Genomic DNA, 288358 nt, shown 5'->3' on the forward strand with positions numbered 1-288358 from the left:
GGGACTGCTGTGGGAATCTATTCACAAGGTGAGGAATCCACTGGCAGATTTATCTATCAGAAGAACAAGTTACTTACCTTCGGTAACGCTTTTTCTGGTAGATACAGTATCTGCCTGTGGATTCCTCACTGACCCACCCGCCTCCCCGTTGTCCACTCTCGTATACCATACTTATTGTATATATGTTTATTACATTTTGCTTTCCTTCATTGTTTTCGCACTGTGTATTATCTGAACATTGTGTACTGTGTATACTATGTATATGTTCGAGGCATGTGGGCTGCTGAATTCATATCTATAGCATAGATCGCCGCCTAGTGTTGGGTCCGGATGATTGCACCTTGTTGTCCTGGAAGAGTCTTCGAAGTATCACGAGATAGGTGGCTCCTCCCCTGGACTACAGTGCGCATGGGCATCGACTCCATCCTCAGATTGTTTTTTTCCGCCATTGGGTTCGGATGTGGTTTCGTTAACTCCGGTTCGGAATCGACAATAACTTAGTTTTTAAAGGCCAAAAGGCCTTCTTTGACCCGTCGGTATTGTTCGCGTTCGGTGCCTCCCTTCCATCCAACTTTCAAGTCGGATTTCCCGTGAGTCGTCAGACTTCGAGGATCGAGGCCCAGTCGACGCAGCAAGACCTCGACGGCATGGAACGAAGTCCGTTCAAACACTGTCCCGTGTGTGGATCCAAATACCCACACATCGACGTCCACCCGGTCTGCAACAAATGCCTGTCGCCGGACCACGACGAGGCCAACTGCATGGCCTGTTCCAGGTTTAGATCAAAGAAAACCATCAAGCTTCGGCGCGCGGCGCGCCTAGAGGCCCGGCGATCGGCACCGGTGGACATCTTCGTCAATGAAGAAGCGGACGAGCAACAGGTCCATCTTCAAGTTTCGCCTCCTTCGGTGGTCGTTGAGTCCGACTACGAAGCGGACGCAGAGGGCCAAGACGTGGAGGAAATCGTCGAGTAGGTAGGAGACGACGATGAGGCCTACGGGGCCATGGAAGATAGCTCGGAGGAAGAGCTATACCCCGTTCGTACTTTTACTAAGGCTCGGGTCGAAGGATCGCCACATGGCCTTACCCTAGACCCTACACCAATATCCACGGCCCCGCCTTCCGGCCCGGCCACGGACACTTCGGCGGAGCCGCCATTACCTAAATCGAAACCGAAACTGTCGGTATCGACTACAACTAAGATGGCCGTCGCACCATCGAAACCGACTGCTCCCCCATCGACGCCGTCGTCTTCGGTGGCCTCGAAGCCTAAGAAAGGTGTCGCACCCTCCGCGGTCGCAAAGGGGGGCGAGGACCCCGGCTCGCGAACAGCCGCTGAATCGGTGCCGAGAGCGACCGCCGACCCGAAGACAACGGGTGAGGCCGTTCACCCTGAGGCCGTCGTGCCGAAATCTTCAAGGCCTGTCGACACCACGGCTGCCAAGGGCGCGAAGCCAAGGTCTGGCACTACGGCGCCAAAGGTCAAAGTTGTCGGGGCGAAGTCGTCGGCATCCACGCCCACTGCTGTGGTCGGGGATCGCAGTGCACCTCCATCGGATACGCAGAAGGTGTCGGCGCCCGAGTCTTCCTCTGGAGGGGGACCGAAGACATCGGTCGGGTCTACGAAGCCCTCCGCTTCCTTCACCAAGCAGGTCTCCGACTCCCTAAAACGTATTAAGGACAGAGCTTCCGCATCGGAACCGAAGATCCTTTCCGCCGCGACCAAGGCTGTCCCTACGCCACAGGCTTCAAAACAGATCCTTTTCACGCTACCACCTAAGGTGGCGCCAAAGGCCTTTGCACCGAGATCGGTGCCCAAGGACCCGGAGAGGTCGAAGTCGACTCCCCCGGCTGGGGGTGTAACGCGTCCGCACCACTCTTTGTCGGAGCAGTACATCGACGCAGATACCGGGAAGCTAACGCTTCTGAAGAGGAAGATTACGGCGTCACAGCCTTTGGAGGCCTTCAAGATTCCCCTGAAACGCAAAAGGCCTGAAGAGGATACTCCTGTGATGGTCGAACCCAGCATTCAGCACCCTGCACGGGGGGCAACGCCATCACCCACCTATTCAGATGGAGACGATGGGGAGCAGCAGGATGATGAGTATAATTTCCCAGCCCACACTGAGCCTGATGAGCAACAGGACTCGTGGGTGGACACAGGTGATCAGGGGGATCAGCAGGCAACCCTTGACCCTCAGGTGTTCAACATCAAGACGTCTCCCACCGAGGATTCCACAGCATTTCATGCTTTCATAGAAAGGGCAGCTAAGAACCATGATGTGGATATGCATGCTGACCCTGTGGAAGCTGATTTCCTTTTTGACACTTTCTCCACTGCGGAAAAAACGGTGAAAACTCTTCCCATGCTAAAGGGGGTCCTAAGGCATGCTGCGGACATTTTTAAGGAACCCACGAGAGCTAGGGTTGTTAACCCTCGGATTGAGAAAAAATACAGGCCGGCTCCTGGCGATCCAACGTATATAAGGGGCCAACTGCCACTGGACTCTTTGGTGGTCTCTAATGCTCGCAAACGAGCTAACTCTCAAACCACGGGTGAAGCTCCTCCCCCGGACAAAGAGTCAAAAGTGCTAGAGGCGTCAGGGAAGAGGGTAGCAGCACAGGCGGCCAACATCTGGCGCATTTCAAACACACAGGCGCTGTTGGCCAGATACGACAGGGCACATTATGACACCCTAGAGCAGAGGTCTTCAAACTTTTGTAGGTTGAGCCCCCCAGCTGAATTTTTTTAGATGTTGGGCCCCCCCACCACCTGACAGAAATTTCTGGACTCGACCGCCACGCGCACATTCCGGGCATATTCAGCGAATACCATTCAATACAATAAGAGTGTTTAGTAAACTGCATGTTTGTGAGTGGGTGGGTGTGGTGAAATGACAGAGGCTTATTACACAGCTCAAAACACCACTTATTTTCTAGGGCTGCCTGATTGATCAATGACTGATAATAAACCGTACAGTGTAAAGTAGAACTGATCTATTCCAGAGGCACCTCGGAAGGAATCACCCAAAACCTTATACAGCTATGTCTACTGAGGAGTCCATCGGGCCAGGTGAGCGGAAATTCCAAAAGTAATCATATGGGAGGAATCAAACAACCAGAAATATATATTTTTTATTTCATCATTTTTATTAGCATTTGAATGTCATCAGAATGAGCTTCAACACTGGAAGACAATGGAGTTCACTGATCACTAACTTACTCATATCTTCAGGCTGACCTGGCAGAGTGATTAAGCCAACTAACCTGGCAGCTTTGGAACCTATAGTGACTCTTCACAGACGGGCAAAAATGAGTTGAGCTAAAACTGCTTTAAATCAAAAGTAGTTTTAAACGTTCGATGTTTTGTTTACATTTACTTACCAGTATTGCCCGATAACTAACATGGTCTATTTTATTTTTTGGGGTATATTCTAGTTTCAAGCACGTACTAATGTTACGACCTTTTTTCCACACGATGCGTGAGAACTTTGAAATGCATAAAGACGTATTTATAGCAGCATTGTCATAGAAGCAAAACACTAAAAAATGAAGGATGCAGTGGCCTGTCTTCAGAGGCGCACTAGTAAGGTGCAGGCAAGCATCAGATGCACTATGACGATGTATCACGCTTCAATGAGCAGAGAAACGCACAGGTTCTGGGCTTCCCTGAAGTAATCGGGTTATGATGGAAGTCCCCTTTTCAGTAGCAGGTCCAAGGTCCTTGAGCAAGAAATAGACCGATCGTTCAGAAATCTCACCAGGAACAATGGAAACATGAAATGTAACCCTGGGCGTGGCGGGACTACGAGGAGGTCCACGGAGTTGGGAACAAACGCCGTGTAACTCCGCACCGCCACCCGCCTCCACCCCCCCATTAACAATTAGACATTAATGAAAACTAAAAAAAAAATACTTACCTGTACTGCGTGTTGTAACTATTTTTTCTTACCTTATATATAACAAAGAAGACATCATGTACAACTGACCAACCCTATTAAAAAAAATTATGGACATAAAAAATTTCATCTAGCTTTTTTGTCCTTGCAATGCTGGCAACTTCCTCCTACCTGCTCTAATGCTTGTTTGTTATAGCTTTTTTTGTTAAGGGGGATGGACAAACAACGGGAGGGTGGAGGTTGGGAAATAGTACCTGAATTTAAACACGAGCAGTGGACAAACAATGGGGGAGAATCAACAGATGTCACATTCGGAGGGGCGGAGGTGGTGCAGAGTGATAATGAGGTGGTGTGGAGTGATGCTGATGGGTGCTGAAGTGGAGCTGTGCTGATGCTAAAGTGGTGCTGTGCTGGTGCTGCTGAGGTGGGGCTGCGTTGGTGGTGGTGCACTGATGCAGAGGTGGTGCTGTGCCGATGTTGAGGCAGTGCTGCGCTGGGGCTAATGTGGTGTCCTGACACCATCAGCTGCACGTACGCACATTCAGTGTGCTTCTCTGGAGGTCTGGAAAGGGCTAGTTTTGCTTTCCAGCATGACTGGATTCATGAAACTTCACTTCACAGACAATCTGATTAGTTTAGAGATCAAGCAGCTTCCTGGTTTACCTAGAGGCCAATCACATAACAGCTGGAATATCATACCTGGCCACCGCACCAAGCACCCTAGCAAGAGAACCAAAGAAATCCCTTGCAGCGTAAATCCATACGTTGCTGAGATTTACAGAAATTGATTTATTTTCTCAGCTTGTGTAACTGTAAAACATGACATCTATGCATGGTCAGCAAAAATACTATATATACCAAGGAGACAGGGACACCGAAACGCGTAGAATCGTGACCAAGGTGCCCCGAAACGCGTAAATCACTCGCTTTTATCCTGTAATGATGATATGATCCTGAATTTAAGCACTTTGCAGTAGAAAACTTAAGGTGTGCGCCCCAAATCTTTCGTAAAAGTAATGTGTTTGATATTGAAAACAGCGTGGTTCCGCCGTAGGGAGAGGCACCCATGACCATGACGAGCGCTGCAACTCCCGGGAAGCCTGAACCGATGTGCTCGCAGCATATATATATATATATATATATATATATTACCTACTGGCGGTCGCCAGTAGGTATATATAGTTAGGATTTTTTCTCTATGGGTTTTTTGAAAATTCTATGTCTAATAACTTTGGCGTTTGTGGACGGAATTGGCTGAAATTTTCTGGAAAATGGAACATTTTGTTTCTGAGCAGCCATTGGAAATTTGGGGGGAGTTGGTCCAGGGGGGGCCGAGAAAAAAGGGGGGTCCCAAAACGTGTTTTTAACATTGAGTTTTCCATAGGGCGGTTAGCCTCACTTTTAGCCCGAACGGCTGAATGGATTTGCACGAAACTTGGCAAATTTGTAGGGACTGGTAGCCCGATGTGCCTTTTGTAGGTCTCAATATATGTGCTGCAGTGGATTTTGAGAAAATAACGTTCAAAAAAAGATATATATCTGTAAGCGCGGACCAGGCAGCGCCCCGGTACGCGTACTTGACGCGTAACGGAACTTCGCGTAGCGAAGTTGATTGGCTCTCCGGTGTCTGTCAACATTCTAAACAGTCCGGAGCGGCCGCCATCTTGTCTCTCGGTAGGATCGAGAGACAAGAGGAGGTCAAAAGCGAAGGGGCAAGTGACCTTAAGGGGGCATAGTAGATACTCCCTGACCCCCTAGGTTTGATGTGGAGGCTTTAAAGGGGCCCCGCTAAGCAAAAAAAAAAAAAAATTTTTTTTGTTTTTTTTCGTGGTTAGCGCCCGGTACGCGAACCGGGAAGCGTACTGGGGAGCGTATCACAATAAAAAATGAATGATAGACTTTTCAAATGCTGTATGTTAATTGATTGTTGGTTTTGTTGATTATTTTTTTTTTTTTTTAACTTTTTTTTATTGTGTTTCATAATTTATTAAACTTTCTAACATTTCATTGTCAGAAATTTCATAATCATGGAATATAGATTGTAGTCTCTGAGGTTGTAAAATGTCCTCATTTGCAAGGAGGTTATCTACTGCTTGCACACATTGCAGTAGTTCTTGGTCCCATGTTTCATCCATAAATTCAATCTCATTTGGATCAATGATTTCTGTGTTGGACTCTGGAAGGACAATTTCAAATGAAATGTTTTGTTCACTTTCCATTTTTCCTGAAATTTGCATAAAAAAAATATATATTAGTAGAGGTAGGGCACTGTTGGGATTAATTTTAGATAGGCAGTTTTTATCAGAGAATTTATCTTTGGGCAGTGTATAGTATCAGAGTGGAAGTAGGAATATAAAAAAGTGTATCTAAATTTATAAGTACTACAGAGGGATAGTATATAACTAACAGAAAAAGTTTGCCATATTAACTTAAAGTGCACAATATACTTCAGTTTTAAAAATAACAACTTACCTTTAAAAAGAAGTTGAAGTTATTAATGAAAATCCAAATGAAATGTACACCAGGAAGTAGTAGTCAAAATGGCTGTGTTTCCTTCTCTTCCTTTATATATATTCGGGTACATAACCAATCAAATATCATGTAAAAAAAGTAGAAAATGAAAGTAACATTTTAATTGGTTGTCAATTCCAACACTTCAGATGTGTTTTGTGAAGTAATTTACCTCACGGTATTTAGAGAGGACTACAGGCTAAATGGCTAAATGGAATTCCAATCAAATTTGTGAAAATGGTAGGGATTGGTATGTAGTATGAGTTATTCTATATTTGGTGAAATTGTCTCCAGTGGCTTTTCTGTGAACTACTTTCCCACCTTTTTTGATGGTGCGCTTCCCAGGAAGCGACCCGGTACGCGAACCGGTGAGCGCCCTGGTACGCGAACCTTAAGCGTAACGGGAGTTCACCATTTTGTGTTTCGGTCGAATTATGATACAAGATGGAGGGCAAATAATGTTCAGAATGGGTAGAAGGGGGCACGGTAGACTTATCTTGACCCCCTAGGTTTTGTGAGGGTGGCTGAGGAGGCCCATATGTGCGGAAAAAGAAACATTTTTTTTAAAAATTTCGCGAGGTTAGCTCCCGGTACGCGTACCGGGTAGCGCACCAGGGAGCGTATTTTGTTGAAAATTAGTGAAAATAGTTAGAGTAAAATAATAATTGTGAGTGATCAGATGTAGGGTAGCTCTGAGAAGAGCTTTTGGGTTTATGGTACATTTAGGTACTTATAAGTAGGTACCAATGCACATTCTTAAATTCAGAGTGAAAACTCTGTTGCCCTCATCTGAGAAGTGAACTCCATCTCCTCTGTAGATATCTTGCATGTAGTAACGCAAGTTATTGTTGTACAGGGAGCCCATTCCATGGTCTCTCATGTAAGCTGAAACAGATTTGTTTACATGCTTCCTCGACTTCTCAATTTGTGGACAAAATTGGTTTGACCACCTCCATTTCTGTCTTTGGCATATATTTGAATATACCAAGGCAGTCTGAGGAAAAAGTGCCATTAATTGCTCAAAGGTGTCCTTTAAAAGCATTTCCAGACCTACACCAGTCAAAGTGCCCAAGTCATTACCTCCACAGTGCACAATTAACAGGTCAGGTTTTGGCAAATGCATAAAGGTTTTCACCAATGGTATCAATTGGTGACATTTTAATCCTCTCTGGCCAAACCACTTAATTTCCACATCTTGTAAATTGAGGTTAGGTAAATTCCTGCTTTCAACGTACCTTTGAGCCCAGTGAATATAACTATGACCAACAATCCAGACAGAAAACATGGTGAGAGAAGGTTCTCCTGCAGTCAGATGAAGTGTGGCAATGAAATGGCAGTTGAAAAAATGTGAGTTTGAAATGAAAAAAACTGTGGAGTTTCTGTGTTCATGAAGTAGTAACAGTGATTGGTGGATTTTGATTGATGAAAACAGAAAGTTAGGGTGTAGAGATGTGTTCTTTGAAAGATGTATTTTGAGTGGTCAATAAAAAATCATTAAATGAAAGAAAGCACTGGATATGCAGGTGCACTGAGAGTTCAGAGTTCAATTGCAACATTGTTGTGTGAATTTGCAAACACCAGAGTTTCTCCAAGAGGTGGTTGCTATGGAAAATAGGCAGAAAGGGCAGAGGGGGAAGGGTTTTCATTTGAAAAAAAGTGAGGGAAGAGTTTTGATTGGGTGACATGAGAAATATGTGTGAAGAATTACACCATTTCTGTGCTTTTGATAGCTGCAGACTCTGGAGTGCATACCTTTTGCTCTGCTGAAGACAAATTGGTGTGTTTCTGAGACTGTTTTCAAACTCAAAGTATTTGCTAAGGTGAGAAAATATTTCTTTACTTTAGATAGAGAATAGTGTGCTTTAAGGAGAAAATTATGATTTATGTGGCGCAATTTGCTAGTAAATATGCTCTCACATGTGCATGGAAATTTTTGATTTTGAATGTTTCTGTTATATAGCCATGTTAAAAGTGACTCAACCATGCTGGAAAGTCAATCAAAAAATGATTTCATGTACTTTAATGACATTTTAAGTCATTTTCTGATGTGCAGTGTTTAGAAATTATGATTTGAAAATCGTTTTTGTGGAAAAGGAATTGTTTTTAAAATCATGACAAGGAAATAATGGTGTATGGTTATTTATAAGGCAATTGACTGTCCTTGATGTTATTTTTCTCATTTTATTGTAAGACCTTTCTCTGTGGCGCAAATTGCTTGTAAATATGCTCTTACATGTGCATGAAAATTTTAATTATCAATGTTTGTGTTACATAGCCATGATAAAAGTGAACCAACCATGCAGGAAAGCCAATAAAAAAACGCTTTCATGTGTTTCAATGACATTTTAAGTCATTTTCTCATGTGCAGTTTTTTGAAATTATGATCTGAAAATCGTTTTTGGGAAAAAGGAATTGTTTTTAAATTCAAGAGAAGGACATAATGGTGTATGGTTCTTTATAAGGCAATTGACTGTCCCTGATGTTATTTTTCCCATTTTAATGTCAGACCTTTCTTTGTGGCGCAAATTGCTTGTAAATATGCTCCCACCTGTACATTGAAAATTTTGATTTTGAATGTTTATGTTACATAGCCATGTTTAAAGTGACCCTACCATGCAGGAAAGCCAATCAAAATACGCTTTTATGTGTCTTAAGGACAATTTAAGTAATTTTCCCATGTGTAGTGTTTTGAAGTTATGATTTGAAAATCGTTTTTGAGGTAAAGGAATGTTGTTAAAATTTATGTTCGCCATATGCCCCCAAATTTCTTTCTCAGGGTTGCAGCAGGGTGCTCTTGAGACACCCCTGCACTTTTGGAATAAATTCCTAATTTGTGATGAGCAAATTGTTAATCGCAAATTGCACCTTCATTTATATGAGCCTCCTAGCCCATGGAAATGAATGGGTAATTTGCAATTAGCAATTTTCTCATCGCAAATTTGGAATGGTAAAGAATCGCTATTTATTCCTTAAAATTCGCTTTTTTGGAAATGCAAAATAGTTATATGATACATATGGCGGTTGATGTCTAACAAGATAAGAAGCTTATGGATACATTTATGATGACTGGTGCAATGAAGTAGAAATCACTTACTTCATTGGTAGGCCTTTACAATAAATTATCTCCTCTGTATTCTTCATCAAGCATAACTTTAATCTGCAATCCTGAGTAGGCCTCACCTTAAACAAACCTCTGGATAGGCCACATCTTATTGTCATCCTGATTTAATCATTTATAATTCTAGGGACAGATTTATGATAGGTGTATACCTCTTTTGTGCCACTTAGAAAACATTGTCCATGGGGAAATGAATTAAAATGTCATTAAGACACATGAATGTGTTTTTTTTAAACGTTTGCAATTTTTTTGGGTCACTTTCAACATGGCTATGTGTCTGAAACAGTCAAAATCTAAATTTGCAATGCACTGGTGGGAGCATATTTACAAGGAATGTGCTTCATGGGGAAAGGTCTTATAATGTAATATGGGAAAAATGACATTAGAGATACTGAAATGCCTTATAGAGAAGCATACACCATTATGTCCTTGTCATAAATTTGCAAACCATTACTTTTCCCCAAAAACGATTTTCAAATTATATTTAGAAAACAGTGCACATGTGGAAATTACTTAAAATGTCAATAATTCAAAAATTGTGATTCCTTAAATGCAATGTATAAAAAAAAAATATGTAAAAAATGATATTAAGGATTTGGAAACTACCACCAACTTGTAGTTTGTGGTAATTTGCGAATTCTTTTCAAAAAGAATTTTTTTTTTTAAAAAAAAAAGGTCCCATATGACGCCCATACATGCCATTAGGGCATGTAGGTGTGCCATGTGCTCCCAAATTTCTTTTTCAGGGGTGCAGCAGGTTGTTCTTGAGATACCCCTGCACGCTTGAAAAAAATCCTATTTTGTGATGAGCTAATTGCTAATCACAACTTGCAACATTAATTCCTATGAGCCTCCTAGCCTATGGAAATGAATGGGTAATTTGCAATTAGCAATTTGCTCATTGCAAATTAGGAATAGTAAAGAATCGCTATTTATTCCTTAAAATTTGCTATTTATAATATGTAAAATATTTTGATGATATATATGGCAGTTCATCTGTAACAAGATAAGAAGCTTAGGGATAGATTTATGATGAGTGGCGCATCCCCAGGGATGTGACAGTCATCCTGCGCCACTGTTCCGCCACCCATGGTGTGCTGCATTTACAATGCGGCGCAGCATGGGGCAAAAAAGGCACAGATGTGTGACGCATCTGTGCTGTAAAGGTGGCGCATTGCTGGAGTTGTATCGTAAGTGCGATGCAGCTCCAGCAAGGATCAGGGGTGCCCCATCTATACAATGCTGCGTCAAGACCTATGCCAGCTTCAAGCAGGTGCAGGGTTTTGAAGCAGCTTTCTCCTATCTGATTGTAAATGCGGCACACCATGGGTGGTAAAGCAGTGGTGCACATTAACTGGTGCATGCCTGGGGATGTGCCATTTAATATAAATCTGCACTTTAACATTTGAGTATGTGCAGGGGACACAGAGTCGTTGAGGCTTATCCAAGGTTAAGAACAGATGAGTCCTGTTCAGTGAAAAATTAGACATAGGCTTCACCTGCTCAGCATCGCTGGACATGGCTAAATAATAGCTGCAAAATGTTACTCTTGTTAAATAATTTTACTATTATAATCTGTGAGATTTGTCTCTTACTCTGCAACATCTCATTGTTGTTGTCTTTCTTTAAAGATAAAGACAACCTCAACATGAGCGACAATCTGCAATCAGTTGATTTTGACCTCATCATTGAACTTGTAATTGAAACATCAGTGGATGTTGATCCATTGGATGATTTAAATCCTGAGGATGAAGAAGAGCGTGATGAGGATGCAGATTTGTCCGAATTATATGATATAGGATGGGAAGATGACCTGCTTGAGCCTTTGGAATTATAAACATTTATTTTTAAAATTTATAATCAATAAAAAGTAAAAAGGTAAACCGTTTAATTTAAAAATAAAGACACCTTCAAAAACAGGTTATGTGTAGTGTCTTCAATAAAATATTAAAATATGCTCATAAAATTAGATCAGATTCACATATAAAATAGCATAGGTAACATAAATATAAATCTCATTTCTTTTCTGCTACTTCTGTATTGTAAATTTGCAAGGACTAAAAAATCTTCTATTTAAAATGTCAAGTAGTGTGTTATGTTTTTGATCACTATTACTGATTTACTGTTTGATAATATTTTTTTATTAACATTTTTATTATATTTTTCCTCAGATTCAACTATGCCTACAAAAATAAGAGAGATGAAGGCTGCAAAACGTCAAAGACAGCAGGAGAAAAAAAAAATGCAGCAGTCCTCTAACAAAAAGATTTCTCAAGCGATGAAGAAAGCACCGGGTAAGAGCTCTAAATATTTCATAAAAAATATTTCTAATAAAAAAAATATTAGTACAGAAAATGTTTCAATCCATAACAACACAAGTAAATCAAATGGAAAGAAAAGGACAAATGAAAATGTTACTGCTAGAGCAAGAGATAAATCTGTGCATGATAGTAGAAGGAAACAACAGTTTACGGAGATTCGTAAACGAATGTTCCGTAACAGGATAATTGGCAATTTGTTAAAAAATATTAAGAAAGGTCAACAGAAATTAGTTTTTTATAGGAGAAAAAAAAAAGTTGAGAAAGTTATTGATCAGGCTTTTGAAATTAAACGTAAGTTATTTATTTTGATAATCAATAGAATTAGGAAGCTAAACAAGGCAATTTTTGATTTCAAAAGAAATAGTAGATGGAAGAGAATAGTTAATCGTAGTAATTTTTGTGAAGTTTTTTCTGGAGAATGGATACATAGTTCAAGCTGTGAGGCATTTTTTAATGAAGAGAGTTATTTCCAGGATAATGATTTGGTGCATGCAGTTGACATCAGTGGTCGTGCTTATGAAGTGAAAGATGGTTGTCCAGTTGAAAAAGAAAAACTTGTGACAACAGAGGCAGAAGAGTTGTTAGGTAATGAGGTTTTAGGAAGACGTGCTAAGGGTCCTGTGTACACCTGGAAGTGTAGTAGTATTTGCAGTGTGCGACAGGATTCTATCAATTTGCTTTGTGATTTTGTACGGTCATTTAACAAGAAAAGTTTGAAGCAGAAAATGAGGTTGTTGCAAGAATTAGATCCTTGCAGAGTGAGAGAAGTGACAGGTTTGCATGGTCATTCACTGGCTTGTCTTTCCAGGAGAGTATGCCAGAGTGTTTTTCATCATTTCAGGATGCTAGCAGTGCATCATAACAAAGTGAGGAAGTTAGTTAGACTGTTGTATTATGCTAAGAGTCCAGCAATTATGCTGAAACAATTATGTGCTGTTCTTCTGCATGGTTCTGAAATAGATGTGAGGAATATATGTGAAGAAATTGAGTTTTGTTACTTTGGAAGTAAAGAGGAGAATGTTGAAATTGAGCAAGAAATAGAGGGTCATTTGGAAGATACTGTACATGTTTCCAGTACAGATAATTTCCAGAGGGAAATTGCGACGTTTGACATGAAATCAAGTGAGAGGCCTAATTTCACTTGTGTGTGTTGTCGACGCACTTATTATAAGAATCAGACTAAGTTAGTGGATTTATATGCAAAAAGTGAAAGGGAAAATAATAGTGAATGGAAGGATTTTGCAACATACTTGATGGTAGAAAATTGTTTTGATTTGGGATTGGATCAACGTGTGTGTACTTATTGTTGTAACAAATTAAAACAAAACCAGATGCCTGCTAGAGCAGTTCATAATAATCTGGAATTGGTTGAGATTCCTTCTGAATTGAAGGATTTAAATACTTATGAATCTATTTTGATTCAAAGTATCCATCCCTTTCAGGCTATTGTAAGAATGGAGCCAAAGACAGGGAAATTGCCTCCATCAGATTTACAGAGAGGATTAAAGGGAAGAGTTGTTTATTTGCCTCTAGATTTGAAGAAAAACATTAACACAATTGGAGTAGAAAAAGTGGAAGAGGAACCTCTGGTTATCTTAGTTAATGGGGTTCCGACAAAGAATAAGAAAATATGGCAAGATTTAGTAGATGTTAGGAAAGTTAAAAAGGCAACATTGTATTTGAAAAAAAATAATAAATACTATAAGAATGTATATGTTGAAGAAGAGGAAGTAAGTGAGGAAGAGGATAGCGATTTGTGTGCTGGTCAAATTGAGAAAGTAGAACCCTCTACTAGTGAGGAAATATATGAACATTATAGTGTTCATCCTTTGCATTCAAAGGAAGTCATGGGGAATGCTATTGAGTTGTTTCAAATGAAACAAGCCAAAGGGAGTCCCATTAGTGTTTGGGAGGAAAGTTTGGAAGCTCGGTGTTTCCCACAGCTTTTTCCAACAGGTCAGGGAGGAAGATATGATGAGCGACCTCATCAAATTCCTGCTTCTGAATACCGGACTTTGCGATTGTATGCAGGAGATGCTAGGTTTCGACAATGCATTCCATATTTGTTTCATCTCCTGTTTGAAAGCGATCTGTCTGGACTGTCATATGCAGTGAACCACATCTTGAAAAGTGGTATACACATGCAAAACATCTCGGCAAGTGATTTTATGGATAAAGTGAATGTCCAAGATAGTATTTTGGATTCTCACCTGATTAATCTCATGGCGTGTCAGCGTGGTACTAATGAGTACTGGTACCGTCGTCATGGTGATTTAAAATGTATGCTGAGGAACTTAGGTACTCCCACATGGTTCCTCACTCTGAGCTGTGCCGAGTATGGCTGGGAAGACTTACTTGAATTTCTACGAGAGGCAAATGCTAACGTAGAAAACATCGAATTCAAGACACCCGGAGAACTGTGCTCTTTGGATCCAGTCAATGTATGTAGGTACTTCAATCATAGATTTGAAGCTATGATGTCTTTCATCATGAATAAGAAGAATCCACCTCTTGGAGAGGTGTTGGATTTCTTCTGGAGAAAGGAGTACCAAGCAAGAGGTGCTCCTCATATACATATGTTGCTGTGGATCAAGGATGCACCTAAATTTGGAACGGATCCAGATGACTCAGTGATGAGTTTCATCCAACAGTATTCTACGTGTGCTGTTCCAAACGCAAAGGAGAAGAAAAGCCTAAGAGAAAAAGTTCTGCGTTTCCAAAGCCATCGATGTGGAAAGTACTGCCGTCGTAAATTCCGAAACAAGGACAAGTTCTACACTAAATGTCGTTTCGGCTTTCCACGACTGGTGATTTCTAAAGGAAGAGTAAACAGTTTGATGTCTTCGCTGCGACACAATGTCATGAAGAAATCACCTAAAAACACTTACAATTTGAAGAGGAACGAAGAGTCCAAGTACATCAACGACTACAACCCGGTGATTTTGTCCATGTGGAATGCTAACATGGATATACAGTTTGTGGCTGATAACTGTATGGCTGTGGCTCGGTATGTGACGTCTTACATCACCAAAAAAGAGAAGACAGAATTGAAGGATATGTGGGAGGACATTTCCCATGAAAAGAGCCTCAGCAAGAAGTTGTACAGTTTCAGTCTGAAGATGTTGTCGCATCGAGAAATCGGAGCGTACGAATGTTCTGACCGGTTGTCTTCAGCAAGTCTCTATGCCAAGTCCAGGAGTATCGTTTGGGCGAGTCTTGGTCTTGCTGCAACGCGTAATCGAGTTCTCAAACCTGTGCGGGAAATTGAGTATTTGGCGGAAAAGGAGCCAAACAGTACCGACATTTTGAAGACAAACATGTTGGATACATATTATCCAAATCGAAGCAGTCACCTAGAGAATGTTTGTCTGTATGAGGTTCTGCAAAATTACATGTTCAAGAGGAACATCAAAGAAGATACTGAGAAAGGAGTGTATGCTGTAATAGGAAGTGAGGGATGTCTGGTGAAGCAAAGAAAATGCCACTTGATAAACCATCGAAAATTGAGTGGCGAATCTCCTGAAAAAAAGGAGTTTTTCTATTTAGCACTTTTGCAACTTTTCAAGCCTTGGCGTGCAGAAGAGGAACTGCTTGGAGATTTCCTCTGTTATGAAGACTCTTTCAATGCCGCCAAGGAGACCATAGAATGTCCTGCTTTTCCCAAATATGTAGAAATGTTGAATGCGGAAATTGAGCAGGAAGCAACGATTGCAGCCGAGATTGCCAGAGACAGTTCTCAGGACAGTCAGAGTTCTGCTTCATTGAGTCAGGATCCACTAGGAGGACCTCTTATTGAAAATGAAGCTGCCACTGCTATGAATGAGGTGGAAAGAGCCATGGCACATGCTCAAGAGGATGCGGTTAACTTAGAAGAGTTGGAAAGGCAACTCAATGTTGAGCAGAGGAAAATATATGACGAAGTTACCATGCAAATTGATCATGGATTAAGTCATGATAAGAAAGAGTGCTCATGTACGTCGTTGAAGCCTGTCCGACTGTACGTGAGTGGAGAAGCGGGAACTGGAAAAAGTTTCCTCATTAAAGCAATTTCATGCTATTTGCAGGAAAGGACAGAGTCATCGCTGTCTTGTGTTGTCACTGCTCCAACTGGACTGGCAGCACATAATATTAAAGGGATTACTTTACATCGTTTACTGATGCTGCCAGTGGAGCATGACAACAAATTAGAATATCACAAGCTATCTGGAGATGCTTGTTTTGAAGTTTCAAGAATCTTGAGGAAAATGAAACTTCTTATCATTGACGAAGTAAGCATGGTTTCCAATGTCATGCTTGCCTTTGTGCATTTGAGGATGCAAGAAGTTCTCAAAACAGAGTATGATGTGTTATTTGGTGGCAAACACATCATTGTTTTCGGAGATCTTCTGCAGCTGACACCAGTGAAAGGGCAACCTGTGTTCAAAATGCTCACGCATGAAGATACCAGGAAGTGCCTAGGCAGCATTGGCAACGTCAATATATGGTTAAACTTCAATTATGCTGAACTGCATGAAAATATGCGTCAGGCAAAGGATGAAGTTTACAAGACTATTCTACAAGATGTTAGAATTGGAAAAGTGACCGAGCATGGAAAAGAAGCTTTACATGCACGATTACTGTCAAATTTATATCCAGAACAAGATGTTGTGCCTGAGAATATTTTTCAGAAAATTACTGATAAGAAATCTGGAATATGTTTGATGCCAACTCTTGCAGAATGTGCCAAATTTAACAACAAAATGTTGCATTTAGAAAAGCAAGAGATTGTGAAAGTGGAAGCTATTGATAGAGTAGAGCATATGGGATCAACAATTATTTTGTCTGAGAATCTGAAATCAAAATTGGATTCATTAGAGAAGACTATATCTAAAACTGCAGGTTTTGAAAAGACTCTGAATGTGTGCTTGAACTGCCGTATAATTTTAAGAAGGAATTTACATGTTGAAAGAGGTCTGGTAAATGGATCAATGGGTAATGTTGTTGATTTTGTGAAATACAGAAATAGAGATGGAATTGAATTTTTAAAAATTAAATTTGATGGCATTGAGGAAGTACAGCTAATTGCTCGTTGTTCTGCTAGATTTTTGCTTGTAAAAGACTTATATGTTCGCCGTAAGCAGTTCCCTGTTTGCTTGGCATATGCGGTGACAATTCATAAATCGCAAGGTTTAAGTGTAGACACTGCATTGGTGAATATTGGCAGTTCTGTGTTCAAGGAGGGTATGGCATATGTGGCATTGTCACGAGTTAGAACTTTATCGGGATTGTACTTGATTGAGTGTGATGTCAGAAACATTTGTGCAGATCTAGATTGTGTTAAGGAATACAATAGGTTAAGAAGAGAGTATGCGCCACATTTGCCTCAGTTTCCTTTGTTTGAGAAACGTCTGGTAGGCCGGAAACGAAGAAATGAGAACAATACTGGGGAGGTTGTAGCAAAAAGACAAAAAGTGAATGAACCTAAAATTACAAGCAGAAACAAAGAGGATTCTGTTGAAGATGTTGTTGGTTTTCAGTTTGAAAACAGTTCTGGTGTCAACTGCTATGCTAATGTAGTAATGAATGTTTTGTTTTCTCTAAAAAATGTAAAAGAAGAGATTGTGGTCAATTCTGATCAAAGATTTTGCAGTTTGTTGAATTCTGTGTTAGAGAAATGTAGCACAGATAGAACAAAAATAGAAAGTGTGTCTGAAATTCGAAACCTGTTAGACAGATGTTCAGGGCAAACACAATTCTCTCAAAATATTCAGCAAGATTGTCAGGAGTTTTTAATGTATATGCTTGATGTATTACATGCTGAAGGTGTAGATGTAGATCAGCTGTTTGGGCTTTCTTATCAATGGCAGCATGACTGCGAGAACTGTATGGTATCAAGTACTACTAGTGTAGACTCAGAAAGATTTATATATTTAACTTTGCCAGACAGTAAATCAGTCTCCTTTAATAAGCTAGTAAAAGCTGCTAATCACAGCATGGAGTGTAGCCAATGTAAATCTGAAATGATGTCCACATTATTTATACGAAAATATGGCCAGTACGTCATTTTAATGTTCCAACGATGTAGGCCTGATGGAACAAAATTGACAACTTTAATAAAAAATTTTGTAGCTTCGCAGTTGTCAATATCAGGAAGGACTTTTGTAACTACAGCAATTATATATCATGACGGCCCTTCAATATCATCAGGACATTACACAGCTTATTTAAAGTCTAGAAATGGCTGGTCATTCTGCAATGATTCTGTTTTAATTTTCAAAAAAAAAATTGCCGTATGACCTTAAAAACTCTTACCTGGTGTTTTTAAAACCAAAATTTTAGGAAAATAATCTCGGGATATGATCTGTGGAATTTCAAGAAGTTCTAATGGCTCCTACACAATTTGGCCTTGAGGATAAGTGTAGTTCAGAGACATAACTTCTAATCAAAGGATTGGACATCATGGAGATGTATGTGCACTTTAAATGAGTTCAGAAAAATTGTTTCTTTTCATAAGCTAATTGAAGCAGCCAATCAAAACATGGAGTAGAGGGAATGTAAGTCTGCAATGCTGTCTACTGTTTTACATTGCTTTGTGATTAAAAGTGATGTAGAGAATTAAATAATTGTAGTACTCATAGAGGTAGTGTAAGTCTGCTTCATATTAAGCAGTATCAGTGTCATAGGAAATGTAGAACATGACTGACCAAGAAGGGGAAGATATTACTATTCCAGGATTGTGAAAATGATCTTCAACATTTTAATTCTGAAAGTTGCGGAAATGCCAAATGATGGGATTGGCTTACAAGAAATCCAAGAGTTATAAATATCTCTGACTAGATTTGGCCTTGTGGAAAATAGTGGTAGAGAGCAAGAAGTCATTTATTGCATGTAACGTGTTTTTAAAAACGATGGAGGTTTTCTTTCAGAAAGTGGCGGGCTGAAAGTAATAACAGCACAAAAGAGTGTAAGCTGTTCATAGGACATCCTTGGACGTCATGGAAAGTAAGTTAACTTTAAGGAGTTCTGAATTTTATTTTCTGATGTTGTATGGGTTTTTTAAACACAATCATTTTGATTGTGTTTTTTTTTCCCCGCTGTTACATGATGAATACCTTCAAGTCACTGTTTTTAGTGAATTTTGATACATTCTGAGAACAGCAAAAATAAACCATTTAACATGTATAATTAATTCTGTACTGTTTGCATTTATGATGTATATGTAGAACTGTGTAGGAGGCATGGAGAAGGTGAGTTTTCTGTAAGTGTTAAATTTATTGTATGCAGTGCTGCACTTCTACGTAATCTTTCATATGCTGGACTACATCTGCACAATGAGATACCTAAGCAAAGGAAACACAAGTGATGTGATTGTGAAATGAGCAAAATAAATTGCACATATTTCAATTACAACACTTGAGTTTCCTATCATTACGAATCACATTGTGCAGATCAAGTTTAGGTCTGTCCAGGGAAACATAGGAGGTTTCTACTTTGTTGAAGAGTGCAGTGGACATGACTCACTTCATTAGTAGACTTTCACAGATATTATCTCCTCTGTACACTTCAACAAGTGTAAATCTCATCTTGAACTCTGAGTAGGCCTCACCTCAAACAAATCTCTGGATAGGAGACATGTTATTGGCATACTGAAGCGACACTTTTCTGAAACAAGAGCAATGCAAAAGATGCACCATGTTTTAAGATAGTCCTCACTTCATCTGCATCAAGATACTGTTAGTTTAAAATGTATATCTTTAGCATTGTGTAGAGGACCTGGAGAAGCAGAAGCTTCTGTCAGTGTCAAAGTTGTTGAAAAACTATTTGTCCTTCAATATTTTCCCTTGTCTTTTGTAATTTTTAAATACATATTTTAATTTTTTTTTAAATGTTGGTTCTCTCTTTCACAGATTGAAAGTATAGAAATAAAATGTGATTAATTTAACAGCAATTACAAGGTAAATAGTTGTACTCTTTTCGTTACATTTCTATCACATTCACCTACTATTAGATCCACTGCTTCACTTCTTTAATCCTCAGTTTCCTGCCTTTGCTACTTTCCTCATTCCTTTCTCTATTACCTATTTACTCAACTCCTTCCAGTTTTTTTCTCAGTCCCTCTGTTCTCATAGTTCCTCAGTCTTGTTCACTCACTCCATCTCTATTACTCTTAGTGTCTGTGAATTACTTTCCCAACTTTTTTTTTTTGGGGACCGCTTCCTGGGAAGTTGCCCGGTTCGCAAACCAGCAGCGTTATGGCAGTCCACCATTTTGTGTTTCGTTCGAATCAAGATACAAGATGGAGGGCAAATAATGTTCAGAATAGGTAGAAGGGGGCACGGTAGATGTATCTTGACCCCCTTGGTTTTCTGAGGGTGGCTCAGGAGGACCATATTTCTTCACTCTTGTTCACTCTCTCTGTTTCTATTAATGTCACTGTTTATGACTGATCAAAAAAATGTTTTTTAAAAAGGAACAGTAACTATAAGGGAAGGAAATAGACAGTTATGTTAAAAGAAAGACAGCTAAAGGGAGTAAACTAACGATACTGTTACCTACAATCCACTGCTGTTGATGTTACTGACCATGTCATGAATGATGTAATATGTGAAATCATCAACAGTGGATTGTAGGTAACAGTATCCTTATTTTACTCCCTAGAGCTGTCTTTCTTTTAACATAACTGTGTATTTCCTTCCCTTATAGTTACTGTTCTTTTTTAAAAAATATTTTTTTGGTTAGCTTCCGGTACGCGTACCGGGTAGCGCTCCGGGAGCGAACTAAGAGAAATACAGGTTGGCAGAGTTCCAAATTTTCTACCAATTTTTTTATAATGGGGAGTTAGTTCTGAAAAGAACTTTTTTTTTTATGTTTTTGTTGTTTTATATTTTTTTTAGTATTTTGTGAACATTTTTTTACTTTTTTTGTATTTTCTGAACGTTTTTAAAATTTTTTTGGTTTTTTTGGGGGGGGGGGAAACAAAAACGATCCATTATAAAGGGCTCAACAGGAGCAAAAAAAAAAAAAGAATTTATTTTTTGGTGCGTTTTGTGCAAACATTAATATGATTTTGAATTGCTCGCAAAATCAAAGTGATGCTACTTTCTCTGTAGCAGATGAAAGCGCCACATTCCACGCACACTTGTTTTACGTGACCAAACAACATTTGGATGTTTGCAATCACCTCCCTCGCCTCTGGTCCCGACACCTCTGGAACCACCGATCTTCTTGCCATTTGGAGGGGATGTTGTTGTTGGTCACGTAGCTGGGCAGCACTATAGTTATTTGGGTGCCACCTACTCATATGCCGATGCATAGTATGATTCCCATAACTATATTTTTTATCGGTGCCCCTTGACAATCTGTCACCGCATATGCGGCAAAACACGTAACGAGCATTCACTTTCTTTTGCCCCTCAGGAATTCTGTAGAATTGCCAGATATAATTCTCCTGTCGATTGTACCTCCTGGGCTCCTCTGGCAAAAACTCATGCTCTTCCTCCTCTTCCTCCTCTTCCTGTTCTTCCTCTTCTTGCAGAATTACTTCTGCAGGTGGTCCTCTCTTTCTTGGATTTGGTGGAGGTGGTGGGCTAGCACCAGCTGAAGCTACTAATGAAGCCATCACAAAGTCTCAATAAAGGGTCTTTCTCTCACCAAGATGAAAGTCAGAGTGATGAAAGAAGGAGGGTTTTTCATCATTTGGGAAAAACAAAAGTTCTAAACCAATGAAAAGTGTCCATTTTAGATCACATGACCTTGTATTACATCATTAGGAAACCAAAAGTGAAATGAACCAATGAAAAGTGTTATTATCGAGTCACATGACCTGCTATGTTTACATTACGCGGTCGGCGCCGCGCCGCGGATCGCTTCCGGTTCGCGTACCGGTGCGCTTCCGGGTACGCTAACGTAGCACGTAATATGACGTATTACGCGAGAACGCGAAACGTCATGCTGACGCGAAGCGTCGCGATGTTGTTTTGTAACGCGAGAGGTGCGCTAAAGGAACGTTTACCAGTTCGCGTACCGGGTCGCGCCTCCGGATTGAGCTAACGGGAAGCTAACCGGTACGCGTACTGGGAGCGAAACAAAAAAAAATAAAAAAAAAATTGTATAAAAAACATGTAAAAAATATTTTTCTTTTTAAAGAATAATACATTGTAAAGGTTTTGATATTAGCTATTAAAAAACCAATGAAATTCACTGAAAAAACCATAGGTTATAGACCATATATAGTTAGGAATTAGCATTTACAAAACCTTAAAAATTCACTGAAAAAACCATAGGTTATAGACCATATATAGTTAGGAATTAGCATTTACAAAACCTTGAAAATTCACTGAAAAAACCATAGGTTATAGACCATATATAGTTAGGAATTAGCATTTAAAAAACCTTATTTTACTCACACAAAACCATTGAAATTCCATATATAGTTAGTTGCACTAACTATATATCGCGCACCTGCAATCCACTGCTGATGATGTCACATATTACATCATTCATGACATGGTCAGTGACATCACTGATGACATCACTGATGACATCTCAAATGACATCACTGATGACATCATCCAGTGACTGTGTGTTTCTGTAAAGTTTAAATATGTTTTACATATTGAAGAATGAGTAGATGTAGAAGTGTCTGGATGAAGGATTTAGTAGGTGCGTGACTGACTGTATGAGTGAGTGATTAAATGTGTCTCACTGAGTGCATGGGTTAGTGACTAAACTGTCTTAATTTGTGCATCATTATGTCTGTTGTTCTGTAAACTGCTGCATGTGTTGATCAGTAGCTATATGAGTAACTATATGGGTTATTGATTGATTGCCCAAGTATTTGTATGGGAGACTGAGTGTGTGTGTGGCTGGCTGGGAGGTGTGTGACTCTGTGCAGATCAATGTGTACTTGTATCAATGATTGTATAAGAGAGTAATTATGTGTTAGTATATGTTTCAAAATGTAAGGTGCTCTATGTTTAACTGTATAGATTAGAAAATGGAAGTGTGATTGATTCTTTACAGGACTGACTAGGTGTGTGAGTAACTCCATGGATGAGTGACAGAGTGTGAGAGTCTGTATAGGTGTATGAGTGCATATGATAGTGTTGTAAAGATGAGTGATTGTATGTATGAATGATTGTATGGGTAAATGAGTGAATGTGTGTGTAAACATAGGAATCACTGAGTGCGTATGTAGTAACTAGTATTGGTGTGTCAATGGTTTCAAAAATTATACTCTGTATTTAACACTGGGTGTAACAGAGGTTATATTAAAGTGTGAGGAGATGCATTGTATTGTCACATGAATGATATCATCAGTGATGTGGTCATTGATGTCAAATGAGATGTCATCAGTGATGTCATCAGTGATGTCATTTGAGATGTCATCAGTGATGTCATCAGTGATGTCACTGACCATGTCATGAATGATGTAATATGTGACATCATCAGCAGTGGATTGCAGGTGCGCGATATATAGTTAGTGCAACTAACTATATATGGAATTTCAATGGTTTTGTGTGAGTAAAATAAGGTTTTTTAAATGCTAATTCCTAACTATATATGGTCTATAACCTATGGTTTTTTCAGTGAATTTTCAAGGTTTTGTAAATGCTAATTCCTAACTATATATGGTCTATAACCTATGGTTTTTTCAGTGAATATATATATATATCAGTATGTGTGCAAGTACATTATTTATAATCGTTCATAGAACAGATGATACAAACTGCATTTTTTGGCACATAATAAGTATTTATCACTACCCATTAAAACCCATATTAACAATCTTACAATATCAAAATATTGAGTTAAAAAGTTAAGACTTCGCAGGCTACATGGAGTCCTTTAAAGAGTGAACATGACTGGGTCATTTTATTGAGAGTGTAAGCTTGCAGTTTACACAAGGACTTCTTAAAGAAAATCATTAGCCCACCAAACTACTTAACAAAACATTAAAATAAGTAGCTTAAACGTAGAGCTCTGCAAAAGGTACATTAACCCTCTGAGCTATTTTGTGATGATTTTGACATGTCAAACGGGTGCACTCTGATCTCTCCAGTAAATGCGTCATTTACCAGAGTTATCTCACCAGTATCACACCCTGAAACCTGCTGGATGCGCACAGACCTACGCAGCAAGTGCCTTTACCTCCAAAGCAAGCTTAAAATGCAGTCGGTTTAATACAGAGTAAGGAAGTTAGAAAAGCTTGCCCATCACATTTTTCCGTTGACACTTCTGTGCAGAATACGTAAAAAAAGAAGAAAAAAAAATTAAATCATAGGGTGTCTGTAATTAACTCCGCTTCTCATCCTGCTGCTCTTCTGGACTCTTCCCCCCTCACTCCGCTCCCTTATGCCATCGTCCTCAAATTATGGGTTTCTGAGGTACATATATTTCTATTTTCAGCACTGAACAAAACGCTTTTTCATGACATTTGTGAAATCTTCACAATTAAACCCTCCCTTAAGAGCGACATGAGCCACAGTGAACTGCCAGTCTCTTTTTAGGTCTGGTTGACACCACAGCTGTCTGCAAAATGCATTGTCAGCAATTCTTTAATATATACATAAAAAAGTATTCCTCGCCTTATCTGCAGTCTTGTGTAACTGTCTTCCTTCCATGAGAGGTGAGGCTTAACGGTTGGAGCGGCCGAATTTGAAGCTGGGGACCAAGGTTGAATCTGGTGGGAGGCTCAAACATCCTGTGATTCTGGGCAAATCAAGTATTCACCCCATGCCTAAAAATGAATGTGTCCATCTGTAATGAGGACATATTCATTTTCTTTGTTAGGCACGGGGAGATTAAGTGATTTGCCCAGGATGTTCAGCTTGAATGCCGAGACTCGAACTCTGAAAACTGTCTCTGTTCTGGGAAGAGCTAACTCTCCCAGGAGGGGGTTAATTCAAAGAGCTGAAATGCTTCAGCTGCAGTGGGAGGCGAGGGGTTTCCTTTGCTAAAACCGAAAGTGTGTCTGTTTGTTTTTGTTTTTAGCAGAGGAGACTCCTTGCCTCACACTTTAGCTGAAGCTAACAGCTCCGTGAATTAACCCCCTCCTGGGAGAGTTACCCAGACAAAAGGACGGGCACCTCGTGCCTCATCGAGCCCCCCTCCCTCCCCGTTCCACACACGGAGTCCTCTAAGAAGATTTGCAAGGAGGGAACAAAGGGCAGATTGCAGTGGAGGTCGCGCCCCCCCTGGGAAGGTGTCGCGCCCCCCAGGGGGGCGCGCCCCACAGATTGAAGAACACTGCCCTAGAGACTCTGTTGCAACACCTGCCAGACCAATACAAAGAAGGGGCTGAGATGCTTATACAAGAGGGCAAACTCATTTCCAATGCTGCTATCAAGTGCGCCCTTGACGTTGCTGATACAGCGGCTAGGGCAATCAATACTAGCGTGATGCTCAGGAGACAGGCTTGGCTCCGAATTTCCGGGTTCAAGCCCGAAATAGACAACCATCCTCAACCAACCAGTCAACCCTGACAGGCTGTTTGGTCCTGAAGTCGACACCACACTGGAAAAAATTAAAAAAGATACTGAGACTGCCAAGTCCATGGGGGCTCTACAGTCGCAGCAGTTTCGTGGGAACACTTTTCATAACTCGGGCAATCGAGGTGTTACCAGAGGCCAAATGTCACAGCAGTCGCAGTTCAACAAAAGTGGGGCGCAGTCATCCTACCCCAAACAGAGCAGAGGTGGATACCGGGGCAACAGCTCAAAGGGCAGAGGCAGAGGCAACAACAGTTCCCGTTCCTCTGCCACCAACAAGCAATGAATCCCTGTCACTGCCCCCCGACCACCCGTCACCTGTCGGGGGGAGACTCCAGCGGTTCCCGTCAGCGTGGCACTCCATCACCACGGACAGGTGGGTCAAGCAACTTATCCAGTTCGGCTATTGTTTAGAGCTGACAGACACTCCACCCAACATGCCCCCAAAGCAACGTCCTATGTCACAAGAGCATTTGCACTTATTGCAGCAGGAGGTTCTGGCCATGCTGCAAAAGGGCGCGATAGAGCTCGTGCCGGTGGAGGAAGAAGGCACAGGGGTATATTCCCTGTACTTCTTAATCCCAAAAAAGGACTGCACACTCCGGCCAATTCTGGACCTGCGGCCCCTAAACCGGTACATCCTCTCAGAACATTTCCACATGCTAACACTGCAACAGGTTCTTCCACTGCTCAACAAAGGAGACTTTCTGGCGACCTTGGACCTCAAGGATGCCTATTTTCACATCCCACTCCACCCCTCCCACAGGAAATCTCAGGTTCACCATTCAAAACGAGCATTACCAATTCAAAGTCCTTCCTTTCGGGGTGACCACAGCCCCCAGAGTATTTACCAAATGTCTGGCGACAGTGGCGGCGCACCTCAGGAGACAGAACATCCATGTCTACCCTTACCTGGACGACTGGCTTGTTCAAGCGAAGTCGGCCCAGCAGTGTGCGGCCGACATGTCCCACACCATTCACCTTCTTCACAGTCTGGGGTTTTCACTCAACTATCCGAAGTTGCACCTTCAGCCAGCACATGTGCGGCAGTATTTAGGTGCGACCATAGACACGTTGGCGGCTACGGCTCAGCCGAACCCAGCGAGGATAAGCAACATGCAGTCGCTAATCCTACAGTTCAGACCACAACACTCACTGCCTGCAAGAGTGTTCATGCAGTTGATAGGCATGATGGCCTTCTGCATCTTCATTGTCCCGCACGCAAGGCTCCATATGCGTCCGCTCCAAGAGTGCTTGGCACGTCAGTGGAATCAGGCTCACGGGCAGTTGAAAGACCTAGTAGTTGGTGACCGGTCGGGCATACAGCTCTCTGCATTGGTGTAATCCACACAACCTTTGCAAGGGCCGACCGTTTCAAGAGCCTGTGCCACAGATTATCCTGACGACGGACGCATCTCTCCACGGGTGGGGAGCTCATGTGCTCCACTACACAGTGCAGGGACTGTGGACGACGCAGCAACAGAAGATGCACATCAACTACCTAGAACTGATGGCAATCTTCATGGCATTGAAGTCCTTCAAAGTACATCTGTGCAACAAAGTTGTGTTGATCCGGACGGACAACATGACAGCCATGTACTACATCCAAAAGCAGGGAGGTACACACTCTCCACAGTTGTCTCATCTGGCTCAGAGCATGTGGAAGTGGGCCATTCAGAGGAACATCTTCCTCATGGCGGAACACCTCCCGGGCAAAGACAATCAAATGGCGGATCTGCTCAGCAGGTACAGCCACCAAATGCACGAGTGGGAGATACATCCATCAGTACTCCGCCCGTACTTCCAACAGTGGGGTCATCCAGAGATAGACCTGTTTGCCACAAAGGAAAACGCAAAATGCCAAAGCTTTGCCGCCAGGTTCCCTCACCCACAGTCGCAGGGCAATGCGATATGGATGAGCTGGTCAGACAGATTTGCGTACGCTTTTCCACCAGCGCCTCTCATCCCACTGGTGGCAAGGAAACTCAAACAACACTCGATGACGCTCATCCTGGTTGCTCCAACGTGGGCACGCCAACCATGGTACACCACGTTTCTAGAACTCTCCGTGGTGCCGCATCAAAGGCTGCGCCTCACACCGGGGCTTTTGACGCAGAACCATGGCGACATTCAGCATCCAGATCCGCAACAGCTCAACCTGGCGATCTGGCTCCTGAAGTCTTAGAGTTTGGCTACCTTAATCTGCCTCCAGAATGCATGGACATCATCCGGCAGGCTAGAAAGCCCACTACCCGAGCTTGCTATGCAGCTAAATGGAAGCGGTTTGTCATTTACTGTACTACCCACAATATCAACCCGCTAGATGCATCCATTCCAGATATCATCTGCTATTTGTTACATCTCTACAAATGCAATCTGGCATATGCTTCCATTCGGATACACTTATCCGCCATAGCGGCTTATCTCCAAAACAGGCAGCATCTCTCTGTTTTCAGAGTGCCGGCCGTTAAGGCCTTCCTAGAAGGCCTGAAGCGCGTCATTCCTCCCAGGACCCCGCCAGCTCCTGTGTGGAACCTCAACGTGGTCCTCACCAGGTTGATGGGCCCGCCTTTCGAGCCTCTCCATTCCTGTGAGATTCAATTCTTGACATGGAAGGTGGCTTTTCTCATTGCCATCACTTCCCTACGGCGAGTCAGTGAGCTGCAGGCGCTAACTGTCCAAGAGCCATTTATTCAAATTCATCCCAACAGGGTTGTGCTGCGCACTAACCCTAAGTTTCTTCCAAAGGTGGTGTCGCAGTTTCATATCAATCAAACCATTGAACTGCCCGCATTCTTTCCAAACCCAGAAACTGTCGCCGAAAGAATGCTCCACACTCTTGATGTCAAAAGAGCGCTGATGTACTATATTGACAGAACAAAAGATTTCAGAAAAACACAACAGCTCTTTGTTGCCTTCTCAGCCCAGCACAAAGGCAACCCCATTTCCAAGGCAGGAATTGCCAGATGGATCGTTAAGTGCATTCAAATTTGCTATCACAAGGCTAAGCGCACTTTAACGGTCCCCCCCAGGGCCCACTTCACTCGCAAGTTGGGGGCCTCCATGGCGTTCCTAGGCAATATTCCTTTGGAAGACATATGTAGAGCAGCCACATGGTCTACACCACATACGTTCACTAAGCGTTACTGTGTAGACGTCCATTCCAAGCAGCAGGCAGCTGTAGGGCAGGCTGTTCTTCGAACACTTTTTCAGGCTTCTGCAACTGGCACGGGCAGCCGCCGTTAGTAGGGGGACTGCTATGTATTCTATGCTATAGATATGAATTCAGCAGCCCACATGCCTCGAACTGAATATGCTACTTACCAGTATGCATCTGTTCTTGGCATGTAGGGCTGCTGACATTCATATCGCCCGCCCGGCGCCCGTAGCGGTTGCAGACTTCTTATTCTTACACATACTCTTACACATGGTCATCGTTTACACTATTGCACTCCATCTTTGCCACAATGGCTAAAAACAATCTAAGGATGGAGTCGATGCCCATGCGCACTGTAGTCCAGGGGAGGAGCCACCTATCTCGTGATACTTCGAAGACTCTTCCAGGACAACAAGGTGCAATCATCCGGACCCAACACTAGGCGGCGATCTATGCTATAGATATGAATGTCAGCAGCCCTACATGCCAAGAACAGATGCATACTGGTAAGTAGCATATTCATTCTACTGTCATTGGTCTTTCCGTGTGCCTCGAAGGCACGGAAAACAGGGCGGAATTGATGTCATCACGCCGGCGTGGGCCTAATATGGGGTCGGTGACGTCAGCGGAGTTGCGCACGATGCCATGCCTCTGTGACGTCGGTCCACGTCGGCGCAAAGCTACAAAAAGAATTTCCGTATGCTGCTGACGCAGGGGGATATTCACAAGGTGAGGAATCCACAGGTAGATACTGTATCTACCAGAAAAAGCGTTACCGAAGGTAAGTAACTTGTTCATCAGGCTACGGCTAGAATTAGGGCTCAGCAGACCGAAACTGGCACTTCAGGGGGACCTAATCAAATACTATATCAGAGTCCTGAAAGCACCCCATGACTCTTTAAAACATCATCTGGCAACAATCTTTAAAGAAAAGGATTCTCCCTGGCACATCAAGCTGGGCACAGCAATAGAGATCCTTAACATTGAACCCCAAAGCCTGCACCTAACAGATATCCCGCACAAAACCTGGTCAAACATCATGAGACAGCAGGTCCGCTCTATTTCGTTTGAACTGGATCTAAACGCTCTTCGCCAGAACACCCTCACTAAGGCACTGAATGAATCTTCTATCATGCGGAAAGCCCAACCATACCTAAGTGAAGCACTAGGGACCCAGGCCCGTCGGAAAATCCTTTTTATGAGACTAGTGGCCCTAAGAACAGCGGATCTCAATTCAGAATGGGCACGAGGCGATGGTGCCATCTCTTGCTGCCTTTGTAATTACCAAAAGGAATCCTGGCTCCACTTATTATGTTGCTGCCCCAAATTAACCAGTGAGCAACAAAGGATGCTCCGCCCCATTTTTAGAAACCTTGGTATAGGAACATGCAGAGAGGCATCAGATTGGTGCTTCTCGGAAACCACAACCCACTCTCTCGCCAGAGCGGCAAAATGTAGCCATCAGATTAGACTGGCCCTAGGCGCAAGTGCTTTACCACAATAAGGCACAATATAGAGGCAATAAACAGACCAACAACGAGCTTCAGCAACAACCTAAGGGCATTGAGGAGCCAGCCCGATTGACCCACTGAGGAAGCAAAATCAAGTTTCCGGAGCTGATGGCAAAAAGGTACTTTGTAACACAGGACACGACTGTCGGAAGCAGGACTTGAAAGACTCGCAGTTTGGTGGAGGTGGGGGGCAGCAGGGGAGGGGAGAAATGGGGGGAGGAGTCCCAATTTTTAACTTTTTTTTTTTCTCGTTTTATTTTCTTGTAATTTATTCTATTTCTTACTGTAATGATTTTAAATATTGAACGGTCAACAATAAACTAAGTACCAGACGATGGGTGACGAGGGAGATTGGGAGGGGTCCGAGGACCCTCTGGCACGTGAGTGTCCGTCTTCTGCGGACTGGACAGGAGAGCTTGGGGAGGCCAGTGGTCTGGACACTTCGCCCGACACTGGTTTTGTCTCCCCTCCTAGCGTGGCTACGGAGGAGGGGGCTGGTTATAGCGTGGTGCTGATGAGGGCGGCCAAGGCCTTGGGCCTTGAGCTCCCGTCGCGACCGTGAGGACTAACCTCCTCACTGAGGTCCTTAAACCGCAGTCAAGCTCGGCCGAGCCTCTGCTGCCATTTAATGAGGCCTTGTCAGACGTTCTTCTGGGCACTTGGTCCAAGCCCGCTACAGGGCAGCCTGTGGATAGGAACGTGGCCAAGCGCCACCGCCCGGCTCCGGGTGACCCTTGCTTTCTGTCTACCCACCCCACCCCGAGAGCCTGGTTATCCAGGCCTCTAATTCCCAGACTGCATTCCCGGAGGCTCCCCCCGATCGGGAATCCAAGAGGTACGAGCAATACGGGAAGAAAGTATTTTCCTCCCCGAGTTTAGGATTGCGGTCAGTCAACACTGCATGCCTCTTGGGCCGCTACACCCACTCTCTGTGGGATATGGTCGTGGACGTGCTGCCAGAATGCTCGGTGGAGGCCCGGGCTCAACTCGGCCAAGCCCTTGTGGAGGGTCGAGATGCGGCGCGTTATTCCATCCGGTGTGGGCTGGACACTACTGACTCACTGGGCAGAGCGATGGCAACGACGGTAGCGATTCGTCGCCACGCCTGGTTGCGGTCCGCCAACTTCTCGGCTGTTGTCCAAAACACACTTATGGACATGCCGTTGGATGGCCGTCGCCTCTTTGGCGACAAGGCAGACCATGCGCATGAGCGCTTTAAGGACTCCAGGGCTACGGCCAAGTCCTTGGGCCTCTTGGCCCCGCGCCAGCAAACGGCTGCCTTTCGTGGCCAGGGAAGGGGTGCCCCCACACATCCTGCCAGCCACGGGCCGCAGAATACCATCCAGCGCGGTGGCGGATGTGGAAACCGCCGTAGCGTCGGTCGGGGACAACGGCGAGGCCAGTCCACACCTACCCCTGCAGCATCCGCCTCAAAACACTCCAAGTCCGAGCTTTCAGGCCCATGTGATGCAGGGTTCGCCATCACCACCACTGGCGCACTGTCACATCGGACAGGTGGGTGCTGCAAATCGTCCGTTGGGGCTACTCCCTCCCCTTCGAGGCGTCTCCTCCAGCCATGCCACCGCAGTACCACCGCGTGTCGGGGATCACTTGAAACTTCTGCAAGAGGAAGTAGCGGCCCTCTTGGCCAAAGGGGCCATCGAGCGTGTTCCTGGGCCAGAAGTAGGGTGTGGTTGTTACTCCCACTACTTTCTGGTACCCAAGAAGGGCAAAGGGGGCCTACGCCCTGTCTTGGACCTACGGAACGTCAACGGCTTCCTCCGGAAGGAGAAGTTCAAGATGCTGACATTGGCTCAGGTCTTAGCTGCCCTAGACCCTGGAGACTGGATGGTAGCGTTGGACTAGCAGGACGTTTATTTTCACATCCCTGTCCTGCCGGCCCACCGGTGTTACCTGCGGTTCACGGTAGGCCACGAGCACTTTCAGTTTACCGTACTCCCCTTCGGCCTTACCAGCGCCCCACGGGTGTTCACGAAAGTGATGGCGGTGGTCGCAGCTCATCTGCGCAGGTTAGGCGTTTCAGTCTTCCCCTTCCTCAACGACTGGTTGTTGAAGGCGGGCTCGCCACAGACGGTCGTCAGCCACCTCCAGACTACGGCCGACCTCCTGCACCTGTTGGGGTTCTCCATCAATGTGCCGAAGTCACACCTGTGTCCCTCTCAGAAGCTCCTCTTCATCAGAGCTGTTCTGGACTCGGCGCAGTTTTGGGTTTATCCTCCGGAACAGCGGGTTCGGGATATTCAGGCTCTGATTCCGATCTTTCAGCTGTTATCTCGAGTCTCGGTCAGGTTGACGCTGCGGCTTCTGGGGCTGATGGCCTCCTGCATCCTTCTGGTGCATCATGCCCGGTGGCGGATGCAGGCTCTGCAGTGGGACCTGAAGTTTCAGTGGGCCCAGCATCAGGGCAACTGGTCCGACCATGTCTTGATCTCGGAGGGCACTGCAAGACAGTTGCAGTGGTGGCTCACGGACCGCGATTGGGTCAGCGGCAGATCCTCTCCCTACCCCAACCGGAGCACGTAGTTGTGACGGACGCGTCCCTCCAGGGCTGGGGGGCCACATGGGAGAGGCGGAGATCAGAGGCCTCTGGTCTCCGGCGGAGTCCCAGCTCCATATCAACCTTCTGGAGCTGTGGGTGATCCGGCTTGCACTGAAGGCATTCCTCCCCTCTGTCCGGGGGCGTGTTGTGCAGGTGTTCACGGACTACACCACCGCCATGTGGTACTGCAACAAACAGGGAGGGGTGGGGTCGTGGACCCTATGCCAGGAGGCTCTGCGCCTCTCGCAGTGGCTGGAACATCAGGGCATGTCCCTGGTGGTTCAACACCTGGCAGGTTCCCTGAACGCCAGGGCAGACAAACTCAGCCGTCGGTGCATGATGGATCACGAATGGCGTCTGAACTCGGACGTGGCGCAAGGCCTCTTTCAGCAGTGGGGAGAGCCTTGGTTAGATCTATTCGCCACAGAAGAGAACGCGCAATGTCATCAGTTCTGGTGTTGGAATTGCCAAGGCAGCACTCGCTCGGAGGCGCTTTTCGTCACGAGTGGAGTTACGGTCTGTTGTACGCCTTTCTGCCTATACCACTTCTGCCCAGAGTGCTGAAGATCAGGCGGGACCGGGCCCAGGTTTTCCTTGTGGCTCTGGACTGGGCACGAAGATATTGGTATACAGAGCTACTCAGCATGTCTGTCGATCCCCCAATTCGTCTGCCTCTTCGAGAGGACCTTCTGTCGCAGCAGCAGGGGACGTTCCTCCCCCCGAACCTGTCCAGTCTCCACCTCCATGCTTGGAGATTGAGCGGCGACAGTTGAGGCCATTTGACTTGCCTCCTGAAGTTTGTAATGTGATTCTGGCAGCCAGGCGTCCCTCCACAAAGTCGGTATACGCCTGCAGGTGGAACAGATTTGTGGCATGGTGCACAGCAAAGGCTGTGGATCCACTATCTGCCCCCCTTTCTGAGGTTCTCCTCTCCCTTCTTTCTCTTGCCCAGCAGGGCTCTGCTCTGGGCACTATCAAGAGTTACCTTTCTGCCCTTTCCGCCTTCTTAAGGCTACCTGATCAGCCTTCTTTGTTCAAGTCCTGGATTGTTAACAGATTCTTAAAGGGCATCACTCATATGTTCCCTCCTGTTCCTTTCTCGATGCCCTAGTGGGACTTGAACCTGGTTCTAACTTACTGATGTGCGCTCCTTTTGAGCCGCTTCATAACTGTCCTCTCCGTCTTCTTACACTTAAGACTGCTTTCCTGGTTGCCATCACCTCAGCCAGGAGAGTGAGTGAGCTCCAGGCTCTTTCCTCTAAACCTCCTTTCCTTTCTGTCCATCCGGACAAGGTTGTGTTGTGGACAAGACCCTCTTTCCTGCCCAAGGTAGTCACAACCTTCCACATCGGGCAGTCCATCCATCACCTTGCCCACCTTCTTTCCGCCTCCGCTTCCCTCGAAAGAGGAAGAGAGGCTCCACCGTCTGGACCCAAAACGTGCGCTCTCATACTATCTGGATCGCACACGCCAGTTCCGGGTGGATGACCAACTCTTTGTTGGTTACGTGGGCGCTAAGAAAGGACGGGCGGTGCACAAACGGACCCTCTCTCGGTGGATCGTGTTGTGCATCCAGGCCTGCTACTCTTTGGCTAAAAAGGAACCTCCTGTTGGGCTGAGGGCCCATTCCACTCGGGCCACGGCGACTACTACTGCCTTGGGCCGAGGAGTCCCCTTGCAGAACATTTGTCAGGCAGCTATGTGGGCCTCGCTGCACACATTCGCAAGTCACTACTGCCTGGACAGCCAAGTCCGGAGGGATGGCTTCTTTGGCCGTTCTGTCCTCCAGAACTTTCTGGTGTGAATATTGATTCGCAGACCCACCACCGGGGTTGGTATTGCTGGGGTATCTATTCTAAGGTAAGGAATCAATCACTAACGTGTCTCTTTCAGATGCACGAGTTACTACTTGTGTAACGATATATCTGTAAGAGACATTAGTGATAGATTCCTTACCGACCCACCCATCCTCACCGTCCTGCGAACCGATATCTAGGGTTAAGGTCATCCCCTTTCAGGGCCCTAGTTTCATGGCACCAGTGTTGGTTTTTATCATGGCTCTGCGTTTCTGGCGCGGAAAAGCTGTGTATAAGAACTGACGTCAGCGCGCGGAGGCGGCGTCTAAGTACTCCGACACCGTCCTCACGGCGCCGACGACCGCCGCGGACGACACCTACCGACGCGCATGGGTACTGCTACGCAAAAAAATTCCGCATCCAGTCTGACGCCTGGGGATATTCTAAGGTAAGGAATCTATCACTAACTAATGTCTCTTACAGATATATCGTTACACAAGTAGTAACTTGTGCATTAATGTAACTGTGGCCTCTGCCCATGAGTCCGGGGTATTTTCGCCATTCATGTAAATTTTATTAAATAACATTTTCAAAGTAGGTGCTGGAAAGCCCGGTGGCGGAAAGCCTAGGTGGAAACAGTCAAGCACAAGACTAGGTGCAGCAAGAGAAGCAGCTGGAGTTAAGATCTCGAAATAAATAGTAAAGATATTGAAACCTTACCAGTAAACGGAGGGGCAGAGTACCCCCTGAGGAATAGATATCAACTCCGAGCACAGTTGGAGGCGAAGAGTAAGGGGAGAGGAACGGCGGGGGAAAACTGCGGGAGAAGTTCTACCACTGACTCCCAAGAAAAAAGTTACGAAATCAGGAGAGTGCAAGAAAAGAAGGAAGGCCAAGGCTGCGCACATTCAAGTAAAGACTACACCCTCTCTAAAGTCTTATTTTAAGATAATGGAGCAGGTGACTAGCTCTTTGGAGGGGGGGCAAGTTTTGCAGCAGGCCTCCTCTCCCCTTCTATTAGAGAATCGCTACACCCCATTAGCAGAAGGCGGTGGGGATGGGGTGATGGAAACAGGTGGGGTTGATACAGAAAGGTCACAGGAGGGATATCCCCCTACAGTAGGATCTCTCCCTAGTGTGTCCACACCCTTGACATTAGCGCAGGAAGATTGCAGCTCTGTGTCTAGAGGAGAAAAGGATGTTTCCTTGGGAGCAGTTGGGGGGGGGGGGGGGGGAACCGGACCTGGAGTCTATTTTGTTAAGTTTGAGAGGGGATTTATTTTCAAAGTTTGAGATCTCTGAAGCCAATCAGAGAGGTATACTTGACAAATGTGAGGTTTTGGAGGGTAAGATGGATGATATAGCCTCCCGTACAGGAGTCCTAGAATCTGAGGTTAAGAGTCTCTCAGAAGCAGTATCGGCCAATACCAGAGACATAGAAAATTTAAAGATCCAAAATAAAACTCTACAGGACGACGTCGAGAGATTAGAAATGCCGGCAAGACGGAATAGCCTAAGACTTTAAAAATTCCAGAGGGGGTCGAAGGGGGAGACTTAAAAACCTTTATATGTCAGATCCTCAGAGAAGGGATCTTAAGACAGACCGGATATTGATTTGTACAAGGAGATCCAGAGAGTCCTTAGGGACCCTTTTAAACAACCCAGCGAGGAAGGCTCCAAGGAAAATACTGGTACATTTTCACTCGTATTCGGTTAAAGAGCTGATACTGGGTAGAGCCCTGAAAGAAACTGTGCAACAATTTGGCTTGATCAGTTATCAAATTAGGTCGGACCTCGGGAAGAGAACTGCACAGAGGCAGTGGGACCTTGGTCCAAGGATGCCAGAGTTGAGAAGTTGCTCAAGTTCAGATGAGATACCCAGCCATGTTAAAAATAAAGTGGAAAAACAAAATGTATGTTATGTTATGTTATGTTATGTTATTTGTATTTTATAGCGCACAGCTGCCCCAGCAAAGGGGCGTCCTGGCGCTCTGACAGACGCTGTAACATAACACACAATAAAAAAAGTTAGCTAGACACTGGAAACAGGAAAGTTTTAATCGCCTGCCTGAAGGCGAACATATCCTCAAGAGCTCGGATGTGTACCGGAAGCGAGTTCCATAGGCCTGCCGCTAGCACCCTAAAAGAGCGGCCGCCCATCCTGCTCAGCTTAAATCGCGGACAGACAGCCAGATGTAGCCCCTCAGATCTTAAGGATCTCGAAGGCACATAGGGCAAGAGTAGATTGGCAAGTGCCGGTGGCGAAAAAGATTTCAGAATTTTGAAGGCCAGACACAGACACAGCGCCTTGAACTTGATTCGCTGTCTGACCGGGAGCCAATGCAAGGCTGTGATGGTACCAGACACTGAACAGTGTCTGGGAAGGCCCACAATGGCTCGTGCCGCGGCGTTTTGTACTCTTTGGAGCCTAGAGGCCTCCGCTTGATTCACCCCTAACAACAGTGAACTGCCGTAGTCCAGCCGCGATAGTATTGAGGCCTGAACTACAAGCTGTCTGGTAGGGGGATCAAAGTACTTTAGGACTGGCCTAATACCACGCAATATTCCATAACATGTGGCAGCCACCCTCTTGGTGTGGTCCCTGAAGGTGAGCGCAGAGTCCACCCAGACTCCCAGATTTCTCACTCCAGCCACTGGAATAGGAGTGACACCAAGCTCTGACGGCCACCACTGGTTACCCCATAGCTCAGCGTGCTTCCCTAAAACCAACACCTCCGTTTTGGTGGCATTCAACTGGAGGCAGTTGGTGCGAAGCCAGCTGGCTACTGCCAAGAGACCCGCACGGAATCTCGGAGCCGCCACCTCGGGGTCTCCACTAAGTGTCACCGCTAGCTGTGTGTCGTCCGCATATGAGCAATCAAAAGATAAAAGAGGCCCCCAATTGTTTAAGGTCTGGGACCAGGGGGAGAGTAAGCAGAAATATGTGGCAAGGTCCCTACATGAGTCACAGGAGTGATCTCTTCTAGCACCGCGTACCTAGATGTTCTAAACAATACCAATCACACAGTTTTTATGACCTACGTCCGCATATGAGGCCATCGTAAGACCCCACTGTTTGACGACACCAGCCAACGGTTTCACATAGAGGTTGAACATTGTAGGGCTCAACGAAGATCCCTGTGGTACCCCCATCTTCAGGGGATAGGTGGCGGATTGGCCAGGTGGTATGGCCACTTTAAAAGTACGGTCTGCCAGAAAGGACCGAAACCACTGGAGAGCGACATCCGTCACTCCCGCCTCCTGTAAGCGTTGGATAAGTATTTGGTGGGACACAGTATCGAAGGCAGCGCTTAGATCTAAAAGTATAAGCGCTGCAGTATGACCTGAGTCAAGTACCTGGCGAAGATGTTCCAAGATGTAAAGTAGTGCCGTCTCGGTACTGTGTCCTGACCGGAAGCCGTTCTGACTGGGGTCCAGAATCTGGTTACGAACCAGATGCTCAGACAGAACCGAGTTGACGTGGGCTTCTGTTACTTTAGCAATCCAAGGCAACAGGGAAATAGGTCGGTAGTTTTCTGGCAGTCGGGGGTCAGAGTTAGCTTTTTTTAATATGGGAGTAACCACTGCCTGTTTCCAGGCCGCAGGTACTGTACCAGAAGACAGAGACATATTAATGAGATCCAATATAGGGTTGCGACACAGCAGGGAAAGTGTATTAATGAAGGCTGGCTTTAACGGGTCCGCAGGGGAGCCTGACTTGACCTTGAGGCTGAATCTGTCGAAGGCCGCAATCGACAGTTCAGGTAGGATAGCCAAGGGCTCATGATCCAACGTATCAGAGACAGTGGCTTCTTGATCCTGGTTGAGTGTATCGAACCCGTGATATATTTTTTCCACTTTCTCCACAAAAAAGGAGGCCAATTTGTCACAATGTAAATCTGTGCAAATCGCCTCTGATGAAGATCTGTTTTTCATGAGGTCCTTCAGTACCTTGAAAATCAGCTTTGAGCGGTTGGTGCTGGTAGCAAATTCATGAGCATAAAATGCAGCTCTAGCTCTGCAGATAGCTCTGTGATAAATTTTTAACTCAGTAAAATACCGGGTTTTCAGAGCAGGGTCATATGATCGTCTCCATTCCCTCTCTGTTTTTCGGCAAGATTTCTTCAGTTCTGCAAGAGACTCATTATACCAGGGACTAGATGTTTTTGTCCGGCCTTTCGCCCACCGTAAAGGTATAAGAGAGTCCAAGGCATCGGTGATCCAAGTGCAGAACTGTTGGTAGCCTTGTTCCACATTAGTGAAATTGCTCAGAGGTTTCTGCTCTAATATACCATAAAACTCTTCCAACGTAAGTTTATGCCACGGCCTTTTAAGAATTGGCCTTTCCATGGATATGAAAGGCTTGTCGTGGACCGGGCAGAGCGCTTCTACTAGCAGATGGTCAGCCCACCCTATCAACCTCGGATCTGACACACTTAACCCATCAAGTGTGGAAAAGAAGGGGTCAAGGATATGACCTCCAGCGTGGGTTGGAAGGGTGACGAGCTGGGTAAGTTGGAGAGCTTCCAAATCGGCCAGCAGGGAGCTCACGGTAGTGGATGACCCATTGTCGAAATGGATGTTGAGGTCACCCAGGATGTTAAAATTGGCACAGCCAAGTGCTATAGGACTGACCATGTCAGCCAATGCGGATCTAAATACAGAATCATTTCCGGGGGGGCGGTAGATCAGCATCCCACTGAAGGTAAACTGATGGGAGAAGGCGACTTTAAAAATAGCACTTTCACATGCGGGTAGTCCTGACGGCTTCCATTGAGCCGGAAAACAGGATTTAACAGCCATAGCGATGCCACCACCTCTTGTGGTCCTGTTAGAGGTGAAGATGGTGTAGTTCTGGGGGAATGCAAGGTTCAATATGGCAGAGTCAGAGTCCTGAAGCCAGGTTTCTGTCATTAAGAAAACATCGGGATCCTCTTTATCTATCAGGTCATAGATAGACAGATGGTGCTTTACAAGAGATCTCACATTAAGGCACCAAATACAGAGATCTCGCGATACAACACGAGGTCGTGTAACAGAGGCGACATTTTCCAAGGAGCGTATTTTGGTTGGGCTCTTAAGAGACCAGCCTTTACAGGCGCAGCAGTAAGGTCCGACTAAAGGGTCCACAGGCTTACACGCACAGCCTTTGGACGAATGACCTATGGCCAACAGCTCTGGCCGTGTGTAAGATACCATGCCTGGCAAGAGTAGCAATACGACGCTGAGAATAAATATAAGACAGAGCCTGCCCGGCCTCGCGCTGTCTCGACGCGGACGAGCGCAGACGGGCAGGACTCAGGCACGACTCCGGCTAAGCGACGGCGTCCACATCTGCGCGTCCCGCTGCGCGGGAGGGGGGAGCTTTAAGTAGGCTCTCCAATCCTAGCGCTAACAATAGCAATTGCGCGGTAGAGTAAGCGTCTGTCAAGACCTGTCTTGAGTCTGGGTCCGCCTTAAGTAGGCTCTCCAATCCTGGCGCGAGCGCGAGGACGCTCCAAGATGGCGCCTAAAGCTAAACTTACTGCCCAAACCAAGATGGCGCCCACAGTGACCCACCCCCGGGATCCAGACCCGCCAAACGGCAGTGCGGGAAACAATTATGTGCAGAATGGGGACGAGGGCAAGACCCTGTTAAAACCAGGGGAGAAGTGCTACAAATAAAAATAAACAAAAGACAAAATCAGGTAGGTTAAAAACGAACGCGCTAGCAGTAGCGCTAACAATAGCAATTGCGCGGTAGAGTAAGCGTCTGTCAAGACCTGTCTTGAGTCTGGGTCCGCCTTAAGTAGGCTCTCCAATCCTGGCGCGAGGACGCTCCAAGATGGCGCCTAAAGCTAAACTTACTGCCCAAACCAAGATGGCGCCCACAGTGACCCACCCCCGGGATCCAGACCCGCCAAACGGCAGTGCGGGAAACAATTATGTGCAGAATGAGGACGAGGGCAAGACCCTGTTAAAACCAGGGGAGAAGTGCTACAAATAAAAATAAACAAAAGACAAAATCAGGTAGGTTAAAAACGAACGCGCTAGCAGTAGCGCTAACAATAGCAATTGCGCGGTAGAGTAAGCGTCTGTATAATTTTAACTCCCCTGACGAAGTTTTTTTTTTAACTCTTTATTCGTGACTGCGACAAGCATTACAATATACATTTAATCATTACACATAGTATCAGTCTTTTCCGTTTTCTGTAACTTAACTTTGGCATATCAATCCTTGCATCTATTTGTTCGTCACATCTCGTAATTTTTACCAAATTACATTTCAGTATAACATTTATTACGTGTCTGTAGAGTACTGTATCGCCCTTTTAGAACCCGTCCCTCCCAACTCCCCCCTCCCTCACCCCGTCTCCTGGCTATTCCCGTGTACATAGTCTGTAAGTTGAATATATCAGCTTTATGTTTTTGTGAGAGGATACTGCAATCAATAGGCATGGTTACCGGTGTATCTAGGCTAGGTAGCCGCGCATGCAGACATTCCACATACCAGGTGTGTGTTCAGACAGTATCTTCCAGTGGCATTTCTGGGTCGGCATCTTCCAACTCTATTAACATACGGTCCCAGTCCTGCGCAATAGGGTATTTGCGGTGTCCCTTCTCTTCCTCCCTACGCAGCGCCGCAGCCTCTGCCTTTCCCCATTTCAGCATGTCGGACCGCCATACTTCTACATCAGGGGGCCTGTGCGACTTCCATCTCATGGTGAGAGTTCGGAGTGCCAACAAGAGAGCCAAATCTACAAATTTCAGTTGTGCCCTACAGGCCTTGGCCTCTTCCTGTTACCTATCAGGCAGGGCAATGCACCCTTAGGGATCTGCAGAACAGTTACAGTGTATAGTGTGTTTTTGATCGTCGTCCAGTAATTACGTAGTCTCGGGCATGCCCATAACATGTGAATAATATTAGCGTCATCCTCATGACATCTAGGGCAGTTGTGGGGGGTGTTGGGAAACATCCTGTGTAGTCTTTGGGGGGTGAGATATGCCCTATGCAAAACCATGGCCTGTATAAATTTGAATTTAACGTTCCTGGACACTTTCCTAGGGTGGCCTAGGATGATCTTCCATTCCCCGTCTGTGACTGCCTCCCCTGTGTCTGCAATCCAGGCCTCCCTGAGTGTGGTGAGGGGCAAAGCTGCGTGTTCTCTAATGCCCACATAGAGCCATTTCACTAAGTGTCCACCCAGCCCCATATAGTGGAGGAGATGAACCAGTTTGTGCTGGTCCGGTTTGGTGCGTTGTGGAGCCCAGGTGCGTCTTACATATTGGGTCACCGAGGCGTGTAGAAAGTACAATCGTTGCGGGCCCCTGTGGATTGTGCGAAGGTAGCATGATCTAATAGGGTATCGTCCCCAAACAGGTCTCCCACCCTGTCTACCCCAGCATCCGTCCAGGGTTGTAATCTGCGTCGTGTCAGGTTCCCTTGCGGAGTCGGAAGGCCAACTAGGGGGATGTTGTCTGCATAAGGAGTGGTTCCTGCAGTGTACTTTAGTGCTTTCCGCCAACATTTCAGAGCCACAAGTAGTAGGGGGTGGCAGTCCCTGGGAGTCCTGGCTGCAGGTAGCAAAAGGGAGTGGATGTCTCCGCGCGCCAGATTGTCCGCCGTAAAAGCGATCTCGTGGAGGTTTCTACCCGCCACCCATCTTGTCAGCCACTGGAGTTGGCTAGCATAATAGTAGCTTCGTAGGTCTGGTACCCCCCAGGCCTCCCTGTCTGGTGGACAACTGTAACTTCTTGAGACTTACTCGCCGTCTCCCCGACCCCCAAATAAGGTTGATTAGTAACGAGTTTAGTGTGGTAAATATGTGTTGTGGAAGTAGGACTGGCAAATTCACAAAGTAGTATAGTATTCGGGGAAGAAGGACCATCTTTGAGATCGCCACCCGGTCCATTACAGAGAGGGGCAGGGACGTCCAGAAGGTCACGCTACTTCGAAGGCCATTGATTGCTCTCCGCACATTGCCCTCTATCTGGTCTTCCGTGCTCCTGTATACGTTAATACCGAGGTATTTAAATGTAGTTGGAGCTACCTGGATCTCGTGTGCGCCAAACTGTATATGGGCAGGCTGCCGTCCGTCACGGAAAAAGAAGCTCAGTGATTTTCCGGGGTTTACAGCCAAGCCAGAGATTCTTTCAAATCGCGTAAAGATGGTCGCTAGGTGTGTGTGGTCATCCTGCAGATTTCGGAGGAACAGGATGATGTTGGCGTATATGGAGATCAAGTTATGGGTATCTCCAACCAGAATGCCCGCCTCCGCTGCCCTAGTCCGGAGTGCAATCGCCAGGGGTTCTAGTGTGAGTACGAATAGTAACGGTGACAGCGGGCATCCCTGTCGGGTGCCCCTGTGGACGTCATAACTGTCCGAGGTGTGCCTGCCGGTGCGTGCCCTAGCCGTTGGATTTGTGTATAGTAGACAAATCCATTTTATCAGGGCGTCTGGGAAGCCGAAGCGACGTAAGGTTTCAAACATGAAGTCCCATGTCAGGGAATCAAATGCTTGTCGAAGGTCAAGGGCTATGCAGCCAGCGTGCGGTAACCCCTGGGGGGTGGTCGTCATGAGGGCGTGCAGTCGCCTCGTATTCTGGGAAGTGCTCCTCTCCGGGAGAAAGCCACATTGATCAGTGTGGATCAGGCCAGGGAGATGGGCTTGTATTCGCAAGGCGATAGCCTTGCTAAGGATTTTATACTCCGAGGGGAGCATGGACAGAGGTCTATAATTACCCACATCAAGGGCGTCTCTGCCGGGCTTCGGAATGGAAATGACTAAGGCCTGCATAGTCGAGGCTGGTAGATGGCCGACCTCATAAGCAGTTTTGTAGGTTTTTTCCAGGACAGGTGCCAGTGTGTCGGAGTAAGTTTGGTAAAATTCCCCAGGTAGGCCATCCATACCCGGAGTCTTGCCTCGACTCAGGGCGTGGATGGCAATTTTAATTTCCTGTTGCGTTATGGGTTTGGCTAGGGCCGTCTGGATCTCTCGGGTCAGGGTCGGGATCGCCAACTCATCTAGGAAGTCTACCATGGCCTCCCTAGTATCTGTAGGGGGAGGAGCATACAATCTCTCTAGGTGGGTCCTGAACACATTGTTGATCTCTAGCTGCGTGTGTACCTGCCTGCCCGTTCCATCCCGGACGCTCGTAATTACTGGGGTCTCAGGGGTATCTCGGATCAAACGAGCTAGCAGTGCCCCGGACCTGTCCGCCTCCGCCTGCTGTCGTCTCAAGTAGTCTTTATAGTCTATAACCCTTAAGGTTTCTAGAATTTCCGCATGCTCAATATTACACCGTTGTAGGTCGCCCCTGCGGCCAGGGTCTGTTCCCACCGCGGTCTCGAGCTCTCTCAGACGGCCCTCCACCTCGCAGAGTTTATTGTGAATTTCTTGTCTGGCGCCCACTAGCCGACCAATCGCGGCTCCCCTTACCACAGCCTTCATTGCATCCCACACTACCAAGTTCGAGGACGCAGAGTCCCAGTTTTCTCTGAAGTAGCCGGTTAAAGTGTCCTCAAGGTGAGCATGGAACGGGCCATCCTCAAGCAATGAGGGGTTGAGCCTCCAGGTGGGTACCGGTGAGGGCATCCTCCCCCATTGTAGATCAAGCATTAGCGGCCTATGGTCCGAAAACGTTTTGGCAAGGTAGGCCGAGGACGCACACTGCGTCGTCAAGGAGTTGGTGCAAACGAATCTGTCCAGGCGGGTGTGTAGATCGTGTAGTGGGGAGTAATATGAGTATTCCTTATGTGTTGGGTGCAATGTGCGCCACACATCCACCAATCCCCACCCCTGAAGCCATGTGTCGAATGAGTCAGACAGTTTATGAACCCCTGTCGCCTGGAGGGGAGGGTGCGATCTATCTAGACCTACATCTAATATCATGTTCCAGTTCCCCCCCCCCCAATCCAGGGGATGTCTATCCAGTCTGCCAGGGCCCAGCCCACAGTTGTAAGGAATCTGTCCTGGTCGTAGTTCGAGGCATATATACTGCCCAGGACTACCATTATACCGTCTAGTGTACCCTTTACCAGAAGGTATCGCCCTTGGTCGTCCACTTTCCTTTCCATCTCTACGAAGGGGGTACCATAGTGTACCCATATCGTGGCCCCTCTGGAGAAGGCAGAGTACGTTGTGGAAAACATGGTACCCCTCTATTTCTTGCGCAATGTGTGCACCTCGGACTGTCAGATGGGATTCCTGTAGGAATACGATATGTGCTCTCTGGCGAATCAAGAAGGCGTGTACTCTATGTCGCTTCTGTATCGCCCCTAACCCTCTCACATTCCACGTAACCAGCCTATACTTCCCTGTCTCTTCAGCCATATTCAAATACAGATGTCCAAGGGGGTAACATTACACATTGCAGTACGTACATTGGCCGCGTTTGCCTGAAGACGGTTCCCTCCCTTCCCCAAACCCCAACTCTGAAGGCACAGCCTCGGAACCCTGCTGTGCCGAACATGAAACTGTAAAACGTAATCAAACAAGTAACAGTGCATACGCTCTTGGGGGGGTCTGCTAGGCTTGAGCCATATCCAATGGACCATGCCAATCTGTGCCGCCTGCTCTACGGTGCCGCCGGGAGGGTTATCGTTTAACCAGTCATTGTTGCTGTCCACCTCTTGGGGGGGTCCTTACCCCTGCATAATCAGTGATGCAGTCCTGTGATGAGTAGGGGTGTGGGGTTCATGAGGTCCACACGACAGGGACAGTGCATTGTGGACAGGACTAGTTCACCTCAGGAGCCCCCAGTCAGTACATAAACACATTCACACACTCCGTCTATAGGATCTTCGCCCCCCCCCCCCCCCCACAGCCCGGCCGTGCATTCAGGTTACAATAAGGAAAAAGGATACCAGTGTGACCTGACGATTCAGATCACATCTACTGTAGTCGTTATTCCAGGGCAGTGTCCAGAAGTTCATCAGCCGCTCTGGGTGTCAGTCGGGAACAGCACCACACTGTTTTCCGAGTCTGAATGTACAGTGCTGTCTTCGGTGTCCGTATTTACTTGCCCACGTTCTTCCCGAAGGAGCCTACCATCGCAATGGCATCGACTTGTCCTCTTTTCTGTTCATGAACAGGAGGTTTACGCCCTTTCGGTTCCGCACTACGTGCACTTGATCTGTTTTCCGCATGGTCCGCCCCAGCCTTGGATCCGCTGGCCGACGAGCCTTGGGTTGGGTCCAGATCCTTCTCAATGTCCATCACTTCCAGCCACTCCTCCACGTCCGTGGGGCTGTCGAAGAAGTGGGTTTTGTTGTCGTGGATGACTTTGAGGCGTGCAGGAAACAACAGGGCGTAGCGGAGTTTGGCTCTCCGGAGTCTCTTTTTGATCTCGTAGAAGGAGGACCTCTGCTTCTGCACCAGGTTGGTGTAATCCGGGTAGAGTGAGATGCGTTTGTTTTCATATTCTATAACACATTTCAACCGGGCCTGTCTAAGCAGTGTGTCCCTGTCTCGATAGTTGAGGATCCTCACAATCAGGGGCCGGCCCGGGCTCAGCTGGCCAGTAGGGATCCTGTGCGCTCTCTCCACACAGAAGTACGGGGACAGTCCCTCTGCAGCTACATTATCCCTGAACCAGTGCTCCATAAAGTCCGTTGCGGTGGGCCCCTCACTGCGTTCCGGCAGACCAATGACGCAGATGTTATTGTGTCGATTGCGTCCTTCCGCATCCTCCACCCGTTCTAAAAGAGTTTGTACCTGATGCTGGATTTGTTGGATGGAGTCTGTGTGTTCCGCCACCATCGGGGCGAGGTCGGTCAGCGCCAGTCCCTGGTCTTTGACTTTGTCTGACAGTTTAGCATGATCGGCTTTAAGCAGTGAGAGATTGGTAGTAAGGGTGCCCATTTGCACCTCCATCGCAGCCCTAGAATCTCTAATTTCCTTAAGGATCAGGTCCAGTTTGTCTCCCTAGTGGCCTCCTGAGAGGGTAGAGGTCAATGCCAGAGATGCGGAGCCACCCAGGGTCGCATCAGGAGTAAATCCCGCAGTTGTCCCATCCTTGTCATCTGACGCCTTTGTGCCCTTTGCCCCATGGTGACTGTTGCAGGGCAGATTCCCACCACTTCCCGAGTCACGACTACTCGGGCGTCTGTCGCCTTCCGTAGACACTCCCGTCTTCAGCAGGTAGGCAGCTTCACGAAGGTCGCGGGTATGGTACTAGTACACTTGGAGGCGCAGGTCGCATTCGCGTCTGGTCATCGCAGTGGAGGCGGCAGGGACCAGTGCACGGGTTGGACAGGCAGGGGCCGCCGCTTTACAAGCACCGGGAGGGCAGTGTTACAGTCTCCGCCCGGGGTGACGATGGTGGTCTTCCTCGCGCCTGCAGGCAGCTCCCGGGGTCCGCTCCCGTTCTTTCCCTATATTTGGCGCCAGCCGGCCGTCGTCTCAGCCCTCCAGCGCAGCGCGGGTCCAGGCCGGCAGAGCCTATCCGTCCGGCCTCCTCCCCCTACCTAGGGCAATGGCGGTGGTCCTGCCCGTGTCTTCGGTCCCAGCCTAGTCTGGTGATAAGGCAGTGCGTCGCCGCTCTGGCCCACCAGCAACCGCAATATCCTCGGAGGGAGGGGAAGAGACCAGGAAGAAGGCAAACAGGGCCAGTGCGGTGTCGTCCTCAATATCTCCGTGCCCTCTCCACTCGGCAGTCTCCTGAGTCCCCACCCAGGTCGTCGGTGCAGCGCAGGACCGGGGCGCCCTCAGACAGAGCACCCTCTCGTGCGCCAGCCCAGTTTTTCAGCTGGATCCCCTAGGCCCCCGAAATCATGCAGGAAGGGGTCGCGGGGGGGGGGGGGGGCAAACTGCATGTCCGCCCTCTCGGCCCTACCAGTGGTCAGGCCGTTCCCCAGGCGGCGGCGTCCAGGCAGTCCTCTGGCAGCTCGGCAGGCGGCGGCCTCGCGTCCCAGGCACAGACCGCACTCGAGTCCCCGGCTCGCAGCGTGGGTCCAGGCCTCAACTCCCTCTGTCGGCTTGTCGGGCACTCGTAACACCCAGGGCTTCAAGAACGTCATTGAGGCGAGCAGGGCACCGTAGGAGCAGGATCCGATCCTCAGTGGCGCAGGGCGCCCCCCCCCGAGCCGGTGTTCAGGATCGATTTACTCCCGGCGGCACCGGAGCTCTAGCAGTCTCCGTCCGCCATGATGGCTTGCTAGCCACGCCCCCCTCCCCTGACGAAGTTGATTCTTTTCTGAAAACAATGGACTAGTAGTGTAGGTGGAGCCGGAACTTTAGACCTCGTGGACATAAAAGGAGAGGAAGTTGTGGAGTTTTAAGGCCAACTAAAGGTCAATTAATTGGTGAAGAGTGTAAAGGGTAGGGGAAAGATTAAAAAAAGCCCAAAGAAGGATGGAAAAAGAAAAAGGCAGTTGGTTGCGACTCTGACAGTTTACGATTTACCCCTAATATGTGCAGTTTATTATGGCCCGAATGAGGATAATTCAGGAGCTCTTCGAAGACTAGAAGTTAGTCTGATGAACACCACAGGGCCAATAATAATTGGGGGAGATTTCAGAGAAGGATCGTACCTGTAGAGTAAAATATAATAATCTACCAAAAACGTTTGCAACACTGAAAAATATAATTAAAGACTTTAATTTACTTGATATATGGAGAAGAATGAATGATGGTACTAGTGACTTTACTTTTTACAGTAAAAAATACAAGCACCATTCTAGAATAGATTTTTTCCTAGTAGATCAAGCACTGTGCTCAGAGGTCAAAGATATAAAGCATATTCCAGCCATATTGTCAGATCATTCCGCAGCCGAGATGACCCTGGGATTTAAGCAAAGGGAGGTACAAAGAAGATGGACCCTAGATAGAGCCATGTTATTAGACGACGATGTGATAACGGAGATGATTAATAAAACAGATGAGTATTTTAAATTTAATATCGGCACAGTGAAAGTTCAAACGCTGTGGGAAGCTTATAAAGCTTATATAAGAGGTTTACTTAGTTCTATTTCGGTTGGCAGAATGAGAGCTATGAGAAATGAAGAAATGGAAAAAATTAAGAAAATTAAGGATAATGAAATAGACTACAGAAAGCATCTATGGATGCTATGGGGACCCCAGAAGCAGTCTTATCCTTAGAAAAAGAATTAGATAAATTACGTGCAGAGTTTCAAGCTAAGATCGATAAGAAGCTTTTTTAGATAAGTGGAAAGCTAGCAATCTTCAGCATTTTGCCTATGGAGAAAAGTGTGGTTCTTTGTTAGCTTGGAAGGCAAGAACGGATAGAGCTAGGAATTTCATAAAGAGTTTAACTTTGCAGGGTTCAGGTAGATCAATATGTAGCGAGGACGGGATTTTAGAGGAAGCAAGAAGTTTTAAGAATGATCTCTATAAAGAAGATATAAGTTCAGGACAGGAGGAAGTGGAGAGATGGTTAGAATTAGTTACGCTTCCCAATTTGCCTGAAGAATTTTGCGCTCTCTTACAAACTGGTATTACAGAAGAAGAGATCCGAGCACAGTGTAGAAGAACGACCAGGGGAAAAGCTGCGGGTACAGATGGGCTCCCTAGTGAGTTCTACTTAGTGGTTTTGGAGTGTCTATTTTTTATAAATTGGTGTTGGATTTTTATTTTGTAATGGGTGTTAATTATTTACTGAAAATGTTTTAAAGCTTTGCATACCTGTCTTTGAAGTTCAGCCTGTCTGCTCGCAGCCACGTTACCAAGGATTGAGCATAGGAGTAATTTTCTAAGACCTATGGTGGGTCTTATCGTGTGTTAGTGAACTTATTGCCAGTGGCAGACCTACGTTTGCCCCTACCAATAACCCACGTTCCAACAATCACAAGCTACAGGGAGTTGAGAGGATCTAGTAGTCACAAACCAGGTTCATCAGGACATGGCAGGGTGGAGCAGAGCAAATGTAGCACAGGGGAGACCTTTCACGCCTCTGGCATCAACAGTGACCAGGACAACAGATGCGTCCCTAATCAGATGGGGAGCATACATGGACAATCTCAAAATATGGAGTTTGTGGTCACCACAAGATGCAGTGAAAGACATTAATATCATGAACTAAAAACTGTGTTCTTAGCCTTAAAAGCCTTTCAGAAAGTGCTGTACGGGAAAAGGGTGTTGATACAAACAAACAATACTACAACTGTGTTTTACATAAACAAACAAGGAGGGACTCACTCTGTAGCACTCTTGAATCTAGCACAGCAGATGTGGGGATGGGCAATCCCAAAATGAATCGACATGTTAGCGATACACCTACCAGGAAAGGATAGTCTAGAAGCAGACAAACAGCAGCATCCCACGAGTGGGAACTGAGCCAAACAGAAGTGCAAAAAATTTTCAAAAAGTGGGCAAGTACACAGATAAACCTATTTCCAACACCCCAGAATGCAAAATGCCAAAACCTCTCTTCCAGGCGACCCTGCAACCAATCCCTGGGGAATGCGATATGGATAGACTGATCAGGGTTATTTGCGTACGCTTTTCCCCAATACCATTACTGAGCAAAGTAATCAGTAAATACAGAATCGGCAAGATGACAACGATTCTCATAGCACCACAATCAGCCAGACAGGCATGTTTCTCGGAACTAATGGAAATTTTGCATGGATCAGTGCACAAAATCCCAAGAAGAAAAGATTTGCTAACAATGCAAGAAGGGAAAGTACTTCACCCAGAACCAGAGAGCCTAGGCCTTGCAGCATGGTTCCTGAAGATTTAGAATTTGCACATCTCAAACTACCCAAAACCACAATGGCTGTTCTAAGAGAAGCTAGAAAACCAACAACAAGAAAATGTCACACTGCAAAATGGAAAAGATACACACAATGGTGTCTTAACCCCTTCCGTGCGGGGCTGTTTCCCCCTATTGTGGTGGGGGGCATGTACAGCGCCCCGGTGCTCATGACGAGGTCAGCTTGTCATGAGCTACGGCGCTCCGGTGCTCATGACGAGCTGAGCTCGTCATGGCCACACCCGTTCCAATGGAACGCTCAGCATGCGAGCGTTCCATGGAACGGGTGCGGTCATGACGAGCTCAGCTCGTCATGAGCACCAGAGCGCTGTTGCTCATGACGAGCTCAGCTCGTCATGAGCATTTAAGGGGTTAAAAAACATCTGTCAACAAAGATCACAAGGGAAAGAACAGTGCTAAAATACCTCACACATTTACTACAAAGTAAATTATGCTTTACATCACTAAAAGTACACTTAGCAGCAATTGTAGCGTACACAAGCGGGGAAACAGAAGAGTTTCTTCACCTCACAGGTGGTCAAATGGTTCCTAGAAGGGGCAAAGAGAATTGCACCACCAAAAATGGTACCAACATGGAATTTAAACATTGTTCTAGCACAATTAATGAACATGCCTTTCGAACCACTGCACAAATCAACGCTGCAAATGCTCACAATATAAACTGCATTTTTAGTGGCAATAACATCACTACGTAGAGTTAGCAAACTACAGGCACTAACACTACAGGAACCCTACTTTCAAACACATAGTAACAGAATTGTCATGAGGACATCCACAATTCATGCCATAGGTGGTATCAAAATTCCATATATAGCAGAGTATACAGATACCAAGTTTCTTTCAAAATCCAAAGGACCAAGCGGAAAGAGCTTTACACACACTTGACGCAAGAAGAGCAGTCATGTATTACATGGGAAAAACTAAGGAATACAGAAAACCAAAACAGTTATTTGTATCCTTTGCTGAAAGTTTTCGAGGAAGACCAGTAACCAAAAACAAAACCGCAAGATGGATAGCACAAGCCATACAACTGTGCCACAAGCAAGCAGAACAAACTTTACAGGAATCGCCACGGGTGCATTTGACTGGAAAGAAGGCTGAAAAAATTGCATTTCTTGCTAACACTCCACTTCAAGACATTTGCATGGCTGCAACATGGTCTTCGGTACAGACATTCACAAAACATTACTGTGTGGACATTCAAATGAACAAGGAAGCACAAGTAGGACGGAGGTTCTTACAGAATCCATTTACAAACAAACGTTTATCTTCCACCCAGCCACCACAAGACTAGCAAACCGCTACAAAGTCTATGCACAGCATAGTGAATCCAGAAAAGATTCACACTGCAAAACAAATAGTTTCTTATCTGTCTGTGTAGTTTTACAGCTTGAAGAATTTTCTGGATTCACTAGTGAACCCACCTTCCTCCGCCAAGGAAGAGAATCATAAGGAGGAAGAATAGAAACAAATAACAGCAAAAAAAGAATCTGAAGATGGCCACCAAAGATGGGGCTTCCGGAGGAAGTCCGTCGACGTCACAGAAGGGCACCAAATGGTACTACGTCATCGACCCCACCAACAACAACAAAAAGGAAAATACTACAATTCTGGTCCTCACCACTAGATGGCGGAATAATGCACAGCATAGTGAATCCAGAAAATTCTTCAAGCTGCTAAACTACACTGATGGTTAAGAAACTATTTGTTATTGATTGTGCATTGGTAGAAAGTTGGGCAACGTCTGCTTTGCAGCTCCAGAGTCAAGGGGACCTGCCACAAAAAGTACCTGACTGGCAGTTCCACAATGCCCGCTCCAGAGCATTAGCAGGACTAACCTGCCATCGCAGTGGCTACAATTTCACACTTGAAACTTTTTTCAAAGAAAAAGACTAAGCCTCTTTTTAATTTAGGACTATGGACCTTTTGCAAACCTTTTGACTTCCAGTGGGACCAATCCACTTGGTGTATACAACAAGGGCTCCATCGAAGTCTGCCTCAATTCGTGCCTAGATCCCGGTCTACCACTTCCATAAACTATCATTGACCTGTTGTGCTTTTTGGTGTTGAATTCACACAAACCTTTAAAACACAAACCATCAGTTCTCCTTATTGGATGTTTGTCTTGTTGGTCTTATTATACTCAAAAAATGCATCTTTATTTCAAAATTGGTTGTGGAATTTTGTTTAACTATTTCCACTTTGTATGAACTGCTTAAGTATTTTACTCATTACCTTTGATTTAAGCCTGCCTGCTTTCTATCACATTACCAGGGATGGAGCTCAGGTTTTCTTTATTTCATTCATTTGGTATCTGTCAGGTTGTGGCCTTATCCTTTGAGCTGGACAGTTATCCAGCCCAAATGATCCACCATCCTACAATTTCCATTTGGTGTTTGTGTGCTAACAAGATGTATGTATGAATGTCTCAGCGTTCTACGGGCTATTTAGAGTCAAAGTCAAGGCACTTGTTGACTGGGGTATCTGCAGCAGTCTGCACCATAGAGAAGATAACCTAGTATTCTCAGGCATTTGCATTTGAGTCACAGTCATGGCACCTGACTAAAGGAAGATCAACATGTCATCAGAATTCAAAAGTGAATTACATTGAGGCAGTCAAAACATCAAGACACCACATCAAGGTGTGGTCATTCTTCATAATCAAGATCAAGGATGGGTCCACGTCCCAATGCAGAGACACAGCCAAATAAGCCTCAGACATCCTCTGAGAACCAAACCCACTCTGTGCTGAGGAAGAAGATGACGTAGAGTCCTGTTCCAAGTGTCCTACAAAGAACACTCTCAGACTTGTGAATATGGTAGAAGCACATCATAATTCCATGAGAGTTTTCACTCTGACAGCTCTCTAGAGAGTCGGCCTTCCAGCCCTGTACTGTAGAAACAACTGCCCTCTGGACCTCCGCCACTTTTGTGCTCTGGTCTGCATCATGGAAAGTCAGACGAGCTAAAATGGAATCATCCAAAGGACATCGATCCCCATCTTCTCTCTGATTCTAAGACTCCTTCCAGCACCAAGAAGCATAAACATCTTTCGATGCTTAAGCCACATCCATGCCTGTATTGCCTTTGATGCACAAAAAAGCACCTGAGTCGAGACCTTTCACGGCCAGTGACTCCTAGAAGCCAATCCTGGAAAAGCTGCAAGAGTATGTTCTGTTAGATACATGTGTTAAGCAAAAGAATACCCTCGGGTGTCTTGGCACTAGCTACTGTGAATGACATGAGACTACTGGTGCATCAAATTACTATATAAGATGAAATAGGAGGTTTTTACCACCTTTCTAAAAGATGGAAGATTAGACGATGATGTGATGTAAAATGGGAGCTTGTTCGTTAGTGCAGGCGTCAAGCATAAAGCTGCGTCCTCCCCAGGATGCTGTTTATATTTGGGCACAATCACTGATTTTGAAGCAGAAGACTGTAAATGCCTGTGTGTGTGTGTGTACCAGTTCCTGCTGTTCCTCAAGAAAATAGGTACTTCTTTATGTAAGGCCTTGTGAGTGATGCATAGTGTCTTAACGATAAATCTGGCCTTGATTGGCAACCAGTGAAGTTTTCTTAGATGTATCGAGACAGACTGAAATTTAGGGATGTTAAGAAGTCAGGCTGCCATGTTCTGTAAGGTTTGGAGCTTGTTAATCAGTGATGGGCATTAAGATACAATGCATTACAATCATCTATCCCTGAAATTGCCAAGGAGGTGACCACAGATTTTTGTAAGTGTGCTTAAATATACGGGAGGAGTTTCTTTATCATTTTTAGTATGTAGCATTACTTTGATCCATAAGGGAAAGTCTGTTGTTTAATACGAACCCCTCTCCCCCACTCAGGTTCAGGACTTAAACTGTGGTGGGTAAAGGACCCAGCTCTATAGGCCACCAGTTCTGAGTACAGAATGAGGAATTTGCGCCAAAGATCATGAATTCATTTTTATTTGATTTTAGCTGAAGACAACTATCTGCCATCCAGTCACTAACAGCCTTCCTGCATCCAGAAAAAACGGCACCTAAATCGGGCCCTTCCTTCCCAATGGAAAAAGCGATTTGTATGTTGTCCGCTTAGAAAGTAATGGCCAAGCCATGAGATGTCACTAATTGTAGGAAAGTTGCCCCCACTTTTTGCCTGATGTTGATGCTCTTCGACAAAATGTGCCTTGGGTTCCTGCCAATCAGGCACCCCAGGCCTATGTTCTTTCCCTAAAACTGTACTGTTGCAACCCCAATTGGTAACTTTCTGACCACATGTAAATCCCTTGTAAAAGATAGCATGGATACCTAGGGCACTGTGACCAGGGAAGGCCTCCAAGGACTGCAGCACATATTGTGTCCCCCTTTGAGGGAGGACAGACGCTCGCACACACACACACACACACACACACACACACTCACACTCACACTCACACTCACACTCACACTCACACTCACACTCACTCACACTCTCACACTCACTCACTCAGTGCAGAGCAAAGTAAAGAGTCGACATGGCACTAATCCCTGTGTGTCATGCTACAATCCACTGCCATAGCATAGGTAAACAACCCCAATAAGCTGGGTGCACTAGGCCACTGGTGAGGGTACAGCTGCATGAGCCCTGTACCCCCACAATGTCTAAGTTCATTCTTAGACATTGTAAGTGCAACAAAGTCATAAAGAGTATATGGTCTGGGAGATTGTCATTATGAACTCCACAGCACCATAATGTCTTTACTGAAATCTGGGAAGTTTGATATCATCCTTCCCGGCACAGTAAACCCACACTGATGCAAGTGTTGGATTTAATGCCAAATGCACTCAGCGGGCATCTTAGAGATGCTCCCTGAAAAACGACCTAATTCTAGTGTGCTGGCCGTATTTGTTCACCAACAAACTCTGGCTCCGGCCACAACTGTGAGTCTGCACCACTCTGCAACCAACGGCCTGAATTCAAGTGGCCCACCACCACAAGGAGGTTGCCCCCTGCGATCCTGACCTGGGATCTGGTAATCCCTGACCTACCTCAAGTTTCCCAGCGACACCTGCAGCCCCTTTCTGGAGGATCTCCGCAACTGGGGGCGGAAAGGAAAACCCAATGCCAAGACACCCTGCACCTGACTCCCCACGGCCTTGGGTGGCCCAACCGAGGGTGACCAGCATCCCTTGACATCCCAACTTACCTCTCCAACCGGTGGTCGCCTCCAGAAGATCTTAGTGTCCAGCCTGCAGTGTTGGTTGTGACCGGAGCCTCCCCATTAAAATCAACAGGCCTCCTGACTTCGATCCTGCACCCGGCCGCTTCTGTGCTGCTGTATGTGCACCTTGTGTGCTATCTTTGATCCCCCTTTGCCCAGAGCTAAAAACCCTAGGAGCTTTGCTCCCACATAAAGTGGCGTGCCCGTGACCAGCCACCAACTGGAGGCCCCATATCCACCATGGGATAACATTGGGCCTCAGCACTCTCCACCTTGCTGCCCTAGTGCCGCTGAGGGTGTTCTTTGAGTGCATCCTTGACCCCTTAAAACCAATAACCTGATTTTCTCCCATATGACTGCTTTTCTGTGAAAAAAAGTTCTAAGTGTTGAGTTGGAAATTGTATGAGAACCTAAGAAACTGCGTGTTTAGAAAAACTGACTTACCTTTTATCTAGGAAATCTCCAGTGTGAAATCTAGGCCTATCACACCGAGTAGAAAAAGTAATCTGAAAAGTAATCAGAGTAATTGCAAAGTAACTGTAAAGTAATTTCAACTGTTCCTGAACATTTGACCTAACCGCATTCAACTGTGTTATTCTTGAAAAGTATATATATTTACCTGCGCCAAGTCCTGCTTGGTCCTAAATATAAAATACAACAAAGAAATATTTGTATACAAAACAATTTGTCAGAGTTCAGTCTTTGAATGTGTGAAATAATTTCTTGCCTGAGTGTGTCCAATAAATGCTTAACACTTCTCTCTGATAAAGCCTTACTGCTCGCTCACACTACTCCAAATAGAGTAAGGTATTATCTGCTTTTGCCTCTGTAAGCCTTTGGGGATCCACTGGACTCTGTACACACTATACCTTACTTTGGTATAGTATATACAGAGCCAGCTTCTTACACTAACTGAGCCAGAGGGGTAACATAAATGTTGAACAATGATGGACTGAGTGGTGAACCCTCTGGAACACCACATGCAAAAGAGAAGGCTAGAGAAACATAATTGCCCCTATTCTCTTGATGATAAAAACGATCTGAGTAGGTCCCACGCAGCTCCCGTTATGCCAATTTCTCTCATGCGAGAAATTAATTTCTGGTGGACCGTGTCGACAGCGGCTGTCAGATCCAGTAGGATCTGGGCCGCTTAGCCTCCAACATCTACCGCCATTCTGATGTCTGAGGGCGGATTCAGTACTATAAGGACAAAAGAAGAATTGGGGGTCATCCAGTAGATTATAGGTTGAAATAAAGTAAGAAATCTGGGCAATCATTAGTTTTCCAGTAATCTTGGCTGGCAAAGGAAGACAGTATATTGGTCAATAGTTAGCTGGATCCCAAAAAGATTTTTTTTAAAGCGGGCCAACTATCCAGACCTAAATATGAGCAGGAAAAATGTTGGATAGGTCTGTAGCTAACGTGTCTTCCCCCAGGGAAGCAATCTTAGGTGGTCAGGGATCATCGGGGAGCCGGACCTAGCAGCTTTGAGCATCCTCAGTACTATAAGGATGGAGAGGTGAAATTGGGGACATGGTACTGTAGGCTCTGAAAAAATCTGATCCTTCAAAACTGTGGTCTGCTGATTACCAGAATTGTTAAATATTTTCTCAACTTTGTACTAGAAAAAGTTGGCAGCACCATTACAGAAGGATTGGCTGACGTTTCTGGATTTCATATCCGAGTTTGGTGATTTGTTAGAAATAGTTCTTTTGAGTTTTTAGCAGATTCGATTTGGAGTTAAATAAGTTGTTTTAGTTCTAAAGATTTTTTTTTAATATATGTGCCCAGTCAAGTTTTGTATTTGATCTTTCAGTTTTCAATATATTTCTGACACCATTCTTTTCCAGCCTTCTGCACTTCGGCTTCTCTGACCATCAGAGAACCATGGGATTGACTCCCTTATTCTTTTTTAATTGACTGCGTTTCGAAGGGCCAGTGAATTGGAAGTGGATTCTAACCATTTAAAGTATCCAGTGGCTGCAATGTCAGAATTATCAGAAAGGGGCCAGTGAATTGGAAGTGGATTCGAACCATTTAAAGTATCCAGTGGCTGCAATGTCAGAATTATCAGAAAGACTAGAAAGAGTCTGTCGGACAGGCCCCAAGGTTGCCTGCTTCAACTTTGCCACGCCCGGATAACAGTTTTGTTCATGATATCTGAAAGAGCGTGGGAGGGCAGAGTGCTGGGGATGTGGAAAATTACGCTGTTGTAAGAGGCTGGCTTAGTATATGGTGCACACTTATTTAAGTGAAGCACTTTGTCTAAGACCACTAAAATCACTTAACCTCTTCGCTGCTAGGCCTTTTCCCCTCCTGTGCTAAGCCTTTTTTTTGCGATTTGGGGTAGTGCGCGCTTAGGCACCTGTAACTTTTTGACCACATAAGGTATCCACGCTAAATTTGCGTCCTTTTCTTCCAACATCATGTGGATTCTAAAGGTGCCCAGGGTTTGTGGATTCCCATGGAGGGGTCCCAGAAATTAACCAAAATATAGTGAAATATTTGTTTTTTTCAGAAAAATGGGAAAAACGGGCTGCAAATGAAAGCCTCTGGGTTTTTCCCTGCAAATGGTATCAAGAAAGGGTTTGTGGGGCTGAAATCTCCATTTTCTCAGCTTTTAGGGAATGACAGTCTTTTGTCAGAGAACCAACATTTTTCACACATTTTTGGCATTTTTCTGGGACATAGCCTATTTTTGCTATTTTTAGAGCTTTTCACCTCCCAGTTAATGGTAGAAATGAGTTTGAAAGCAATAAGGGATCCTGGAAAGCTATACATTTTCGAAAAGTAGACAAAATTCTGAATTCAAAAAGTGGTCATTTGTCTAAATCCATGAAGGTTTCTTTATAGAAACTAACAGTTAAATATTGGAATAATTGAAGATTTGTTGAAAAAAACAGCCTTTTGTCTCAACGTTTTCACCTATAACTTCTTGTAATTTTGACAGTTCTTGGAAAGCAATGTACCATTACATTCGTTAGACCTTCCTGGTTGTGGGGATATATAGGACTTGTAGTTTCTTCAAGAACCCGACGAACCCAGATCCAAAAACTGAGCAGCAACTTGCAATGATTTTTTTTGTATTTACTGGGTATAGAGCACTTATTCTTGGAAAATGTATATGTGGAAAAATCGGTATGAAAGACACCTATGTATTTCTGAATTGGGTACAAATTATAGAGTCTAGAAACAGTATATAATTGCACATTTTCAAAATTGGGAATACTCATTCTAGCATGAAAATTATTGGTCATTTTTTAAAAAGATTTTTTTTTTACACAATGTCTTTCATTGGGAAGAGAGAAATGCATGAAAACTCAATTGGTAATAACAGTTGATTTACAAATCTGAATTACCATAAGTCACCCGATAAAAACGGTACCTCACTTGTGTGGGTCGGCCTTGTGCCTGCGACAGGAAACGGCGCAAAATGCAACGTGGTCACACCTCAATTTTGCAGTTAAAAATTGACCCTTTTATGGCAAAGTTGCCTGCGACAGGAAACGGCGCAAAATGCAACGTGGTCACACCTCAATTTTGCAGTTAAAAATTGACCCTTTTATGGCAAAGTGCCTACCTGTAGTTTTTGCACCCTAGCTCTGCCGGCACCTAGGGAAACCTAGCAAACCTATACATTTTTGAAAAGTAGACACCCAGGGGAATTCAGGATGGGGTGACTAGACTGCCTACCACCAGGTTTTGTTACCCAGAATCCATTGCAAAGCAAAAATTTGACAAAAAAACACATTTTCCTCACATTTCTGTGGTGGAAAGTTCTGGAATCTGCGTGGATCAACAAATTTCCACCCACCCAACGTTCCCCCAGGTCTCCCGAAAACAATGGTACCTCACTTGCGTCGGTAGGCATAGTGGCTGCGACATGAAACAGCGCAAAACGCAACGTGGTCGCACCTCAATTTCCCAGTGAAATCTTGCCCTTTTTGGACAAAGAGACTACCTTTTGTTTTTGAGCCCTAGCTCTGCCAGCACCTAGGGAAACCTAGCAAACCTATACATTTTTTAAAACTAGACACCCAGGAGAATTCAGGATGGGGTGACTCGACTGCCTACCACCAGGTTTTGTTACCCAGAATCCCTTGCAAAGCTAAGAATTTGACAAAAAACACATTTTCCTCACATTTCTGTGGTGGAAAGTTCTGGAATCTGCGTGGATCAACAAATTTCCACCCACCCAGCATTCCCCCAGGTCTCCCGAAAAAAATGGTACCTCACTTGCGTCGGTAGGCATAGTGGCTGCGAGCACCTAGGGAATCCTAGCAAACCTATACATTTTTGAAAACTAGACACCCCAGAGAATTCAGAATGGGGTGACTCGACTGCCTACCACCAGGTTTTGCTACCCAGAATCCCTTGCAAAGCTAAGAATTTGACAAAAAAACACATTTTCCTCACATTTCTGTGGTGGAAAGTTCTGGAATCTGCGTGGATCAACAAATTATCACCCACCCAGCGTTCCCCCAGATTACCCGAAAAAAATGGTACCTCACTTGCGTGGGTAGGCATAGTGGCTGCGACATGAAACAGCGCAAAACACAACGTGGTCGCACCTCAATTTCCCAGTGAAATCTTGCCCTTTTTGGACAAAGAGACTACCTTTTGTTTTTGAGCCCTAGCTCTGCCAGCACCTAGGGAAACCTAGCAAACCTATACATTTTTTAAAACTAGACACCCAGGGGAATTCAGGATGGGGTGGCTCGACTGCCTATCACCAGGTTTTGTTACCCAGAATCCCTTGCAAATCTAAAAATTTGACAAATAAAACACATTTTCCTCACATTTCTGTGGTGGAAAGTTCTGGAATCTGCGTGGATCAACAAATTTCCACCCATCCAGCGTTCCCCCAGGTCTCCCGAAAAAAATGGTACCTCACTTGCTTGGGTAGACATAGTGACTGCGACATGAAACAGCGCAAAACGCAATGTGGTCGCACCTCAATTTCCCAGTGAAATCTTGCTCTTTTTGGACAAAGAGACTACCTTTTGTTTTTGAGCCCTAGCTCTGCCAGCACCTATGGAAAACCTAGCAAACCTATACATTTTTGAAAACTAGACACCCAGGGGAATTCAGGATGGGGTGACTCGACTGCCTACCACCAGGTTTTGTTACCCAGAATCCCTTGAAGCTAAGAATTTGACCAAAAAAACACATTTTTCTCACATTTCTGTGGTGGAAAGTTCTGGAATCTGCGTGGATCAACAAATTTCCACCCACCCAGCGTTCCCCCAGGTCTCTCGAAAAAAATGGTACCTCACTTGCGTGGGTAGGCATAGTGGCTGCGACATGAAACAGCGCAAAACGCAACGTGGTCGCACCTCAATTTCCCAGTGAAATCTTGCCCTTTTTGGACAAAGAGACTACCTTTTGTTTTTGAGCCCTAGCTCTGCCAGCACCTAGGGAAACCTAGCAAACCTATACATTTTTTAAAACTAGACACCCAGGAGAATTCAGGATGGGGTGACTCGACTGCCTACCACCAGGTTTTGTTACCCAGAATCCCTTGCAAAGCTAAGAATTTGACCAAAAAAAACACATTTTCCTCACATTTCTATGGTGGAAAGTTCTGGAATCTGCGTGGATCAACAAATTTCCACCCACCCAGCGTTCCCCCAGATTACCCGAAAAAAATGGTACCTCACTTGCGTGGGTAGGCATAGTGGCTGCGACATGAAACAGCGCAAAACGCAACGTGGTCGCACCTCAATTTCCCAGTGAAATCTTGCCCTTTTTGGACAAAGAGACTACCTTTTGTTTTTGAGCCCTAGCTCTGCCAGCACCTAGGGAAACCTAGCAAACCTATACATTTTTTAAAACTAGACACCCAGGAGAATTCAGGATGGGGTGACTCGACTGCCTACCACCAGGTTTTGTTACCCAGAATCCCTTGCAAAGCTAAGAATTTGACCAAAAAAAACACATTTTCCTCACATTTCAATGGTGGAAAGTTCTGGAATCTGCGTGGATCAACAAATTTCCACCCACCCAGCGTTCCCCCCAGATTACCCGAAAAAAATGGCACCTCACTTGCATGGGTAGGCATAGTGGCTGCGATATGAAACAGCGCAAAACGCAACGTGGTCGCACCTCAATTTCCCAGTGAAATCTTTCCCTTTTTGGACAAAGAGACTACTTTTTGTTTTTGAGCCCTAGCTCTGCCAGCACCTAGGGAAACCTAGCAAACCTATACATTTTTGAAAACTAGACACCCAGGGGAATTCAGGATGGGGTGACTCGACTGCCTACCACCAGGTTTTGTTACCCAGAATCCCTTGCAAAGCTAAGAATTTGACAAAAAAACACATTTTCCTCACATTTCTATGGTGGAAAGTTCTGGAATCTGCGTGGATCAACAAATTTCCACCCACCCAGCGTTCCCCCAGATTACCCAAAAAAAATGGTACCTCACTTGCGTGGGTAGGCATAGTGGCTGCGACATGAAACAGCGCAAAACGCAACGTGGTCGCACCTCAATTTCCCAGTGAAATCTTGCCCTTTTTGGACAAAGAGACTACCTTTTGTTTTTGAGCCCTAGCTCTGCCAGCACCTAGGGAAACCTAGCAAACCTATACATTTTTTTAAACTAGACACCCAGGAGAATTCAGGATGGGGTGACTCGACTGCCTACCACCAGGTTTTGTTACCCAGAATCCCTTGCAAAGCTAAGAATTTGACCAAAAAAAACACATTTTCCTCACATTTCAATGGTGGAAAGTTCTGGAATCTGCGTGGATCAACAAATTTCCACCCACCCAGCGTTCCCCCCAGATTACCCGAAAAAAATGGCACCTCACTTGCGTGGGTAGGCATAGTGGCTGCGATATGAAACAGCGCAAAACGCAACGTGGTCGCACCTCAATTTCCCAGTGAAATCTTTCCCTTTTTGGACAAAGAGACTACTTTTTGTTTTTGAGCCCTAGCTCTGCCAGCACCTAGGGAAACCTAGCAAACCTATACATTTTTGAAAACTAGACACCCAGGGGAATTCAGGATGGGGTGAATCGACTGCCTACCACCAGGTTTTGTTACCCAGAATCCCTTGCAAAGCTAAGAATTTGACAAAAAAACACATTTTCCTCACATTTCTGTGGTGGAAAGTTCTGGAATCTGCGTGGATCAACAAATTTCCACCCACCCAGCGTTCCCCCAGGTCTCCCGAAAAAAATGGTACCTCACTTGCGTCGGTAGGCATAGTGGCTGCGAGCACCTAGGGAATCCTAGCAAACCTATACATTTTTGAAAACTAGACACCCCGGAGAATTCAGGATGGGGTGACTCGACTGCCTACCACCAGGTTTTGTTACCCAGAATCCCTTGCAAAGCTAAGAATTTGACAAAAAAACACATTTTCCTCACATTTCTGTGGTGGAAAGTTCTGGAATCTGCGTGGATCAACAAATTTCCACCCACCCAGCGTTCCCCCAGATTACCCGAAAAAAATGGTACCTCACTTGCGTGGGTAGGCATAGTGGCTGCGACATGAAACAGCGCAAAACGCAACGTGGTCGCACCTCAATTTCCCAGTGAAATCTTGCCCTTTTTGGACAAAGAGACTACCTTTTGTTTTTGAGCCCTAGCTCTGCCAGCACCTAGGGAAACCTAGCAAACCTATACATTTTTGAAAACTAGACACCCAGGGGAATTTAGGATGGGGTGACTCGACTGCCTACCACCAGGTTTTGTTACCCAGAATACCTTGCAAAGCTAAGAATTTGACAAAAAAAACACATTTTCCTCACATTTCTGTGGTGGAAAGTTCTGAAATCTGCGCGGATCAACAAATTTCCACCCACCCAGCGTTCCCCCAGGTCTCCCGAAAAAAATGGTACCTCACTTGCGTGAGTAGGCATAGTGACTGCAACATGAAACAGCGCAAAACGCAACGTGGTCGCACCTCAATTTTCCAGTGAAATCTTGTTCTTTTTGGACAAAGAGACTACCTTTTGTTTTTGAGCCCTAGCTCTGCCAGCACCTATGGGAAACCTAGCAAACCTATACATTTTTGAAAACTAGACACCCAGGGGAATTCAGGATGGGGTGACTCGACTGCCTACCACCAGGTTTTGTTACCCAGAATCCCTTGCAAAGCTAAGAATTTGACCAAAAACCCACATTTTTCTCACATTTCCCTGGTGGAAAGTTCTGTAATATGCGTGGATCAACAAATTTCCACCCACCCAGCGTTCCCCCAGGTCTCCCGAAAAAAATGGTACCTCACTTGCGTGGGTAGGCATAGTGGCTGTGACATGAAACAGCGCAAAACGCAAGATGGTCGCACCTCGATTTCCCAGTGAAATCTTGCCCTTTTTGGACAAAGAGACTACCTTTTGTTTTTGAGCCCTAGCTCTGCCAGCACCTAGGGAAACCTAGCAAACCTATACATTTTTGAAAACTAGACACCCAGGGGAATTCAGGATGGGGTGGCTCGACTGCCTATCACCAGGTTTTGTTACCCAGAATCCCTTGCAAATCTAAAAATTTGACAAATAAAACACATTTTCCTCACATTTCTGTGGTGGAAAGTTCTGGAATCTGCGTGGATCAACAAATTTCCACCCATCCAGCGTTCCCCCAAGTCTCCCGAAAAAAATGGTACCTCACTTGCTTGGGTAGACATAGTGACTGCGACATGAAACAGCGCAAAACGCAATGTGGTCGCACCTCAATTTCCCAGTGAAATCTTGCTCTTTTTGGACAAAGAGACTACCTTTTGTTTTTGAGCCCTAGCTCTGCCAGCACCTATGGAAAACCTAGCAAACCTATACATTTTTGAAAACTAGACACCCAGGGGAATTCAGGATGGGGTGACTCGACTGCCTACCACCAGGTTTTGTTACCCAGAATCCCTTGAAGCTAAGAATTTGACAAAAAAAACAAATTTTTCTCACATTTCTGTGGTGGAAAGTTCTGGAATCTGCGTGGATCAACAAATTTCCACCCACCCAGCGTTCCCCCAGGTCTCTCGAAAAAAATGGTACCTCACTTGCGTGGGTAGGCATAGTGGCTGCGACATGAAACAGCGCAAAACGCAACGTGGTCGCACCTCAATTTCCAAGTGAAATCTTGCCCTTTTTGGACAAAGAGACTACCTTTTGTTTTTGAGCCCTAGCTCTGCCAGCACCTAGGGAAACCTAGCAAACCTATACATTTTTCAAAACTAGACACCCAGGAGAATTCAGGATGGGGTGACTCGACTGCCTACCACCAGGTTTTGTTACCCAGAATCCCTTGCAAAGCTAAGAATTTGACCAAAAAAAACACATTTTCCTCACATTTCAATGGTGGAAAGTTCTGGAATCTGCGTGGATCAACAAATTTCCACCCACCCAGCGTTCCCCCCAGATTACCCAAAAAAAATGGCACCTCACTTGCGTGGGTAGGCATAGTGGCTGCGATATGAAACAGCGCAAAACGCAACGTGGTCGCACCTCAATTTCCCAGTGAAATCTTTCCCTTTTTGGACAAAGAGACTACTTTTTGTTTTTGAGCCCTAGCTCTGCCAGCACCTAGGGAAACCTAGCAAACCTATACATTTTTGAAAACTAGACACCCAGGGGAATTCAGGATGGGGTGACTCGACTGCCTACCACCAGGTTTTGTTACCCAGAATCCCTTGCAAAGCTAAGAATTTGACAAAAAAACACATTTTCCTCACATTTCTGTGGTGGAAAGTTCTGGAATCTGCGTGGATCAACAAATTTCCACCCACCCAGCGTTCCCCCAGGTCTCCCGAAAAAAATGGTACCTCACTTGCGTCGGTAGGCATAGTGGCTGCGAGCACCTAGGGAATCCTAGCAAACCTATACATTTTTGAAAACTAGACACCCCGGAGAATTCAGGATGGGGTGACTCGACTGCCTACCACCAGGTTTTGTTACCCAGAATCCCTTGCAAAGCTAAGAATTTGACAAAAAAACACATTTTCCTCACATTTCTGTGGTGGAAAGTTCTGGAATCTGCGTGGATCAACAAATTTCCACCCACCCAGCGTTCCCCCAGATTACCCGAAAAAAATGGTACCTCACTTGCGTGGGTAGGCATAGTGGCTGCGACATGAAACAGCGCAAAACGCAACGTGGTCGCACCTCAATTTCCCAGTGAAATCTTGCCCTTTTTGGACAAAGAGACTACCTTTTGTTTTTGAGCCCTAGCTCTGCCAGCACCTAGGGAAACCTAGCAAACCTATACATTTTTGAAAACTAGACACCCAGGGGAATTTAGGATGGGGAGACTCGACTGCCTACCACCAGGTTTTGTTACCCAGAATACCTTGCAAAGCTAAGAATTTGACAAAAAAAACACATTTTCCTCACATTTCTGTGGTGGAAAGTTCTGGAATCTGCGTGGATCAACAAATTTCCACCCACCCAGCGTTCCCCCAGGTCTCCCGAAAAAAATGGTACCTCACTTGCGTGGGTAGGCATAGTGACTGCGACATGAAACAGCGCAAAACGCAACGTGGTCGCACCTCAATTTCCCAGTGAAATCTTGCCCTTTTTGGACAAAGAGACTACCTTTTGTTTTTTAGCCCTAGCTCTGCCAGCACCTAGGGAAACCTAGCAAACCTATACATTTTTTAAAACTAGACACCCAGGGGAATTCAGGATGGGGTGACTCGACTGCCTACCACCAGGTTTTGTTACCCAGAATCCCTTGCAAAGCTAAGAATTTGACCAAAAAAACCACATTTTCCTTACATTTCTGTGGTGGAAAGTTCTGGAATCTGCGTGGATCAACAAATTTCCACCCACCCAGCGTTCCCCCAGATTTCTTGAAAAAAAATAGTACCTCACTTGCGTGGGTAGGCATAGTGGCTGCGACATGAAACAGCGCAAAACGCAACGTGGTCGCACCTCAATTTCCCAGTGAAATCTTGCCCTTTTTGGACAAAGAGACTACCTTTTGTTTTTGAGCCCTAGCTCTGCCAGCACCTAGGGAAACCTAGCAAACCTATACATTTTTTAAAACTAGACACCCAGGGGAATTCAGGATGGGGTGACTCGACTGCCTACCACCAGGTTTTGTTACCCAGAATTCCTTGCAAAGCTAAGAATTTGACAAAAAAAACATTTTCCTTATTTCTGTGGTGGAAAGTTCTGGAATCTGCGTGGATCAACAAATTTCCACCCACCCAGCCTTCCCCCAGGTCTCCCGAAAAAAATGGTACCTCACTTGCGTCGGTAGGCATAGTGGCTGAGACATGAAACAGCGCAAAACGCAACGTGTTCGCACCTCAATTTCTCAGTGAAATCTTGCCCTTTTTGGACAAAGAGACTACCTTTTGTTTTTGAGCCCTAGCTCTGCCAGCACCTAGGGAAACCTAGCAAGCCTATACATTTTTGAAAAGTAGACACCCAGGGGAATTCAGGATGGGGTGACTCGACTGCCTACCACCAGGTTTTGTTACCCAGAATCCCTTGCAAAGCTAAGAATTTGACAAAAAAACACATTTTCCTCACATTTCTGTGGTGGAAAGTTCTGGAATCTGCGTGGATCAACAAATTTCCACCCACCCAGCGTTCCCCCAGATTACCCGAAAAAAATGGTACCTCACTTGCGTGGGTAGGCATAGTGGCTGCGACATGAAACAGCGCAAAACGCAACGTGGTCGCACCTCAATTTCCCAGTGAAATCTTGCCCTTTTTGGACAAAGAGACTACCTTTTGTTTTTGAGCCCTAGCTCTGCCAGCACCTAGGGAAACCTAGCAAACCTATACATTTTTGAAAACTAGACACCCAGGGGAATTTAGGATGGGGTGACTCGACTGCCTACCACCAGGTTTTGTTACCCAGAATACCTTGCAAAGCTAAGAATTTGACAAAAAAAACACATTTTCCTCACATTTCTGTGGTGGAAAGTTCTGGAATCTGCGTGGATCAACAAATTTCCACCCACCCAGCGTTCCCCCAGGTCTCCCGAAAAAAATGGTACCTCACTTGCGTGGGTAGGCATAGTGACTGCGACATGAAACAGCGCAAAACGCAACGTGGTCGCACCTCAATTTCCCAGTGAAATCTTGCCCTTTTTGGACAAAGAGACTACCTTTTGTTTTTTAGCCCTAGCTCTGCCAGCACCTAGGGAAACCTAGCAAACCTATATATTTTTTAAAACTAGACACCCAGGAGAATTCAGGATGGGGTGACTCGACTGCCTACCACCAGGTTTTGTTACCCAGAATCCCTTGCAAAGCTAAGAATTTGACCAAAAAAAACACATTTTCCTCACATTTCTGTGGTGGAAAGTTCTGAAATCTGCGCGGATCAACAAATTTCCACCCACCCAGCGTTCCCCCAGGTCTCCCGAAAAAAATGATACCTCACTTGCGTGAGTAGGCATAGTGACTGCAACATGAAACAGCGCAAAACGCAACGTGGTCGCACCTCAATTTTCCAGTGAAATCTTGCTCTTTTTGGACAAAGAGACTACCTTTTGTTTTTGAGCCCTAGCTCTGCCAGCACCTATGGGAAACCTAGCAAACCTATACATTTTTGAAAACTAGACACCCAGGGGAATTCAGGATGGGGGGACTCGACTGCCTACCACCAGGTTTTGTTACCCAGAATCCCTTGCAAAGCTAAGAATTTGACCAAAAACCCACATTTTTCTCACATTTCCCTGGTGGAAAGTTCTGTAATATGCGTGGATCAACAAATTTCCACCCACCCAGCGTTCCCCCAGGTCTCCCGAAAAAAATGGTACCTCACTTGCGTGGGTAGGCATAGTGGCTGTGACATGAAACAGCGCAAAACGCAAGATGGTCGCACCTCGATTTCCCAGTGAAATCTTGCCCTTTTTGGACAAAGAGACTACCTTTTGTTTTTGAGCCCTAGCTCTGCCAGCACCTAGGGAAACCTAGCAAACCTATACATTTTTTAAAACTAGACACCCAGGGGAATTCAGGATGGGGTGACTCGACTGCCTACCACCAGGTTTTGTTACCCAGAATCCCTTGCAAAGCTAAGAATTTGACCAAAAAAACCACATTTTCCTTACATTTCTGTGGTGGAAAGTTCTGGAATCTGCGTGGATCAACAAATTTCCACCCACCCAGCGTTCCCCCAGATTTCTTGAAAAAAAATAGTACCTCACTTGCGTGGGTAGGCATAGTGGCTGCGACATGAAACAGCGCAAAACGCAACGTGGTCGCACCTCAATTTCCCAGTGAAATCTTGCCCTTTTTGGACAAAGAGACTACCTTTTGTTTTTGAGCCCTAGCTCTGCCAGCACCTAGGGAAACCTAGCAAACCTATACATTTTTTAAAACTAGACACCCAGGGGAATTCAGGATGGGGTGACTCGACTGCCTACCACCAGGTTTTGTTACCCAGAATTCCTTGCAAAGCTAAGAATTTGACAAAAAAAACATTTTCCTTATTTCTGTGGTGGAAAGTTCTGGAATCTGCGTGGATCAACAAATTTCCACCCACCCAGCCTTCCCCCAGGTCTCCCGAAAAAAATGGTACCTCACTTGCGTCGGTAGGCATAGTGGCTGAGACATGAAACAGCGCAAAACGCAACGTGTTCGTACCTCAATTTCTCAGTGAAATCTTGCCCTTTTTGGACAAAGAGACTACCTTTTGTTTTTGAGCCCTAGCTCTGCCAGCACCTAGGGAAACCTAGCAAGCCTATACATTTTTGAAAAGTAGACACCCAGGGGAATTCAGGATGGGGTGACTCGACTGCCTACCACCAGGTTTTGTGACCCAGAATCCCTTGCAAAGCTAAGAAATTGACAAAAAAAACACATTTTCCTCACATTTCTGTGGTGGAAAGTTCTGGAATCTGCGTGTATCAACAAATTTCCACCCACCCAGCGTTCCCCCAGGTCTCCCGAAAAAATGGTACCTCACTTGCGTGAGTAGGCATAGTGGCTGAGACATGAAACAGCGCAAAACGCAACGTGTTCGCACCTCAATTTCTCAGTGAAATCTTGCCCTTTTTGGACAAAGAGACTACCTTTTGTTTTTGAGCCCTAGCTCTGCCAGCACCTAGGGAAACCTAGCAAGCCTATACATTTTTGAAAAGTAGACACCCAGGGGAATTCAGGATGGGGTGACTCGACTGCCTACCACCAGGTTTTGTGACCCAGAATCCCTTGCAAAGCTAAGAAATTGACAAAAAAAACACATTTTCCTCACATTTCTGTGGTGGAAAGTTCTGGAATCTGCGTGTATCAACAAATTTCCACCCACCCAGCATTCCCCCCAGATTACCCGAAAAAAATGGCACCTCACTTGCGTGGGTAGGCATAGTGGCTGCGACATGAAACAGCGCAAAACGCAACGTGGTCGCACCTCAATTTCCCAGTGAAATCTTTCCCTTTTTGGACAAAGAGACTACTTTTTGTTTTTGAGCCCTAGCTCTGCCAGCACCTAGGGAAACCTAGCAAACCTATACATTTTTGAAAACTAGACACCCAGGGGAATTCAGGATGGGGTGACTCGACTGCCTACCACCAGGTTTTGTTACCCAGAATCCCTTGCAAAGCTAAGAATTTGACAAAAAAACACATTTTCCTCACATTTCTGTGGTGGAAAGTTCTGGAATCTGCGTGGATCAACAAATTTCCACCCACCCAGCGTTCCCCCAGGTCTCCCGAAAAAAATGGTACCTCACTTGCGTGGGTAGGCATAGTGACTGCGACATGAAACAGCGCAAAACGCAACATGGTCGCACCTCAATTTCCCAGTGAAATCTTGCCCTTTTTGGACAAAGAGACTACCTTTTGTTTTTGAGCCCTAGCTCTGCCAGCACCTAGGGAAACCTAGCAAACCTATATATTTTTTAAAACTAGACACCCAGGAGAAATCAGGATGGGGTGACTCGACTGCCTACCACCAGGTTTTGTTACCCAGAATCCCTTGCAAAGCTAAGAATTTGACCAAAAACCCACATTTTTCTCACATTTCCCTGGTGGAAAGTTCTGTAATATGCGTGGATCAACAAATTTCCACCCACCCAGCGTTCCCCCAGGTCTCCCGAAAAAAATGGTACCTCACTTGCGTGGGTAGGCATAGTGGCTGTGACATGAAACAGCGCAAAACGCAAGATGGTCGCACCTCGATTTCCCAGTGAAATCTTGCCCTTTTTGGACAAAGAGACTACCTTTTGTTTTTGAGCCCTAGCTCTGCCAGCACCTAGGGTAACCTAGCAAACCTATACATTTTTTAAAACTAGACACCCAGGGGAATTCAGGATGGGGTGACTCGACTGCCTACCACCAGGTTTTGTTACCCAGAATCCCTTGCAAAGCTAAGAATTTGACCAAAAACAACACATTTTCCTCACATTTCTGTGGTGGAAAGTTCTGGAATCTGCGTGGATCAACAAATGTCCACCCACCCAGCGTTCCCCCAGATTTCCCGAAAAAAATGGTACCTCACTTGCGTGGGTAGGCATAGTGGCTGCGACATGAAACAGCGCAAAACGCAACGTGGTCGCACTTCAATTTCCTAGTGAAATCTTGCCCTTTTTGGACAAAGAGACTACCTTTTGTTTTTGAGCCCTAGCTCTGCCAGCACCTAGGGAAACCTAGCAAACCTATACATTTTTTAAAACTACACACCCAGGAGAATTCAGGATGGGGTGACTCGACTGCCTACCACCAGGTTTTGTTACCCAGAATCCCTTGCAAAGCTAAGAATTTGACCCAAAAAAACACATTTTCCTCACATTTCAATGGTGGAAAGTTCTGGAATCTGCGTGGATCAACAAATTTCCACCCACCCAGCATTCCCCCCAGATTACCCGAAAAAAATGGCACCTCACTTGCGTGGGTAGGCATAGTGGCTGCGACATGAAACAGCGCAAAACGCAACGTGGTCGCACCTCAATTTCCCAGTGAAATCTTTCCCTTTTTGGACAAAGAGACTACTTTTTGTTTTTGAGCCCTAGCTCTGCCAGCACCTAGGGAAACCTAGCAAACCTATACATTTTTGAAAACTAGACACCCAGGGGAATTCAGGATGGGGTGACTCGACTGCCTACCACCAGGTTTTGTTACCCAGAATCCCTTGCAAAGCTAAGAATTTGACAAAAAAAACAAATTTTCCTCACATTTCTGTGGTGGAAAGTTCTGGAATCTGCGTGGATAAACACATTTCCACCCACCCAGCGTTCCCCCAGATTACCCAAAAAAAATGGTACCTCACTTGCGTGGGTAGGCATAGTGGCTGCGACATGAAACAGCGCAAAACGCAACGTGGTCGCACCTCAATTTCCCAGTGAAATCTTGCCCTTTTTGGACAAAAAGACTACCTTTTGTTTTTGAGCCCTAGCTCTGCCAGCACCTAGAGAAACCTAGCAAACCTATACATTTTTTAAAACTAGACTCCCAGGGGAATTCAGGATGGGGTGACTCGACTGCCTATCACCAGGTTTTGTTACCCAGAATTCCTTGCAAAGCTAAGAATTTGACAAAAAAAACATTTTCCTTATTTCTGTGGTGGAAAGTTCTGGAATCTGCGTGGATCAACAAATTTCCACCCACCCAGCCTTCCCCCAGGTCTCCCGAAAAAATGGTACCTCACTTGCGTGAGTAGGCATAGTGGCTGCGACATGAAACAGCGCAAAACGCAACGTGGTCGCACCTCAATTTATCAGTGAAATCTTGCCCTTTTTGGACAAAGAGACTACCTTTTGTTTTTGAGCCCTAGCTCTGCCAGCACCTATGGGAAACCTAGCAAACCTATACATTTTTTAAAACTAGACACCCAGGGGAATTCAGGATGGGGTGACTCGACTGCCTACGACCAGGTTTTGTTACCCCGAATTCCTTGCAAAGCTAAGAATTTGACCCAAAAAAACATTTTCCTTATTTCTGTGGTGGAAAGTTCTGGAATCTGCGTGGATCAACAAATATCCACCCACCCAGCCTTCCCCCAGGTCTCCCGAAAAAAATGGTACCTCACTTGCGTCGGTAGGCATAGTGGCTGAGACATGAAACAGCGCAAAACGCAACGTGGTCGCACCTCAATTTCTCAGTGAAATCTTGCCCTTTTTGGACAAAGAGACTACCTTTTGTTTTTGAGCCCTAGCTCTGCCAGCACCTAGGGAAACCTAGCAAGCCTATACATTTTTGAAAAGTAGACACCCAGGGGAATTCAGGATGGGGTGACTCGACTGCCTACCACCAGGTTTTGTGACCCAGAATCCCTTGCAAAGCTAAGAAATTGACAAAAAAACACATTTTCCTCACATTTCTGTGGTGGAAAGTTCTGTAATCTGCGTGGATCAACAAATTTCCACCCACCCAGCGTTCCCCCAGGTCTGCCGAAAAAAATGGTACCTCACTTGCGTCAGTAGGCATAGGGGCTGCGACATGAAACAGCGCAAAACGCAACGTGGTCGCACCTCAATTTCCCAGTGAAATCTTGCTCTTTTTGGACAAAGAGACTACCTTTTGTTTTTGAGCCCTAGCTCTGCCAGCACCTATGGGAAACCTAGCAAACCTATACATTTTGAAAACTAGACACCCAGGGGAATTCAGGATGGGGTGACTCGACTGCCTACCACCAGGTTTTGTTACCCAGAATTCCTTGCAAAGCTAAGAATTTGACAAAAAAAAATTTCCTTATTTCTGTGGTGGAAAGTTCTGGAATCTGCGTGGATCAACAAATTTCCACCCACCCAGCCTTCCCCCAGGTCTCCCGAAAAAAATGGTACCTCACTTGCGTCGGTAGGCATAGTGGCTGAGACATGAAACAGCGCAAAACGCAACGTGGTCGCACCTCAATTTCTCAGTGAAATCTTGCCCTTTTTGGACGAAGAGACTACCTTTTGTTTTTGAGCCCTAGCTCTGCCAGCACCTAGGGAAACCTAGCAAGCCTATACATTTTTGAAAAGTAGACACCCAGGGGAATTCAGGATGGGGTGACTCGACTGCCTACCACCAGGTTTTGTGACCCAGAATCCCTTGCAAAGCTAAGAAATTGACAAAAAAAACACATTTTCCTCACATTTCTGTGGTGGAAAGTTCTGGAATCTGCGTGGATCAACAAATTTCCACCCACCCAGCGTTCCCCCAGGTCTCCCGAAAAAATGGTACCTCACTTGCGTGAGTAGGCATAGTGGCTGCGACATGAAACCACAAAACGCAACGTGATCGCACCTCAATTTCCCAGTGAAATCTTGCCCTTTTTGGACAAAGAGACTACCTTTTGTTTTTGAGCCCTAGCTCTGCCAGCACCTATGGGAAACCTAGCAAACCTATACATTTTTTAAAACTAGACACCCAGGGGAATTCAGGATGGGGTGACTCGACTGCCTACCACCAGGTTTTGTTACCCAGAATTCCTTGCAAAGCTAAGAATTTGACAAAAAAAAACATTTTCCTTATTTCTGTGGTGGAAAGTTCTGGAATCTGCGTGGATCAACAAATTTCCACCCACCCAGCCTTCCCCCAGGTCTCCCGAAAAAAATGGTACCTCACTTGCGTCGGTAGGCATAGTGGCTGAGACATGAAACAGCGCAAAACGCAACGTGGTTGCACCTCAATTTCTCAGTGAAATCTTGCCCTTTTTGGACAAAGAGACTACCTTTTGTTTTTGAGCCCTAGCTCTGCCAGCACCTAGGGAAACCTAGCAAGCCTATACATTTGTGAAAAGTAGACACCCAGGGGAATTCAGGATGGGGTGACTCGACTGCCTACCACCAGGTTTTGTGACCCAGAATCCCTTGCAAAGCTAAGAAATTGACAAAAAAAACACATTTTCCTCACATTTCTGTGGTGGAAAGTTCTGTAATCTGCGTGGATCAACAAATTTCCACCCACCCAGCGTTCCCCCAGGTCTGCCGAAAAAAATGGTACCTCACTTGCGTCAGTAGGCATAGGGGCTGCGACATGAAACAGCGCAAAACGCAACGTGGTCGCACCTCAATTTCCCAGTGAAATCTTGCCCTTTTTGGACAAAGAGACTACCTTTAGTTTTTGAGCCCTAGCTCTGCCAGCACCTAGGGAAACCTAGCAAACCTATACATTTTTGAAAACTAGACACCCAGGGGAATTCAGGATGGGGTGACTCGACTGCCTACCACCAGGTTTTGTTACCCAATATCCCTTGCAAAGCTAAGAAATTGACAAACAAAACACATTTTCCTCACATTTTTGTGGTGGAAAGTTCTGGAATCTGCGTGGATCAACAAATTTCGACCCACCCAGCGTTCCCCCAGGTCTTTCAAAGAAAATGGTACCTCACTTGCGTGGGTAGGCATAGTGGCTGCGACATGAAACAGCGCAAAACGCAACGTGGTCGCACCTCGATTTCCCAGTGAAATCTTGCCCTTTTTGGACAAAGAGACTACCTTTTGTTTTTGAGCCCTAGCTCTGCCAGCACCTAGGGAAACCTAGCAAACCTATACATTTTTGAAAACTAGACACCCATGGGAATTCAGGATGGGGTGACTCGACTGCCTACCACCAGGTTTTGTTACCCAGAATCCCTTGCAAAACTAAGAAATTGACAAAAAAACACATTTTCCTCACATTTCTGTGGTGGAAAGTTCTGGAATCTGCGTGGATCAACAAATTTCCACCCACCCAGCGTTCCCCCAGGTCTCCCGAAAAAAATGGTACCTCACTTGCGTGGGTAGGCATAGTGGCTGCAACATGAAACATCGCAAAACACAACGTGGTAGCACCTCAATTTCCCAGTGAAATCCTGCCCTTTTTGGACAAAGAGACTACCTTTTGTTTTTGAGCCCTAGCTCTGCCAGCACCTAGGGTAACCTAGCAAACCTATACATTTTTTAAAACTAGACACCCAGGGGAATTTAGGATGGGGTGACTCGACTGCCTACCACCAGGTTTTGTTACCCACAATCCCTTGCAAAACTAAGAAATTGACAAAAAAAACAAATTTTCCTCACATTTCTGTGGTGGAAAGTTCTGGAATCTGCGTAGGTCAACAAATTTCCACCCACCCAGCGTTCCCCCAGGTCTCCCGAAAAAAATGGTACCTCACTTGCGTGGGTAGGCATAGTGGCTGCAACATGAAACATCGCAAAACGCAACGTGGTAGCACCTCAATTTCCCAGTGAAATCCTGCCCTTTTTGGACAAAGAGACTACCTTTTGTTTTTGAGCCCTAGCTCTGCCAGCACCTAGGGTAACCTAGCAAACCTATACATTTTTTAAAACTAGACACCCAGGGGAATTCAGGATGGGGTGACTCGACTGCCTACCACCAGGTTTTGTTACCCAGAATCCCTTGCAAAGCTAAGAATTTGACCAAAAACAACACATTTTCCTCACATTTCTGTGGTGGAAAGTTCTGGAATCTGCGTGGATCAACAAATGTCCACCCACCCAGCGTTCCCCCAGATTTCCCGAAAAAAATGGTACCTCACTTGCGTGGGTAGGCATAGTGGCTGCGACATGAAACAGCGCAAAATGCAACGTGGTCGCACTTCAATTTCCTAGTGAAATCTTGCCCTTTTTGGACAAAGAGACTACCTTTTGTTTTTGAGCCCTAGCTCTGCCAGCACCTAGGGAAACCTAGCAAACCTATACATTTTTTAAAACTAGACACCCAGGAGAATTCAGGATGGGGTGACTCGACTGCCTACCACCAGGTTTTGTTACCCAGAATCCCTTGCAAAGCTAAGAATTTGACCAAAAAAAACACATTTTCCTCACATTTCAATGGTGGAAAGTTCTGGAATCTGCGTGGATCAACAAATTTCCACCCACCCAGCATTCCCCCCAGATTACCCGAAAAAAATGGCACCTCACTTGCGTGGGTAGGCATAGTGGCTGCGACATGAAACAGCGCAAAACGCAACGTGGTCGCACCTCAATTTCCCAGTGAAATCTTTCCCTTTTTGGACAAAGAGACTACTTTTTGTTTTTGAGCCCTAGCTCTGCCAGCACCTAGGGAAACCTAGCAAACCTATACATTTTTGAAAACTAGACACCCAGGGGAATTCAGGATGGGGTGATTCGACTGCCTACCACCAGGTTTTGTTACCCAGAATCCCTTGCAAAGCTAAGAATTTGACAAAAAAACACATTTTCCTCACATTTCTGTGGTGGAAAGTTCTGGAATCTGCATGGATCAACAAATTTCCACCCACCCAGCGTTCCCCCAGGTCTCCCGAAAAAAATGGTACCTCACTTGCGTCGGTAGGCATAGTGGCTGCGAGCACCTAGGGAATCCTAGCAAACCTATACATTTTTGAAAACTAGACACCCCGCAGAATTCAGGATGGGGTGACTCGACTGCCTACCACCAGGTTTTGTTACCCAGAATCCCTTGCAAAGCTAAGAATTTGACAAAAAAACACATTTTCCTCACATTTCTGTGGTGGAAAGTTCTGGAATCTGCGTGGATCAACAAATTTCCACCCACCCAGCGTTCCCCCAGATTACCCGAAAAAAATGGTACCTCACTTGCGTGGGTAGGCATAGTGGCTGCGACATGAAACAGCGCAAAACGCAACGTGGTCGCACCTCAATTTCCCAGTGAAATCTTGCCCTTTTTGGACAAAGAGACTACCTTTTGTTTTTGAGCCCTAGCTCTGCTAGCACCTAGGGAAACCTAGCAAACCTATACATTTTTGAAAACTAGACACCCAGGGGAATTTAGGATGGGGTGACTCGACTGCCTACCACCAGGTTTTGTTACCCAGAATCCCTTGCAAAGCTAAGAATTTGACAAAAAAAACACATTTTCCTCACATTTCTGTGGTGGAAAGTTCTGGAATCTGCGTGGATCAACAAATTTCCACCCACCCAGCGTTCCCCCAGGTCTCCCGAAAAAAATGGTACCTCACTTGCGTGGGTAGGCATAGTGACTGCGACATGAAACAGCGCAAAACGCAACGTGGTCGCACCTCAATTTCCCAGTGAAATCTTGCCCTTTTTGGACAAAGAGACTACCTTTTGTTTTTGAGCCCTAGCTCTGCCAGCACCTAGGGAAACCTAGCAAACCTATATATTTTTTAAAACTAGACACCCAGGAGAATTCAGGATGGGGTGACTCGACTGCCTACCACCAGGTTTTGTTACCCAGAATCCCTTGCAAAGCTAAGAATTTGACCAAAAAAAACACATTTTCCTCACATTTCTGTGGTGGAAAGTTCTGAAATCTGCGCGGATCAACAAATTTCCACCCACCCAGCGTTCCCCCCAGATTACCCGAAAAAAATGGTACCTCACTTGCGTGGGTAGGCATAGTGGCTGCGACATGAAACAGCGCAAAACGCAACGTGGTCGCACCTCAATTTCCCAGTGAAATCTTGCCCTTTTTGGACAAAGAGACTACTTTTTGTTTTTGAGCCCTAGCTCTGCCAGCACCTATGGAAAACCTAGCAAACCTATACATTTTTGAAAACTAGACACCCAGGGGAATTCAGGATGGGGTGACTCGACTGCCTACCACCAGGTTTTGTTACCCAGAATCCCTTGCAAAGCTAAGAATTTGACAAAAAAAACACATTTTTCTCACATTTCCGTGGTGGAAAGTTCTGGAATCTGCGTGGATCAACAAATTTCCACCCACCCAGCGTTCCCCCAGGTCTCCCGAAAAAAATGGTACCTCACTTGCGTGAGTAGGCATAGTGGCTGTGCCATGAAACAGCGCAAAACGCAACGTGGTCGCACCTCGATTTCCCAGTGAAATTTTGCCCTTTTTGGACAAAAAGACTACCTTTTGTTTTTGAGCCCTAGCTCTGCCAGCACCTAGGGAAACCTAGCAAACCTATACATTTTTGAAAACTAGACACCCAGGGGAATTCAGGATGGGGTGACTCGACTGCCTACCACCAGGTTTTGTTACCCAGAATCCCTTGCAAAGCTAAGAATTTGACAAAAAAAACAAATTTTCCTCACATTTCTGTGGTGGAAAGTTCTGGAATCTGCGTGGATAAACACATTTCCACCCACCCAGCGTTCCCCCAGATTTCCCCAAAAAAATGGTACCTCACTTGCGTGGGTAGGCATAGTGGCTGCGACATGAAACAGCGCAAAACGCAACGTGGTCGCACCTCAATTTCCCAGTGAAATCCTGCCCTTTTTGGACAAAAAGACTACCTTTTGTTTTTGAGCCCTAGCTCTGCCTGCACCTAGGGAAACCTAGCAAACCTATACATTTTTGAAAACTAGACACCCAGGGGAATTCAGGATGGGGTGACTCGACTGCCTATCACCAGGTTTTGTTACCCAGAATCCCTTGCAAAGCTAAGAATTTGACAAAAAAAACACATTTTCCTCACATTTCTGTGGTGGAAAGTTCTGGAATCAGCGTGGATCAACAAATTTCCACCCACCCAGCGTTCCCCCAGGTCTCCGGAAAAAATGGTACCTCACTTGCGTGAGTAGGCATAGTGGCTGCGACATGAAACCACAAAACGCAACGTGGTCGCACCTCAATTTCCCAGTGAAATCTTGCCCTTTTTGGACAAAGAGACTACCTTTTGTTTTTGAGCCCTAGCTCTGCCAGCACCTAGGGAAACCTAGCAAGCCTATACATTTTTTTAAAACTAGACACCCAGGGGAATTCAGGATGGGGTGACTCGACTGCCTACCACCAGGTTTTGTGACCCAGAATCCCTTGCAAACTAAGAAATTGACAAAAAAATTTTTTTCCTTATTTCTGTGGTGGAAAGTTCTGGAATCTGCGTGGATCAACAAATTTCCACCCACCCAGCGTTCCCCCAGGTCTGCCGAAAAAAATGGTACCTCACTTGCGTCGGTAGGCATAGTGGCTGAGACATGAAACAGCGCAAAACGCAATGTGGTCGCACCTCAATTTCTCAGTGAAATCTTGCCCTTTTTGGACAAAGAGACTACCTTTTGTTTTTGAGCCCTAGCTCTGCCAGCACCTAGGGAAACCTAGCAAACCTATACATTTTTGAAAACTAGACACCCAGGGGAATTCAGGATGGGGTGACTCGACTGCCTACCACCAGGTTTTGTTACCTACCCAATATCCCTTGCAAAGCTAAGAAATTGACAAACAAAACACATTTTCCTCACATTTCTGTAGTGGAAAGTTCTGGAATCTGCGTGGATCAACAAATTTCCACCCACCCAGCGTTCCCCCAGGTCTCCCGAAGAAAATGGTACCTCACTTGCGTGGGTAGGCATAGTGGCTGCGACATGAAACAGCGCAAAACGCAACGTGGTCGCACCTCAATTTCCCAGTGAAATCTTGCCCTTTTTGGACAAAGAGACTACCTTTTGTTTTTGAGCCCTAGCTCTGCCAGCACCTAGGGAAACCTAGCAAACCTATACATTTTTGAAAACTAGACACCCATGGGAATTCAGGATGGGGTGACTCGACTGCCTACCACCAGGTTTTGTTACCCAGAATCCCTTGCAAAACTAAGAAATTGACAAAAAAACACATTTTCCTCACATTTCTGTGGTGGAAAGTTCTGGAATCTGCGTGGATCAACAAATTTCCACCCACCCAGCGTTCCCCCAGGTCTCCCGAAAAAATGGTACCTCACTTGCGTGAGTAGGCATAGTGGCTGCGACATGAAACCACAAAACGCAACGTGGTCGCACCTCAATTTCCCAGTGAAATCTTGCCCTTTTTGGACAAAGAGACTACCTTTTGTTTTTTGAGCCCTAGCTCTGCCAGCACCTAGGGAAACCTAGCAAGCCTATACATTTTTTAAAACTAGACACCCAGGGGAATTCAGGATGGGGTGACTCGACTGCCTACCACCAGGTTTTGTGACCCAGAATCCCTTGCAAAGCTAAGAAATTGACAAAAAAACACATTTTCCTCACATTTCTGTGGTGGAAAGTTCTGGAATCTGCGTGTATCAACAAATTTCCACCCACCCAGCGTTCCCCCAGGTCTCCCGAAAAAATGGTACCTCACTTGCGTGAGTAGGCATAGTGGCTGCGACATGAAACCACAAAACGCAACGTGGTCGCACCTCAATTTCCCAGTGAAATCTTGCCCTTTTTGGACAAAGAGACTACCTTTTGTTTTTGAGCCCTAGCTCTGCCAGCACCTATGGGAAACCTAGCAAACCTATACATTTTTTAAAACTAGACTCCCAGGGGAATTCAGGATGGGGTGACTCGACTGCCTACCACCAGGTTTTGTTACCCAGAATTCCTTGCAAAGCTAAGAATTTGACTAAAAAAAACATTTTCCTTATTTCTGTGGTGGAAAGTTCTGGAATCTGCGTGGATCAACAAATTTCCACCCACCCAGCCTTCCCCCAGGTCTCCCGAAAAAAATGGTACCTCACTTGCGTCGGTAGGCATAGTGGCTGAGACATAAAACAGCGCAAAACGCAACGTGGTCGCACCTCAATTTCTCAGTGAAATCTTGCCCTTTTTGGACAAAGAGACTACCTTTTGTTTTTGAGCCCTAGCTCTGCCAGCACCTAGGGAAACCTAGCAAGCCTATACATTTTTGAAAAGTAGACACCCAGGGGAATTCAGGATGGGGTGACTCGACTGCCTACCACCAGGTTTTGTGACCCAGAATCCCTTGCAAAGCTATGAAATTGACAAAAAAAACACATTTTCCTCACATTTCTGTGGTGGAAAGTTCTGTAATCTGCGTGGATCAACAAATTTCCACCCACCCAGCGTTCCCCCAGGTCTGCCGAAAAAAATGGTACCTCACTTGCGTCAGTAGGCATAGGGGCTGCGACATGAAACAGCGCAAAACGCAACGTGGTCGCACCTCAATTTCCCAGTGAAATCTTGCCCTTTTTGGACAAAGAGACTACCTTTTGTTTTTGAGCCCTAGCTCTGCCAGCACCTAGGGAAACCTAGCAAACCTATACATTTTTGAAAACTAGACACCCAGGGGAATTTAGGATGGGGTGACTCGACTGCCTACCACCAGGTTTTGTTACCCAGAATCCCTTGCAAAGCTAAGAATTTGACAAAAAAACACATTTTCCTCACATTTCTGTGGTGGAAAGTTCTGGAATCTGCGTGGATCAACAAATTTCCACCCACCCAGCGTTCCCCCAGGTCTCCCGAAAAAAATGGTACCTCACTTGCGTGGGTAGGCATAGTGACTGCGACATGAAACAGCGCAAAACGCAACGTGGTCGCACCTCAATTTCCCAGTGAAATCTTGCCCTTTTTGGACAAAGAGACTACCTTTTGTTTTTGAGCCCTAGCTCTGCCAGCACCTAGGGAAACCTAGCAAACCTATATATTTTTTTAAACTAGACACCCAGGAGAAATCAGGATGGGGTGACTCGACTGCCTACCACCAGGTTTTGTTACCCAGAATCCCTTGCAAAGCTAAGAATTTGACCAAAAAAAACACATTTTCCTCACATTTCTGTGGTGGAAAGTTCTGAAATCTGCGCGGATCAACAAATTTCCACCCACCCAGCGTTCCCCCAGGTCTGCCGAAAAAAATGGTACCTCACTTGCGTGGGTAGGCATAGTGGCTGCGACATGAAACAGCGCAAAACGCAACGTGGTCGCACCTCAATTTCCCAGTGAAATCTTGCCCTTTTTGGACAAAGAGACTACTTTTTGTTTTTGAGCCCTAGCTCTGCCAGCACCTATGGAAAACCTAGCAAACCTATACATTTTTGAAAACTAGACACCCAGCGGAATTCAGGATGGGGTGACTCGACTGCCTACCACCAGGTTTTGTTACCCAGAATCCCTTGCAAAGCTAAGAATTTGACAAATAAAACACATTTTTCTCACATTTCCGTGGTGGAAAGTTCTGGAATCTGCGTGGATCAACAAATTTCCACCCACCCAGCGTTCCCCCAGGTCTCCCGAAAAAAATGGTACCTCACTTGCGTGAGTAGGCATAGTGGCTGCGACATGAAACAGCGCAAAACGCAACGTGGTCGCACCTCGATTTCCCAGTGAAATTTTGCCCTTTTTGGACAAAAAGACTACCTTTTGTTTTTGAGCCCTAGCTCTGCCAGCACCTAGGGAAACCTAGCAAACCTATACATTTTTGAAAACTAGACACCCAGGGGAATTCAGGATGGGGTGACTCGACTGCCTACCACCAGGTTTTGTTACCCAGAATCCCTTGCAAAGCTAAGAATTTGACAAAAAAAACAAATTTTCCTCACATTTCTGTGGTGGAAAGTTCTGGAATCTGCGTGGATAAACACATTTCCACCCACCCAGCGTTCCCCCAGATTTCCCCAAAAAAATGGTACCTCACTTGCGTGGGTAGGCATAGTGGCTGCGACATGAAACAGCGCAAAACGCAACGTGGTCGCACCTCAATTTCCCAGTGAAATCCTGCCCTTTTTGGACAAAAAGACTACCTTTTGTTTTTGAGCCCTAGCTCTGCCTGCACCTAGGGAAACCTAGCAAACCTATACATTTTTGAAAACTAGACACCCAGGGGAATTCAGGATGGGGTGACTCGACTGCCTATCACCAGGTTTTGTTACCCAGAATCCCTTGCAAAGCTAAGAATTTGACAAAAAAAACACATTTTCCTCACATTTCTGTGGTGGAAAGTTCTGGAATCAGCGTGGATCAACAAATTTCCACCCACCCAGCGTTCCCCCAGGTCTCCGGAAAAAATGGTACCTCACTTGCGTGAGTAGGCATAGTGGCTGCGACATGAAACCACAAAACGCAACGTGGTCGCACCTCAATTTCCCAGTGAAATCTTGCCCTTTTTGGACAAAGAGACTACCTTTTGTTTTTGAGCCCTAGCTCTGCCAGCACCTAGGGAAACCTAGCAAGCCTATACATTTTTTTAAAACTAGACACCCAGGGGAATTCAGGATGGGGTGACTCGACTGCCTACCACCAGGTTTTGTGACCCAGAATCCCTTGCAAACTAAGAAATTGACAAAAAAAAATTTTTCCTTATTTCTGTGGTGGAAAGTTCTGGAATCTGCGTGGATCAACAAATTTCCACCCACCCAGCGTTCCCCCAGGTCTGCCGAAAAAAATGGTACCTCACTTGCGTCGGTAGGCATAGTGGCTGAGACATGAAACAGCGCAAAACGCAATGTGGTCGCACCTCAATTTCTCAGTGAAATCTTGCCCTTTTTGGACAAAGAGACTACCTTTTGTTTTTGAGCCCTAGCTCTGCCAGCACCTAGGGAAACCTAGCAAACCTATACATTTTTGAAAACTAGACACCCAGGGGAATTCAGGATGGGGTGACTCGACTGCCTACCACCAGGTTTTGTTACCTACCCAATATCCCTTGCAAAGCTAAGAAATTGACAAACAAAACACATTTTCCTCACATTTCTGTAGTGGAAAGTTCTGGAATCTGCGTGGATCAACAAATTTCCACCCACCCAGCGTTCCCCCAGGTCTCCCGAAGAAAATGGTACCTCACTTGCGTGGGTAGGCATAGTGGCTGCGACATGAAACAGCGCAAAACGCAACGTGGTCGCACCTCAATTTCCCAGTGAAATCTTGCCCTTTTTGGACAAAGAGACTACCTTTTGTTTTTGAGCCCTAGCTCTGCCAGCACCTAGGGAAACCTAGCAAACCTATACATTTTTGAAAACTAGACACCCATGGGAATTCAGGATGGGGTGACTCGACTGCCTACCACCAGGTTTTGTTACCCAGAATCCCTTGCAAAACTAAGAAATTGACAAAAAAACACATTTTCCTCACATTTCTGTGGTGGAAAGTTCTGGAATCTGCGTGGATCAACAAATTTCCACCCACCCAGCGTTCCCCCAGGTCTCCCGAAAAAATGGTACCTCACTTGCGTGAGTAGGCATAGTGGCTGCGACATGAAACCACAAAACGCAACGTGGTCGCACCTCAATTTCCCAGTGAAATCTTGCCCTTTTTGGACAAAGAGACTACCTTTTGTTTTTTGAGCCCTAGCTCTGCCAGCACCTAGGGAAACCTAGCAAGCCTATACATTTTTTAAAACTAGACACCCAGGGGAATTCAGGATGGGGTGACTCGACTGCCTACCACCAGGTTTTGTGACCCAGAATCCCTTGCAAAGCTAAGAAATTGACAAAAAAACACATTTTCCTCACATTTCTGTGGTGGAAAGTTCTGGAATCTGCGTGTATCAACAAATTTCCACCCACCCAGCGTTCCCCCAGGTCTCCCGAAAAAATGGTACCTCACTTGCGTGAGTAGGCATAGTGGCTGCGACATGAAACCACAAAACGCAACGTGGTCGCACCTCAATTTCCCAGTGAAATCTTGCCCTTTTTGGACAAAGAGACTACCTTTTGTTTTTGAGCCCTAGCTCTGCCAGCACCTATGGGAAACCTAGCAAACCTATACATTTTTTAAAACTAGACTCCCAGGGGAATTCAGGATGGGGTGACTCGACTGCCTACCACCAGGTTTTGTTACCCAGAATTCCTTGCAAAGCTAAGAATTTGACTAAAAAAAACATTTTCCTTATTTCTGTGGTGGAAAGTTCTGGAATCTGCGTGGATCAACAAATTTCCACCCACCCAGCCTTCCCCCAGGTCTCCCGAAAAAAATGGTACCTCACTTGCGTCGGTAGGCATAGTGGCTGAGACATAAAACAGCGCAAAACGCAACGTGGTCGCACCTCAATTTCTCAGTGAAATCTTGCCCTTTTTGGACAAAGAGACTACCTTTTGTTTTTGAGCCCTAGCTCTGCCAGCACCTAGGGAAACCTAGCAAGCCTATACATTTTTGAAAAGTAGACACCCAGGGGAATTCAGGATGGGGTGACTCGACTGCCTACCACCAGGTTTTGTGACCCAGAATCCCTTGCAAAGCTATGAAATTGACAAAAAAAACACATTTTCCTCACATTTCTGTGGTGGAAAGTTCTGTAATCTGCGTGGATCAACAAATTTCCACCCACCCAGCGTTCCCCCAGGTCTGCCGAAAAAAATGGTACCTCACTTGCGTCAGTAGGCATAGGGGCTGCGACATGAAACAGCGCAAAACGCAACGTGGTCGCACCTCAATTTCCCAGTGAAATCTTGCCCTTTTTGGACAAAGAGACTACCTTTTGTTTTTGAGCCCTAGCTCTGCCAGCACCTAGGGAAACCTAGCAAACCTATACATTTTTGAAAACTAGACACCCAGGGGAATTTAGGATGGGGTGACTCGACTGCCTACCACCAGGTTTTGTTACCCAGAATCCCTTGCAAAGCTAAGAATTTGACAAAAAAACACATTTTCCTCACATTTCTGTGGTGGAAAGTTCTGGAATCTGCGTGGATCAACAAATTTCCACCCACCCAGCGTTCCCCCAGGTCTCCCGAAAAAAATGGTACCTCACTTGCGTGGGTAGGCATAGTGACTGCGACATGAAACAGCGCAAAACGCAACGTGGTCGCACCTCAATTTCCCAGTGAAATCTTGCCCTTTTTGGACAAAGAGACTACCTTTTGTTTTTGAGCCCTAGCTCTGCCAGCACCTAGGGAAACCTAGCAAACCTATATATTTTTTTAAACTAGACACCCAGGAGAAATCAGGATGGGGTGACTCGACTGCCTACCACCAGGTTTTGTTACCCAGAATCCCTTGCAAAGCTAAGAATTTGACCAAAAAAAACACATTTTCCTCACATTTCTGTGGTGGAAAGTTCTGAAATCTGCGCGGATCAACAAATTTCCACCCACCCAGCGTTCCCCCAGGTCTGCCGAAAAAAATGGTACCTCACTTGCGTGGGTAGGCATAGTGGCTGCGACATGAAACAGCGCAAAACGCAACGTGGTCGCACCTCAATTTCCCAGTGAAATCTTGCCCTTTTTGGACAAAGAGACTACTTTTTGTTTTTGAGCCCTAGCTCTGCCAGCACCTATGGAAAACCTAGCAAACCTATACATTTTTGAAAACTAGACACCCAGCTGAATTCAGGATGGGGTGACTCGACTGCCTACCACCAGGTTTTGTTACCCAGAATCCCTTGCAAAGCTAAGAATTTGACAAATAAAACACATTTTTCTCACATTTCCGTGGTGGAAAGTTCTGGAATCTGCGTGGATCAACAAATTTCCACCCACCCAGCGTTCCCCCAGGTCTCCCGAAAAAAATGGTACCTCACTTGCGTGAGTAGGCATAGTGGCTGTGCCATGAAACAGCGCAAAACGCAACGTGGTCGCACCTCGATTTCCCAGTGAAATTTTGCCCTTTTTGGACAAAGAGACTACCTTTTGTTTTTGAGCCCTAGCTCTGCCAGCACCTAGGGAAACCTAGCAAACCTATACATTTTTGAAAACTAGACCCCCGGGTGAATTCAGGATGGGGTGACTCGACTGCCTACCACCAGGTTTTGTTACCCAGAATCCCTTGCAAAGCTAAGAATTTGACAAAAAAAACAAATTTTCCTCACATTTCTGTGGTGGAAAGTTCTGGAATCTGCGTGGATAAACACATTTCCACCCACCCAGCGTTCCCCCAGATTACCCAAAAAAAATGGTACCTCACTTGCGTGGGTAGGCATAGTGGCTGCGACATGAAACAGCGCAAAATGCAACGTGGTCGCACCTCAATTTCCCAGTGAAATCTTGCCCTTTTTGGACAAAAAGACTACCTTTTGTTTTTGAGCCCTAGCTCTGCCAGCACCTAGGGAAACCTAGCAAACCTATACATTTATTAAAACTAGACACCCAGGGGAATTCAGGATGGGGTGACTCGACTGCCTATCACCAGGTTTTGTTACCCAGAATTCCTTGCAAAGCTAAGAATTTGACACAAAAAAACATTTTCCTTATTTCTGTGGTGGAAAGTTCTGGAATCTGCGTGGATCAACAAATTTCCACCCACCCAGCCTTCCCCCAGGTCTCCCGAAAAAAATGGTACCTCACTTGCGTCGGTAGGCATAGTGGCTGAGACATGAAACAGCCCAAAACGCAACGTGGTCGCACCTCAATTTATCAGTGAAATCTTGCCCTTTTTGGACAAAGAGACTACCTTTTGTTTTTGAGCCCTAGCTCTGCCAGCACCTAGGGAAACCTAGCAAGCCTATACATTTTTGAAAAGTAGACATCCAGGGGAATTCAGGATGGGGTGACTCGACTGCCTACCACCAGGTTTTGTGACCCAGAATCCCTTGCAAAGCTAAGAAATTGACAAAAAAAAACACATTTTCCTCACATTTCTGTGGTGGAAAGTTCTGGAATCTGCGTGGATCAACAAATTTCCACCCACCCAGCGTTCCCCCAGGTCTCCCGAAAAAATGGTACCTCACTTGCGTGAGTAGGCATAGTGGCTGCGACATGAAACCACAAAACGCAACGTGGTCGCACCTCAATTTCCCAGTGAAATCTTGCCCTTTTTGGACAAAGAGACTACCTTTTGTTTTTGAGCCCTAGCTCTGCCAGCACCTATGGGAAACCTAGCAAACCTATACATTTTTTTAAACTAGACACCCAGGGGAATTCAGGATGGGGTGACTCGACTGCCTACCACCAGGTTTTGTTACCCAGAATTCCTTGCAAAGCTAAGAATTTGACCAAAAAAAAACCATTTTCCTTATTTCTGTGGTGGAAAGTTCTGGAATCTGCGTGGATCAACAAATATCCACCCACCCAGCCTTCCCCCAGGTCTCCCGAAAAAAATGGTACCTCACTTGCGTCGGTAGGCATAGTGGCTGAGACATGAAACAGCGCAAAACGCAACGTGGTCGCAACTCAATTTCTCAGTGAAATCTTGCCCTTTTTGGACAAAGAGACTACCTTTTGTTTTTGAGCCCTAGCTCTGCCAGCACCTAGGGAAACCTAGCAAGCCTATACATTTTTGAAAAGTAGACACCCAGGGGAATTCAGGATGGGGTGACTCGACTGCCTACCACCAGGTTTTGTGACCCAGAATCCCTTGCAAAGCTAAGAAATTGACAAAAAAACACATTTTCCTCACATTTCTGTGGTGGAAAGTTCTGTAATCTGCGTGGATCAACAAATTTCCACCCACCCAGCGTTCCCCCAGGTCTGCCGAAAAAAATGGTACCTCACTTGCGTCAGTAGGCATAGGGGCTGCGACATGAAACAGCGCAAAACGCAACGTGGTCGCACCTCAATTTCCCAGTGAAATCTTGCTCTTTTTGGACAAAGAGACTACCTTTTGTTTTTGAGCCCTAGCTCTGCCAGCACCTATGGGAAACCTAGCAAACCTATACATTTTTGAAAACTAGACACCCAGGGGAATTCAGGATGGGGTGACTCGACTGCCTACCACCAGGTTTTGTTACCCAGAATCCCTTGCAAAGCTAAGAATTTGACCAAAAACCCACATTTTTCTCACATTTCCCTGGTGGAAAGTTCTGTAATATGCGTGGATCAACAAATTTCCACCCACCCAGCGTTCCCCCAGGTCTCCCGAAAAAAATGGTACCTCACTTGCGTGGGTAGGCATAGTGGCTGTGACATGAAACAGCGCAAAACGCAAGATGGTCGCACCTCGATTTCCCAGTGAAATCTTGCCCTTTTTGGACAAAGAGACTACCTTTTGTTTTTGAGCCCTAGCTCTGCCAGCACCTAGGGAAACCTAGCAAACCTATACATTTTTTAAAACTAGACACCCAGGGGAATTCAGGATGGGGTGACTCGACTGCCTACCACCAGGTTTTGTTACCCAGAATCCCTTGCAAAGCTAAGAATTTGACCAAAAAAAACACATTTTCCTTACATTTCTGTGGTGGAAAGTTCTGGAATCTGTGTGGATCAACAAATTTCCACCCACCCAGCGTTCCCCCAGATTTCTTGAAAAAAAATGGTACCTCACTTGCGTGGGTAGGCATAGTGGCTGCGACATGAAACAGCGCAAAACGCAACGTGGTCGCACCTCAATTTCCCAGTGAAATCTTGCCCTTTTTGGACAAAGAGACTACCTTTTGTTTTTGAGCCCTAGCTCTGCCAGCACCTAGGGAAACCTAGCAAACCTATACATTTTTTAAAACTAGACACCCAGGGGAATTGAGGATGGGGTGACTCGACTGCCTACCACCAGGTTTTGTTACCCAGAATTCCTTGCAAAGCTAAGAATTTGACAAAAAAAACATTTTCCTTATTTCTGTGGTGGAAAGTTCTGGAATCTGCGTGGATCAACAAATTTCCACCCACCCAGCCTTCCCCCAGGTCTCCCGAAAAAAATGGTACCTCACTTGCGTCGGTAGGCATAGTGGCTGAGACATGAAACAGCGCAAAACGCATCGTGGTCGCACCTCAATTTCTCAGTGAAATCTTGCCCTTTTTGGACAAAGAGACTACCTTTTGTTTTTGAGCCCTAGCTCTGCCAGCACCTAGGGAAACCTAGCAAGCCTATACATTTTTGAAAAGTAGACACCCAGGTGAATTCAGGATGGGGTGACTCGACTGCCTACCACCAGGTTTTGTGACCCAGAATCCCTTGCAAAGCTAAGAAATTGACAAAAAAAAACACATTTTCCTCACATTTCTGTGGTGGAAAGTTCTGGAATCTGCGTGGATCAACAAATTTCCACCCACCCAGCGTTCCCCCAGGTCTCCCGAAAAAATGGTACCTCACTTGCGTGAGTAGGCATAGTGGCTGCGACATGAAACCACAAAACGCAACGTGGTCGCACCTCAATTTCCCAGTGAAATCTTGCCCTTTTTGGACAAAGAGACTACCCTTTGTTTTTGAGCCCTAGCTCTGCCAGCACCTATGGGAAACCTAGCAAACCTATACATTTTTTAAAACTAGACACCCAGGGGAATTCAGGATGGGGTGACTCGACTGCCTACCACCAGGTTTTGTTACCCAGAATTCCTTGCAAAGCTAAGAATTTGACAAAAAAAAACATTTTCCTTATTTCTGTGGTGGAAAGTTCTGGAATCTGCGTGGATCAACAAATTTCCACCCACCCAGCCTTCCCCCAGGTCTCCCGAAAAAAATGGTACCTCACTTGCGTCAGTAGGCATAGGGGCTGCGACATGAAACAGCGCAAAACGCAACGTGGTCGCACCTCAATTTCCCAGTGAAATCTTGCCCTTTTTGGAAAAAGAGACTACCTTTAGTTTTTGAGCCCTAGCTCTGCCAGCACCTAGGGAAACCTAGCAAACCTATACATTTTTGAAAACTAGACACCCAGGGGAATTCAGGATGGGGTGACTCGACTGCCTACCACCAGGTTTTGTTACCCAATATCCCTTGCAAAGCTAAGAAATTGACAAACAAAACACATTTTCCTCACATTTTTGTGGTGGAAAGTTCTGGAATCTGCGTGGATCAACAAATTTCGACCCACCCAGCGTTCCCCCAGGTCTTTCGAAGAAAATGGTACCTCACTTGCATGGGTAGGCATAGTGGCTGCGACATGAAACAGCACAAAACGCAACGTGGTCGCACCTCGATTTCCCAGTGAAATCTTGCCCTTTTTGGACAAAGAGACTACCTTTTGTTTTTGAGCCCTAGCTCTGCCAGCACCTAGGGAAACCTAGCAAACCTATACATTTTTGAAAACTAGACACCCATGGGAATTCAGGATGGGGTGACTCGACTGCCTACCACCAGGTTTTGTTACCCAGAATCCCTTGCAAAACTAAGAAATTGACAAAAAAACACATTTTCCTCACATTTCTGTGGTGGAAAGTTCTGGAATCTGCGTGGATCAACAAATTTCCACCCACCCAGCGTTCCCCCAGGTCTCCCAAAAAAAATGGTACCTCACTTGCGTGGGTAGGCATAGTGGCTGCAACATGAAACATCGCAAAACACAACGTGGTAGCACCTCAATTTCCCAGTGAAATCCTGCCCTTTTTGGACAAAGAGACTACCTTTTGTTTTTGAGCCCTAGCTCTGCCAGCACCTAGGGTAACCTAGCAAACCTATACATTTTTTAAAACTAGACACCCAGGGGAATTCAGGATGGGGTGACTCGACTGCCTACCACCAGGTTTTGTTACCCACAATCCCTTGCAAAACTAAGAAATTGACAAAAAAAACAAATTTTCCTCACATTTCTGTGGTGGAAAGTTCTGGAATCTGCGTGGGTCAACAAATTTCCACCCACCCAGCGTTCCCCCAGGTCTCCCGAAAAAAATGGTACCTCACTTGCGTGGGTAGGCATAGTGGCTGCAACATGAAACATCGCAAAACGCAACGTGGTAGCACCTCAATTTCCCAGTGAAATCCTGCCCTTTTTGGACAAAGAGACTACCTTTTGTTTTTGAGCCCTAGCTCTGCCAGCACCTAGGGTAACCTAGCAAACCTATACATTTTTTTAAACTAGACACCCAGGGGAATTCAGGATGGGGTGACTCGACTGCCTACCACCAGGTTTTGTTACCCAGAATCCCTTGCAAAGCTAAGAATTTGACCAAAAACAACACATTTTCCTCACATTTCTGTGGTGGAAAGTTCTGGAATCTGCGTGGATCAACAAATGTCCACCCACCCAGCGTTCCCCCAGATTTCCCGAAAAAAATGGTACCTCACTTGCGTGGGTAGGCATAGTGGCTGCGACATGAAACAGCGCAAAACGCAACGTGGTCGCACTTCAATTTCCCAGTGAAATCTTTCCCTTTTTGGACAAAGAGACTACTTTTTGTTTTTGAGCCCTAGCTCTGCCAGCACCTAGGGAAACCTAGCAAACCTATACATTTTTGAAAACTAGACACCCAGGGGAATTCAGGATGGGGTGAATCGACTGCCTACCACCAGGTTTTGTTACCCAGAATCCCTTGCAAAGCTAAGAATTTGACAAAAAAACACATTTTCCTCACATTTCTGTGGTGGAAAGTTCTGGAATCTGCGTGGATCAACAAATTTCCACCCACCCAGCGTTCCCCCAGGTCTCCCGAAAAAAATGGTACCTCACTTGCGTCGGTAGGCATAGTGGCTGCGAGCACCTAGGGAATCCTAGCAAACCTATACATTTTTGAAAACTAGACACCCCGGAGAATTCAGGATGGCGTGACTCGACTGCCTACCACCAGGTTTTGTTACCCAGAATCCCTTGCAAAGCTAAGAATTTGACAAAAAAACACATTTTCCTCACATTTCTGTGGTGGAAAGTTCTGGAATCTGCGTGGATCAACAAATTTCCACCCACCCAGCGTTCCCCCAGATTACCCGAAAAAAATGGTACCTCACTTGCGTGGGTAGGCATAGTGGCTGCGACATGAAACAGCGCAAAACGCAACGTGGTCGCACCTCAATTTCCCAGTGAAATCTTGCCCTTTTTGGACAAAGAGACTACCTTTTGTTTTTGAGCCCTAGCTCTGCCAGCACCTAGGGAAACCTAGCAAACCTATACATTTTTGAAAACTAGACACCCAGGGGAATTTAGGATGGGGTGACTCGACTGCCTACCACCAGGTTTTGTTACCCAGAATACCTTGCAAAGCTAAGAATTTGACAAAAAAAACACATTTTCCTCACATTTCTGTGGTGGAAAGTTCTGAAATCTGCGCGGATCAACAAATTTCCACCCACCCAGCGTTCCCCCAGGTCTCCCGAAAAAAATGGTACCTCACTTGCGTGAGTAGGCATAGTGACTGCAACATGAAACAGCGCAAAACGCAACGTGGTCGCACCTCAATTTTCCAGTGAAATCTTGTTCTTTTTGGACAAAGAGACTACCTTTTGTTTTTGAGCCCTAGCTCTGCCAGCACCTATGGGAAACCTAGCAAACCTATACATTTTTGAAAACTAGACACCCAGGGGAATTCAGGATGGGGTGACTCGACTGCCTACCACCAGGTTTTGTTACCCAGAATCCCTTGCAAAGCTAAGAATTTGACCAAAAACCCACATTTTTCTCACATTTCCCTGGTGGAAAGTTCTGTAATATGCGTGGATCAACAAATTTCCACCCACCCAGCGTTCCCCCAGGTCTCCCGAAAAAAATGGTACCTCACTTGCGTGGGTAGGCATAGTGGCTGTGACATGAAACAGCGCAAAACGCAAGATGGTCGCACCTCGATTTCCCAGTGAAATCTTGCCCTTTTTGGACAAAGAGACTACCTTTTGTTTTTGAGCCCTAGCTCTGCCAGCACCTAGGGAAACCTAGCAAACCTATACATTTTTGAAAACTAGACACCCAGGGGAATTCAGGATGGGGTGGCTCGACTGCCTATCACCAGGTTTTGTTACCCAGAATCCCTTGCAAATCTAAAAATTTGACAAATAAAACACATTTTCCTCACATTTCTGTGGTGGAAAGTTCTGGAATCTGCGTGGATCAACAAATTTCCACCCATCCAGCGTTCCCCCAAGTCTCCCGAAAAAAATGGTACCTCACTTGCTTGGGTAGACATAGTGACTGCGACATGAAACAGCGCAAAACGCAATGTGGTCGCACCTCAATTTCCCAGTGAAATCTTGCTCTTTTTGGACAAAGAGACTACCTTTTGTTTTTGAGCCCTAGCTCTGCCAGCACCTATGGAAAACCTAGCAAACCTATACATTTTTGAAAACTAGACACCCAGGGGAATTCAGGGTGGGGTGACTCGACTGCCTACCACCAGGTTTTGTTACCCAGAATCCCTTGAAGCTAAGAATTTGACAAAAAAAACAAATTTTTCTCACATTTCTGTGGTGGAAAGTTCTGGAATCTGCGTGGATCAACAAATTTCCACCCACCCAGCGTTCCCCCAGGTCTCTCGAAAAAAATGGTACCTCACTTGCGTGGGTAGGCATAGTGGCTGCGACATGAAACAGCGCAAAACGCAACATGGTCGCACCTCAATTTCCAAGTGAAATCTTGCCCTTTTTGGACAAAGAGACTACCTTTTGTTTTTGAGCCCTAGCTCTGCCAGCACCTAGGGAAACCTAGCAAACCTATACATTTTTCAAAACTAGACACCCAGGAGAATTCAGGATGGGGTGACTCGACTGCCTACCACCAGGTTTTGTTACCCAGAATCCCTTGCAAAGCTAAGAATTTGACCAAAAAAAACACATTTTCCTCACATTTCAATGGTGGAAAGTTCTGGAATCTGCATGGATCAACAAATTTCCACCCACCCAGCGTTCCCCCCAGATTACCCAAAAAAAATGGCACCTCACTTGCGTGGGTAGGCATAGTGGCTGCGATATGAAACAGCGCAAAACGCAACGTGGTCGCACCTCAATTTCCCAGTGAAATCTTTCCCTTTTTGGACAAAGAGACTACTTTTTGTTTTTGAGCCCTAGCTCTGCCAGCACCTAGGGAAACCTAGCAAACCTATACATTTTTGAAAACTAGACACCCAGGGGAATTCAGGATGGGGTGACTCGACTGCCTACCACCAGGTTTTGTTACCCAGAATCCCTTGCAAAGCTAAGAATTTGACAAAAAAACACATTTTCCTCACATTTCTGTGGTGGAAAGTTCTGGAATCTGCGTGGATCAACAAATTTCCACCCACCCAGCGTTCCCCCAGGTCTCCCGAAAAAAATGGTACCTCACTTGCGTCGGTAGGCATAGTGGCTGCGAGCACCTAGGGAATCCTAGCAAACCTATACATTTTTGAAAACTAGACACCCCGGAGAATTCAGGATGGGGTGACTCGACTGCCTACCACCAGGTTTTGTTACCCAGAATCCCTTGCAAAGCTAAGAATTTGACAAAAAAACACATTTTCCTCACATTTCTGTGGTGGAAAGTTCTGGAATCTGCGTGGATCAACAAATTTCCACCCACCCAGCGTTCCCCCAGATTACCCGAAAAAAATGGTACCTCACTTGCGTGGGTAGGCATAGTGGCTGCGACATGAAACAGCGCAAAACGCAACGTGGTCGCACCTCAATTTCCCAGTGAAATCTTGCCCTTTTTGGACAAAGAGACTACCTTTTGTTTTTGAGCCCTAGCTCTGCCAGCACCTAGGGAAACCTAGCAAACCTATACATTTTTGAAAACTAGACACCCAGGGGAATTTAGGATGGGGTGACTCGACTGCCTACCACCAGGTTTTGTTACCCAGAATACCTTGCAAAGCTAAGAATTTGACAAAAAAAACACATTTTCCTCACATTTCTGTGGTGGAAAGTTCTGGAATCTGCGTGGATCAACAAATTTCCACCCACCCAGCGTTCCCCCAGGTCTCCCGAAAAAAATGGTACCTCACTTGCGTGGGTAGGCATAGTGACTGCGACATGAAACAGCGCAAAACGCAACGTGGTCGCACCTCAATTTCCCAGTGAAATCTTGCCCTTTTTGGACAAAGAGACTACCTTTTGTTTTTTAGCCCTAGCTCTGCCAGCACCTAGGGAAACCTAGCAAACCTATATATTTTTTAAAACTAGACACCCAGGAGAATTCAGGATGGGGTGACTCGACTGCCTACCACCAGGTTTTGTTACCCAGAATCCCTTGCAAAGCTAAGAATTTGACCAAAAAAAACACATTTTCCTCACATTTCTGTGGTGGAAAGTTCTGAAATCTGCGCGGATCAACAAATTTCCACCCACCCAGCGTTCCCCCAGGTCTCCCGAAAAAAATGATACCTCACTTGCGTGAGTAGGCATAGTGACTGCAACATGAAACAGCGCAAAACGCAACGTGGTCGCACCTCAATTTTCCAGTGAAATCTTGCTCTTTTTGGACAAAGAGACTACCTTTTGTTTTTGAGCCCTAGCTCTGCCAGCACCTATGGGAAACCTAGCAAACCTATACATTTTTGAAAACTAGACACCCAGGGGAATTCAGGATGGGGGGACTCGACTGCCTACCACCAGGTTTTGTTACCCAGAATCCCTTGCAAAGCTAAGAATTTGACCAAAAACCCACATTTTTCTCACATTTCCCTGGTGGAAAGTTCTGTAATATGCGTGGATCAACAAATTTCCACCCACCCAGCGTTCCCCCAGGTCTCCCGAAAAAAATGGTACCTCACTTGCGTGGGTAGGCATAGTGGCTGTGACATGAAACAGCGCAAAACGCAAGATGGTCGCACCTCGATTTCCCAGTGAAATCTTGCCCTTTTTGGACAAAGAGACTACCTTTTGTTTTTGAGCCCTAGCTCTGCCAGCACCTAGGGAAACCTAGCAAACCTATACATTTTTTAAAACTAGACACCCAGGGGAATTCAGGATGGGGTGACTCGACTGCCTACCACCAGGTTTTGTTACCCAGAATCCCTTGCAAAGCTAAGAATTTGACCAAAAAAACCACATTTTCCTTACATTTCTGTGGTGGAAAGTTCTGGAATCTGCGTGGATCAACAAATTTCCACCCACCCAGCGTTCCCCCAGATTTCTTGAAAAAAAATAGTACCTCACTTGCGTGGGTAGGCATAGTGGCTGCGACATGAAACAGCGCAAAACGCAACGTGGTCGCACCTCAATTTCCCAGTGAAATCTTGCCCTTTTTGGACAAAGAGACTACCTTTTGTTTTTGAGCCCTAGCTCTGCCAGCACCTAGGGAAACCTAGCAAACCTATACATTTTTTAAAACTAGACACCCAGGGGAATTCAGGATGGGGTGACTCGACTGCCTACCACCAGGTTTTGTTACCCAGAATTCCTTGCAAAGCTAAGAATTTGACAAAAAAAACATTTTCCTTATTTCTGTGGTGGAAAGTTCTGGAATCTGCGTGGATCAACAAATTTCCACCCACCCAGCCTTCCCCCAGGTCTCCCGAAAAAAATGGTACCTCACTTGCGTCGGTAGGCATAGTGGCTGAGACATGAAACAGCGCAAAACGCAACGTGTTCGCACCTCAATTTCTCAGTGAAATCTTGCCCTTTTTGGACAAAGAGACTACATTTTGTTTTTGAGCCCTAGCTCTGCCAGCACCTAGGGAAACCTAGCAAGCCTATACATTTTTGAAAAGTAGACACCCAGGGGAATTCAGGATGGGGTGACTCGACTGCCTACCACCAGGTTTTGTGACCCAGAATCCCTTGCAAAGCTAAGAAATTGACAAAAAAAACACATTTTCCTCACATTTCTGTGGTGGAAAGTTCTGGAATCTGCGTGTATCAACAAATTTCCACCCACCCAGCGTTCCCCCAGGTCTCCCGAAAAAATGGTACCTCACTTGCGTGAGTAGGCATAGTGGCTGAGACATGAAACAGCGCAAAATGCAACGTGTTCGCACCTCAATTTCTCAGTGAAATCTTGCCCTTTTTGGACAAAGAGACTACCTTTTGTTTTTGAGCCCTAGCTCTGCCAGCACCTAGGGAAACCTAGCAAGCCTATACATTTTTGAAAAGTAGACACCCAGGGGAATTCAGGATGGGGTGACTCGACTGCCTACCACCAGGTTTTGTGACCCAGAATCCCTTGCAAAGCTAAGAAATTGACAAAAAAAACACATTTTCCTCACATTTCTGTGGTGGAAAGTTCTGGAATCTGCGTGTATCAACAAATTTCCACCCACCCAGCATTCCCCCCAGATTACCCGAAAAAAATGGCACCTCACTTGCGTGGGTAGGCATAGTGGCTGCGACATGAAACAGCGCAAAACGCAACGTGGTCGCACCTCAATTTCCCAGTGAAATCTTTCCCTTTTTGGACAAAGAGACTACTTTTTGTTTTTGAGCCCTAGCTCTGCCAGCACCTAGGGAAACCTAGCAAACCTATACATTTTTGAAAACTAGACACCCAGGGGAATTCAGGATGGGGTGACTCGACTGCCTACCACCAGGTTTTGTTACCCAGAATCCCTTGCAAAGCTAAGAATTTGACAAAAAAACACATTTTCCTCACATTTCTGTGGTGGAAAGTTCTGGAATCTGCGTGGATCAACAAATTTCCACCCACCCAGCGTTCCCCCAGGTCTCCCGAAAAAAATGGTACCTCACTTGCGTGGGTAGGCATAGTGACTGCGACATGAAACAGCGCAAAACGCAACATGGTCGCACCTCAATTTCCCAGTGAAATCTTGCCCTTTTTGGACAAAGAGACTACCTTTTGTTTTTGAGCCCTAGCTCTGCCAGCACCTAGGGAAACCTAGCAAACCTATATATTTTTTAAAACTAGACACCCAGGAGAAATCAGGATGGGGTGACTCGACTGCCTACCACCAGGTTTTGTTACCCAGAATCCCTTGCAAAGCTAAGAATTTGACCAAAAACCCACATTTTTCTCACATTTCCCTGGTGGAAAGTTCTGTAATATGCGTGGATCAACAAATTTCCACCCACCCAGCGTTCCCCCAGGTCTCCCGAAAAAAATGGTACCTCACTTGCGTGGGTAGGCATAGTGGCTGTGACATGAAACAGCGCAAAACGCAAGATGGTCGCACCTCGATTTCCCAGTGAAATCTTGCCCTTTTTGGACAAAGAGACTACCTTTTGTTTTTGAGCCCTAGCTCTGCCAGCACCTAGGGTAACCTAGCAAACCTATACATTTTTTAAAACTAGACACCCAGGGGAATTCAGGATGGGGTGACTCGACTGCCTACCACCAGGTTTTGTTACCCAGAATCCCTTGCAAAGCTAAGAATTTGACCAAAAACAACACATTTTCCTCACATTTCTGTGGTGGAAAGTTCTGGAATCTGCGTGGATCAACAAATGTCCACCCACCCAGCGTTCCCCCAGATTTCCCGAAAAAAATGGTACCTCACTTGCGTGGGTAGGCATAGTGGCTGCGACATGAAACAGCGCAAAACGCAACGTGGTCGCACTTCAATTTCCTAGTGAAATCTTGCCCTTTTTGGACAAAGAGACTACCTTTTGTTTTTGAGCCCTAGCTCTGCCAGCACCTAGGGAAACCTAGCAAACCTATACATTTTTTAAAACTACACACCCAGGAGAATTCAGGATGGGGTGACTCGACTGCCTACCACCAGGTTTTGTTACACAGAATCCCTTGCAAAGCTAAGAATTTGACCCAAAAAAACACATTTTCCTCACATTTCAATGGTGGAAAGTTCTGGAATCTGCGTGGATCAACAAATTTCCACCCACCCAGCATTCCCCCCAGATTACCCGAAAAAAATGGCACCTCACTTGCGTGGGTAGGCATAGTGGCTGCGACATGAAACAGCGCAAAACGCAACGTGGTCGCACCTCAATTTCCCAGTGAAATCTTTCCCTTTTTGGACAAAGAGACTACTTTTTGTTTTTGAGCCCTAGCTCTGCCAGCACCTAGGGAAACCTAGCAAACCTATACATTTTTGAAAACTAGACACCCAGGGGAATTCAGGATGGGGTGACTCGACTGCCTACCACCAGGTTTTGTTACCCAGAATCCCTTGCAAAGCTAAGAATTTGACAAAAAAAACAAATTTTCCTCACATTTCTGTGGTGGAAAGTTCTGGAATCTGCGTGGATAAACACATTTCCACCCACCCAGCGTTCCCCCAGATTACCCAAAAAAAATGGTACCTCACTTGCGTGGGTAGGCATAGTGGCTGCGACATGAAACAGCGCAAAACGCAACGTGGTCGCACCTCAATTTCCCAGTGAAATCTTGCCCTTTTTGGACAAAAAGACTACCTTTTGTTTTTGAGCCCTAGCTCTGCCAGCACCTAGAGAAACCTAGCAAACCTATACATTTTTTAAAACTAGACTCCCAGGGGAATTCAGGATGGGGTGACTCGACTGCCTATCACCAGGTTTTGTTACCCAGAATTCCTTGCAAAGCTAAGAATTTGACAAAAAAAACATTTTCCTTATTTCTGTGGTGGAAAGTTCTGGAATCTGCGTGGATCAACAAATTTCCACCCACCCAGCCTTCCCCCAGGTCTCCCGAAAAAAATGGTACCTCACTTGCGTCGGTAGGCATAGTGGCTGAGACATGAAACAGCGCAAAACGCAACGTGGTCGCACCTCAATTTATCAGTGAAATCTTGCCCTTTTTGGACAAAGAGACTACCTTTTGTTTTTGAGCCCTAGCTCTGCCAGCACCTAGGGAAACCTAGCAAGCCTATACATTTTTGAAAAGTAGACATCCAGGGGAATTCAGGATGGGGTGACTCGACTGCCTACCACCAGGTTTTGTGACCCAGAATCCCTTGCAAAGCTAAGAAATTGACAAAAAAAAACAAATTTTCCTCACATTTCTGTGGTGGAAAGTTCTGGAATCTGCGTGGATCAACAAATTTCCACCCACCCAGCGTTCCCCCAGGTCTCCCGAAAAAATGGTACCTCACTTGCGTGAGTAGGCATAGTGGCTGCGACATGAAACCACAAAACGCAACGTGGTCGCACCTCAATTTCCCAGTGAAATCTTGCCCTTTTTGGACAAAGAGACTACCTTTTGTTTTTGAGCCCTAGCTCTGCCAGCACCTATGGGAAACCTAGCAAACCTATACATTTTTTAAAACTAGACACCCAGGGGAATTCAGGATGGGGTGACTCGACTGCCTACCACCAGGTTTTGTTACCCAGAATTCCTTGCAAAGCTAAGAATTTGACCAAAAAAAACATTTTCCTTATTTCTGTGGTGGAAAGTTCTGGAATCTGCGTGGATCAACAAATATCCACCCACCCAGCGTTCCCCCAGGTCTGCCGAAAAAAATGGTACCTCACTTGCGTCAGTAGGCATAGGGGCTGCGACATGAAACAGCGCAAAACGCAACGTGGTCGCACCTCAATTTCCCAGTGAAATCTTGCTCTTTTTGGACAAAGAGACTACCTTTTGTTTTTGAGCCCTAGCTCTGCCAGCACCTATGGGAAACCTAGCAAACCTATACATTTTGAAAACTAGACACCCAGGGGAATTCAGGATGGGGTGACTCGACTGCCTACCACCAGGTTTTGTTACCCAGAATTCCTTGCAAAGCTAAGAATTTGACAAAAAAAATTTCCTTATTTCTGTGGTGGAAAGTTCTGGAATCTGCGTGGATCAACAAATTTCCACCCACCCAGCCTTCCCCCAGGTCTCCCGAAAAAAATGGTACCTCACTTGCGTCGGTAGGCATAGTGGCTGAGACATGAAACAGCGCAAAACGCAACGTGGTCGCACCTCAATTTCTCAGTGAAATCTTGCCCTTTTTGGACGAAGAGACTACCTTTTGTTTTTGAGCCCTAGCTCTGCCAGCACCTAGGGAAACCTAGCAAGCCTATACATTTTTGAAAAGTAGACACCCAGGGGAATTCAGGATGGGGTGACTCGACTGCCTACCACCAGGTTTTGTGACCCAGAATCCCTTGCAAAGCTAAGAAATTGACAAAAAAAACACATTTTCCTCACATTTCTGTGGTGGAAAGTTCTGGAATCTGCGTGGATCAACAAATTTCCACCCACCCAGCGTTCCCCCAGGTCTCCCGAAAAAATGGTACCTCACTTGCGTGAGTAGGCATAGTGGCTGCGACATGAAACCACAAAACGCAACGTGATCGCACCTCAATTTCCCAGTGAAATCTTGCCCTTTTTGGACAAAGAGACTACCTTTTGTTTTTGAGCCCTAGCTCTGCCAGCACCTATGGGAAACCTAGCAAACCTATACATTTTTTAAAACTAGACACCCAGGGGAATTCAGGATGGGGTGACTCGACTGCCTACCACCAGGTTTTGTTACCCAGAATTCCTTGCAAAGCTAAGAATTTGACAAAAAAAAACATTTTCCTTATTTCTGTGGTGGAAAGTTCTGGAATCTGCGTGGATCAACAAATTTCCACCCACCCAGCCTTCCCCCAGGTCTCCCGAAAAAAATGGTACCTCACTTGCGTCGGTAGGCATAGTGGCTGAGACATGAAACAGCGCAAAACGCAACGTGGTCGCACCTCAATTTCTCAGTGAAATCTTGCCCTTTTTGGACAAAGAGACTACCTTTTGTTTTTGAGCCCTAGCTCTGCCAGCACCTAGGGAAACCTAGCAAGCCTATACATTTGTGAAAAGTAGACACCCAGGGGAATTCAGGATGGGGTGACTCGACTGCCTACCACCAGGTTTTGTGACCCAGAATCCCTTGCAAAGCTAAGAAATTGACAAAAAAAACACATTTTCCTCACATTTCTGTGGTGGAAAGTTCTGTAATCTGCGTGGATCAACAAATTTCCACCCACCCAGCGTTCCCCCAGGTCTGCCGAAAAAAATGGTACCTCACTTGCGTCAGTAGGCATAGGGGCTGCGACATGAAACAGCGCAAAACGCAACGTGGTCGCACCTCAATTTCCCAGTGAAATCTTGCCCTTTTTGGACAAAGAGACTACCTTTAGTTTTTGAGCCCTAGCTCTGCCAGCACCTAGGGAAACCTAGCAAACCTATACATTTTTGAAAACTAGACACCCAGGGGAATTCAGGATGGGGTGACTCGACTGCCTACCACCAGGTTTTGTTACCCAATATCCCTTGCAAAGCTAAGAAATTGACAAACAAAACACATTTTCCTCACATTTTTGTGGTGGAAAGTTCTGGAATCTGCGTGGATCAACAAATTTCGACCCACCCAGCGTTCCCCCAGGTCTTTCAAAGAAAATGGTACCTCACTTGCGTGGGTAGGCATAGTGGCTGCGACATGAAACAGCGCAAAACGCAACGTGGTCGCACCTCGATTTCCCAGTGAAATCTTGCCCTTTTTGGACAAAGAGACTACCTTTTGTTTTTGAGCCCTAGCTCTGCCAGCACCTAGGGAAACCTAGCAAACCTATACATTTTTGAAAACTAGACACCCATGGGAATTCAGGATGGGGTGACTCGACTGCCTACCACCAGGTTTTGTTACCCAGAATCCCTTGCAAAACTAAGAAATTGACAAAAAAACACATTTTCCTCACATTTCTGTGGTGGAAAGTTCTGGAATCTGCGTGGATCAACAAATTTCCACCCACCCAGCGTTCCCCCAGGTCTCCCGAAAAAAATGGTACCTCACTTGCGTGGGTAGGCATAGTGGCTGCAACATGAAACATCGCAAAACACAACGTGGTAGCACCTCAATTTCCCAGTGAAATCCTGCCCTTTTTGGACAAAGAGACTACCTTTTGTTTTTGAGCCCTAGCTCTGCCAGCACCTAGGGTAACCTAGCAAACCTATACATTTTTTAAAACTAGACACCCAGGGGAATTTAGGATGGGGTGACTCGACTGCCTACCACCAGGTTTTGTTACCCACAATCCCTTGCAAAACTAAGAAATTGACAAAAAAAACAAATTTTCCTCACATTTCTGTGGTGGAAAGTTCTGGAATCTGCGTAGGTCAACAAATTTCCACCCACCCAGCGTTCCCCCAGGTCTCCCGAAAAAAATGGTACCTCACTTGCGTGGGTAGGCATAGTGGCTGCAACATGAAACATCGCAAAACGCAACGTGGTAGCACCTCAATTTCCCAGTGAAATCCTGCCCTTTTTGGACAAAGAGACTACCTTTTGTTTTTGAGCCCTAGCTCTGCCAGCACCTAGGGTAACCTAGCAAACCTATACATTTTTTAAAACTAGACACCCAGGGGAATTCAGGATGGGGTGACTCGACTGCCTACCACCAGGTTTTGTTACCCAGAATCCCTTGCAAAGCTAAGAATTTGACCAAAAACAACACATTTTCCTCACATTTCTGTGGTGGAAAGTTCTGGAATCTGCGTGGATCAACAAATGTCCACCCACCCAGCGTTCCCCCAGATTTCCCGAAAAAATGGTACCTCACTTGCGTGAGTAGGCATAGTGGCTGCGACATGAAACCACAAAACGCAACGTGGTCGCACCTCAATTTCCCAGTGAAATCTTGCCCTTTTTGGACAAAGAGACTACCTTTTGTTTTTGAGCCCTAGCTCTGCCAGCACCTAGGGAAACCTAGCAAGCCTATACATTTTTTTAAAACTAGACACCCAGGGGAATTCAGGATGGGGTGACTCGACTGCCTACCACCAGGTTTTGTGACCCAGAATCCCTTGCAAACTAAGAAATTGACAAAAAAAAATTTTTCCTCATTTCTGTGGTGGAAAGTTCTGGAATCTGCGTGGATCAACAAATTTCCACCCACCCAGCGTTCCCCCAGGTCTGCCGAAAAAAATGGTACCTCACTTGCGTCGGTAGGCATAGTGGCTGAGACATGAAACAGCGCAAAACGCAATGTGGTCGCACCTCAATTTCTCAGTGAAATCTTGCCCTTTTTGGACAAAGAGACTACCTTTTGTTTTTGAGCCCTAGCTCTGCCAGCACCTAGGGAAACCTAGCAAACCTATACATTTTTGAAAACTAGACACCCAGGGGAATTCAGGATGGGGTGACTCGACTGCCTACCACCAGGTTTTGTTACCTACCCAATATCCCTTGCAAAGCTAAGAAATTGACAAACAAAACACATTTTCCTCACATTTCTGTAGTGGAAAGTTCTGGAATCTGCGTGGATCAACAAATTTCCACCCACCCAGCGTTCCCCCAGGTCTCCCGAAGAAAATGGTACCTCACTTGCGTGGGTAGGCATAGTGGCTGCGACATGAAACAGCGCAAAACGCAACGTGGTCGCACCTCAATTTCCCAGTGAAATCTTGCCCTTTTTGGACAAAGAGACTACCTTTTGTTTTTGAGCCCTAGCTCTGCCAGCACCTAGGGAAACCTAGCAAACCTATACATTTTTGAAAACTAGACACCCATGGGAATTCAGGATGGGGTGACTCGACTGCCTACCACCAGGTTTTGTTACCCAGAATCCCTTGCAAAACTAAGAAATTGACAAAAAAACACATTTTCCTCACATTTCTGTGGTGGAAAGTTCTGGAATCTGCGTGGATCAACAAATTTCCACCCACCCAGCGTTCCCCCAGGTCTCCCGAAAAAATGGTACCTCACTTGCGTGAGTAGGCATAGTGGCTGCGACATGAAACCACAAAACGCAACGTGGTCGCACCTCAATTTCCCAGTGAAATCTTGCCCTTTTTGGACAAAGAGACTACCTTTTGTTTTTTGAGCCCTAGCTCTGCCAGCACCTAGGGAAACCTAGCAAGCCTATACATTTTTTAAAACTAGACACCCAGGGGAATTCAGGATGGGGTGACTCGACTGCCTACCACCAGGTTTTGTGACCCAGAATCCCTTGCAAAGCTAAGAAATTGACAAAAAAACACATTTTCCTCACATTTCTGTGGTGGAAAGTTCTGGAATCTGCGTGTATCAACAAATTTCCACCCACCCAGCGTTCCCCCAGGTCTCCCGAAAAAATGGTACCTCACTTGCGTGAGTAGGCATAGTGGCTGCGACATGAAACCACAAAACGCAACGTGGTCGCACCTCAATTTCCCAGTGAAATCTTGCCCTTTTTGGACAAAGAGACTACCTTTTGTTTTTGAGCCCTAGCTCTGCCAGCACCTATGGGAAACCTAGCAAACCTATACATTTTTTAAAACTAGACTCCCAGGGGAATTCAGGATGGGGTGACTCGACTGCCTACCACCAGGTTTTGTTACCCAGAATTCCTTGCAAAGCTAAGAATTTGACTAAAAAAAACATTTTCCTTATTTCTGTGGTGGAAAGTTCTGGAATCTGCGTGGATCAACAAATTTCCACCCACCCAGCCTTCCCCCAGGTCTCCCGAAAAAAATGGTACCTCACTTGCGTCGGTAGGCATAGTGGCTGAGACATAAAACAGCGCAAAACGCAACGTGGTCGCACCTCAATTTCTCAGTGAAATCTTGCCCTTTTTGGACAAAGAGACTACCTTTTGTTTTTGAGCCCTAGCTCTGCCAGCACCTAGGGAAACCTAGCAAGCCTATACATTTTTGAAAAGTAGACACCCAGGGGAATTCAGGATGGGGTGACTCGACTGCCTACCACCAGGTTTTGTGACCCAGAATCCCTTGCAAAGCTATGAAATTGACAAAAAAAACACATTTTCCTCACATTTCTGTGGTGGAAAGTTCTGTAATCTGCGTGGATCAACAAATTTCCACCCACCCAGCGTTCCCCCAGGTCTGCCGAAAAAAATGGTACCTCACTTGCGTCAGTAGGCATAGGGGCTGCGACATGAAACAGCGCAAAACGCAACGTGGTCGCACCTCAATTTCCCAGTGAAATCTTGCCCTTTTTGGACAAAGAGACTACCTTTTGTTTTTGAGCCCTAGCTCTGCCAGCACCTAGGGAAACCTAGCAAACCTATACATTTTTGAAAACTAGACACCCAGGGGAATTTAGGATGGGGTGACTCGACTGCCTACCACCAGGTTTTGTTACCCAGAATCCCTTGCAAAGCTAAGAATTTGACAAAAAAACACATTTTCCTCACATTTCTGTGGTGGAAAGTTCTGGAATCTGCGTGGATCAACAAATTTCCACCCACCCAGCGTTCCCCCAGGTCTCCCGAAAAAAATGGTACCTCACTTGCGTGGGTAGGCATAGTGGCTGCGACATGAAACAGCGCAAAATGCAACGTGGTCGCACCTCAATTTCCCAGTGAAATCTTGCCCTTTTTGGACAAAAAGACTACCTTTTGTTTTTGAGCCCTAGCTCTGCCAGCACCTAGGGAAACCTAGCAAACCTATACATTTATTAAAACTAGACACCCAGGGGAATTCAGGATGGGGTGACTCGACTGCCTATCACCAGGTTTTGTTACCCAGAATTCCTTGCAAAGCTAAGAATTTGACACAAAAAAACATTTTCCTTATTTCTGTGGTGGAAAGTTCTGGAATCTGCGTGGATCAACAAATTTCCACCCACCCAGCCTTCCCCCAGGTCTCCCGAAAAAAATGGTACCTCACTTGCGTCGGTAGGCATAGTGGCTGAGACATGAAACAGCCCAAAACGCAACGTGGTCGCACCTCAATTTATCAGTGAAATCTTGCCCTTTTTGGACAAAGAGACTACCTTTTGTTTTTGAGCCCTAGCTCTGCCAGCACCTAGGGAAACCTAGCAAGCCTATACATTTTTGAAAAGTAGACATCCAGGGGAATTCAGGATGGGGTGACTCGACTGCCTACCACCAGGTTTTGTGACCCAGAATCCCTTGCAAAGCTAAGAAATTGACAAAAAAAAACACATTTTCCTCACATTTCTGTGGTGGAAAGTTCTGGAATCTGCGTGGATCAACAAATTTCCACCCACCCAGCGTTCCCCCAGGTCTCCCGAAAAAATGGTACCTCACTTGCGTGAGTAGGCATAGTGGCTGCGACATGAAACCACAAAACGCAACGTGGTCGCACCTCAATTTCCCAGTGAAATCTTGCCCTTTTTGGACAAAGAGACTACCTTTTGTTTTTGAGCCCTAGCTCTGCCAGCACCTATGGGAAACCTAGCAAACCTATACATTTTTTTAAACTAGACACCCAGGGGAATTCAGGATGGGGTGACTCGACTGCCTACCACCAGGTTTTGTTACCCAGAATTCCTTGCAAAGCTAAGAATTTGACCAAAAAAAACCATTTTCCTTATTTCTGTGGTGGAAAGTTCTGGAATCTGCGTGGATCAACAAATATCCACCCACCCAGCCTTCCCCCAGGTCTCCCGAAAAAAATGGTACCTCACTTGCGTCGGTAGGCATAGTGGCTGAGACATGAAACAGCGCAAAACGCAACGTGGTCGCAACTCAATTTCTCAGTGAAATCTTGCCCTTTTTGGACAAAGAGACTACCTTTTGTTTTTGAGCCCTAGCTCTGCCAGCACCTAGGGAAACCTAGCAAGCCTATACATTTTTGAAAAGTAGACACCCAGGGGAATTCAGGATGGGGTGACTCGACTGCCTACCACCAGGTTTTGTGACCCAGAATCCCTTGCAAAGCTAAGAAATTGACAAAAAAACACATTTTCCTCACATTTCTGTGGTGGAAAGTTCTGTAATCTGCGTGGATCAACAAATTTCCACCCACCCAGCGTTCCCCCAGGTCTGCCGAAAAAAATGGTACCTCACTTGCGTCAGTAGGCATAGGGGCTGCGACATGAAACAGCGCAAAACGCAACGTGGTCGCACCTCAATTTCCCAGTGAAATCTTGCTCTTTTTGGACAAAGAGACTACCTTTTGTTTTTGAGCCCTAGCTCTGCCAGCACCTATGGGAAACCTAGCAAACCTATACATTTTTGAAAACTAGACACCCAGGGGAATTCAGGATGGGGTGACTCGACTGCCTACCACCAGGTTTTGTTACCCAGAATCCCTTGCAAAGCTAAGAATTTGACCAAAAACCCACATTTTTCTCACATTTCCCTGGTGGAAAGTTCTGTAATATGCGTGGATCAACAAATTTCCACCCACCCAGCGTTCCCCCAGGTCTCCCGAAAAAAATGGTACCTCACTTGCGTGGGTAGGCATAGTGGCTGTGACATGAAACAGCGCAAAACGCAAGATGGTCGCACCTCGATTTCCCAGTGAAATCTTGCCCTTTTTGGACAAAGAGACTACCTTTTGTTTTTGAGCCCTAGCTCTGCCAGCACCTAGGGAAACCTAGCAAACCTATACATTTTTTAAAACTAGACACCCAGGGGAATTCAGGATGGGGTGACTCGACTGCCTACCACCAGGTTTTGTTACCCAGAATCCCTTGCAAAGCTAAGAATTTGACCAAAAAAAACACATTTTCCTTACATTTCTGTGGTGGAAAGTTCTGGAATCTGTGTGGATCAACAAATTTCCACCCACCCAGCGTTCCCCCAGATTTCTTGAAAAAAAATGGTACCTCACTTGCGTGGGTAGGCATAGTGGCTGCGACATGAAACAGCGCAAAACGCAACGTGGTCGCACCTCAATTTCCCAGTGAAATCTTGCCCTTTTTGGACAAAGAGACTACCTTTTGTTTTTGAGCCCTAGCTCTGCCAGCACCTAGGGAAACCTAGCAAACCTATACATTTTTTAAAACTAGACACCCAGGGGAATTGAGGATGGGGTGACTCGACTGCCTACCACCAGGTTTTGTTACCCAGAATTCCTTGCAAAGCTAAGAATTTGACAAAAAAAACATTTTCCTTATTTCTGTGGTGGAAAGTTCTGGAATCTGCGTGGATCAACAAATTTCCACCCACCCAGCCTTCCCCCAGGTCTCCCGAAAAAAATGGTACCTCACTTGCGTCGGTAGGCATAGTGGCTGAGACATGAAACAGCGCAAAACGCAACGTGGTCGCACCTCAATTTCTCAGTGAAATCTTGCCCTTTTTGGACAAAGAGACTACCTTTTGTTTTTGAGCCCTAGCTCTGCCAGCACCTAGGGAAACCTAGCAAGCCTATACATTTTTGAAAAATAGACACCCAGGGGAATTCAGGATGGGGTGACTCGACTGCCTACCACCAGGTTTTGTGACCCAGAATCCCTTGCAAAGCTAAGAAATTGACAAAAAAAAACACATTTTCCTCACATTTCTGTGGTGGAAAGTTCTGGAATCTGCGTGGATCAACAAATTTCCACCCACCCAGCGTTCCCCCAGGTCTCCCGAAAAAATGGTACCTCACTTGCGTGAGTAGGCATAGTGGCTGCGACATGAAACCACAAAACGCAACGTGGTCGCACCTCAATTTCCCAGTGAAATCTTGCCCTTTTTGGACAAAGAGACTACCTTTTGTTTTTGAGCCCTAGCTCTGCCAGCACCTAGGGAAACCTAGCAAACCTATACATTTTTTAAAACTAGACACCCAGGGGAATTGAGGATGGGGTGACTCGACTGCCTACCACCAGGTTTTGTTACCCAGAATTCCTTGCAAAGCTAAGAATTTGACAAAAAAAACATTTTCCTTATTTCTGTGGTGGAAAGTTCTGGAATCTGCGTGGATCAACAAATTTCCACCCACCCAGCCTTCCCCCAGGTCTCCCGAAAAAAATGGTACCTCACTTGCGTCGGTAGGCATAGTGGCTGAGACATGAAACAGCGCAAAACGCATCGTGGTCGCACCTCAATTTCTCAGTGAAATCTTGCCCTTTTTGGACAAAGAGACTACCTTTTGTTTTTGAGCCCTAGCTCTGCCAGCACCTAGGGAAACCTAGCAAGCCTATACATTTTTGAAAAGTAGACACCCAGGTGAATTCAGGATGGGGTGACTCGACTGCCTACCACCAGGTTTTGTGACCCAGAATCCCTTGCAAAGCTAAGAAATTGACAAAAAAAAACACATTTTCCTCACATTTCTGTGGTGGAAAGTTCTGGAATCTGCGTGGATCAACAAATTTCCACCCACCCAGCGTTCCCCCAGGTCTCCCGAAAAAATGGTACCTCACTTGCGTGAGTAGGCATAGTGGCTGCGACATGAAACCACAAAACGCAACGTGGTCGCACCTCAATTTCCCAGTGAAATCTTGCCCTTTTTGGACAAAGAGACTACCCTTTGTTTTTGAGCCCTAGCTCTGCCAGCACCTATGGGAAACCTAGCAAACCTATACATTTTTTAAAACTAGACACCCAGGGGAATTCAGGATGGGGTGACTCGACTGCCTACCACCAGGTTTTGTTACCCAGAATTCCTTGCAAAGCTAAGAATTTGACAAAAAAAAACATTTTCCTTATTTCTGTGGTGGAAAGTTCTGGAATCTGCGTGGATCAACAAATTTCCACCCACCCAGCCTTCCCCCAGGTCTCCCGAAAAAAATGGTACCTCACTTGCGTCAGTAGGCATAGGGGCTGCGACATGAAACAGCGCAAAACGCAACGTGGTCGCACCTCAATTTCCCAGTGAAATCTTGCCCTTTTTGGAAAAAGAGACTACCTTTAGTTTTTGAGCCCTAGCTCTGCCAGCACCTAGGGAAACCTAGCAAACCTATACATTTTTGAAAACTAGACACCCAGGGGAATTCAGGATGGGGTGACTCGACTGCCTACCACCAGGTTTTGTTACCCAATATCCCTTGCAAAGCTAAGAAATTGACAAACAAAACACATTTTCCTCACATTTTTGTGGTGGAAAGTTCTGGAATCTGCGTGGATCAACAAATTTCGACCCACCCAGCGTTCCCCCAGGTCTTTCGAAGAAAATGGTACCTCACTTGCATGGGTAGGCATAGTGGCTGCGACATGAAACAGCACAAAACGCAACGTGGTCGCACCTCGATTTCCCAGTGAAATCTTGCCCTTTTTGGACAAAGAGACTACCTTTTGTTTTTGAGCCCTAGCTCTGCCAGCACCTAGGGAAACCTAGCAAACCTATACATTTTTGAAAACTAGACACCCATGGGAATTCAGGATGGGGTGACTCGACTGCCTACCACCAGGTTTTGTTACCCAGAATCCCTTGCAAAACTAAGAAATTGACAAAAAAACACATTTTCCTCACATTTCTGTGGTGGAAAGTTCTGGAATCTGCGTGGATCAACAAATTTCCACCCACCCAGCGTTCCCCCAGGTCTCCCAAAAAAAATGGTACCTCACTTGCGTGGGTAGGCATAGTGGCTGCAACATGAAACATCGCAAAACACAACGTGGTAGCACCTCAATTTCCCAGTGAAATCCTGCCCTTTTTGGACAAAGAGACTACCTTTTGTTTTTGAGCCCTAGCTCTGCCAGCACCTAGGGTAACCTAGCAAACCTATACATTTTTTAAAACTAGACACCCAGGGGAATTCAGGATGGGGTGACTCGACTGCCTACCACCAGGTTTTGTTACCCACAATCCCTTGCAAAACTAAGAAATTGACAAAAAAAACAAATTTTCCTCACATTTCTGTGGTGGAAAGTTCTGGAATCTGCGTGGGTCAACAAATTTCCACCCACCCAGCGTTCCCCCAGGTCTCCCGAAAAAAATGGTACCTCACTTGCGTGGGTAGGCATAGTGGCTGCAACATGAAACATCGCAAAACGCAACGTGGTAGCACCTCAATTTCCCAGTGAAATCCTGCCCTTTTTGGACAAAGAGACTACCTTTTGTTTTTGAGCCCTAGCTCTGCCAGCACCTAGGGTAACCTAGCAAACCTATACATTTTTTTAAACTAGACACCCAGGGGAATTCAGGATGGGGTGACTCGACTGCCTACCACCAGGTTTTGTTACCCAGAATCCCTTGCAAAGCTAAGAATTTGACCAAAAACAACACATTTTCCTCACATTTCTGTGGTGGAAAGTTCTGGAATCTGCGTGGATCAACAAATGTCCACCCACCCAGCGTTCCCCCAGATTTCCCGAAAAAAATGGTACCTCACTTGCGTGGGTAGGCATAGTGGCTGCGACATGAAACAGCGCAAAACGCAACGTGGTCGCACTTCAATTTCCCAGTGAAATCTTTCCCTTTTTGGACAAAGAGACTACTTTTTGTTTTTGAGCCCTAGCTCTGCCAGCACCTAGGGAAACCTAGCAAACCTATACATTTTTGAAAACTAGACACCCAGGGGAATTCAGGATGGGGTGAATCGACTGCCTACCACCAGGTTTTGTTACCCAGAATCCCTTGCAAAGCTAAGAATTTGACAAAAAAACACATTTTCCTCACATTTCTGTGGTGGAAAGTTCTGGAATCTGCGTGGATCAACAAATTTCCACCCACCCAGCGTTCCCCCAGGTCTCCCGAAAAAAATGGTACCTCACTTGCGTCGGTAGGCATAGTGGCTGCGAGCACCTAGGGAATCCTAGCAAACCTATACATTTTTGAAAACTAGACACCCCGGAGAATTCAGGATGGCGTGACTCGACTGCCTACCACCAGGTTTTGTTACCCAGAATCCCTTGCAAAGCTAAGAATTTGACAAAAAAACACATTTTCCTCACATTTCTGTGGTGGAAAGTTCTGGAATCTGCGTGGATCAACAAATTTCCACCCACCCAGCGTTCCCCCAGATTACCCGAAAAAAATGGTACCTCACTTGCGTGGGTAGGCATAGTGGCTGCGACATGAAACAGCGCAAAACGCAACGTGGTCGCACCTCAATTTCCCAGTGAAATCTTGCCCTTTTTGGACAAAGAGACTACCTTTTGTTTTTGAGCCCTAGCTCTGCCAGCACCTAGGGAAACCTAGCAAACCTATACATTTTTGAAAACTAGACACCCAGGGGAATTTAGGATGGGGTGACTCGACTGCCTACCACCAGGTTTTGTTACCCAGAATACCTTGCAAAGCTAAGAATTTGACAAAAAAAACACATTTTCCTCACATTTCTGTGGTGGAAAGTTCTGAAATCTGCGCGGATCAACAAATTTCCACCCACCCAGCGTTCCCCCAGGTCTCCCGAAAAAAATGGTACCTCACTTGCGTGAGTAGGCATAGTGACTGCAACATGAAACAGCGCAAAACGCAACGTGGTCGCACCTCAATTTTCCAGTGAAATCTTGTTCTTTTTGGACAAAGAGACTACCTTTTGTTTTTGAGCCCTAGCTCTGCCAGCACCTATGGGAAACCTAGCAAACCTATACATTTTTGAAAACTAGACACCCAGGGGAATTCAGGATGGGGTGACTCGACTGCCTACCACCAGGTTTTGTTACCCAGAATCCCTTGCAAAGCTAAGAATTTGACCAAAAACCCACATTTTTCTCACATTTCCCTGGTGGAAAGTTCTGTAATATGCGTGGATCAACAAATTTCCACCCACCCAGCGTTCCCCCAGGTCTCCCGAAAAAAATGGTACCTCACTTGCGTGGGTAGGCATAGTGGCTGTGACATGAAACAGCGCAAAACGCAAGATGGTCGCACCTCGATTTCCCAGTGAAATCTTGCCCTTTTTGGACAAAGAGACTACCTTTTGTTTTTGAGCCCTAGCTCTGCCAGCACCTAGGGAAACCTAGCAAACCTATACATTTTTGAAAACTAGACACCCAGGGGAATTCAGGATGGGGTGGCTCGACTGCCTATCACCAGGTTTTGTTACCCAGAATCCCTTGCAAATCTAAAAATTTGACAAATAAAACACATTTTCCTCACATTTCTGTGGTGGAAAGTTCTGGAATCTGCGTGGATCAACAAATTTCCACCCATCCAGCGTTCCCCCCAGTCTCCCGAAAAAAATGGTACCTCACTTGCTTGGGTAGACATAGTGACTGCGACATGAAACAGCGCAAAACGCAATGTGGTCGCACCTCAATTTCCCAGTGAAATCTTGCTCTTTTTGGACAAAGAGACTACCTTTTGTTTTTGAGCCCTAGCTCTGCCAGCACCTATGGAAAACCTAGCAAACCTATACATTTTTGAAAACTAGACACCCAGGGGAATTCAGGGTGGGGTGACTCGACTGCCTACCACCAGGTTTTGTTACCCAGAATCCCTTGAAGCTAAGAATTTGACAAAAAAAACAAATTTTTCTCACATTTCTGTGGTGGAAAGTTCTGGAATCTGCGTGGATCAACAAATTTCCACCCACCCAGCGTTCCCCCAGGTCTCTCGAAAAAAATGGTACCTCACTTGCGTGGGTAGGCATAGTGGCTGCGACATGAAACAGCGCAAAACGCAACGTGGTCGCACCTCAATTTCCAAGTGAAATCTTGCCCTTTTTGGACAAAGAGACTACCTTTTGTTTTTGAGCCCTAGCTCTGCCAGCACCTAGGGAAACCTAGCAAACCTATACATTTTTCAAAACTAGACACCCAGGAGAATTCAGGATGGGGTGACTCGACTGCCTACCACCAGGTTTTGTTACCCAGAATCCCTTGCAAAGCTAAGAATTTGACCAAAAAAAACACATTTTCCTCACATTTCAATGGTGGAAAGTTCTGGAATCTGCGTGGATCAACAAATTTCCACCCACCCAGCGTTCCCCCCAGATTACCCAAAAAAAATGGCACCTCACTTGCGTGGGTAGGCATAGTGGCTGCGATATGAAACAGCGCAAAACGCAACGTGGTCGCACCTCAATTTCCCAGTGAAATCTTTCCCTTTTTGGACAAAGAGACTACTTTTTGTTTTTGAGCCCTAGCTCTGCCAGCACCTAGGGAAACCTAGCAAACCTATACATTTTTGAAAACTAGACACCCAGGGGAATTCAGGATGGGGTGACTCGACTGCCTACCACCAGGTTTTGTTACCCAGAATCCCTTGCAAAGCTAAGAATTTGACAAAAAAACACATTTTCCTCACATTTCTGTGGTGGAAAGTTCTGGAATCTGCGTGGATCAACAAATTTCCACCCACCCAGCGTTCCCCCAGGTCTCCCGAAAAAAATGGTACCTCACTTGCGTCGGTAGGCATAGTGGCTGCGAGCACCTAGGGAATCCTAGCAAACCTATACATTTTTGAAAACTAGACACCCCGGAGAATTCAGGATGGGGTGACTCGACTGCCTACCACCAGGTTTTGTTACCCAGAATCCCTTGCAAAGCTAAGAATTTGACAAAAAAACACATTTTCCTCACATTTCTGTGGTGGAAAGTTCTGGAATCTGCGTGGATCAACAAATTTCCACCCACCCAGCGTTCCCCCAGATTACCCGAAAAAAATGGTACCTCACTTGCGTGGGTAGGCATAGTGGCTGCGACATGAAACAGCGCAAAACGCAACGTGGTCGCACCTCAATTTCCCAGTGAAATCTTGCCCTTTTTGGACAAAGAGACTACCTTTTGTTTTTGAGCCCTAGCTCTGCCAGCACCTAGGGAAACCTAGCAAACCTATACATTTTTGAAAACTAGACACCCAGGGGAATTTAGGATGGGGTGACTCGACTGCCTACCACCAGGTTTTGTTACCCAGAATACCTTGCAAAGCTAAGAATTTGACAAAAAAAACACATTTTCCTCACATTTCTGTGGTGGAAAGTTCTGGAATCTGCGTGGATCAACAAATTTCCACCCACCCAGCGTTCCCCCAGGTCTCCCGAAAAAAATGGTACCTCACTTGCGTGGGTAGGCATAGTGACTGCGACATGAAACAGCGCAAAACGCAACGTGGTCGCACCTCAATTTCCCAGTGAAATCTTGCCCTTTTTGGACAAAGAGACTACCTTTTGTTTTTTAGCCCTAGCTCTGCCAGCACCTATGGGAAACCTAGCAAACCTATATATTTTTTAAAACTAGACACCCAGGAGAATTCAGGATGGGGTGACTCGACTGCCTACCACCAGGTTTTGTTACCCAGAATCCCTTGCAAAGCTAAGAATTTGACCAAAAAAAACACATTTTCCTCACATTTCTGTGGTGGAAAGTTCTGAAATCTGCGCGGATCAACAAATTTCCACCCACCCAGCGTTCCCCCAGGTCTCCCGAAAAAAATGATACCTCACTTGCGTGAGTAGGCATAGTGACTGCAACATGAAACAGCGCAAAACGCAACGTGGTCGCACCTCAATTTTCCAGTGAAATCTTGCTCTTTTTGGACAAAGAGACTACCTTTTGTTTTTGAGCCCTAGCTCTGCCAGCACCTATGGGAAACCTAGCAAACCTATACATTTTTGAAAACTAGACACCCAGGGGAATTCAGGATGGGGGGACTCGGCTGCCTACCACCAGGTTTTGTTACCCAGAATCCCTTGCAAAGCTAAGAATTTGACCAAAAACCCACATTTTTCTCACATTTCCCTGGTGGAAAGTTCTGTAATATGCGTGGATCAACAAATTTCCACCCACCCAGCGTTCCCCCAGGTCTCCCGAAAAAAATGGTACCTCACTTGCGTGGGTAGGCATAGTGGCTGTGACATGAAACAGCGCAAAACGCAAGATGGTCGCACCTCGATTTCCCAGTGAAATCTTGCCCTTTTTGGACAAAGAGACTACCTTTTGTTTTTGAGCCCTAGCTCTGCCAGCACCTAGGGAAACCTAGCAAACCTATACATTTTTTAAAACTAGACACCCAGGGGAATTCAGGATGGGGTGACTCGACTGCCTACCACCAGGTTTTGTTACCCAGAATCCCTTGCAAAGCTAAGAATTTGACCAAAAAAACCACATTTTCCTTACATTTCTGTGGTGGAAAGTTCTGGAATCTGCGTGGATCAACAAATTTCCACCCACCCAGCGTTCCCCCAGATTTCTTGAAAAAAAATAGTACCTCACTTGCGTGGGTAGGTATAGTGGCTGCGACATGAAACAGCGCAAAACGCAACGTGGTCGCACCTCAATTTCCCAGTGAAATCTTGCCCTTTTTGGACAAAGAGACTACCTTTTGTTTTTGAGCCCTAGCTCTGCCAGCACCTAGGGAAACCTAGCAAACCTATACATTTTTTAAAACTAGACACCCAGGGGAATTCAGGATGGGGTGACTCGACTGCCTACCACCAGGTTTTGTTACCCAGAATTCCTTGCAAAGCTAAGAATTTGACAAAAAAAACATTTTCCTTATTTCTGTGGTGGAAAGTTCTGGAATCTGCGTGGATCAACAAATTTCCACCCACCCAGCCTTCCCCCAGGTCTCCCGAAAAAAATGGTACCTCACTTGCGTCGGTAGGCATAGTGGCTGAGACATGAAACAGCGCAAAACGCAACGTGTTCGCACCTCAATTTCTCAGTGAAATCTTGCCCTTTTTGGACAAAGAGACTACATTTTGTTTTTGAGCCCTAGCTCTGCCAGCACCTAGGGAAACCTAGCAAGCCTATACATTTTTGAAAAGTAGACACCCAGGGGAATTCAGGATGGGGTGACTCGACTGCCTACCACCAGGTTTTGTGACCCAGAATCCCTTGCAAAGCTAAGAAATTGACAAAAAAAACACATTTTCCTCACATTTCTGTGGTGGAAAGTTCTGGAATCTGCGTGTATCAACAAATTTCCACCCACCCAGCGTTCCCCCAGGTCTCCCGAAAAAATGGTACCTCACTTGCGTGAGTAGGCATAGTGGCTGAGACATGAAACAGCGCAAAATGCAACGTGTTCGCACCTCAATTTCTCAGTGAAATCTTGCCCTTTTTGGACAAAGAGACTACCTTTTGTTTTTGAGCCCTAGCTCTGCCAGCACCTAGGGAAACCTAGCAAGCCTATACATTTTTGAAAAGTAGACACCCAGGGGAATTCAGGATGGGGTGACTCGACTGCCTACCACCAGGTTTTGTTACCCAGAATCCCTTGCAAAGCTAAGAATTTGACAAAAAAACACATTTTCCTCACATTTCTGTGGTGGAAAGTTCTGGAATCTGCGTGGATCAACAAATTTCCACCCACCCAGCGTTCCCCCAGGTCTCCCGAAAAAAATGGTACCTCACTTGCGTGGGTAGGCATAGTGACTGCGACATGAAACAGCGCAAAACGCAACATGGTCGCACCTCAATTTCCCAGTGAAATCTTGCCCTTTTTGGACAAAGAGACTACCTTTTGTTTTTGAGCCCTAGCTCTGCCAGCACCTAGGGAAACCTAGCAAACCTATATATTTTTTAAAACTAGACACCCAGGAGAAATCAGGATGGGGTGACTCGACTGCCTACCACCAGGTTTTGTTACCCAGAATCCCTTGCAAAGCTAAGAATTTGACCAAAAACCCACATTTTTCTCACATTTCCCTGGTGGAAAGTTCTGTAATATGCGTGGATCAACAAATTTCCACCCACCCAGCGTTCCCCCAGGTCTCCCGAAAAAAATGGTACCTCACTTGCGTGGGTAGGCATAGTGGCTGTGACATGAAACAGCGCAAAACGCAAGATGGTCGCACCTCGATTTCCCAGTGAAATCTTGCCCTTTTTGGACAAAGAGACTACCTTTTGTTTTTGAGCCCTAGCTCTGCCAGCACCTAGGGTAACCTAGCAAACCTATACATTTTTTAAAACTAGACACCCAGGGGAATTCAGGATGGGGTGACTCGACTGCCTACCACCAGGTTTTGTTACCCAGAATCCCTTGCAAAGCTAAGAATTTGACCAAAAACAACACATTTTCCTCACATTTCTGTGGTGGAAAGTTCTGGAATCTGCGTGGATCAACAAATGTCCACCCACCCAGCGTTCCCCCAGATTTCCCGAAAAAAATGGTACCTCACTTGCGTGGGTAGGCATAGTGGCTGCGACATGAAACAGCGCAAAACGCAACGTGGTCGCACTTCAATTTCCTAGTGAAATCTTGCCCTTTTTGGACAAAGAGACTACCTTTTGTTTTTGAGCCCTAGCTCTGACAGCACCTAGGGAAACCTAGCAAACCTATACATTTTTTAAAACTACACACCCAGGAGAATTCAGGATGGGGTGACTCGACTGCCTACCACCAGGTTTTGTTACACAGAATCCCTTGCAAAGCTAAGAATTTGACCCAAAAAAACACATTTTCCTCACATTTCAATGGTGGAAAGTTCTGGAATCTGCGTGGATCAACAAATTTCCACCCACCCAGCATTCCCCCCAGATTACCCGAAAAAAATGGCACCTCACTTGCGTGGGTAGGCATAGTGGCTGCGACATGAAACAGCGCAAAACGCAACGTGGTCGCACCTCAATTTCCCAGTGAAATCTTTCCCTTTTTGGACAAAGAGACTACTTTTTGTTTTTGAGCCCTAGCTCTGCCAGCACCTAGGGAAACCTAGCAAACCTATACATTTTTGAAAACTAGACACCCAGGGGAATTCAGGATGGGGTGACTCGACTGCCTACCACCAGGTTTTGTTACCCAGAATCCCTTGCAAAGCTAAGAATTTGACAAAAAAAACAAATTTTCCTCACATTTCTGTGGTGGAAAGTTCTGGAATCTGCGTGGATAAACACATTTCCACCCACCCAGCGTTCCCCCAGATTACCCAAAAAAAATGGTACCTCACTTGCGTGGGTAGGCATAGTGGCTGCGACATGAAACAGCGCAAAACGCAACGTGGTCGCACCTCAATTTCCCAGTGAAATCTTGCCCTTTTTGGACAAAAAGACTACCTTTTGTTTTTGAGCCCTAGCTCTGCCAGCACCTAGAGAAACCTAGCAAACCTATACATTTTTTAAAACTAGACTCCCAGGGGAATTCAGGATGGGGTGACTCGACTGCCTATCACCAGGTTTTGTTACCCAGAATTCCTTGCAAAGCTAAGAATTTGACAAAAAAAACATTTTCCTTATTTCTGTGGTGGAAAGTTCTGGAATCTGCGTGGATCAACAAACTTCCACCCACCCAGCCTTCCCCCAGGTCTCCCGAAAAAAATGGTACCTCACTTGCGTCGGTAGGCATAGTGGCTGAGACATGAAACAGCGCAAAACGCAACGTGGTCGCACCTCAATTTATCAGTGAAATCTTGCCCTTTTTGGACAAAGAGACTACCTTTTGTTTTTGAGCCCTAGCTCTGCCAGCACCTAGGGAAACCTAGCAAGCCTATACATTTTTAAAAAGTAGACATCCAGGGGAATTCAGGATGGGGTGACTCGACTGCCTACCACCAGGTTTTGTTACCCAGAATCCCTTGCAAAGCTAAGAATTTGACAAAAAAACACATTTTCCTCACATTTCTGTGGTGGAAAGTTCTGGAATCTGCGTGGATCAACAAATTTCCACCCACCCAGCGTTCCCCCAGGTCTCCCGAAAAAAATGGTACCTCACTTGCGTGAGTAGGCATAGTGACTGCAACATGAAACAGCGCAAAACGCAACGTGGTCGCACCTCAATTTTCCAGTGAAATCTTGTTCTTTTTGGACAAAGAGACTACCTTTTGTTTTTGAGCCCTAGCTCTGCCAGCACCTATGGGAAACCTAGCAAACCTATACATTTTTGAAAACTAGACACCCAGGGGAATTCAGGATGGGGTGACTCGACTGCCTACCACCAGGTTTTGTTACCCAGAATCCCTTGCAAAGCTAAGAATTTGACCAAAAACCCACATTTTTCTCACATTTCCCTGGTGGAAAGTTCTGTAATATGCGTGGATCAACAAATTTCCACCCACCCAGCGTTCCCCCAGGTCTCCCGAAAAAAATGGTACCTCACTTGCGTGGGTAGGCATAGTGGCTGTGACATGAAACAGCGCAAAACGCAAGATGGTCGCACCTCGATTTCCCAGTGAAATCTTGCCCTTTTTGGACAAAGAGACTACCTTTTGTTTTTGAGCCCTAGCTCTGCCAGCACCTAGGGAAACCTAGCAAACCTATACATTTTTGAAAACTAGACACCCAGGGGAATTCAGGATGGGGTGGCTCGACTGCCTATCACCAGGTTTTGTTACCCAGAATCCCTTGCAAATCTAAAAATTTGACAAATAAAACACATTTTCCTCACATTTCTGTGGTGGAAAGTTCTGGAATCTGCGTGGATCAACAAATTTCCACCCATCCAGCGTTCCCCCCAGTCTCCCGAAAAAAATGGTACCTCACTTGCTTGGGTAGACATAGTGACTGCGACATGAAACAGCGCAAAACGCAATGTGGTCGCACCTCAATTTCCCAGTGAAATCTTGCTCTTTTTGGACAAAGAGACTACCTTTTGTTTTTGAGCCCTAGCTCTGCCAGCACCTATGGAAAACCTAGCAAACCTATACATTTTTGAAAACTAGACACCCAGGGGAATTCAGGGTGGGGTGACTCGACTGCCTACCACCAGGTTTTGTTACCCAGAATCCCTTGAAGCTAAGAATTTGACAAAAAAAACAAATTTTTCTCACATTTCTGTGGTGGAAAGTTCTGGAATCTGCGTGGATCAACAAATTTCCACCCACCCAGCGTTCCCCCAGGTCTCTCGAAAAAAATGGTACCTCACTTGCGTGGGTAGGCATAGTGGCTGCGACATGAAACAGCGCAAAACGCAACGTGGTCGCACCTCAATTTCCAAGTGAAATCTTGCCCTTTTTGGACAAAGAGACTACCTTTTGTTTTTGAGCCCTAGCTCTGCCAGCACCTAGGGAAACCTAGCAAACCTATACATTTTTCAAAACTAGACACCCAGGAGAATTCAGGATGGGGTGACTCGACTGCCTACCACCAGGTTTTGTTACCCAGAATCCCTTGCAAAGCTAAGAATTTGACCAAAAAAAACACATTTTCCTCACATTTCAATGGTGGAAAGTTCTGGAATCTGCGTGGATCAACAAATTTCCACCCACCCAGCGTTCCCCCCAGATTACCCAAAAAAAATGGCACCTCACTTGCGTGGGTAGGCATAGTGGCTGCGATATGAAACAGCGCAAAACGCAACGTGGTCGCACCTCAATTTCCCAGTGAAATCTTTCCCTTTTTGGACAAAGAGACTACTTTTTGTTTTTGAGCCCTAGCTCTGCCAGCACCTAGGGAAACCTAGCAAACCTATACATTTTTGAAAACTAGACACCCAGGGGAATTCAGGATGGGGTGACTCGACTGCCTACCACCAGGTTTTGTTACCCAGAATCCCTTGCAAAGCTAAGAATTTGACAAAAAAACACATTTTCCTCACATTTCTGTGGTGGAAAGTTCTGGAATCTGCGTGGATCAACAAATTTCCACCCACCCAGCGTTCCCCCAGGTCTCCCGAAAAAAATGGTACCTCACTTGCGTCGGTAGGCATAGTGGCTGCGAGCACCTAGGGAATCCTAGCAAACCTATACATTTTTGAAAACTAGACACCCCGGAGAATTCAGGATGGGGTGACTCGACTGCCTACCACCAGGTTTTGTTACCCAGAATCCCTTGCAAAGCTAAGAATTTGACAAAAAAACACATTTTCCTCACATTTCTGTGGTGGAAAGTTCTGGAATCTGCGTGGATCAACAAATTTCCACCCACCCAGCGTTCCCCCAGATTACCCGAAAAAAATGGTACCTCACTTGCGTGGGTAGGCATAGTGGCTGCGACATGAAACAGCGCAAAACGCAACGTGGTCGCACCTCAATTTCCCAGTGAAATCTTGCCCTTTTTGGACAAAGAGACTACCTTTTGTTTTTGAGCCCTAGCTCTGCCAGCACCTAGGGAAACCTAGCAAACCTATACATTTTTGAAAACTAGACACCCAGGGGAATTTAGGATGGGGTGACTCGACTGCCTACCACCAGGTTTTGTTACCCAGAATACCTTGCAAAGCTAAGAATTTGACAAAAAAAACACATTTTCCTCACATTTCTGTGGTGGAAAGTTCTGGAATCTGCGTGGATCAACAAATTTCCACCCACCCAGCGTTCCCCCAGGTCTCCCGAAAAAAATGGTACCTCACTTGCGTGGGTAGGCATAGTGACTGCGACATGAAACAGCGCAAAACGCAACGTGGTCGCACCTCAATTTCCCAGTGAAATCTTGCCCTTTTTGGACAAAGAGACTACCTTTTGTTTTTTAGCCCTAGCTCTGCCAGCACCTAGGGAAACCTAGCAAACCTATATATTTTTTAAAACTAGACACCCAGGAGAATTCAGGATGGGGTGACTCGACTGCCTACCACCAGGTTTTGTTACCCAGAATCCCTTGCAAAGCTAAGAATTTGACCAAAAAAAACACATTTTCCTCACATTTCTGTGGTGGAAAGTTCTGAAATCTGCGCGGATCAACAAATTTCCACCCACCCAGCGTTCCCCCAGGTCTCCCGAAAAAAATGATACCTCACTTGCGTGAGTAGGCATAGTGACTGCAACATGAAACAGCGCAAAACGCAACGTGGTCGCACCTCAATTTTCCAGTGAAATCTTGCTCTTTTTGGACAAAGAGACTACCTTTTGTTTTTGAGCCCTAGCTCTGCCAGCACCTATGGGAAACCTAGCAAACCTATACATTTTTGAAAACTAGACACCCAGGGGAATTCAGGATGGGGGGACTCGACTGCCTACCACCAGGTTTTGTTACCCAGAATCCCTTGCAAAGCTAAGAATTTGACCAAAAACCCACATTTTTCTCACATTTCCCTGGTGGAAAGTTCTGTAATATGCGTGGATCAACAAATTTCCACCCACCCAGCGTTCCCCCAGGTCTCCCGAAAAAAATGGTACCTCACTTGCGTGGGTAGGCATAGTGGCTGTGACATGAAACAGCGCAAAACGCAAGATGGTCGCACCTCGATTTCCCAGTGAAATCTTGCCCTTTTTGGACAAAGAGACTACCTTTTGTTTTTGAGCCCTAGCTCTGCCAGCACCTAGGGAAACCTAGCAAACCTATACATTTTTTAAAACTAGACACCCAGGGGAATTCAGGATGGGGTGACTCGACTGCCTACCACCAGGTTTTGTTACCCAGAATCCCTTGCAAAGCTAAGAATTTGACCAAAAAACCCACATTTTCCTTACATTTCTGTGGTGGAAAGTTCTGGAATCTGCGTGGATCAACAAATTTCCACCCACCCAGCGTTCCCCCAGATTTCTTGAAAAAAAATAGTACCTCACTTGCGTGGGTAGGCATAGTGGCTGCGACATGAAACAGCGCAAAACGCAACGTGGTCGCACCTCAATTTCCCAGTGAAATCTTGCCCTTTTTGGACAAAGAGACTACCTTTTGTTTTTGAGCCCTAGCTCTGCCAGCACCTAGGGAAACCTAGCAAACCTATACATTTTTTAAAACTAGACACCCAGGGGAATTCAGGATGGGGTGACTCGACTGCCTACCACCAGGTTTTGTTACCCAGAATTCCTTGCAAAGCTAAGAATTTGACAAAAAAAACATTTTCCTTATTTCTGTGGTGGAAAGTTCTGGAATCTGCGTGGATCAACAAATTTCCACCCACCCAGCCTTCCCCCAGGTCTCCCGAAAAAAATGGTACCTCACTTGCGTCGGTAGGCATAGTGGCTGAGACATGAAACAGCGCAAAACGCAACGTGTTCGCACCTCAATTTCTCAGTGAAATCTTGCCCTTTTTGGACAAAGAGACTACATTTTGTTTTTGAGCCCTAGCTCTGCCAGCACCTAGGGAAACCTAGCAAGCCTATACATTTTTGAAAAGTAGACACCCAGGGGAATTCAGGATGGGGTGACTCGACTGCCTACCACCAGGTTTTGTGACCCAGAATCCCTTGCAAAGCTAAGAAATTGACAAAAAAAACACATTTTCCTCACATTTCTGTGGTGGAAAGTTCTGGAATCTGCGTGTATCAACAAATTTCCACCCACCCAGCGTTCCCCCAGGTCTCCCGAAAAAATGGTACCTCACTTGCGTGAGTAGGCATAGTGGCTGAGACATGAAACAGCGCAAAATGCAACGTGTTCGCACCTCAATTTCTCAGTGAAATCTTGCCCTTTTTGGACAAAGAGACTACCTTTTGTTTTTGAGCCCTAGCTCTGCCAGCACCTAGGGAAACCTAGCAAGCCTATACATTTTTGAAAAGTAGACACCCAGGGGAATTCAGGATGGGGTGACTCGACTGCCTACCACCAGGTTTTGTTACCCAGAATCCCTTGCAAAGCTAAGAATTTGACAAAAAAACACATTTTCCTCACATTTCTGTGGTGGAAAGTTCTGGAATCTGCGTGGATCAACAAATTTCCACCCACCCAGCGTTCCCCCAGGTCTCCCGAAAAAAATGGTACCTCACTTGCGTGGGTAGGCATAGTGACTGCGACATGAAACAGCGCAAAACGCAACATGGTCGCACCTCAATTTCCCAGTGAAATCTTGCCCTTTTTGGACAAAGAGACTACCTTTTGTTTTTGAGCCCTAGCTCTGCCAGCACCTAGGGAAACCTAGCAAACCTATATATTTTTTAAAACTAGACACCCAGGAGAAATCAGGATGGGGTGACTCGACTGCCTACCACCAGGTTTTGTTACCCAGAATCCCTTGCAAAGCTAAGAATTTGACCAAAAACCCACATTTTTCTCACATTTCCCTGGTGGAAAGTTCTGTAATATGCGTGGATCAACAAATTTCCACCCACCCAGCGTTCCCCCAGGTCTCCCGAAAAAAATGGTACCTCACTTGCGTGGGTAGGCATAGTGGCTGTGACATGAAACAGCGCAAAACGCAAGATGGTCGCACCTCGATTTCCCAGTGAAATCTTGCCCTTTTTGGACAAAGAGACTACCTTTTGTTTTTGAGCCCTAGCTCTGCCAGCACCTAGGGTAACCTAGCAAACCTATACATTTTTTAAAACTAGACACCCAGGGGAATTCAGGATGGGGTGACTCGACTGCCTACCACCAGGTTTTGTTACCCAGAATCCCTTGCAAAGCTAAGAATTTGACCAAAAACAACACATTTTCCTCACATTTCTGTGGTGGAAAGTTCTGGAATCTGCGTGGATCAACAAATGTCCACCCACCCAGCGTTCCCCCAGATTTCCCGAAAAAAATGGTACCTCACTTGCGTGGGTAGGCATAGTGGCTGCGACATGAAACAGCGCAAAACGCAACGTGGTCGCACTTCAATTTCCTAGTGAAATCTTGCCCTTTTTGGACAAAGAGACTACCTTTTGTTTTTGAGCCCTAGCTCTGCCAGCACCTAGGGAAACCTAGCAAACCTATACATTTTTTAAAACTACACACCCAGGAGAATTCAGGATGGGGTGACTCGACTGCCTACCACCAGGTTTTGTGACCCAGAATCCCTTGCAAAGCTAAGAAATTGACAAAAAAAACACATTTTCCTCACATTTCTGTGGTGGAAAGTTCTGGAATCTGCGTGGATCAACAAATTTCCACCCACCCAGCGTTCCCCCAGGTCTCCCGAAAAAATGGTACCTCACTTGCGTGAGTAGGCATAGTGGCTGCGACATGAAACCACAAAACGCAACGTGATCGCACCTCAATTTCCCAGTGAAATCTTGCCCTTTTTGGACAAAGAGACTACCTTTTGTTTTTGAGCCCTAGCTCTGCCAGCACCTATGGGAAACCTAGCAAACCTATACATTTTTTAAAACTAGACACCCAGGGGAATTCAGGATGGGGTGACTCGACTGCCTACCACCAGGTTTTGTTACCCAGAATTCCTTGCAAAGCTAAGAATTTGACAAAAAAAAACATTTTCCTTATTTCTGTGGTGGAAAGTTCTGGAATCTGCGTGGATCAACAAATTTCCACCCACCCAGCCTTCCCCCAGGTCTCCCGAAAAAAATGGTACCTCACTTGCGTCGGTAGGCATAGTGGCTGAGACATGAAACAGCGCAAAACGCAACGTGGTCGCACCTCAATTTCTCAGTGAAATCTTGCCCTTTTTGGACAAAGAGACTACCTTTTGTTTTTGAGCCCTAGCTCTGCCAGCACCTAGGGAAACCTAGCAAGCCTATACATTTTTGAAAAGTAGACACCCAGGGGAATTCAGGATGGGGTGACTCGACTGCCTACCACCAGGTTTTGTGACCCAGAATCCCTTGCAAAGCTAAGAAATTGACAAAAAAAACACATTTTCCTCACATTTCTGTGGTGGAAAGTTCTGTAATCTGCGTGGATCAACAAATTTCCACCCACCCAGCGTTCCCCCAGGTCTGCCAAAAAAAATGGTACCTCACTTGCGTCAGTAGGCATAGGGGCTGCGACATGAAACAGCGCAAAACGCAACGTGGTCGCACCTCAATTTCCCAGTGAAATCTTGCCCTTTTTGGACAAAGAGACTACCTTTTGTTTTTGAGCCCTAGCTCTGCCAGCACCTAGGGAAACCTAGCAAACCTATACATTTTTGAAAACTAGACACCCAGGGGAATTCAGGATGGGGTGACTCGACTGCCTACCACCAGGTTTTGTTACCCAATATCCCTTGCAAAGCTAAGAAATTGACAAACAAAACACATTTTCCTCACATTTTTGTGGTGGAAACTTCTGGAATCTGCGTGGATCAACAAATTTCGACCCACCCAGCGTTCCCCCAGGTCTTTCAAAGAAAATGGTACCTCACTTGCGTGGGTAGGCATAGTGGCTGCGACATGAAACAGCGCAAAACGCAACGTGGTCGCACCTCGATTTCCCAGTGAAATCTTGCCCTTTTTGGACAAAGAGACGACCTTTTGTTTTTGAGCCCTAGCTCTGCCAGCACCTAGGGAAACCTAGCAAACCTATACATTTTTGAAAACTAGACACCCATGGGAATTCAGGATGGGGTGACTCGACTGCCTACCACCAGGTTTTGTTACCCAGAATCCCTTGCAAAACTAAGAAATTGACAAAAAAACACATTTTCCTCACATTTCTGTGGTGGAAAGTTCTGGAATCTGCGTGGATCAACAAATTTCCACCCACCCAGCGTTCCCCCAGGTCTCCCGAAAAAAATGGTACCTCACTTGCGTGGGTAGGCATAGTGGCTGCAACATGAAACATCGCAAAACACAACGTGGTAGCACCTCAATTTCCCAGTGAAATCCTGCCCTTTTTGGACAAAGAGACTACCTTTTGTTTTTGAGCCCTAGCTCTGCCAGCACCTAGGGTAACCTAGCAAACCTATACATTTTTTAAAACTAGACACCCAGGGGAATTTAGGATGGGGTGACTCGACTGCCTACCACCAGGTTTTGTTACCCACAATCCCTTGCAAAACTAAGAAATTGACAAAAAAAACAAATTTTCCTCACATTTCTGTGGTGGAAAGTTCTGGAATCTGCGTGGGTCAACAAATTTCCACCCACCCAGCGTTCCCCCAGGTCTCCCGAAAAAAATGGTACCTCACTTGCGTGGGTAGGCATAGTGGCTGCAACATGAAACATCGCAAAACGCAACGTGGTAGCACCTCAATTTCCCAGTGAAATCCTGCCCTTTTTGGACAAAGAGACTACCTTTTGTTTTTGAGCCCTAGCTCTGCCAGCACCTAGGGTAACCTAGCAAACCTATACATTTTTTAAAACTAGACACCCAGGGGAATTCAGGATGGGGTGACTCGACTGCCTACCACCAGGTTTTGTTACCCAGAATCCCTTGCAAAGCTAAGAATTTGACCAAAAACAACACATTTTCCTCACATTTCTGTGGTGGAAAGTTCTGGAATCTGCGTGGATCAACAAATGTCCACCCACCCAGCGTTCCCCCAGATTTCCCGAAAAAAATGGTACCTCACTTGCGTGGGTAGGCATAGTGGCTGCGACATGAAACAGCGCAAAATGCAACGTGGTCGCACTTCAATTTCCTAGTGAAATCTTGCCCTTTTTGGACAAAGAGACTACCTTTTGTTTTTGAGCCCTAGCTCTGCCAGCACCTAGGGAAACCTAGCAAACCTATACATTTTTTAAAACTAGACACCCAGGAGAATTCAGGATGGGGTGACTCGACTGCCTACCACCAGGTTTTGTTACCCAGAATCCCTTGCAAAGCTAAGAATTTGACCAAAAAAAACACATTTTCCTCACATTTCAATGGTGGAAAGTTCTGGAATCTGCGTGGATCAACAAATTTCCACCCACCCAGCATTCCCCCCAGATTACCCGAAAAAAATGGCACCTCACTTGCGTGGGTAGGCATAGTGGCTGCGACATGAAACAGCGCAAAACGCAACGTGGTCGCACCTCAATTTCCCAGTGAAATCTTTCCCTTTTTGGACAAAGAGACTACTTTTTGTTTTTGAGCCCTAGCTCTGCCAGCACCTAGGGAAACCTAGCAAACCTATACATTTTTGAAAACTAGACACCCAGGGGAATTCAGGATGGGGTGACTCGACTGCCTACCACCAGGTTTTGTTACCCAGAATCCCTTGCAAAGCTAAGAATTTGACAAAAAAACAAATTTTCCTCACATTTCTGTGGTGGAAAGTTCTGGAATCTGCATGGATCAACAAATTTCCACCCACCCAGCGTTCCCCCAGGTCTCCCGAAAAAAATGGTACCTCACTTGCGTCGGTAGGCATAGTGGCTGCGAGCACCTAGGGAATCCTAGCAAACCTATACATTTTTGAAAACTAGACACCCCGCAGAATTCAGGATGGGGTGACTCGACTGCCTACCACCAGGTTTTGTTACCCAGAATCCCTTGCAAAGCTAAGAATTTGACAAAAAAACACATTTTCCTCACATTTCTGTGGTGGAAAGTTCTGGAATCTGCGTGGATCAACAAATTTCCACCCACCCAGCCTTCCCCCAGGTCTCCCGAAAAAAATGGTACCTCACTTGCGTCGGTAGGCATAGTGGCTGAGACATGAAACAGCGCAAAACGCAACGTGGTCGCACCTCAATTTCTCAGTGAAATCTTGCCCTTTTTGGACGAAGAGACTACCTTTTGTTTTTGAGCCCTAGCTCTGCCAGCACCTAGGGAAACCTAGCAAGCCTATACATTTTTGAAAAGTAGACATCCAGGGGAATTCAGGATGGGGTGACTCGACTGCCTACCACCAGGTTTTGTGACCCAGAATCCCTTGCAAAGCTAAGAAATTGACAAAAAAAAACAAATTTTCCTCACATTTCTGTGGTGGAAAGTTCTGGAATCTGCGTGGATCAACAAATTTCCACCCACCCAGCGTTCCCCCAGGTCTCCCGAAAAAATGGTACCTCACTTGCGTGAGTAGGCATAGTGGCTGCGACATGAAACCACAAAACGCAACGTGGTCGCACCTCAATTTCCCAGTGAAATCTTGCCCTTTTTGGACAAAGAGACTACCTTTTGTTTTTGAGCCCTAGCTCTGCCAGCACCTATGGGAAACCTAGCAAACCTATACATTTTTTAAAACTAGACACCCAGGGGAATTCAGGATGGGGTGACTCGACTGCCTACCACCAGGTTTTGTTACCCAGAATTCCTTGCAAAGCTAAGAATTTGACCAAAAAAAACATTTTCCTTATTTCTGTGGTGGAAAGTTCTGGAATCTGCGTGGATCAACAAATATCCACCCACCCAGCGTTCCCCCAGGTCTGCCGAAAAAAATGGTACCTCACTTGCGTCAGTAGGCTGAGGGGGTGCGACATGAAACAGCGCAAAACGCAACGTGGTCGCACCTCAATTTCCCAGTGAAATCTTGCTCTTTTTGGACAAAGAGACTACCTTTTGTTTTTGAGCCCTAGCTCTGCCAGCACCTATGGGAAACCTAGCAAACCTATACATTTTGAAAACTAGACACCCAGGGGAATTCAGGATGGGGTGACTCGACTGCCTACCACCAGGTTTTGTTACCCAGAATTCCTTGCAAAGCTAAGAATTTGACAAAAAAAAATTTCCTTATTTCTGTGGTGGAAAGTTCTGGAATCTGCGTGGATCAACAAATTTCCACCCACCCAGCCTTCCCCCAGGTCTCCCGAAAAAAATGGTACCTCACTTGCGTCGGTAGGCATAGTGGCTGAGACATGAAACAGCGCAAAACGCAACGTGGTCGCACCTCAATTTCTCAGTGAAATCTTGCCCTTTTTGGACGAAGAGACTACCTTTTGTTTTTGAGCCCTAGCTCTGCCAGCACCTAGGGAAACCTAGCAAGCCTATACATTTTTGAAAAGTAGACACCCAGGGGAATTCAGGATGGGGTGACTCGACTGCCTACCACCAGGTTTTGTGACCCAGAATCCCTTGCAAAGCTAAGAAATTGACAAAAAAAACACATTTTCCTCACATTTCTGTGGTGGAAAGTTCTGGAATCTGCGTGGATCAACAAATTTCCACCCACCCAGCGTTCCCCCAGGTCTCCCGAAAAAATGGTACCTCACTTGCGTGAGTAGGCATAGTGGCTGCGACATGAAACCACAAAACGCAACGTGATCGCACCTCAATTTCCCAGTGAAATCTTGCCCTTTTTGGACAAAGAGACTACCTTTTGTTTTTGAGCCCTAGCTCTGCCAGCACCTATGGGAAACCTAGCAAACCTATACATTTTTTAAAACTAGACACCCAGGGGAATTCAGGATGGGGTGACTCGACTGCCTACCACCAGGTTTTGTTACCCAGAATTCCTTGCAAAGCTAAGAATTTGACAAAAAAAAACATTTTCCTTATTTCTGTGGTGGAAAGTTCTGGAATCTGCGTGGATCAACAAATTTCCACCCACCCAGCCTTCCCCCAGGTCTCCCGAAAAAAATGGTACCTCACTTGCGTCGGTAGGCATAGTGGCTGAGACATGAAACAGCGCAAAACGCAACGTGGTCGCACCTCAATTTCTCAGTGAAATCTTGCCCTTTTTGGACAAAGAGACTACCTTTTGTTTTTGAGCCCTAGCTCTGCCAGCACCTAGGGAAACCTAGCAAGCCTATACATTTTTGAAAAGTAGACACCCAGGGGAATTCAGGATGGGGTGACTCGACTGCCTACCACCAGGTTTTGTGACCCAGAATCCCTTGCAAAGCTAAGAAATTGACAAAAAAAACACATTTTCCTCACATTTCTGTGGTGGAAAGTTCTGTAATCTGCGTGGATCAACAAATTTCCACCCACCCAGCGTTCCCCCAGGTCTGCCGAAAAAAATGGTACCTCACTTGCGTCAGTAGGCATAGGGGCTGCGACATGAAACAGCGCAAAACGCAACGTGGTCGCACCTCAATTTCCCAGTGAAATCTTGCCCTTTTTGGACAAAGAGACTACCTTTAGTTTTTGAGCCCTAGCTCTGCCAGCACCTAGGGAAACCTAGCAAACCTATACATTTTTGAAAACTAGACACCCAGGGGAATTCAGGATGGGGTGACTCGACTGCCTACCACCAGGTTTTGTTACCCAATATCCCTTGCAAAGCTAAGAAATTGACAAACAAAACACATTTTCCTCACATTTTTGTGGTGGAAAGTTCTGGAATCTGCGTGGATCAACAAATTTCGACCCACCCAGCGTTCCCCCAGGTCTTTCAAAGAAAATGGTACCTCACTTGCGTGGGTAGGCATAGTGGCTGCGACATGAAACAGCGCAAAACGCAACGTGGTCGCACCTCGATTTCCCAGTGAAATCTTGCCCTTTTTGGACAAAGAGACTACCTTTTGTTTTTGAGCCCTAGCTCTGCCAGCACCTAGGGAAACCTAGCAAACCTATACATTTTTGAAAACTAGACACCCATGGGAATTCAGGATGGGGTGACTCGACTGCCTACCACCAGGTTTTGTTACCCAGAATCCCTTGCAAAACTAAGAAATTGACAAAAAAACACATTTTCCTCACATTTCTGTGGTGGAAAGTTCTGGAATCTGCGTGGATCAACAAATTTCCACCCACCCAGCGTTCCCCCAGGTCTCCCGAAAAAAATGGTACCTCACTTGCGTGGGTAGGCATAGTGGCTGCAACATGAAACATCGCAAAACACAACGTGGTAGCACCTCAATTTCCCAGTGAAATCCTGCCCTTTTTGGACAAAGAGACTACCTTTTGTTTTTGAGCCCTAGCTCTGCCAGCACCTAGGGTAACCTAGCAAACCTATACATTTTTTAAAACTAGACACGCAGGGGAATTTAGGATGGGGTGACTCGACTGCCTACCACCAGGTTTTGTTACCCACAATCCCTTGCAAAACTAAGAAATTGACAAAAAAAACAAATTTTCCTCACATTTCTGTGGTGGAAAGTTCTGGAATCTGCGTGGGTCAACAAATTTCCACCCACCCAGCGTTCCCCCAGGTCTCCCGAAAAAAATGGTACCTCACTTGCGTGGGTAGGCATAGTGGCTGCAACATGAAACATCGCAAAACGCAACGTGGTCGCACTTCAATTTCCTAGTGAAATCTTGCCCTTTTTGGACAAAGAGACTACCTTTTGTTTTTGAGCCCTAGCTCTGCCAGCACCTAGGGAAACCTAGCAAACCTATACATTTTTTAAAACTAGACACCCAGGAGAATTCAGGATGGGGTGACTCGACTGCCTACCACCAGGTTTTGTTACCCAGAATCCCTTGCAAAGCTAAGAATTTGACCAAAAAAAACACATTTTCCTCACATTTCAATGGTGGAAAGTTCTGGAATCTGCGTGGATCAACAAATTTCCACCCACCCAGCATTCCCCCCAGATTACCCGAAAAAAATGGCACCTCACTTGCGTGGGTAGGCATAGTGGCTGCGACATGAAACAGCGCAAAACGCAACGTGGTCGCACCTCAATTTCCCAGTGAAATCTTTCCCTTTTTGGACAAAGAGACTACTTTTTGTTTTTGAGCCCTAGCTCTGCCAGCACCTAGGGAAACCTAGCAAACCTATACATTTTTGAAAACTAGACACCCAGGGGAATTCAGGATGGGGTGACTCGACTGCCTACCACCAGGTTTTGTTACCCAGAATCCCTTGCAAAGCTAAGAATTTGACAAAAAAACAAATTTTCCTCACATTTCTGTGGTGGAAAGTTCTGGAATCTGCATGGATCAACAAATTTCCACCCACCCAGCGTTCCCCCAGGTCTCCCGAAAAAAATGGTACCTCACTTACGTCGGTAGGCATAGTGGCTGCGAGCACCTAGGGAATCCTAGCAAACCTATACATTTTTGAAAACTAGACACCCCGCAGAATTCAGGATGGGGTGACTCGACTGCCTACCACCAGGTTTTGTTACCCAGAATCCCTTGCAAAGCTAAGAATTTGACAAAAAAACACATTTTCCTCACATTTCTGTGGTGGAAAGTTCTGGAATCTGCGTGGATCAACAAATTTCCACCCACCCAGCCTTCCCCCAGGTCTCCCGAAAAAAATGGTACCTCACTTGCGTCGGTAGGCATAGTGGCTGAGACATGAAACAGCGCAAAACGCAACGTGGTCGCACCTCAATTTCTCAGTGAAATCTTGCCCTTTTTGGACGAAGAGACTACCTTTTGTTTTTGAGCCCTAGCTCTGCCAGCACCTAGGGAAACCTAGCAAGCCTATACATTTTTGAAAAGTAGACATCCAGGGGAATTCAGGATGGGGTGACTCGACTGCCTACCACCAGGTTTTGTGACCCAGAATCCCTTGCAAAGCTAAGAAATTGACAAAAAAAAACAAATTTTCCTCACATTTCTGTGGTGGAAAGTTCTGGAATCTGCGTGGATCAACAAATTTCCACCCACCCAGCGTTCCCCCAGGTCTCCCGAAAAAATGGTACCTCACTTGCGTGAGTAGGCATAGTGGCTGCGACATGAAACCACAAAACGCAACGTGGTCGCACCTCAATTTCCCAGTGAAATCTTGCCCTTTTTGGACAAAGAGACTACCTTTTGTTTTTGAGCCCTAGCTCTGCCAGCACCTATGGGAAACCTAGCAAACCTATACATTTTTTAAAACTAGACACCCAGGGGAATTCAGGATGGGGTGACTCGACTGCCTACCACCAGGTTTTGTTACCCAGAATTCCTTGCAAAGCTAAGAATTTGACCAAAAAAAACATTTTCCTTATTTCTGTGGTGGAAAGTTCTGGAATCTGCGTGGATCAACAAATATCCACCCACCCAGCGTTCCCCCAGGTCTGCCGAAAAAAATGGTACCTCACTTGCGTCAGTAGGCTGAGGGGGTGCGACATGAAACAGCGCAAAACGCAACGTGGTCGCACCTCAATTTCCCAGTGAAATCTTGCTCTTTTTGGACAAAGAGACTACCTTTTGTTTTTGAGCCCTAGCTCTGCCAGCACCTATGGGAAACCTAGCAAACCTATACATTTTGAAAACTAGACACCCAGGGGAATTCAGGATGGGGTGACTCGACTGCCTACCACCAGGTTTTGTTACCCAGAATTCCTTGCAAAGCTAAGAATTTGACAAAAAAAAATTTCCTTATTTCTGTGGTGGAAAGTTCTGGAATCTGCGTGGATCAACAAATTTCCACCCACCCAGCCTTCCCCCAGGTCTCCCGAAAAAAATGGTACCTCACTTGCGTCGGTAGGCATAGTGGCTGAGACATGAAACAGCGCAAAACGCAACGTGGTCGCACCTCAATTTCTCAGTGAAATCTTGCCCTTTTTGGACGAAGAGACTACCTTTTGTTTTTGAGCCCTAGCTCTGCCAGCACCTAGGGAAACCTAGCAAGCCTATACATTTTTGAAAAGTAGACACCCAGGGGAATTCAGGATGGGGTGACTCGACTGCCTACCACCAGGTTTTGTGACCCAGAATCCCTTGCAAAGCTAAGAAATTGACAAAAAAAACACATTTTCCTCACATTTCTGTGGTGGAAAGTTCTGGAATCTGCGTGGATCAACAAATTTCCACCCACCCAGCGTTCCCCCAGGTCTCCCGAAAAAATGGTACCTCACTTGCGTGAGTAGGCATAGTGGCTGCGACATGAAACCACAAAACGCAACGTGATCGCACCTCAATTTCCCAGTGAAATCTTGCCCTTTTTGGACAAAGAGACTACCTTTTGTTTTTGAGCCCTAGCTCTGCCAGCACCTATGGGAAACCTAGCAAACCTATACATTTTTTAAAACTAGACACCCAGGGGAATTCAGGATGGGGTGACTCGACTGCCTACCACCAGGTTTTGTTACCCAGAATTCCTTGCAAAGCTAAGAATTTGACAAAAAAAAACATTTTCCTTATTTCTGTGGTGGAAAGTTCTGGAATCTGCGTGGATCAACAAATTTCCACCCACCCAGCCTTCCCCCAGGTCTCCCGAAAAAAATGGTACCTCACTTGCGTCGGTAGGCATAGTGGCTGAGACATGAAACAGCGCAAAACGCAACGTGGTCGCACCTCAATTTCTCAGTGAAATCTTGCCCTTTTTGGACAAAGAGACTACCTTTTGTTTTTGAGCCCTAGCTCTGCCAGCACCTAGGGAAACCTAGCAAGCCTATACATTTTTGAAAAGTAGACACCCAGGGGAATTCAGGATGGGGTGACTCGACTGCCTACCACCAGGTTTTGTGACCCAGAATCCCTTGCAAAGCTAAGAAATTGACAAAAAAAACACATTTTCCTCACATTTCTGTGGTGGAAAGTTCTGTAATCTGCGTGGATCAACAAATTTCCACCCACCCAGCGTTCCCCCAGGTCTGCCGAAAAAAATGGTACCTCACTTGCGTCAGTAGGCATAGGGGCTGCGACATGAAACAGCGCAAAACGCAACGTGGTCGCACCTCAATTTCCCAGTGAAATCTTGCCCTTTTTGGACAAAGAGACTACCTTTAGTTTTTGAGCCCTAGCTCTGCCAGCACCTAGGGAAACCTAGCAAACCTATACATTTTTGAAAACTAGACACCCAGGGGAATTCAGGATGGGGTGACTCGACTGCCTACCACCAGGTTTTGTTACCCAATATCCCTTGCAAAGCTAAGAAATTGACAAACAAAACACATTTTCCTCACATTTTTGTGGTGGAAAGTTCTGGAATCTGCGTGGATCAACAAATTTCGACCCACCCAGCGTTCCCCCAGGTCTTTCAAAGAAAATGGTACCTCACTTGCGTGGGTAGGCATAGTGGCTGCGACATGAAACAGCGCAAAACGCAACGTGGTCGCACCTCGATTTCCCAGTGAAATCTTGCCCTTTTTGGACAAAGAGACTACCTTTTGTTTTTGAGCCCTAGCTCTGCCAGCACCTAGGGAAACCTAGCAAACCTATACATTTTTGAAAACTAGACACCCATGGGAATTCAGGATGGGGTGACTCGACTGCCTACCACCAGGTTTTGTTACCCAGAATCCCTTGCAAAACTAAGAAATTGACAAAAAAACACATTTTCCTCACATTTCTGTGGTGGAAAGTTCTGGAATCTGCGTGGATCAACAAATTTCCACCCACCCAGCGTTCCCCCAGGTCTCCCGAAAAAAATGGTACCTCACTTGCGTGGGTAGGCATAGTGGCTGCAACATGAAACATCGCAAAACACAACGTGGTAGCACCTCAATTTCCCAGTGAAATCCTGCCCTTTTTGGACAAAGAGACTACCTTTTGTTTTTGAGCCCTAGCTCTGCCAGCACCTAGGGTAACCTAGCAAACCTATACATTTTTTAAAACTAGACACGCAGGGGAATTTAGGATGGGGTGACTCGACTGCCTACCACCAGGTTTTGTTACCCACAATCCCTTGCAAAACTAAGAAATTGACAAAAAAAACAAATTTTCCTCACATTTCTGTGGTGGAAAGTTCTGGAATCTGCGTGGGTCAACAAATTTCCACCCACCCAGCGTTCCCCCAGGTCTCCCGAAAAAAATGGTACCTCACTTGCGTGGGTAGGCATAGTGGCTGCAACATGAAACATCGCAAAACGCAACGTGGTCGCACTTCAATTTCCTAGTGAAATCTTGCCCTTTTTGGACAAAGAGACTACCTTTTGTTTTTGAGCCCTAGCTCTGCCAGCACCTAGGGAAACCTAGCAAACCTATACATTTTTTAAAACTAGACACCCAGGAGAATTCAGGATGGGGTGACTCGACTGCCTACCACCAGGTTTTGTTACCCAGAATCCCTTGCAAAGCTAAGAATTTGACCAAAAAAAACACATTTTCCTCACATTTCAATGGTGGAAAGTTCTGGAATCTGCGTGGATCAACAAATTTCCACCCACCCAGCATTCCCCCCAGATTACCCGAAAAAAATGGCACCTCACTTGCGTGGGTAGGCATAGTGGCTGCGACATGAAACAGCGCAAAACGCAACGTGGTCGCACCTCAATTTCCCAGTGAAATCTTTCCCTTTTTGGACAAAGAGACTACTTTTTGTTTTTGAGCCCTAGCTCTGCCAGCACCTAGGGAAACCTAGCAAACCTATACATTTTTGAAAACTAGACACCCAGGGGAATTCAGGATGGGGTGACTCGACTGCCTACCACCAGGTTTTGTTACCCAGAATCCCTTGCAAAGCTAAGAATTTGACAAAAAAACAAATTTTCCTCACATTTCTGTGGTGGAAAGTTCTGGAATCTGCATGGATCAACAAATTTCCACCCACCCAGCGTTCCCCCAGGTCTCCCGAAAAAAATGGTACCTCACTTGCGTCGGTAGGCATAGTGGCTGCGAGCACCTAGGGAATCCTAGCAAACCTATACATTTTTGAAAACTAGACACCCCGCAGAATTCAGGATGGGGTGACTCGACTGCCTACCACCAGGTTTTGTTACCCAGAATCCCTTGCAAAGCTAAGAATTTGACAAAAAAACACATTTTCCTCACATTTCTGTGGTGGAAAGTTCTGGAATCTGCGTGGATCAACAAATTTCCACCCACCCAGCCTTCCCCCAGGTCTCCCGAAAAAAATGGTACCTCACTTGCGTCGGTAGGCATAGTGGCTGAGACATGAAACAGCGCAAAACGCAACGTGGTCGCACCTCAATTTCTCAGTGAAATCTTGCCCTTTTTGGACGAAGAGACTACCTTTTGTTTTTGAGCCCTAGCTCTGCCAGCACCTAGGGAAACCTAGCAAGCCTATACATTTTTGAAAAGTAGACACCCAGGGGAATTCAGGATGGGGTGACTCGACTGCCTACCACCAGGTTTTGTGACCCAGAATCCCTTGCAAAGCTAAGAAATTGACAAAAAAAACACATTTTCCTCACATTTCTGTGGTGGAAAGTTCTGGAATCTGCGTGGATCAACAAATTTCCACCCACCCAGCGTTCCCCCAGGTCTCCCGAAAAAATGGTACCTCACTTGCGTGAGTAGGCATAGTGGCTGCGACATGAAACCACAAAACGCAACGTGATCGCACCTCAATTTCCCAGTGAAATCTTGCCCTTTTTGGACAAAGAGACTACCTTTTGTTTTTGAGCCCTAGCTCTGCCAGCACCTATGGGAAACCTAGCAAACCTATACATTTTTTAAAACTAGACACCCAGGGGAATTCAGGATGGGGTGACTCGACTGCCTACCACCAGGTTTTGTTACCCAGAATTCCTTGCAAAGCTAAGAATTTGACAAAAAAAAACATTTTCCTTATTTCTGTGGTGGAAAGTTCTGGAATCTGCGTGGATCAACAAATTTCCACCCACCCAGCCTTCCCCCAGGTCTCCCGAAAAAAATGGTACCTCACTTGCGTCGGTAGGCATAGTGGCTGAGACATGAAACAGCGCAAAACGCAACGTGGTCGCACCTCAATTTCTCAGTGAAATCTTGCCCTTTTTGGACAAAGAGACTACCTTTTGTTTTTGAGCCCTAGCTCTGCCAGCACCTAGGGAAACCTAGCAAGCCTATACATTTTTGAAAAGTAGACACCCAGGGGAATTCAGGATGGGGTGACTCGACTGCCTACCACCAGGTTTTGTGACCCAGAATCCCTTGCAAAGCTAAGAAATTGACAAAAAAAACACATTTTCCTCACATTTCTGTGGTGGAAAGTTCTGGAATCTGCGTGGATCAACAAATTTCCACCCACCCAGCGTTCCCCCAGGTCTCCCGAAAAAATGGTACCTCACTTGCGTGAGTAGGCATAGTGGCTGCGACATGAAACCACAAAACGCAACGTGGTCGCACCTCAATTTCCCAGTGAAATCTTGCCCTTTTTGGACAAAGAGACTACCTTTTGTTTTTGAGCCCTAGCTCTGCCAGCACCTATGGGAAACCTAGCAAACCTATACATTTTTTAAAACTAGACACCCAGGGGAATTCAGGATGGGGTGACTCGACTGCCTACCACCAGGTTTTGTTACCCAGAATTCCTTGCAAAGCTAAGAATTTGACCAAAAAAAACATTTTCCTTATTTCTGTGGTGGAAAGTTCTGGAATCTGCGTGGATCAACAAATATCCACCCACCCAGCGTTCCCCCAGGTCTGCCGAAAAAAATGGTACCTCACTTGCGTCAGTAGGCATAGGGGCTGCGACATGAAACAGCGCAAAACGCAACGTGGTCGCACCTCAATTTCCCAGTGAAATCTTGCTCTTTTTGGACAAAGAGACTACCTTTTGTTTTTGAGCCCTAGCTCTGCCAGCACCTATGGGAAACCTAGCAAACCTATACATTTTGAAAACTAGACACCCAGGGGAATTCAGGATGGGGTGACTCGACTGCCTACCACCAGGTTTTGTTACCCAGAATTCCTTGCAAAGCTAAGAATTTGACAAAAAAAAATTTCCTTATTTCTGTGGTGGAAAGTTCTGGAATCTGCGTGGATCAACAAATTTCCACCCACCCAGCCTTCCCCCAGGTCTCCCGAAAAAAATGGTACCTCACTTGCGTCGGTAGGCATAGTGGCTGAGACATGAAACAGCGCAAAACGCAACGTGGTCGCACCTCAATTTCTCAGTGAAATCTTGCCCTTTTTGGACGAAGAGACTACCTTTTGTTTTTGAGCCCTAGCTCTGCCAGCACCTAGGGAAACCTAGCAAGCCTATACATTTTTGAAAAGTAGACACCCAGGGGAATTCAGGATGGGGTGACTCGACTGCCTACCACCAGGTTTTGTGACCCAGAATCCCTTGCAAAGCTAAGAAATTGACAAAAAAAACACATTTTCCTCACATTTCTGTGGTGGAAAGTTCTGGAATCTGCGTGGATCAACAAATTTCCACCCACCCAGCGTTCCCCCAGGTCTCCCGAAAAAATGGTACCTCACTTGCGTGAGTAGGCATAGTGGCTGCGACATGAAACCACAAAACGCAACGTGATCGCACCTCAATTTCCCAGTGAAATCTTGCCCTTTTTGGACAAAGAGACTACCTTTTGTTTTTGAGCCCTAGCTCTGCCAGCACCTATGGGAAACCTAGCAAACCTATACATTTTTTAAAACTAGACACCCAGGGGAATTCAGGATGGGGTGACTCGACTGCCTACCACCAGGTTTTGTTACCCAGAATTCCTTGCAAAGCTAAGAATTTGACAAAAAAAAACATTTTCCTTATTTCTGTGGTGGAAAGTTCTGGAATCTGCGTGGATCAACAAATTTCCACCCACCCAGCCTTCCCCCAGGTCTCCCGAAAAAAATGGTACCTCACTTGCGTCGGTAGGCATAGTGGCTGAGACATGAAACAGCGCAAAACGCAACGTGGTCGCACCTCAATTTCTCAGTGAAATCTTGCCCTTTTTGGACAAAGAGACTACCTTTTGTTTTTGAGCCCTAGCTCTGCCAGCACCTAGGGAAACCTAGCAAGCCTATACATTTGTGAAAAGTAGACACCCAGGGGAATTCAGGATGGGGTGACTCGACTGCCTACCACCAGGTTTTGTGACCCAGAATCCCTTGCAAAGCTAAGAAATTGACAAAAAAAACACATTTTCCTCACATTTCTGTGGTGGAAAGTTCTGTAATCTGCGTGGATCAACAAATTTCCACCCACCCAGCGTTCCCCCAGGTCTGCCGAAAAAAATGGTACCTCACTTGCGTCAGTAGGCATAGGGGCTGCGACATGAAACAGCGCAAAACGCAACGTGGTCGCACCTCAATTTCCCAGTGAAATCTTGCCCTTTTTGGACAAAGAGACTACCTTTAGTTTTTGAGCCCTAGCTCTGCCAGCACCTAGGGAAACCTAGCAAACCTATACATTTTTGAAAACTAGACACCCAGGGGAATTCAGGATGGGGTGACTCGACTGCCTACCACCAGGTTTTGTTACCCAATATCCCTTGCAAAGCTAAGAAATTGACAAACAAAACACATTTTCCTCACATTTTTGTGGTGGAAAGTTCTGGAATCTGCGTGGATCAACAAATTTCGACCCACCCAGCGTTCCCCCAGGTCTTTCAAAGAAAATGGTACCTCACTTGCGTGGGTAGGCATAGTGGCTGCGACATGAAACAGCGCAAAACGCAACGTGGTCGCACCTCGATTTCCCAGTGAAATCTTGCCCTTTTTGGACAAAGAGACTACCTTTTGTTTTTGAGCCCTAGCTCTGCCAGCACCTAGGGAAACCTAGCAAACCTATACATTTTTGAAAACTAGACACCCATGGGAATTCAGGATGGGGTGACTCGACTGCCTACCACCAGGTTTTGTTACCCAGAATCCCTTGCAAAACTAAGAAATTGACAAAAAAACACATTTTCCTCACATTTCTGTGGTGGAAAGTTCTGGAATCTGCGTGGATCAACAAATTTCCACCCACCCAGCGTTCCCCCAGGTCTCCCGAAAAAAATGGTACCTCACTTGCGTGGGTAGGCATAGTGGCTGCAACATGAAACATCGCAAAACACAACGTGGTAGCACCTCAATTTCCCAGTGAAATCCTGCCCTTTTTGGACAAAGAGACTACCTTTTGTTTTTGAGCCCTAGCTCTGCCAGCACCTAGGGTAACCTAGCAAACCTATACATTTTTTAAAACTAGACACCCAGGGGAATTTAGGATGGGGTGACTCGACTGCCTACCACCAGGTTTTGTTACCCACAATCCCTTGCAAAACTAAGAAATTGACAAAAAAAACAAATTTTCCTCACATTTCTGTGGTGGAAAGTTCTGGAATCTGCGTGGGTCAACAAATTTCCACCCACCCAGCGTTCCCCCAGGTCTCCCGAAAAAATGGTACCTCACTTGCGTGGGTAGGCATAGTGGCTGCAACATGAAACATCGCAAAACGCAACGTGGTAGCACCTCAATTTCCCAGTGAAATCCTGCCCTTTTTGGACAAAGAGACTACCTTTTGTTTTTGAGCCCTAGCTCTGCCAGCACCTAGGGTAACCTAGCAAACCTATACATTTTTTAAAACTAGACACCCAGGGGAATTCAGGATGGGGTGACTCGACTGCCTACCACCAGGTTTTGTTACCCAGAATCCCTTGCAAAGCTAAGAATTTGACCAAAAACAACACATTTTCCTCACATTTCTGTGGTGGAAAGTTCTGGAATCTGCGTGGATCAACAAATGTCCACCCACCCAGCGTTCCCCCAGATTTCCCGAAAAAAATGGTACCTCACTTGCGTGGGTAGGCATAGTGGCTGCGACATGAAACAGCGCAAAATGCAACGTGGTCGCACTTCAATTTCCTAGTGAAATCTTGCCCTTTTTGGACAAAGAGACTACCTTTTGTTTTTGAGCCCTAGCTCTGCCAGCACCTAGGGAAACCTAGCAAACCTATACATTTTTTAAAACTAGACACCCAGGAGAATTCAGGATGGGGTGACTCGACTGCCTACCACCAGGTTTTGTTACCCAGAATCCCTTGCAAAGCTAAGAATTTGACCAAAAAAAACACATTTTCCTCACATTTCAATGGTGGAAAGTTCTGGAATCTGCGTGGATCAACAAATTTCCACCCACCCAGCATTCCCCCCAGATTACCCGAAAAAAATGGCACCTCACTTGCGTGGGTAGGCATAGTGGCTGCGACATGAAACAGCGCAAAACGCAACGTGGTCGCACCTCAATTTCCCAGTGAAATCTTTCCCTTTTTGGACAAAGAGACTACTTTTTGTTTTTGAGCCCTAGCTCTGCCAGCACCTAGGGAAACCTAGCAAACCTATACATTTTTGAAAACTAGACACCCAGGGGAATTCAGGATGGGGTGACTCGACTGCCTACCACCAGGTTTTGTTACCCAGAATCCCTTGCAAAGCTAAGAATTTGACAAAAAAACAAATTTTCCTCACATTTCTGTGGTGGAAAGTTCTGGAATCTGCATGGATCAACAAATTTCCACCCACCCAGCGTTCCCCCAGGTCTCCCGAAAAAAATGGTACCTCACTTGCGTCGGTAGGCATAGTGGCTGCGAGCACCTAGGGAATCCTAGCAAACCTATACATTTTTGAAAACTAGACACCCCGCAGAATTCAGGATGGGGTGACTCGACTGCCTACCACCAGGTTTTGTTACCCAGAATCCCTTGCAAAGCTAAGAATTTGACAAAAAAACACATTTTCCTCACATTTCTGTGGTGGAAAGTTCTGAAATCTGCGCGGATCAACAAATTTCCACCCACCCAGCGTTCCCCCCAGATTACCCGAAAAAAATGGTACCTCACTTGCGTGGGTAGGCATAGTGGCTGCGACATGAAACAGCGCAAAACGCAACGTGGTCGCACCTCAATTTCCCAGTGAAATCTTGCCCTTTTTGGACAAAGAGACTACTTTTTGTTTTTGAGCCCTAGCTCTGCCAGCACCTATGGAAAACCTAGCAAACCTATACATTTTTGAAAACTAGACACCCAGGGGAATTCAGGATGGGGTGACTCGACTGCCTACCACCAGGTTTTGTTACCCAGAATCCCTTGCAAAGCTAAGAATTTGACAAAAAAAACACATTTTTCTCACATTTCCGTGGTGGAAAGTTCTGGAATCTGCGTGGATCAACAAATTTCCACCCACCCAGCGTTCCCCCAGGTCTCCCGAAAAAAATGGTACCTCACTTGCGTGAGTAGGCATAGTGGCTGTGCCATGAAACAGCGCAAAACGCAACGTGGTCGCACCTCGATTTCCCAGTGAAATTTTGCCCTTTTTGGACAAAAAGACTACCTTTTGTTTTTGAGCCCTAGCTCTGCCAGCACCTAGGGAAACCTAGCAAACCTATACATTTTTGAAAACTAGACACCCAGGGGAATTCAGGATGGGGTGACTCGACTGCCTACCACCAGGTTTTGTTACCCAGAATCCCTTGCAAAGCTAAGAATTTGACAAAAAAAACAAATTTTCCTCACATTTCTGTGGTGGAAAGTTCTGGAATCTGCGTGGATAAACACATTTCCACCCACCCAGCGTTCCCCCAGATTTCCCCAAAAAAATGGTACCTCACTTGCGTGGGTAGGCATAGTGGCTGCGACATGAAACAGCGCAAAACGCAACGTGGTCGCACCTCAATTTCCCAGTGAAATCCTGCCCTTTTTGGACAAAAAGACTACCTTTTGTTTTTGAGCCCTAGCTCTGCCTGCACCTAGGGAAACCTAGCAAACCTATACATTTTTGAAAACTAGACACCCAGGGGAATTCAGGATGGGGTGACTCGACTGCCTATCACCAGGTTTTGTTACCCAGAATCCCTTGCAAAGCTAAGAATTTGACAAAAAAAACACATTTTCCTCACATTTCTGTGGTGGAAAGTTCTGGAATCAGCGTGGATCAACAAATTTCCACCCACCCAGCGTTCCCCCAGGTCTCCGGAAAAAATGGTACCTCACTTGCGTGAGTAGGCATAGTGGCTGCGACATGAAACCACAAAACGCAACGTGGTCGCACCTCAATTTCCCAGTGAAATCTTGCCCTTTTTGGACAAAGAGACTACCTTTTGTTTTTGAGCCCTAGCTCTGCCAGCACCTAGGGAAACCTAGCAAGCCTATACATTTTTTTAAAACTAGACACCCAGGGGAATTCAGGATGGGGTGACTCGACTGCCTACCACCAGGTTTTGTGACCCAGAATCCCTTGCAAACTAAGAAATTGACAAAAAAAATTTTTTCCTTATTTCTGTGGTGGAAAGTTCTGGAATCTGCGTGGATCAACAAATTTCCACCCACCCAGCGTTCCCCCAGGTCTGCCGAAAAAAATGGTACCTCACTTGCGTCGGTAGGCATAGTGGCTGAGACATGAAACAGCGCAAAACGCAATGTGGTCGCACCTCAATTTCTCAGTGAAATCTTGCCCTTTTTGGACAAAGAGACTACCTTTTGTTTTTGAGCCCTAGCTCTGCCAGCACCTAGGGAAACCTAGCAAACCTATACATTTTTGAAAACTAGACACCCAGGGGAATTCAGGATGGGGTGACTCGACTGCCTACCACCAGGTTTTGTTACCTACCCAATATCCCTTGCAAAGCTAAGAAATTGACAAACAAAACACATTTTCCTCACATTTCTGTAGTGGAAAGTTCTGGAATCTGCGTGGATCAACAAATTTCCACCCACCCAGCGTTCCCCCAGGTCTCCCGAAGAAAATGGTACCTCACTTGCGTGGGTAGGCATAGTGGCTGCGACATGAAACAGCGCAAAACGCAACGTGGTCGCACCTCAATTTCCCAGTGAAATCTTGCCCTTTTTGGACAAAGAGACTACCTTTTGTTTTTGAGCCCTAGCTCTGCCAGCACCTAGGGAAACCTAGCAAACCTATACATTTTTGAAAACTAGACACCCATGGGAATTCAGGATGGGGTGACTCGACTGCCTACCACCAGGTTTTGTTACCCAGAATCCCTTGCAAAACTAAGAAATTGACAAAAAAACACATTTTCCTCACATTTCTGTGGTGGAAAGTTCTGGAATCTGCGTGGATCAACAAATTTCCACCCACCCAGCGTTCCCCCAGGTCTCCCGAAAAAATGGTACCTCACTTGCGTGAGTAGGCATAGTGGCTGCGACATGAAACCACAAAACGCAACGTGGTCGCACCTCAATTTCCCAGTGAAATCTTGCCCTTTTTGGACAAAGAGACTACCTTTTGTTTTTGAGCCCTAGCTCTGCTAGCACCTAGGGAAACCTAGCAAACCTATACATTTTTGAAAACTAGACACCCAGGGGAATTTAGGATGGGGTGACTCGACTGCCTACCACCAGGTTTTGTTACCCAGAATCCCTTGCAAAGCTAAGAATTTGACAAAAAAAACACATTTTCCTCACATTTCTGTGGTGGAAAGTTCTGGAATCTGCGTGGATCAACAAATTTCCACCCACCCAGCGTTCCCCCAGGTCTCCCGAAAAAAATGGTACCTCACTTGCGTGGGTAGGCATAGTGACTGCGACATGAAACAGCGCAAAACGCAACGTGGTCGCACCTCAATTTCCCAGTGAAATCTTGCCCTTTTTGGACAAAGAGACTACCTTTTGTTTTTGAGCCCTAGCTCTGCCAGCACCTAGGGAAACCTAGCAAACCTATATATTTTTTAAAACTAGACACCCAGGAGAATTCAGGATGGGGTGACTCGACTGCCTACCACCAGGTTTTGTTACCCAGAATCCCTTGCAAAGCTAAGAATTTGACCAAAAAAAACACATTTTCCTCACATTTCTGTGGTGGAAAGTTCTGAAATCTGCGCGGATCAACAAATTTCCACCCACCCAGCGTTCCCCCCAGATTACCCGAAAAAAATGGTACCTCACTTGCGTGGGTAGGCATAGTGGCTGCAACATGAAACATCGCAAAACACAACGTGGTAGCACCTCAATTTCCCAGTGAAATCCTGCCCTTTTTGGACAAAGAGACTACCTTTTGTTTTTGAGCCCTAGCTCTGCCAGCACCTAGGGTAACCTAGCAAACCTATAAATTTTTTAAAACTAGACACCCAGGGGAATTCAGGATGGGGTGACTCGACTGCCTACTACCAGGTTTTGTTACCCAGAATCCCTTGCAAAGCTACGAATTTGACCAAAAAAAACACATTTTCCTCACATTTCTGGAAATTTCTGTGGTGGAAAGTTCTGGAATCTGCGTGGATCAACAAATTTCCACCCACCCAGCCTTCCCCCAGGTCTCCCGAAAAAAATGGTACCTCACTTGCGTCGGTAGGCATAGTGGCTGAGACATGAAACAGCGCAAAACGCAACGTGGTCGCACCTCAATTTCTCAGTGAAATCTTGCCCTTTTTGGACAAAGAGACTACCTTTTGTTTTTGAGCCCTAGCTCTGCCAGCACCTAGGGAAACCTAGCAAGCCTATACATTTTTGAAAAGTAGACACCCAGGGGAATTCAGGATGGGGTGACTCGACTGCCTACCACCAGGTTTTGTGACCCAGAATCCCTTGCAAAGCTAAGAAATTGACAAAAAAAACACATTTTCCTCACATTTCTGTGGTGGAAAGTTCTGTAATCTGCGTGGATCAACAAATTTCCACCCACCCAGCGTTCCCCCAGGTCTGCCGAAAAAAATGGTACCTCACTTGCGTCAGTAGGCATAGGGGCTGCGACATGAAACAGCGCAAAACGCAACGTGGTCGCACCTCAATTTCCCAGTGAAATCTTGCCCTTTTTGGACAAAGAGACTACCTTTAGTTTTTGAGCCCTAGCTCTGCCAGCACCTAGGGAAACCTAGCAAACCTATACATTTTTGAAAACTAGACACCCAGGGGAATTCAGGATGGGGTGACTCGACTGCCTACCACCAGGTTTTATTACCCAATATCCCTTGCAAAGCTAAGAAATTGACAAACAAAACACATTTTCCTCACATTTTTGTGGTGGAAAGTTCTGGAATCTGCGTGGATCAACAAATTTCGACCCACCCAGCGTTCCCCCAGGTCTTTCAAAGAAAATGGTACCTCACTTGCGTGGGTAGGCATAGTGGCTGCGACATGAAACAGCGCAAAACGCAACGTGGTCGCACCTCGATTTCCCAGTGAAATCTTGCCCTTTTTGGACAAAGAGACTACCTTTTGTTTTTGAGCCCTAGCTCTGCCAGCACCTAGGGAAACCTAGCAAACCTATACATTTTTGAAAACTAGACACCCATGGGAATTCAGGATGGGGTGACTCGACTGCCTACCACCAGGTTTTGTTACCCAGAATCCCTTGCAAAACTAAGAAATTGACAAAAAAACACATTTTCCTCACATTTCTGTGGTGGAAAGTTCTGGAATCTGCGTGGATCAACAAATTTCCACCCACCCAGCGTTCCCCCAGGTCTCCCGAAAAAAATGGTACCTCACTTGCGTGGGTAGGCATAGTGGCTGCAACATGAAACATCGCAAAACACAACGTGGTAGCACCTCAATTTCCCAGTGAAATCCTGCCCTTTTTGGACAAAGAGACTACCTTTTGTTTTTGAGCCCTAGCTCTGCCAGCACCTAGGGTAACCTAGCAAACCTATACATTTTTTAAAACTAGACACCCAGGGGAATTTAGGATGGGGTGACTCGACTGCCTACCACCAGGTTTTGTTACCCACAATCCCTTGCAAAACTAAGAAATTGACAAAAAAAACAAATTTTCCTCACATTTCTGTGGTGGAAAGTTCTGGAATCTGCGTGGGTCAACAAATTTCCACCCACCCAGCGTTCCCCCAGGTCTCCCGAAAAAAATGGTACCTCACTTGCGTGGGTAGGCATAGTGGCTGCAACATGAAACATCGCAAAACGCAACGTGGTAGCACCTCAATTTCCCAGTGAAATCCTGCCCTTTTTGGACAAAGAGACTACCTTTTGTTTTTGAGCCCTAGCTCTGCCAGCACCTAGGGTAACCTAGCAAACCTATACATTTTTTAAAACTAGACACCCAGGGGAATTCAGGATGGGGTGACTCGACTGCCTACCACCAGGTTTTGTTACCCAGAATCCCTTGCAAAGCTAAGAATTTGACCAAAAACAACACATTTTCCTCACATTTCTGTGGTGGAAAGTTCTGGAATCTGCGTGGATCAACAAATGTCCACCCACCCAGCGTTCCCCCAGATTTCCCGAAAAAAATGGTACCTCACTTGCGTGGGTAGGCATAGTGGCTGCGACATGAAACAGCGCAAAATGCAACGTGGTCGCACTTCAATTTCCTAGTGAAATCTTGCCCTTTTTGGACAAAGAGACTACCTTTTGTTTTTGAGCCCTAGCTCTGCCAGCACCTAGGGAAACCTAGCAAACCTATAAATTTTTTAAAACTAGACACCCAGGAGAATTCAGGATGGGGTGACTCGACTGCCTACCACCAGGTTTTGTTACCCAGAATCCCTTGCAAAGCTAAGAATTTGACCAAAAAAACACATTTTCCTCACATTTCAATGGTGGAAAGTTCTGGAATCTGCGTGGATCAACAAATTTCCACCCACCCAGCATTCCCCCCAGATTACCCGAAAAAAATGGCACCTCACTTGCGTGGGTAGGCATAGTGGCTGCGACATGAAACAGCGCAAAACGCAACGTGGTCGCACCTCAATTTCCCAGTGAAATCTTTCCCTTTTTGGACAAAGAGACTACTTTTTGTTTTTGAGCCCTAGCTCTGCCAGCACCTAGGGAAACCTAGCAAACCTATACATTTTTGAAAACTAGACACCCAGGGGAATTCAGGATGGGGTGACTCGACTGCCTACCACCAGGTTTTGTTACCCAGAATCCCTTGCAAAGCTAAGAATTTGACAAAAAAACACATTTTCCTCACATTTCTGTGGTGGAAAGTTCTGGAATCTGCATGGATCAACAAATTTCCACCCACCCAGCGTTCCCCCAGGTCTCCCGAAAAAAATGGTACCTCACTTGCGTCGGTAGGCATAGTGGCTGCGAGCACCTAGGGAATCCTAGCAAACCTATACATTTTTGAAAACTAGACACCCCGCAGAATTCAGGATGGGGTGACTCGACTGCCTACCACCAGGTTTTGTTACCCAGAATCCCTTGCAAAGCTAAGAATTTGACAAAAAAACACATTTTCCTCACATTTCTGTGGTGGAAAGTTCTGGAATCTGCGTGGATCAACAAATTTCCACCCACCCAGCGTTCCCCCAGATTACCCGAAAAAAATGGTACCTCACTTGCGTGGGTAGGCATAGTGGCTGCGACATGAAACAGCGCAAAACGCAACGTGGTCGCACCTCAATTTCCCAGTGAAATCTTGCCCTTTTTGGACAAAGAGACTACCTTTTGTTTTTGAGCCCTAGCTCTGCTAGCACCTAGGGAAACCTAGCAAACCTATACATTTTTGAAAACTAGACACCCAGGGGAATTTAGGATGGGGTGACTCGACTGCCTACCACCAGGTTTTGTTACCCAGAATCCCTTGCAAAGCTAAGAATTTGACAAAAAAAACACATTTTCCTCACATTTCTGTGGTGGAAAGTTCTGGAATCTGCGTGGATCAACAAATTTCCACCCACCCAGCGTTCCCCCAGGTCTCCCGAAAAAAATGGTACCTCACTTGCGTGGGTAGGCATAGTGACTGCGACATGAAACAGCGCAAAACGCAACGTGGTCGCACCTCAATTTCCCAGTGAAATCTTGCCCTTTTTGGACAAAGAGACTACCTTTTGTTTTTGAGCCCTAGCTCTGCCAGCACCTAGGGAAACCTAGCAAACCTATATATTTTTTAAAACTAGACACCCAGGAGAATTCAGGATGGGGTGACTCGACTGCCTACCACCAGGTTTTGTTACCCAGAATCCCTTGCAAAGCTAAGAATTTGACCAAAAAAAACACATTTTCCTCACATTTCTGTGGTGGAAGTTCTGAAATCTGCGCGGATCAACAAATTTCCACCCACCCAGCGTTCCCCCCAGATTACCCGAAAAAAATGGTACCTCACTTGCGTGGGTAGGCATAGTGGCTGCGACATGAAACAGCGCAAAACGCAACGTGGTCGCACCTCGATTTCCCAGTGAAAGTTTGCCCTTTTTGGACAAAGAGACTACCTTTTGTTTTTGAGCCCTAGCTCTGCCAGCACCTAGGGAAACCTAGCAAACCTATACATTTTTGAAAACTAGACACCCAGGGGAATTCAGGATGGGGTGACTCGACTGCCTACCACCAGGTTTTGTTACCCAGAATCCCTTGCAAAGCTAAGAATTTGACAAAAAAAACAAATTTTCCTCACATTTCTGTGGTGGAAAGTTCTGGAATCTGCGTGGATAAACACATTTCCACCCACCCAGCGTTCCCCCAGATTTCCCCAAAAAAATGGTACCTCACTTGCGTGGGTAGGCATAGTGGCTGCGACATGAAACAGCGCAAAACGCAACATGGTCGCACCTCAATTTCCCAGTGAAATCCTGCCCTTTTTGGACAAAAAGACTACCTTTTGTTTTTGAGCCCTAGCTCTGCCAGCACCTAGGGAAACCTAGCAAGCCTATACATTTTTTTAAAACTAGACACCCAGGGGAATTCAGGATGGGGTGACTCGACTGCCTACCACCAGGTTTTGTGACCCAGAATCCCTTGCAAACTAAGAAATTGACAAAAAAAACATTTTCCTTATTTCTGTGGTGGAAAGTTCTGGAATCTGCGTGGATCAACAAATTTCCACCCACCCAGCGTTCCCCCAGGTCTGCCGAAAAAAATGGTACCTCACTTGCGTCGGTAGGCATAGTGGCTGAGACATGAAACAGCGCAAAACGCAATGTGGTCGCACCTCAATTTCTCAGTGAAATCTTGCCCTTTTTGGACAAAGAGACTACCTTTTGTTTTTGAGCCCTAGCTCTGCCAGCACCTAGGGAAACCTAGCAAACCTATACATTTTTGAAAACTAGACACCCAGGGGAATTCAGGATGGGGTGACTCGACTGCCTACCACCAGGTTTTGTTACCTACCCAATATCCCTTGCAAAGCTAAGAAATTGACAAACAAAACACATTTTCCTCACATTTCTGTAGTGGAAAGTTCTGGAATCTGCGTGGATCAACAAATTTCCACCCACCCAGCGTTCCCCCAGGTCTCCCGAAGAAAATGGTACCTCACTTGCGTGGGTAGGCATAGTGGCTGCGACATGAAACAGCGCAAAACGCAACGTGGTCGCACCTCAATTTCCCAGTGAAATCTTGCCCTTTTTGGACAAAGAGACTACCTTTTGTTTTTGAGCCCTAGCTCTGCCAGCACCTAGGGAAACCTAGCAAACCTATACATTTTTGAAAACTAGACACCCATGGGAATTCAGGATGGGGTGACTCGACTGCCTACCACCAGGTTTTGTTACCCAGAATCCCTTGCAAAACTAAGAAATTGACAAAAAAACACATTTTCCTCACATTTCTGTGGTGGAAAGTTCTGGAATCTGCGTGGATCAACAAATTTCCACCCACCCAGCGTTCCCCCAGGTCTCCCGAAAAAATGGTACCTCACTTGCGTGAGTAGGCATAGTGGCTGCGACATGAAACCACAAAACGCAACGTGGTCGCACCTCAATTTCCCAGTGAAATCTTGCCCTTTTTGGACAAAGAGACTACCTTTTGTTTTTTGAGCCCTAGCTCTGCCAGCACCTAGGGAAACCTAGCAAGCCTATACATTTTTTAAAACTAGACACCCAGGGGAATTCAGGATGGGGTGACTCGACTGCCTACCACCAGGTTTTGTGACCCAGAATCCCTTGCAAAGCTAAGAAATTGACAAAAAAACACATTTTCCTCACATTTCTGTGGTGGAAAGTTCTGGAATCTGCGTGTATCAACAAATTTCCACCCACCCAGCGTTCCCCCAGGTCTCCCGAAAAAATGGTACCTCACTTGCGTGAGTAGGCATAGTGGCTGCGACATGAAACCACAAAACGCAACGTGGTCGCACCTCAATTTCCCAGTGAAATCTTGCCCTTTTTGGACAAAGAGACTACCTTTTGTTTTTGAGCCCTAGCTCTGCCAGCACCTATGGGAAACCTAGCAAACCTATACATTTTTTAAAACTAGACTCCCAGGGGAATTCAGGATGGGGTGACTCGACTGCCTACCACCAGGTTTTGTTACCCAGAATTCCTTGCAAAGCTAAGAATTTGACTAAAAAAACATTTTCCTTATTTCTGTGGTGGAAAGTTCTGGAATCTGCGTGGATCAACAAATTTCCACCCACCCAGCCTTCCCCCAGGTCTCCCGAAAAAAATGGTACCTCACTTGCGTCGGTAGGCATAGTGGCTGAGACATAAAACAGCGCAAAACGCAACGTGGTCGCACCTCAATTTCTCAGTGAAATCTTGCCCTTTTTGGACAAAGAGACTACCTTTTGTTTTTGAGCCCTAGCTCTGCCAGCACCTAGGGAAACCTAGCAAGCCTATACATTTTTTAAAACTAGACACCCAGGGGAATTTAGGATGGGGTGACTCGACTGCCTACCACCAGGTTTTGTTACCCACAATCCCTTGCAAAACTAAGAAATTGACAAAAAAAACAAATTTTCCTCACATTTCTGTGGTGGAAAGTTCTGGAATCTGCGTGGGTCAACAAATTTCCACCCACCCAGCGTTCCCCCAGGTCTCCCGAAAAAAATGGTACCTCACTTGCGTGGGTAGGCATAGTGGCTGCAACATGAAACATCGCAAAACGCAACGTGGTAGCACCTCAATTTCCCAGTGAAATCCTGCCCTTTTTGGACAAAGAGACTACCTTTTGTTTTTGAGCCCTAGCTCTGCCAGCACCTAGGGTAACCTAGCAAACCTATACATTTTTTAAAACTAGACACCCAGGGGAATTCAGGATGGGGTGACTCGACTGCCTACCACCAGGTTTTGTTACCCAGAATCCCTTGCAAAGCTAAGAATTTGACCAAAAACAACACATTTTCCTCACATTTCTGTGGTGGAAAGTTCTGGAATCTGCGTGGATCAACAAATGTCCACCCACCCAGCGTTCCCCCAGATTTCCCGAAAAAAATGGTACCTCACTTGCGTGGGTAGGCATAGTGGCTGCGACATGAAACAGCGCAAAATGCAACGTGGTCGCACTTCAATTTCCTAGTGAAATCTTGCCCTTTTTGGACAAAGAGACTACCTTTTGTTTTTGAGCCCTAGCTCTGCCAGCACCTAGGGAAACCTAGCAAACCTATACATTTTTGAAAACTAGACACCCAGGGGAATTCAGGATGGGGTGACTCGACTGCCTACCACCAGGTTTTGTTACCCAGAATCCCTTGCAAAGCTAAGAATTTGACAAAAAAACAAATTTTCCTCACATTTCTGTGGTGGAAAGTTCTGGAATCTGCATGGATCAACAAATTTCCACCCACCCAGCGTTCCCCCAGGTCTCCCGAAAAAAATGGTACCTCACTTGCGTCGGTAGGCATAGTGGCTGCGAGCACCTAGGGAATCCTAGCAAACCTATACATTTTTGAAAACTAGACACCCCGCAGAATTCAGGATGGGGTGACTCGACTGCCTACCACCAGGTTTTGTTACCCAGAATCCCTTGCAAAGCTAAGAATTTGACAAAAAAACACATTTTCCTCACATTTCTGTGGTGGAAAGTTCTGGAATCTGCGTGGATCAACAAATTTCCACCCACCCAGCCTTCCCCCAGGTCTCCCGAAAAAAATGGTACCTCACTTGCGTCGGTAGGCATAGTGGCTGAGACATGAAACAGCGCAAAACGCAACGTGGTCGCACCTCAATTTCTCAGTGAAATCTTGCCCTTTTTGGACGAAGAGACTACCTTTTGTTTTTGAGCCCTAGCTCTGCCAGCACCTAGGGAAACCTAGCAAGCCTATACATTTTTGAAAAGTAGACACCAAGGGGAATTCAGGATGGGGTGACTCGACTGCCTACCACCAGGTTTTGTGACCCAGAATCCCTTGCAAAGCTAAGAAATTGACAAAAAAAACACATTTTCCTCACATTTCTGTGGTGGAAAGTTCTGGAATCTGCGTGGATCAACAAATTTCCACCCACCCAGCGTTCCCCCAGGTCTCCCGAAAAAATGGTACCTCACTTGCGTGAGTAGGCATAGTGGCTGCGACATGAAACCACAAAACGCAACGTGATCGCACCTCAATTTCCCAGTGAAATCTTGCCCTTTTTGGACAAAGAGACTACCTTTTGTTTTTGAGCCCTAGCTCTGCCAGCACCTATGGGAAACCTAGCAAACCTATACATTTTTTAAAACTAGACACCCAGGGGAATTCAGGATGGGGTGACTCGACTGCCTACCACCAGGTTTTGTTACCCAGAATTCCTTGCAAAGCTAAGAATTTGACAAAAAAAAACATTTTCCTTATTTCTGTGGTGGAAAGTTCTGGAATCTGCGTGGATCAACAAATTTCCACCCACCCAGCCTTCCCCCAGGTCTCCCGAAAAAAATGGTACCTCACTTGCGTCGGTAGGCATAGTGGCTGAGACATGAAACAGCGCAAAACGCAACGTGGTCGCACCTCAATTTCTCAGTGAAATCTTGCCCTTTTTGGACAAAGAGACTACCTTTTGTTTTTGAGCCCTAGCTCTGCCAGCACCTAGGGAAACCTAGCAAGCCTATACATTTTTGAAAAGTAGACACCCAGGGGAATTCAGGATGGGGTGACTCGACTGCCTACCACCAGGTTTTGTGACCCAGAATCCCTTGCAAAGCTAAGAAATTGACAAAAAAAACACATTTTCCTCACATTTCTGTGGTGGAAAGTTCTGTAATCTGCGTGGATCAACAAATTTCCACCCACCCAGCGTTCCCCCAGGTCTGCCGAAAAAAATGGTACCTCACTTGCGTCAGTAGGCATAGGGGCTGCGACATGAAACAGCGCAAAACGCAACGTGGTCGCACCTCAATTTCCCAGTGAAATCTTGCCCTTTTTGGACAAAGAGACTACCTTTAGTTTTTGAGCCCTAGCTCTGCCAGCACCTAGGGAAACCTAGCAAACCTATACATTTTTGAAAACTAGACACCCAGGGGAATTCAGGATGGGGTGACTCGACTGCCTACCACCAGGTTTTATTACCCAATATCCCTTGCAAAGCTAAGAAATTGACAAACAAAACACATTTTCCTCACATTTTTGTGGTGGAAAGTTCTGGAATCTGCGTGGATCAACAAATTTCGACCCACCCAGCGTTCCCCCAGGTCTTTCAAAGAAAATGGTACCTCACTTGCGTGGGTAGGCATAGTGGCTGCGACATGAAACAGCGCAAAACGCAACGTGGTCGCACCTCGATTTCCCAGTGAAATCTTGCCCTTTTTGGACAAAGAGACTACCTTTTGTTTTTGAGCCCTAGCTCTGCCAGCACCTAGGGAAACCTAGCAAACCTATACATTTTTGAAAACTAGACACCCATGGGAATTCAGGATGGGGTCACTCGACTGCCTACCACCAGGTTTTGTTACCCAGAATCCCTTGCAAAACTAAGAAATTGACAAAAAAACACATTTTCCTCACATTTCTGTGGTGGAAAGTTCTGGAATCTGCGTGGATCAACAAATTTCCACCCACCCAGCGTTCCCCCAGGTCTCCCGAAAAAAATGGTACCTCACTTGCGTGGGTAGGCATAGTGGCTGCAACATGAAACATCGCAAAACACAACGTGGTAGCACCTCAATTTCCCAGTGAAATCCTGCCCTTTTTGGACAAAGAGACTACCTTTTGTTTTTGAGCCCTAGCTCTGCCAGCACCTAGGGTAACCTAGCAAACCTATACATTTTTTAAAACTAGACACCCAGGGGAATTTAGGATGGGGTGACTCGACTGCCTACCACCAGGTTTTGTTACCCACAATCCCTTGCAAAACTAAGAAATTGACAAAAAAAACAAATTTTCCTCACATTTCTGTGGTGGAAAGTTCTGGAATCTGCGTGGGTCAACAAATTTCCACCCACCCAGCGTTCCCCCAGGTCTCCCGAAAAAAATGGTACCTCACTTGCGTGGGTAGGCATAGTGGCTGCAACATGAAACATCGCAAAACGCAACGTGGTAGCACCTCAATTTCCCAGTGAAATCCTGCCCTTTTTGGACAAAGAGACTACCTTTTGTTTTTGAGCCCTAGCTCTGCCAGCACCTAGGGTAACCTAGCAAACCTATACATTTTTTTAAACTAGACACCCAGGGGAATTCAGGATGGGGTGACTCGACTGCCTACCACCAGGTTTTGTTACCCAGAATCCCTTGCAAAGCTAAGAATTTGACCAAAAACAACACATTTTCCTCACATTTCTGTGGTGGAAAGTTCTGGAATCTGCGTGGATCAACAAATGTCCACCCACCCAGCGTTCCCCCAGATTTCCCGAAAAAAATGGTACCTCACTTGCGTGGGTAGGCATAGTGGCTGCGACATGAAACAGCGCAAAATGCAACGTGGTCGCACTTCAATTTCCTAGTGAAATCTTGCCCTTTTTGGACAAAGAGACTACCTTTTGTTTTTGAGCCCTAGCTCTGCCAGCACCTAGGGAAACCTAGCAAACCTATAAATTTTTTAAAACTAGACACCCAGGAGAATTCAGGATGGGGTGACTCGACTGCCTACCACCAGGTTTTGTTACCCAGAATCCCTTGCAAAGCTAAGAATTTGACCAAAAAAAACACATTTTCCTCACATTTCAATGGTGGAAAGTTCTGGAATCTGCGTGGATCAACAAATTTCCACCCACCCAGCATTCCCCCCAGATTACCCGAAAAAAATGGCACCTCACTTGCGTGGGTAGGCATAGTGGCTGCGACATGAAACAGCGCAAAACGCAACGTGGTCGCACCTCAATTTCCCAGTGAAATCTTTCCCTTTTTGGACAAAGAGACTACTTTTTGTTTTTGAGCCCTAGCTCTGCCAGCACCTAGGGAAACCTAGCAAACCTATACATTTTTGAAAACTAGACACCCAGGGGAATTCAGGATGGGGTGACTCGACTGCCTACCACCAGGTTTTGTTACCCAGAATCCCTTGCAAAGCTAAGAATTTGACAAAAAAACACATTTTCCTCACATTTCTGTGGTGGAAAGTTCTGGAATCTGCATGGATCAACAAATTTCCACCCACCCAGCGTTCCCCCAGGTCTCCCGAAAAAAATGGTACCTCACTTGCGTCGGTAGGCATAGTGGCTGCGAGCACCTAGGGAATCCTAGCAAACCTATACATTTTTGAAAACTAGACACCCCGCAGAATTCAGGATGGGGTGACTCGACTGCCTACCACCAGGTTTTGTTACCCAGAATCCCTTGCAAAGCTAAGAATTTGACAAAAAAACACATTTTCCTCACATTTCTGTGGTGGAAAGTTCTGGAATCTGCGTGGATCAACAAATTTCCACCCACCCAGCGTTCCCCCAGATTACCCGAAAAAAATGGTACCTCACTTGCGTGGGTAGGCATAGTGGCTGCGACATGAAACAGCGCAAAACGCAACGTGGTCGCACCTCAATTTCCCAGTGAAATCTTGCCCTTTTTGGACAAAGAGACTACCTTTTGTTTTTGAGCCCTAGCTCTGCTAGCACCTAGGGAAACCTAGCAAACCTATACATTTTTGAAAACTAGACACCCAGGGGAATTTAGGATGGGGTGACTCGACTGCCTACCACCAGGTTTTGTTACCCAGAATCCCTTGCAAAGCTAAGAATTTGACAAAAAAAACACATTTTCCTCACATTTCTGTGGTGGAAAGTTCTGGAATCTGCGTGGATCAACAAATTTCCACCCACCCAGCGTTCCCCCAGGTCTCCCGAAAAAAATGGTACCTCACTTGCGTGGGTAGGCATAGTGACTGCGACATGAAACAGCGCAAAACGCAACGTGGTCGCACCTCAATTTCCCAGTGAAATCTTGCCCTTTTTGGACAAAGAGACTACCTTTTGTTTTTGAGCCCTAGCTCTGCCAGCACCTAGGGAAACCTAGCAAACCTATATATTTTTTAAAACTAGACACCCAGGAGAATTCAGGATGGGGTGACTCGACTGCCTACCACCAGGTTTTGTTACCCAGAATCCCTTGCAAAGCTAAGAATTTGACCAAAAAAAACACATTTTCCTCACATTTCTGTGGTGGAAGTTCTGAAATCTGCGCGGATCAACAAATTTCCACCCACCCAGCGTTCCCCCCAGATTACCCGAAAAAAATGGTACCTCACTTGCGTGGGTAGGCATAGTGGCTGCGACATGAAACAGCGCAAAACGCAACGTGGTCGCACCTCAATTTCCCAGTGAAATCTTGCCCTTTTTGGACAAAGAGACTACTTTTTGTTTTTGAGCCCTAGCTCTGCCAGCACCTATGGAAAACCTAGCAAACCTATACATTTTTGAAAACTAGACACCCAGGGGAATTCAGGATGGGGTGACTCGACTGCCTACCACCAGGTTTTGTTACCCAGAATCCCTTGCAAAGCTAAGAATTTGACAAAAAAAACACATTTTTCTCACATTTCCGTGGTGGAAAGTTCTGGAATCTGCGTGGATCAACAAATTTCCACCCACCCAGCGTTCCCCCAGGTCTCCCGAAAAAAATGGTACCTCACTTGCGTGAGTAGGCATAGTGGCTGTGCCATGAAACAGCGCAAAACGCAACGTGGTCGCACCTCGATTTCCCAGTGAAAGTTTGCCCTTTTTGGACAAAGAGACTACCTTTTGTTTTTGAGCCCTAGCTCTGCCAGCACCTAGGGAAACCTAGCAAACCTATACATTTTTGAAAACTAGACACCCAGGGGAATTCAGGATGGGGTGACTCGACTGCCTACCACCAGGTTTTGTTACCCAGAATCCCTTGCAAAGCTAAGAATTTGACAAAAAAACAAATTTTCCTCACATTTCTGTGGTGGAAAGTTCTGGAATCTGCGTGGATAAACACATTTCCACCCACCCAGCGTTCCCCCAGATTTCCCCAAAAAAATGGTACCTCACTTGCGTGGGTAGGCATAGTGGCTGCGACATGAAACAGCGCAAAACGCAACATGGTCGCACCTCAATTTCCCAGTGAAATCCTGCCCTTTTTGGACAAAAAGACTACCTTTTGTTTTTGAGCCCTAGCTCTGCCAGCACCTAGGGAAACCTAGCAAGCCTATACATTTTTTTTAAACTAGACACCCAGGGGAATTCAGGATGGGGTGACTCGACTGCCTACCACCAGGTTTTGTGACCCAGAATCCCTTGCAAACTAAGAAATTGACAAAAAAAACATTTTCCTTATTTCTGTGGTGGAAAGTTCTGGAATCTGCGTGGATCAACAAATTTCCACCCACCCAGCGTTCCCCCAGGTCTGCCGAAAAAAATGGTACCTCACTTGCGTCGGTAGGCATAGTGGCTGAGACATGAAACAGCGCAAAACGCAATGTGGTCGCACCTCAATTTCTCAGTGAAATCTTGCCCTTTTTGGACAAAGAGACTACCTTTTGTTTTTGAGCCCTAGCTCTGCCAGCACCTAGGGAAACCTAGCAAACCTATACATTTTTGAAAACTAGACACCCAGGGGAATTCAGGATGGGGTGACTCGACTGCCTACCACCAGGTTTTGTTACCTACCCAATATCCCTTGCAAAGCTAAGAAATTGACAAACAAAACACATTTTCCTCACATTTCTGTAGTGGAAAGTTCTGGAATCTGCGTGGATCAACAAATTTCCACCCACCCAGCGTTCCCCCAGGTCTCCCGAAGAAAATGGTACCTCACTTGCGTGGGTAGGCATAGTGGCTGCGACATGAAACAGCGCAAAACGCAACGTGGTCGCACCTCAATTTCCCAGTGAAATCTTGCCCTTTTTGGACAAAGAGACTACCTTTTGTTTTTTGAGCCCTAGCTCTGCCAGCACCTAGGGAAACCTAGCAAGCCTATACATTTTTTAAAACTAGACACCCAGGGGAATTCAGGATGGGGTGACTCGACTGCCTACCACCAGGTTTTGTGACCCAGAATCCCTTGCAAAGCTAAGAAATTGACAAAAAAACACATTTTCCTCACATTTCTGTGGTGGAAAGTTCTGGAATCTGCGTGTATCAACAAATTTCCACCCACCCAGCGTTCCCCCAGGTCTCCCGAAAAAATGGTACCTCACTTGCGTGAGTAGGCATAGTGGCTGCGACATGAAACCACAAAACGCAACGTGGTCGCACCTCAATTTCCCAGTGAAATCTTGCCTTTTTTGGACAAAGAGACTACCTTTTGTTTTTGAGCCCTAGCTCTGCCAGCACCTATGGGAAACCTAGCAAACCTATACATTTTTTAAAACTAGACTCCCAGGGGAATTCAGGATGGGGTGACTCGACTGCCTACCACCAGGTTTTGTTACCCAGAATTCCTTGCAAAGCTAAGAATTTGACTAAAAAAACATTTTCCTTATTTCTGTGGTGGAAAGTTCTGGAATCTGCGTGGATCAACAAATTTCCACCCACCCAGCCTTCCCCCAGGTCTCCCGAAAAAAATGGTACCTCACTTGCGTCGGTAGGCATAGTGGCTGAGACATAAAACAGCGCAAAACGCAACGTGGTCGCACCTCAATTTCTCAGTGAAATCTTGCCCTTTTTGGACAAAGAGACTACCTTTTGTTTTTGAGCCCTAGCTCTGCCAGCACCTAGGGAAACCTAGCAAGCCTATACATTTTTGAAAAGTAGACACCCAGGGGAATTCAGGATGGGGTGACTCGACTGCCTACCACCAGGTTTTGTGACCCAGAATCCCTTGCAAAGCTATGAAATTGACAAAAAAAACACATTTTCCTCACATTTCTGTGGTGGAAAGTTCTGTAATCTGCGTGGATCAACAAATTTCCACCCACCCAGCGTTCCCCCAGGTCTGCCGAAAAAAATGGTACCTCACTTGCGTCAGTAGGCATAGGGGCTGCGACATGAAACAGCGCAAAACGCAACGTGGTCGCACCTCAATTTCCCAGTGAAATCTTGCCCTTTTTGGACAAAGAGACTACCTTTTGTTTTTGAGCCCTAGCTCTGCCAGCACCTAGGGAAACCTAGCAAACCTATACATTTTTGAAAACTAGACACCCAGGGGAATTTAGGATGGGGTGACTCGACTGCCTACCACCAGGTTTTGTTACCCAGAATCCCTTGCAAAGCTAAGAATTTGACAAAAAAACACATTTTCCTCACATTTCTGTGGTGGAAAGTTCTGGAATCTGCGTGGATCAACAAATTTCCACCCACCCAGCGTTCCCCCAGGTCTCCCGAAAAAAATGGTACCTCACTTGCGTGGGTAGGCATAGTGACTGCGACATGAAACAGCGCAAAACGCAACGTGGTCGCACCTCAATTTCCCAGTGAAATCTTGCCCTTTTTGGACAAAGAGACTACCTTTTGTTTTTGAGCCCTAGCTCTGCCAGCACCTAGGGAAACCTAGCAAACCTATATATTTTTTTAAACTAGACACCCAGGAGAATTCAGGATGGGGTGACTCGACTGCCTACCACCAGGTTTTGTTACCCAGAATCCCTTGCAAAGCTAAGAATTTGACCAAAAAAAACACATTTTCCTCACATTTCTGTGGTGGAAAGTTCTGAAATCTGCGCGGATCAACAAATTTCCACCCACCCAGCGTTCCCCCAGGTCTGCCGAAAAAAATGGTACCTCACTTGCGTGAGTAGGCATAGTGGCTGCGACATGAAACAGCGCAAAATGCAACGTGGTCGCACCTCAATTTCCCAGTGAAATCTTGCCCTTTTTGGACAAAAAGACTACCTTTTGTTTTTGAGCCCTAGCTCTGCCAGCACCTAGGGAAACCTAGCAAACCTATACATTTATTAAAACTAGACACCCAGGGGAATTCAGGATGGGGTGACTCGACTGCCTATCACCAGGTTTTGTTACCCAGAATTCCTTGCAAAGCTAAGAATTTGACACAAAAAAACATTTTCCTTATTTCTGTGGTGGAAAGTTCTGGAATCTGCGTGGATCAACAAATTTCCACCCACCCAGCCTTCCCCCAGGTCTCCCGAAAAAAATGGTACCTCACTTGCGTCGGTAGGCATAGTGGCTGAGACATGAAACAGCCCAAAACGCAACGTGGTCGCACCTCAATTTATCAGTGAAATCTTGCCCTTTTTGGACAAAGAGACTACCTTTTGTTTTTGAGCCCTAGCTCTGCCAGCACCTAGGGAAACCTAGCAAGCCTATACATTTTTGAAAAGTAGACATCCAGGGGAATTCAGGATGGGGTGACTCGACTGCCTACCACCAGGTTTTGTGACCCAGAATCCCTTGCAAAGCTAAGAAATTGACAAAAAAAAACACATTTTCCTCACATTTCTGTGGTGGAAAGTTCTGGAATCTGCGTGGATCAACAAATTTCCACCCACCCAGCGTTCCCCCAGGTCTCCCGAAAAAATGGTACCTCACTTGCGTGAGTAGGCATAGTGGCTGCGACATGAAACCACAAAACGCAACGTGGTCGCACCTCAATTTCCCAGTGAAATCTTGCCCTTTTTGGACAAAGAGACTACCTTTTGTTTTTGAGCCCTAGCTCTGCCAGCACCTATGGGAAACCTAGCAAACCTATACATTTTTTTAAACTAGACACCCAGGGGAATTCAGGATGGGGTGACTCGACTGCCTACCACCAGGTTTTGTTACCCAGAATTCCTTGCAAAGCTAAGAATTTGACCAAAAAAAAACATTTTCCTTATTTCTGTGGTGGAAAGTTCTGGAATCTGCGTGGATCAACAAATATCCACCCACCCAGCCTTCCCCCAGGTCTCCCGAAAAAAATGGTACCTCACTTGCGTCGGTAGGCATAGTGGCTGAGACATGAAACAGCGCAAAACGCAACGTGGTCGCACCTCAATTTCTCAGTGAAATCTTGCCCTTTTTGGACAAAGAGACTACCTTTTGTTTTTGAGCCCTAGCTCTGCCAGCACCTAGGGAAACCTAGCAAGCCTATACATTTTTGAAAACTAGACACCCAGGGGAATTCAGGATGGGGTGACTCGACTGCCTACCACCAGGTTTTGTTACCCAGAATCCCTTGCAAAGCTAAGAATTTGACCAAAAACCCACATTTTTCTCACATTTCCCTGGTGGAAAGTTCTGTAATATGCGTGGATCAACAAATTTCCACCCACCCAGCGTTCCCCCAGGTCTCCCGAAAAAAATGGTACCTCACTTGCGTGGGTAGGCATAGTGGCTGTGACATGAAACAGCGCAAAACGCAAGATGGTCGCACCTCGATTTCCCAGTGAAATCTTGCCCTTTTTGGACAAAGAGACTACCTTTTGTTTTTGAGCCCTAGCTCTGCCAGCACCTAGGGAAACCTAGCAAACCTATACATTTTTTAAAACTAGACACCCAGGGGAATTCAGGATGGGGTGACTCGACTGCCTACCACCAGGTTTTGTTACCCAGAATCCCTTGCAAAGCTAAGAATTTGACCAAAAAAAACACATTTTCCTTACATTTCTGTGGTGGAAAGTTCTGGAATCTGCGTGGATCAACAAATTTCCACCCACCCAGCGTTCCCCCAGATTTCTTGAAAAAAAATGGTACCTCACTTGCGTGGGTAGGCATAGTGGCTGCGACATGAAACAGCGCAAAACGCAACGTGGTCGCACCTCAATTTCCCAGTGAAATCTTGCCCTTTTTGGACAAAGAGACTACCTTTTGTTTTTGAGCCCTAGCTCTGCCAGCACCTAGGGAAACCTAGCAAACCTATACATTTTTTAAAACTAGACACCCAGGGGAATTGAGGATGGGGTGACTCGACTGCCTACCACCAGGTTTTGTTACCCAGAATTCCTTGCAAAGCTAAGAATTTGACAAAAAAACCATTTTCCTTATTTCTGTGGTGGAAAGTTCTGGAATCTGCGTGGATCAACAAATTTCCACCCACCCAGCCTTCCCCCAGGTCTCCCGAAAAAAATGGTACCTCACTTGCGTCGGTAGGCATAGTGGCTGAGACATGAAACAGCGCAAAACGCAACGTGGTCGCACCTCAATTTCTCAGTGAAATCTTGCCCTTTTTGGACAAAGAGACTACCTTTTGTTTTTGAGCCCTAGCTCTGCCAGCACCTAGGGAAACCTAGCAAGCCTATACATTTTTGAAAAGTAGACACCCAGGGGAATTCAGGATGGGGTTACTCGACTGCCTACCACCAGGTTTTGTGACCCAGAATCCCTTGCAAAGCTAAGAAATTGACAAAAAAAAACACATTTTCCTCACATTTCTGTGGTGGAAAGTTCTGGAATCTGCGTGGATCAACAAATTTCCACCCACCCAGCGTTCCCCCAGGTCTCCCGAAAAAATGGTACCTCACTTGCGTGAGTAGGCATAGTGGCTGCGACATGAAACCACAAAACGCAACGTGGTCGCACCTCAATTTCCCAGTGAAATCTTGCCCTTTTTGGACAAAGAGACTACCTTTTGTTTTTGAGCCCTAGCTCTGCCAGCACCTAGGGAAACCTAGCAAACCTATACATTTTTTAAAACTAGACACCCAGGGGAATTGAGGATGGGGTGACTCGACTGCCTACCACCAGGTTTTGTTACCCAGAATTCCTTGCAAAGCTAAGAATTTGACAAAAAAAACATTTTCCTTATTTCTGTGGTGGAAAGTTCTGGAATCTGCGTGGATCAACAAATTTCCACCCACCCAGCCTTCCCCCAGGTCTCCCGAAAAAAATGGTACCTCACTTGCGTCGGTAGGCATAGTGGCTGAGACATGAAACAGCGCAAAACGCATCGTGGTCGCACCTCAATTTCTCAGTGAAATCTTGCCCTTTTTGGACAAAGAGACTACCTTTTGTTTTTGAGCCCTAGCTCTGCCAGCACCTAGGGAAACCTAGCAAGCCTATACATTTTTGAAAAGTAGACACCCAGGGGAATTCAGGATGGGGTGACTCGACTGCCTACCACCAGGTTTTGTGACCCAGAATCCCTTGCAAAGCTAAGAAATTGACAAAAAAAAACACATTTTCCTCACATTTCTGTGGTGGAAAGTTCTGGAATCTGCGTGGATCAACAAATTTCCACCCACCCAGCGTTCCCCCAGGTCTCCCGAAAAAATGGTACCTCACTTGCGTGAGTAGGCATAGTGGCTGCGACATGAAACCACAAAACACAACGTGGTCGCACCTCAATTTCCCAGTGAAATCTTGCCCTTTTTGGACAAAGAGACTACCCTTTGTTTTTGAGCCCTAGCTCTGCCAGCACCTATGGGAAACCTAGCAAACCTATACATTTTTTAAAACTAGACACCCAGGGGAATTCAGGATGGGGTGACTCGACTGCCTACCACCAGGTTTTGTTACCCAGAATTCCTTGCAAAGCTAAGAATTTGACAAAAAAAAAACATTTTCCTTATTTCTGTGGTGGAAAGTTCTGGAATCTGCGTGGATCAACAAAGTTCCACCCACCCAGCCTTCCCCCAGGTCTCCCGAAAAAAATGGTACCTCACTTGCGTCAGTAGGCATAGGGGCTGCGACATGAAACAGCGCAAAACGCAACGTGGTCGCACCTCAATTTCCCAGTGAAATCTTGCCCTTTTTGGAAAAAGAGACTACCTTTAGTTTTTGAGCCCTAGCTCTGCCAGCACCTAGGGAAACCTAGCAAACCTATACATTTTTGAAAACTAGACACCCAGGGGAATTCAGGATGGGGTGACTCGACTGCCTACCACCAGGTTTTGCTACCCAATATCCCTTGCAAAGCTAAGAAATTGACAAACAAAACACATTTTCCTCACATTTTTGTGGTGGAAAGTTCTGGAATCTGCGTGGATCAACAAATTTCGACCCACCCAGCGTTCCCCCAGGTCTTTCGAAGAAAATGGTACCTCACTTGCATGGGTAGGCATAGTGGCTGCGACATGAAACAGCACAAAACGCAACGTGGTCGCACCTCGATTTCCCAGTGAAATCTTGCCCTTTTTGGACAAAGAGACTACCTTTTGTTTTTGAGCCCTAGCTCTGCCAGCACCTAGGGAAACCTAGCAAACCTATACATTTTTGAAAACTAGACACCCATGGGAATTCAGGATGGGGTGACTCGACTGCCTACCACCAGGTTTTGTTACCCAGAATCCCTTGCAAAACTAAGAAATTGACAAAAAAACACATTTTCCTCACATTTCTGTGGTGGAAAGTTCTGGAATCTGCGTGGATCAACAAATTTCCACCCACCCAGCGTTCCCCCAGGTCTCCCAAAAAAAATGGTACCTCACTTGCGTGGGTAGGCATAGTGGCTGCAACATGAAACATCGCAAAACACAACGTGGTAGCACCTCAATTTCCCAGTGAAATCCTGCCCTTTTTGGACAAAGAGACTACCTTTTGTTTTTGAGCCCTAGCTCTGCCAGCACCTAGGGTAACCTAGCAAACCTATACATTTTTTAAAACTAGACACCCAGGGGAATTCAGGATGGGGTGACTCGACTGCCTACCACCAGGTTTTGTTACCCACAATCCCTTGCAAAACTAAGAAATTGACAAAAAAAACAAATTTTCCTCACATTTCTGTGGTGGAAAGTTCTGGAATCTGCGTGGGTCAACAAATTTCCACCCACCCAGCGTTCCCCCAGGTCTCCCGAAAAAAATGGTACCTCACTTGCGTGGGTAGGCATAGTGGCTGCAACATGAAACATCGCAAAACGCAACGTGGTAGCACCTCAATTTCCCAGTGAAATCCTGCCCTTTTTGGACAAAGAGACTACCTTTTGTTTTTGAGCCCTAGCTCTGCCAGCACCTAGGGTAACCTAGCAAACCTATACATTTTTTTAAACTAGACACCCAGGGGAATTCAGGATGGGGTGACTCGACTGCCTACCACCAGGTTTTGTTACCCAGAATCCCTTGCAAAGCTAAGAATTTGACCAAAAACAACACATTTTCCTCACATTTCTGTGGTGGAAAGTTCTGGAATCTGCGTGGATCAACAAATGTCCACCCACCCAGCGTTCCCCCAGATTTCCCGAAAAAAATGGTACCTCACTTGCGTGGGTAGGCATAGTGGCTGCGACATGAAACAGCGCAAAACGCAACGTGGTCGCACTTCAATTTCCTAGTGAAATCTTGCCCTTTTTGGACAAAGAGACTACCTTTTGTTTTTGAGCCCTAGCTCTGCCAGCACCTAGGGAAACCTAGCAAACCTATACATTTTTTAAAACTACACACCCAGGAGAATTCAGGATGGGGTGACTCGACTGCCTACCACCAGGTTTTGTTACCCAGAATCCCTTGCAAAGCTAAGAATTTGACCAAAAAAACACATTTTCCTCACATTTCAATGGTGGAAAGTTCTGGAATCTGCGTGGATCAACAAATTTCCACCCACCCAGCATTCCCCCCAGATTACCCGAAAAAAATGGCACCTCACTTGCGTGGGTAGGCATAGTGGCTGCGACATGAAACAGCGCAAAACGCAACGTGGTCGCACCTCAATTTCCCAGTGAAATCTTTCCCTTTTTGGACAAAGAGACTACTTTTTGTTTTTGAGCCCTAGCTCTGCCAGCACCTAGGGAAACCTAGCAAACCTATACATTTTTGAAAACTAGACACCAAGGGGAATTTAGGATGGGGTGACTCGACTGCCTACCACCAGGTTTTGTTACCCAGAATCCCTTGCAAAGCTAAGAATTTGACAAAAAAACACATTTTCCTCACATTTCTGTGGTGGAAAGTTCTGGAATCTGCATGGATCAACAAATTTCCACCCACCCAGCGTTCCCCCAGGTCTCCCGAAAAAAATGGTACCTCACTTGCGTCGGTAGGCATAGTGGCTGCGAGCACCTAGGGAATCCTAGCAAACCTATACATTTTTGAAAACTAGACACCCCGGAGAATTCAGGATGGGGTGACTCGACTGCCTACCACCAGGTTTTTTTACCCAGAATCCCTTGCAAAGCTAAGAATTTGACAAAAAAACACATTTTCCTCACATTTCTGTGGTGGAAAGTTCTGGAATCTGCGTGGATCAACAAATTTCCACCCACCCAGCGTTCCCCCAGATTACCCGAAAAAAATGGTACCTCACTTGCGTGGGTAGGCATAGTGGCTGCGACATGAAACAGCGCAAAACGCAACGTGGTCGCACCTCAATTTCCCAGTGAAATCTTGCCCTTTTTGGACAAAGAGACTACCTTTTGTTTTTGAGCCCTAGCTCTGCCAGCACCTAGGGAAACCTAGCAAACCTATACATTTTTGAAAACTAGACACCCAGGGGAATTTAGGATGGGGTCACTCGACTGCCTACCACCAGGTTTTGTTACCCAGAATCCCTTGCAAAGCTAAGAATTTGACAAAAAAAAACACATTTTCCTCACATTTCTGTGGTGGAAAGTTCTGGAATCTGCGTGGATCAACAAATACCCACCCACCCAGCGTTCCCCCAGGTCTCCCGAAAAAAATGGTACCTCACTTGCGTGGGTAGGCATAGTGACTGCGACATGAAACAGCGCAAAACGCAACGTGGTCGCACCTCAATTTCCCAGTGAAATCTTGCCCTTTTTGGACAAAGAGACTACCTTTTGTTTTTGAGCCCTAGCTCTGCCAGCACCTAGGGAAACCTAGCAAACCTATATATTTTTTAAAACTAGACACCCAGGAGAATTCAGGATGGGGTGACTCGACTGCCTACCACCAGGTTTTGTTACCCAGAATCCCTTGCAAAGCTAAGAATTTGACCAAAAAAACCACATTTTCCTCACATTTCTGTGGTGGAAAGTTCTGAAATCTGCGCGGATCAACAAATTTCCACCCACCCAGCGTTCCCCCCAGATTACCCGAAAAAAATGGTACCTCACTTGCGTGGGTAGGCATAGTGGCTGCGACATGAAACAGCGCAAAACGCAACGTGGTCGCACCTCAATTTCCCAGTGAAATCTTGCCCTTTTTGGACAAAGAGACTACTTTTTGTTTTTGAGCCCTTGCTCTGCCAGCACCTATGGAAAACCTAGCAAACCTATACATTTTTGAAAACTAGACACCCAGGGGAATTCAGGATGGGGTGACTCGACTGCCTACCACCAGGTTTTGTTACCCAGAATCCCTTGCAAAGCTAAGAATTTGACAAAAAAAAAACATTTTTCTCACATTTCCGTGGTGGAAAGTTCTGGAATCTGCGTGGATTAACAAATTTCCACCCACCCAGCGTTCCCCCAGGTCTCCCGAAAAAAATGGTACCTCACTTGCGTGAGTAGGCATAGTGGCTGTGCCATGAAACAGCGCAAAACGCAACGTGGTCGCACCTCGATTTCCCAGTGAAATTTTGCCCTTTTTGGACAAAGAGACTACCTTTTGTTTTTGAGCCCTAGCTCTGCCAGCACCTAGGGAAACCTAGCAAACCTATACATTTTTGAAAACTAGACACCCAGGGGAATTCAGGATGGGGTGACTCGACTGCCTACCACCAGGTTTTGTTACCCAGAATCCCTTGCAAAGCTAAGAATTTGACAAAAAAACAAATTTTCCTCACATTTCTGTGGTGGAAAGTTCTGGAATCTGCGTGGATAAACACATTTCCACCCACCCAGCGTTCCCCCAGATTACCCAAAAAAAATGGTACCTCACTTGCGTGGGTAGGCATAGTGACTGCGGCATGAAACAGCGCAAAATGCAACGTGGTCGCACCTCAATTTCCCAGTGAAATCTTGCTCTTTTTGGACAAAGAGACTACCTTTTGTTTTTGAGCCCTAGCTCTGCCAGCACCTATGGGAAACCTAGCAAACCTATACATTTTTGAAAACTAGACACCCAGGGGAATTCAGGATGGGGTGACTCGACTGCCTACCACCAGGTTTTGTTACCCAGAATCCCTTGCAAAGCTAAGAATTTGACCAAAAACCCACATTTTTCTCACATTTCCCTGGTGGAAAGTTCTGTAATATGCGTGGATCAACAAATTTCCACCCACCCAGCGTTCCTCCAGGTCTCCCGAAAAAAATGGTACCTCACTTGCGTGGGTAGGCATAGTGGCTGTGACATGAAACAGCGCAAAACGCAAGATGGTCGCACCTCGATTTCCCAGTGAAATCTTGCCCTTTTTGGACAAAGAGACTACCTTTTGTTTTTGAGCCCTAGCTCTGCCAGCACCTAGGGAAACCTAGCAAACCTATACATTTTTTTAAACTAGACACCCAGGGGAATTCAGGATGGGGTGACTCGACTGCCTACCACCAGGTTTTGTTACCCAGAATTCCTTGCAAAGCTAAGAATTTGACAAAAAAAACATTTTCCTTATTTCTGTGGTGGAAAGTTCTGGAATCTGCGTGGATCAACAAATTTCCACCCACCCAGCCTTCCCCCAGGTCTCCCGAAAAAAATGGTACCTCACTTGCGTCGGTAGGCATAGTGGCTGAGACATGAAACAGCGCAAAACGCAACATGGTCGCACCTCAATTTCTCAGTGAAATCTTGCCCTTTTTGGACAAAGAGACTACCTTTTGTTTTTGAGCCCTAGCTCTGCCAGCACCTAGGGAAACCTAGCAAGCCTATACATTTTTTTAAAACTAGACACCCAGGGGAATTCAGGATGGGGTGACTCGACTGCCTACCACCAGGTTTTGTGACCCAGAATCCCTTGCAAAGCTAAGAAATTGACAAAAAAAAACATTTTCCTTATTTCTGTGGTGGAAAGTTCTGGAATCTGCGTGGATCAACAAATTTCCACCCACCCAGCGTTCCCCCAGGTCTGCCGAAAAAAATGGTACCTCACTTGCGTCGGTAGGCATAGTGGCTGAGACATGAAACAGCGCAAAACGCAACGTGGTTGCACCTCAATTTCTCAGTGAAATCTTGCCCTTTTTGGACAAAGGAACTACCTTTTGTTTTTGAGCCCTAGCTCTGCCAGCACCTAGGGAAACCTAGCAAACCTATACATTTTTTAAAACTAGACACCCAGGGGAATTCAGGATGGGGTGACTCGACTGCCTACCACCAGGTTTTGTTACCTACCCAATATCCCTTGCAAAGCTAAGAAATTGACAAACAAAACACATTTTCCTCACATTTCTGTGGTGGAAAGTTCTGGAATCTGCGTGGATCAACAAATTTCCACCCACCCAGCGTTCCCCCAGGTCTCCCGAAGAAAATGGTACCTCACTTGCGTGGGTAGGCATAGTGGCTGCGACATGAAACAGCGCAAAACGCATCGTGGTCGCACCTCAATTTCCCAGTGAAATCTTGCCCTTTTTGGACAAAGAGACTACCTTTTGTTTTTGAGCCCTAGCTCTGCCAGCACCTAGGGAAATCTAGCAAACCTATACATTTTTGAAAACTAGACACCCATGGGAATTCAGGATGGGGTGACTCGACTGCCTACCACCAGGTTTTGTTACCCAGAATCCCTTGCAAAACTAAGAAATTGACAAAAAAACACATTTTCCTCACATTTCTGTGGTGGAAAGTTCTGGAATCTGCGTGGATCAACAAATTTCCACCCACCCAGCGTTCCCCCAGGTCTCCCGAAAAAATGGTACCTCACTTGCGTGAGTAGGCATAGTGGCTGCGACATGAAACCACAAAACGCAACGTGGTCGCACCTCAATTTCCCAGTGAAATCTTGCCCTTTTTGGACAAAGAGACTACCTTTTGTTTTTGAGCCCTAGCTCTGCCAGCACCTAGGGAAACCTAGCAAGCCTATACATTTTTTAAAACTAGACACCCAGGGGAATTCAGGATGGGGTGACTCGACTGCCTACCACCAGGTTTTGTGACCCAGAATCCCTTGCAAAGCTAAGAAATTGACAACAAAAAAACATTTTCCTTATTTCTGTGGTGGAAAGTTCTGGAATCTGCGTGGATCAACAAATTTCCACCCACCCAGCGTTCCCCCAGGTCTGCCGAAAAAAATGGTACCTCACTTGCGTCGGTAGGCATAGTGGCTGAGACATGAAACAGCGCAAAACGCAACGTGGTCGCACCTCAATTTCTCAGTGAAATCTTGCCCTTTTTGGACAAAGAGACTACCTTTTGTTTTTGAGCCCTAGCTCTGCCAGCACCTAGGGAAACCTAGCAAACCTATACATTTTTGAAAACTAGACACCCAGGGGAATTCAGGATGGGGTGACTCGACTGCCTACCACCAGGTTTTGTTACCTACCCAATATCCCTTGCAAAGCTAAGAAATTGACAAACAAAACACATTTTCCTCACATTTCTGTGGTGGAAAGTTCTGGAATCTGCGTGGATCAACAAATTTCCACCCACCCAGCGTTCCCCCAGGTCTCCCGAAAAAAATGGTACCTCACTTGCGTGGGTAGGCATAGTGGCTGCAACATGAAACATCGCAAAACACAACGTGGTAGCACCTCAATTTCCCAGTGAAATCCTGCCCTTTTTGGACAAAGAGACTACCTTTTGTTTTTGAGCCCTAGCTCTGCCAGCACCTAGGGTAACCTAGCAAACCTATACATTTTTTAAAACTAGACACCCAGGGGAATTCAGGATGGGGTGACTCGACTGCCTACCACCAGGTTTTGTTACCCAGAATCCCTTGCAAAGCTAAGAATTTGACCAAAAAACCCACATTTTCCTCACATTTCTGTGGTGGAAAGTTCTGGAATCTGTGAGGATCAACAAATTTCCACCCACCCAGCGTTCCCCCAGGTCTCCTGAAAAAATGGTACCTCACTTGCGTCGGTAGGCATTGTGGCTGCGACATGAAACAGCGCAAAACGCAACATGGTCGCACCTCAATTTCCCCGTGAAATCTTGCATTTTTTGGACAAAGAGACTACCTTTTGTTTTTGAGCCCTAGCTCTGCCAGCACCTAGGGAAAGCTAGCAAACCTATACATTTTTAAAAACTAGACACCCAGGGAAATTCAGGATGGGGTGACTCGACTGCCTACCACCAGGTTTTGTTACCCACAATCCCTTGCAAAACTAAGAAATTGACAAAAAAAACACATTTTCCTCACATTTCTGTGGTGGAAAGTTCTGGAATCTGCGTGGGTCAACAAATTTTCACCCACCCAGCGTTCCCCCAGGTCTCCCGAAAAAAATGGTACCTCACTTGCATGGGTAGGCATAGTGGCTGCAACATGAAACATCGCAAAACGCAACGTGGTCGCACTTCAATTTCCCAGTGAAATCCTGCCCTTTTTGGACAAAGAGACTACCTTTTGTTTTTGAGCCCTAGATCTGCCAGCACCTAGGGTAACCTAGCAAACCTATACATTTCTGAAAACTAGACACCCAGGGAAATTCAGGATGGGGTGACTCGACTGCCTACCACCAGGTTTTGTGACCCAGAATCCCTTGCAAAGCTAAGAAATTGACAAAAAAAACACATTTTCCTCACATTTCTGTGGTGGAAAGTTCTGGAATCTGCGTGGATCAACAAATTTCCACCCACCCAGCGTTCCCCCAGGTCTCCCGAAAAAATGGTACCTCACTTGCGTGAGTAGGCATAGTGGCTGCGACATGAAACCACAAAACGCAACGTGGTCGCACCTCAATTTCCCAGTGAAATCTTGCCCTTTTTGGACAAAGAGACTACCTTTTGTTTTTGAGCCCTAGCTCTGCCAGCACCTATGGGAAACCTAGCAAACCTATACATTTTTTTAAACTAGACACCCAGGGGAATTCAGGATGGGGTGACTCGACTGCCTACCACCAGGTTTTGTTACCCAGAATTCCTTGCAAAGCTAAGAATTTGACCAAAAAAAAACATTTTCCTTATTTCTGTGGTGGAAAGTTCTGGAATCTGCGTGGATCAACAAATATCCACCCACCCAGCCTTCCCCCAGGTCTCCCGAAAAAAATGGTACCTCACTTGCGTGGGTAGGCATAGTGGCTGCAACATGAAACATCGCAAAACGCAACGTGGTCGCACTTCAATTTCCCAGTGAAATCCTGCCCTTTTTGGACAAAGAGACTACCTTTTGTTTTTGAGCCCTAGATCTGCCAGCACCTAGGGTAACCTAGCAAACCTATACATTTCTGAAAACTAGACACCCAGGGAAATTCAGGATGGGGTGACTCGACTGCCTACCACCAGGTTTTGTGACCCAGAATCCCTTGCAAATCTAAGAAATTGACAAAAAAAAACACATTTTCCTCACATTTCTGTGGTGGAAAGTTCTGGAATCTGCGTGGATCAACAAATTTCCACCCACCCAGCGTTCCCCCAGGTCTCCCGAAAAAATGGTACCTCACTTGCGTGAGTAGGCATAGTGGCTGCGACATGAAACCACAAAACGCAACGTGGTCGCACCTCAATTTCCCAGTGAAATCTTGCCCTTTTTGGACAAAGAGACTACCTTTTGTTTTTGAGCCCTAGCTCTGCCAGCACCTATGGGAAACCTAGCAAACCTATACATTTTTTTAAACTAGACACCCAGGGGAATTCAGGATGGGGTGACTCGACTGCCTACCACCAGGTTTTGTTACCCAGAATTCCTTGCAAAGCTAAGAATTTGACCAAAAAAAACATTTTCCTTATTTCTGTGGTGGAAAGTTCTGGAATCTGCGTGGATCAACAAATATCCACCCACCCAGCCTTCCCCCAGGTCTCCCGAAAAAAATGGTACCTCACTTGCGTCGGTAGGCATAGTGGCTGAGACATGAAACAGCGCAAAACGCAACGTGGTCGCACCTCAATTTCCCAGTGAAATCTTGCCCTTTTTGGACAAAGAGACTACCTTTTGTTTTTGAGCCCTAGCTCTGCCAGCACCTAGGGAAACCTAGCAAGCCTATACATTTTTGAAAAGTAGACACCCAGGGGAATTCAGGATGGGGTGACTCGACTGCCTACCACCAGGTTTTGTGACCCAGAATCCCTTGCAAAGCTAAGAAATTGACAAAAAAACACATTTTCCTCACATTTCTGTGGTGGAAAGTTCTGTAATCTGCGTGGATCAACAAATTTCCACCCACCCAGCGTTCCCCCAGGTCTGCCGAAAAAAATGGTACCTCACTTGCGTCAGTAGGCATAGGGGCTGCGACATGAAACAGCGCAAAACGCAACGTGGTCGCACCTCAATTTCCCAGTGAAATCTTGCTCTTTTTGGACAAAGAGACTACCTTTTGTTTTTGAGCCCTAGCTCTGCCAGCACCTATGGGAAACCTAGCAAACCTATACATTTTTGAAAACTAGACACCCAGGGGAATTCAGGATGGGGTGACTCGACTGCCTACCACCAGGTTTTGTTACCCAGAATCCCTTGCAAAGCTAAGAATTTGACCAAAAACCCACATTTTTCTCACATTTCCCTGGTGGAAAGTTCTGTAATATGCGTGGATCAACAAATTTCCACCCACCCAGCGTTCCCCCAGGTCTCCCGAAAAAAATGGTACCTCACTTGCGTGGGTAGGCATAGTGGCTGTGACATGAAACAGCGCAAAACGCAAGATGGTCGCACCTCGATTTCCCAGTGAAATCTTGCCCTTTTTGGACAAAGAGACTACCTTTTGTTTTTGAGCCCTAGCTCTGCCAGCACCTAGGGAAACCTAGCAAACCTATACATTTTTTAAAACTAGACACCCAGGGGAATTCAGGATGGGGTGACTCGACTGCCTACCACCAGGTTTTGTTACCCAGAATCCCTTGCAAAGCTAAGAATTTGACCAAAAAAAACACATTTTCCTTACATTTCTGTGGTGGAAAGTTCTGGAATCTGCGTGGATCAACAAATTTCCACCCACCAAGCGTTCCCCCAGATTTCTTGAAAAAAAATGGTACCTCACTTGCGTGGGTAGGCATAGTGGCTGCGACATGAAACAGCGCAAAACGCAACGTGGTCGCACCTCAATTTCCCAGTGAAATCTTGCCCTTTTTGGACAAAGAGACTACCTTTTGTTTTTGAGCCCTAGCTCTGCCAGCACCTAGGGAAACCTAGCAAACCTATACATTTTTTAAAACTAGACACCCAGGGGAATTGAGGATGGGGTGACTCGACTGCCTACCACCAGGTTTTGTTACCCAGAATTCCTTGCAAAGCTAAGAATTTGACAAAAAAAACATTTTCCTTATTTCTGTGGTGGAAAGTTCTGGAATCTGCGTGGATCAACAAATTTCCACCCACCCAGCCTTCCCCCAGGTCTCCCAAAAAAAATGGTACCTCACTTGCGTCGGTAGGCATAGTGGCTGAGACATGAAACAGCGCAAAACGCAACGTGGTCGCACCTCAATTTCTCAGTGAAATCTTGCCCTTTTTGGACAAAGAGACTACCTTTTGTTTTTGAGCCCTAGCTCTGCCAGCACCTAGGGAAACCTAGCAAGCCTATACATTTTTGAAAAGTAGACACCCAGGGGAATTCAGGATGGGGTGACTCGACTGCCTACCACCAGGTTTTGTGACCCAGAATCCCTTGCAAAGCTAAGAAATTGACAAAAAAAACACATTTTCCTCACATTTCTGTGGTGGAAAGTTCTGGAATCTGCGTGGATCAACAAATTTCCACCCACCCAGCGTTCCCCCAGGTCTCCCGAAAAAATGGTACCTCACTTGCGTGAGTAGGCATAGTGGCTGCGACATGAAACCACAAAACGCAACGTGGTCGCACCTCAATTTCCCAGTGAAATCTTGCCCTTTTTGGACAAAGAGACTACCCTTTGTTTTTGAGCCCTAGCTCTGCCAGCACCTATGGGAAACCTAGCAAACCTATACATTTTTTAAAACTAGACACCCAGGGGAATTCAGGATGGGGTGACTCGACTGCCTACCACCAGGTTTTGTTACCCAGAATTCCTTGCAAAACTAAGAATTTGACAAAAAAAAACATTTTCCTTATTTCTGTGGTGGAAAGTTCTGGAATCTGCGTGGATCAACAAATTTCCACCCACCCAGCCTTCCCCCAGGTCTCCCGAAAAAAATGGTACCTCACTTGCGTCAGTAGGCATAGGGGCTGCGACATGAAACAGCGCAAAACGCAACGTGGTCGCACCTCAATTTCCCAGTGAAATCTTGCCCTTTTTGGAAAAAGAGACTACCTTTAGTTTTTGAGCCCTAGCTCTGCCAGCACCTAGGGAAACCTAGCAAACCTATACATTTTTGAAAACTAGACACCCAGGGGAATTCAGGATGGGGTGACTCGACTGCCTACCACCAGGTTTTGTTACCCAATATCCCTTGCAAAGCTAAGAAATTGACAAACAAAACACATTTTCCTCACATTTTTGTGGTGGAAAGTTCTGGAATCTGCGTGGATCAACAAATTTCGACCCACCCAGCGTTCCCCCAGGTCTTTCGAAGAAAATGGTACCTCACTTGCGTGGGTAGGCATAGTGGCTGCGACATGAAACAGCGCAAAACGCAACGTGGTCGCACCTCGATTTCCCAGTGAAATCTTGCCCTTTTTGGACAAAGAGACTACCTTTTGTTTTTGAGCCCTAGCTCTGCCAGCACCTAGGGAAACCTAGCAAACCTATACATTTTTGAAAACTAGACACCCATGGGAATTCAGGATGGGGTGACTCGACTGCCTACCACCAGGTTTTGTTACCCAGAATCCCTTGCAAAACTAAGAAATTGACAAAAAAACACATTTTCCTCACATTTCTGTGGTGGAAAGTTCTGGAATCTGCGTGGATCAACAAATTTCCACCCACCCAGCGTTCCCCCAGGTCTCCCGAAAAAAATGGTACCTCACTTGCGTGGGTAGGCATAGTGGCTGCAACATGAAACATCGCAAAACACAACGTGGTAGCACCTCAATTTCCCAGTGAAATCCTGCCCTTTTTGGACAAAGAGACTACCTTTTGTTTTTGAGCCCTAGCTCTGCCAGCACCTAGGGTAACCTAGCAAACCTATACATTTTTTAAAACTAGACACCCAGGGGAATTCAGGATGGGGTGACTCGACTGCCTACCACCAGGTTTTGTTACCCACAATCCCTTGCAAAACTAAGAAATTGACAAAAAAAACAAATTTTCCTCACATTTCTGTGGTGGAAAGTTCTGGAATCTGCGTGGGTCAACAAATTTCCACCCACCCAGCGTTCCCCCAGGTCTCCCGAAAAAAATGGTACCTCACTTGCGTGGGTAGGCATAGTGGCTGCAACATGAAACATCGCAAAACGCAACGTGGTAGCACCTCAATTTCCCAGTGAAATCCTGCCCTTTTTGGACAAAGAGACTACCTTTTGTTTTTGAGCCCTAGCTCTGCCAGCACCTAGGGTAACCTAGCAAACCTATACATTTTTTAAAACTAGACACCCAGGGAAATTCAGGATGGGGTGACTCGACTGCCTACCACCAGGTTTTGTTACCCAGAATCCCTTGCAAAGCTAAGAATTTGACCAAAAACAACACATTTTCCTCACATTTCTGTGGTGGAAAGTTCTGGAATCTGCGTGGATCAACAAATGTCCACCCACCCAGCGTTCCCCCAGATTTCCCGAAAAAAATGGTACCTCACTTGCGTGGGTAGGCATAGTGGCTGCGACATGAAACAGCGCAAAACGCAACGTGGTCGCACTTCAATTTCCTAGTGAAATCTTGCCCTTTTTGGACAAAGAGACTACCTTTTGTTTTTGAGCCCTAGCTCTGCCAGCACCTAGGGAAACCTAGCAAACCTATACATTTTTTAAAACTACACACCCAGGAGAATTCAGGATGGGGTGACTCGACTGCCTACCACCAGGTTTTGTTACCCAGAATCCCTTGCAAAGCTAAGAATTTGACAAAAAAAAACACATTTTCCTCACATTTCAATGGTGGAAAGTTCTGGAATCTGCGTGGATCAACAAATTTCCACCCACCCAGCATTCCCCCCAGATTACCCGAAAAAAATGGCACCTCACTTGCGTGGGTAGGCATAGTGGCTGCGACATGAAACAGCGCAAAACGCAACGTGGTCGCACCTCAATTTCCCAGTGAAATCTTTCCCTTTTTGGACAAAGAGACTACTTTTTGTTTTTGAGCCCTAGCTCTGCCAGCACCTAGGGAAACCTAGCAAACCTATACATTTTTGAAAACTAGACACCCAGGGGAATTCAGGATGGGGTGACTCGACTGCCTACCACCAGGTTTTGTTACCCAGAATCCCTTGCAAAGCTAAGAATTTGACAAAAAAACACATTTTCCTCACATTTCTGTGGTGGAAAGTTCTGGAATCTGCATGGATCAACAAATTTCCACCCACCCAGCGTTCCCCCAGGTCTCCCGAAAAAAATGGTACCTCACTTGCGTCGGTAGGCATAGTGGCTGCGAGCACCTAGGGAATCCTAGCAAACCTATACATTTTTGAAAACTAGACACCCCGGAGAATTCAGGATGGGGTGACTCGACTGCCTACCACCAGGTTTTGTTACCCAGAATCCCTTGCAAAGCTAAGAATTTGACAAAAAAACACATTTTCCTCACATTTCTGTGGTGGAAAGTTCTGGAATCTGCGTGGATCAACAAATTTCCACCCACCCAGCGTTCCCCCAGATTACCCGAAAAAAATGGTACCTCACTTGCGTGGGTAGGCATAGTGGCTGCGACATGAAACAGCGCAAAACGCAACGTGGTCGCACCTCAATTTCTCAGTGAAATCTTGCCCTTTTTGGACAAAGAGACTACCTTTTGTTTTTGAGCCCTAGCTCTGCCAGCACCTAGGGAAACCTAGCAAGCCTATACATTTTTGAAAAGTAGACACCCAGGGGAATTCAGGATGGGGTGACTCGACTGCCTACCACCAGGTTTTGTGACCCAGAATCCCTTGCAAAGCTAAGAAATTGACAAAAAAAACACATTTTCCTCACATTTCTGTGGTGGAAAGTTCTGGAATCTGCGTGGATCAACAAATTTCCACCCACCCAGAGTTCCCCCAGGTCTCCCGAAAAAATGGTACCTCACTTGCGTGAGTAGGCATAGTGGCTGCGACATGAAACCACAAAACGCAACGTGGTCGCACCTCAATTTCCCAGTGAAATCTTGCCCTTTTTGGACAAAGAGACTACCCTTTGTTTTTGAGCCCTAGCTCTGCCAGCACCTATGGGAAACCTAGCAAACCTATACATTTTTTAAAACTAGACACCCAGGGGAATTCAGGATGGGGTGACTCGACTGCCTACCACCAGGTTTTGTTACCCAGAATTCCTTGCAAAGCTAAGAATTTGACAAAAAAAAACATTTTCCTTATTTCTGTGGTGGAAAGTTCTGGAATCTGCGTGGATCAACAAATTTCCACCCACCCAGCCTTCCCCCAGGTCTCCCGAAAAAAATGGTACCTCACTTGCGTCAGTAGGCATAGGGGCTGCGACATGAAACAGCGCAAAACGCAACGTGGTCGCACCTCAATTTCCCAGTGAAATCTTGCCCTTTTTGGAAAAAGAGACTACCTTTAGTTTTTGAGCCCTAGCTCTGCCAGCACCTAGGGAAACCTAGCAAACCTATACATTTTTGAAAACTAGACACCCAGGGGAATTCAGGATGGGGTGACTCGACTGCCTACCACCAGGTTTTGTTACCCAATATCCCTTGCAAAGCTAAGAAATTGACAAACAAAACACATTTTCCTCACATTTTTGTGGTGGAAAGTTCTGGAATCTGCGTGGATCAACAAATTTCGACCCACCCAGCGTTCCCCCAGGTCTTTCGAAGAAAATGGTACCTCACTTGCGTGGGTAGGCATAGTGGCTGCGACATGAAACAGCGCAAAACGCAACGTGGTCGCACCTCGATTTCCCAGTGAAATCTTGCCCTTTTTGGACAAAGAGACTACCTTTTGTTTTTGAGCCCTAGCTCTGCCAGCACCTAGGGAAACCTAGCAAACCTATACATTTTTGAAAACTAGACACCCATGGGAATTCAGGATGGGGTGACTCGACTGCCTACCACCAGGTTTTGTTACCCAGAATCCCTTGCAAAACTAAGAAATTGACAAAAAAACACATTTTCCTCACATTTCTGTGGTGGAAAGTTCTGGAATCTGCGTGGATCAACAAATTTCCACCCACCCAGCGTTCCCCCAGGTCTCCCGAAAAAAATGGTACCTCACTTGCGTGGGTAGGCATAGTGGCTGCAACATGAAACATCGCAAAACACAACGTGGTAGCACCTCAATTTCCCAGTGAAATCCTGCCCTTTTTGGACAAAGAGACTACCTTTTGTTTTTGAGCCCTAGCTCTGCCAGCACCTAGGGTAACCTAGCAAACCTATACATTTTTTAAAACTAGACACCCAGGGGAATTCAGGATGGGGTGACTCGACTGCCTACCACCAGGTTTTGTTACCCACAATCCCTTGCAAAACTAAGAAATTGACAAAAAAAACAAATTTTCCTCACATTTCTGTGGTGGAAAGTTCTGGAATCTGCGTGGGTCAACAAATTTCCACCCACCCAGCGTTCCCCCAGGTCTCCCGAAAAAAATGGTACCTCACTTGCGTGGGTAGGCATAGTGGCTGCAACATGAAACATCGCAAAACGCAACGTGGTAGCACCTCAATTTCCCAGTGAAATCCTGCCCTTTTTGGACAAAGAGACTACCTTTTGTTTTTGAGCCCTAGCTCTGCCAGCACCTAGGGTAACCTAGCAAACCTATACATTTTTTAAAACTAGACACCCAGGGGAATTCAGGATGGGGTGACTCGACTGCCTACCACCAGGTTTTGTTACCCAGAATCCCTTGCAAAGCTAAGAATTTGACCAAAAACAACACATTTTCCTCACATTTCTGTGGTGGAAAGTTCTGGAATCTGCGTGGATCAACAAATGTCCACCCACCCAGCGTTCCCCCAGATTTCCCGAAAAAAATGGTACCTCACTTGCGTGGGTAGGCATAGTGGCTGCGACATGAAACAGCGCAAAACGCAACGTGGTCGCACTTCAATTTCCTAGTGAAATCTTGCCCTTTTTGGACAAAGAGACTACCTTTTGTTTTTGAGCCCTAGCTCTGCCAGCACCTAGGGAAACCTAGCAAACCTATACATTTTTTAAAACTACACACCCAGGAGAATTCAGGATGGGGTGACTCGACTGCCTACCACCAGGTTTTGTTACCCAGAATCCCTTGCAAAGCTAAGAATTTGACCAAAAAAAACACATTTTCCTCACATTTCAATGGTGGAAAGTTCTGGAATCTGCGTGGATCAACAAATTTCCACCCACCCAGCATTCCCCCCAGATTACCCGAAAAAAATGGCACCTCACTTGCGTGGGTAGGCATAGTGGCTGCGACATGAAACAGCGCAAAACGCAACGTGGTCGCACCTCAATTTCCCAGTGAAATCTTTCCCTTTTTGGACAAAGAGACTACTTTTTGTTTTTGAGCCCTAGCTCTGCCAGCACCTAGGGAAACCTAGCAAACCTATACATTTTTGAAAACTAGACACCCAGGGGAATTCAGGATGGGGTGACTCGACTGCCTACCACCAGGTTTTGTTACCCAGAATCCCTTGCAAAGCTAAGAATTTGACAAAAAAACACATTTTCCTCACATTTCTGTGGTGGAAAGTTCTGGAATCTGCATGGATCAACAAATTTCCACCCACCCAGCGTTCCCCCAGGTCTCCCGAAAAAAATGGTACCTCACTTGCGTCGGTAGGCATAGTGGCTGCGAGCACCTAGGGAATCCTAGCAAACCTATACATTTTTTAAAACTAGACACCCCGGAGAATTCAGGATGAGTTGACTCGACTGCCTACCACCAGGTTTTGTTACCCAGAATCCCTTGCAAAGCTAAGAATTTGACAAAAAAACACATTTTCCTCACATTTCTGTGGTGGAAAGTTCTGGAATCTGCGTGGATCAACAAATTTCCACCCACCCCGCGTTCCCCCAGATTACCCGAAAAAAATGGTACCTCACTTGCGTGGGTAGGCATAGTGGCTGCGACATGAAACAGCGCAAAACGCAACATGGTCGCACCTCAATTTCCCAGTGAAATCTTGCCCTTTTTGGACAAAGAGACTACCTTTTGTTTTTGAGCCCTAGCTCTGCCAGCACCTAGGGAAACCTAGCAAACCTATACATTTTTGAAAACTAGACACCCAGGGGAATTCAGGATGGGGTCACTCGACTGCCTACCACCAGGTTTTGTTACCCAGAATCCCTTGCAAAGCTAAGAATTTGACAAAAAAAAACACATTTTCCTCACATTTCTGTGGTGGAAAGTTCTGGAATCTGCGTGGATAAACACATTTCCACCCACCCAGCGTTCCCCCAGATTACCCAAAAAAAATTGGTACCTCACTTGCGTGGGTAGGCATAGTGACTGCGACATGAAACAGCGCAAAACGCAACGTGGTCGCACCTCAATTTCCCAGTGAAATCTTGCTCTTTTTGGACAAAGAGACTACCTTTTGTTTTTGAGCCCTAGCTCTGCCAGCACCTATGGGAAACCTAGCAAACCTATACATTTTTGAAAACTAGACACCCAGGGGAATTCAGGATGGGGTGACTCGACTGCCTACCACCAGGTTTTGTTACCCAGAATCCCTTGCAAAGCTAAGAATTTGACCAAAAACCCACATTTTTCTCACATTTCCCTGGTGGAAAGTTCTGTAATATGCGTGGATCAACAAATTTCCACCCACCCAGCGTTCCCCCAGGTCTCCCAAAAAAAATGGTACCTCACTTGCGTGGGTAGGCATAGTGGCTGTGACATGAAACAGCGCAAAACGCAAGATGGTCGCACCTCGATTTCCCAGTGAAATCTTGCCCTTTTTGGACAAAGAGAATACCTTTTGTTTTTGAGCCCTAGCTCTGCCAGCACCTAGGGAAACCTAGCAAACCTATACATTTTTTAAAACTAGACACCCAGGGGAATTCAGGATGGGGTGACTCGACTGCCTACCACCAGGTTTTGTTACCCAGAATCCCTTGCAAAGCTAAGAATTTGACCAAATAAACCACATTTTCCTTACATTTCTGTGGTGGAAAGTTCTGGAATCTGCGTGGATCAACAAATTTCCACCCTCCCAGCGTTCCCCCAGATTTCTTGAAAAAAAATGGTACCTCACTTGCGTGGGTAGGCATAGTGGCTACGACATGAAACAGCGCAAAACGCAACGTGGTCGCACCTCAATTTCCCAGTGAAATCTTGCCCTTTTTGGACAAAGAGACTACCTTTTGTTTTTGAGCCCTAGCTCTGCCAGCACCTAGGGAAACCTAGCAAACCTATACATTTTTTTAAACTAGACACCCAGGGGAATTCAGGATGGGGTGACTCGACTGCCTACCACCAGGTTTTGTTACCCAGAATTCCTTGCAAAGCTAAGAATTTGACAAAAAAAACATTTTCCTTATTTCTGTGGTGGAAAGTTCTGGAATCTGCGTGGATCAACAAATTTCCACCCACCCAGCCTTCCCCCAGGTCTCCCGAAAAAAATGGTACCTCACTTGCGTCGGTAGGCATAGTGGCTGAGACATGAAACAGCGCAAAACGCAACGTGGTCGCACCTCAATTTCTCAGTGAAATCTTGCCCTTTTTGGACAAAGAGACTACCTTTTGTTTTTGAGCCCTAGCTCTGCCAGCACCTAGGGAAACCTAGCAAGCCTATACATTTTTGAAAAGTAGACACCCAGGGGAATTCAGGATGGGGTGACTCGACTGCCTACCACCAGGTTTTGTGACCCAGAATCCCTTGCAAAGCTAAGAAATTGACAAAAAAACACATTTTCCTCACATTTCTGTGGTGGAAAGTTCTGTAATCTGCGTGGATCAACAAATTTCCACCCACCCAGCGTTCCCCCAGGTCTGCCGAAAAAAATGGTACCTCACTTGCGTCAGTAGGCATAGGGGCTGCGACATGAAACAGCGCAAAACGCAACGTGGTCGCACCTCAATTTCCCAGTGAAATCTTGCTCTTTTTGGACAAAGAGACTACCTTTTGTTTTTGAGCCCTAGCTCTGCCAGCACCTATGGGAAACCTAGCAAACCTATACATTTTTGAAAACTAGACACCCAGGGGAATTCAGGATGGGGTGACTCGACTGCCTACCACCAGGTTTTGTTACCCAGAATCCCTTGCAAAGCTAAGAATTTGACCAAAAACCCACATTTTTCTCACATTTCCCTGGTGGAAAGTTCTGTAATATGCGTGGATCAACAAATTTCCACCCACCCAGCGTTCCCCCAGGTCTCCCGAAAAAAATGGTACCTCACTTGCGTGGGTAGGCATAGTGGCTGTGACATGAAACAGCGCAAAACGCAAGATGGTCGCACCTCGATTTCCCAGTGAAATCTTGCCCTTTTTGGACAAAGAGACTACCTTTTGTTTTTGAGCCCTAGCTCTGCCAGCACCTAGGGAAACCTAGCAAACCTATACATTTTTTAAAACTAGACACCCAGGGGAATTCAGGATGGGGTGACTCGACTGCCTACCACCAGGTTTTGTTACCCAGAATCCCTTGCAAAGCTAAGAATTTGACCAAAAAAAACACATTTTCCTTACATTTCTGTGGTGGAAAGTTCTGGAATCTGCGTGGATCAACAAATTTCCACCCACCAAGCGTTCCCCCAGATTTCTTGAAAAAAAATGGTACCTCACTTGCGTGGGTAGGCATAGTGGCTGCGACATGAAACAGCGCAAAACGCAACGTGGTCGCACCTCAATTTCCCAGTGAAATCTTGCCCTTTTTGGACAAAGAGACTACCTTTTGTTTTTGAGCCCTAGCTCTGCCAGCACCTAGGGAAACCTAGCAAACCTATACATTTTTTAAAACTAGACACCCAGGGGAATTGAGGATGGGGTGACTCGACTGCCTACCACCAGGTTTTGTTACCCAGAATTCCTTGCAAAGCTAAGAATTTGACAAAAAAAACATTTTCCTTATTTCTGTGGTGGAAAGTTCTGGAATCTGCGTGGATCAACAAATTTCCACCCACCCAGCCTTCCCCCAGGTCTCCCGAAAAAAATGGTACCTCACTTGCGTCGGTAGGCATAGTGGCTGAGACATGAAACAGCGCAAAACGCAACGTGGTCGCACCTCAATTTCTCAGTGAAATCTTGCCCTTTTTGGACAAAGAGACTACCTTTTGTTTTTGAGCCCTAGCTCTGCCAGCACCTAGGGAAACCTAGCAAGCCTATACATTTTTGAAAAGTAGACACCCAGGGGAATTCAGGATGGGGTGACTCGACTGCCTACCACCAGGTTTTGTGACCCAGAATCCCTTGCAAAGCTAAGAAATTGACAAAAAAAAACACATTTTCCTCACATTTCTGTGGTGGAAAGTTCTGGAATCTGCGTGGATCAACAAATTTCCACCCACCCAGCGTTCCCCCAGGTCTCCCGAAAAAATGGTACCTCACTTGCGTGAGTAGGCATAGTGGCTGCGACATGAAACCACAAAACGCAACGTGGTCGCACCTCAATTTCCCAGTGAAATCTTGCCCTTTTTGGACAAAGAGACTACCCTTTGTTTTTGAGCCCTAGCTCTGCCAGCACCTATGGGAAACCTAGCAAACCTATACATTTTTTAAAACTAGACACCCAGGGGAATTCAGGATGGGGTGACTCGACTGCCTACCACCAGGTTTTGTTACCCAGAATTCCTTGCAAAGCTAAGAATTTGACACAAAAAAAACATTTTCCTTATTTCTGTGGTGGAAAGTTCTGGAATCTGCGTGGATCAACAAATTTCCACCCACCCAGCCTTCCCCCAGGTCTCCCGAAAAAAATGGTACCTCACTTGCGTCAGTAGGCATAGGGGCTGCGACATGAAACAGCGCAAAACGCAACGTGGTCGCACCTCAATTTCCCAGTGAAATCTTGCCCTTTTTGGAAAAAGAGACTACCTTTAGTTTTTGAGCCCTAGCTCTGCCAGCACCTAGGGAAACCTAGCAAACCTATACATTTTTGAAAACTAGACACCCAGGGGAATTCAGGATGGGGTGACTCGACTGCCTACCACCAGGTTTTGTTACCCAATATCCCTTGCAAAGCTAAGAAATTGACAAACAAAACACATTTTCCTCACATTTTTGTGGTGGAAAGTTCTGGAATCTGCGTGGATCAACAAATTTCGACCCACCCAGCGTTCCCCCCAGGTCTTTCGAAGAAAATGGTACCTCACTTGCGTGGGTAGGCATAGTGGCTGCGACATGAAACAGCGCAAAACGCAACGTGGTCGCACCTCGATTTCCGAGTGAAATCTTGCCCTTTTTGGACAAAGAGACTACCTTTTGTTTTTGAGCCCTAGCTCTTCCAGCACCTAGGGAAACCTAGCAAACCTATACATTTTTAAAAACTAGACACCCATGGGAATTCAGGATGGGGTGACTCGACTGCCTACCACCAGGTTTTGTTACCCAGAATCCCTTGCAAAACTAAGAAATTGACAAAAAAACACATTTTCCTCACATTTCTGTGGTGGAAAGTTCTGGAATCTGCGTGGATCAACAAATTTCCACCCACCCAGCGTTCCCCCAGGTCTCCCGAAAAAAATGGTACCTCACTTGCGTGGGTAGGCATAGTGGCTGCAACATGAAACATCGCAAAACACAACGTGGTAGCACCTCAATTTCCCAGTGAAATCCTGCCCTTTTTGGACAAAGAGACTACCTTTTGTTTTTGAGCCCTAGCTCTGCCAGCACCTAGGGTAACCTAGCAAACCTATACATTTTTTAAAACTAGACACCCAGGGGAATTCAGGATGGGGTGACTCGACTGCCTACCACCAGGTTTTGTTACCCACAATCCCTTGCAAAACTAAGAAATTGACAAAAAAAACAAATTTTCCTCACATTTCTGTGGTGGAAAGTTCTGGAATCTGCGTGGGTCAACAAATTTCCACCCACCCAGCGTTCCCCCAGGTCTCCCGAAAAAAATGGTACCTCACTTGCGTGGGTAGGCATAGTGGCTGCAACATGAAACATCGCAAAACGCAACGTGGTAGCACCTCAATTTCCCAGTGAAATCCTGCCCTTTTTGGACAAAGAGACTACCTTTTGTTTTTGAGCCCTAGCTCTGCCAGCACCTAGGGTAACCTAGCAAACCTATACATTTTTTAAAAGTAGACACCCAGGGGAATTCAGGATGGGGTGACTCGACTGCCTACCACCAGGTTTTGTTACCCAGAATCCCTTGCAAAGCTAAGAATTTGACCAAAAACAACACATTTTCCTCACATTTCTGTGGTGGAAAGTTCTGGAATCTGCGTGGATCAACAAATGTCCACTCACCCAGCGTTCCCCCAGATTTCCCGAAAAAAATGGTACCTCACTTGCGTGGGTAGGCATAGTGGCTGCGACATGAAACAGCGCAAAACGCAACGTGGTCGCACTTCAATTTCCTAGTGAAATCTTGCCCTTTTTGGACAAAGAGACTACCTTTTGTTTTTGAGCCCTAGCTCTGCCAGCACCTAGGGAAACCTAGCAAACCTATACATTTTTTAAAACTACACACCCAGGAGAATTCAGGATGGGGTGACTCGACTGCCTACCACCAGGTTTTGTTACCCAGAATCCCTTGCAAAGCTAAGAATTTGACCAAAAAAAACACATTTTCCTCACATTTCAATGGTGGAAAGTTCTGGAATCTGCGTGGATCAACAAATTTCCACCCACCCAGCATTCCCCCCAGATTACCCGAAAAAAATGGCACCTCACTTGCGTGGGTAGGCATAGTGGCTGCGACATGAAACAGCGCAAAACGCAACGTGGTCGCACCTCAATTTCCCAGTGAAATCTTTCCCTTTTTGGACAAAGAGACTACTTTTTGTTTTTGAGCCCTAGCTCTGCCAGCACCTAGGGAAACCTAGCAAACCTATACATTTTTGAAAACTAGACACCCAGGGGAATTCAGGATGGGGTGACTCGACTGCCTACCACCAGGTTTTGTTACCCAGAATCCCTTGCAAAGCTAAGAATTTGACAAAAAAACACATTTTCCTCACATTTCTGTGGTGGAAAGTTCTGGAATCTGCATGGATCAACAAATTTCCACCCACCCAGCGTTCCCCCAGGTCTCCCGAAAAAAATGGTACCTCACTTGCGTCGGTAGGCATAGTGGCTGCGAGCACCTAGGGAATCCTAGCAAACCTATACATTTTTGAAAACTAGACACCCCGGAGAATTCAGGATGGGGTGACTCGACTGCCTACCACCAGGTTTTGTTACCCAGAATCCCTTGCAAAGCTAAGAATTTGACAAAAAAACACATTTTCCTCACATTTCTGTGGTGGAAAGTTCTGGAATCTGCGTGGATCAACAAATTTCCACCCACCCAGCGTTCCCCCAGATTACCCGAAAAAAATGGTACCTCACTTGCGTGGGTAGGCATAGTGGCTGCGACATGAAACAGCGCAAAACGCAACATGGTCGCACCTCAATTTCCCAGTGAAATCTTGCCCTTTTTGGACAAAGAGACTACCTTTTGTTTTTGAGCCCTAGCTCTGCCAGCACCTAGGGAAACCTAGCAAACCTATACATTTTTGAAAACTAGACACCCAGGGGAATTCAGGATGGGGTCACTCGACTGCCTACCACCAGGTTTTGTTACCCAGAATCCCTTGCAAAGCTAAGAATTTGACAAAAAAAAACACATTTTCCTCACATTTCTGTGGTGGAAAGTTCTGGAATCTGCGTGGATAAACACATTTCCACCCACCCAGCGTTCCCCCAGATTACCCAAAAAAAATTGGTACCTCACTTGCGTGGGTAGGCATAGTGACTGCGACATGAAACAGCGCAAAACGCAACGTGGTCGCACCTCAATTTCCCAGTGAAATCTTGCTCTTTTTGGACAAAGAGACTACCTTTTGTTTTTGAGCCCTAGCTCTGCCAGCACCTATGGGAAACCTAGCAAACCTATACATTTTTGAAAACTAGACACCCAGGGGAATTCAGGATGGGGTGACTCGACTGCCTACCACCAGGTTTTGTTACCCAGAATCCCTTGCAAAGCTAAGAATTTGACCAAAAACCCACATTTTTCTCACATTTCCCTGGTGGAAAGTTCTGTAATATGCGTGGATCAACAAATTTCCACCCACCCAGCGTTCCCCCAGGTCTCCCGAAAAAAATGGTACCTCACTTGCGTGGGTAGGCATAGTGGCTGTGACATGAAACAGCGCAAAACGCAAGATGGTCGCACCTCGATTTCCCAGTGAAATCTTGCCCTTTTTGGACAAAGAGACTACCTTTTGTTTTTGAGCCCTAGCTCTGCCAGCACCTAGGGAAACCTAGCAAACCTATACATTTTTTAAAACTAGACACCCAGGGGAATTCAGGATGGGGTGACTCGACTGCCTACCACCAGGTTTTGTTACCCAGAATCCCTTGCAAAGCTAAGAATTTGACCAAATAAACCACATTTTCCTTACATTTCTGTGGTGGAAAGTTCTGGAATCTGCGTGGATCAACAAATTTCCACCCTCCCAGCGTTCCCCCAGATTTCTTGAAAAAAAATGGTACCTCACTTGCGTGGGTAGGCATAGTGGCTACGACATGAAACAGCGCAAAACGCAACGTGGTCGCACCTCAATTTCCCAGTGAAATCTTGCCCTTTTTGGACAAAGAGACTACCTTTTGTTTTTGAGCCCTAGCTCTGCCAGCACCTAGGGAAACCTAGCAAACCTATACATTTTTTTAAACTAGACACCCAGGGGAATTCAGGATGGGGTGACTCGACTGCCTACCACCAGGTTTTGTTACCCAGAATTCCTTGCAAAGCTAAGAATTTGACAAAAAAAACATTTTCCTTATTTCTGTGGTGGAAAGTTCTGGAATCTGCGTGGATCAACAAATTTCCACCCACCCAGCCTTCCCCCAGGTCTCCCGAAAAAAATGGTACCTCACTTGCGTCGGTAGGCATAGTGGCTGAGACATGAAACAGCGCAAAACGCAACGTGGTCGCACCTCAATTTCTCAGTGAAATCTTGCCCTTTTTGGACAAAGAGACTACCTTTTGTTTTTGAGCCCTAGCTCTGCCAGCACCTAGGGAAACCTAGCAAGCCTATACATTTTTGAAAAGTAGACACCCAGGGGAATTCAGGATGGGGTGACTCGATTGCCTACCACCAGGTTTTGTGACCCAGAATCCCTTGCAAAGCTAAGAAATTGACAAAAAAACACATTTTCCTCACATTTCTGTGGTGGAAAGTTCTGGAATCTGCGTGGATCAACAAATTTCCACCCACCCAGCGTTCCCCCAGGTCTCCCGAAAAAATGGTACCTCACTTGCGTGAGTAGGCATAGTGGCTGCGACATGAAACCACAAAACGCAACGTGGTCGCACCTCAATTTCCCAGTGAAATGTTGCCCTTTTTAGACAAAGAGACTACCTTTTGTTTTTGAGCCCTAGCTCTGCCAGCACCCAGGGAAACCTAGCAAACCTATACATTTTTTAAAACTACACACCCAGGAGAATTCAGGATGGGGTGACTCGACTGCCTACCACCAGGTTTTGTTACCCAGAATCCCTTGCAAAGCTAAGAATTTGACCAAAAAAAACACATTTTCCTCACATTTCAATGGTGGAAAGTTCTGGAATCTGCGTGGATCAACAAATTTCCACCCACCCAGCATTCCCCCCAGATTACCCGAAAAAAATGGCACCTCACTTGCGTGGGTAGGCATAGTGGCTGCGACATGAAACAGCGCAAAACGCAACGTGGTCGCACCTCAATTTCCCAGTGAAATCTTTCCCTTTTTGGACAAAGAGACTACTTTTTGTTTTTAAGCCCTAGCTCTGCCAGCACCTAGGGAAACCTAGCAAACCTATACATTTTTGAAAACTAGACACCCAGGGGAATTCAGGATGGGGTGACTCGACTGCCTACCACCAGGTTTTGTTACCCAGAATCCCTTGCAAAGCTAAGAATTTGACAAAAAAACACATTTTCCTCACATTTCTGTGGTGGAAAGTTCTGGAATCTGCATGGATCAACAAATTTCCACCCACCCAGCGTTCCCCCAGGTCTCCCGAAAAAAATGGTACCTCACTTGCGTCGGTAGGCATAGTGGCTGCGAGCACCTAGGGAATCCTAGCAAACCTATACATTTTTGAAAACTAGACACCCCGGAGAATTCAGGATGGGGTGACTCGACTGCCTACCACCAGGTTTTGTTACCCAGAATCCCTTGCAAAGCTAAGAATTTGACAAAAAAACACATTTTCCTCACATTTCTGTGGTGGAAAGTTCTGGAATCTGCGTGGATCAACAAATTTCCACCCACCCAGCGTTCCCCCAGATTACCCGAAAAAAATGGTACCTCACTTGCGTGGGTAGGCATAGTGGCTGCGACATGAAACAGCGCAAAACGCAACGTGGTCGCACCTCAATTTCCCAGTGAAATCTTGCCCTTTTTGGACAAAGAGACTACCTTTTGTTTTTGAGCCCTAGCTCTGCCAGCACCTAGGGAAACCTAGCAAACCTATACATTTTTGAAAACTAGACACCCAGGGGAATTCAGGATGGGGTCACTCGACTGCCTACCACCAGGTTTTGTTACCCAGAATCCCTTGCAAAGCTAAGAATTTGACAAAAAAAAACACATTTTCCTCACATTTCTGTGGTGGAAAGTTCTGGAATCTGCGTGGATAAACACATTTCCACCCACCCAGCGTTCCCCCAGGTCTCCCGAAAAAATGGTACCTCACTTGCGTGAGTAGGCATAGTGGCTGCGACATGAAACCACAAAACGCAACGTGGTCGCACCTCAATTTCCCAGTGAAATCTTGCCCTTTTTGGACAAAGAGACTATCTTTTGTTTTTGAGCCCTAGCTCTGCCAGCACCTAGGGAAACCTAGCAAACCTATACATTTTTTAAAACTAGACACCCAGGGGAATTCAGGATGGGGTGACTCGACTGCCTACCACCAGGTTTTGTTACCCAGAATCCCTTGCAAAGCTAAGAATTTGACCAAAAACAACACATTTTCCTCACATTTCTGTGGTGGAAAGTTCTGGAATCTGCGTGGATCAACAAATGTCCACCCACCCAGCGTTCCCCCAGATTTCCCGAAAAAAATTGTACCTCACTTGCGTGGGTAGGCATAGTGGCTGCGACATGAAACAGCGCAAAACGCAACGTGGTCGCACTTCAATTTCCTAGTGAAATCTTGCCCTTTTTGGACAAAGAGACTACCTTTTGTTTTTGAGCCCTAGCTCTGCCAGCACCTAGGGAAACCTAGCAAACCTATACATTTTTTAAAACTACACACCCAGGAGAATTCAGGATGGGGTGACTCGACTGCCTACCACCAGGTTTTGTTACCCAGAATCCCTTGCAAAGCTAAGAATTTGACCAAAAAAAACACATTTTCCTCACATTTCAATGGTGGAAAGTTCTGGAATCTGCGTGGATCAACAAATTTCCACCCACCCAGCATTCCCCCCAGATTACCCGAAAAAAATGGCACCTCACTTGCGTGGGTAGGCATAGTGGCTGCGACATGAAACAGCGCAAAACGCAACGTGGTCGCACCTCAATTTCCCAGTGAAATCTTTCCCTTTTTGGACAAAGAGACTACTTTTTGTTTTTGAGCCCTAGCTCTGCCAGCACCTAGGGAAACCTAGCAAACCTATACATTTTTGAAAACTAGACACCCAGGGGAATTCAGGATGGGGTGACTCGACTGCCTACCACCAGGTTTTGTTACCCAGAATCCCTTGCAAAGCTAAGAATTTGACAAAAAAACACATTTTCCTCACATTTCTGTGGTGGAAAGTTCTGGAATCTGCATGGATCAACAAATTTCCACCCACCCAGCGTTCCCCCAGGTCTCCCGAAAAAAATGGTACCTCACTTGCGTCGGTAGGCATAGTGGCTGCGAGCACCTAGGGAATCCTAGCAAACCTATACATTTTTGAAAACTAGACACCCCGGAGAATTCAGGATGGGGTGACTCGACTGCCTACCACCAGGTTTTGTTACCCAGAATCCCTTGCAAAGCTAAGAATTTGACAAAAAAACACATTTTCCTCACATTTCTGTGGTGGAAAGTTCTGGAATCTGCGTGGATCAACAAATTTCCACCCACCCAGCGTTCCCCCAGATTACCCGAAAAAAATGGTACCTCACTTGCGTGGGTAGGCATAGTGGCTGCGACATGAAACAGCGCAAAACGCAACGTGGTCGCACCTCAATTTCCCAGTGAAATCTTGCCCTTTTTGGACAAAGAGACTACCTTTTGTTTTTGAGCCCTAGCTCTGCCAGCACCTAGGGAAACCTAGCAAACCTATACATTTTTGAAAACTAGACACCCAGGGGAATTCAGGATGGGGTCACTCGACTGCCTACCACCAGGTTTTGTTACCCAGAATCCCTTGCAAAGCTAAGAATTTGACAAAAAAAAACACATTTTCCTCACATTTCTGTGGTGGAAAGTTCTGGAATCTGCGTGGATAAACACATTTCCACCCACCCAGCGTTCCCCCAGATTACCCAAAAAAAATTGGTACCTCACTTGCGTGGGTAGGCATAGTGACTGCGACATGAAACAGCGCAAAACGCAACGTGGTCGCACCTCAATTTCCCAGTGAAATCTTGCTCTTTTTGGACAAAGAGACTACCTTTTGTTTTTGAGCCCTAGCTCTGCCAGCACCTATGGGAAACCTAGCAAACCTATACATTTTTGAAAACTAGACACCCAGGGGAATTCAGGATGGGGTGACTCGACTGCCTACCACCAGGTTTTGTTACCCAGAATCCCTTGCAAAGCTAAGAATTTGACCAAAAACCCACATTTTTCTCACATTTCCCTGGTGGAAAGTTCTGTAATATGCGTGGATCAACAAATTTCCACCCACCCAGCGTTCCCCCAGGTCTCCCGAAAAAAATGGTACCTCACTTGCGTGGGTAGGCATAGTGGCTGTGACATGAAACAGCGCAAAACGCAAGATGGTCGCACCTCGATTTCCCAGTGAAATCTTGCCCTTTTTGGACAAAGAGACTACCTTTTGTTTTTGAGCCCTAGCTCTGCCAGCACCTAGGGAAACCTAGCAAACCTATACATTTTTTAAAACTAGACACCCAGGGGAATTCAGGATGGGGTGACTCGACTGCCTACCACCAGGTTTTGTTACCCAGAATCCCTTGCAAAGCTAAGAATTTGACCAAATAAACCACATTTTCCTTACATTTCTGTGGTGGAAAGTTCTGGAATCTGCGTGGATCAACAAATTTCCACCCTCCCAGCGTTCCCCCAGATTTCTTGAAAAAAAATGGTACCTCACTTGCGTGGGTAGGCATAGTGGCTACGACATGAAACAGCGCAAAACGCAACGTGGTCGCACCTCAATTTCCCAGTGAAATCTTGCCCTTTTTGGACAAAGAGACTACCTTTTGTTTTTGAGCCCTAGCTCTGCCAGCACCTAGGGAAACCTAGCAAACCTATACATTTTTTTAAACTAGACACCCAGGGGAATTCAGGATGGGGTGACTCGACTGCCTACCACCAGGTTTTGTTACCCAGAATTCCTTGCAAAGCTAAGAATTTGACAAAAAAAACATTTTCCTTATTTCTGTGGTGGAAAGTTCTGGAATCTGCGTGGATCAACAAATTTCCACCCACCCAGCCTTCCCCCAGGTCTCCCGAAAAAAATGGTACCTCACTTGCGTCGGTAGGCATAGTGGCTGAGACATGAAACAGCGCAAAACGCAACGTGGTCGCACCTCAATTTCTCAGTGAAATCTTGCCCTTTTTGGACAAAGAGACTACCTTTTGTTTTTGAGCCCTAGCTCTGCCAGCACCTAGGGAAACCTAGCAAGCCTATACATTTTTGAAAAGTAGACACCCAGGGGAATTCAGGATGGGGTGACTCGATTGCCTACCACCAGGTTTTGTGACCCAGAATCCCTTGCAAAGCTAAGAAATTGACAAAAAAACACATTTTCCTCACATTTCTGTGGTGGAAAGTTCTGGAATCTGCGTGGATCAACAAATTTCCACCCACCCAGCGTTCCCCCAGGTCTCCCGAAAAAATGGTACCTCACTTGCGTGAGTAGGCATAGTGGCTGCGACATGAAACCACAAAACGCAACGTGGTCGCACCTCAATTTCCCAGTGAAATCTTGCCCTTTTTGGACAAAGAGACTACCTTTTGTTTTTGAGCCCTAGCTCTGCCAGCACCTAGGGAAACCTAGCAAACCTATACATTTTTTAAAACTAGACACCCAGGGGAATTCAGGATGGGGTGACTCGACTGCCTACCACCAGGTTTTGTTACCCAGAATCCCTTGCAAAGCTAAGAATTTGACCAAAAACCCACATTTTTCTCACATTTCCCTGGTGGAAAGTTCTGTAATATGCGTGGATCAACAAATTTCCACCCACCCAGCGTTCCCCCAGGTCTCCCGAAAAAAATGGTACCTCACTTGCGTGGGTAGGCATAGTGGCTGTGACATGAAACAGCGCAAAACGCAAGATGGTCGCACCTCGATTTCCCAGTGAAATCTTGCCCTTTTTGGACAAAGAGACTACCTTTTGTTTTTGAGCCCTAGCTCTGCCAGCACCTAGGGAAACCTAGCAAACCTATACATTTTTTAAAACTAGACACCCAGGGGAATTCAGGATGGGGTGACTCGACTGCCTACCACCAGGTTTTGTTACCCAGAATCCCTTGCAAAGCTAAGAATTTGACCAAATAAACCACATTTTCCTTACATTTCTGTGGTGGAAAGTTCTGGAATCTGCGTGGATCAACAAATTTCCACCCTCCCAGCGTTCCCCCAGATTTCTTGAAAAAAAATGGTACCTCACTTGCGTGGGTAGGCATAGTGGCTACGACATGAAACAGCGCAAAACGCAACGTGGTCGCACCTCAATTTCCCAGTGAAATCTTGCCCTTTTTGGACAAAGAGACTACCTTTTGTTTTTGAGCCCTAGCTCTGCCAGCACCTAGGGAAACCTAGCAAACCTATACATTTTTTTAAACTAGACACCCAGGGGAATTCAGGATGGGGTGACTCGACTGCCTACCACCAGGTTTTGTTACCCAGAATTCCTTGCAAAGCTAAGAATTTGACAAAAAAAACATTTTCCTTATTTCTGTGGTGGAAAGTTCTGGAATCTGCGTGGATCAACAAATTTCCACCCACCCAGCCTTCCCCCAGGTCTCCCGAAAAAAATGGTACCTCACTTGCGTCGGTAGGCATAGTGGCTGAGACATGAAACAGCGCAAAACGCAACGTGGTCGCACCTCAATTTCTCAGTGAAATCTTGCCCTTTTTGGACAAAGAGACTACCTTTTGTTTTTGAGCCCTAGCTCTGCCAGCACCTAGGGAAACCTAGCAAGCCTATACATTTTTGAAAAGTAGACACCCAGGGGAATTCAGGATGGGGTGACTCGATTGCCTACCACCAGGTTTTGTGACCCAGAATCCCTTGCAAAGCTAAGAAATTGACAAAAAAACACATTTTCCTCACATTTCTGTGGTGGAAAGTTCTGGAATCTGCGTGGATCAACAAATTTCCACCCACCCAGCGTTCCCCCAGGTCTCCCGAAAAAATGGTACCTCACTTGCGTGAGTAGGCATAGTGGCTGCGACATGAAACCACAAAACGCAACGTGGTCGCACCTCAATTTCCCAGTGAAATGTTGCCCTTTTTAGACAAAGAGACTACCTTTTGTTTTTGAGCCCTAGCTCTGCCAGCACCTAGGGAAACCTAGCAAACCTATACATTTTTTAAAACTACACACCCAGGAGAATTCAGGATGGGGTGACTCGACTGCCTACCACCAGGTTTTGTTACCCAGAATCCCTTGCAAAGCTAAGAATTTGACCAAAAAAAACACATTTTCCTCACATTTCAATGGTGGAAAGTTCTGGAATCTGCGTGGATCAACAAATTTCCACCCACCCAGCATTCCCCCCAGATTACCCGAAAAAAATGGCACCTCACTTGCGTGGGTAGGCATAGTGGCTGCGACATGAAACAGCGCAAAACGCAACGTGGTCGCACCTCAATTTCCCAGTGAAATCTTTCCCTTTTTGGACAAAGAGACTACTTTTTGTTTTTGAGCCCTAGCTCTGCCAGCACCTAGGGAAACCTAGCAAACCTATACATTTTTGAAAACTAGACACCCAGGGGAATTCAGGATGGGGTGACTCGACTGCCTACCACCAGGTTTTGTTACCCAGAATCCCTTGCAAAGCTAAGAATTTGACAAAAAAACACATTTTCCTCACATTTCTGTGGTGGAAAGTTCTGGAATCTGCATGGATCAACAAATTTCCACCCACCCAGCGTTCCCCCAGGTCTCCCGAAAAAAATGGTACCTCACTTGCGTCGGTAGGCACAGTGGCTGCGAGCACCTAGGGAATCCTAGCAAACCTATACATTTTTGAAAACTAGACACCCCGGAGAATTCAGGATGGGGTGACTCGACTGCCTACCACCAGGTTTTGTTACCCAGAATCCCTTGCAAAGCTAAGAATTTGACAAAAAAACACATTTTCCTCACATTTCTGTGGTGGAAAGTTCTGGAATCTGCGTGGATCAACAAATTTCCACCCACCCAGCGTTCCCCCAGATTACCCGAAAAAAATGGTACCTCACTTGCGTGGGTAGGCATAGTGGCTGCGACATGAAACAGCGCAAAACGCAACGTGGTCGCACCTCAATTTCCCAGTGAAATCTTGCCCTTTTTGGACAAAGAGACTACCTTTTGTTTTTGAGCCCTAGCTCTGCCAGCACCTAGGGAAACCTAGCAAACCTATACATTTTTGAAAACTAGACACCCAGGGGAATTCAGGATGGGGTCACTCGACTGCCTACCACCAGGTTTTGTTACCCAGAATCCCTTGCAAAGCTAAGAATTTGACAAAAAAAAACACATTTTCCTCACATTTCTGTGGTGGAAAGTTCTGGAATCTGCGTGGATAAACACATTTCCACCCACCCAGCGTTCCCCCAGGTCTCCCGAAAAAATGGTACCTCACTTGCGTGAGTAGGCATAGTGGCTGCGACATGAAACCACAAAACGCAACGTGGTCGCACCTCAATTTCCCAGTGAAATCTTGCCCTTTTTGGACAAAGAGACTACCTTTTGTTTTTGAGCCCTAGCTCTGCCAGCACCTAGGGAAACCTAGCAAACCTATACATTTTTTAAAACTAGACACCCAGGGGAATTCAGGATGGGGTGACTCGACTGCCTACCACCAGGTTTTGTTACCCAGAATCCCTTGCAAAGCTAAGAATTTGACCAAATAAACCACATTTTCCTTACATTTCTGTGGTGGAAAGTTCTGGAATCTGCGTGGATCAACAAATTTCCACCCTCCCAGCGTTCCCCCAGATTTCTTGAAAAAAAATGGTACCTCACTTGCGTGGGTAGGCATAGTGGCTACGACATGAAACAGCGCAAAACGCAACGTGGTCGCACCTCAATTTCCCAGTGAAATCTTGCCCTTTTTGGACAAAGAGACTACCTTTTGTTTTTGAGCCCTAGCTCTGCCAGCACCTAGGGAAACCTAGCAAACCTATAAATTTTTTTAAACTAGACACCCAGGGGAATTCAGGATGGGGTGACTCGACTGCCTACCACCAGGTTTTGTTACCCAGAATTCCTTGCAAAGCTAAGAATTTGACAAAAAAACATTTTCCTTATTTCTGTGGTGGAAAGTTCTGGAATCTGCGTGGATCAACAAATTTCCACCCACCCAGCCTTCCCCCAGGTCTCCCGAAAAAAATGGTACCTCACTTGCGTCGGTAGGCATAGTGGCTGAGACATGAAACAGCGCAAAACGCAACGTGGTCGCACCTCAATTTCTCAGTGAAATCTTGCCCTTTTTGGACAAAGAGACTACCTTTTGTTTTTGAGCCCTAGCTCTGCCAGCACCTAGGGAAACCTAGCAAGCCTATACATTTTTGAAAAGTAGACACCCAGGGGAATTCAGGATGGGGTGACTCGATTGCCTACCACCAGGTTTTGTGACCCAGAATCCCTTGCAAAGCTAAGAAATTGACAAAAAAACACATTTTCCTCACATTTCTGTGGTGGAAAGTTCTGGAATCTGCGTGGATCAACAAATTTCCACCCACCCAGCGTTCCCCCAGGTCTCCCGAAAAAATGGTACCTCACTTGCGTGAGTAGGCATAGTGGCTGCGACATGAAACCACAAAACGCAACGTGGTCGCACCTCAATTTCCCAGTGAAATGTTGCCCTTTTTAGACAAAGAGACTACCTTTTGTTTTTGAGCCCTAGCTCTGCCAGCACCTAGGGAAACCTAGCAAGCCTATACATTTTTTTAAAACTAGACACCCAGGGGAATTCAGGATGGGGTGACTCGACTGCCTACCACCAGGTTTTGTGACCCAGAATCCCTTGCAAAGCTAAGAAATTGACAAAAAAAAACATTTTCCTTATTTCTGTGGTGGAAAGTTCTGGAATCTGCGTGGATCAACAAATTTCCACCCACCCAGCGTTCCCCCAGGTCTGCCGAAAAAAATGGTACCTCACTTGCGTCGGTAGGCATAGTGGCTGAGACATGAAACAGCGCAAAACGCAACGTGGTCGCACCTCAATTTCTCAGTGAAATCTTGCCCTTTTTGGACAAAGGAACTACCTTTTGTTTTTGAGCCCTAGCTCTGCCAGCACCTAGGGAAACCTAGCACACCTATACATTTTTTAAAACTAGACACCCAGGGGAATTCAGGATGGGGTGACTCGACTGCCTACCACCAGGTTTTGTTACCTACCCAATATCCCTTGCAAAGCTAAGAAATTGACAAACAAAACACATTTTCCTCACATTTCTGTGGTGGAAAGTTCTGGAATCTGCGTGGATCAACAAATTTCCACCCACCCAGCGTTCCCCCAGGTCTCCCGAAGAAAATGGTACCTCACTTGCGTGGGTAGGCATAGTGGCTGCGACATGAAACAGCGCAAAACGCAACGTGGTCGCACCTCAATTTCCCAGTGAAATCTTGCCCTTTTTGGACAAAGAGACTACCTTTTGTTTTTGAGCCCTAGCTCTGCCAGCACCTAGGGAAACCTAGCAAACCTATACATTTTTGAAAACTAGACACCCATGGGAATTCAGGATGGGGTGACTCGACTGCCTACCACCAGGTTTTGTTACCCAGAATACCTTGCAAAACTAAGAAATTGACAAAAAAACACATTTTCCTCACATTTCTGTGGTGGAAAGTTCTGGAATCTGCGTGGATCAACAAATTTCCACCCACCCAGCATTCCCCCAGGTCTCCCGAAAAAATGGTACCTCACTTGCGTGAGTAGGCATAGTGGCTGCGACATGAAACCACAAAACGCAACGTGGTCGCACCTCAATTTCCCAGTGAAATCTTGCCCTTTTTGGACAAAGAGACTACCTTTTGTTTTTGAGCCCTAGCTCTGCCAGCACCTAGGGAAACCTAGCAAGCCTATACATTTTTTAAAACTAGACACCCAGGGGAATTCAGGATGGGGTGACTCGACTGCCTACCACCAGGTTTTGTGACCCAGAATCCCTTGCAAAGCTAAGAAATTGACAACAAAAAAACATTTTCCTTATTTCTGTGGTGGAAAGTTCTGGAATCTGCGTGGATCAACAAATTTCCACCCACCCAGCGTTCCCCCAGGTCTCCCGAAGAAAATGGTACCTCATTTGCGTGGGTAGGCATAGTGGCTGCGACATGAAACAGCGCAAAACGCAACGTGGTCGCACCTCAATTTCCCCGTGAAATCTTGCATTTTTTGGACAAAGAGACTACCTTTTGTTTTTGAGCCCTAGCTCTGCCAGCACCTAGGGAAAGCTAGCAAACCTATACATTTTTAAAAACTAGACACCCAGGGAAATTCAGGATGGGGTGACTCGACTGCCTACCACCAGGTTTTGTTACCCACAATCCCTTGCAAAACTAAGAAATTGACAAAAAAAACACATTTTCCTCACATTTCTGTGGTGGAAAGTTCTGGAATCTGCGTGGGTCAACAAATTTCCACCCACCCAGCGTTCCCCCAGGTCTCCCGAAAAAAATGGTACCTCACTTGCGTGGGTAGGCATAGTGGCTGCAACATGAAACATCGCAAAACGCAACGTGGTCGCACTTCAATTTCCCAGTGAAATCCTGCCCTTTTTGGACAAAGAGACTACCTTTTGTTTTTGAGCCCTAGATCTGCCAGCACCTAGGGTAACCTAGCAAACCTATACATTTCTGAAAACTAGACACCCAGGGAAATTCAGGATGGGGTGACTCAACTGCCTACCACCAGGTGTTGTTACCCAGAATCTCTTGCAAAGCTAAGAATTTGACAATAAAAACACATTTTCCTCACATTTCTGTGGTGGAAAGTTCTGGAATCTGCGTGGATCAACAAATTTCCACCCACCCAGCGTTCCCCCAGGTCTTCCCAAAAAAATGGTACATCACTTGCGTGGGTAGGCATAGTGGCTGTGACATGAAACAGCGCAAAACGCAAGATGGTCGCACCTCGATTTCCCAGTGAAATCTTGCCCTTTTTGGACAAAGAGACTACCTTTTGTTTTTGAGCCCTAGCTCTGCCAGCACCTAGGGAAACCTAGCAAACCTATACGTTTTTTAAAACTAGACACCCAGGGGAATTCAGGATGGGGTGACTCGACTGCCTACCACCAGGTTTTGTTACCCAGAATCCCTTGCAAAGCTAAGAATTTGACCAAATAAACCACATTTTCCTTACATTTCTGTGGTGGAAAGTTCTGGAATCTGCGTGGATCAACAAATTTCCACCCTCCCAGCGTTCCCCCAGATTTCTTGAAAAAAAATGGTACCTCACTTGCGTGGGTAGGCATAGTGGCTACGACATGAAACAGCGCAAAACGCAACGTGGTCGCACCTCAATTTCCCAGTGAAATCTTGCCCTTTTTGGACAAAGAGACTACCTTTTGTTTTTGAGCCCTAGCTCTGCCAGCACCTAGGGAAACCTAGCAAACCTATACATTTTTTTAAACTAGACACCCAGGGGAATTCAGGATGGGGTGACTCGACTGCCTACCACCAGGTTTTGTTACCCAGAATTCCTTGCAAAGCTAAGAATTTGACAAAAAAAACATTTTCCTTATTTCTGTGGTGGAAAGTTCTGGAATCTGCGTGGATCAACAAATTTCCACCCACCCAGCCTTCCCCCAGGTCTCCCGAAAAAAATGGTACCTCACTTGCGTCGGTAGGCATAGTGGCTGAGACATGAAACAGCGCAAAACGCAACGTGGTCGCACCTCAATTTCTCAGTGAAATCTTGCCCTTTTTGGACAAAGAGACTACCTTTTGTTTTTGAGCCCTAGCTCTGCCAGCACCTAGGGAAACCTAGCAAGCCTATACATTTTTGAAAAGTAGACACCCAGGGGAATTCAGGATGGGGTGACTCGATTGCCTACCACCAGGTTTTGTGACCCAGAATCCCTTGCAAAGCTAAGAAATTGACAAAAAAACACATTTTCCTCACATTTCTGTGGTGGAAAGTTCTGGAATCTGCGTGGATCAACAAATTTCCACCCACCCAGCGTTCCCCCAGGTCTCCCGAAAAAATGGTACCTCACTTGCGTGAGTAGGCATAGTGGCTGCGACATGAAACCACAAAACGCAACGTGGTCGCACCTCAATTTCCCAGTGAAATGTTGCCCTTTTTAGACAAAGAGACTACCTTTTGTTTTTGAGCCCTAGCTCTGCCAGCACCTAGGGAAACCTAGCAAACCTATACATTTTTTAAAACTACACACCCAGGAGAATTCAGGATGGGGTGACTCGACTGCCTACCACCAGGTTTTGTTACCCAGAATCCCTTGCAAAGCTAAGAATTTGACCAAAAAAAACACATTTTCCTCACATTTCAATGGTGGAAAGTTCTGGAATCTGCGTGGATCAACAAATTTCCACCCACCCAGCATTCCCCCCAGATTACCCGAAAAAAATGGCACCTCACTTGCGTGGGTAGGCATAGTGGCTGCGACATGAAACAGCGCAAAACGCAACGTGGTCGCACCTCAATTTCCCAGTGAAATCTTTCCCTTTTTGGACAAAGAGACTACTTTTTGTTTTTGAGCCCTAGCTCTGCCAGCACCTAGGGAAACCTAGCAAACCTATACATTTTTGAAAACTAGACACCCAGGGGAATTCAGGATGGGGTGACTCGACTGCCTACCACCAGGTTTTGTTACCCAGAATCCCTTGCAAAGCTAAGAATTTGACAAAAAAACACATTTTCCTCACATTTCTGTGGTGGAAAGTTCTGGAATCTGCGTGGATCAACAAATTTCCACCCACCCAGCATTCCCCCAGGTCTCCCGTAAAAATGGTACCTCACTTGCGTGAGTAGGCATAGTGGCTGCGACATGAAACCACAAAACGCAACGTGGTCGCACCTCAATTTCCCAGTGAAATCTTGCCCTTTTTGGACAAAGAGACTACCTTTTGTTTTTGAGCCCTAGCTCTGCCAGCACCTAGGGAAACCTAGCAAGCCTATACATTTTTTAAAACTAGACACCCAGGGGAATTCAGGATGGGGTGACTCGACTGCCTACCACCAGGTTTTGTGACCCAGAATCCCTTGCAAAGCTAAGAAATTGACAACAAAAAAACATTTTCCTTATTTCTGTGGTGGAAAGTTCTGGAATCTGCGTGGATCAACAAATTTCCACCCACCCAGCGTTCCCCCAGGTCTGCCGAAAAAAATGGTACCTCACTTGCGTCGGTAGGCATAGTGGCTGAGACATGAAACAGCGCAAAACGCAACGTGGTCGCACCTCAATTTCCCAGTGAAATCTTGCCCTTTTTGGACAAAGAGACTACCTTTTGTTTTTGAGCCCTAGCTCTGCCAGCACCTAGGGAAACCTAGCAAACCTATACATTTTTGAAAACTAGACACCCAGGGGAATTCAGGATGGGGTGACTCGGCTGCCTACCACCAGGTTTTGTTACCTACCCAATATCCCTTGCAAAGCTAAGAAATTGACAAACAAAACACATTTTCCTCACATTTCTGTGGTGGAAAGTTCTGGAATCTGCGTGGATCAACAAATTTCCACCCACCCAGCGTTCCCCCAGGTCTCCCGAAGAAAATGGTACCTCATTTGCATGGGTAGGCATAGTGGCTGCGACATGAAACAGCGCAAAACGCAACGTGGTCGCACCTCAATTTCCCAGTGAAATCTTGCCCTTTTTGGACAAAGAGACTACCTTTTGTTTTTGAGCCCTAGCTCTGCCAGCACCTAGGGAAACCTAGCAAACCTATACATTTTTGAAAACTAGACACCCATGGGAATTCAGGATGGGGTGACTCGACTGCCTACCACCAGGATTTGTTACCCAGAATCCCTTGCAAAACTAAGAAATTGACAAAAAAACACATTTTCCTCACATTTCTGTGGTGGAAAGTTCTGGAATCTGCGTGGATCAACAAATTTCCACCCACCCAGCGTTCCCCCAGGTCTCCCGAAGAAAATGGTACCTCATTTGCGTGGGTAGGCATAGTGGCTGCGACATGAAACAGCGCAAAACGCAACGTGGTCGCACCTCAATTTCCCCGTGAAATCTTGCATTTTTTGGACAAAGAGACTACCTTTTGTTTTTGAGCCCTAGCTCTGCCAGCACCTAGGGAAAGCTAGCAAACCTATACATTTTTAAAAACTAGACACCCAGGGAAATTCAGGATGGGGTGACTCGACTGCCTACCACCAGGTTTTGTTACCCACAATCCCTTGCAAAACTAAGAAATTGACAAAAAAAACACATTTTCCTCACATTTCTGTGGTGGAAAGTTCTGGAATCTGCGTGGGTCAACAAATTTCCACCCACCCAGCGTTCCCCCAGGTCTCCCGAAAAAAATGGTACCTCACTTGCGTGGGTAGGCATAGTGGCTGCAACATGAAACATCGCAAAACGCAACGTGGTCGCACTTCAATTTCCCAGTGAAATCCTGCCCTTTTTGGACAAAGAGACTACCTTTTGTTTTTGAGCCCTAGATCTGCCAGCACCTAGGGTAACCTAGCAAACCTATACATTTCTGAAAACTAGACACCCAGGGAAATTCAGGATGGGGTGACTCGACTGCCTACCACCAGGTGTTGTTACCCAGAATCTCTTGCAAAGCTAAGAATTTGACAAAAAAAACACATTTTCCTCACATTTCTGTGGTGGAAAGTTCTGGAATCTGCGTGGATCAACAAATTTCCACCCACCCAGCGTTCCCCCAGGTCTCCTGAAAAAATGGTACCTCACTTGCGTCGGTAGGCATTATGGCTGCGACATGAAACAGCGCAAAAAGCAACATGGTCGCACCTCAATTTCCCAGTGAAATCTTGCCCTTTTTGGACAAAGAGACTACCTTTTGTTTTTGAGCCCTAGCTCTGCCAGCACCTAGGGAAACCTAGCAAACCTATACATTTTTGAAAACTAGACACCCAGGGGAATTCAGGATGGGGTGACTCGACTGCCTACCACCAGGTTTTGTTACCCAGAATCCCTTGCAAAGCTAAGAAATTGACAAAAAAAACACATTTTCCTCACATTTCTGTGGTGGAAAGTTCTGGAATCTGCGTGGATCAACAAATTTCCACCCACCCAGCGTTCCCCCAGGTCTTCCCAAAAAAATGGTACATCACTTGCGTGGGTAGGCATAGTGGCTGCGACATGAAACAGCGCAAAACGCAACGTGGTCGCACCTCAATTTCCCAGTGAAATCTTGCCCTTTTTGGACAAAAAGACTACCTTTTGTTTTTGAGCCCTAGCTCTGCCAGCACCTAGGGAAACCTAGCAAACCTATAAATTTTTTAAAACTAGACACCCAGGGGAATTCAGGATGGGGTGACTCGACTGCCTACCACCAGGTTTTGTTACCCAGAATCCCTTGCAAAGCTAAGAATTTGACCAAAAAAACACATTTTCCTCACATTTCTGTGGTGGAAAGTTCTGGAATCTGCGTGGATCGACAAATTTCCACCCACCCAGCGTTCCCCCATTCCCCCAAATTTCCCGAAAAAAATGGTACCTCACTTGCGTGGGTAGGCATAGTGGCTGCGACATGAAACAGCGCAAAACGCAACGTGGTCGCACCTCAATTTCCCAGTGAAATCTTGCCCTTTTTGTACAAAGAGACTACCTTTTGTTTTGAGCCCTAGCTCTGCCAGCACCTAGGGAAACCTAGCAAACCTATACATTTTTTTAAACTAGACACCCAGGGGAATTCAGGATAGGGTGACTCGACTGCCTACCACCAGGTTTTGTTACCCAGAATTCCTTGCAAAGCTAAGAATTTGACAAAAAAACACATTTTCCTCACATTGCTGTGGTGGAAAGTTCTGGAATCTGCGTGGATCAACAAATTTCCACCCACCCAGCGTTCCCCCAGGTCTCCCGAAAAAAATGGTACCTCACTCACTTGCATCGGTAGGCATAGTGGCTGCGACATGAAACAGCGCAAAACGCAACGTGGTCGCACCTCAATTTCCCAGTGAAATCTTGCCCTTTTTGGACAAAGAGACTACCTTTTGTTTTTGAGCCCTAGCTCTGCCAGCACCTAGGGAAACCTAGCAAGCCTATACATTTTTGAAAACTAGACACCCAGGGGAATTCAGGATGGGGTGACTCGACTGCCTACCACCAGGTTTTGTTACCCAGAATCCCTTGCAAAGCTAAGAAATTGACAAAAAAAACACATTTTCCTCACATTTCTGTGGTGGAAAGTTCTGGAATCTGCGTGGATCAACAAATTTCCACCCACCCAGCGTTCCCCCAGATTACCCAAAAAAAATGGTACCTCACTTGCGTGGGTAGGCATAGTGGCTGCGACATGAAACAGCGCAAAACGCAACGTGGTCGCACCTCAATTTCCCAGTGAAATCTTGCCCTTTTTGGACAAAGAGACTACCTTTTGTTTTTGAGCCCTAGCTCTGCCAGCACCTAGGGAAACCTAGCAAACCTATACATTTTTTAAAACTAGACACCCAGGAGAATTCAGGATGGGGTGACTCGACTGCCTACCACCAGGTGTTGTTACCCAGAATCTCTTGCAAAGCTAAGAATTTGACAAAAAAAACACATTTTCCTCACATTTCTGTGGTGGAAAGTTCTGGAATCTGCGTGGATCAACAAATTTCCACACACCCACCCAGCGTTCCCCCAGGTCTCCTGAAAAAATGGTACCTCACTTGCGTCGGTAGGCATTATGGCTGCGACATGAAACAGCGCAAAACGCAACATGGTCGCACCTCAATTTCCCAGTGAAATCTTGCCCTTTTTGGACAAAGAGACTACCTTTTGTTTTTGAGCCCTAGCTCTGCCAGCACCTAGGGAAACCTAGCAAACCTATACATTTTTGAAAACTAGACACCCAGGGGAATTCAGGATGGGGTGACTCGACTGCCTACCACCAGGTTTTGTTACCCAGAATCCCTTGCAAAGCTAAGAAATTGACAAAAAAACACATTTTCTTCACATTTCTGTGGTGGAAAGTTCTGGAATCTGCGTGGATCAACAAATTTCCACCCACCCAGCGTTCCCCCAGGTCTTCCCAAAAAAATGGTACATCACTTGCGTGGGTAGGCATAGTGGCTGCGACATGAAACAGCGCAAAACGCAACGTGGTCGCACCTCAATTTCCCAGTGAAATCTTGCCCTTTTTGGACAAAAAGACTACCTTTTGTTTTTGAGCCCTAGCTCTGCCAGCACCTAGGGAAACCTAGCAAACCTATACATTTTTTAAAACTAGACACCCAGGGGAATTCAGGATGGGGTGACTCGACTGCCTATTACCAGGTTTTGTTACCCAGAATCCCTTGCAAAGCTAAGAATTTGACCAAAAAAAACACATTTTCCTCACATTTCTGTGGTGGAAAGTTCTGGAATCTGCGTGGATCGACAAATTTCCACCCACCCAGCGTTCCCCCATTCCCCAAAATTTCCCGAAAAAAATGGTACCTCACTTGCGTGGGTAGGCATAGTGGCTGCGACATGTAACAGCGCAAAACGCAACGTGGTCGCACCTCAATTTCCCAGTGAAATCTTGCCCTTTTTGTACAAAGAGACTACCTATTGTTTTGAGCCCTAGCTCTGCCAGCACCTAGGGAAACCTAGCAAACCTATACATTTTTTAAAACTAGACACCCAGGGGAATTCAGGATAGGGTGACTCGACTGCCTACCACCAGGTTTTGTTACCCAGAATTCCTTGCAAAGCTAAGAATTTGACAAAAAAACACATTTTCCTCACATTGCTGTGGTGGAAAGTTCTGGAATCTGCTTGGATCAACAAATTTCCACCCACCCAGCGTTCCCCCAGGTCTCCCGAAAAAAATGGTACCTCACTCACTTGCGTCGGTAGGCATAGTGGCTGCGACATGAAACAGCGCAAAACGCAACGTGGTCGCACCTCAATTTCCCAGTGAAATCTTGCCCTTTTTGGACAAAGAGACTACCTTTTGTTTTTGAGCCCTAGCTCTGCCAGCACCTAGGGAAACCTAGCAAGCCTATACATTTTTGAAAACTAGACACCCAGGGGAATTCAGGATGGGGTGACTCGACTGCCTACCACCAGGTTTTGTTACCCAGAATCCCTTGCAAAGCTAAGAAATTGACCAAAAAAACACATTTTCCTCACATTTCTGTGGTGGAAAGTTCTGGAATCTGCGTGGATCAACAAATTTCCACCCACCCAGCGTTCCCCCAGATTACCCAAAAAAAATGGTACCTCACTTGCGTGGGTAGGCATAGTGGCTGCGACATGAAACAGCGCAAAACGCAACGTGGTCGCACCTCAATTTCCCAGTGAAATCTTGCCCTTTTTGGACAAAGAGACTACCTTTTGTTTTTGAGCCCTAGCTCTGCCAGCACCTAGGGAAACCTAGCAAACCTATACATTTTTTAAAACTAGACACCCAGGAGAATTCAGGATGGGGTGACTCGACTGCCTACCACCAGGTTTTGTTACCCAGAATCCCTTGCAAAGCTAAGAATTTGACCAAATAAAACACATTTTCCTCACATTTCTATGGTGGAAAGTTCTGGAATCTGCGTGGATCAACAAATTTCCACCCACCCAGCGTTCCCCCCAGATTACCCGAAAAAAATGGTACCTCACTTGCGTGGGTAGGCATAGTGGCTGCGACATGAAACAGCGCAAAACGCAACGTGGTCGCACCTCAATTTCCCAGTGAAATCTTGCCCTTTTTGGACAAAGAGACTACTTTTTGTTTTTGAGCCCTAGCTCTGCCAGCACCTAGGGAAACCTAGCAAACCTATACATTTTTGAAAACTAGACACCCAGGGGAATTCAGGATGGGGTGACTCGACTGCCTACCACCAGGTTTTGTTACCCAGAATCCCTTGCAAAGCTAAGAATTTGACAAAAAAACACATTTTCCTCACATTTCTGTGGTGGAAAGTTCTGGAATCTGCGTGGATCAACAAATTTCCACCCACCCAGCGTTCCCCCAGGTCTCCCGAAAAAAATGGTACCTCACTTGCGTCGGTAGGCATAGCGGCTGCGACATGAAACAGCGCAAAACGCAACGTGGTCGCACCTCAGTTTCCCAGTGAAATCTTGCCCTTTTTGGACAAAGAGACTACCTTTTGTTTTTGAGCCCTAGCTCTGCCAGCACCTAGGGAAACCTAGCAAACCTATACATTTTTGAAAACTAGACACCCAGGAGAATTCAGGATGGGGTGACTCGACTGCCTACCACCAGGTTTTGTTACCCAGAATCCCTTGCAAAGCTAAGAATTTGACCAAATAAAACACATTTTCCTCACATTTCTATGGTGGAAAGTTCTGGAATCTGCGTGGATCAACAAATTTCCACCCACCCAGCGTTCCCCCCAGATTACCCGAAAAAAATGGTACCTCACTTGCGTGGGTAGGCATAGTGGCTGCGACATGAAACAGCGCAAAACGCAACGTGGTCGCACCTCAATTTCCCAGTGAAATCTTGCCCTTTTTGGACAAAGAGACTACTTTTTGTTTTTGAGCCCTAGCTCTGCCAGCACCTAGGGAAACCTAGCAAACCTATACATTTTTGAAAACTAGACACCCAGGGGAATTCAGGATGGGGTGACTCGACTGCCTACCACCAGGTTTTGTTACCCAGAATCCCTTGCAAAGCTAAGAATTTGACAAAAAAAACATTTTCCTTATTTCTGTGGTGGAAAGTTCTGGAATCTGCGTGGATCAACAAATTTCCACCCACCCAGCCTTCCCCCAGGTCTCCCGAAAAAAATGGTACCTCACTTGCGTCGGTAGGCATAGTGGCTGAGACATGAAACAGCGCAAAACGCAACGTGGTCGCACCTCAATTTCTCAGTGAAATCTTGCCCTTTTTGGACAAAGAGACTACCTTTTGTTTTTGAGCCCTAGCTCTGCCAGCACCTAGGGAAACCTAGCAAGCCTATACATTTTTGAAAAGTAGACACCCAGGGGAATTCAGGATGGGGTGACTCGATTGCCTACCACCAGGTTTTGTGACCCAGAATCCCTTGCAAAGCTAAGAAATTGACAAAAAAACACATTTTCCTCACATTTCTGTGGTGGAAAGTTCTGGAATCTGCGTGGATCAACAAATTTCCACCCACCCAGCGTTCCCCCAGGTCTCCCGAAAAAATGGTACCTCACTTGCGTGAGTAGGCATAGTGGCTGCGACATGAAACCACAAAACGCAACGTGGTCGCACCTCAATTTCCCAGTGAAATGTTGCCCTTTTTAGACAAAGAGACTACCTTTTGTTTTTGAGCCCTAGCTCTGCCAGCACCTAGGGAAACCTAGCAAACCTATACATTTTTTAAAACTACACACCCAGGAGAATTCAGGATGGGGTGACTCGACTGCCTACCACCAGGTTTTGTTACCCAGAATCCCTTGCAAAGCTAAGAATTTGACCAAAAAAAACACATTTTCCTCACATTTCAATGGTGGAAAGTTCTGGAATCTGCGTGGATCAACAAATTTCCACCCACCCAGCATTCCCCCCAGATTACCCGAAAAAAATGGCACCTCACTTGCGTGGGTAGGCATAGTGGCTGCGACATGAAACAGCGCAAAACGCAACGTGGTCGCACCTCAATTTCCCAGTGAAATCTTTCCCTTTTTGGACAAAGAGACTACTTTTTGTTTTTGAGCCCTAGCTCTGCCAGCACCTAGGGAAACCTAGCAAACCTATACATTTTTGAAAACTAGACACCCAGGGGAATTCAGGATGGGGTGACTCGACTGCCTACCACCAGGTTTTGTTACCCAGAATCCCTTGCAAAGCTAAGAATTTGACAAAAAAACACATTTTCCTCACATTTCTGTGGTGGAAAGTTCTGGAATCTGCGTGGATCAACAAATTTCCACCCACCCAGCATTCCCCCAGGTCTCCCGTAAAAATGGTACCTCACTTGCGTGAGTAGGCATAGTGGCTGCGACATGAAACCACAAAACGCAACGTGGTCGCACCTCAATTTCCCAGTGAAATCTTGCCCTTTTTGGACAAAGAGACTACCTTTTGTTTTTGAGCCCTAGCTCTGCCAGCACCTAGGGAAACCTAGCAAGCCTATACATTTTTTAAAACTAGACACCCAGGGGAATTCAGGATGGGGTGACTCGACTGCCTACCACCAGGTTTTGTGACCCAGAATCCCTTGCAAAGCTAAGAAATTGACAACAAAAAAACATTTTCCTTATTTCTGTGGTGGAAAGTTCTGGAATCTGCGTGGATCAACAAATTTCCACCCACCCAGCGTTCCCCCAGGTCTGCCGAAAAAAATGGTACCTCACTTGCGTCGGTAGGCATAGTGGCTGAGACATGAAACAGCGCAAAACGCAACGTGGTCGCACCTCAATTTCCCAGTGAAATCTTGCCCTTTTTGGACAAAAAGAATACCTTTTGTTTTTGAGCCCTAGCTCTGCCTGCACCTGGGGAAACCTAGCAAACCTATACATTTTTGAAAACTAGACACCCAGGAGAATTCAGGATGGGGTGACTCGACTGCCTACCACCAGGTTTTGTTACCCAGAATCCCTTGCAAAGCTAAGAATTTGACCAAATAAAACACATTTTCCTCACATTTCTATGGTGGAAAGTTCTGGAATCTGCGTGGATCAACAAATTTCCACCCACCCAGCGTTCCCCCCAGATTACCCGAAAAAAATGGTACCTCACTTGCGTGGGTAGGCATAGTGGCTGCGACATGAAACAGCGCAAAACGCAACGTGGTCGCACCTCAATTTCCCAGTGAAATCTTGCCCTTTTTGGACAAAGAGACTACTTTTTGTTTTTGAGCCCTAGCTCTGCCAGCACCTAGGGAAACCTAGCAAACCTATACATTTTTGAAAACTAGACACCCAGGGGAATTCAGGATGGGGTGACTCGACTGCCTACCACCAGGTTTTGTTACCCAGAATCCCTTGCAAAGCTAAGAATTTGACAAAAAAACACATTTTCCTCACATTTCTGTGGTGGAAAGTTCTGGAATCTGCGTGGATCAACAAATTTCCACCCACCCAGCGTTCCCCCAGGTCTCCCGAAAAAAATGGTACCTCACTTGCGTCGGTAGGCATAGCGGCTGCGACATGAAACAGCGCAAAACGCAACGTGGTCGCACCTCAATTTCCCAGTGAAATCTTGCCCTTTTTGGACAAAGAGACTACCTTTTGTTTTTGAGCCCTAGCTCTGCCAGCACCTAGGGAAACCTAGCAAACCTATACATTTTTTTAAACTAGACACCCAGGGGAATTCAGGATGGGGTGACTCGACTGCCTACCACCAGGTTTTGTTACCCAGAATTCCTTGCAAAGCTAAGAATTTGACAAAAAAAACATTTTCCTTATTTCTGTGGTGGAAAGTTCTGGAATCTGCGTGGATCAACAAATTTCCACCCACCCAGCCTTCCCCCAGGTCTCCCGAAAAAAATGGTACCTCACTTGCGTCGGTAGGCATAGTGGCTGAGACATGAAACAGCGCAAAACGCAACGTGGTCGCACCTCAATTTCTCAGTGAAATCTTGCCCTTTTTGGACAAAGAGACTACCTTTTGTTTTTGAGCCCTAGCTCTGCCAGCACCTAGGGAAACCTAGCAAGCCTATACATTTTTGAAAAGTAGACACCCAGGGGAATTCAGGATGGGGTGACTCGATTGCCTACCACCAGGTTTTGTGACCCAGAATCCCTTGCAAAGCTAAGAAATTGACAAAAAAACACATTTTCCTCACATTTCTGTGGTGGAAAGTTCTGGAATCTGCGTGGATCAACAAATTTCCACCCACCCAGCGTTCCCCCAGGTCTCCCGAAAAAATGGTACCTCACTTGCGTGAGTAGGCATAGTGGCTGCGACATGAAACCACAAAACGCAACGTGGTCGCACCTCAATTTCCCAGTGAAATGTTGCCCTTTTTAGACAAAGAGACTACCTTTTGTTTTTGAGCCCTAGCTCTGCCAGCACCTAGGGAAACCTAGCAAACCTATACATTTTTTAAAACTACACACCCAGGAGAATTCAGGATGGGGTGACTCGACTGCCTACCACCAGGTTTTGTTACCCAGAATCCCTTGCAAAGCTAAGAATTTGACCAAAAAAAACACATTTTCCTCACATTTCAATGGTGGAAAGTTCTGGAATCTGCGTGGATCAACAAATTTCCACCCACCCAGCATTCCCCCCAGATTACCCGAAAAAAATGGCACCTCACTTGCGTGGGTAGGCATAGTGGCTGCGACATGAAACAGCGCAAAACGCAACGTGGTCGCACCTCAATTTCCCAGTGAAATCTTTCCCTTTTTGGACAAAGAGACTACTTTTTGTTTTTGAGCCCTAGCTCTGCCAGCACCTAGGGAAACCTAGCAAACCTATACATTTTTGAAAACTAGACACCCAGGGGAATTCAGGATGGGGTGACTCGACTGCCTACCACCAGGTTTTGTTACCCAGAATCCCTTGCAAAGCTAAGAATTTGACAAAAAAACACATTTTCCTCACATTTCTGTGGTGGAAAGTTCTGGAATCTGCGTGGATCAACAAATTTCCACCCACCCAGCATTCCCCCAGGTCTCCCGTAAAAATGGTACCTCACTTGCGTGAGTAGGCATAGTGGCTGCGACATGAAACCACAAAACGCAACGTGGTCGCACCTCAATTTCCCAGTGAAATCTTGCCCTTTTTGGACAAAGAGACTACCTTTTGTTTTTGAGCCCTAGCTCTGCCAGCACCTAGGGAAACCTAGCAAGCCTATACATTTTTTAAAACTAGACACCCAGGGGAATTCAGGATGGGGTGACTCGACTGCCTACCACCAGGTTTTGTGACCCAGAATCCCTTGCAAAGCTAAGAAATTGACAACAAAAAAACATTTTCCTTATTTCTGTGGTGGAAAGTTCTGGAATCTGCGTGGATCAACAAATTTCCACCCACCCAGCGTTCCCCCAGGTCTGCCGAAAAAAATGGTACCTCACTTGCGTCGGTAGGCATAGTGGCTGAGACATGAAACAGCGCAAAACGCAACGTGGTCGCACCTCAATTTCCCAGTGAAATCTTGCCCTTTTTGGACAAAGAGACTACCTTTTGTTTTTGAGCCTTAGCTCTGCCAGCACCTAGGGAAACCTAGCAAACCTATACATTTTTGAAAACTAGACACCCAGGGGAATTCAGGATGGGGTGACTCGGCTGCCTACCACCAGGTTTTGTTACCTACCCAATATCCCTTGCAAAGCTAAGAAATTGACAAACAAAACACATTTTCCTCACATTTCTGTGGTGGAAAGTTCTGGAATCTGCGTGGATCAACAAATTTCCACCCACCCAGCGTTCCCCCAGGTCTCCCGAAGAAAATGGTACCTCATTTGCGTGGGTAGGCATAGTGGCTGCGACATGAAACAGCGCAAAACGCAACGTGGTCGCACCTCAATTTCCCAGTGAAATCTTGCCCTTTTTGGACAAAGAGACTACCTTTTGTTTTTGAGCCCTAGCTCTGCCAGCACCTAGGGAAACCTAGCAAACCTATACATTTTTGAAAACTAGACACCCATGGGAATTCAGGATGGGGTGACTCGACTGCCTACCACCAGGATTTGTTACCCAGAATCCCTTGCAAAACTAAGAAATTGACAAAAAAACACATTTTCCTCACATTTCTGTGGTGGAAAGTTCTGGAATCTGCGTGGATCAACAAATTTCCACCCACCCAGCGTTCCCCCAGGTCTCCCGAAGAAAATGGTACCTCATTTGCGTGGGTAGGCATAGTGGCTGCGACATGAAACAGCGCAAAACGCAACGTGGTCGCACCTCAATTTCCCCGTGAAATCTTGCATTTTTTGGACAAAGAGACTACCTTTTGTTTTTGAGCCCTAGCTCTGCCAGCACCTAGGGAAAGCTAGCAAACCTATACATTTTTAAAAACTAGACACCCAGGGAAATTCAGGATGGGGTGACTCGACTGCCTACCACCAGGTTTTGTTACCCACAATCCCTTGCAAAACTAAGAAATTGACAAAAAAAACACATTTTCCTCACATTTCTGTGGTGGAAAGTTCTGGAATCTGCGTGGGTCAACAAATTTCCACCCACCCAGCGTTCCCCCAGGTCTCCCGAAAAAAATGGTACCTCACTTGCGTGGGTAGGCATAGTGGCTGCAACATGAAACATCGCAAAACGCAACGTGGTCGCACTTCAATTTCCCAGTGAAATCCTGCCCTTTTTGGACAAAGAGACTACCTTTTGTTTTTGAGCCCTAGATCTGCCAGCACCTAGGGTAACCTAGCAAACCTATACATTTCTGAAAACTAGACACCCAGGGAAATTCAGGATGGGGTGACTCGACTGCCTACCACCAGGTGTTGTTACCCAGAATCTCTTGCAAAGCTAAGAATTTGACAAAAAAAACACATTTTCCTCACATTTCTGTGGTGGAAAGTTCTGGAATCTGCGTGGATCAACAAATTTCCACCCACCCAGCGTTCCCCCAGGTCTCCTGAAAAAATGGTACCTCACTTGCGTCGGTAGGCATTATGGCTGCGACATGAAACAGCGCAAAAAGCAACATGGTCGCACCTCAATTTCCCAGTGAAATCTTGCCCTTTTTGGACATAGAGACTACCTTTTGTTTTTGAGCCCTAGCTCTGCCAGCACCTAGGGAAACCTAGCAAACCTATACATTTTTGAAAACTAGACACCCAGGGGAATTCAGGATGGGGTGACTCGACTGCCTACCACCAGGTTTTGTTACCCAGAATCCCTTGCAAAGCTAAGAATTTGACAAAAAAAACACATTTTCCTCACATTTCTGTGGTGGAAAGTTCTGGAATCTGCGTGGATCAACAAATTTCCACCCACCCAGCGTTCCCCCAGGTCTTCCCAAAAAAATGGTACATCACTTGCGTGGGTAGGCATAGTGGCTGCGACATGAAACAGCGCAAAACGCAACGTGGTCGCACCTCAATTTCCCAGTGAAATCTTGCCCTTTTTGGACAAAAAGACTACCTTTTGTTTTTGAGCCCTAGCTCTGCCAGCACCTAGGGAAACCTAGCAAACCTATACATTTTTTAAAACTAGACACCCAGGGGAATTCAGGATGGGGTGACTCGACTGCCTACCACCAGGTTTTGTTACCCAGAATCCCTTGCAAAGCTAAGAATTTGACCAAAAAAACACATTTTCCTCACATTTCTGTGGTGGAAAGTTCTGGAATCTGCGTGGATCGACAAATTTCCACCCACCCAGCGTTCCCCCATTCCCCCAAATTTCCCGAAAAAAATGGTACCTCACTTGCGTGGGTAGGCATAGTGGCTGCGACATGAAACAGCGCAAAACGCAACGTGGTCGCACCTCAATTTCCCAGTGAAATCTTGCCCTTTTTGTACAAAGAGACTACCTTTTGTTTTGAGCCCTAGCTCTGCCAGCACCTAGGGAAACCTAGCAAACCTATACATTTTTTTAAACTAGACACCCAGGGGAATTCAGGATAGGGTGACTCGACTGCCTACCACCAGGTTTTGTTACCCAGAATTCCTTGCAAAGCTAAGAATTTGACAAAAAAACACATTTTCCTCACATTGCTGTGGTGGAAAGTTCTGGAATCTGCGTGGATCAACAAATTTCCACCCACCCAGCGTTCCCCCAGGTCTCCCGAAAAAAATGGTACCTCACTCACTTGCGTCGGTAGGCATAGTGGCTGCGACATGAAACAGCGCAAAACGCAACGTGGTCGCACCTCAATTTCCCAGTGAAATCTTGCCCTTTTTGGACAAAGAGACTACCTTTTGTTTTTGAGCCCTAGCTCTGCCAGCACCTAGGGAAACCTAGCAAGCCTATACATTTTTGAAAACTAGACACCCAGGGGAATTCAGGATGGGGTGACTCGACTGCCTACCACCAGGTTTTGTTACCCAGAATCCCTTGCAAAGCTAAGAAATTGACAAAAAAAACACATTTTCCTCACATTTCTGTGGTGGAAAGTTCTGGAATCTGCGTGGATCAACAAATTTCCACCCACCCAGCGTTCCCCCAGATTACCCAAAAAAAATGGTACCTCACTTGCGTGGGTAGGCATAGTGGCTGCGACATGAAACAGCGCAAAACGCAACGTGGTCGCACCTCAATTTCCCAGTGAAATCTTGCCCTTTTTGGACAAAGAGACTACCTTTTGTTTTTGAGCCCTAGCTCTGCCAGCACCTAGGGAAACCTAGCAAACCTATACATTTTTTAAAACTAGACACCCAGGAGAATTCAGGATGGGGTGACTCGACTGCCTACCACCAGGTGTTGTTACCCAGAATCTCTTGCAAAGCTAAGAATTTGACAAAAAAAACACATTTTCCTCACATTTCTGTGGTGGAAAGTTCTGGAATCTGCGTGGATCAACAAATTTCCACACACCCACCCAGCGTTCCCCCAGGTCTCCTGAAAAAATGGTACCTCACTTGCGTCGGTAGGCATTATGGCTGCGACATGAAACAGCGCAAAACGCAACATGGTCGCACCTCAATTTCCCAGTGAAATCTTGCCCTTTTTGGACAAAGAGACTACCTTTTGTTTTTGAGCCCTAGCTCTGCCAGCACCTAGGGAAACCTAGCAAACCTATACATTTTTGAAAACTAGACACCCAGGGGAATTCAGGATGGGGTGACTCGACTGCCTACCACCAGGTTTTGTTACCCAGAATCCCTTGCAAAGCTAAGAAATTGACAAAAAAACACATTTTCTTCACATTTCTGTGGTGGAAAGTTCTGGAATCTGCGTGGATCAACAAATTTCCACCCACCCAGCGTTCCCCCAGGTCTTCCCAAAAAAATGGTACATCACTTGCGTGGGTAGGCATAGTGGCTGCGACATGAAACAGCGCAAAACGCAACGTGGTCGCACCTCAATTTCCCAGTGAAATCTTGCCCTTTTTGGACAAAAAGACTACCTTTTGTTTTTGAGCCCTAGCTCTGCCAGCACCTAGGGAAACCTAGCAAACCTATACATTTTTTAAAACTAGACACCCAGGGGAATTCAGGATGGGGTGACTCGACTGCCTATTACCAGGTTTTGTTACCCAGAATCCCTTGCAAAGCTAAGAATTTGACCAAAAAAAACACATTTTCCTCACATTTCTGTGGTGGAAAGTTCTGGAATCTGCGTGGATCGACAAATTTCCACCCACCCAGCGTTCCCCCATTCCCCAAAATTTCCCGAAAAAAATGGTACCTCACTTGCGTGGGTAGGCATAGTGGCTGCGACATGTAACAGCGCAAAACGCAACGTGGTCGCACCTCAATTTCCCAGTGAAATCTTGCCCTTTTTGTACAAAGAGACTACCTTTTGTTTTGAGCCCTAGCTCTGCCAGCACCTAGGGAAACCTAGCAAACCTATACATTTTTTAAAACTAGACACCCAGGGGAATTCAGGATAGGGTGACTCGACTGCCTACCACCAGGTTTTGTTACCCAGAATTCCTTGCAAAGCTAAGAATTTGACAAAAAAACACATTTTCCTCACATTGCTGTGGTGGAAAGTTCTGGAATCTGCTTGGATCAACAAATTTCCACCCACCCAGCGTTCCCCCAGGTCTCCCGAAAAAAATGGTACCTCACTCACTTGCGTCGGTAGGCATAGTGGCTGCGACATGAAACAGCGCAAAACGCAACGTGGTCGCACCTCAATTTCCCAGTGAAATCTTGCCCTTTTTGGACAAAGAGACTACCTTTTGTTTTTGAGCCCTAGCTCTGCCAGCACCTAGGGAAACCTAGCAAGCCTATACATTTTTGAAAACTAGACACCCAGGGGAATTCAGGATGGGGTGACTCGACTGCCTACCACCAGGTTTTGTTACCCAGAATCCCTTGCAAAGCTAAGAAATTGACAAAAAAAACACATTTTCCTCACATTTCTGTGGTGGAAAGTTCTGGAATCTGCGTGGATCAACAAATTTCCACCCACCCAGCGTTCCCCCAGATTACCCAAAAAAAATGGTACCTCACTTGCGTGGGTAGGCATAGTGGCTGCGACATGAAACAGCGCAAAACGCAACGTGGTCGCACCTCAATTTCCCAGTGAAATCTTGCCCTTTTTGGACAAAGAGACTACCTTTTGTTTTTGAGCCCTAGCTCTGCCAGCACCTAGGGAAACCTAGCAAACCTATACATTTTTTAAAACTAGACACCCAGGAGAATTCAGGATGGGGTGACTCGACTGCCTACCACCAGGTTTTGTTACCCAGAATCCCTTGCAAAGCTAAGAATTTGACCAAATAAAACACATTTTCCTCACATTTCTATGGTGGAAAGTTCTGGAATCTGCGTGGATCAACAAATTTCCACCCACCCAGCGTTCCCCCCAGATTACCCGAAAAAAATGGTACCTCACTTGCGTGGGTAGGCATAGTGGCTGCGACATGAAACAGCGCAAAACGCAACGTGGTCGCACCTCAATTTCCCAGTGAAATCTTGCCCTTTTTGGACAAAGAGACTACTTTTTGTTTTTGAGCCCTAGCTCTGCCAGCACCTAGGGAAACCTAGCAAACCTATACATTTTTGAAAACTAGACACCCAGGGGAATTCAGGATGGGGTGACTCGACTGCCTACCACCAGGTTTTGTTACCCAGAATCCCTTGCAAAGCTAAGAATTTGACAAAAAAACACATTTTCCTCACATTTCTGTGGTGGAAAGTTCTGGAATCTGCGTGGATCAACAAATTTCCACCCACCCAGCGTTCCCCCAGGTCTCCCGAAAAAAATGGTACCTCACTTGCGTCGGTAGGCATAGCGGCTGCGACATGAAACAGCGCAAAACGCAACGTGGTCGCACCTCAGTTTCCCAGTGAAATCTTGCCCTTTTTGGACAAAGAGACTACCTTTTGTTTTTGAGCCCTAGCTCTGCCAGCACCTAGGGAAACCTAGCAAACCTATACATTTTTGAAAACTAGACACCCAGGAGAATTCAGGATGGGGTGACTCGACTGCCTACCACCAGGTTTTGTTACCCAGAATCCCTTGCAAAGCTAAGAATTTGACCAAATAAAACACATTTTCCTCACATTTCTATGGTGGAAAGTTCTGGAATCTGCGTGGATCAACAAATTTCCACCCACCCAGCGTTCCCCCCAGATTACCCGAAAAAAATGGTACCTCACTTGCGTGGGTAGGCATAGTGGCTGCGACATGAAACAGCGCAAAACGCAACGTGGTCGCACCTCAATTTCCCAGTGAAATCTTGCCCTTTTTGGACAAAGAGACTACTTTTTGTTTTTGAGCCCTAGCTCTGCCAGCACCTAGGGAAACCTAGCAAACCTATACATTTTTGAAAACTAGACACCCAGGGGAATTCAGGATGGGGTGACTCGACTGCCTACCACCAGGTTTTGTTACCCAGAATCCCTTGCAAAGCTAAGAATTTGACAAAAAAACACATTTTCCTCACATTTCTGTGGTGGAAAGTTCTGGAATCTGCGTGGATCAACAAATTTCCACCCACCCAGCGTTCCCCCAGGTCTCCCGAAAAAAATGGTACCTCACTTGCGTCGGTAGGCATAGCGGCTGCGACATGAAACAGCGCAAAACGCAACGTGGTCGCACCTCAATTTCCCAGTGAAATCTTGCCCTTTTTGGACAAAGAGACTACCTTTTGTTTTTGAGCCCTAGCTCTGCCAGCACCTAGGGAAACCTAGCAAACCTATACATTTTTTAAAACTAGACACCCAGGAGAATTCAGGATGGGGTGACTCGACTGCCTACCACCAGGTTTTGTTACATAGAATCCCTTGCAAAGCTAAGAATTTGACCAAATAAAACACATTTTCCTCACATTTCTATGGTGGAAAGTTCTGGAATCTGCGTGGATCAACAAATTTCCACCCACCCAGCGTTCCCCCCAGATTACCCGAAAAAAATGGTACCTCACTTGCGTGGGTAGGCATAGTGGCTGCGACATGAAACAGCGCAAAATGCAACGTGGTCGCACCTCAATTTCCCAGTGAAATCTTGCCCTTTTTGGACAAAGAGACTACTTTTTGTTTTTGAGCCCTAGCTCTGCCAGCACCTAGGGAAACCTAGCAAACCTATACATTTTTGAAAACTAGACACCCAGGGGAATTCAGGATGGGGTGACTCGACTGCCTACCACCAGGTTTTGTTACCCAGAATCCCTTGCAAAGCTAAGAAATTGACAAAAAAACACATTTTCTTCACATTTCTGTGGTGGAAAGTTCTGGAATCTGCGTGGATCAACAAATTTCCACCCACCCAGCGTTCCCCCAGGTCTTCCCAAAAAAATGGTACATCACTTGCGTGGGTAGGCATAGTGGCTGCGACATGAAACAGCGCAAAACGCAACGTGGTCGCACCTCAATTTCCCAGTGAAATCTTGCCCTTTTTGGACAAAAAGACTACCTTTTGTTTTTGAGCCCTAGCTCTGCCAGCACCTAGGGAAACCTAGCAAACCTATACATTTTTTAAAACTAGACACCCAGGGGAATTCAGGATGGGGTGACTCGACTGCCTATTACCAGGTTTTGTTACCCAGAATCCCTTGCAAAGCTAAGAATTTGACCAAAAAAAACACATTTTCCTCACATTTCTGTGGTGGAAAGTTCTGGAATCTGCGTGGATCGACAAATTTCCACCCACCCAGCGTTCCCCCATTCCCCAAAATTTCCCGAAAAAAATGGTACCTCACTTGCGTGGGTAGGCATAGTGGCTGCGACATGTAACAGCGCAAAACGCAACGTGGTCGCACCTCAATTTCCCAGTGAAATCTTGCCCTTTTTGTACAAAGAGACTACCTTTTGTTTTGAGCCCTAGCTCTGCCAGCACCTAGGGAAACCTAGCAAACCTATACATTTTTTAAAACTAGACACCCAGGGGAATTCAGGATAGGGTGACTCGACTGCCTACCACCAGGTTTTGTTACCCAGAATTCCTTGCAAAGCTAAGAATTTGACAAAAAAACACATTTTCCTCACATTGCTGTGGTGGAAAGTTCTGGAATCTGCTTGGATCAACAAATTTCCACCCACCCAGCGTTCCCCCAGGTCTCCCGAAAAAAATGGTACCTCACTCACTTGCGTCGGTAGGCATAGTGGCTGCGACATGAAACAGCGCAAAACGCAACGTGGTCGCACCTCAATTTCCCAGTGAAATCTTGCCCTTTTTGGACAAAGAGACTACCTTTTGTTTTTGAGCCCTAGCTCTGCCAGCACCTAGGGAAACCTAGCAAGCCTATACATTTTTGAAAACTAGACACCCAGGGGAATTCAGGATGGGGTGACTCGACTGCCTACCACCAGGTTTTGTTACCCAGAATCCCTTGCAAAGCTAAGAAATTGACAAAAAAAACACATTTTCCTCACATTTCTGTGGTGGAAAGTTCTGGAATCTGCGTGGATCAACAAATTTCCACCCACCCAGCGTTCCCCCAGATTACCCAAAAAAAATGGTACCTCACTTGCGTGGGTAGGCATAGTGGCTGCGACATGAAACAGCGCAAAACGCAACGTGGTCGCACCTCAATTTCCCAGTGAAATCTTGCCCTTTTTGGACAAAGAGACTACCTTTTGTTTTTGAGCCCTAGCTCTGCCAGCACCTAGGGAAACCTAGCAAACCTATACATTTTTTAAAACTAGACACCCAGGAGAATTCAGGATGGGGTGACTCGACTGCCTACCACCAGGTTTTGTTACCCAGAATCCCTTGCAAAGCTAAGAATTTGACCAAATAAAACACATTTTCCTCACATTTCTATGGTGGAAAGTTCTGGAATCTGCGTGGATCAACAAATTTCCACCCACCCAGCGTTCCCCCCAGATTACCCGAAAAAAATGGTACCTCACTTGCGTGGGTAGGCATAGTGGCTGCGACATGAAACAGCGCAAAACGCAACGTGGTCGCACCTCAATTTCCCAGTGAAATCTTGCCCTTTTTGGACAAAGAGACTACTTTTTGTTTTTGAGCCCTAGCTCTGCCAGCACCTAGGGAAACCTAGCAAACCTATACATTTTTGAAAACTAGACACCCAGGGGAATTCAGGATGGGGTGACTCGACTGCCTACCACCAGGTTTTGTTACCCAGAATCCCTTGCAAAGCTAAGAATTTGACAAAAAAACACATTTTCCTCACATTTCTGTGGTGGAAAGTTCTGGAATCTGCGTGGATCAACAAATTTCCACCCACCCAGCGTTCCCCCAGGTCTCCCGAAAAAAATGGTACCTCACTTGCGTCGGTAGGCATAGCGGCTGCGACATGAAACAGCGCAAAACGCAACGTGGTCGCACCTCAGTTTCCCAGTGAAATCTTGCCCTTTTTGGACAAAGAGACTACCTTTTGTTTTTGAGCCCTAGCTCTGCCAGCACCTAGGGAAACCTAGCAAACCTATACATTTTTGAAAACTAGACACCCAGGAGAATTCAGGATGGGGTGACTCGACTGCCTACCACCAGGTTTTGTTACCCAGAATCCCTTGCAAAGCTAAGAATTTGACCAAATAAAACACATTTTCCTCACATTTCTATGGTGGAAAGTTCTGGAATCTGCGTGGATCAACAAATTTCCACCCACCCAGCGTTCCCCCCAGATTACCCGAAAAAAATGGTACCTCACTTGCGTGGGTAGGCATAGTGGCTGCGACATGAAACAGCGCAAAACGCAACGTGGTCGCACCTCAATTTCCCAGTGAAATCTTGCCCTTTTTGGACAAAGAGACTACTTTTTGTTTTTGAGCCCTAGCTCTGCCAGCACCTAGGGAAACCTAGCAAACCTATACATTTTTGAAAACTAGACACCCAGGGGAATTCAGGATGGGGTGACTCGACTGCCTACCACCAGGTTTTGTTACCCAGAATCCCTTGCAAAGCTAAGAATTTGACAAAAAAACACATTTTCCTCACATTTCTGTGGTGGAAAGTTCTGGAATCTGCGTGGATCAACAAATTTCCACCCACCCAGCGTTCCCCCAGGTCTCCCGAAAAAAATGGTACCTCACTTGCGTCGGTAGGCATAGCGGCTGCGACATGAAACAGCGCAAAACGCAACGTGGTCGCACCTCAATTTCCCAGTGAAATCTTGCCCTTTTTGGACAAAGAGACTACCTTTTGTTTTTGAGCCCTAGCTCTGCCAGCACCTAGGGAAACCTAGCAAACCTATACATTTTTTAAAACTAGACACCCAGGAGAATTCAGGATGGGGTGACTCGACTGCCTACCACCAGGTTTTGTTACATAGAATCCCTTGCAAAGCTAAGAATTTGACCAAATAAAACACATTTTCCTCACATTTCTATGGTGGAAAGTTCTGGAATCTGCGTGGATCAACAAATTTCCACCCACCCAGCGTTCCCCCCAGATTACCCGAAAAAAATGGTACCTCACTTGCGTGGGTAGGCATAGTGGCTGCGACATGAAACAGCGCAAAATGCAACGTGGTCGCACCTCAATTTCCCAGTGAAATCTTGCCCTTTTTGGACAAAGAGACTACTTTTTGTTTTTGAGCCCTAGCTCTGCCAGCACCTAGGGAAACCTAGCAAACCTATACATTTTTGAAAACTAGACACCCAGGGGAATTCAGGATGGGGTGACTCGACTGCCTACCACCAGGTTTTGTTACCCAGAATCCCTTGCAAAGCTAAGAATTTGACAAAAAAACACATTTTCCTCACATTTCTGTGGTGGAAAGTTCTGGAATCTGCGTGGATCAACAAATTTCCACCCACCCAGCGTTCCCCCAGGTCTCCCGAAAAAAATGGTACCTCACTTGCGTCGGTAGGCATAGTGGCTGCGAGCACCTAGGGAATCCTAGCAAACCTATACATTTTTGAAAACTAGACACCCCGGAGAATTCAGGATGGGGTGACTCGACTGCCTACCACCAGGTTTTGTTACCCAGAATCCCTTGCAAAGCTAAGAATTTGACAAAAAAAACACATTTTCCTCACATTTCTATGGTGGAAAGTTCTGGAATCTGCGTGGATCAACAAATTTCCACCCACCCAGCGTTCCCCCCAGATTACCCGAAAAAAATGGTACCTCACTTGCGTGGGTAGGCATAGTGGCTGCGACATGAAACAGCGCAAAACGCAACGTGGTCGCACCTCAATTTCCCAGTGAAATCTTGCCCTTTTTGGACAAAGAGACTACCTTTTGTTTTTGAGCCCTAGCTCTGCCAGCACCAAGGGAAACCTAGCAAACCTATACATTTTTGAAAACTAGACACCATGGGGAATTTAGGATGGGGTGACTCGACTGCCTACCACCAGGTTTTGTTACCCAGAATCCCTTGCAAAGCTAAGAATTTGACAAAAAAAACACATTTTCCTCACATTTCTGTGGTGGAAAGTTCTGGAATCTGCGTGGATCAACAAATTTCCACCCACCCAGCGTTCCCCCAGGTCTCCCGAAAAAAATGGTACCTCACTTGCGTGGGTAGGCATAGTGACTGCGACATGAAACAGCGCAAAACGCCACGAGGTCGCACCTCAATTTTCCAGTGAAATCTTGCCCTTTTTGGACAAAGAGACTACTTTTTGTTTTTGAGCCCTAGCTCTGCCAGCACCTAGGGAAACCTAGCAAACCTATACATTTTTTTTATTTTTTTTTTAATTTTTTATTGTTGCATCATGCCAGTTCATGTATTAGTTCAAGCATTTAGACACGTGGCGTCAACATTCCGCCATATGCAATTCGAATCGCAAAATTTCTTTTTTCTTTAACAGTAAACAACAAACAACATTCAGGTGTATAGCTTGGTCTTACAGAAGCATAGTAGGTATACGTAAGCTTTCTAGTTGCGTCAGGCCAGCGGCCGGTATGCACCACCCACACGTAGTCTTATCATCCCTTACGCCAGAAGGGCGAGACAGTACCTAGGCAATCCGCCCCCTGCCATCCCACCCACCCGCAGTCCCATTGTTACGCTACATCCTCCTCCTCCTCTGAACTATCTATATCTTCTTCTTCCTGTAGAGGTTCACAAGGCTCCCCCCTATAAACATTCCATGGCAGCCATATTTTGTTCCATTTACGTGGATTGGCCCTCTGCTGATACACCGCCCGCTCCACCATCATGAGCATATCCATATTTTTGCAACACTGTGTCAAAGTCGGTGTCTCTGATGCCCCCCATCTTTGCGCTATGTCTCGTTTCGCTAACATCATCCCTATGACCACCCATGTCCGCCCGTGTGATGTCAGGTCGGTCGGGCCCCATGCATTTAACAAACAAAGTCTAGGGTCAGGAGTGAACGGGAGTTGCAGCGTCTGGGCGATCGTGCGTGCCACACGCTTCCAGTAGTCTAGTATGGTCGGACAGGACCAAAGGGTATGGAACAGCGTTCCCTCCTCCCCACAATTTCGTAGACAATATGGGTGATCTGCCCTCAGGAATTTGTGTAGTGTGGTGCGTGTGTAATACACTCGGTGCAATATCTTGAACTGTACCAATCGGAACCTTGCTGATATGCCCGCCTCCCTAGGCGATGCCATTGCGACATTCCATTCTGCCTCATCCAGGGCACCAACATCATCCTCCCATTTCTCTTTCAATTTCTGTAATGGGTCAGGCAGATTATTCACTAGTTTACGATATGTGAGGGATGTAGCGCTAGCTTCCATGTAATCAGTGAGTAGCCGGTCCTCTAAAGGGGCCGATTCCGGGACCTGAATACCAGGTGTCAGTGCGCCCAGCAATGCATGTCTAATCTGTATGTATCGATATGTCTCAGTGGTGTTCAGCTCATATTGTTGTCTCAGAGTGTCAAACGGAACCACCCCCTCTCTTGTCCACAGATCTCCCACCGTGGAAATCCCTATAGTGTCCCAGTGGTCAAATCCTTTACTACGTCTCAAGTTTCCCAGCGCCCTAGAGTCCCACAAGGGTGTGAGTTGTGTAATCACCCCCCCCACTTCAGACGGGATTGAGCCCTATGCCACAGCGTTACAGTGTGCTTAGTCGGGCCGATCAGTTTCGCCAATAGGCCTTTGTTATAGAGCGGGGCCAGAAGTGTATTAGTGCCAAGCTGCCGCCTGTCCGCTAAGTACGCCGGGTCCTCCTGCGGTGCGTGTAACCACTGGTTAATCACCTTGAGGTGCGCCGCCCAATAGTACAATTCCAGGTTTGGGAGTGCAATCCCTCCACTGTACCAATCCCTAATCAGTTTCACTTGTGCAATCCTTGCCGGACTATCTCCCCACAACAGTCCTGACAGTTGCCCCGATATCTGTTTGAAAAAGGAAGGCGGAACCAGTGTCGGTGTATTCTCCAAAACATAGAGGAACCGGGGCAGCGCCATCATTTTGAAAAGCGCCGCTCTGCCCAACAACGTCAGCGGGAGTGTCTTCCAGTGGCGTACGTCCGCTTTCAATCTGTCGAGCAGCGGTTTCAGATTCATATCCTGAAAGGTCACATGATCGCGGGTGATCTGAATCCCTAAGTATCTAAAGGAAACTTCCTCCACCACCAAGGGGCAATCCACCTCCAGACGTGGCGGGGTCCCATGCAGCATGTAGAGCACCGATTTCGTCCAGTTAATCTTGTAACCCGATGCAATACCCTGCCGCTCACACAATGCCAGTAATATTGGAATCCCTTCTGCCGGGTTAGTCAGGTATATTAGCATATCATCAGCATATAAGGACACTCTGTCCTCCCAGCCATCACCCCAGTTGATGCCCCTCATCAGTGGCGTGGTCCTAATGATAGTCGCCAATGGCTCCAAGACCAGGGCAAACAGTAGTGGTGAGAGCGGGCAGCCTTGTCTCGTGCCCCTCGTTAATGCAATGACTCTCGAGACATGTCCGTTTGCAGTCACCCGCGCCACAGGTTTCTCGTACAGTAGCTTGATCCACCCTATGAATTTCGGGCCGAAGCCCATATGGTGCAGGACTGCAAAGAGGTACCGCCACTCTACCAAGTCGAACGCCATTGTGGCGTCCAGTGAAAGGATCGCTGCGTCGGTTGTCAACAACGGAGCTCTCGCCATGACACCATGCAGGCGCCTGAGATTCAGCGCCGTGTTTCTGTGCGGCATGAATCCCGATTGGTCTGGATGTATGAGGTGGCTAAGGTGAGGCAGCAGCCTGGTGGCTAATAATTTCGCCAGGATTTTGCTTTCTGCGTTGAGGAGGGAAATCGGCCGGTAGGAGCCGCAATCCTCAGGGGGCTTGCCAGGTTTTGGGATCGCCACAATGGTAGCCATGCACTGATCAGGTGGCAAGCGTCCTCGTTCTAAGCTGTCTACGTACATGTTGAGTAGCGGTGTTGCGAGCGTTTCCGACATGGTTTTGTACCATTCAATCGGAATTCCGTTGGGACCCATGGCTTTTCCCGGGTGTAGTGCCGCGATAGCCGATGTTATCTCCTCAGCCGACAAGTCTGACTCTAGGTCCTCAACATTTTCCTGCAATAGTGTGCGGGTGGGCACTCCCACGAGCGCTGTCTCCGCCATTTCCCGGGTAACCTCTATGTCAGAGGTATACACCGCCTGGAAGTGATCAGCCAGGAGTTCGACTATCCGGGCAGGACGGGTGTGTAGCGCTCCTACAGAGTCTCTCAGTTGCAGGATAGTCCTCTGTCCCTCCCGCTTCTTCTCTAGCCAGGCTAGGAGCTTACTTGCCTTATCCCCTACGTCATAAATCCTATGCGTAATGGCCGTTATGCGTTCGATCACTCTACTGCGTAGAAGATCAGTGTGACGTTGCTGACACAGCCGTAGTGCGTGGAGCGTGTCCCCGGTCGGGTTAGTCATATGAACTTCATTTGCCTTGGCGAGTCTGTCCTCTAGGTCTAGTAGTTCCATATTCTGGGAGCGCTTATAACTCGTTATTGTGGAGATGGCTTGGCCTCGGAGGACCGTTTTATAAGCTTCCCATAGGACCGATGGGGATGAGACCGAGCCAGTATTCTCCGTGAGGTAGCATGTTGTCGCTGATTTGAGAGCCTTGGTCACTCGTGGGACCTTAAGGTATCCCGGGAATATCGGGTATATGCGCTCTTGGGACCGTTCCGGGTTGGAAAGGGTCAGTGTCAAGGGGGAATGGTCCGAGACACCCCTCGGCTTAATTTGTACGTCTTCGACAGTGAGCAGCCCATGTCCCGGTGCCAGGAAATAGTCGATCCGTGATAGACTATCATGGACCGCTGAGTGGTAAGTGTAGTGCTGGTCAGTCGGATGCAGGCGCCTCCAAAGATCTATCAGGCCTTGCGCCTCTAGAAAGTCATGTAGTCGGGAGGGCCCTGGAGCCTGTGTCCGTGTCGGGAACCTATCTAATGTGTTATGTGCCACTGCATTGAAATCCCCCCCTACAATGAGGTCCCCGTCTGGGAGTTACAACAGAAACTTTCCAAGCTCTGGGAGAACTATCGTGTGCAGCGCCGGTGGAATGTACACCGAAACTATATTCAGCTGTCTCCCTTCCCATTGTCCGAGCGCTGCTGCGAAGCGGCCCTGCGTGTCTACCTTCGTGGACTGAAGTATAAATCTGGAGGATCGGTGCATTAGTATTCCCGTCCCACGGGACCCCCTTGTGAATTCCGAGTGAGCGATCATACGGTAGCCTTTCCTGTCTAAGGCGTGTGTGGCTGTGCCTGTGAGATGTGTCTCCTGCAGCAGGACTAGGGCTGGGTTGGACCTCTTTATACTGTGTAGAACCAAACCTCGTTTGACCTTGTCCCCCAGACCTCTCACGTTCCAGGACATAAGTTGCAGAGGTGCCATGCATCCTACCCCACGTTCCCCCCTCCCGATGTCACTCCGTGTGGTGCGTGCCATTGCTTCTGTAGTTAAGAAAGTCTATGTACCATAGAAATTGTGATCTAATAACTCGACATGAGCCCGCCATAGGTAATGTGTATGCCTCGTGGTTCCAATCTACACCTGTAAAGTAACTCAAAACAATCAAACACCCCCCCTTCCCAACTCCCCCCCTCCCTGCCCCCCTGCTAGACGGACCCTGAACTGCCCGCCCCCCCAACTTAGCAGAGTGCCTGATCCAAACCCCAAACACAGTACTTGCTCGTTGGGGTGAGGGACTCTCCGGAGTCGGCGGCCTCCCTCCATGTCCACGGAGGACCTCCGCCCGGTGTCCTTGATGGCCCGCCCGGCCAGAACTACATTTGCACTAGGTTAGTAAGTTCGGGAAGTCATTGTTCGTCGTTGTTCTCAGTTTCATGTGCCTCGCTCAGTGGGGATTGTGGATCCACATCTCCTCCGGATACATGGGAGCCTGATCGGGATCCATTAGTGCGGTTCTTGTTTGGTCTTGTGGAGCGGCGAGGTAGCCCCGTCTGTCTCCATCCTTCCAGCCAGTCGTGTGCAGCCTCCGGAGTGTCGAAGAACCACGTTTTGTTTTCAGCCACTACTCTCAATTTGGCTGGGAAGAGCATGGCATAGGGAAGTTCTCTCGCCCTCAATTCTTTCTTGACTTCAAAGAATGTTCTTCTCCTACGTGCGACCTCTGCCGTGTAGTCTGGAAAGAACGCCACGATGGAATTTTGAATCCTGACTGGGGGAGAATTTCTTGCCGTCTGCAAGATCGCATCTCTGTCTCGAAAATTGAAGAGTCGTGCAATGATCGGTCGTGGTGCCACTCCTTGCTTCGGACGACCCCCCGGGACTCGATGCGCTCTCTCTACGGAGAAAAAGGCGGATAGACCCTTGGGTTTGAGTTCTTGTTCGATCAGTTTTTCCACATAGAGGTCCATCGCTCTCGTGTCCTCCGACTCCGGAACCCCTATAATGCGGATGTTGTTCCGCCTCGAGCGCCCTTCCTGCTCATCCAGCTTTGCACGTAGGTCTTTGTTCTCGTTTGAGATTCGCTCAACACTAATCTGGAGCTCCGATACATCCTCCACCAAAGATTTGGTCACCACCTCCATCGAGGAAACTTTTTCCGACATCTTGTGGAAGTCGGCCCTAATCAGTGTTATCTCTGTCGAGATCGACCCCACCGTAGCCTGTACCTGCGACAGAGCTCGCATGACGTCTTCAAGGGTTGCCTTCTTCCCTCCCGCTGTGTCGGTCATCTTGCTGGCCTATGTTTTAGCGTCTGGTGGGGAGGCGGACGATCTGTCATAGGCGTACCTCTCGAGTCGTGTCTGCGCATTGCCACCCTTCGATCCCTTGCCCGCCATGGCAGTTGTAATGTCACTAAAATGTTCGCAGCGAGCAGGGTATTTCAGGGAGCTAGGACCCCCCAATAGGAGCCCCGTTAGTGGCCCTCCGCCGCTTCTGCAGTCTCTGAATGTGGTGGGGCCGAAGGCGCTATTATTGTCGTCCTCGTCGCCTGGTGGGGCCAGCGGGTGAGGTCGATTCGCCGCGCTGTTCGTCGGGCCCGTAGACCCTCTTCACTGAAGAGGTGGAAATAGCCCGTGGTCAGGGCGGCGTGGTATGCCGTTAGCTCGGGGGGGGGCGCCTGAACCGGTCCACCCGTGGCCTCTGTATGCTTGACGGAGACCCTGAAGTCATCAAGCCCCAGCCGGGTATGTGCCAGTCTCACCCAGGGGGGGCGCTCACCGATCTGTGGAGCAGCGGGGACACCTCTGTGCCCACAGCGGATCAGGACCCTTCTCTGTGGCGTCGGGGTTCCGGCTGGGCCGCACCCCCGCAGTTGAAGCTAGCACCTCGGACACCGAGGAGGGGGCGAGGGTGCCCCGGCCGCCCGGAGCCTATATGCCAGCTGCGCGGCTGTTTTCACTGTGTGGTCGCGCTCCAGCGCGTTAAAGGCAGCCCCGGTGCCCCTCCTCAAAAATTCGGCGCCCCCCGTGTCAGGCCCTCCGCAATCCGGGTGGCGGCTGTTGCAGCCCTCAAAGTGGCAGGCTCGGCTCCCCCGCAAGGTAGAGCCCCGGTTCCTCCGGCGAAGAGGCAAGATGGCGGTCCCGGGCCCGGCACAGGTCCAGCCGCCTCCGTGCAAAGTCCTGGATCGTTCCCTGCGCCCTCCGGCCGCGGGCGGCGTCGGACAGTCTCTTACCCGCAAGCCACAGAGGCGCCGGTGGTCGCGCCAGTTCGCGAGTCTCTTCCGACCCTGGTGCTCCGTCGCGAGCGCCCGCTTCCGGCTCCTCCACGCCTTGGCCGCCGCACTTCCTGTCGGCTCTAACTCACCAGGCGGGTCCCAGGCTCCAGTTTCTCCCCAAGGCCAGAGTGGGCAATACGGGCAACTTCACTTCCTGCAGTCGGATTTTGGATCTGATTGCTGTCGGGCGTGCCGCCCGGCCCCGGGCTTCAGTCCCTGCCCGTAGGGCGAAATTCTGCGTCGGATTACTTGCCGGATAGGTCTGGAGGCCGCTTCAACCGCGGAGCTCGCCCTCTAAGCTGCCACCATCTTAGGCTGCTAGCCACGCCCAAAAAAAACCTATACATTTTTGAAAACTAGACACCCAGGGGAATTCAGGATGGGGTGGCTCGACTGCCTATCACCAGGTTTTGTTACCCAGAATCCCTTGCAAATCTAAAAATTTGACCAAAAAAACACATTTTCCTCACATTTCTGTGGTGGAAAGTTCTGGAATCTGCGTGGATCAACAAATTTCCACCCACCCAGCGTTCCCCCAGGTCTCCCGAAAAAAATGGTACCTCACTTGCTTGGGTAGACATAGTGACTGCGACATGAAACAGCGCAAAACGCAATGTGGTCGCACCTCAATTTCCCAGTGAAATCTTGCTCTTTTTGGACAAAGAGACTACCTTTTGTTTTTGAGCCCTAGCTCTGCCAGCACCTATGGAAAACCTAGCAAACCTATATATTTTTGAAAACTAGACACCCAGGGGAATTCAGGATGGGGTGACTCGACTGCCTACCACCAGGTTTTGTTACCTAGAATCCCTTGCAAAGCTAAGAATTTGACAAAAAAAACACATTTTTCTCACATTTCCGTGGTTGAAAATTCTGGAATCTGCGTGGATCAACAAATTTCCACCCACCCAGCGTTCCCCCAGGTCTCCCGAAAAAAATGGTACCTCACTTGCGTGGGTAGGCATAGTGGCTGTGCCATGAAACTGCGCAAAACGCAACGTGGTCGCACCTCGATTTCCCAGTGAAATTTTGCCCTTTTTGGACAAAGAGACTACCTTTTGTTTTTGAGCCCTAGCTCTGCCAGCACCTAGGGAAACCTAGCAAACCTATACATTTATGAAAACTAGACACCCAGGGGAATTCAGGATGGGGTGACTCGACTGCCTACCACCAGGTTTTGTTACCCAGAATCCCTTGCAAAGCTAAGAATTTGACAAAAAAAAAAATTTTCCTCACATTTCTGTGGTGGAAAGTTCTGGAATCTGCGTGGATCAACACATTTCCACCCACCCAGCGTTCCCCCAGATTACCCGAAAAAATGGTACCTCACTTGCGTGGGTAGGCATAGTGGCTGCGACATGAAACAGCGCAAAACGCAACGTGGTCGCACCTCAATTTCCCAGTGAAATCTTGCCCTTTTTGGACAAAAAGACTACCTTTTGTTTTTGAGCCCTAGCTCTGCCTGCACCTAGGGAAACCTAGCAAACCTATACATTTTTGAAAACTAGACACCCAGGGGAATTCAGGATGGGGTGACTCGACTGCCTACCACCAGGTTTTGTTACCCAGAATCCCTTGCAAAGCTAAGAATTTGACCAAAAAAAACACATTTTCCTCACATTTCTGTGGTGGAAAGTTCTGGAATCTGCGTGGATCGACAAATTTCCACCCACTCAGCATTCCCCCATTCCCCCAAATTTCCAGAAAAAAATGGTACCTAACTTGCGTGGGTAGGCATAGTGGCTGCGACATGAAACAGTGCAAAACGCAACGTGGTCGCACCTCAATTTCCCAGTGAAATCTTGCCCTTTTTGGACAAAGAGACTACCTTTTGTTTTTGAGCCCTAGCTCTGCCAGCACCTAGGGAAACCTAGCAAACCTATACATTTTTGAAAACTAGACACCCAGGGGAATTCAGGATAGGGTGACTCGACTGCCTACCACCAGGTTTTGTTACCCAGAATTCCTTGCAAAGCTAAGAATTTGACAAAAAAACACATTTTCCTCACATTGCTGTGGTGGAAAGTTCTGGAATCTGCGTGGATCAACAAATTTCCACCCACCCAGCGTTCCCCCAGGTCTCCCGAAAAAAATGGTACCTCACTCACTTGCGTCGGTAGGCATAGTGGCTGCGACATGAAACAGCGCAAAACGCAACGTGGTCGCACTTCAATTTCCTAGTGAAATCTTGCCCTTTTTGGACAAAGAGACTACCTTTTGTTTTTGAGCCCTAGCTCTGCCAGCACCTAGGGAAACCTAGCAAGCCTATACATTTTTGAAAACTAGACACCCAGGGGAATTCAGGATGGGGTGACTCGACTGCCTACCACCAGGTTTTGTTACCCAGAATCCCTTGCAAAGCTAAGAAATTGACAAAAAAAACACATTTTCCTCACATTTCTGTGGTGGAAAGTTCTGGAATCTGCGTGGATCAACAAATTTCCACCCACTCAGCGTTCCCCCAGATTACCTGAAAAAAATGGTACCTCACTTGCGTGGGTAGGCATAGTGGCTGCGACATGAAACAGCGCAAAACGCAACGTGGTCGCACCTCAATTTCCCAGTGAAATTGTGGTGTTGGGTTCAAATCAGGCCTACATACTCTGCTAAACTCTCGAACGCCTTAGTATAGAAGTTGGCACGGACACTGGAAAAGGTAAAAGACAAGTTTATTAAGACCCCATGGGGTGGTGATACATTCCTACAGCACCCTTCGGCAATGTAAGAAGTAGCACACCGAACATTGGTGTGCGACCTCTTTTATACAGTTTAATAGCAATAAAAAGATAGGCGGTTACAAGTTACACATTTTAGGTACATATAAGGTCATTTTTGGAACACAGCCAGCACGTGGGAGGAGTTCAACGGCACTGGTCAGTTAGTGTGAACATTCCTAAAGAGTGACCAGCTGATGCATAGTGCGCATGTGCGCTTGACCAGTACTAAAAATAGCCTGTTGCCGAGCAGAATAGTGACCATGGGTATCGAGAAAGGACGAAAGGGCACACTGACCACGAGGCAGCGTGTTCATAGGAAACGGAAGTCAGAGGGATTCAAAATGGCCCCCGTTCGTTTTGGTCAAGTTAACAGAAAAGACCGTGTAGCTGTGCTAAACGCTAACTCAGGAGCTGCCAAAACACGACAGACGGCCCTTTTAGCGTTTAGCAAAAGCTACCTCATAGTGGACGTAGTCAGAATGTTCATCCTCAATGTTAATAGCCATTATTTTCAATACTTCATCATTGATCAGTTTCTCTTGCTTATCAATAGCTCGTTTGGACGGAATACAGGCTGTGATACATACAGAACATAACGTAGGGCCACATTGAATACATAGACAAAGGAAAAATAGTACTCCAATAAAAACACAGAGAATCGTTAATAATTTCCAACCCCAAGTACTAAGCAGGGTCCAGAACCAACCAGAAAAGGTCCATGTTCCATTTTCTGGGTGGATCTCAGCAGCTATCTTATGTAATTTTGTAATCGAATCATATACAGAAGGTGAGTTATCTGGTACGTACACGCAACAACTACTTCCGATGACGCGGCATGCTCCGCCCCTGTCAGCTAGTATCACATCTAGAACCATTCGATTCTGGAGCGCCACAATTCTGGTAATTTGCAATTCCTCAGTAATATTCCCTAAAGCGGAGGCAGTTTCGTTAGCGACTGCTTCCACCACACGCGTAAGCCGCCTTATCTTCCTGCTATTCAGTGCAGCTCCTACGAATGAGAATAACCCCAAATTGAAATCTACATATTGTTGTAAAGTGGTATCAGTCTGGTCTATTTCATCAAGATCTACTGTTCGTTTGACCCTGTTTAGTATGAAATCATGGTACAGAACGTAATCATTGTGGTACATGGGAGGAGCAATAAATACAGGTGGTAATACAAAAGCTATATAACACGTTCCCAACCATCCCAATGGTAGACGATGGTATCCCTTATTTCCACAAATGAAATATGTGTTATGTGAAGCTACAAATGCAATTCCAATTGGTGTATCAAAGGTAAGTGTAATATTACATTCACTGCGGCCTACAGGGATTGTACCTTTATTTCTAATACACAAATCTGCTTTTGTATCAATGACTGTTATCATATGCGAGCTCGTCACATTTATAAGTCTTTGATTCGTATATACACGAGGTGTAGAAACATTGTCCGGACGGTACTCTTCCCATTCAAACTTAGTTCCTTCAGCGTGTGGATAGCCCTCTTTATCGTTATAACATATTTTATTCAACCGAAAAAGTAGTCCACCTTTCGTTGGCCATCGCAGAGTAAAAAGAAGAGTGTACCAAGCATGACAAGAACCATTATGAGAAAACGGGAGAGGAATGAGTGGTGTTCCTCCCTTCTTCTGATGTCCGGGCAACATTCCACATACCCAACAATTGGACGTGTTGGTCATGTTATGAGTATGATGCAAAATCTTAATAAAGCTGTTATTCAAATAAGTCTGCCTATGTCTTTCTTCGTGAAAAGGCAGAGTGAAATGAAAATGTTCAGATGGACTTGGAGTGGTGGGCAGCAAATGTTCTCGTACAGGAAACAACAGTTCTATAGTCCAAGCTAATACTGCGATCACCACTACGGTCAAGACGAACAAAACAACACCAAGAATTCTCCCTCTTCGTGTCGAAGGAGATGCCATAGTTCACAAAACAATACTCTTCAAGAAAACAACACTAAGCGGGAAAAATAAAACGATGGTTCTGAACCGAGGCTGCCGTTGATTTGTTCTCCGGGATTCAAGACGGGTGTCGCTACACTGGGCAGAACTGATCCCCCCCCCTTGATATTCCCGGCTTCCGTTTCACAAACCTCAGAGCGGTTACCAACCAGTTTCAAAAACACAAAAGGAATCTTATTTCCTGGGGCGTAGATTGTACTTCACTTTATCAGAAACAACGTGGTCCGGGAAGGCTCCCTCCAATTCATCAGGCGTGACAGCTGGGCTCTTTTCTGTATCCAAAATCTTTCTGTAGTCGGATAGCACCACAGGGCTCACCAGATCCGGAGAGACACGTCGGCAGTGCGTTGAATGTATCCACCGCTTCTTGTTAGTGACTCTCACAGCAGTTCGCGTAGCCAGCAGCACTTGCTCAGGGCCATGCCATCTCGGTTCCAAACTGCTGGATCGTTCAAATACTTTGACCATCACGTGGTCCCCAGGGCGGAGATCGTGAGCCTCACCAGTGGAGTTATCAGGGAGCGCCTCTCGAACCTGTTGATGGATAGAAAGCAAATCATTTGTTAATCGTGCCAGATAATCGTTCATCATTATACAAGGCATATCATGTATCAAACGAGGTTTTGGAACTCCCCAAATATTCATAGGCCTTCCAAACACCACTTCGTAGGGTGTGAGGCCAGATCGAGAATGTGGCACTGACCGAATGGACAGCAATGCCAGAGGCAAAGCGTCCGGCCATTTCAGAGATGTAGATGCCACTATCTTTGCTAGCTTCAGCTTCAGAGTTGCATTGTATCTCTCTACTAAACCTGCTGATTGCGGATGAAAGACAGCATGGAATCTTTGCTTGATTCCCAATCCTTTCAGGACGTATTCCACTACTTTTCCAATGAAATGAGGGCCATTATCACTCCACATAAGTTTACAAACACCATAGCGCGGGAAGTACTCCTTGAGTAACACCTTAGCTGTTGTCAATGCTGTATTGTCTTTCGTAGGGTAAGCCTCAATCCATTTGCTGAAGGCACACACCACTACTAGGACATACTTGAGATTATTACAGCGTTCCAGCTGGATGTAATCCATTTGTAGTACTTCGAATGGTGCAGTAGGTGGAACAAACCCTCCTTTAGGAGTATGAGTCCCTTGTCCAGGATTGTGCTGCAAACATATCAGACAGGTCTGCACTACTCTCTTAGCCGTGCTAGCAATGTCAGCATTTTCCCAAACTCGTGTAAGCAATTTAGTAATTGCGAGAGCTCCAATGTGTGCCAGCCCGTGTGTCATTTGCACCATTGTTTGTAAATAGGCCATGGGTAGTTTCCATCTCTCCATATCTTTACTACGCCAGCAACCCTCATCATCCAATACTCCTTTAGTGGCCCATTTCATACGTTCTGCCTCAGATGCTGACTTCTGTATATCTAGTATTTCTTCTCTAGCATCATGCCGCCGCTCAGCTTGTGACTTCACCACATACATGGGGAAATTATTTTGCAGCATAGCGGTCTCTCTCGCAATGCGGTCTGCGAAAGCATTGCCTTGCCCTATTTTGTCCGTCACCTTTTTGTGTGCACTACACTTGACTATTGCAACTTTCTTTGGGCATAACAGTGCATTCAGGAGATCGCGTACCAACTCTCCATGCATGATGTGTACTCCGTGTGAAGTCAGGAATCCTCGTTCCTTCCAAAGTAGGCCAAAATCATGCACTACTCCAAAAGCGTAACGACTATCCGTGTAAATGTTCACACATAGCTCAGCACTTAACTCACATGCTTTCGTTAAGGCTATCAATTCAGCTGCTTGAGCCGATTTCTGGGGTATTCGTGCTGCTTCTACCACGGTCTTAAGTGTCGTGATCGCATAAGCTGCGGAAGTCGTACCATCTGGTAACCTCACACACGATCCATCAACCCACAGTTCCCCATCTACATCTGGGAATGGCGTATCCTGTAAATCGATACGACCCTTTGTCTGTTCCTCAGTCAGAAAAACACAATCATGTTGTTCTTCCTTCTGGGTCTCAGCAACAGGATCCGGCAGTAAAGTAGCAGGATTTAGTGTCGCACATCGCTTTAGTGTGATGTGCGGCGCCAACAATGTTAGCTCATATCCTGTCAAACGGGCACTGGTTAGATGCTGCGTTTTTGTTTGATTCAGTAACGCATCTACCGCATGGGGAACTAGCACCAACAATTTGTGTGACAAAACTATTCCCTCACTTTGTCGTATCGCAACTGCTGTTGCTGCAACTGCTCGAAAACATCCAGGCAATCCTCGAGCCACAGGGTCGAGTACCGCCGAGAAGTATGCACAAGGCCTCTGTTTGTCTCCGTGTGTCTGCACTAACATTGACAATGCGCACCCATCCTTCTCGTGTACATATAATGTAAAGATCTTCGTGTAATCAGGTGTACCCAACACTGGTGCAGAACAAAGAGCTTGTCTCAATTGCTCAAAAGCATTCTGACATTCATCCGTCCATTCAATGGGAATCGGTGTATCTTTAGACAACAATGCCAACAATGGTTTAACGATATGTGAAAAACCCAATATCCATTGCCTACAAAAAGACGTCAAACCTATAAAGGCGCGAACATCCTTCTGAGTGCGAGGGACTGGAGTATCTAGGATTGCTTGAATTCGATCTGGTGTCAATGCACGGCCCTCCTTAGACAAAAGATGACCGAGGTAGGTCACCTTTGGTCTACAATATTGTAGCTTTTTCTTCGAAACTTTATGATTATGTTTGGCCAGGAAGGAAAGCAAAGAAAAGGTACTCTTCTCACATTGTTCTGGCGTGTCTGCAGCAAGTAAGATATCGTCTACATATTGAATGAGAACCACTCCCTCTTGTAAGTCAAAGGAATCAAGCTGTCTTTTTAATGCCTGACTATAAATGCTAGGACTTTCAGTATAGCCTTGAGGAATTCGACAGAATCTGTACGATTTATTATTTAATGTAAAGCCGAATAGATATCGACTGTCAGGATGTACAGGGATCGAAAAGAAGGCATTCTTCAAATCGATGACTGTAAAAGTAGTTGCCGTCGATGGAACCAACGTAAGCAACGTGGTGATGTCAGACACCACCGGGTACTGAGGCACTACTATCTTGTTTATTTCCCTCAAATCAATAATGAAACGGTAAACCTTAGCATCTGTATCTCTTTTAAGAATCGGTAAAATTGGGCTATTGCAAACATTGTAGGGGACTTCCTCAACTACTCCTGCCAAAATCAAATCGTTCACAATGTGCATCAAAGCAAGTTCTCCTTCTCTGGAAATCTTATATTGTGGGACACGTGGTAGAGATACTCCCTCCTTTACAGTAATACGTACTGGAGGGATTAACATCTGCCCCACATCCGTGTCAGAAGTGGCCCACAACGTGTTTGGTAAGGAGGCCAATACTTCAGATTCATGGAGAAAACACACTCGCTCAAAGTCTGGGTAATTCTCATTCAACACAACTCGCACTCCTTCTGGGGCACAGCGAATAGTAGCTCGAAAGTGTTTTAACATATCGAGTCCAATAATATTATCTGGTGTATTTGGAGACAACAAAAAGGGACATGGGGCAGCAAATTTATCAACATGAAATGCAACTGGTTGAGACAATGGGCTAGAAGTAGGTGTTCCATCGAACCCTATTGCTGTAATTACCTCGCCAGACAGGGGAGCCCTTGGAACCAAGCATTTGGACAAAGCGCTACGAGTAGCTCCTGTATCGACCAGAAATTGATCAGTGGAACCCAGAACATGTGCTTCTATGTATGGACCCCTTTGATCAACTGGTACCTCAACCGATTCCACACCCCATCCTACGCAATCCTATGCATAATGCTCATCCCGTGGTTCAGCAGGACCACCCTCATTTATCTGATATTGATTGCGGTTATCAAACGTATTATAATCAGACTGACCACGACCCCTTGCTCCATATCCTCCACGATCATTCGTGCCATAACCTCCTCTTGACCCTCCATAAAAATTCCTAGACCTTCCACTTCCTCGTCCCCTCAAATTACGCTGCTCTCGAAACACCGGACAGTCTGCAATCCAATGCCCAAACTGTTTGCAGTATGCACATTGATTCACAGAAATGTCAGAACGAGGGGGAGGAGCATTACTGTATGATCCTCGCCCTCCTCTGTTATTTCCTCTCGTAGCCTGAACCTGGGCTAACATTACCTTCGTCTTCAAATCCTTTGCTTTCTTTTCACTACTTTCTTTTGCCTCTAATTCCTGTCTTTCATAATATTGAGCCATAGTCAATAAAGAAGCAGGGGTTGCTGTGGTCCATGAACTTTCACTCGCTTTCAATCGTTTCGCAATCTCCGGTAGGAGATTAGCCACATACTTATCAACGAATAAATGCCTGCCAGTATCTTCTGTCAATAATTGACCACTGTAATCATGGAACGCTTCCTCGAAGCGAGAGAAAAAATCGGAAACTGATTCATCCGCTTTCTGCTTACAAGAGGCTAATATAGTCCAATCAATCTTTTTAGCGGGAGCAAGAGTCTTTAGTTTTGTTAGTATGGCCCCTGGAAGGTCTAATATTAATTGACACAGCTTACATGCTGGTTCTCTATCTAAATCAGCCTGAACAAGATCTTTCCAAGTGGCCCCGAGAGTCGTGAGGTCATCAAACCTACGAATCGCTCTCCACATATCAGGGGGCAATATCAACCCGAAAAATAGATCAATATCAACTAACGTCATGATACATGAAGAAATTGCACTTTCAACATTTTCATAAAAAGCCGCAGGGTTTTTACGGGGATCAGGTAAAGCATTCTTAAGCGCCATGACATCTGCTCTATTCCAAGGCGTATAAACCCAATTATATACAAAATACCCTTTCGCGTCTTTGGATCTTTTATCATCATCTGTGCCATCCCCTTTATGAGGGACATATAAAGGCGCAGCTTCTCGCATAGGTCTAACATTAATCGCAGCGATCTTATCTGTTTCAAAGATAGGGCATTCTTTGGATATCCCCGTCGCTCCGGACATAGACAAATTCTTCGACTTTTCCAACTCCCGTAGTCGTGTCGCCTCATTACGCAGTTCAATCAAACGTTTGAAGAAGTCGTCCGCATCTGAAAGAACAAAAAGACCTTTACGAAAATTCTCACGACCCTTGGATATCTCCTTTGGTTCTAACTCGAGAGAATATTTTCTATACCGCTCAACAACTTCATCTCCAAAATGATCTAAAAAATACAGTCGTTCCTTATCAGGCCACTGTTCCATTTGTTCAGTAACGTCAGAAACAGTAACAGTATTAATATTTAGTTTTCGTGCAAATGAACGTAATTCCGCAGCTCGTTCCGCATGTAACCTGGTACGCTGTGTTCGATCACTATCCTCGTCCGAGTCCTCATTCGGAGCCGTAGGTACGACGTACGGAGGCGGACAACGATCTAGTAATGAAAAATCATCTGTTTCATTAGTAAAGACTGGATAAAGAGGACGCCTGATAGGGAATTGACCATTAACCTGTAAATTGCGTTCTCGTCTCTCCCTCACTTTCTTTTCCTGTAATTCCTTCTCCTGTAGCTGTAAAGCTTTGTCATGTGCAGCCTTCCGCTGCACTTTCTCCGCCAAGGCTTCCTCACGCTTCGCTCGTTCACGCACCTCTTTCTCCCACATACGCACACAATCAAACATATCTTGTCTAGATCTTCGCTGAAACAAACACTGCTCTACATACTGTACCTTTCGAAGGTCAAACGACCCATATAGCGGCCACTGTAACTCACGATCAGTCTTAGTATACTTATGCCATAATGTACTATACATTATAGGTGGAATACCGAATTTGACATACATTTCACGATTGGGAGTCCCCTCTGGGGGAGCCGGCTGCTTTTCACTTAATCGATAATTGGTACCATTTTCAGAACAGCACATCCTACGGAGTGTGCTAAAAACAGGCATGTTCCAAAAAAGTACCACGAAAATGTGATACTACAAAAATGTCACCTAACGCGGTGTACCGTTCAAATCAAATAAATCAGAGAAATATCCCTACATGCCTGCCTATGTGAGGTGCACTTCACATATTCAAATTCAAATTCAAAGATTCAAAACGTCAGCTAACAAATTTCAAATTCAAATTCAAAGTTTTAAAAAGCCACAGTAAGTGTCAGTAGACTACCTCACCGCTCAAAAGCTTACCAAATATTTTCAAACGTCCAAAGTCCAACTGCCAAGTTCCGTGGTCAAATCAGCCAAAACGGCACATCACGACAATCCAAGATCAGAATCTCAGTCGAGGACCGGCGCCACCTGGAAGGTCAGATCGGAAGGAAGGGAAAACACACAGTGGGTGCCAAGACTCGGGTCACTCAGTGGCAGCGTACGCGTCCATGGCGAGTTTCCTGACCTTCGTCACGACCTCTCCTTCGGGCATCCGAGTCGCCGATGAGTCCCTTCGTGGTCGCCAATTGTGGTGTTGGGTTCAAATCAGGCCTACATACTCTGCTAAACTCTCGAACGCCTTAGTATAGAAGTTGGCACGGACACTGGAAAAGGTAAAAGACAAGTTTATTAAGACCCCATGGGGTGGTGATACATTCCTACAGCACCCTTCGGCAATGTAAGAAGTAGCACACCGAACATTGGTGTGCGACCTCTTTTATACAGTTTAATAGCAATAAAAAGATAGGCGGTTACAAGTTACACATTTTAGGTACATATAAGGTCATTTTTGGAACACAGCCAGCACGTGGGAGGAGTTCAACGGCACTGGTCAGTTAGTGTGAACATTCCTAAAGAGTGACCAGCTGATGCATAGTGCGCATGTGCGCTTGACCAGTACTAAAAATAGCCTGTTGCCGAGCAGAATAGTGACCATGGGTATCGAGAAAGGACGAAAGGGCACACTGACCACGAGGCAGCGTGTTCATAGGAAACGGAAGTCAGAGGGATTCAAAATGGCCCCCGTTCGTTTTGGTCAAGTTAACAGAAAAGACCGTGTAGCTGTGCTAAACGCTAACTCAGGAGCTGCCAAAACACGACAAAATCTTGCCCTTTTTGGACAAAGAGACTACCTTTTGTTTTTGAGCCCTAGCTCTGCCAGCACCTAGGGAAACCTAGCAAACCTATACATTTTTTAAAACTAGACACCCAGGAGAATTCAGGATGGGGTGACTCGACTGCCTACCACCAGGTTTTGTTACCCAGAATCCCTTGCAAAGCTAAGAATTTGACCAAAAAAAACACATTTTCCTCACATTTCTATGGTGGAAAGTTCTGGAATCTGCGTGGATCAACAAATTTCCACCCACCCAGCGTTCCCCCCAGATTACCCGAAAAAAATGGTACCTCACTTGCGTGGGTAGGCATAGTGGCTGCGACATGAAACAGCACAAAACGCAACGTGGTCGTACCTCAATTTCCCAGTGAAATCTTGCCCTTTTTGGACAAAGAGACTACTTTTTGTTTTTGGGCCCTAGCTCTGCCAGCACCTAGGGAAACCTAGCAAACCTATACATTTTTGAAAACTAGACACCCAGGGGAATTCAGGATGGGGTGACTCGACTGCCTACCACCAGGTTTTGTTACCCAGAATCCCTTGCAAAGCTAAGAATTTGACAAAAAAACACATTTTCCTCACATTTCTGTGGTGGAAAGTTCTGGAATCTGCGTGGATCAACACATTTCCACGCACTCAGCGTTCCCCCAGATTACCCGAAAAAAATGGTACCTCACTTGCGTGGGTAGGCATAGTGGCTGCGACATGAAACAGCGCAAAACGCAACGTGGTCGCACCTCAATTTCCCAGTGAAATCTTGCCCTTTTTGGACAAAGAGACTACCTTTTGTTTTTGAGCCCTAGCTCTGCCAGCACCTAGGGAAACCTAGCAAACCTATACATTTTTTAAAACTAGACACCCAGGAGAATTCAGGATGGGGTGACTCGACTGCCTACCACCAGGTTTTGTTACCCAGAATCCCTTGCAAAGCTAAGAATTTGACCAAAAAAAACACATTTTCCTCACATTTCTATGGTGGAAAGTTCTGGAATCTGCGTGGATCAACAAATTTCCACCCACCCAGCGTTCCCCCCAGATTACCCGAAAAAAATGGTACCTCACTTGCGTGGGTAGGCATAGTGGCTGCGACATGAAACAGCACAAAATGCAACGTGGTCGCACCTCAATTTCCCAGTGAAATCTTGCCCTTTTTGGACAAAGAGACTACTTTTTGTTTTTGAGCCCTAGCTCTGCCAGCACCTAGGGAAACCTAGCAAACCTATACATTTTTGAAAACTAGACACCCAGGGGAATTCAGGATGGGGTGACTCGACTGCCTACCACCAGGTTTTGTTACCCAGAATCCCTTGCAAAGCTAAGAATTTGACAAAAAAACACATTTTCCTCACATTTCTGTGGTGGAAAGTTCTGGAATCTGCGTGGATCAACACATTTCCACCCACCCAGCGTTCCCCCAGGTCTACCGAAAAAAATGGTACCTCACTTGAGTCGGTAGGCATAGTGGCTGCGAGCACCTAGGGAATCCTAGCAAACCTATACATTTTTGAAAACTAGACACCCCGGAGAATTCAGGATGGGGTGACTCGACTGCCTACCACCAGGTTTTGTTACCCAGAATCCCTTGCAAAGCTAAGAATTTGACAAAAAAAAACTTTTTCCTCACATTTCTGTGGTGGAAAGTTCTGGAATCTGCGTGGATCAACAAATTTCCACCCACCCAGCGTTCCCCCAGATTACCCGAAAAAAATGGTACCTCACTTGCGTGGGTAGGCATAGTGGCTGCGACATGAAACAGCGCAAAACGCAACGTGGTCGCACCTCAATTTCCCAGTGAAATCTTGCCCTTTTTGGACAAAGAGACTACCTTTTGTTTTTGAGCCCTAGCTCTGCCAGCACCTAGGGAAACATAGCAAACCTATAAATTTTTGAAAACTAGACACCCAGGGGAATTTAGGATGGGGTGACTCGACTGCCTACCACCAGGTTTTGTTACCCAGAATCCCTTGCAAAGCTAAGAATTTGACAAAAAAAACACATTTTCCTCACATTTCTGTGGTGGAAAGTTCTGGAATCTGCGTGGATCAACAAATTTCCACCCACCCAGCGTTCCCCCAGGTCTCCCGAAAAAAATGGTACCTCACTTGCGTGGGTAGGCATAGTAACGGCGACATGAAACAGCGCAAAACGCAACGTGGTCGCACCTCAATTTCCCAGTGAAATCTTGCCCTTTTTGGACAAAGAGACTACCTTTTGTTTTTGAGCCCTAGCTCTGCCAGCACCTAGGGAAACCTAGCAAACCTATACACTTTTTAAAACTAGACACCCAGGAGAATTCAGGATGGGGTGACTCGACTGCCTACCACCAGGTTTTGTTACCCAGAATCCCTTGCAAAGCTAAGAATTTGACCAAAAAAAACACATTTTCCTCACATTTCTGTGGTGGAAAGTTCTGGAATCTGCGTGGATCAACAAATTTCCACCCACCCAGCGTTCCCCCCAGATTACCCGAAAAAAATGGTACCTCACTTGCGTGGGTAGGCATAGTGGCTGCGACATGAAACAGCGCAAAACGCAACGTGGTCGCATCTCAATTTCCCAGTGAAATCTTGCCCTTTTTGGACAAAGAGACTACTTTTTGTTTTTGAGCCCTAGCTCTGCCAGCACCTATGGAAAACCTAGCAAACCTATACATTTTTGAAAACTAGACACCCAGGGGAATTCAGGATGGGGTGACTCGACTGCCTACCACCAGGTTTTGTTACCCAGAATCCCTTGCAAAGCTAAGAATTTGACAAAAAAAACACATTTTTCTCACATTTCCGTGGTGGAAAGTTCTGGAATCTGCGTGGATCAACAAATTTCCACCCACCCAGCGTTCCCCCAGGTCTCCCGAAAAAAATGGTACCTCACTTGCGTGGGTAGGCATAGTGGCTGTGCCATGAAACAGCGCAAAACGCAATGTGGTCGCACCTCGATTTCCCAGTGAAATGTTGCCCTTTTTGGACAAAGAGACTACCTTTTGTTTTTGAGCCCTAGCTCTGCCAGCACCTAGGGAAACCTAGCAAGCCTATACATTTTTGAAAACTAGACACCCAGGGGAATTCAGGATGGGGTGACTCGACTGCCTACCACCAGGTTTTGTTACCCAGAATCCCTTGCAAAGCTAAGAAATTGACAAAAAAAACACATTTTCCTCACATTTCTGTGGTGGAAAGTTCTGGAATCTGCGTGGATCAACAAATTTCCACCCACTCAGCGTTCCCCCAGATTACCCGAAAAAAATGGTACCTCACTTGCGTGGGTAGGCATAGTGGCTGCGACATGAAACAGCGCAAAACGCAACGTGGTCGCACCTCAATTTCCCAGTGAAATCTTGCCCTTTTTGGACAAAGAGACTACCTTTTGTTTTTGAGCCCTAGCTCTGCCAGCACCTAGGGAAACCTAGCAAACCTATACATTTTTTAAAACTAGACACCCAGGAGAATTCAGGATGGGGTGACTCGACTGCCTACCACCAGGTTTTGTTACCCAGAATCCCTTGCAAAGCTAAGAATTTGACCAAAAAAAACACATTTTCCTCACATTTCTATGGTGGAAAGTTCTGGAATCTGCGTGGATCAACAAATTTCCACCCACCCAGCGTTCCCCCCAGATTACCCGAAAAAAATGGTACCTCACTTGCGTGGGTAGGCATAGTGGCTGCGACATGAAACAGCGCAAAACGCAACGTGGTCGCACCTCAATTTCCCAGTGAAATCTTGCCCTTTTTGGACAAAGAGACTACTTTTTGTTTTTGAGCCCTAGCTCTGCCAGCACCTAGGGAAACCTAGCAAACCTATACATTTTTGAAAACTAGACACCCAGGGGAATTCCGGATGGTGTGACTCGACTGCCTACCACCAGGTTTTGTTACCCAGAATCCCTTGCAAAGCTAAGAATTTGACAAAAAAACACATTTTCCTCACATTTCTGTGGTGGAAAGTTCTGGAATCTGCGTGGATCAACACATTTCCACCCACCCAGCGTTCCCCCAGGTCTCCCGAAAAAAATGGTACCTCACTTGAGTCGGTAGGCATAGTGGCTGCGAGCACCTAGGGAATCCTAGCAAACCTATACATTTTTGAAAACTAGACACCCCGGAGAATTCAGGATGGGGTGACTCGACTGCCTACCACCAGGTTTTGTTACCCAGAATCCCTTGCAAAGCTAAGAATTTGACAAAAAAAAACATTTTCCTCACATTTCTGTGGTGGAAAGTTCTGGAATCTGCGTGGATCAACAAATTTCCACCCACCCAGCGTTCCCCCAGATTACCCGAAAAAAATGGTACCTCACTTGCGTGGGTAGGCATAGTGGCTGCGACATGAAACAGCGCAAAACGCAACGTGGTCGCACCTCAATTTCCCAGTGAAATCTTGCCCTTTTTGGACAAAGAGACTACCTTTTGTTTTTGAGCCCTAGCTCTGCCAGCACCTAGGGAAACCTAGCAAACCTATAAATTTTTGAAAACTAGACACCCAGGGGAATTTAGGATGGGGTGACTCGACTGCCTACCACCAGGTTTTGTTACCCAGAATCCCTTGCAAAGCTAAGAATTTGACAAAAAAAACACATTTTCCTCACATTTCTGTGCTGGAAAGTTCTGGAATCTGCGTGGATCAACAAATTTCCACCCACCCAGCGTTCCCCCCAGATTACCCGAAAAAAAATGGTACCTCACTTGCGTGGGTAGGCATAGTGGCTGCGACATGAAACAGCGCAAAACGCAACGTGGTCGCATCTCAATTTCCCAGTGAAATCTTGCCCTTTTTGGACAAAGAGACTACTTTTTGTTTTTGAGCCCTAGCTCTGCCAGCACCTATGGAAAACCTAGCAAACCTATACATTTTTGAAAACTAGACACCCAGGGGAATTCAGGATGGGGTGACTCGACTGCCTACCACCAGGTTTTGTTTTGAATCCCTTGCAAAGCTAAGAATTTGACCAAAAACCCACATTTTTCTCACATTTCCCTGGTGGAAAGTTCTGTAATATGCGTGGATCAACAAATTTCCACCCACCCAGCGTTCCCCCAGGTCTCCCGAAAAAAATGGTACCTCACTTGCGTGGGTAGGCATAGTGGCTGTGACATGAAACAGCGCAAAACGCAAGATGGTCGCACCTCAATTTCCCAGTGAAATCTTGCTCTTTTTGGACAAAGAGACTACCTTTTGTTTTTGAGCCCTAGCTCTGCCAGCACCTATGGGAAACCTAGCAAACCTATACATTTTTGAAAACTAGACACCCAGGGGAATTCAGGATGGGGTGACTCGACTGTCTACCACCAGGTTTTGTTACCCAGAATCCCTTGCAAAGCTAAGAATTTGACCAAAAAAAACACATTTTCCTTACATTTCTGTGGTGGAAAGTTCTGGAATCTGCGTGGATCAACAAATTTCCACCCACCCAGCGTTCCCCCAGATTTCTTGAAAAAAATGGTACCTCACTTGCGTGGGTAGGCATAGTGGCTGCGACATGAAACAGCGCAAAACGCAACGTGGTCGCACCTCAATTTCCCAGTGAAATCTTGCCCTTTTTGGACAAAGAGACTACCTTTTGTTTTTGAGCCCTAGCTCTGCCAGCACCTAGGGAAACCTAGCAAACCTATACATTTTTTAAAACTAGACACCCAGGGGAATTCAGGATGCGGTGACTCGACTGCCTACCACCAGGTTTTGTTACCCAGAATTCCTTGCAAAGCTAAGAATTTGACAAAAAAAACCATTTTCCTTATTTCTGTGGTGAAAAGTTCTGGAATCTGCGTGGATCAACAAATTTCCACCCACCCAGCCTTCCCCCAGGTCTCCCGAAAAAAATGGTACCTCACTTGCGTCGGTAGGCATAGTGGCTGAGACATGAAACAGCGCAAAACGCAACGTGGTCGCACCTCAATTTCCCAGTGAAATCTTGCCCTTTTTGGACAAAGAGACTACCTTTTGTTTTTGAGCCCTAGCTCTGCCAGCACCTAGGGAAACCTAGCAAGCCTATACATTTTTGAAAAGTAGACACCCAGGGGAATTCAGGATGGGGTGACTCGACTGCCTACCACCAGGTTTTGTTACCCAGAATCCCTTGCAAAGCTAAGAAATTGACAAAAAAAACACATTTTCCTCACATTTCTGTGGTGGAAAGTTCTGGAATCTGCGTGGATCAACAAATTTCCACCCACCCAGCGTTCCCCCAGGTCTCCCGAAAAAATGCTACCTCACTTGCGTGAGTAGGCATAGTGGCTGCGACATGAAACCACAAAACGCAACGTGGTCGCACCTCAATTTCCCAGTGAAATCTTGCCCTTTTTGGACAAAGAGACTACCTTTTGTTTTTGAGCCCTAGCTCTGCCAGCACCTATGGGAAACCTAGCAAACCTATACATTTTTGAAAACTAGACACCCAGGGGAATTCAGGATGGGGTGCCTCGACTGCCTACCACCAGGTTTTGTTTCCCAGAATCCCTTGCAAAACTAAGAATTTGACAACAAAAACACATTTTTCTCACATTTCTGTGGTGGAAAGTTCTGTAATCTGCGTGGATCAACAAATTTCCACCCACCCAGCGTTCCCCCAGGTCTGCCAAAAAAAATGGTACCTCACTTGCGTCGGTAGGCATAGGGGCTGCGACATGAAACAGCGCAAAACGCAACGTGGTCGCACCTCAATTTCCCAGTGAAATCTTGCCCTTTTTGGACAAAGAGACTACCTTTAGTTTTTGAGCCCTAGCTCTGCCAGCACCTAGGGAAACCTAGCAAACCTATACATTTTTGAAAACTAGACACCCAGGGGAATTCAGGATGGGGTGACTCGACTGCCTACCACCAGGTTTTGTTACCCAATATCCCTTGCAAAGCTAAGAAATTGACAAAAAAACAAATTTTCCTCACATTTCTGTGGTGGAAAGTTCTGGAATCTGCGTGGATCAACAAATTTCCACCCACCCAGCGTTCCCCCAGGTCTCCCGAAAAAATGGTACCTCACTTGCGTGGGTAGGCATAGTGGCTGCAACATGAAACATCGCAAAACACAACGTGGTAGCACCTCAATTTCCCAGTGAAATCCTGCCCTTTTTGGACAAAGAGACTACCTTTTGTTTTTGAGCCCTAGCTCTGCCAGCACCTAGGGTAACCTAGCAAACCTATAAATTTTTTAAAACTAGACACCCAGGGGAATTCAGGATGGGGTGACTCGACTGCCTACTACCAGGTTTTGTTACCCAGAATCCCTTGCAAAGCTACGAATTTGACCAAAAAAAACACATTTTCCTCACATTTCTGGAAATTTCTGTGGTGGAAAGTTCTGGAATCTGCGTGGATCAACAAATTTCCACCCACCCAGCGTTCCCCCAGATTTCCCGAAAAAATGGTACCTCACTTGCGTGGGTAGGCATAGTGGCTGCGACATGAAACAGCGCAAAACGCAACGTGGTCGCTCTTCAATTTCCCAGTGAAATCTTGCCCTTTTTGGACAAAGAGACTACCTTTTGTTTTTGAGCCCTAGCTCTGCCAGCACCTAGGGAAACCTAGCAGACCTATAAATTTTTGAAAACTAGACACCCAGGGAAATTCAGGATGGGGTGACTCGACTGCCTACCACCAGGTGTTGTTACCCAGAATCCCTTGCAAAGCTAAGAATTTGACAAAAAAAACACATTTTCCTCACATTTCTGTGGTGGAAAGTTCTGGAATCTGTGAGGATCAACAAATTTCCACCCACCCAGCGTTCCCCCAGGTCTCCTGAAAAAATGGTACCTCACTTGCGTCGGTAGGCATTGTGGCTGCGACATGAAACAGCGCAAAACGCAACGTGGTCGCACCTCAATTTCCCCGTGAAATCTTGCATTTTTTGGACAAAGAGACTACCTTTTGTTTTTGAGCCCTAGATCTGCCAGCACCTAGGGAAACCTAGCAAACCTATACATTTTTGAAAACTAGACACCCAGGGGAATTCAGGATGGGGTGACTCGACTGCCTACCACCAGGTTTTGTTACCCAGAATCCTTTGCAAAGCTAAGAAATTGACAAAAAAAACACATTTTCCTCACATTTCTGTGGTGGAAAGTTCTAGAATCTGCGTGGATCAACAAATTTCCACCCACCCAGCGTTCCCCCAGGTCTTCCCAAAAAAATGGTACATCACTTGCGTGGGTAGGCATAGTGGCTGCAACATGAAACAGCGCAAAACGCAACGTGGTCGCACCTCAATTTCCCAGTGAAATCTTGCCCTTTTTGGACAAAGAGACTACCTTTTGTTTTTGAGCCCTAGTTCTGCCAGCACCTAGGGAAACCTAGCAAACCTATAAATTTTTTAAAACTAGACACCCAGGAGAATTCAGGATGGGGTGACTCGACTGCCTACCACCAGGTTTTGTTACCCAGAATCCCTTGCAAAGCTAAGAATTTGACCAAAAAAAACACATTTTCCTCACATTTCTATGGTGGAAAGTTCTGGAATCTGCGTGGATCAACAAATTTCCACCCACCCAGCGTTCCCCCTAGATTACCCGAAAAAAATGGTACCTCACTTGCGTGGGTAGGCATAGTGGCTGCGACATGAAACAGCGCAAAACGCAACGTGGTCGCACCTCAATTTCCCAGTGAAATCTTGCCCTTTTTGGACAAAGAGACTACTTTTTGTTTTTGAGCCCTAGCTCTGCCAGCACCTAGGGAAACCTAGCAAACCTATACATTTTTGAAAACTAGACACCCAGGGGAATTCCGGATGGTGTGACTCGACTGCCTACCACCAGGTTTTGTTACCCAGAATCCCTTGCAAAGCTAAGAATTTGACAAAAAAACACATTTTCCTCACATTTCTGTGGTGGAAAGTTCTGGAATCTGCGTGGATCAACACATTTCCACCCACCCAGCGTTCCCCCAGGTCTCCCGAAAAAAATGGTACCTCACTTGAGTCGGTAGGCATAGTGGCTGCGAGCACCTAGGGAATCCTAGCAAACCTATACATTTTTGAAAACTAGACACCCCGGAGAATTCAGGATGGGGTGACTCGACTGCCTACCACCAGGTTTTGTTACCCAGAATCCCTTGCAAAGCTAAGAATTTGACCAAAAACCCACATTTTTCTCACATTTCCCTGGTGGAAAGTTCTGTAATATGCGTGGATCAACAAATTTCCACCCACCCAGCGTTCCCCCAGGTCTCCCGAAAAAAATGGTACCTCACTTGCGTGGGTAGGCATAGTGGCTGTGACATGAAACAGCGCAAAACGCAAGATGGTCGCACCTCGATTTCCCAGTGAAATCTTGCTCTTTTTGGACAAAGAGACTACCTTTTGTTTTTGAGCCCTAGCTCTGCCAGCACCTATGGGAAACCTAGCAAACCTATACATTTTTGAAAACTAGACACCCAGGGGAATTCAGGATGGGGTGACTCGACTGTCTACCACCAGGTTTTGTTACCCAGAATCCCTTGCAAAGCTAAGAATTTGACCAAAAAAAACACATTTTCCTTACATTTCTGTGGTGGAAAGTTCTGGAATCTGCGTGGATCAACAAATTTCCACCCACCCAGCGTTCCCCCAGATTTCTTGAAAAAAACTGGTACCTCACTTGCGTGGGTAGGCATAGTGGCTGCGACATGAAACAGCGCAAAACGCAACGTGGTCGCACCTCAATTTCCCAGTGAAATCTTGCCCTTTTTGGACAAAGAGACTACCTTTTGTTTTTGAGCCCTAGCTCTGCCAGCACCTAGGGAAACCTAGCAAACCTATACATTTTTTAAAACTAGACACCCAGGGGAATTCAGGATGCGGTGACTCGACTGCCTACCACCAGGTTTTGTTACCCAGAATTCCTTGCAAAGCTAAGAATTTGACAAAAAAACCATTTTCCTTATTTCTGTGGTGGAAAGTTCTGGAATCTGCGTGGATCAACAAATTTCCACCCACCCAGCGTTCCCCCAGGTCTGCCAAAAAAAATGGTACCTCACTTGCGTCGGTAGGCATAGGGGCTGCGACATGAAACAGCGCAAAACGCAACGTGGTTGCACCTCAATTTCCCAGTGAAATCTTGCCCTTTTTGGACAAAGAGACTACCTTTAGTTTTTGAGCCCTAGCTCTGCCAGCACCTAGGGAAACCTAGCAAACCTATACATTTTTGAAAACTAGACACCCAGGGGAATTCGGGATGGGGTGACTCGACTGCCTACCACCAGGTTTTGTTACCCAATATCCCTTGCAAAGCTAAGAAATTGACAAAAAAACACATTTTCCTCACACTTCTGTGGTGGAAAGTTCTGGAATCTGCGTGGATCAACAAATTTCCACCCACCCAGCGTTCCCCCAGGTCTCCCGAAAAAATGGTACCTCACTTGCGTGGGTAGGCATAGTGGCTGCAACATGAAACATCGCAAAACACAACGTGGTAGCACCTCAATTTCCCAGTGAAATCCTGCCCTTTTTGGACAAAGAGACTACCTTTTGTTTTTGAGCCCTAGCTCTGCCAGCACCTAGGGTAACCTAGCAAACCTATACATTTTTTAAAACTAGACACCCAGGGGAATTCAGGATGGGGTGACTCGACTGCCTACTACCACGTTTTGTTACCCAGAATCCCTTGCAAAGCTAAGAATTTGACCAAAAAAAACACATTTTCCTCACATTTCTGGAAATTTCTGTGGTGGAAAGTTCTGGAATCTGCGTGGATCAACAAATTTCCACCCACCCAGCGTTCCCCCAGATTTCCCGAAAAAAATGGTACCTCACTTGCGTGGGTAGGCATAGTGGCTGCGACATGAAACAGCGCAAAACGCAACGTGGTCGCTCTTCAATTTCCCAGTGAAATCTTGCCCTTTTTGGACAAAGAGACTACCTTTTGTTTTTGAGCCCTAGCTCTGCCAGCACCTAGGGAAACCTAGCAGACCTATACATTTTTGAAAACTAGACACCCAGGGAAATTCAGGATGGGGTGACTCGACTGCCTACCACCAGGTGTTGTTACCCAGAATCCCTTGCAAAGCTAAGAATTTGACAAAAAAAACACATTTTCCTCACATTTCTGTGGTGGAAAGTTCTGGAATCTGTGAGGATCAACAAATTTCCACCCACCCAGCGTTCCCCCAGGTCTCCTGAAAAAATGGTACCTCACTTGCGTCGGTAGGCATTGTGGCTGCGACATGAAACAGCGCAAAACGCAACGTGGTCGCACCTCAATTTCCCCGTGAAATCTTGCATTTTTTGGACAAAGAGACTACCTTTTGTTTTTGAGCCCTAGCTCTGCCAGCACCTAGGGAAAGCTAGCAAACCTATACATTTTTAAAAACTAGACACCCAGGGGAATTCAGGATGGGGTGACTCGACTGCCTACCACCAGGTTTTGTTACCCAGAATCCTTTGCAAAGCTAAGAAATTGACAAAAAAAACACATTTTCCTCACATTTCTGTGGTGGAAAGTTCTAGAATCTGCGTGGATCAACAAATTTCCACCCACCCAGCGTTCCCCCAGGTCTTCCCAAAAAAATGGTACATCACTTGCGTGGGTAGGCATAGTGGCTGCGACATGAAACAGCGCAAAACGCAACGTGATCGCACCTCAATTTCCCAGTGAAATCTTGCCCTTTTAGGACAAAAAGACTACCTTTTGTTTTTGAGCCCTAGCTCTGCCAGCACCTAGGGAAACCTAGCAAACCTATACATTTTTTAAAACTAGACACCCAAGGGAATTCAGGATGGGGTCACTCAACTGCCTACCACCAGGTTTTGTTACCCAGAATCCCTTGCAAAGCTAAGAATGTGACAAAAAAACATTTTCCTCACATTTCTGTGGTGGAAAGTTCTGGAACCTGCGTGGATCAAAAAATTTCCACCCACCCAGCGTTCCCCCAGATTACCCAAAAAAAATGGTACCTCACTTGCGTGGGTAGGCATAGTGGCTGCGACATGAAACAGCGCAAAACGCAACGTGGTCGCACCTCAATTTCCCAGTGAAATCTTGCCCTTTTTGGACAAAGAGACTACCTTTTGTTTTTGAGCCCTAGCTCTGCCAGCACCTAGGGAAACCTAGCAAACCTATACATTTTTTAAAACTAGACACCCAGGAGAATTCAGGATGGGGTGACTCGACTGCCTACCACCAGGTTTTGTTACCCAGAATCCCTTGCAAAGCTAAGAATTTGACCAAAAAAAACACATTTTCCTCACATTTCTGTGGTGCAAAGTTCTGGAATCTGCGTGGATCAACAAATTTCCACCCACCCAGCGTTCCCCCCAGATTACCCGAAAAAAATGGTACCTCACTTGCGTGGGTAGGCATAGTGGCTGCGACATGAAACAGCGGAAAACGCAACGTGGTCGCACCTCAATTTCCCAGTGAAATCTTGCCTTTTTTGGACAAAGAGACTGCTTTTTGTTTTTGAGCCCTAGCTCTGCCAGCACCTAGGGGAACCTAGCAAACCTATACATTCTTGAAAACTAGACACCCAGGGGAATACAGGATGGGGTGGCTCGACTGCCTATCACCAGGTTTTGTTACCAAGAATCCCTTGCAAATCTAAAAATTTGACAAAAAAAACACATTTTCCTCACATTTCTGTGGTGGAAAGTTCTGGAATCTAAGTGGATCAACAAATTTCAACCCACCCAGCGTTCCCCCAGGTCTCCCGAAAAAAATGGTACCTCACTTGCTTGGGTAGACATAGTGACTGCGACATGAAACAGCGCAAAACGCAATGTGGTCGCACCTCAATTTCCCAGTGAAATCTTGCTCTTTTTGGACAAAGAGACTACCTTTTGTTTTTGAGCCCTAGCTCTGCCAGCACCTAGGGAAACCTAGCAAACCTATATAGTTTTTGAAAACTAGACACCCAGGGGAATTCAGGATGGGGTGACTCGACTGCCTACCACCAGGTTTTGTTACCCAGAATCCCTTGCAAAGCTAAGAATTTGACAAAAAAAACAAATTTTCCTCACATTTCTGTGGTGGAAAGTTCTGGAATCTGCGTGGATCAACACATTTCCACCCACCCAGCGTTCCCCCAGATTACCCGAAAAAAATGGTACCTCACTTGCGTGGGTAGGCATAGTGGCTGCGACATGAAACAGCGCAAAACGCAACGTGGTCGCACCTCAATTTCCCAGTGAAATCTTGCCCTTTTTGGACAAAAAGAATACCTTTTGTTTTTGAGCCCTAGCTCTGCCTGCACCTGGGGAAACCTAGCAAACCTATACATTTTTGAAAACTAGACACCCAGGGGAATTCAGGATGGGGTGACTTGACTGCCTATCACCAGGTTTTGTTACCCAGAATCACTTGCAAAACTAAACATTTGACAAAAAAAACACATTTTCCTCACATTTCTGTGGTGGAAAGTTCTGGAATCTGCGTGGATCAACAAATTTCCACCCACCCAGCGTTCCCCCAGGTCTCCCGAAAAAAATGGTACCTCACTTGCTTGGGTAGACATAGTGACTGCGACATGAAACAGCGCAAAACGCAATGTGGTCGCACCTCAATTTCCCAGTGAAATCTTGCTCTTTTTGGACAAAGAGACTACCTTTTGTTTTTGAGCCCTAGCTCTGCCAGCACCTAGGGAAACCTAGCAAACCTATATATTTTTGAAAACTAGACACCCAGGGGAATTCAGGATGGGGTGACTCGACTGCCTACCACCAGGTTTTGTTACCCAGAATCCCTTGCAAAGCTAAGAATTTGACAAAAAAAACAAATTTTCCTCACATTTCTGTGGTGGAAAGTTCTGGAATCTGCGTGGATCAACACATTTCCACCCACCCAGCGTTCCCCCAGATTACCCGAAAAAAATGGTACCTCACTTGCGTGGGTAGGCATAGTGGCTGCGACATGAAACAGCGCAAAACGCAACGTGGTCGCACCTCAATTTCCCAGTGAAATCTTGCCCTTTTTGGACAAAAAGAATACCTTTTGTTTGTGAGCCCTAGCTCTGCCTGCACCTGGGGAAACCTAGCAAACCTATACATTTTTGAAAACTAGACACCCAGGGGAATTCAGGATGGGGTGACTTGACTGCCTATCACCAGGTTTTGTTACCCAGAATCACTTGCAAAACTAAACATTTGACAAAAAAAACACATTTTCCTCACATTTCTGTGGTGGAAAGTTCTGGAATCTGCGTGGATCAACAAATTTCCACCCACCCAGCGTTCCCCCAGGTCTCCCGAAAAAATGGTACCTCACTTGCTTGGGTAGACATAGTGACTGCGACATGAAACAGCGCAAAACGCAATGTGGTCGCACCTCAATTTCCCAGTGAAATCTTGCTCTTTTTGGACAAAGAGACTACCTTTTGTTTTTGAGCCCTAGCTCTGCCAGCACCTAGGGAAACCTAGCAAACCTATACATTTTTTAAAACTAGACACCCAGGGGAATTCAGGATGGGGTGACTCGACTGCCTACCACCAGGTTTTGTTACCCAGAATCCCTTGCAAAGCTAAGAATTTGACAAAAAAAACAAATTTTCCTCACATTTCTGTGGTGGAAAGTTCTGGAATCTGCGTGGATCAACACATTTCCACCCACCCAGCGTTCCCCCAGATTACCCGAAAAAAATGGTACCTCACTTGCGTGGGTAGGCATAGTGGCTGAGACATGAAACAGCGCAAAACGCAACGTGGTCGCACCTCAATTTCCCAGTGAAATCTTCCCCTTTTTGGACAAAAAGAATACCTTTTGTTTTTGAGCCCTAGCTCTGCCTGCACCTGGGGAAACCTAGCAAACCTATACATTTTTTAAAACTAGGCACCCAGGGGAATTCAGGATGGGGTGACTCGACTGCCTATCACCAGGTTTTGTTACCCAGAATCACTTGCAAAACTAAGAAATTGACAAAAAAACACATTTTCCTCACATTTCTGTGGTGGAAAGTTCTGGAATCTGCGTGGATCAACAAATTTCTACCCACCCAGCGTTCCCCCAGGTCTCCCGAAAAAAATGGTACCTAACTTGCGTGGGTAGGCATAGTGGCTGCAACATGAAACATCGCAAAACGCAACGTGGTAGCACCTCAATTTCCCAGTGAAATCCTGCCCTTTTTGGACAAAGAGACTACCTTTTGTTTTTGAGCCCTAGCTCTGCCAGCACCTAGGGTAACCTAGCAAACCTATACATTTTTTAACACTAGACACCCAGGGGAATTCAGGATGGGGTGACTCGACTGCCTACCACCAGGTTTTGTTACCCAGAATCCCCTGCAAAGCTAAGAATTTGACCCAAAAAAACACATTTTCCTCAAATTTCTGTGGTGGAAAGTTCTGGAATCTGCGTGGATCAACAAATTTCCACCCACCCAGCGTTCCCCCCAGATTACCCGAAAAAAATGGTACCTCACTTGCGTGGGTAGGCATAGTGGCTGCGACATGAAACAGCGCAAAACGCAACGTGGTCGCACCTCAATTTCCCAGTGAAATCTTGCCCTTTTTGGACAAAGAGACTACTTTTTGTTTTTGAGCCCTAGCTCTGCCAGCACCTAGGGAAACCTAGCAAACCTATACATTTTTGAAAACTAGACACCCAGGGGAATTCTGGATGGTGTGACTCGACTGCCTACCACCAGGTTTTGTTACCCAGAATCCCTTGCAAAGCTAAGAATTTGACAAAAAAACACATTTTCCTCACATTTCTGTGGTGGAAAGTTCTGGAATCTGCGTGGATCAACACATTTCCACCCACCCAGCGTTCCCCCAGGTCTCCCGAAAAAAATGGTACCTCACTTGAGTCGGTAGGCATAGTGGCTGCGAGCACCTAGGGAATCCTAGCAAACCTATACATTTTTTAAAACTAGACACCCCGGAGAATTCAGGATGGGGTGACTCGACTGCCTACCACCAGGTTTTGTTACCCAGAATCCCTTGCAAAGCTAAGAATTTGACAAAAAAAAACATTTTCCTCACATTTCTGTGGTGGAAAGTTCTGGAATCTGCGTGGATCAACAAATTTCCACCCACCCAGCGTTCCCCCAGATTACCCGAAAAAAATGGTACCTCACTTGCGTGGGTAGGCATAGTGGCTGCGACATGAAACAGCGCAAAGCGCAACGTGGTCGCACCTCAATTTCCCAGTGAAATCTTGCCCTTTTTGGACAAAGAGACTACCTTTTGTTTTTGAGCCCTAGCTCTGCCAGCACCTAGGGAAACCTAGCAAACCTATAAATTTTTGAAAACTAGACACCCAGGGGCATTTAGGATGGGGTGACTCGACTGCCTACCACCAGGTTTTGTTACCCAGAATCCCTTGCAAAGCTAAGAATTTGACAAAAAAAACACATTTTCCTCACATTTCTGTGCTGGAAAGTTCTGGAATCTGCGTGGATCAACAAATTTCCACCCACCCAGCGTTCCCCCAGGTATCCCGAAAAAAATGGTACCTCACTTGCGTAGGTAGGCATAGTGACTGCGACATGAAACAGCGCAAAACGCAACGTGGTCGCACCTCAATTTCCCAGTGAAATCTTGCCCTTTTTGGACAAAGAGACTACCTTTTGTTTTTGAGCCCTAGCTCTGCCAGCACCTAGGGAAACCTAGCAAACCTATACACTTTTTAAAACTAGACACCCAGGAGAATTCAGGATGGGGTGGCTCGACTGCCTACCACCAGGTTTTGTTACCCAGAATCCCTTGCAAAGCTAAGAATTTGACCAAAAAAAACACATTTTCCTCACATTTCTGTGGTGGAAAGTTCTGGAATCTGCGTGGATCAACAAATTTCCACCCACCCAGCGTTCCCCCCAGATTACCCGAAAAAAATGGTACCTCACTTGCGTAGGTAGGCATAGTGGCTGCGACATGAAACAGCGCAAAACGCAACGTGGTCGCATCTCAATTTCCCAGTGAAATCTTGCCCTTTTTGGACAAAGAGACTACTTTTTGTTTTTGAGCCCTAGCTCTGCCAGCACCTAGGGAAACCTAGCAAACCTATACATTTTTGAAAACTAGACACCCAGGGGAATTCTGGATGGTGTGACTCGACTGCCTACCACCAGGTTTTGTTACCCAGAATCCCTTGCAAAGCTAAGAATTTGACAAAAAAACACATTTTCCTCACATTTCTGTGGTGGAAAGTTCTGGAATCTGCGTGGATCAACACATTTCCACCCACCCAGCGTTCCCCCAGGTCTCCCGAAAAAAATGGTACCTCACTTGAGTCGGTAGGCATAGTGGCTGCGAGCACCTAGGGAATCCTAGCAAACCTATACATTTTTGAAAACTAGACACCCCGGAGAATTCAGGATGGGGTGACTCGACTGCCTACCACCAGGTTTTGTTACCCAGAATCCCTTGCAAAGCTAAGAATTTGACAAAAAAAAACATTTTCCTCACATTTCTGTGGTGGAAAGTTCTGGAATCTGCGTGGATCAACAAATTTCCACCCACCCAATGGTACCTCACTTGCGTGGGTAGGCATAGTGGCTGCGACATGAAACAGCGCAAAACGCAACGTGGTCGCACCTCAATTTCCCAGTGAAATCTTGCCCTTTTTGGACAAAGAGACTACCTTTTGTTTTTGAGCCCTAGCTCTGCCAGCACCTAGGGAAACCTAGCAAACCTATAAATTTTTGAAAACTAGACACCCAGGGGCATTTAGGATGGGGTGACTCGACTGCCTACCACCAGGTTTTGTTACCCAGAATCCCTTGCAAAGCTAAGAATTTGACAAAATAAACACATTTTCCTCACATTTCTGTGCTGGAAAGTTCTGGAATCTGCGTGGATCAACAAATTTCCACCCACCCAGCGTTCCCCCAGGTCTCCCGAAAAAAATGGTACCTCACTTGCGTGGGTAGGCATAGTGACTGCGACATGAAACAGCGCAAAACGCAACGTGGTCGCACCTCAATTTCCCAGTGAAATCTTGCCCTTTTTGGACAAAGAGACTACCTTTTGTTTTTGAGCCCTAGCTCTGCCAGCACCTAGGGAAACCTAGCAAACCTATACACTTTTTAAAACTAGACACCCAGGAGAATTCAGGATGGGGTGGCTCGACTGCCTACCACAAGGTTTTGTTACCCAGAATCCCTTGCAAAGCTAAGAATTTGACCAAAAAAAACACATTTTCCTCACATTTCTGTGGTGGAAAGTTCTGGAATCTGCGTGGATCAACAAATTTCCACCCACCCAGCGTTCCCCCCAGATTACCCGAAAAAAATGGTACCTCACTTGCGTAGGTAGGCATAGTGGCTGCGACATGAAACAGCGCAAAACGCAACGTGGTCGCATCTCAATTTCCCAGTGAAATCTTGCCCTTTTTGGACAAAGAGACTACTTTTTGTTTTTGAGCCCTAGCTCTGCCAGCACCTATGGAAAACCTAGCAAACCTATACATTTTTTAAAAATAGACACCCAGGGGAATTCAGGATGGGGTGACTCGACTGCCTACCACCAGGTTTTGTTTTGAATCCCTTGCAAAGCTAAGAATTTGACCAAAAACCCACATTTTTCTCACATTTCCCTGGTGGAAAGTTCTGTAATATGCGTGGATCAACAAATTTCCACCCACCCAGCGTTCCCCCAGGTCTCCCGAAAAAAATGGTACCTCACTTGCGTGGGTAGGCATAGTGGCTGTGACATGAAACAGCGCAAAACGCAAGATGGTCGCACCTCAATTTCCCAGTGAAATCTTGCTCTTTTTGGACAAAGAGACTACCTTTTGTTTTTGAGCCCTAGCTCTGCCAGCACCTATGGGAAACCTAGCAAACCTATACATTTTTGAAAACTAGACACCCAGGGGAATTCAGGATGGGGTGACTCGACTGTCTACCACCAGGTTTTGTTACCCAGAATCCCTTGCAAAGCTAAGAATTTGACCAAAAAAAACACATTTTCCTTACATTTCTGTGGTGGAAAGTTCTGGAATCTGCGTGGATCAACAAATTTCCACCCACCCAGCGTTCCCCCAGATTTCTTGAAAAAAATGGTACCTCACTTGCGTGGGTAGGCATAGTGGCTGCGACATGAAACAGCGCAAAACGCAACGTGGTCGCACCTCAATTTCCCAGTGAAATCTTGCCCTTTTTGGACAAAGAGACTACCTTTTGTTTTTGAGCCCTAGCTCTGCCAGCACCTAGGGAAACCTAGCAAACCTATACATTTTTTAAAACTAGACACCCAGGGGAATTCAGGATGCGGTGACTCGACTGCCTACCACCAGGTTTTGTTACCCAGAATTCCTTGCAAAGCTAAGAATTTGACAAAAAAAAACATTTTCCTTATTTCTGTGGTGGAAAGTTCTGGAATCTGCGTGGATCAACAAATTTCCACCCACCCAGCCTTCCCCCAGGTCTCCCGAAAAAAATGGTACCTCACTTGCGTCGGTAGGCATAGTGGCTGAGACATGAAACAGCGCAAAACGCAACGTGGTCGCACCTCAATTTCCCAGTGAAATCTTGCCCTTTTTGGACAAAGAGACTACCTTTTGTTTTTGAGCCCTAGCTCTGCCAGCACCTATGGGAAACCTAGCAAACCTATACATTTTTGAAAACTAGACACCCAGGGGAATTCAGGATGGGGTGCCTCGACTGCCTACCACCAGGTTTTGTTTCCCAGAATCCCTTGCAAAACTAAGAATTTGACAACAAAAACACATTTTTCTCACATTTCTGTGGTGGAAAGTTCTGTAATCTGCGTGGATCAACAAATTTCCACCCACCCAGCGTTCGCCCAGGTCTCCCGAAAAAATGGTACCTCACTTGCGTGGGTAGGCATAGTGGCTGCAACATGAAACATCGCAAAACGCAACGTGGTAGCACCTCAATTTCCCAGTGAAATCCTGCCCTTTTTGGACAAAGAGACTACCTTTTGTTTTTGAGCCCTAGCTCTGCCAGCACCTAGGGTAACCTAGCAAACCTATACATTTTTTAACACTAGACACCCAGGGGAATTCAGGATGGGGTGACTCGACTGCCTACCACCAGGTTTTGTTACCCAGAATCCCCTGCAAAGCTAAGAATTTGACCAAAAAAAACACATTTTCCTCAAATTTCTGTGGTGGAAAGTTCTGGAATCTGCGTGGATCAACAAATTTCCACCCACCCAGCGTTCCCCCCAGATTACCCGAAAAAAATGGTACCTCACTTGCGTGGGTAGGCATAGTGGCTGCGACATGAAACAGCGCAAAACGCAACGTGGTCGCACCTCAATTTCCCAGTGAAATCTTGCCCTTTTTGGACAAAGAGACTACTTTTTGTTTTTGAGCCCTAGCTCTGCCAGCACCTAGGGAAACCTAGCAAACCTATACATTTTTGAAAACTAGACACCCAGGGGAATTCTGGATGGTGTGACTCGACTGCCTACCACCAGGTTTTTTTACCCAGAATCCCTTGCAAAGCTAAGAATTTGACAAAAAAACACATTTTCCTCACATTTCTGTGGTGGAAAGTTCTGGAATCTGCGTGGATCAACACATTTCCACCCACCCAGCGTTCCCCCAGGTCTCCCGAAAAAAATGGTACCTCACTTGAGTCGGTAGGCATAGTGGCTGCGAGCACCTAGGGAATCCTAGCAAACCTATACATTTTTGAAAACTAGACACCCCGGAGAATTCAGGATGGGGTGACTCGACTGCCTACCACCAGGTTTTGTTACCCAGAATCCCTTGCAAAGCTAAGAATTTGACAAAAAAAAACATTTTCCTCACATTTCTGTGGTGGAAAGTTCTGGAATCTGCGTGGATCAACAAATTTCCACCCACCCAGCGTTCCCCCAGATTACCCGAAAAAAATGGTACCTCACTTGCGTGGGTAGGCATAGTGGCTGCGACATGAAACAGCGCAAAACGCAACATGGTCGCACCTCAATTTCCCAGTGAAATCTTGCCCTTTTTGGACAAAGAGACTACCTTTTGTTTTTGAGCCCTAGCTCTGCCAGCACCTAGGGAAACCTAGCAAACCTATAAATTTTTGAAAACTAGACACCCAGGGGCATTTAGGATGGGGTGACTCGACTGCCTACCACCAGGTTTTGTTACCCAGAATCCCTTGCAAAGCTAAGAATTTGACAAAAAAAACACATTTTCCTCACATTTCTGTGCTGGAAAGTTCTGGAATCTGCGTGGATCAACAAATTTCCACCCACCCAGCGTTCCCCCAGGTCTCCCGAAAAAAATGGTACCTCACTTGCGTGGGTAGGCATAGTGACTGCGACATGAAACAGCGCAAAACGCAACGTGGTCGCACCTCAATTTCCCAGTGAAATCTTGCCCTTTTTGGACAAAGAGACTACCTTTTGTTTTTGAGCCCTAGCTCTGCCAGCACCTAGGGAAACCTAGCAAACCTATACACTTTTTAAAACTAGACACCCAGGAGAATTCAGGATGGGGTGGCTCGACTGCCTACCACCAGGTTTTGTTACCCAGAATCCCTTGCAAAGCTAAGAATTTGACCAAAAAAAACACATTTTCCTCACATTTCTGTGGTGGAAAGTTCTGGAATCTGCGTGGATCAACAAATTTCCACCCACCCAGCGTTCCCCCCAGATTACCCGAAAAAAATGGTACCTCACTTGCGTAGGTAGGCATAGTGGCTGCGACATGAAACAGCGCAAAACGCAACGTGGTCGCATCTCAATTTCCCAGTGAAATCTTGCCCTTTTTGGACAAAGAGACTACTTTTTGTTTTTGAGCCCTAGCTCTGCCAGCACCTATGGAAAACCTAGCAAACCTATACATTTTTTAAAAATAGACACCCAGGGGAATTCAGGATGGGGTGACTCGACTGCCTACCACCAGGTTTTGTTTTGAATCCCTTGCAAAGCTAAGAATTTGACCAAAAACCCACATTTTTCTCACATTTCCCTGGTGGAAAGTTCTGTAATATGCGTGGATCAACAAATTTCCACCCACCCAGCGTTCCCCCAGGTCTCCCGAAAAAAATGGTACCTCACTTGCGTGGGTAGGCATAGTGGCTGTGACATGAAACAGCGCAAAACGCAAGATGGTCGCACCTCAATTTCCCAGTGAAATCTTGCTCTTTTTGGACAAAGAGACTACCTTTTGTTTTTGAGCCCTAGCTCTGCCAGCACCTATGGGAAACCTAGCAAACCTATACATTTTTGAAAACTAGACACCCAGGGGAATTCAGGATGGGGTGACTCGACTGTCTACCACCAGGTTTTGTTACCCAGAATCCCTTGCAAAGCTAAGAATTTGACCAAAAAAAACACATTTTCCTTACATTTCTGTGGTGGAAAGTTCTGGAATCTGCGTGGATCAACAAATTTCCACCCACCCAGCGTTCCCCCAGATTTCTTGAAAAAAATGGTACCTCACTTGCGTGGGTAGGCATAGTGGCTGCGACATGAAACAGCGCAAAACGCAACGTGGTCGCACCTCAATTTCCCAGTGAAATCATGCCCTTTTTGGACAAAGAGACTACCTTTTGTTTTTGAGCCCTAGCTCTGCCAGCACCTAGGGAAACCTAGCAAACCTATACATTTTTTAAAACTAGACACCCAGGGGAATTCAGGATGCGGTGACTCGACTGCCTACCACCAGGTTTTGTTACCCAGAATTCCTTGCAAAGCTAAGAATTTGACAAAAAAAAACATTTTCCTTATTTCTGTGGTGGAAAGTTCTGGAATCTGCGTGGATCAACAAATTTCCACCCACCCAGCCTTCCCCCAGGTCTCCCGAAAAAAATGGTACCTCACTTGCGTCGGTAGGCATAGTGGCTGAGACATGAAACAGCGCAAAACGCAACGTGGTCGCACCTCAATTTCCCAGTGAAATCTTGCCCTTTTTGGACAAAGAGACTACCTTTTGTTTTTGAGCCCTAGCTCTGCCAGCACCTAGGGAAACCTAGCAAGCCTATACATTTTTGAAAAGTAGACACCCAGGGGAATTCAGGATGGGGTGACTCGACTGCCTACCACCAGGTTTTGTTACCCAGAATCCCTTGCAAAGCTAAGAAATTGACAAAAAAACCACATTTTCCTCACATTTCTGTGGTGGAAAGTTCTGGAATCTGCGTGGATCAACAAATTTCCACCCACCCAGCGTTCCCCCAGGTCTCCCGAAAAAATGCTACCTCACTTGCGTGAGTAGGCATAGTGGCTGCGACATGAAACCACAAAACGCAACGTGGTCGCACCTCAATTTCCCAGTGAAATCTTGCCCTTTTTGGACAAAGAGACTACCTTTTGTTTTTGAGCCCTAGCTCTGCCAGCACCTATGGGAAACCTAGCAAACCTATACATTTTTGAAAACTAGACACCCAGGGGAATTCAGGATGGGGTGCCTCGACTGCCTACCACCAGGTTTTGTTTCCCAGAATCCCTTGCAAAACTAAGAATTTGACAACAAAAACACATTTTTCTCACATTTCTGTGGTGGAAAGTTCTGTAATCTGCGTGGATCAACAAATTTCCACCCACCCAGCGTTCCCCCAGGTCTCCCGAAAAAATGGTACCTCACTTGCGTGGGTAGGCATAGTGGCTGCAACATGAAACATCGCAAAACGCAACGTGGTAGCACCTCAATTTCCCAGTGAAATCCTGCCCTTTTTGGACAAAGAGACTACCTTTTGTTTTTGAGCCCTAGCTCTGCCAGCACCTAGGGTAACCTAGCAAACCTATACATTTTTTAACACTAGACACCCAGGGGAATTCAGGATGGGGTGACTCGACTGCCTACCACCAGGTTTTGTTACCCAGAATCCCCTGCAAAGCTAAGAATTTGACCAAAAAAAACACATTTTCCTCAAATTTCTGTGGTGGAAAGTTCTGGAATCTGCGTGGATCAACAAATTTCCACCCACCCAGCGTTCCCCCCAGATTACCCAAAAAAAATGGTACCTCACTTGCGTGGGTAGGCATAGTGGCTGCGACATGAAACAGCGCAAAACGCAACGTGGTCGCACCTCAATTTCCCAGTGAAATCTTGCCCTTTTTGGACAAAGAGACTACTTTTTGTTTTTGAGCCCTAGCTCTGCCAGCACCTAGGGAAACCTAGCAAACCTATACATTTTTGAAAACTAGACACCCAGGGGAATTCTGGATGGTGTGACTCGACTGCCTACCACCAGGTTTTTTTACCCAGAATCCCTTGCAAAGCTAAGAATTTGACAAAAAAACACATTTTCCTCACATTTCTGTGGTGGAAAGTTCTGGAATCTGCGTGGATCAACACATTTCCACCCACCCAGCGTTCCCCCAGGTCTCCCGAAAAAAATGGTACCTCACTTGAGTCGGTAGGCATAGTGGCTGCGAGCACCTAGGGAATCCTAGCAAACCTATACATTTTTGAAAACTAGACACCCCGGAGAATTCAGGATGGGGTGACTCGACTGCCTACCACCAGGTTTTGTTACCCAGAATCCCTTGCAAAGCTAAGAATTTGACAAAAAAAAACATTTTCCTCACATTTCTGTGGTGGAAAGTTCTGGAATCTGCGTGGATCAACAAATTTCCACCCACCCAGCGTTCCCCCAGATTACCCGAAAAAAATGGTACCTCACTTGCGTGGGTAGGCATAGTGGCTGCGACATGAAACAGCGCAAAGCGCAACGTGGTCGCACCTCAATTTCCCAGTGAAATCTTGCCCTTTTTGGACAAAGAGACTACCTTTTGTTTTTGAGCCCTAGCTCTGCCAGCACCTAGGGAAACCTAGCAAACCTATAAATTTTTGAAAACTAGACACCCAGGGGCATTTAGGATGGGGTGACTCGACTGCCTACCACCAGGTTTTGTTACCCAGAATCCCTTGCAAAGCTAAGAATTTGACAAAAAAAACACATTTTCCTCACATTTCTGTGCTGGAAAGTTCTGGAATCTGCGTGGATCAACAAATTTCCACCCACCCAGCGTTCCCCCAGGTCTCCCGAAAAAAATGGTACCTCACTTGCGTGGGTAGGCATAGTGACTGCGACATGAAACAGCGCAAAACGCAACGTGGTCGCACCTCAATTTCCCAGTGAAATCTTGCCCTTTTTGGACAAAGAGACTACCTTTTGTTTTTGAGCCCTAGCTCTGCCAGCACCTAGGGAAACCTAGCAAACCTGTACACTTTTTAAAACTAGACACCCAGGAGAATTCAGGATGGGGTGGCTCGACTGCCTACCACCAGGTTTTGTTACCCAGAATCCCTTGCAAAGCTAAGAATTTGACCAAAAAAACACATTTTCCTCACATTTCTGTGGTGGAAAGTTCTGGAATCTGCGTGGATCAACAAATTTCCACCCACCCAGCGTTCCCCCCAGATTACCCGAAAAAAATGGTACCTCACTTGCGTAGGTAGGCATAGTGGCTGCGACATGAAACAGCGCAAAACGCAACGTGGTCGCATCTCAATTTCCCAGTGAAATCTTGCCCTTTTTGGACAAAGAGACTACTTTTTGTTTTTGAGCCCTAGCTCTGCCAGCACCTATGGAAAACCTAGCAAACCTATACATTTTTTAAAACTAGACACCTAGGGGAATTCAGGATGGGGTGACTCGACTGCCTACCACCAGGTTTTGTTTTGAATCCCTTGCAAAGCTAAGAATTTGACCAAAAACCCACATTTTTCTCACATTTCCCTGGTGGAAAGTTCTGTAATATGCGTGGATCAACAAATTTCCACCCACCCAGCGTTCCCCCAGGTCTCCCGAAAAAAATGGTACCTCACTTGCGTGGGTAGGCATAGTGGCTGTGACATGAAACAGCGCAAAACGCAAGATGGTCGCACCTCAATTTCCCAGTGAAATCTTGCTCTTTTTGGACAAAGAGACTACCTTTTGTTTTTGAGCCCTAGCTCTGCCAGCACCTATGGGAAACCTAGCAAACCTATAAATTTTTTAACACTAGACACCCAGGGGAATTCAGGATGGGGTGACTCGACTGCCTACCACCAGGTTTTGTTACCCAGAATCCCCTGCAAAGCTAAGAATTTGACCAAAAAAAACACATTTTCCTCAAATTTCTGTGGTGGAAAGTTCTGGAATCTGCGTGGATCAACAAATTTCCACCCACCCAGCGTTCCCCCCAGATTACCCGAAAAAAATGGTACCTCACTTGCGTGGGTAGGCATAGTGGCTGCGACATGAAACAGCGCAAAACGCAACGTGGTCGCACCTCAATTTCCCAGTGAAATCTTGCCCTTTTTGGACAAAGAGACTACTTTTTGTTTTTGAGCCCTAGCTCTGCCAGCACCTAGGGAAACCTAGCAAACCTATACATTTTTGAAAACTAGACACCCAGGGGAATTCTGGATGGTGTGACTCGACTGCCTACCACCAGGTTTTGTTACCCAGAATCCCTTGCAAAGCTAAGAATTTGACAAAAAAACACATTTTCCTCACATTTCTGTGGTGGAAAGTTCTGGAATCTGCGTGGATCAACACATTTCCACCCACCCAGCGTTCCCCCAGGTCTCCCGAAAAAAATGGTACCTCACTTGAGTCGGTAGGCATAGTGGCTGCGAGCACCTAGGGAATCCTAGCAAACCTATACATTTTTGAAAACTAGACACCCCGGAGAATTCAGGATGGGGTGACTCGACTGCCTACCACCAGGTTTTGTTACCCAGAATTCCTTGCAAAGCTAAGAATTTGACAAAAAAAAACATTTTCCTTATTTCTGTGGTGGAAAGTTCTGGAATCTGCGTGGATCAACAAATTTCCACCCACCCAGCCTTCCCCCAGGTCTCCCGAAAAAAATGGTACCTCACTTGCGTCGGTAGGCATAGTGGCTGAGACATGAAACAGCGCAAAACGCAACGTGGTCGCACCTCAATTTCCCAGTGAAATCTTGCCCTTTTTGGACAAAGAGACTACCTTTTGTTTTTGAGCCCTAGCTCTGCCAGCACCTAGGGAAACCTAGCAAGCCTATACATTTTTGAAAAGTAGACACCCAGGGGAATTCAGGATGGGGTGACTCGACTGCCTACCACCAGGTTTTGTTACCCAGAATCCCTTGCAAAGCTAAGAAATTGACAAAAAAAACACATTTTCCTCACATTTCTGTGGTGGAAAGTTCTGGAATCTGCGTGGATCAACAAATTTCCACCCACCCAGCGTTCCCCCAGGTCTCCCGAAAAAATGCTACCTCACTTGCTTGAGTAGGCATAGTGGCTGCGACATGAAACCACAAAATGCAACGTGGTCGCACCTCAATTTCCCAGTGAAATCTTGCCCTTTTTGGACAAAGAGACTACCTTTTGTTTTTGAGCCCTAGCTCTGCCAGCACCTATGGGAAACCTAGCAAACCTATACATTTTTGAAAACTAGACACCCAGGGGAATTCAGGATGGGGTGCCTCGACTGCCTACCACCAGGTTTTGTTTCCCAGAATCCCTTGCAAAACTAAGAATTTGACAACAAAAACACATTTTTCTCACATTTCTGTGGTGGAAAGTTCTGTAATCTGCGTGGATCAACAAATTTCCACCCACCCAGCGTTCCCCCAGGTCTCCCGAAAAAATGGTACCTCACTTGCGTGGGTAGGCATAGTGGCTGCAACATGAAACATCGCAAAACACAACGTGGTAGCACCTCAATTTCCCAGTGAAATCCTGCCCTTTTTGGACAAAGAGACTACCTTTTGTTTTTGAGCCCTAGCTCTGCCAGCACCTAGGGTAACCTAGCAAACCTATACATTTTTTTAAACTAGACACCCAGGGGAATTCAGGATGGGGTGACTCGACTGCCTACTACCAGGTTTTGTTACCCAGAATCCCTTGCAAAGCTAAGAATTTGACCAAAAAAAACACATTTTCCTCACATTTCTGCACATTTCTGTGGTGGAAAGTTCTGGAATCTGCGTGGATCAACAAATTTCCACCCACCCAGCGTTCCCCCAGATTTCCCGAAAAAAATGGTACCTCACTTGCGTGGGTAGGCATAGTGGCTGCGACATGAAACAGCGCAAAACGCAACGTGGTCGCTCTTCAATTTCCCAGTGAAATCTTGCCCTTTTTGGACAAAGAGACTACCTTTTGTTTTTGAGCCCTAGCTCTGCCAGCACCTAGGGAAACCTAGCAGACCTATACATTTTTGAAAACTAGACACCCAGGGAAATTCAGGATGGGGTGACTCGACTGCCTACCACCAGGTGTTGTTACCCAGAATCCCTTGCAAAGCTAAGAATTTGACAAAAAAAACACATTTTCCTCACATTTCTGTGGTGGAAAGTTCTGGAATCTGTGAGGATCAACAAATTTCCACCCACCCAGCGTTCCCCCAGGTCTCCTGAAAAAATGGTACCTCACTTGCGTCGGTAGGCATTGTGGCTGCGACATGAAACAGCGCAAAACGCAACGTGGTCGCACCTCAATTTCCCCGTGAAATCTTGCATTTTTTGGACAAAGAGACTACCTTTTGTTTTTGAGCCCTAGCTCTGCCAGCACCTAGGGAAAGCTAGCAAACCTATACATTTTTAAAAACTAGACACCCAGGGAAATTCAGGATGGGGTGACTCGACTGCCTACCACCAGGTTTTGTTACCCACAATCCCTTGCAAAACTAAGAAATTGACAAAAAAAACACATTTTCCTCACATTTCTGTGGTGGAAAGTTCTGGAATCTGCGTGGGTCAACAAATTTCCACCCACCCAGCGTTCCCCCAGCTCTCCCGAAAAAAATGGTACCTCACTTGCATGGGTAGGCATAGTGGCTGCAACATGAAACATCGCAAAACGCAACGTGGTCGCACTTCAATTTCCTAGTGAAATCTTGCCCTTTTTGGACAAAGAGACTACCTTTTGTTTTTGAGCCCTAGATCTGCCAGCACCTAGGGAAACCTAGCAAACCTATACATTTTTGAAAACTAGACACCCAGGGGAATTCAGGATGGGGTGACTCGACTGCCTACCACCAGGTTTTGTTACCCAGAATCCTTTGCAAAGCTAAGAAATTGACAAAAAAAACACATTTTCCTCACATTTCTGTGGTGGAAAGTTCTAGAATCTGCGTGGATCAACAAATTTCCACCCACCCAGCGTTCCCCCAGGTCTTCCCAAAAAAATGGTACATCACTTGCGTGGGTAGGCATAGTGGCTGCGACATGAAACAGCGCAAAACGCAACGTGGTCGCACCTCAATTTCCCAGTGAAATCTTGCCCTTTTAGGACAAAAAGACTACCTTTTGTTTTTGAGCCCTAGCTCTGCCAGCACCTAGGGAAACCTAGCAAACCTATACATTTTTTAAAACTAGATACCCAAGGGAATTCAGGATGGGGTCACTCAACTGCCTACCACCAGGTTTTGTTACCCAGAATCCCTTGCAAAGCTAAGAATGTGACAAAAAAACATTTTCCTCACATTTCTGTGGTGGAAAGTTCTGGAACCTGCGTGGATCAAAAAATTTCCACCCACCCAGCGTTCCCCCAGGTTACCCAAAAAAAATGGTACCTCACTTGCGTGGGTAGGCATAGTGGCTGCGACATGAAACAGCGCAAAACGCAACATGGTCGCACCTCAATTTCCCAGTGAAATCTTGCCCTTTTTGGACAAAGAGACTACCTTTTGTTTTTGAGCCCTAGCTCTGCCAGCACCTAGGGAAACCTAGCAAACCTATACATTTTTTAAAACTAGACACCCAGGAGAATTCAGGATGGGGTGACTCGACTGCCTACCACCAGGTTTTGTTACCCAGAATCCCTTGCAAAGCTAAGAATTTGACCAAAAAAAACACATTTTCCTCACATTTCTGTGGTGGAAAGTTCTGGAATCTGCGTGGATCAACAAATTTCCACCCACCCAGCGTTCCCCCCAGATTACCCGAAAAAAATGGTACCTCACTTGCGTGGGTAGGCATAGTGGCTGCGACATGAAACAGCGGAAAACGCAACGTGGTCGCACCTAAATTTCCCAGTGAAATCTTGCCTTTTTTGGACAAAGAGACTGCTTTTTGTTTTTGAGCCCTAGCTCTGCCAGCACCTAGGGGAACCTAGCAAACCTATACATTTTTGAAAACTAGACACCCAGGGGAATTCAGGATGGGGTGGCTCGACTGCCTATCACCAGGTTTTGTTACCAAGAATCCCTTGCAAATCTAAAAATTTGACAAAAAAAACACATTTTCCTCACATTTCTGTGGTGGAAAGTTCTGGAATCTAAGTGGATCAACAAATTTCCACCCACCCAGCGTTCCCCCAGGTCTCCCGAAAAAAATGGTACCTCACTTGCTTGGGTAGACATAGTGACTGCGACATGAAACAGCGCAAAACGCAATGTGGTCGCACCTCAATTTCCCAGTGAAATCTTGCTCTTTTTGGACAAAGAGACTACCTTTTGTTTTTGAGCCCTAGCTCTGCCAGCACCTAGGGAAACCTAGCAAACCTATATATTTTTGAAAACTAGACACCCAGGGGAATTCAGGATGGGGTGACTCGACTGCCTACCACCAGGTTTTGTTACCCAGAATCCCTTGCAAAGCTAAGAATTTGACAAAAAAAACAAATTTTCCTCACATTTCTGTGGTGGAAAGTTCTGGAATCTGCGTGGATCAACACATTTCCACCCACCCAGCGTTCCCCCAGATTACCCGAAAAAAATGGTACCTCACTTGCGTGGGTAGGCATAGTGGCTGCGACATGAAACAGCGCAAAACGCAACGTGGTCGCACCTCAATTTCCCAGTGAAATCTTGCCCTTTTTGGACAAAAAGAATACCTTTTGTTTTTGAGCCCTAGCTCTGCCTGCACCTGGGGAAACCTAGCAAACCTATACATTTTTGAAAACTAGACACCCAGGGGAATTCAGGATGGGGTGACTTGACTGCCTATCACCAGGTTTTGTTACTCAGAATCACTTGCAAAACTAAACATTTGACAAAAAAAACACATTTTCCTCACATTTCTGTGGTGGAAAGTTCTGGAATCTGCGTGGATCAACAAATTTCCACCCACCCAGCGTTCCCCCAGGTCTCCCGAAAAAAATGGTACCTCACTTGCTTGGGTAGACATAGTGACTGCGACATGAAACAGCGCAAAACGCAATGTGGTCGCACCTCAATTTCCCAGTGAAATCTTGCTCTTTTTGGACAAAGAGACTACCTTTTGTTTTTGAGCCCTAGCTCTGCCAGCACCTAGGGAAACCTAGCAAACCTATACATTTTTTAAAACTAGACACCCAGGGGAATTCAGGATGGGGTGACTCGACTGCCTACCACCAGGTTTTGTTACCCAGAATCCCTTGCAAAGCTAAGAATTTGACAAAAAAAACAAATTTTCCTCACATTTCTGTGGTGGAAAGTTCTGGAATCTGCGTGGATCAACACATTTCCACCCACCCAGCGTTCCCCCAGATTACCCGAAAAAAATGGTACCTCACTTGCGTGGGTAGGCATAGTGGCTGAGACATGAAACAGCGCAAAACGCAACGTGGTCGCACCTCAATTTCCCAGTGAAATCTTGCCCTTTTTGGACAAAAAGAATACCTTTTGTTTTTGAGCCCTAGCTCTGCCTGCACCTGGGGAAACCTAGCAAACCTATACATTTTTTAAAACTAGACACCCAGGGGAATTCAGGATGGGGTGACTCGACTGCCTATCACCAGGTTTTGTTACCCAGAATCACTTGCAAAACTAAGAAATTGACAAAAAAACACATTTTCCTCACATTTCTGTGGTGGAAAGTTCTGGAATCTGCGTGGATCAACAAATTTCTACCCACCCAGCGTTCCCCCAGGTCTCCCGAAAAAAATGGTACCTAACTTGCGTGGGTAGGCATAGTGGCTGCAACATGAAACATCGCAAAACGCAACGTGGTAGCACCTCAATTTCCCAGTGAAATCCTGCCCTTTTTGGACAAAGAGACTACCTTTTGTTTTTGAGCCCTAGCTCTGCCAGCACCTAGGGTAACCTAGCAAACCTATACATTTTTTAACACTAGACACCCAGGGGAATTCAGGATGGGGTGACTCGACTGCCTACCACCAGGTTTTGTTACCCAGAATCCCCTGCAAAGCTAAGAATTTGACCAAAAAAAACACATTTTCCTCCAATTTCTGTGGTGGAAAGTTCTGGAATCTGCGTGGATCAACAAATTTCCACCCACCCAGCGTTCCCCCCAGATTACCCGAAAAAAATGGTACCTCACTTGCGTGGGTAGGCATAGTGGCTGCGACATGAAACAGCGCAAAACGCAACGTGGTCGCACCTCAATTTCCCAGTGAAATCTTGCCCTTTTTGGACAAAGAGACTACTTTTTGTTTTTGAGCCCTAGCTCTGCCAGCACCTAGGGAAACCTAGCAAACCTATACATTTTTGAAAACTAGACACCCAGGGGAATTCTGGATGGTGTGACTCGACTGCCTACCACCAGGTTTTGTTACCCAGAATCCCTTGCAAAGCTAAGAATTTGACAAAAAAACACATTTTCCTCACATTTCTGTGGTGGAAAGTTCTGGAATCTGCGTGGATCAACACATTTCCACCCACCCAGCGTTGCCCCAGGTCTCCCGAAAAAAATGGTACCTCACTTGAGTCGGTAGGCATAGTGGCTGCGAGCACCTAGGGAATCCTAGCAAACCTATACATTTTTGAAAACTAGACACCCCGGAGAATTCAGGATGGGGTGACTCGACTGCCTACCACCAGGTTTTGTTACCCAGAATCCCTTGCAAAGCTAAGAATTTGACAAAAAAAACATTTTCCTCACATTTCTGTGGTGGAAAGTTCTGGAATCTGCGAGGATCAACAAATTTCCACCCACCCAGCGTTCCCCCAGATTACCCGAAAAAAATGGTACCTCACTTGCGTGGGTAGGCATAGTGGCTGCGACATGAAACAGCGCAAAACGCAACGTGGTCGCACCTCAATTTCCCAGTGAAATCTTGCCCTTTTTGGACAAAGAGACTACCTTTTGTTTTTGAGCCCTAGCTCTGCCAGCACCTAGGGAAGCCTAGCAAACCTATAAATTTTTGAAAACTAGACACCCAGGGGCATTTAGGATGGGGTGACTCGACTGCCTACCACCAGGTTTTGTTACCCAGAATCCCTTGCAAAGCTAAGAATTTGACAAAAAAAACACATTTTCCTCACATTTCTGTGCTGGAAAGTTCTGGAATCTGCGTGGATCAACAAATTTCCACCCACCCAGCGTTCCCCCAGGTCTCCCGAAAAAAATGGTACCTCACTTGCGTGGGTAGGCATAGTGACTGCGACATGAAACAGCGCAAAACGCAACGTGGTCGCACCTCAATTTCCCAGTGAAATCTTGCCCTTTTTGGACAAAGAGACTACCTTTTGTTTTTGAGCCCTAGCTCTGCCAGCACCTAGGGAAACCTAGCAAACCTATACACTTTTTAAAACTAGACACCCAGGAGAATTCAGGATGGGGTGACTCGACTGCCTACCACCAGGTTTTGTTACCCAGAATCCCTTGCAAAGCTAAGAATTTGACCAAAAAAAACACATTTTCCTCACATTTCTGTGGTGGAAAGTTCTGGAATCTGCGTGGATCAACAAATTTCCACCCACCCAGCGTTCCCCCCAGATTACCCGAAAAAAATGGTACCTCACTTGCGTAGGTAGGCATAGTGGCTGCGACATGAAACAGCGCAAAACGCAACGTGGTCGCATCTCAATTTCCCAGTGAAATCTTGCCCTTTTTGGACAAAGAGACTACTTTTTGTTTTTGAGCCCTAGCTCTGCCAGCACCTATGGAAAACCTAGCAAACCTATACATTTTTTAAAACTAGACACCCAGGGGAATTCAGGATGGGGTGACTCGACTGCCTACCACCAGGTTTTGTTTTGAATCCCTTGCAAAGCTAAGAATTTGACCAAAAACCCACATTTTTCTCACATTTCCCTGGTGGAAAGTTCTGTAATATGCGTGGATCAACAAATTTCCACCCACCCAGCGTTCCCCCAGGTCTCCCGAAAAAAATGGTACCTCACTTGCGTGGGTAGGCATAGTGGCTGTGACATGAAACAGCGCAAAACGCAAGATGGTCGCACCTCGATTTCCCAGTGAAATCTTGCTCTTTTTGGACAAAGAGACTACCTTTTGTTTTTGAGCCCTAGCTCTGCCAGCACCTATGGGAAACCTAGCAAACCTATACATTTTTGAAAACTAGACACCCAGGGGAATTCAGGATGGGGTGACTCGACTGTCTACCACCAGGTTTTGTTACCCAGAATCCCTTGCAAAGCTAAGAATTTGACCAAAAAAAACACATTTTCCTTACATTTCTGTGGTGGAAAGTTCTGGAATCTGCGTGGATCAACAAATTTCCACCCACCCAGCGTTCCCCCAGATTTCTTGAAAAAAATGGTACCTCACTTGCGTGGGTAGGCATAGTGGCTGCGACATGAAACAGCGCAAAACGCAACGTGGTCGCACCTCAATTTCCCAGTGAAATCTTGCCCTTTTTGGACAAAGAGACTACCTTTTGTTTTTGAGCCCTAGCTCTGCCAGCACCTAGGGAAACCTAGCAAACCTATACATTTTTTAAAACTAGACACCCAGGGGAATTCAGGATGCGGTGACTCGACTGCCTACCACCAGGTTTTGTTACCCAGAATTCCTTGCAAAGCTAAGAATTTGACAAAAAAAAACATTTTCCTTATTTCTGTGGTGGAAAGTTCTGGAATCTGCGTGGATCAACAAATTTCCACCCACCCAGCGTTCCCCCAGGTCTCCCGAAAAAAATGGTACCTAACTTGCGTGGGTAGGCATAGTGGCTGCAACATGAAACATCGCAAAACGCAACGTGGTAGCACCTCAATTTCCCAGTGAAATCCTGCCCTTTTTGGACAAAGAGACTACCTTTTGTTTTTGAGCCCTAGCTCTGCCAGCACCTAGGGTAACCTAGCAAACCTATACATTTTTTAACACTAGACACCCAGGGGAATTCAGGATGGGGTGACTCGACTGCCTACCACCAGGTTTTGTTACCCAGAATCCCCTGCAAAGCTAAGAATTTGACCAAAAAAACACATTTTCCTCAAATTTCTGTGGTGGAAAGTTCTGGAATCTGCGTGGATCAACAAATTTCCACCCACCCAGCGTTCCCCCCAGATTACCCGAAAAAAATGGTACCTCACTTGCGTGGGTAGGCATAGTGGCTGCGACATGAAACAGCGCAAAACGCAACGTGGTCGCACCTCAATTTCCCAGTGAAATCTTGCCCTTTTTGGACAAAGAGACTACTTTTTGTGTTTGAGCCCTAGCTCTGCCAGCACCTAGGGAAACCTAGCAAACCTATACATTTTTGAAAACTAGACACCCAGGGGAATTCTGGATGGTGTGACTCGACTGCCTACCACCAGGTTTTGTTACCCAGAATCCCTTGCAAAGCTAAGAATTTGACAAAAAAACACATTTTCCTCACATTTCTGTGGTGGAAAGTTCTGGAATCTGCGTGGATCAACACATTTCCACCCACCCAGCGTTCCCCCAGGTCTCCCGAAAAAAATGGTACCTCACTTGAGTCGGTAGGCATAGTGGCTGCGAGCACCTAGGGAATCCTAGCAAACCTATACATTTTTGAAAACTAGACACCCCGGAGAATTCAGGATGGGGTGACTCGACTGCCTACCACCAGGTTTTGTTACCCAGAATCCCTTGCAAAGCTAAGAATTTGACAAAAAAAACATTTTCCTCACATTTCTGTGGTGGAAAGTTCTGGAATCTGCGAGGATCAACAAATTTCCACCCACCCAGCGTTCCCCCAGATTACCCGAAAAAAATGGTACCTCACTTGCGTGGGTAGGCATAGTGGCTGCGACATGAAACAGCGCAAAACGCAACGTGGTCGCACCTCAATTTCCCAGTGAAATCTTGCCCTTTTTGGACAAAGAGACTACCTTTTGTTTTTGAGCCCTAGCTCTGCCAGCACCTAGGGAAACCTAGCAAACCTATAAATTTTTGAAAACTAGACACCCAGGGGCATTTAGGATGGGGTGACTCGACTGCCTACCACCAGGTTTTGTTACCCAGAATCCCTTGCAAAGCTAAGAATTTGACAAAAAAAACACATTTTCCTCACATTTCTGTGCTGGAAAGTTCTGTAATATGCGTGGATCAACAAATTTCCACCCACCCAGCGTTCCCCCAGGTCTCCCGAAAAAAATGGTACCTCACTTGCGTGGGTAGGCATAGTGACTGCGACATGAAACAGCGCAAAACGCAACGTGGTCGCACCTCAATTTCCCAGTGAAATCTTGCCCTTTTTGGACAAAGAGACTACCTTTTGTTTTTGAGCCCTAGCTCTGCCAGCACCTAGGGAAACCTAGCAAACCTATACACTTTTTAAAACTAGACACCCAGGAGAATTCAGGATGGGGTGACTCGACTGCCTACCACCAGGTTTTGTTACCCAGAATCCCTTGCAAAGCTAAGAATTTGACCAAAAAAAACACATTTTCCTCACATTTCTGTGGTGGAAAGTTCTGGAATCTGCGTGGATCAACAAATTTCCACCCACCCAGCGTTCCCCCCAGATTACCCGAAAAAAATGGTACCTCACTTGCGTAGGTAGGCATAGTGGCTGCGACATGAAACAGCGCAAAACGCAACGTGGTCGCATCTCAATTTCCCAGTGAAATCTTGCCCTTTTTGGACAAAGAGACTACTTTTTGTTTTTGAGCCCTAGCTCTGCCAGCACCTATGGAAAACCTAGCAAACCTATACATTTTTTAAAACTAGACACCCAGGGGAATTCAGGATGGGGTGACTCGACTGCCTACCACCAGGTTTTGTTTTGAATCCCTTGCAAAGCTAAGAATTTGACCAAAAACCCACATTTTTCTCACATTTCCCTGGTGGAAAGTTCTGTAATATGCGTGGATCAACAAATTTCCACCCACCCAGCGTTCCCCCAGGTCTCCCGAAAAAAATGGTACCTCACTTGCGTGGGTAGGCATAGTGGCTGTGACATGAAACAGCGCAAAACGCAAGATGGTCGCACCTCGATTTCCCAGTGAAATCTTGCTCTTTTTGGACAAAGAGACTACCTTTTGTTTTTGAGCCCTAGCTCTGCCAGCACCTATGGGAAACCTAGCAAACCTATACATTTTTGAAAACTAGACACCCAGGGGAATTCAGGATGGGGTGACTCGACTGTCTACCACCAGGTTTTGTTACCCAGAATCCCTTGCAAAGCTAAGAATTTGACCAAAAAAAACACATTTTCCTTACATTTCTGTGGTGGAAAGTTCTGGAATCTGCGTGGATCAACAAATTTCCACCCACCCAGCGTTCCCCCAGATTTCTTGAAAAAAATGGTACCTCACTTGCGTGGGTAGGCATAGTGGCTGCGACATGAAACAGCGCAAAACGCAACGTGGTCGCACCTCAATTTCCCAGTGAAATCTTGCCCTTTTTGGACAAAGAGACTACCTTTTGTTTTTGAGCCCTAGCTCTGCCAGCACCTAGGGAAACCTAGCAAACCTATACATTTTTTAAAACTAGACACCCAGGGGAATTCAGGATGCGGTGACTCGACTGCCTACCACCAGGTTTTGTTACCCAGAATTCCTTGCAAAGCTAAGAATTTGACAAAAAAAAACATTTTCCTTATTTCTGTGGTGGAAAGTTCTGGAATCTGCGTGGATCAACAAATTTCCACCCACCCAGCCTTCCCCCAGGTCTCCCGAAAAAAATGGTACCTCACTTGCGTCGGTAGGCATAGTGGCTGAGACATGAAACAGCGCAAAACGCAACATGGTCGCACCTCAATTTCCCAGTGAAATCTTGCCCTTTTTGGACAAAGAGACTACCTTTTGTTTTTGAGCCCTAGCTCTGCCAGCACCTAGGGAAACCTAGCAAGCCTATACATTTTTGAAAAGTAGACACCCAGGGGAATTCAGGATGGGGTGACTCGACTGCCTACCACCAGGTTTTGTTACCCAGAATCCCTTGCAAAGCTAAGAAATTGACAAAAAAAACACATTTTCCTCACATTTCTGTGGTGGAAAGTTCTGGAATCTGCGTGGATCAACAAATTTCCACCCACCCAGCGTTCCCCCAGGTCTCCCGAAAAAATGCTACCTCACTTGCGTGAGTAGGCATAGTGGCTGCGACATGAAACCACAAAACGCAACGTGGTCGCACCTCAATTTCCCAGTGAAATCTTGCCCTTTTTGGACAAAGAGACTACCTTTTGTTTTTGAGCCCTAGCTCTGCCAGCACCTATGGGAAACCTAGCAAACCTATACATTTTTGAAAACTAGACACCCAGGGGAATTCAGGATGGGGTGTCTCGACTGCCTACCACCAGGTTTTGTTTCCCAGAATCCCTTGCAAAACTAAGAATTTGACAACAAAAACACATTTTTCTCACATTTCTGTGGTGGAAAGTTCTGTAATCTGCGTGGATCAACAAATTTCCACCCACCCAGCGTTCCCCCAGGTCTCCCGAAAAAATGGTACCTCACTTGCGTGGGTAGGCATAGTGGCTGCAACATGAAACATCGCAAAACACAACGTGGTAGCACCTCAATTTCCCAGTGAAATCCTGCCCTTTTTGGACAAAGAGACTACCTTTTGTTTTTGAGCCCTAGCTCTGCCAGCACCTAGGGTAACCTAGCAAACCTATACATTTTTTAAAACTAGACACCCAGGGGAATTCAGGATGGGGTGACTCGACTGCCTACTACCAGGTTTTGTTACCCAGAATCCCTTGCAAAGCTAAGAATTTGACCCAAAAAAACACATTTTCCTCACATTTCTGCACATTTCTGTGGTGGAAAGTTCTGGAATCTGCGTGGATCAACAAATTTCCACCCACCCACCGTTCCCCCAGATTTCCCGAAAAAAATGGTACCTCACTTGCGTGGGTAGGCATAGTGGCTGCGACATGAAACAGCGCAAAACGCAACGTGGTCGCTCTTCAATTTCCCAGTGAAATCTTGCCCTTTTTGGACAAAGAGACTACCTTTTGTTTTTGAGCCCTAGCTCTGCCAGCACCTAGGGAAACCTAGCAGACCTATACATTTTTGAAAACTAGACACCCAGGGAAATTCAGGATGGGGTGACTCGACTGCCTACCACCAGGTGTTGTTACCCAGAATCCCTTGCAAAGCTAAGAATTTGACAAAAAAAACACATTTTCCTCACATTTCTGTGGTGGAAAGTTCTGGAATCTGTGAGGATCAACAAATTTCCACCCACCCAGCGTTCCCCCAGGTCTCCTGAAAAAATGGTACCTCACTTGCGTCGGTAGGCATTGTGGCTGCGACATGAAACAGCGCAAAACGCAACGTGGTCGCACCTCAATTTCCCCGTGAAATCTTGCATTTTTTGGACAAAGAGACTACCTTTTGTTTTTGAGCCCTAGCTCTGCCAGCACCTAGGGAAAGCTAGCAAACCTATACATTTTTAAAAACTAGACACCCAGGGAAATTCAGGATGGGGTGACTCGACTGCCTACCACCAGGTTTTGTTACCCACAATCCCTTGCAAAACTAAGAAATTGACAAAAAAAACACATTTTCCTCACATTTCTGTGGTGGAAAGTTCTGGAATCTGCGTGGGTCAACAAATTTCCACCCACCCAGCGTTCCCCCAGCTCTCCCGAAAAAAATGGTACCTCACTTGCATGGGTAGGCATAGTGGCTGCAACATGAAACATCGCAAAACGCAACGTGGCCGCACTTCAATTTCCTAGTGAAATCTTGCCCTTTTTGGACAAAGAGACTACCTTTTGTTTTTGAGCCCTAGATCTGCCAGCACCTAGGGAAACCTAGCAAACCTATACATTTTTGAAAACTAGACACCCAGGGGAATTTAGGATGGGGTGACTCGACTGCCTACCACCAGGTTTTGTTACCCAGAATCCTTTGCAAAGCTAAGAAATTGACAAAAGAAAACACATTTTCCTCACATTTCTGTGGTGGAAAGTTCTAGAATCTGCATGGATCAACAAATTTCCACCCACCCAGCGTTCCCCCAGGTCTTCCCAAAAAAATGGTACATCACTTGCGTGGGTAGGCATAGTGGCTGCGACATGAAACAGCGCAAAACACAACGTGGTCGCACCTCAATTTCCCAGTGAAATCTTGCCCTTTTAGGACAAAAAGACTACCTTTTGTTTTTGAGCCCTAGCTCTGCCAGCACCTAGGGAAACCTAGCAAACCTATACATTTTTTAAAACTAGACACCCAAGGGAATTCAGGATGGGGTCACTCAACTGCCTACCACCAGGTTTTGTTACCCAGAATCCCTTGCAAAGCTAAGAATGTGACAAAAAAACATTTTCCTCACATTTCTGTGGTGGAAAGTTCTGGAACCTGCGTGGATCAAAAAATTTCCACCCACCCAGCGTTCCCCCAGATTACCCAAAAAAAATGGTACCTCACTTGCGTGGGTAGGCATAGTGGCTGCGACATGAAACAGCGCAAAACGCAACGTGGTCGCACCTCAATTTCCCAGTGAAATCTTGCCCTTTTTGGACAAAGAGACTACCTTTTGTTTTTGAGCCCTAGCTCTGCCAGCACCTAGGGAAACCTAGCAAACCTATACATTTTTTAAAACTAGACACCCAGGAGAATTCAGGATGGGGTGACTCGACTGCCTACCACCAGGTTTTGTTACCCAGAATCCCTTGCAAAGCTAAGAATTTGACCAAAAAAACCACATTTTCCTCACATTTCTGTGGTGGAAAGTTCTGGAATCTGCGTGGATCAACAAATTTCCACCCACCCAGCGTTCCCCCCAGATTACCCGAAAAAAATGGTACCTCACTTGCGTGGGTAGGCATAGTGGCTGCGACATGAAACAGTGGAAAACGCAACGTGGTCGCACCTCAATTTCCCAGTGAAATCTTGCCTTTTTTGGACAAAGAGACTGCTTTTTGTTTTTGAGCCCTAGCTCTGCCAGCACCTAGGGGAACCTAGCAAACCTATACATTTTTGAAAACTAGACACCCAGGGGAATTCAGGATGGGGTGGCTCGACTGCCTATCACCAGGTTTTGTTACCAAGAATCCCTTGCAAATCTAAAAATTTGACAAAAAAAACACATTTTCCTCACATTTCTGTGGTGGAAAGTTCTGGAATCTAAGTGGATCAACAAATTTCCACCCACCCAGCGTTCGCCCAGGTCTCCCGAAAAAAATGGTACCTCACTTGCTTGGGTAGACATAGTGACTGCGACATGAAACAGCGCAAAACGCAATGTGGTCGCACCTCAATTTCCCAGTGAAATCTTGCTCTTTTTGGACAAAGAGACTACCTTTTGTTTTTGAGCCCTAGCTCTGCCAGCACCTAGGGAAACCTAGCAAACCTATATATTTTTGAAAACTAGACACCCAGGGGAATTCAGGATGGGGTGACTCGACTGCCTACCACCAGGTTTTGTTACCCAGAATCTCTTGCAAAGCTAAGAATTTGACAAAAAAAACAAATTTTCCTCACATTTCTGTGGTGGAAAGTTCTGGAATCTGCGTGGATCAACACATTTCCACCCACCCAGCGTTCCCCCAGATTACCCGAAAAAAATGGTACCTCACTTGCGTGGGTAGGCATAGTGGCTGCGACATGAAACAGCGCAAAACGCAACATGGTCGCACCTCAATTTCCCAGTGAAATCTTGCCCTTTTTGGACAAAAAGAATACCTTTTGTTTTTGAGCCCTAGCTCTGCCTGCACCTGGGGAAACCTAGCAAACCTATACATTTTTGAAAACTAGACACCCAGGGGAATTCAGGATGGGGTGACTTGACTGCCTATCACCAGGTTTTGTTACCCAGAATCACTTGCAAAACTAAACATTTGACCAAAAAAACACATTTTCCTCACATTTCTGTGGTGGAAAGTTCTGGAATCTGCGTGGATCAACAAATTTCCACCCACCCAGCGTTCCCCCAGGTCTCCCGAAAAAAATGGTACCTCACTTGCTTGGGTAGACATAGTGACTGCGACATGAAACAGCGCAAAACGCAATGTGGTCGCACCTCAATTTCCCAGTGAAATCTTGCTCTTTTTGGACAAAGAGACTACCTTTTGTTTTTGAGCCCTAGCTCTGCCAGCACCTAGGGAAACCTAGCAAACCTATACATTTTTTAAAACTAGACACCCAGGGGAATTCAGGATGGGGTGACTCGACTGCCTACCACCAGGTTTTGTTACCCAGAATCCCTTGCAAAGCTAAGAATTTGACAAAAAAAACAAATTTTCCTCACATTTCTGTGGTGGAAAGTTCTGGAATCTGCGTGGATCAACACATTTCCACCCACCCAGCGTTCCCCCAGATTACCCGAAAAAAATGGTACCTCAC

This window comes from Lissotriton helveticus, chromosome 4_1 (assembly GCF_964261635.1).
Source record: "Lissotriton helveticus chromosome 4_1, aLisHel1.1, whole genome shotgun sequence".
Taxonomy (NCBI): domain Eukaryota; kingdom Metazoa; phylum Chordata; class Amphibia; order Caudata; family Salamandridae; genus Lissotriton; species Lissotriton helveticus.